Source organism: Patagioenas fasciata, chromosome 4 (assembly GCF_037038585.1).
Source record: "Patagioenas fasciata isolate bPatFas1 chromosome 4, bPatFas1.hap1, whole genome shotgun sequence".
Classification (NCBI taxonomy): domain Eukaryota; kingdom Metazoa; phylum Chordata; class Aves; order Columbiformes; family Columbidae; genus Patagioenas; species Patagioenas fasciata.
In genome coordinates this window covers 7,277,945-7,566,302 of record NC_092523.1, presented here as the reverse complement: position 1 = coordinate 7,566,302, position 288,358 = coordinate 7,277,945, and the positions used below count along the sequence as shown (strand labels likewise).

Sequence of the window (288,358 nt, the reverse complement as noted above, 5' to 3'; positions counted from 1 at the left end):
TGAGTCCAGCACCTCCCTGGGCAGCCATTCCAATGCCTGACTACTCTCTCTGGAAAGAATTTCTTTCTAATATCCAACCTAAATTTCCCTTGGCAGAGTTGAAGCCCATGCCCCCTTGTCCTATTGCTAACTGCCTGGGATGTCTCCTATTTGTCTCTGAGGACTGTCATGGTGAGCAAAGCGGTCACACTGCCACCAGCCTGCTGATTCACAAGAAGACAGGGCTAAAGTTCTGCTTTCCCGAAGTCTATCCTGGGTGCCCTGCCTTGCAAGAAGACAGGGAAGTGGCTTGTCCTGGGACAATAATAGTAATATGTAAAATTGCCCTTTAAGAGAGAAAGAACTGGAGCGACAGCAGATTCAGATTTCAACAAAACTGACCTTTGCATGCTGCCAAAGGTAGTAAGGGGGACTTCCAAAAAAAGTCAAATGAATCTCCCGGATAGGAAAAATAAATGCATTTATTGTTAAGAAGAATTACACCAGGATCCAACTCCAATTGTTTAGAGTTATGACAGTGAGTCAGTCTCAAGGAAATCAGGTTAGGGTTTTGTAGAGTGATACTCTGGTCCTTATCACTCAGGATATTATCACCAGTCAAGGAAATTACAGGCTCTTTTATATTTTTCTCATAAAGAATCTGAGGTTATGATTGTGTTGGTTGGATGATTATCTAAGGAACAATAGTCAAGATTCCTTTTCGTCTCTAAGGCTCAACCAGTATGTACTCCCGCCAACTTTGTAAGATGGTTGCAAAAAAATAAATAATAAAAAAGTCAGTTCTAACACAATTTAATTGCATCCGTTCTAGTTAGAGTCTCAGCACTCAGAATACCTGAACAACAATATATCTGCTCATCCCAAGTCTTTGACCTTGTAACTCTCCCACTCACTAGAAGCATGAAAATGGCAATGCTGATCTTTTTCATGGCCGTGTCCTCAACTACCATTATCCGCCATCCAGAGTGAGTAACATTTTCAGGCCCTCACAACAGTCCCCATCAGAGAGCATGAACCGGCTAACAAGGAATTCCAAAACCTCCTGATTCACAAGGAATATTTCAGAGAACGTGAGATAAATTACCGCCCATAAATGCCTTGTAGGTAGACACCTTATGGCACCTTCACACAAGATAGTTGAAAAATGGCTGAGTGAAAAGACAACGGGTACATTCAGATGATGTTTCCTTTTTTTTAACATGGTACTTTTGCACTTTTTTAGAAGAGAAACCAGGAACTTCCTAACCTTGATCTTACAAATGAAAAATACAGAGACAACAAAGTGGTGGATTTAACTTCCAAGTAAGTATGATTCTACTCTTCCATGTGTTAATTTCAATTCCTAAGAGTGTGCCCCATTTAACAGCTCTTGACAGAATTTAGCAGGAATTTTGGATGTTATACATTAATAAATAAGTACTACCTTTGTTATTTTAAGTGCAGTGGTTTTCCTTAGCTGAGAAAGCCTGGCTCTCTCACTTGATTTATATGATGCTATGTTAAAAAAAGGTAGTAATGATACGTCTGTTATTCATGTACTTGGAAGTCTCAAAGGATTTTAAATATATCTTGACACGTATGCTCATAAATTGAGTCTAAGGTAGACATTTTGGCAAACTGGATATGGAATTAATGTCCTTGAGGCTTCCAAACACCATTGATCAGAAATACTTTCAAAATTCTCCAGAACTCTGAACTTATTTCTTTTGAACCTGTCTGTGTGGTCAGTATACGATCCATCAAATTGTCTTCAGTTTGGAGACACAGTTCATGGGCCCAGGCTGCCTTTCCGTGCAAATTCTTCCCATTGCAAAGGGTTGATTTCACCAGTTTGAGACAGAGCAGTTGAGTGTGAGTCTCTAATGAAGCAATATAGAGAGTGAAATATGAGTGAGTACAGAGCTCCGTGCTCCAAATGCTCATGTCTCTGTGAGTTTCTGAGTGATGTTCTTTTTACACTCGATCTAATGTGAGATGCAAAGGCTTATGCAAACAGCATGTTTACTATAAACTGTGAGCCACACGTTTCTGTGGGGTGGGTTTGGAAGGATTCTCTTGAGAAGATTTGGAGAGGCAGAATCGAACACAACCTGAGAGCAGGATTCTGGTTTTGCATCCCTTTCTGTATATGACCCTAACGCCTCTGGACCTTTTTCTACAAGTATACTGTTTTGGGCACCAAGAGTAATGTTTCCTTACTGTCTGTATAGTGCCGACAGCTGTTGTAGCCTTCAGGTAGGAGTATAATCCCAGTAAACATTGCTGCATTCTGGTCTATACAGCTAAAGCAAGTGGGGGCCATGAAGGTTATTTTTCCTTAGGAAAAGCAGATGGCAACCTAATATTTCTTTGGCAGAAAGCATTATTATAGATGCAAGAGTAACAAAACTGGAGTCACTTCCCTTGCTTACAGGTCCAAGACCATTCCAGGCCACTGTCTTTCCCAAAATGTGTCCTTGATGTCTCCCCAGGTGTGTTGCAAGGGCTTCCTTACCTACTGCCTTTTTGATCCTTTCTGCAGCTGGTATTTCCAGCTTTTGGAGACTGGAACGCTACTGGTCCTGGCTGCTCATCTCCATACCAGAGAAGATAGAGATTTAATTATTTATGATGAGGTTTACCTTTTTTTTTTTCCAAATCTCATTCAAACCTTCTTTCCTGATCACCTTTTCAGCATGTGGGAAGGGTCTTTCTGTGGGTTTGACAAGTCTCCGTTGTTCCTTCAACATCTGCTCTGTCTGGTTCCTGGACATAATTTCTTTCTAGTGCACGAGTTTCTGTCTCTGTAATGATACTGCTTGATTCTTGTGACAGAAACCTGAAGTAGCCCCTGAAATATCTTTTTAGGTGATCCCATGGCATTCAGAGTTGTCTTCCAAATTTTATTCAGCCTGTTCTTCCTCAAAGCTCTGCCCACACCAAACAAATACCTCTTCCGAAAGTTCCCCGATAGAATGTGCGAGAAACGTTTTATAAACCAAAAATATCTTCTTCAGAAGAAAGGAGCATTTTTTACAGTTTTGCCATGTAGAAGTCTTGTACAAGATCCACTCTTCTGTGCTTCCCTTCAGGAACCGCATATGAGAATTTATGAAGGACCTGAGTTCATGCAGCACTGTGGAAAGTACCGCAATATATTTTACTGTCTTTTTAGAGTGTTTGGGTTGGTTTTGTTTTTGTGTTTGTTTCTTTGTTTCTATTCAGAAGAGTGGAATATGCTGTTCCCAGTCTTTTTTGGGAGGTTTGATACATGTAACCAGATGAACTGCTATTGAACCTTACAACTACCCAGCCAGATTGCTGATGCAGAGGCGAGTGTGGGATGTTTAGATTCACAGAATCTAATAAACCAGGCAAAATGCTTTGAATTCAAAGTTTAAAAGGCTCAGGGGGCACCTCCAGTATCAGTGTACCTGTGGTTTTGTATTTCTTTGAGGGAGCACACATGCTAGTGCTTACATTGCAAGAACAGTGCTGATATATGAACAGAAAGGACTGGGAGCAGAATTTGATTTACTGCAGGGAAGTAAATTTCCCGAGGAGAGCTTGTTACTTTACCTGGCAGTGCCAAAGACTGTATCACATTTTTCTCCACATTTTGCATGTAAAGTCAAAACCCCATGTAAGCCAAAATCTGCACAGAAAACTGTGTGTTGAAAAACGTTTGTAGAGCTGATTCTTCCAGAGAATCTCTGTTTTCTTTCTCTAAGAGATTTATCCCTTACACAGGGTTTCATAGCAAATATGTTTTTAAACTAACTCATGTTTTTGCACCCACTGTCCTGTTGACAGCCCACTTGCTTTGGCATCAGAGAGCAGCAGTGAAAACAGCAAGTTCTGCTCAAAGACTTTAAAATGCTCCATGGTATTATATGGGTTTAAGAAAATATTATGACAGTGGCAGGCTCAGACATCCAAAATCTGTCTATGGACCTCCCAGATGGGACAGGCTCTTTCCTCAGGGTAAAAAGCTGTCGCTTTAGGTCACTACAGGTCTTGTTATGGTGGTCAGTAGATCGAGAGAGGTCCTCCTTCCCCTCTACTCCGCCCTGGTGAGACCCCATCTGGAATATGGTGTCCAGTTCTGGGCCCCTCAGTTCCAGAAGGACAGGGAACTGCTGGAGAGGGTCCAGCGTAGGGCAACAAAGATGATTAAGGGAGTGGAGCATCTCCCTAATGAAGAAAGGCTGAGGGAGCTGGGGCTCTTTAGTTTGGAGAAGAGGAGACTGAGGGGTGACCTTATTAATGTTTATAAATATATAAAGGGTGAGTGCCACGAGGATGGAGTCAGGCTCTTCTCAGTGGCAAACAATGATAGGACAAGGGGTAATGGGATCAAGCTGGAACACAAGAGGTTCCACTTAAATTTGAGAAAGAACTTCTTCTCAGTGGGGGTAACAGAGCACTGGAACAGGCTGCCCAGGGAGGTTGTGGAGTCTCCTTCCCTGGAGACATTCAAAGCCCGCCTGGACACATTCCTGCGCGACCTCACCTAGGCGTTCCTGCTCCAGCAGGGGGATTGGACTAGATGATCTTTTGAGGTCCCTTCCAATCCCAAACATTCTGTGATACTGTGATACTGTGTGATTTTCCCTTCATTTGGGGCATTTTTAGATTTTTAAGATCAACACAATACAACAGACTGGGTGTCCCCCGTTCCTAAACATGAACAGGAGATCTGTACCATTTCGTGGGGCAAGGTTTCTGTGCTCCAGGTTGAATTGACCCCTGCTGCTTGTTCAAGCCAGCTCCATTTCCCTATGTCCAGCTCTCTGAGTAGAAAAGAAGCTTCCTTTGAAGACACACGATGCTCTGTCCGGCCAGCCAGAGATATATAACAGTCTTGGCCATGAAACAAAGACATTTCATAACAATAACTTCTATCTGCTTCGTTTCCTGAATTTTGTGCATTTGCCAATTTTTCTCCTCTCTCTTTCTCTCTCCTGTAAAAATGAAAAACAAAACCAAAAAAAAAAAAAACCAACCAAAAACCGTATTGAATTTCATTGTTTCCCTGTTAGCTCAGAAAGCCACGGGCCAGGTTAGAGTCCCTTTGCTGTAGACATGAGAGGGATGGAACAGTCTATCTAGGCTCATCTTCAGCCTTCTTGCTACAATGGGCCCTTCTGCTTAGAGACTGTTGACTGGAAAGCTGGAGCATCACAGCAACTTCTTTCATGTCCCGAGGTATCCTGGGCCTTTCTTTGATTTAAGAGGCATGTTTGAGTTCAGGCAAGCATCCTCATGTTAGTCTTTTATGTCTTGCAATCTTCCTCTGAATCCGAGCCTACGTAAACTGAGATTGCACAAGTCTCCTTGGACTTTCTCCCTTTCACGTAAGGTTTTCTTCTCTAGTGCTTTCCATCCAGACCTAATGTGTTCTCTGTTTAGTTCAGACTGGTGACAGACCTCGGGCAGATTTAGATGGACAGCACAGTAAGTGTGTTGTGTATGACTTTCAAAGCAGGATGCTCAGGGTGATCCTGTTTAGACTGGCACATAAAACCCCCAACCAGCTTTTTGGGCTGTGAGGTCAGGTGGCATACATATGCTTTCCAAAAAGCCTGACCTTGAGCTGACACATACCTTCTCTCCTATTTGGTATTCACAAATAGAAGCTGGACCAGAAAGAACCACCAATGCCATCTCTGTGAAAGTCCTTTAGATGACTTGAGACCACATCTGATTTATTTAACAAACTGTTTTCTTTGTTGTTGTTGTTGTTGTTTCTTTTTCTTTTCAGCTCTTTAAGCCCTTGTTTCAGCTGAAACATATTAGTAAATTCCAGTTGAAAAAGGCCTCCTTTTTTATGAGGAGGTTTGTGATCCATCTTATGCCATTGCTCAACACTGTGTTGATCCATTACTGAGTGCAACTTGGAAGTACCTATAAAATTAAGTGCCAGAATCTGTGACAACAGAGCAGAGCCAGAAGAATCACCTTATAATTGTTTTGTTTTAGTTTTTTTGTTTGTTTGTTTTGTTTGTTTTTGGTTTTGTTGTTGTTTTAACACTTTTACCCTAAACTTCTAATTTTGGCCATTGTTAAAAAATACTGTGCTACATTAATCTTCAGTTTGTTTTGGTGCAGTTTTCTGAAGTTATTTTTATGTGCTGGTCAAAATTATATTTATTTTAGCAGGGTTTTTCAGTCTGTTCAGACACACTTTATGCTGCCCCCAAAGACCTGGTCGTATTTCTATCTTTTCTGGGAAGCTACGGAATTTTGACTCGGTTCCTTTTTAGAGGGCTCCAACAATTGTTTAGATCTTGTTTCAATTATTTTCTGGCCATTGTTGAGTTTTGTGAGTACCTCGATTATTTGTTCCAGTTTGATTGCAGATACCAGCTTAACCTCTCTCTCCTAGGAAACTTGATTCCTCTGCTGATATTCGCCTGCCCTATAGCAAATCTTTTTCTGTGCAAGATTATTTTCACTGGAACGAGAAAATGGTGACAGGTATTTCTTGAATGAAATCATATTTGCTTATGGAGAATGTTCACAGAGACCTGCCACAATGATATAGGTGCCAGTGTCCTTGCTCATAATGCCGTTTTTCTTCTCCAGTAATTCTACCTGGTTTTGGTGTTTCTATTTTATAGGTGGCCCTTCTGTTGTTTTCTATCTGCCACTTCTTGCTTCTGTCACTTGTGCAGACACATACAGGTCTCCCAAGGCATGAACAGTGTTCATGGTGTGTATTCAGTTCCCAGACAAACTATCAAAATCAGCTTCATGAATAGATCAGCCGTGTCATGTGGATTAATGATATGAACAGTAACTTCTGTTGTTAAACAAAATAGCATTTTTTTCTGCTCTCCCATTTATCCTCAATAAAAGGCTGCTACCAGGTCCATCAGCTTCAGAGAGGTTTGGAAATATAATTTTTGGTCCATACACCAAAGATACTACCCTTTGAAGCACTGAATTTTCTAGCAGAATAATTAGAGAGATTTCTGTTCTGTCCCAATCCTTCATCCAGACCTTTTGGGTGGCTGCTAGTCTCTTAGGCTTATATGCCTTATTTTCCCCTTCTGAGGTTATGAGATCGCAGTAATAAATTATTAGTTAGTCGTAAAGCTATAGATATTAATACCTATGAAAGGTATTTGGGTCCTTCACCGGAATCAATCTAGAAATGTAAAGCTAAGCTAATCAGAATGGTAACAGTCACACTTTGTAGGTTACAAGCAGGTACACATTTTCTTTTTTCCCGTTTTTTTTTGTTTTTGTATTCTTTGAACTGGAGGAGATAGTCTGAAGACTTCTGAGGTGCCATTTTATTCCTCAGGCTTCAAATTGTTCCCTGTTGAGCTTGTGTGAAATCAGTTCTGCAATGTTGCTTCATCTGCAAGAAGTGTGCCAGAGAGTCAGGTCTGAGGGACTGGCCTTTGCATGTATTTCCCCCTCCATGTTTAAAAGTTTTGCTCTATTTTAGATATGCAGGATAATCATGTAGCTATCAAAGAAGGAGGAGTTAAAACAATTTATCTAGGCAACAAGTGAACAACAATGTCATTAAAAGCACAACTGGAGGAGTCTGGAAATTTGGAGAAAAACCTTTACTATAGTGAAAATTTGAGTTTATGTTTGTGATGTAGGGAAACCAGGACGTGTTCCCTCAGTAGCATTTTCTCATGTGCCGACAAGAATAAAAATAAACTAATATATAGCTATTTTTCTAATGGCAGCAGGAATTCTATTAAAGTTTCCACCCCTGCGCTGACATGAGGATTTGGACAGCTAAATGTTGATGCTTTGCCCCCAGAGATGCTGCAGGAAAGATGTGATGTAGTTTCCCACCAGGTCAGCGCTTGCTGTGCTCATGCAGGCAAGTCCTTGCTGCTGACCCGTTCATCTGTTGGCACCAGTGGACTCCGTCTCCTCTGTGCTGCACGTCTGGGGTCAGCACAATCTGGGCTGTGGCTGCAACAGCATCTCCTAGTTACCCCTGCCCCTTGGCCTCAAACACACCCTTTGTCCCTGTAGCTGATATTTTTTCTGCTTTGAGCTGGCAGGTCCTTCTCTTGATGAATCTCTTCTCTTGACCCTTGTTCTCTGCTCCCTTGTTCTGAACAGAATATTTTTTTCTCAGCTAATGATAGAGGATGATGTTTTGCCTCCAGCTCTGGTTCCACCCTTAGTGCCCTGCCTCAGGTCCTAAACTTCCCCCCTAAACCCTTTGCTCTCTCCTATGAGTGTTTGAGGTCTCCTTCCATTCATTTTATTCCAGGTTTTCAGGTTTATGTCTTTTCCCTTTTCTAACATGTTATTTTCCACCAAACTGCAAACCCTTTCTTTGGCTTTACTGTTCTCTTTTGCTTCTTCAAGGCCACAAGCACTCGCTCACCCATCTGCTCTGGGGCTGGCTCTGAAACATCTCTCCTTCTTCTCCAGAGTTATCTTCTGAACAGGCTCTGAACTGACACTGACCTTTTCCCAAGGGGCCAGGACACATATTCGAATGTCAATCTTTTTATATCTTTTTCTTTCAGTGACATTGCTTGTGGTTAATTGTCCCAAAACATAGGCAATTTTTTCTAATCTGCCCTCCCTAATTGTTTTCAGATATAAATTATGCATTTTAAAACTCGCAAGTCATTAGTAATTGAAGGAACTTTTGGCATGTGAAAAATGGTGTTTAAATGCTGAGAGGAATCTGGCAGAACATTACTGCTCTACCTTTCCAAATGTTGCAAGATATTCTTGGCTTATTGCGTATTATATAAAAGAGCCTTTAAACACGGATTATCTTTAGAAAGAAAGTTAGCGATTATTGTCAAACCACAGTGATGAATTAGCTGAAGCTGATGAGACGCATTTGCAAAAGGAACTGACCAAGAGAAGTGAAAAGTAGCCAGCCTGTTTTGGGAATAACAATGTTCTTAAAGATAACTAAAGAATACGCGATCCCACATTTACTGTTCTCTTGGAATGATTTTTCTGACTTCAGAATAAACAGAAACTTTATTTACATTATGGCTGTCTGCTTTTCACGGGGCTAACTAAGGACTTCTGCCTGTCAGTATAGCAAAGCAATTGACCAAAACTGGGGCCACTGCTAGATAAAACATCTCTAGTTTTCTGTTGGAAGTCCTGCCATACAAGTAATTTCTGACCGATGGAGTCAGTGTAACTCATGTTTTTTCTAGGACTCTTACTGGTATCAGGAAAAGACCTATATTGTGAGCAAAGTTAAAGGAATAGTATTTTATGCCTTGGTTTGCTCATGCGTTTAAAATAGATGCCGCTTTTGAGCGCTAAGACTTTAGTCTTCAAAAGGAATAGAAGAATATGTCTTGGATGAACAGTATCATGCTCCTTGTAGGGATATTTGTGCACCTTACTCTGATTCTTCTTTTAAAACTGGGAACACTTTACCCGATTTCTTATTTGACTTGTCATTAGAGGCTCACGATTTCTGGGATAAGTTATAACCTGCTTCTTCCATGAATATTTAATAAATTGATCTTTTGTGAATATTTAATGTACAGGTTAGATGTGAGTCCAGACCAAACTCTCATTTTGCTCTTTTTGTAACTAGCAGCTTGTCAAAGAATGTGGTGGATTCTTCATTGCATATAGTCGTTAAATCAGGCTGAATGTCTTTCCAAGAAAGATGCCCTCAGTCAACTGCAATTTATTGGAACTGCTTTAGGAATTGCTGGGCTGCCTCCTGTGGGCTACGCTCTGCACATGTCAGAATAGGTGACTGTAAAGTTTCAATATAATCTTAAAATCGACAAATATATGGCTGATCTTTGAAATATCGAGGTCTGAAAAAAAGGTTTTATTTTTTTCATCAGGGAGGTTTTAAGACCTTTGATGTGCTAATGGTCGAAGTCATCTGGCTAGATGATACATCTCGGATGAAAGAAACAGATGATGAGTTAAGACTTCTTTCTCACCTCTGCCCAGGAGCCATGGCACATCTTACTAACTTCCTCAGTAAACATTTATATGCATGGGATTGAATTGGTTCTAATTGCAGCTCAGTAGCAATATATTTTCCTATTTCATGAAAGCTCTCTTGATTTTTCCAAATGCCCTCATGCTTCCTGCAGCTGAAATAGTACCAGCCTTTGACCCCCTTCTAGATTGAAGCCCGGGGTTTAGGGCTCTGGGATTCCAATGTCGTGTCCTTGTTCTGGGTCAGATGGAGCAGGAGACTGATCTTTTGTCTTCCAAATATTTCTGAAAGAGTTGGACTGGGGAATGGGAACTGTTCCATGGTGAAAGTCCATCTCCTCCTCATTTTGAACAGCAACTCTATCCTGGAGCCTGAAACTTTCCCTGTGGAAACTGGACAGTGCTTTCTGATGAAAACATCACTTCTGACAATATGATACTTCTTGGCAAACGCTTTCATCCCCAAATAGTAAAACATTTTGTCATGATCAAGTCTAGAATCATAAAATCGTTTTGGTTGGAAGACACCCTTAAGATGATTGAGCCCAAACATAACCCAATTCTAGCACTAAACCATGTCTACTAACAGTGATTGTGAATAAAACAACACTCAGATATGAAAAGGATCACTTAAAGCTGTGATACGTCAAGAATCTCAGAAGTTCTGTGGACCAGAAAAGATAACAAATCATAGCAACTGTGGAGGTCAAGATCACTATCAAACAGAATACAAATCGTGTCTTCTCTTTCAAGTGTTCAGAATATGTTCACATACTTTAAAATCAGAATTTTCTGTCGATGCCAGTGTATACATAGTGGGAACAAAAGAACAAACCTTTTTCTTCTCAATATCAGATTTATTAAGTGTAAACAAACGTCCTTCCTAGTCTGTCTGAAGCCGGCAGTGCTAAATTTTAACTTTGCAGAAAGTATTTAACATAATGTGTGTAAATATTATGTTAAAGGTTTCATGTCCTGTTTTGAACAGTGGCAAAAATTTCCTTTCAGCCTTTAGGTTTTCCACTAATTTCTTTCATATTAAATCAGAGCAGGCTAAAAAAACTGCTGATCAGATCTTTACTGAGCTTTATTGTAATGTAGTTTAAGTGGATGCAGACGGCTGGTTTTTCTTTTTCTTTATTTCTTCATTTTTCCCCTCCATGTCTGAAATATTATACAGGAGACTGAAGTTCTTGTGGCATTAACATGAGAGTCTCAAAATGGGCCAAAATATAAATATTGCAAAAATATGTCATCCAAATCAAATACTGTGTGAATAAGGGAAACTGGAGAGGTTACAGTTGCGGTTCAAGGTTTTACATGCAAGGTATCTCAAAAGTTAGCTAAATACATTTCAGATGGATGTAAAATGCAGAGGAAATGTGCTAAGTATCTTCCCTCAGTGGGACCTCAAGCCTGGCTCAAATAACAACCTTGGAGGTCAAGTTCCCCTGTGGTTACCTATGGGGTGATGGAAATAGGCTCAGAACCTTCTTTCCTTTTGACAACAGCATCCACTTGGTAAAAAGGTGAAGGGTTTTCTATGGCCTGAGTGTGCACTGTGGACATCTTTATGATCACCTGCAACCAAAACCCTGAGGGTGCCCAAGAACTGAATTACAGTATATGGAGCTTTTAGGTTTCCTTACACTTGGCAGAAGTTTTGGCTACTGTCTGCTCATGGTGCTTAACTGTATAATTGTCTTAATTGTGCTAAATTGCACTGTGTAGTCCCTTAACAATTATGTGGGTTGGCAAAAGTATTAGATGACAAAAATGACATAAATGTAATCACAGCATTGTCTAGCAGAAGCATGGAAATCGGTAAAAAACAGAGTCTGCACAGGTTTCCCATGAGGAACCGCCCTCTCCATTGCGCGGTCTGGCAGCTGCAGGCGACGTTAGCACAGGGGGTGATCTTAATATCACTCATTATGTAAAAAGTCTTTGCTTATGGGACAACTGTACCAAAATGCTTATTTCTAAGTAGTCACTAACTAGCGAATATTTGGGCAAGCAGTTTAAACCCAGTGGTTTACATCAAAGAGCTATCAGAACTTGACTGAAGTGTTTTCAGCTGATTTTGAGGATTGCTGTGAAATCTTACCATTACTTTCACAAGGTGGGTTTTTATGAATAGATTGGTTTTAGGGTGTCATTTGACCATATTTCTTGGCCAGGGAGCCAGGAACACAGAACCTAAAACAAGTCTCAGCAGTGAAAACTGAGGAAGAACTTGCACAGAAATTCCAGGGTCTAAAATCTCAACTTTTTTTGCAGTTGTCTAGTTCGTGACTCTGCTAAGATCTTCCTGTTGTCCAAGGCAACAGAGCCTCTCTATACAAATGGGCTCTTGCTGTCAGGAAATCCCTTTTCCTTTCCCAGAAAAGGTCAGCCTCCCACAGTAATTCCATTTATGTGATGAAGAGGTTACTGTTGAACTATTTGAATAGATAATAATGTTATCTATTTGAATATGTATCAATTATATTTAATAATGTAAATATTTTAAATTTACTGTTTTAATAGACAATAATATATATTGCATTTCTGCAGCAAGCTGTGAACTCCAGATGTGGCTGTTCTGCCATCCCCTACTTTCCATAGGACCTACCTGAATCCTGCATTGCTTCAAACCCTGCAAGCAGCAACAAGAGAGTAAACGATGTAGTTCAAATGAGCAACCAGGTTTGAGTATGAGCTTCAGGAAGCCCTAGACAGCTACAGAACCAAGTGCCATCTTTTGTGCTGTAGTGTGTGAAGACCAAGAATAAAAAAAGGTTGTACATGGATTATTTAAATACTTGACCAGCTCCACCATGAAATAACATCAGGAATGAACAGAAACTAGCTTGTTCTGATCGAGTTTTCATGTCAGGGTTCTTTAAGATGTTCTGTAGGATCAACAGCTAGCAAGCTTATTACGCGTCTATTTTTAAAAATATGATTACAGGTTATGGGTACAAAATAGCATGGCCACATCAATGAATCCCATCTTAACTATTAGTGAAGCATTTATGCTTCTTGTCCTAAAGTGCTGCTAAAATCCAGAGCAAGGCCCTTAAGCTAAGCTACTTGATTGATGGTCTCTGCCAGTGAAACCATTTGTAGAAGCTAGGATTACTTTATATTATCTCAAAGCAATAAAAAGCTGTGGAGAAATATTTTTTCAATTAACCATCTATGGAAGAATCAGTGCATTCCTCTTTTCATATTCTGGGGTAACCTATAAATTAGTTCCTTAGGTATTTACAAGGATAGCTCAGTGTGTGGGATGTGCTAATAAGCCCTTCTCAATTCTAGTTTGGGTTTCCTCTGGTGAAGTGAGTGTACATATCCCCAAGTAAGCCAACGGGACAGACGCTGTTCAGCCTGAAGAATTTAACACTCCTGTAAGGTTTAAGCATTCCTAGAAATTTTGGATTCCCTTACAAATCGTATTTACTTTTTTTTGTGAATAGTGTGTGTAGCCGAGATGAACTCTGTCTGGAAAAGGTCTCTCATTTATCAACCAAATACTTCTCTTTGATTAGTGAAGAGAGTGAACCCTAGAAAAAAATTAAGAAAAAAAATCAGTTTGAAAGGAGGAAAGAGAGGTATTTTCTTAAGACTGCATGCCTTCTTGCATTTGAAGTCGTATCTTATAGAATATATGACCAAAGTTCAACATGGTGTGGTTTGAGCTTGGTTTCCTTTGGTAAATAAAAGCCTATATTCAGTTAATGGACCTTCCTTTCATTAGAAATTCAGACCCAAACTCTCCCCAGAGTTTGGGAAATTGTGTTCCCAGGGTTATGACCAACAATCTGAAAAAGGAGAGACCTGTATGCAAAGCTCCAGGATCTGAGATTTTGGGTTGAGGATATCTTTACCGTCTAAAAACCCATGTACAATCCCTCCACAACAGACTAACTAGAAACCTACAAAGACTTATGAAAATGTATTGAAAAATAGTCTTTTTGTATCTGGGTGTTAAGGTTTTTTTTAAATCTCCCTCTCTCCTCCTGAACTCATTTTCAGTAGTGTTTCTGAAAGCACTCAAATATAACTTTGCAGCTAAAGAATCGCTTTATCAGCCAAAACAATCTATTAAAAAACTTGAAGAATTTTCTGGTGAGTAAAATACTGTACTGCAAATATTTGCTCTGCTTTAACCTGGCATCGTTCCTGCTCTTCATATGTTGACAATTCTAAAGGAGAAAGACATGTTATCGTTTTGAGCTACAGTATTCCTGATCCAATTTCTTTACAGAATATGTTACAGCAGCAATGCCCTAAAAATGTTGATACTTTGGTACAAGTGGAACAGTGTGTCGGCTCCATTTCTTTGCAGAATAGCTCTGTTGTGGACACAAATCTCAGTGAGTGCAGCTCATTTCAGGCCAGAAAACTTTATCTTTTCCCAGCATTACCCACCTTCCACACACATTTCTTGTGTCCATCGGCTGCACACTTGAAAGTTACTTTTGTCCAGAAGAAAAGTAATAAAGAGAGAGAACTTACTGGTTTAAAAACTGATTTACATTAAAGAATGAATTCTCACAGTGCACTATAGGTGTAGCTGGGGAGGGAGCATGGATTAGGAGCCTTGCCAATGTCCCAAACAGTTCCCATGCAGTTCCATGCCTCATTTCGGCTGCAGTTCTATATATCTTTGTTCCATAATTTGGGTGTCTGCTGCAGACTGTGGTTCCTCCTGGGCTCTTGGCAGCTTCAGGAGGACAGTGGTCAGCCTCAGCACCTGGGGCAGTCAGTACAGAGGTGCATTTTGCTTTTTTCCTCTGGAAGACACAACCTCCAACCTGAGAGAGAGGAGAGCTGTACAGTCTGTGCTCTCTCTTACCATACCACTCTCAAATTTTAATTTTTAAGGGCTCATAGAATACCTTATTTGTTTGCAAGGGACATTTCCTTGAGAGAATGGGTTGGATTTGTGTCTCACAACCATGCAAAGCTGGAGTAATGGCTCTCTTCTTGGAAAACACTCAAGTTTATGCTGCTGCAATAAACCAGGAGTTGGCTACTGTTTTCTTCCCAATCATCGTTTTGATGCCAGCACATATTTGTATGAGCTCCGCAGTAAAAATAGAGAAAGAAACATCTGGCAAACAAAATGATTACCAAATACATGTTGCCCATTGGCCCTGATTTCACACTCAGGATATTTAAAACGAATGTTCTGGTGCTATTGAGATCTTGACATGTTTGTGTTCAGCTTGTCGGGTCAGCTGAAATAGCCTGTGTTCACAGTGATCCCTGATGAGAGATGCTTTGAGTCACGGATTATTTAGACTATTCTCAGTGTGGGGTACAACTCAAAGCTCCTTAGCAGCGTGACTCTCATAACAATGATATAACCCAACAGCAGGTCCTCTGACCTGCCAACAGACCCGTCACTTCCAGGGAATTTGTGTAGCTAAACAAAATATTTGTGAACTAGTGGGAAAACAGGAGTCATCTGCAATGAATCTGTCTTTGGTTTAAGGACAGACAGCACTCTGCGGCCTGTTATGATTTCCTGGTATATTGTACCCGGGTTTTGTGTGGAAATGGGTCACATCTCAAGAGATGCCAACAGTTTCTTTTCCTTTTGTCTCCTCCTCACTGGGAGATGAGCACATGCACAGTTTGGTTTGCTGCCTTTTGTTCCTGCTCTGCATTTTAAAGGTAGGATGGAGTCAGTGTCTCTGCTCAGCTATTAATTAAATGGCAACGGACTAGGCAGTGTAGTCCATAAAAGAGACTCATATATATAGTGAAAACTGGCATTTTTGCTACATCAAGTCAACAACGCACAGGTACAGAGATGTGGGAGGGAGAAGAAAAGGGTAAGAGGGTGCCTTCTGTTGAGGGCTGATATTCTCCAAAATCTGAAGACAGGTGACTTCACCAGGATTAAACACATGTGCGTGCTCCAACCTACCTTAGATTTGGCCCTTGTTGAACCCGCTTCTGCATTCATCCGTTCTTTTCTTCCTCTCCCAGCACTAAACCCTCCCATCAAATCCAGGTCCCCCAAACAGGACTGCATTTTCCCCAAATCCCACTCTTCCCTCTCACCCAGTCCGAGACCAGTTTGTCCTTGTTCATACAAACAGGAGCAGGCAGCTGATGTGTCCTGCAGAAAATACTTGACTTTTCCATTCATGATTCATTCCTCACATGTAGTATGCACCTTAGTCTCTAGACAATCTGCCTTTTCCTTCATCTCTGTCCTTTGTATGGTGCTTTGGAGACTGCCAAGAGTAGGCTGTACTCATTAACTTCTGGTTTTATAACACGTTCTCACCTGACACCTCTCTGGTTTTTGTTGTATTTTTTTACTGTCCAGCTAAGGACAGCTTTCTGGATGAGAGTCACAACAATTTGGGGTGGTGTTTGGGTTTTTTTTCATTGGAATAATTTCTCCATTCAGGAAATACCAAGTCAGTCTTGGGAGGCTCATAGGGGCCTCAACCCAAAAGAAGCAAAGCACTCAGCCTCAGACAGTCAGAATCACCTTAGCGGCTCCATATTCCATCAGAACACGCAAACTTCGTCAAAATGAAACACTTCAGAAAATATATTGATTTTGTCAGCACTTCTGTTTAAGAAAATAAGAAGGAGGAAGAATTTTAGTCCTGTTGAAATGTGCTGTTTTTAAAATACTGCTATTTTGGTTTTGTTTCCATTTTGGATAAACTTTTCTTTGGCATTTTAACATTGTGTTGGTTTTTTTTTCTAACAAAATCACAGAAAAAATCAGAAAAGAACTGGTCTTCTGTGTTCAATTCTGAAGCTTGCAGGTTTCATTTTAAAATAAATGAAAACATGTATGTAGATCAGCAGCAATCAGAAATCATTTCAGCAGCTCAGGCAATGTCCATACCACATCCCATCATCCAGCTATATCTGGGGAAAGTGGGACTGCGGAGGATTCAAATAACAAATTAACGTGGAATCATTACAAGTAATTTAACTTTTGAAATTAGATATTTCTGCAAGAACAATAGATACAGCTTGAACCCCCTTCTTTCCCACAACTGTCAAACATGCTTGTTTTCATGGGGCCTGGGATAAAATTGTTTGACCTCTTGATAACATCTTTTTGGTATCAAAGCAAGTGAATGTGGCATAGCTTCTGAAAAATTACTATGTACATGCAAAATACAAACTGACTTTTATATCAGCTTTTTGCTTTCTCCCTGAATTCTCTTCACCTCTCTTTTTACATAAAGATCTGAAGAATTTTTCAGTTTAAATATTTTCATCTAAAAACCCATACTTTTTTGGTGAAAATCTGTTGATGTTGACAATATCTGATGACTTCTGAGCGATCATTTCTAAGTGATCAGTTCTAAGTGAGGCATTTGATAATTTTTTAAAACTGCACATGGGGAAGGTAGACACAGTCATATCAGTAAAAATGGAAAGTATGTATCTAATTTTCTTCATGCCATCACAGCAAAATCAGTCCTTAATAATAAGATTACAGCAAGGATTACAGCAAGATAGACAGTTTTATTATGCTTAAACAACATGGCAGAGCATGGGAGAATAAAGGACGGAAAAAGTTGATTGAATCTGAGAAATGTCTGCTCTCCTTACAGTTTAAAAAAAAGATAAATTAGGGAAGTCCAACAAGAACAAGGTAGTTATGTGTCATCTCATTTAGTCTGTCTGTATTAATGAGCAATTAAAGTATAATCACATGCATGTAAGTGAACGTGATTAAGAGTGAAAATTTGCCATAGCCCAGAAGGAGTTTTGTTTCAATTTGTAAAAGGAGCTGGTTGTTTAATCATGAACACTCAGAGGACCAGAGTCAAAATCAGATTTACTGTGTGTTTTGATTCATGAATCAAGCTTTTGTTTAACTGAGAGAAAGAAAAGTTGTGATTTAATTAGTGGCATGAGAGTTGGACAACCCGATCTCATCAGGACTAATCACTTCCCAGGAAAGGCTGAGCGACCCGTCTCACACAGCATCTCCCAGAAATGATCACTATTTTGCAGGGCTGAGCTCAGTGTTTAATACAACTGTTACAAGAAGCTGTCATTAGCTGTGCTAGGCAGGACAAAACGGGGACAGAAGGCTACTATTCTTGAAATGAGTGTGGCAATCCAGGCTCTCAAATCTTCCTCTTGCTCATTAAAACCAGAGTTTGCCATCTCCACCCGATACAGGCTCGAAGAACAAACTGGATTTTATTACAAAGGGAAATAACAGAGAATAACTCCAAACAAACAAAGAAGGTGGGGAGTAAGAGGTGAGGTTTGGAGAAGACAGTGCGCAAATGCTTTTGGGACTTAATACGTCCATGTGGGAGCAGCCACAGAGGGAGGCGCGCAGGGCAACAGAGGGTGCCATTGTGCCATTGTGCTAATTGCGTCCGTGTTTTCGGGTATGATTTCCCCTTGTAAACTCTGAGATCTAGTAGATAAAACACAGTCGGATATATTTATTTATAAACCTTACAGAATTTCTTTGCATGGCAGTCCTGGCAATGCAGGCGGGAGTGCATTGCACAAGTTTTCATGTATATATGTACAAATAAATAAGTTTATTGTTGCGGGGGTGCATAAATACAAAAAAAGCACTCATCCTACGTGGGTTATGATGAGTGACTACAGCACACATTCTTTCCTAGCTTTGTTTGCAATCTCTCCACTAATTTCTTGATCCAGCAATCTATAGGCTCCCAGCTAAGCCCTGTCTCTTTCCCCCTCCCCAGTACTTCGGCACTGGAATATTTCCCCACAAATCTGCTCTGGCTTGTGGTCCAGCAGATCAAAGTACTCAGTCATTGACAGCATTTGTTTATAGTAAAAAATGCCATAGCTTCATATCCAGATTTAGCCCTCATCTCTTAGTGCTGTAGAAAAGGGACATTTTTAGATATTAATGCTCATTCCTAGCTCTCAAGTTATCAGAATTTACAGTTGTAATGTTCTTAAGAACAGAGAAGGCTATTTTTGGTCAGAATGAGGCCTGTGATAGACCAAAGCTATTAAGGCCCCTTACTTTATTAACAAAAGGGTAAAATATAGTCCTAATTAAATATTTTTCAGCTCTCCTAAACATTCCTAAAATAGCCCCCTCTGTAAGGGAAGGGGGGTAAGAAAAGGGTGTGATGGGGTGGCGCAGTTTTCATGGCACTCCTTTAGCTCCCTGAGGAATTCATACTGCTTGTTATGTGCCCAGCCCAAAGTTCATCTGGCAAAACTCTCTCCCCCCTCTGCCACATGCTCCTTGCCCGTGTTGCAGACAGGCACTTGCACACTTCGCGCAGCATTCGCTTCACACAGCAGAAGACACTTGGTGAGGAAAATCAGTGATGCCCTTTAAATCACTGTAAAGCAGGTCGAGGTCTTAAAAGCTTAAGAGGAGAAGCTGAGCCGTGCAAATGTTGGTGTAAAAGCTCCGTTGTACAAACAAGAGCTGCGTTCCAAGGATGCTGCCACCTTGGATTTCGCTAAAAACGACACCCCCCCCCTTACAACTGGTGAATTATTTAGACTGTGAATCCTCAGGACAGGCAACCTTTATTTTGAACCTTGTCTTCTACGAGTCCTGCAGGCTCACAGTCCCTTCTCCCACCAGAGCACAGACTCAAATCTGCTTAAGTACAGGTCGTGTTGATGCAATACAGATTTGAATGCAAGTTTATGTTTCTGATGGTGTTTGAGAAGCGATACGGACCCAGCTAAAGACAAATCCCATTTGCTGTCTATGGAATAGATGTAGTAAATAGAGTTTTTTGGGCACTCAGAGGTAACACCAGTGAGCTCAAGTTTAGGAGCATTAAGGTTTTGACCCTGGAAGATTTTTTTGAGCAGAAGTGTGTGTTTAAGGGGCAAAGGTGTGTGACATGCAAGTTGCTGCTGCTATAAATGGAGAGTCCCATCACAGTGCCATCTGTTACAAGAGAATGAAAACCATCCACAGTGTTTCTGTGAACATCAAAAAATAACTGACGTCTCTTTTTGTATAGGTTCATCTGGAAATACTATTTTCCCTTGAGTTTTGCTTTGAAGGTGAAGAGGATCAGGCCGGTAACAAAAATGTCTTATGGACAGAGAAGTAGAATTTTTCAGTGTAAGAAGGTCCAAAATACACGCAGGAAGGACCTCAAACTGGCAACGGGCTGGAGGTAGAGGGGTTTACTCCAGATCGCATGAACTGTGGGGTTGTCACATGCAGGGACAGGTGTTGGACTTGATGATCCTTGTGGGTCCCTTCCAACTCAGGACATTCTATGAACATCCACCTACTGCAATTCACAGGAGCTGCCATAACCGGCCAGATTTTTCTTCAGAACAAAGGAAACGCGCCCCTTCAGGCTTTCAAAAGTTAGACCGGTGTCTAATGTTGCCAACCTCACCCTTCCTGTCCCCTCCTCACCTGCCTTTGATGGTAAGCCAGGTATTGTTTGTATTTAAATTTTTTATTTTTATTTTTATTTTTCTTTACCTGAGCACATCGTGTGCATGAAGACCGAAACTTTCAGGCTTTTTCCTCTTCCGTAACTCCTGTGGGGTTTATGCCCACAGATGCTCTCTGGAAATTATGTGGTAGTAAGGAGTCACCATGGTCCATCTGAGCCAGCAGCAGGGACGATCAGTGCAAGAGGGAAAATTGGCATCTTCTTGGGCATGTACCCTTGAATGAGTCCTGAGCACCTCTGTGATTTCCCCCCACACCTAGAAATTGTTTGAGGTCTGAAGTGCCTGGATTTATCCCTTCCAAGTGTTTACATTCTTCTTTGCTATAGCTTTTCATCTTCATTTCTGTCCTAGGACTGGGTCAAACCTGGAGTTTCTGTCCTATGGAAAATTCTGGTATTTCAGATTCTGCTTCCATTCTCAGTCAGAAGTAAAAGAAGATGTTTAGAAATTCCAGCTTGGAAGAATAAACAAAAACTGTTCCCCATCACCTGAGCCATCCCCATTTGAATATAGGTGAGATGGCTTTGGCAAACTCTCTTTATTTCCCCTTTCTATCACAATAGAGAAAAGATATTTTTTTTAAAGTTTCCTATAATTTATTAAACCTGTTAAACAAAATTATCAGAAGACTCTTTGTTTTGACAACACAATATTATTCTGATCAAAAAAAAACCCCAACACATACTTAACCAGAAGTTACAATCTAAGTCCAGCTTTTTCCTTCCTTGATTTCTGCCAAGCTGATGAGCACAAAGACACAGAGGAGACCCACACTTCTCTTCTAAAGGTCTTTTTGCCACAGCAAAACCTTTTGCCGCAAAAGTCTTTTGCTCTGAATGAGGCCATTCACTGATTTGAGACGTCAGCACACTCTGACCTGGTAACAAAAGACTTAGAGACAGTCGTTCCAAATCATAGGGTTTCATATAGGTTCATGTAGTTCGGGAAAGAGCTGGCTGTGGCCAAGATGCTCAGACTTTCTCACCTACAGAACTGCACCTTCACTTGAAACTCTAACATTTAACACTATGCTTAGTCTGCTATGCTATATTCATCCTATGATGTGGAATGCCACAAAAACCTCAACAAAATGTATTGCTGCTTCTGTGAGAAATGCTGTGTAATCAGAGACATTTCCCAGCAAGGGCTGCTATCATTCTGTGCAAAAGCACAGTCAGACTGTTGTTTTTATCCCAGAAGTGCTCTTGCCCTTGACCTCCAAAGAATATTTTGGGAAGAGTGGTCAGAAAAAATAGAGGTTATGTCATAAGACAATTGCACAGCACTGCATTTATAATCTACTTGTGATAATTTTCAAATAGGATAACAGTAAATGACACGAACAACATGCTAAAATTGCAAATCTGCAAACAGTCACCACTCAATCTTTTTATTGGAATATACATCTGCACATACATCTAAAATACACCCAGACCATGATGCCACTTCCCACTAGCACAATGATTTGGCCTTATTACTACTAGAATTGAGAAAGGAAGGTTTAGCCTGAGCAGAAGAGAGAAGATCCATATAAATCATCTAGGCAGACTGCACGTCTTCATTTTTCCTAAGGAAAGGATATTTAGGAAATAATCTATGAGCCCTAATCATGAATTTTCTCCAGGACATTCAGGTGAAATACTAGACAACTTCCATCTCTATCGAATGGGGTAGGAAAAAAGCTTACTTAACCTTAATGTGTCCATTTATGTGCTCTTCCTGCTGAAAAAGCTGGTGGTGGATGGTGGTGAAGTGATACCTCTCTGCCTTGCTACTTGTTGGATCTCTGCTGGTCTCTCTAGATTCCAGAGCTTACTTCATAAATTTATCTAAAATACCTTTCTAGCCAAAGCACACTCTCTTTATCTTTTTCTCTCCATATATATATATATACATATATATTTGTGTACATGCACACATATAAGTGGCAGGGGATCACACACCATCTAAACAAAAGTATATTTTTCTTTTCTTGTGTGGAAAACCTGTTTGATTTTGTCCAAGCACAACACAGTAAGACTTAATCTCACCATTCAAAATCCATCTCCTCATCCAACTTTCTCTCCTACACAAGTGCTGTGTCACCTCCTGAGCTGCGCAGGATGGATGATCGGCTGTAGAATTACAACACGAGCCTGCAAGGTACAAACCGGCCATGTGAATGCAGTTGCCTGGGGCAGGGGGAGTTATTACTCGCTCCGTGGGATCTGTCAGCATCTTGCCATGAGCTTTTCTTCTATATTTATGAAAAGGTACTGAGGCACAACAAGCATTATGCATGATCTTGGGCATAAAAAAGGATCATGCCCTCATCAGTTTTCTGCAGTAATTTGCTAAATGTCACTGCTCTTACCCAGGTCTCGTTCTGCAGAGCCCTGGCACGCTGCGGTCCTGCTAAAGTGCACTCTGTCCTCTCACGCTCCTGGGAGCGTTTGCTCTGTCATGAGATCTTCTCAATACTGGATGTTTGATAGGCCAGTTAGCTGCCTGAATAAATATTTTCACTTTCTTTTAGCCAATGTTAGTGCCAAAATTTCAACTGAAAATAGCTTGGGGTAAGTATTGTCCTTTTAAAATCACTTTCGTAATACATTATGTTCATGGAATCATGGATGGGTGTTCCTATGCTGGTTTTTAAGTGCACTATACAATATTGCAGAGAAATAACATTTTTTATTACTTTTTAGTATTAATATTTAGTATTTAGTATTACGTTTTAGTCATATCTATTTTTGAAAGGTTATCCTGAACTGTTCGTGGAAAAGTAAAGCAAAACATTCTAGCTGAAAAATAGTGATACATGTCTATAGCTAACAGATTTGACTGTCTGACTTAAATGGTTGATTGCAGCTACTATCTACATTTGCTACAGCCCAGAGATTTTAAATGAAAAAAAGAAATACACTCTATCAGCTGGAGATTTAAAGAGAATATTTTAAAACCTTACTAAGAGTTTTAAAAATAAATAACAAAAAGGCAAGAACCTAGTTTGGATGGTGAGCTATTTTGGACATTGTTTGATATAAGAACTCAAACATGGATCTTTTTGAAATATGGTTCTTATTACCATTTGGATAGGGTACATTTCCTTTTCTTGATTCAATCATGAAAAAATTCCACTTACAGATAGTCCGTACGTTAGTGCAACCTCTTTCACACATTACTACATCATAATACAGTTGGCTGCACGAACAGGTCCACTCTACCCATATGGCCTGGTTTTATTATATCTCGCTCCCATCTGTTTTAAGTTATCTTCTTTGAGCTGCATTTTTTTAAGAGATGTTCTTCAGCTACATGCACAAAGGCTGTTTCTGAGAGAAAATGTGTACAACAGGGAAATTTTACACTCTCACATCTGTGCAAGGTTCATTGAAATCGACGGAACCTACTGGTGTAGATTTTGGCTCTGCAGAGTCTGTTAAACTCCATTTCATCTGCATGGTCTAAACTTGCATTACAAAACCCTGGAGGCCTGGTTTTTACATCTTTGATTCACATCAATGTTCCTGCTGGAGAACAGCATCTTGCAAAGAGATGTCTTTCATTTCCACTTTTCCATTCACCTGTTCCCCTCCACATCTCTCCCCACCAGGTCCGTGAGTACTGACCACATCCTCCACGCTGGAGAAGTAAAGAAACAATCCTTGCCCTGAGGCTTTTTCATCCTTAGCAGATGGGTGAAAACCTAGAGGAGACTTCTGCTGACTTCCCCAACCTTTCAATGAGTCTCAGGGTGGTCTGGGAAGCCAGGAGGAGCAAACCCAGCTCACAAGACCTTCTCCTACCATCCAGCCTCGCTCTATGCTCACTAGGTGATCAGACCATCAAAGTCACTTCCTTGTTAGGAAGTCCATAATCTTCTCCTTTCTTGTTCTCTCCTGAAACTCGATGTTCCCAACATAGTGATGCCATTTGACATTACTGATCCCTCCTAAACACCTGCTATCAAATGCATCAAATCTTTTCTTGTCAGCTTGCGTAATGCCCCAGGTCTTCGCAGCATCGAGCAAAACTGATACCACACAGCTGTTGTAGAGTCTTATTTTTTGTTTTGCGGACATGTCACTGCCCCACACTTTTGCCCTTGAATTTATTTACATTGATCTTCACCTTACACTGGTCAAGCTCAAAATGACATCGGGCAAAATCTAGGCGGAGTGGTTCAGAGCACTGGGAATGGGAATAACACAAAAACGCGAATGCTGCCATGACAGCAACTGACCTCAAAGAGGAAGGACAAAGCCAGGATTTCTTTTTCTCAATAGACCCAAGGCTGTTATTTGATCAAATGCTTTATTGTATGTTTCTACTGAAAGTTTCAATTTTTAGGATTTTTTATTTAAGGTGACCACCGGCCTTTGGGCTCATCAAAGAGGACCCAAAGGATTTTATAATTCCTGTTAATATCTGGACATAATGTATCTATGAAACCCCTTAGAAGAGAGGGACGGAAGGCAGTGGATCTTAAATAATGTATTAAATATGAAGGATGGGTTTTCTGTTTCAGAAGGGAAAATTTATGATATTACTGAATTTATTGATGAAGTTCTGCACCAAAATTTAAAAAGAAAATAACACAGAGGAGAAAAAATTACTATAAAAGCTCTATGCGTGACTATTTTCATTTGTCTAGAGGTAGGTAACATGATTTTTCACAATTTTTAAAATACTTTGTCTTTTTTTAAAGTTACATAGACAGTGTAGAAGAAAACAGACATAGCCTGATGCTGATGTTTTTTAAATTAACCTTTCCTTTTCTTAAGTTTTATTTTCAAAGTTTCTTCACCTGTGTGAAGAAAAATAAAAAAGTGTGTGCATTTGTTCCCATTATATAGAAAATGCTAGAATTATGTAGAATGTATTTTTCTTATATACAAATTCCAGGGAACGTCCACACAGCATACAATCAGACTACAGGAGCCCATGTAGAGGATCGCATATATTCAGTAAAGGTAGCATTATGTCACAACATAAAGTTTCTTTCTAGAACTATAGAATTTTATGGGGAAAAAAAAAAAGAATGCTATATCATCTAGACATAAAAGCATATAGTAATCATATGCCATTAAAAACCAAACCAAACCAAAACTTATTGCTCAGTGTTGAAGAGAGCATTAATAATATGAGCAGTGTATGTTAAAAAGTATTTTGAATAATAATATCTAATATAACTACAATCATACCATATTTTATTATAGTAATAATAATATTTCAGTAATATGTTTTTGAACAGAATTATTGAAACAAATGTAGAAAAATAATTTTCACTTAGTTGTTACAATTCTACATTACTAATTATAATGTTTTTACATAGTGTAATTTCAGAACTGTGTACATCATATATAATATTTTTATATATTACATGTAGAAATAAACTGTTTAAAGTTTGCAATGACACCTTTCTGGTAATTAACAATAAACTGTACAAATAAAACTCTGATGTATTTTAATTTTTTCCTGCTTATTTAATGTCAGGTGAACATAAAAGTATCCAGTATCAGATTGATTCTGTATGTAATTTTAAAATTTTTGCTTAACTTTCATTAACTTAGAGAAGGCATTATATTTATACTATAATATAATATAAATATATAATAATAGTAATAATAATAATAACAACAACAATAATAATAACAATAATAATATATTATAATATTATAATAATCCTTAAATATTTTTATATTTCAAAGTAATAAAGTCAGCACACAAGTAAGGCACAAATCAATTAATTACTGCACTCAACCGTTCAACATGTGAACCTTTATCGCAACCATTTTGTACTTGTTCCAAATATTGCCTTTACTGTTTATATATCTAAATACATACAAAATATATAAATCAATAATGTGTCATTAAGAAGCATATTTGAGAAGTTATGCCTTAATTGCAAGATATTTAAATAAATGTAAGTTGAAAATAAATTCAGTTTGCTATACAAAACTTCTACAGAACAAAGATTTCTATTCACAGGAACATGCATGGTTATTTTTAGGGTTGCTTCTAGATTTTGGTTCTGATGAAGCCAGGAGAAATAGATTAATCATAACTGTTGGAATAAAATCTGTCTGGAAGCAGGTATCAGAATAGCAGTTGTATTTTTTTTGTGCTGGAGAACAGTCTTTGCCATCCAAGATTTATTCTTTTGAAGTTAATAACAAAAATAATCTTGATCAGAACTAAAAAGAAATAATAATAATAATAATAATAATAAATGTTCAGACATTTGTGTTGCAATTTAAAATGGGAACAATTTAGTGGGCAAATATCGATTTCCGCGTGACTATGAGTAACCACTACAGCAGCTCTGATTTACAAATAAGTACACATCCTTTCTTTATGAAAAATGAATTGTTTTATAAAACTGACATTAATTTTTTTTACTCTGCCAGGTTTTCTTTAGAAAATGGGATTCTGTCAAGTAGATACTTAAATCCTGTGTTAGTTGAATTTGCTTTGAACCCAAGAGTAGCACAGTAATGAGAAAAGAACATTGTAAAAGCTTTAAAACATGGGCTGGACACTGTACAGAACGTGACATTTTATAGCAACAGTGTGACAGAAGATAGAGGTACCTGTCTTTTTTTTTTGTCAAGACCATGTCAAATGAAGTAAAAAAGACCAGCTGACCATGGGCCTTTGTGTGTCTGAGGTGATTATTTCTGGGGACTAAGGTAACAAATTCTGAGCAGCGCAGTTACCTGCATAAAGAGCAATAAAACAGAGTTGATTTCAACTAGAGCATTAATAATGATCTTTCTTCATTGTAAACCATGCGGGTTTTGTGTGTGTGTGTGCTTTTTGGTTTTTTTTTTTTTTTCTCCCTTGTTTAATTTTTTTAAATTTCAGGACTGCTTGCATGTGACCAGCCCAGATGCCATGGCCTGCTTTGAACCTCCCTTAGCCTGGAAAGATGTCCTGGCATCCAGCAGGACTGAGGACTAGCTCAGCATTGATAGAAAAAAGATATAGAAAAAAGAGATTAATCCCATCCCCAAGTGTGGGAGCAGTACAGTGAAGGTGACACAGAGGGTCAGTGGAAAAACACCTCAGTCTCCAGCTCAGGAGGATGACTGAGCTGAATTCACTGTTCCACCAGTGAGAGGAAGATGTTGTACATGAGAACATGAGGCTCCATGAGCCTGAGCACGAGCAGACCTGATTGTCTATCACACAAACTTGTATTTCTTGTAGAAACAAGTTTGGAGACACACAGATGTAGGGACACTATTCCCAGGCTGAAAACTTTGATCTAAAATAACCTTAGAAGAATGAACTTAGAACAGGCTGCCCAGGGAGGTTGTGGAGTCTCCTTCTGTGCAGACATTCAAACCCGCCTGGACACCTTCCTGTGGAACCTCAGCTGGGTGTTCCTGCTCCGGCAGGGGGATTGCACTGGATGAGCTTCCGAGGTCCCTTCCCATCCCTGACATTCCGTGATTCTGTGATTCTGTGATTCTCAGGGCAGAGAATGTGACATTGTCCAGCTGAATTATTTCCCAGGGCACAATCAGCATGGGCAGAGGTCCTCTGAAGAGGCTGGTGACAGCAAAGCGGGTGAGCTGAACCATTGCCCATCTCCCCATGTGATGCCCTGCCAGCTTTGATCTCCAGAGCTGATAGCTCCCCTGGCTGACCAGCTGCTCATAGGGAATTTTCCGAGATGGTTCTTGTCTCTGAGCTCGTTAGCCATTCTGAGCTCATTAGCCCCTCTTGGCCCAAAGCAGACAAGCCCTAAAGACATTTACTGTTTGTTGAAAGATCCATGAGTTACATGGCCCTTCTAATAAAGGTTGAGTTTTAGGAATTTGTGGCATAATATAGCCACATATTGCCTTTGGATAGCCAGCTGGAGTAATTTGGGGAATAACACCCTGTGTATTAATTATGACTTTGTACTTTGCACAAGAAGTCTGGTGAGCTAGACGCAGATAAATGGAGTAGGTAGACAGATATGACACCAAAAGAAAAACTAAGGTCCCAACACTATTTTTTTCCACATGAATAACACCAGAGCACATGTTCAGGCAGGTTTCACTCACAAAAGCAAAACACAAAGCTTCCCTGTCTTTCAAACTGCCAAGACTTCATCTTCTCTTTGTCTCAAATAGGAATATAGTTCTTTCTATGTCTGAAATTGTACCTCCCATACACAGGCGAGCACGGTGTGTGGGTTGCAAAGAAGTGCAATAATAACTGGTCCTAAGCTATGACGGCAGAAGGAAGGTCAATGAAAATTTGATTGGAGCAAACGGAACAAAAGTTGTCAATGCACAAAAAAACCCCTCAAACACCAAACAAACAAACAAAACCCAAACAACCAAACAGAACAAACAAACAAAAACCCAACCAAAAAACCCCCCACCACGTTAAAAAGCAGCTTCGAACACCATTACTTGCAGCTAGATGACAGATTAAACTACACAGCTCTATAGAGCTCAAGCTCAGGACACAAACCCTCTTTTCCTTATTCTGTGTCCCATAACTCTTTACCCACCAGTGTCCTCCCCTTGTGCCAAAGACATTGGCAAGAGCTGAACCTTGGCAACACTCTGCTCCAGAAATCACACAGGACTGGGACAGGAAAAGAAATTGGCCACTGTCCTGGATGGAGAAGAAAGCTCTGAGGTCTGAAGGAGCCAATTTGGTGCCATTTCTCTTAAATACAAGAGACAACAGGGTCAGCAGGGGGGACTCCGAGGGGACGTGGAGCAATTATGTTGTGTGAGCTCTGCCCTGCAGAGCTTACTCAGGTGGACAGACTCATTAACAACAATTAACATCCCATTTCCAGGCTCGGCTTGTAAAAGTACAAGTGTAATCACCGACCCAAATCACCGACTGAAGTAACATTTAAAAGTCAGTTTTACTGCACGTCCAAGTCAAACAAACCAGATCTGAGTTTCTGCAGACGCTCAGTAGTCCCATGTGTTGTTTCTGGGCAACAGGGAGGCTGTTACACAAACAGCCTTGCTACAGCTCCAGCAGACTGAAACTGCTCTTTATTCAAGCTGTGTCTGAATGGTGCCTAATTGCATTCTGCCTCCCTGCTTATTTATTATTTTCCATTAGGTGACCCTGTTACCAGTGCAGCTTTGCATGGAGAGCATCAAAGGGAGGTTCAGAAGTTATCAGAGCTTTCTTATCTTGTAGCCAACACGATTTCCCAATCAGCGCACATCTGCCTTGCATTTTGCAAATTTTAGCACGTTGAAATCATTGTGGCCCAGAAAAGCTTTTCTGGAGTCTGCTTGGTTGGTATACACTGAAATCACTGCTGCTTCATGTCCTGGTCCTCCAAACACTCAAGTACTTGAGTTACTTTGCACATCTGAACGGTCCCATTGACCCAGTGGGAATATCTGAGTGCGTAAGTGTCTGCAAGATCCTAAATCTGAAGTGGGGCTGAAAAGCGCAGGTGAAAAGGAGTCAGAGAGAAGGAAGGACGTGATAAAAACACACTAAGTAGTGAAGAAACTTGGGCTGTGAAATCGGGTGTTGCTGTTTACCTTCTCACAATAAAACAAAAAGGAACCGCTTGTAGCCCAGGGGAGATAACAAACTGAGAAATTACAGAAGGGAATAGTAGCTTTTAATCAAGTCATGTAATTCTCTCTTGATCACAAAAAGTAATTCATGCTGGAAATTAATAGAAAATGCAACAAGGGAATTATTGTACTTCTTGCTAGCTTGGAAGAAGGATACCTGCATTGAGTCATTATGCAAGGAAAAAGATACAGTGACAATAGTGGGATGATTCTGCAGCCCAGCTGGGAAGATGTTGCTAAACTGATCGACACTGATTTTAGATGCTGGCTGTTGCGTAACAGAGATCAAAAATTAAACATCACAAAGTTTAGTTGCTGGATGCAGCAGAACAGTGGAGCTGAGACAAAGAAGTTCGTACACGGTAGTCTGAAAAGCTGTTTTGGGCAGGGATTTGTGTTGTGATACATTTCTACAGTACCCCTGCGTCCTATTACCAAGAAATATTATTAAGCCAGACAAAGCTGGTTAAAAAAGAAAAATCAATTTTTTGTAAATAATACTGTTTGAGACCCGCACACTTGGGAGTACCATTGCTCATTCAGGGTTTAAAGTGAGTTACCAGGATTAGAGACACAGAAAAATAAGCCCTTCCATTAACTCAGCACAGCCCGGCGTGAGACACAAGCCTGACTTGCTCTTGACCTGCCTGTCTCGGTTTTGGCATCGTTCCCTGATTTAAGTGAATGTGACTCAGTAATATTCTACAAAAATACAGTTTCCTGGTTGTTGTGTGATTAACTATTTGTCCTGTTGCAATTCTTTCCACTCACCCTCCCTTTACAGTGTGGCAGTAGGGATGAACTGTAAATTTGCTGGAACAACAACACTGGCAAACCCGGCACAAGTTCTCCTGCAACTTGCACGTTCTGAACCTGCAGCGTGCTGAATTTAAATAATAATACTTAAACAACGACAATCAAAATAAACAAAGGAAACAGAATTAAAAACAAAAGTAAAATGAACAAAAAACCAAACAAAAATCCATCAAACAAAACCCAACAAAATAAAACAAAAACCGTGACTTTCTTCCTCAACCCCTGCATCAGTCCTAATGATTACTATAATAGAGTCACTGAGAAATTAACGACGAGTGTGGCTTTGGATGGAGACTGAGCCTTTAGTGTGCCATCGTACCTCAGTTTGCGGGTGTTGCTGCAGAGCCCTCGTATTCGAGAGCAATCAGTAGTACAGCTAGATGGGAATACAAAAAGCAGCAGCCTTCCAGAGGGAAAAAACGCCTGTTTGTCCCAGCTGAAACACTTTGCAGCAGCTTGCAGATTTTGACAACTGCCTGGGAAAGCACAGGGTGAATTTGGGGGAGGCCCATCGCTTTACCTCTGTTCTGGCCCCAAAGAGTTACTGACAGGTTTGTGCGTAGTGACCGGAACAAACTGCAATTTTGCAAGTGATTTTTTTTTCTGAGAGGAGCTGTAATGCGGGTGGCTTCATGCTTTGGGGATCACGTCTGGGTGCCCTGAGCATCAAATCTTCGAGTAATTGGAGCCCAGCAGAGCCAAGCAAATTCAAATCCTTTCACTTACTTGTTCCTGAAATCCTCAGAGGACTCCCCATTAGAACGGGTTCATGGCACTGCCAGTTGTAGGTTAGAAACTGCCAGTTTCTGTGCATTAACATAGATCTTCATGGACTTATCAACACACCAATATATTAGCAATTCTCCTGCTATCTCTTCTTTCTTTCCACTGCGTGAATTTTCCAACATGTCAGGATTTTGTTTCTGCGGATCATGCTGTCATTTAACTATTTAAAACTGCTGCATGCCCATGCCTACAAGTTTCTCGCACCGTCTTCCACATTGCCCGAGATACTTCATAATTTTACACTTAAATTATCAATTGCTTTGTCAACACACCATTTCAGACATGACTGAGTAGCTGAAATACAGCATTTTAAAGTCAGGACACCTGAGTGGTATTTTTTCGCCCATCTTGAGCTCTCCTACTGCTTTATGTGAGGTGCTGGGCAACTCGCTATAACTTTTTTATTTTTATATATCTGTTTTGCAGAGCTCCAATACTTTATTTCTCAAAATATTGGTCTGTAGCTAAATTCATTAGCTTCCTTTTGGGTGATGAAACGCAAACTGTTACTACTTATTGAGCCTCATAATCAAAGATAATTTGAATATAATGTGGCCTCAAAATTAATAGCCCTGAAAGAAATAAGAATAATAGACTCTAAGGAAAATTATCAAAATAGGAGCACAGCAGGCTCTCTTTAAAAGTGTCTTTAAAAATAAATTGCATACTAATAATCCTATTATTCAAAGGAAAAAAGAGTATCTCTCTCTGTTTAATAGATACTTCAAAAAAGCCACAGTCTTTTACAATAATGCCTCTCACAAATCACTTCAGTTTAATGACAAGATACTGTACACTTCATCTCACATTTAAGTAAATATGTTTATTTCATCCTGGAGAGATATTTTATTTTAACTTCAAGATTATAATTTCTTATAAGCCTGTCACAAAACAACATGAGCACTGCCAAATGGGAATACATATGACCCCCCATGGTATGTTTAAAAATTAACATTTTTTTCCTCCAGCACAGAAAAATACTTATTTGTTCTGACAAAGAAGCAAAGGACAGCGATCGGGGACAGTAAAGTTAACTGCTGCCTGAAGTCATAAACATCTGGTGGCTATTTTAATTGCATTGTGAACTAACCACAAAATCCTTCGCTAAAAGAATAGAAATATTTCCCTCGTGCAATATTGTATTTTAGAATTCCTCTCTTCTGAATCAATGTCAGACGTGATTACAGCACAATGAAGTCTGTGTTTTCATGCCTGCATCTTGAAAACGCTGCATACCCTTATTACAATTACAGCGTTACTTGAAGATTCACATATGGAAAATTTATTCAGGTTATTACTGCGAACGCTAACTTTAAACATAATGCTTGCTTCATTGTCATATTTTTGCAAATAAGTTAGATAGATTAGTATGTCTATACACAAATACTGGACATTGGAACGCAATACTGGACATTGGAACGCACACGGATAATCATACAAGTGCTTAATTTTTGCCTATAAAGAATATATACATACACACAGGCACACAGATATTCATACATATATAGGCATACACATGTATAAATAGGATGCATTTAGTAAGTAGTAATATAACCTACCTAAATGTGAATAGAAATTGTTGTTAATAAAATACTTGCATGAGTTGTACAGGGACCTTCTAAATGTCTGTGCTTCCTGGGGAGACCAAATGACCTCTTTTTTACAGATACCAAGATCAAAGCTCTTGGTTTAGATACTCCAGCTGTCTCTCTTGTTGGCATTTGACATGCAACCCGGTCCATTTAAAATCAGGGGGCATGTAAACATTTTAACCCTTGGCAGCAGTATCTGAGAAAGATGCTAGCAATAAATGGTCATAACTGTCTGGGCCAAATCACATTTGGTGTCCTTCCTTTGAAGTCCACGCAGGCACCATACCCTATGGTTTTGACAAAGAGCCAAGTCCAAAAAAAGGATGTAGGCTCTCGAAGCTGGCCGGACGTGGACTTTGGGAGCCAGAGTGGCTCCACGCAGCTGAATAGTTGCTTCCAATCTTGCCGCGGGCCTCCCTGTCTGACCTTGGAGGGTCTTTGCCCACAGCTCTGCTTTGCTGTGCTGCCCGCATCCCCCCAGCTCCCACGCCCAAGTGGAAAATTTTTGCCCAAGCAGAGTGGCACCTTCATCCTTTGTGAAACCTTCTTTGGTGGGTGTGCACGTGGGTAACACATGTTGACAGGATTAGGCCCTACACTTAATACCGTCACAGCTACTTTCTTTTTTTTCAAAAGTCGTTGCCACAGGAGGGTGCCATTTTTCTGTTTAAGCTCCAATTGGTCAGGCCAATTGCTCAAAATAGAGTAATGTGTTTAAATCCCCCTTGAGATCCATCCTGTCCCAGAAAAGCAGGAGATGATGGATGCGAACCCAGGAAAGGTGTCCTTGCATGTCTGTACCCCTTCCTACCAAAGTCAAGCCAGGTCACAGAATGTCAGGGCTTAGAAGGGACCTCAAAAGCTCATCCAGTCCAATCCCCCTGCTGGAGCAGGAACACCCAGACGAGGTTCCACAGGAAGGTGTCCAGGCGGGTTTGAATGTCTGCAGAGAAGGAGACTCCACAACCTCCCTGGACAGCCTGGTCCAGTGCTGTTCCAGGTCCCTAGGGACAGGTGAGCAAACCATATAAAAAAAAGATCCTGTGTGTAAAAGCACTTTTTCTGGAAATGACTTCTGGTCCTCACTGCCAGGTTGATATCTGTCACATTTTTGAAAGATAGCAATGGAGGGTTTGTTATCCCCATGCCCAGACAGGGAACAGCTCAATTAAGTACCTACCTTAGTGCTGTCACCTCCACTCTCGTGGCTCTCTGGGCAGCACTGAGGCATCCACACGATCATTCTGGAGTGTATTAGGAAAAGTGTGATCAGCAGGTCAAGGGAGGTTCTTCCCTCTCTATTCTGTCCTGGTGAGGCTGCATCTGGAGAACTGTGTCCTATTCTGGGCTCTCCAGTTTAAGAAGGACAAGGAATTACTGGAGGGAGTCCAGCAGAGGGCTGCGAAGATGATGAGGGTTCCGGACCATCTTTCTTATGAGGAAAGACTGAGAGAGCTGGGTCTGTTCAGCCTGGAGAAGAGAAGCTGAGAGGGGATCTCATCAATGTTCATAAATATCTTCAGGGTGGGTGTCAAGAGAATGGGACCAGACTCCTTTCAGTGGTGCCCAACAACAGGATGAGGGGCAATGGGCACAGACTGAAGCACAGGAGTTTCCATCTGAATATGAGGAGAAACTTCATTCCTTTGAGGTGCCAGAGCCCTGGACCAGGCTGCCCAGAGAGGCTGTGGAGTCTCCTTCTCTGGAGACATTCAAACCAGCCTGGACACCTTCCTGTGTGATCTGCTCTGGTGAACCTGCTTTAGCAGGTGGGTTGGACTGGATGATCTCCAGAGGTCCCTTAAAGCCCAACCATTCTATGACTCTTTGATTCTCTGATCCCTGTGCCTGACTCCCAGTGTTGATGGGCAAATGTATCTAAATACAGACATTTTAGGGAGCGATCCCTGATTTTCACACTGAATAGTGCCAGTTAGTTTGTACCTGCACTGCTTTCCTTTCTGATCTTACGCCAAAGGATTCATCTGAGGTGAAAGCTGTTTCATCCCTGTGTGTGGCTCCTCATGGCGTGCTCATGACTGCTCAAGCTGTGATGGTTCCTCCATTACTAAACTCACGAGTACTCAAAACTACATTCAGAGATGAATTAGTAATATTTAATCTAAATTTACTTCAGTTAACTTTCAGTACGTTTGGGTATTTAAAGGCAATGACAATCATTATCAACTGCAAATAAAGCTATTAATGGCATTGTAAGCACTGGAGAATGTATTCACATTTGACATTCATTGTCAGCCATGAAACAATTATTTTATACCAACAAAGAGCTCAGCAAACATAATCTAAGGAGGTCACTGAAAGGGGAAATTATAAAATAATGCTAACCTCTGAAGTTTTCTTCCCATTGTTCTTTCTAATAGAAATGCAGCTATTAAAGTGTCTTCTTAAATATGTGGCTTTTAAATAAGTGCCCACTAACTCAAAATTTACTGTGTCTTAATATTCTTTGAAAAGTTATGCATCATACAAATAGATAAAATGATCTAACGACACCATTTCAGAGTTTAAACAAACAGAGTTCGAGATGTAGTGGCAAGATTTGGTTGTTAACTGACTGTAATTGTATCAGTGCATTTATTTCCATTTTCAGATGATGTTATATAAAACCACTGGGGAAGAATTTCTTAATAGTGCAAGTGTAGGCAGAAACATTAAAAGAAGTGAAGTTCTGTAAGTAATACAGAGTAGACTACAAGTGTTTGTAGTAAAAAAATTGAAGAAATCAACATGAAATTTTTGAAATTGATGCTGTTCAAGAATTGCTACCTAACCAGAAAGACTAAAACCTGGATTCCAAGCGTACCAATCCTGCACTTTGCTATCAGTTGCTGATATGGATCACCGGTCACAGCTCTAATTGACTGATTACACAAAAGCACTTTGCAAAATCAAGACTAAGCCTCTGCAATGTATGACCTGCAGTTCCTAGCGACTGGCTCCAACAGAGCTTCAAAGTTTGCATAGAACCACTAAAATTTAATTTGCTGACTTAAAAGTAAAACTCGGGGGATTTGTCCTGTGCATTTACAGAGTCTGAAGGAATAACAAATAGAACCGAAACAGCCAGATGAAACATTAATTGCTGGGGTACAAACTGAGCAGCAGTGTTTAAAAATGTACTTTGTGCCTGGTTTTAAGTGAAAAAAGGATTTAGATCAGAATTAGTGTTAAGGTTGGAAGATTGGCTCTTGATTTGCTGATAGGAAAATTCAGATGAATTTTGGGAAAAAATGATAGCACAAATGAGCATGCCTTTGGAATATGATTTCATTGATGGGGTTGTGAGCTTGTTTTCCTTTTACCTATTTCAAAACTAATTCAATTAACCGGTACTGCATCTACCTATTTACACTGTAATCTCAAATCTAATTCTGCAGATGTCCTTAAGACATCTTTTTGTCTGTTGCCTTGAAAACAGAAAGAAAAGCAGAGGTAGAAAAAGGAAAGCATAATCAAAATTGCTGGTAATAACTAAAGATATGAATATCAAACTATTTCATTGTCAAAGATACTTAGAAACAAGCCGTCTCACTTTCAATGTGTGTTATGATCTCACATAGCAAATAGCGGAATAACAGATTGGGAGTGCAGAATTTATGTAATAAATTAGTCACATCAAGCATAATAAGATTTTGTGTTCTATTTCTGCAACACCACACTATCCATTTCATGAAGGCTAGAGTAAGATTAAAAAGACCCTCAGAGTTTTCATGGGCATTTCAGCAGCCCCAAAACAGAAGCCACTATACCATTGCAACCTAATAAATTCTACAAAACCGGTGGGTTTTTCTTCTTCTTGTGAGATTCAGAGAGGATATAAATGAGTTAGAATAACAAGGAGGAAAATTACCTTCCTGTAAATCTTTGCTGACTTCCAGTTTATAGAAAAAGACAAATGTAATTCGGGACAGCAAATTTGTATTAAAATGTGACCCTTTACAACTGGAATATCCATAATGGGTGGCAGTTGAAAGATCTGTTTTATAACCCTGTCACTTTTTTAACAGCCTTGCATGCAGTAATTTCTGCATTCAATTTCCTGTACATGTGTATGACAGCTCGCCCAAGGGAATTGGGCTCCCCTACAATCCTCTTCTTTTCCTGAGCACTTGCAAGTTCTAGCCACTGGAGGAAAATAAGGGGAAAAAAAATAACACAATAACACTCACTCACTGTATTTATGGACCAGCGAACAAGTTTGCAATTCTTTGCTCCCAGTGATGTGGAAAAGGTCATGGCCTGATCCCACCAGGCTGTGCCATAGCTCTCCCAGCTGGTGGACAAACCCAAAGCTCTCCCTTATGGCAGCTGTCAGATCCAGATACAAAACACCATATTCTCCTTTCCCCTTCCATCTCTTCCAGCTGAAAGGAAGGAGAATGGGAAGGAGTAGGGGAAGAGTTAAACTCAGCCCTGGAGCTAACGGGGATAGTCCTGAGCCAGCTATGAGAAGAGATAGTAAAGATGTCATTCAGTTACCACATTAATTGTGTTCCCAGTAGTCCTGGACTGTCATGGCACACACTGTATAACTTACGATGTACTATTTGGCATGGGAAATCATAAGGAAATCCTTTACTTAACAATGGAAAGTGTTTTCAGCCTGTTTGATAACTGACACTTCCTTGTCTATTGTTTTTGGGGTTGATGCAGGAACTGCCGGAGGGAATCGGTAGCCCAGGCTGTGCCCAGAGGACTCACTAGATCATTCTCCTCTGGCTGTGTAGTTCATTCAGAATAATAAAAATAAATCACCTATTGAGCTACATAATGGAAATTTTATACACTCGGTTATCTCTGCTAACTAATGCTCCAGGCTTCTAGAGCTGGCTTTTGACAGATAAAGAGCCTTAATGCTTTCAGGAAAACCATTAATGCCCTGTGCTAGGCATGAGTGTTAGCCCCACCAGCATCATGGCTCTGAAGGGACATGTCATGCAGCATTTGCAGATTTGAGGTCATCTGTCCCATGGTGAATGACAGTGCTTCCACCCAACCACTGCCTGCAGATGAAACAGTAGTCATTCCAGATTGTGACTGTAGCTCATCTATATTTAAAGTCTGCACGTGCATATAGCTCTATATCTATATGCATGAAGTCCATAATATTTAACAGCTCCTCAGCCTAAAGTGTAATACTGGTGTTAAGGCTTTGAGGTAAGACTAGATGTGGTTTTGGTTTTGCAACAGATATCTCCTCTGTTTTTGGCATAGTCACATTCTCCTGGAGTTATTTAATGCCCCTTTGCCCTTTTGGGGATGAGGATGGTCTCCAGGATGCCTAAGCACTGCACTGCAAGGGACTTGCAGGTGTAATGGGAGCACATATCATGGTAATAGCTCCAGAAAATTAAACACATCTCTTGTTTTTTGTTTTTGTTTGTTTGTGGTTGTTGTTGTGTTTGTTTGTTTGTTTGTTGTTTTTGTCTAGTTTATTTTCTTCCTTTTTTTTTTTCAACAGACAATAACCATCTTAGAAATTATGTAGCCAGGCAACACTGCTCACTGCACCCAAATACAATAAGAAATTCAACAAAGCAGTCAAGATATTAATAAATTTTTCCAATTCTTTTAAAAAACATGGAGCAATGTGGCAAAATAAATTCCCATCTGGATAATTATTGTTGACACAGTAGCGTACATCACCTAGAGAAGCTGTTTTCTATAATTTGCTTCATCAAGCAATGAAGTAAATGGGCCTTTGCTCTCTGGTTATGTTATCAGCAAGACCATTAGCATGTCTGCTGTGCCATTTATCTCCTGTTCTTCCTGACATGTCCTTCATCCTGCTGTCACAACAGATATTTCTGCAGCTGGAGACACTCTTCAGGGAGCATAGGAGCCCAAAGCAGGTACAACTACAGCAAGAGGGAACCAGGAAACATAGAGCATCCTGAAATAAATGGTGGTTGTTTCACCTTTACCTCCTGGGAAAGCAAGAGCATGCTCACAGCAACCTTTGTGTCACAGAAATTACTTCTGCACCCAGGAAGGTCATCGCTCAAACACGTCTCATTGGTGTGAGCCAGAAGATGGTGAGAAGTATTGTGCATAAAATGCTTTTTAGTTTTGAAGAAAAATAAGCAAGCCCTGCTGAGTGCTTTCATTTCCCAAAATACCCTCAAGGATAAAGAGACTCCAGATATCCCATCAGGAACAGGGCACCAATGCAGCATGGTTGGCATCTATAAAACTGCACAAGAGTCTTCTAGCTGGCCAATCACAGAATCACAAACTGGTTGAGGTTGGAAAAGACCTCAGGGGATGATCTTGTTGAACCCACCTTCTCAAGCAGAGCCACCTGAAGCTGGTTGCCCAGGAATGTGTCCAAATGGTCTTTGAATATCTCCAAGGATGGAGACTCCACCACCTCTCTGGGCAACCTGTACCAGAGCTTGGTCATCCTCACAGAAAAAAAGTGTTTCCTGATGTTCAGAGGGATGCTTCTGTGTGTCAGTCTGTGCCCACGGCCCTGGTCCTGTCACTAGGCACCATAGACAAGAGCCTGGCTCTGTCCTCTTTGCTCTCTCCCGTCAGGTATTTATATACATTGATGAGATCCCCCCAAGCCTTCTCTTCTTCAGGCTGAACAGTCCCAGCTCTCTCAGCCTTTCGTCATAGGAGAGGTGGTCCAACTCCTTAAGGATCTTTGTGGCCCATTGCTAGACTATCTCCAGTATGTCCATGTCTCTTTAGTACTGGGGAGCTCAGAACTAGACCTAGTATGTCAGGTGTGACCTCACCAGTGCTTGGTAGATGGAAGGACCACCTCCCTCAGCCTACTGGCAACACTGCTCCTGGTGCAGTATCAAAGTGATTTTAACCAACTTGTTATCCTAGTAGCACAGCAGCCTTTAAGAACAAGATGGTCTTTCCTTCCTTCCTTCCTTCCTTCCTTCCTTCCTTCCTTCCTTCCTTCCTTCCTTCCTTCCTTCCTTCCTTCCTTCCTTCCTTCCTTCCTTCCCTTCCCTTCCCTTCCCTTCCCTTCCCTTCCCTTCCCTTCCCTTCCCTTCCCTTCCCTTCCCTTCCCTTCCCTTCCCTTCCCTTCCCTTCCCTTCTCCTCTCCTCTCCTCTCCTCTCCTCTCCTCTCCTCTCCTCTCCTCTCCTCTCCTCTCCTCTCCTCTCCTCTCCTCTCCTCTCCTCTCCTCTCCTCTCCTCTCCTCTCCTCTCCTCTCCTCTCCTCTCCTCTCCTCTCCTCTTCTCTTCTCTTCTCTTCTCTTCTCTTCTCTTCCTCTTCTTTCTACAGGATTTCATTTGGTGCACTGCAATGATGGGGAAGCTCTAAAATGCCAAAAACTTCTCCCTTCTCCTCTGTTCATAACACTTGCAAGCTGTCATCCCCCCTGCTCGTTTTTCTTCTCAAGGACAGTGGTGAACACTTGTGTTGGCTAAAGAATCATAGCGCTTGTTGCCAGAGGCAAACCTACAACTGGACTAGTTAAAGCCCTCGAGTTTTCACACCAAAAATCTCCCTTTGCAGAATCAGAAGCATGAGGTGTGCACCCCTCCATGCCATCCTGTCCATCCTATCGCTCCTGTCTGCATTTCCATGGTGATTTTAATGCAGTCAGTGTTAGTCCCTTGCATCGTTGAGCTCAGCATCATCCAAACCCCTGACAGCAGCCCAGAATCCAAACCTGGCTGAGATGGACTTTTTTTTTGCCATTTTTTTCCTCTCCAAAATGTACTAACTGATAGCTGCATTCAGATGATCACCAGACAAGTTTCACAGGATGGACATGTGTAGCTGGTACACTGGCACAGCTGGATGTGTTCTCACCACCACATCTGGAGCCACCAAACCACAGCATTGTTGGCATGAGGCTGCCATTGCATGAGGATTCAGCTGATGTCTCCATAGTTTGCACAATCACAGGTTAAAGTGCACGGATTTTTTTATGCAACTGTGTGGATAGAGGATGTCAAGGTCATAACTGTCAATTTTATGTCACCAATCAGGTAGTTTAGCACTGATAGTTATTGGACACATGTTTACCAGATAGGTTCCTGAACAAACCAGTACTAGATTTTACGTTTAAATAAAAAAAAGCAACTTGATAAATATTTTTATTTCTGACTTTTAAAACCTGGAGCCTGAGAACTACAGATATATTGAGGAGCCTAGGTCCTGTTTAGGAAAGCGGTAGGGATTAAAATGCCTGAATAAGTGACAGGCGCTAAGCACCTTTTTGCTCCTAGGCCTAAAATGTTATTGATACAAGGGATTGCCAGCAGACTTATTCTGGGAAACTATTTGTTCAGTTATTCTGAATTGTTACATTTTGTTCTGGTTGTGGATGCACTGGTGAAATCAGAAGAGACAGCCTGCCCTTTCCATAATCAATTAAAGACTGATATGCTTTGAAAAGCAATAGGGAGGAATGGTGGGTTTATTTCAGTTTCATTCCCCAATTCTTTATACATTTGTGGGCAAATAATCTTATTAGTTTGAGTCTTTATTGCCTATGTGTGAAGTATAAAAATATTTCCTTTCTCTGTTCTTTGTCTGTCTTCACCGTTCAGCTTGTAAGTTTTCTCTATGTAAATACAGTGTGTAGTAGCACTAGCAGGACTCCAATATTAGATCGTGATTCTAACACTATTGCAATAGAAACTGTAGCCAGCTTGCATTAAATCACCATATATTTGATGTAGCAGTGACAGATTCAGTGGCGTTAGGCTAGAGAGAAATTTATCCGAGAGTCTTTAGCAGTGATTTAGACATGAATGCCCTTTTTATGTAAAGTGATAGTTGGAAGGATTAAGATTGGGAGGCTGATCTTTCCTAACGGCTAACTCATTGTTTTCTCACGATTCCAAAATTCTTTGGTAAGAGACATGGTCTGGACGGCTCACCATTAGCAATTTTGGAATGGAAAGTTAACCGCAGAACAGTCAGAGCTGGATATCTTGCAAAACTCGCTGAAATACTGATTTCCTTCTGAGCTTTTCTTCTGAAGATGCCAAACACATTCCTATCCATGTCCAACAACTCTGTTTTCTGAAATAGGAACGCTTACACATACACAAATATCCATGCAGAGACACATACACGATCAAAAGAGACAACTTAAAGTCTCTGCCAAAGAACACGTATGCTGGAAAATATACTGATTAAATAACTTGTTTTCTTATCATAGGCTAAGAAAGATCACCTTTTGCAAGACAGGGTGCTACTCGTAGGGGAGGCTAACATCAAAGTTAGTATTAATTAATTAGTAATCTTATTTTTTTTTCCTTTGGTTTCTGAAATGGGAAATCATCCCACCCCAACAAAAATTTGCTACAGAAAGGAATTGTGCTGCTAGTCCTTCCCAGGAGGAGAAAGACTTGCTGTCAAAGAACTGGTGAAAAGGAAAGAGGGAAGGTGCCACGAGTACTTTTTGACTTAAATCCCCATGTCTGGAATTCCAAATGAGACCTCTTGGTGTTGTGCTAATACATACCCAGTATAAATTCCTTTTCAACCTCCATTTGTAACTTTTGTCCTCAAATTCAACTATGTAACAAGTTAAGGAAAGTTGTTGTTTGTCTGTTTGTTTGTTTGTTTTGTTTTCTCCCAGTAGTTTTCTCCTTGGTCTGTCTGTTGGTCTACATTCCATTTGGGACACTTTTGTCATGTCTCTGCCATTTGGTGGTTGCATGGCTGTGATGCCATCAAGGGAAGGCTGCCCTTGCCAGAGGGAACCTTCCTCCAGGAGGATTCAAGCATATTTATAGGCAAATATAGAGAGGCCTGGTGGGGTTTTTTTGTGTACCTTTCACATACGAATGGTGTGAGGACTTCAGGGCAGCTTGTGCTCAGATGAGTAGAGGATGCTGCTCACGCTTTCATGTATCAGTCTAAACCATATGGGAAGAGGATTTATGAAACAGCCTTGTATTAGGCAAAATCTGCCCCTGTAGAGATATCCGAGTGGTACACACACATAAACAGAGCAATGCTAGGCCAGCGAAGAGCTTTTTTGGAAAAGTGCCAGAGTACACAGTTGGGGGATGACATTTCTCAGTCACACCCCAAATTCTTCTATTCTTCTGTCCTGTTAGAAATGAAAATCCTCTTACTTGGAAGTTGTTAGTTATGCTTCCAGGTCCTAAACAATTATTTAATGGGCTATCTTGGATTATTTATGGCACAGCTGTAATCAGAAAAAAAAATGGCTGTCAAAGTACCATTGTACATATCTGGTTCAGAAGCAGCTTTTTTCACTCTGTTTACAAATCAGAGGAGTTGTCAGCCAGGGAACGGAGATTTAAATGGGGTCATTTCTGGCTCAATAATCATTAGCAGTACTGACCTTCCTGCACAATAAAGAGTCCTCCATCTAGGCACAGATTTATGTCAGTAGTACCAAAGCCTCTAGCACATAAATTCTTTTGAGGTCAGCACTGCCTACATTTATGATTTCAAAGTATCTCACTGAAAGAGGCCTCAGAGCCATACTATATAGGAACTAAAAGTTATTTTTAAATCAGTGTGTTCCTGAATCAGTTACGTGGTTTTGGCCAACCCCAGATGTTACTGTTGGTAGAAAAACAATATAATTTTATTGCCTAATTCATTCTGGACACCTTTAGATAAGGCAGTGACTTGATGTCCTCTGAGGATGGTGGAGTGACAGAGAAAATACAGGAGAGAAAAATCTTTAAAGCTCTGACTAAGAAATCCAAATTTGGAGGAAAGGATTTTGTGCCGTACAAGTTTGGTTATTGTGAGTTTGGGACTGAATTGTATCATTATTTTTTATAGTGCTATAAAATGAAAAACTCTTTTTAACAAACCCAATTCTAGCTGTCCCTTTTGGGTTGTCAAGTCCAAGTGTGCTCTGCACAGGATATAATTAGCCTGATGCACAAGCTAGTAAAATAAATGGACTTTTAATGATGCTCAGGGTGCTCAAAGAAAAGAGTAGCCAATGCAAAAAAATGCATTAGAACTGGAAGTCAAATAAAATTACATTTTGCAAATGACTTTTTGGCTTGTTTTCTCATTTCACCACTGGATATTCTTGCCTTTTTTTCCTTTCTTTCCCCCCACCCCGCTTCATTTTCTTTGGTTGAATTTTTCTTCACAGCTTCCAGACAGGCAAACCTGCTGCAGGCACAAACTTTCCTGTCTATTTGATCTTCCCACCCTGTCCCAAACAGCTGCTATTTCCTATGTTCCTTCATCAAAAACAGCCTTGCCAGCTCTTCCCTGGTGCACTGCCGTGCACCCTGGGCTGTCTGATGAGGATGCCCCTGGGTCAAGTGGGATGCAGGCTGAGCCTCAGCAGAGGTGGGGATCAGGAGACCTCTGATCTGCCCCCTCTTCCTTGTGTAGAAATATTATCCCGTTTTTTGTCTTGCTTTATTCTCGGAAGTTGGAAAACCTTTTCTGGATCCCACTGGATTCTGCTTCTGGCTCTTTCTCTTCTTCAAGAAAGAGCAAGTTCAGTCCTGAGCTTCAAGAGCCCTTTGCTTAGGAGCTGTCATTTTAAAGAAGAACTTGTATGGCTTTAGATGACTTCAGTTGTTAAGTGCATCTAATTTGTAAAGAGCATGAGTGTCATGCTAACCCTACACATCCTGTGGATGTTCACACTGAAAAGCCAACTTTCTTCAACAATGTACTGAAAAAGGGAAATTAATCACAAAACACAAGCCTCCGTGGGTTGGACAGAGTGCAAGTGTCTCCCTATCTTGGTTCAAAGAAACTTTTGACTCTGAGCCCTAGCTCCATTTGGACTGGTGGCAAATTTCCACTGCCTCCAGTGGCACCGAATTTGGCCCTTGGACATTTATGTTGTTAAATGAACTAACAGTCCCTGGATGAGCCAGGAGAAGGGTCCCCTCCAGCCCACAGGGTCATGGCGTCTGACTCTCACTTACTCAAACATGCAAAACAACACCATCAAAAGCTCATGAACAGTAGTGAATGTGGAGGTTAAATGAAATGTCTGCATGCTTCACATAAAGCCAAAAGCAGTTGTGCAACTGCAAACCCATTAAAGCGTGAGTCAGCCAGGCGTTTGGAGGGAAAACACGTCCCATGGTGGACAGATACAGTGGGTAGATGGACCACATGGCTTGCTGCCATCCTAAACTGTTGCTCTTTTAGGTCTCTTATAATAGAATATTTGCAAAACAAGCCTTTCAAACAGACTTTTGTGTCATGAAGTGGGGTGTAACTTCCCTGGAGGTTGGGTTTCTGCTCCGGATCTCATTATTTCTCCTGTTATACCCTCAGTTTTCCACTTTCCTTTTCTATGACTCCAATTTTTCTTAACACTGCTCTTTTTTGAGCTGCTGCCTCCTCCTCCCTGCTCACACCTCCTTAAACCCAATGTTTGCAGTTACTCCCTTGTTACTTTCCCATTGGTTGGTATACCTCTGTCCCATTAAATAAGTTATTTATGGAAATCTGCTTAAGTGTTGTTTTCTTCTCATCTCATGCCACACTTTTCTTAAACTCTGCCAGTATTGGTGCTTGATTATTTGTGTTATTATTATCAACTAGTCTGGTGTGTGCCCATATTTATGGTAGGTTTTTTCCAGTTCAATCACTAGCCTCACATATCCAGTTTGAAGAACTCTTCCTTTGCTTTTCTAAGGAGCGCCTTTTCTAAATGCTCTTTTCTTTAATACATTTATGGAAAATCCAGCCTGGGGAAAGCTCAGCTGTTAAAGGTCTTTTTATTTGAGAATAGTTGGAAAAGTCAAGGTGAGTCAAGCCACTGATGCAAGATTGCTTTGAATGCAGTATTTGGCTGGTCACCTTCTACTGACAGGTAAAATCAGCATCCCCGTAACTCATTGTACAGCTGAAACACTCATGTAGCTTGTCACAACATCTACAGCATGTGGGAAAAATACAATTTCGGCTCTAAAATTTTACTTACTGTTGTTATGAACTGTGAAACGATGGCAGTTTTCCATCCGGAAACAGCTGGAACTGCATGCGGGTGAAGTAAGCTCTGTATTTTACATCTATACTTGTCTTATCTACCATAAGGTAAGGATGTTTAGAAAACAGAGCAGTCACTGCATTAATACACAAAAGCATGTTGCTATCCTCACAAGAAGTATCATCAAAACTTGCGGAATTACCACACATATCCCGTGATCTGTTTGCATGTAGATTTTCTAACACAGCTTGGCATGTTTTCTTGGAAAATGTGAGTTTTTAGGTGGGCAAGCCATCTAGTTGTTAAAACATTGCCGTTTTGCAGAGCGTGATTGAATGTGTCTTGGATGCCAATCAGCTCACTCAGTGAAGAGAAAGAACAGACAAAACTCTTGGAGTGTTAAAAAGCTCTTCAGCTGCCATCCCCTTTCCTGCTTTCCAGCCAGCCTGGTGGGGAGCTGGTTTTTCTCTCCTTGCAAAAACACTTGGGCATGAGCAGAGCAAGGCTTGAGCAAAGAAGCTTCAAGCAGAAACAAGTCATTTCTTACCTAAGAGTACGACTAAACTCAGTGGAGACAGAAATGAAAAATGAAAGGTTAATATTTTGGCTCCAAGGTCCTTCTGGCAGACTTGAGATTATCTTTGGACATGTCAAGAAAAGCTTTCTGGACAGATCCCAGAGCCAAATCTTGCTGAAGTGATTAGCAGTTTCGGAAAACTCAGCTGTGTCGTGCCCGGTTTGAGAAAGAGGCTTGAGAAAACTCACCTTGTGAGAAATCGGGCCCCTTTGCAGGGCTGGAAGGAGATAATTCAGCCCTCCAGACCCAGTAAATCCTCACACGTGAAAGCATGGAGCGGGTCCTTCTCAAAGCTGCCTCCATTTATTTCCCTGCAAGACATCTCTGCAAGACAATTCTCATTTCATCATGAATGTCTGGACAATGTTAGTGTTTGAGATGCTTCTGAATTTCTGTTATTGAGGTCTAATTGCTCTCAGCAAAATCACTCCTGGTGGAAGATCGATAGAACTTTTGTCACTTATTCCAGTGTCACCGAGAGTTCTCACAAGTGAGAGCTCAGATGTCAGTCTGCTGCTTCAGAAAGGCCTGGTAAACCACATGAGGAGGGCACAGTGTGCTCAAACTCATGTTTATCGGTCAGACTTCAGAGCTGGCTCCGTGAAGAGAAAAAAGAATCTCCGCTCCCAGCAAGGCAAATGAGGAGTTTCTCACTGAAATCAGTGGGATAAAAATACTCTAACTGAATGGAAAGCCTGTCTCAAAGAATCAGTCCTTTAAGGCTGTATTCTGATTTTACATATGCTAGCTCCGATTTGGAGAATGCCTGAGACAAAGACTTTGCATCTTAAAACTTGTATTTAAATGCGAAAAAAATGACGAAGCAAATTAAATTTTGCAGTGCATTTAGGTACGCAACTCAGCTGTGAATCTTCTGCTACTGTAAGGTCTCCAAGGCTGGTCTGCCTTTCATCTAACTCTCTTGTACAGGCGTGGTGTGAAAACATACACCTGAAATGTAGGAAACTGAATCTGAAATTTGAAAACCATATTCCTCCTCTAGCTCATCTCTCTCTGTCTCCCCTGACCTGATGGATATTTAAATGTGCACAGAAAATGCAAAAACAGGAATTCATTGCTTCTGTAGCTTAAAGTCTATCTGAGCTTGTATCAAACCATGAAGTGATAGCCCAGCTTCAGATGATCTGGGGGGGATGTTCTCCACATGGCCACATGTGTCACTCAGCCCAAAAGGCCATGCCATGCGTTATCTGAATACCCCTGTACTTTGGTCCATAGACAGGAGAGGGAGAAGAATGGTTGGTAGGGGAATCTCTTGAGGTTCGTGCACACCTCCAGGTATCTTAGCTCTACCAGGGCCTGGTAAGTTTGCTTATAGTTTCTGGCAGAAAGTTAGGCACGTGCTGTGTCAGATGGCAGCTGATGTGAAGTGTGGAGCACCCCAGCAGAGCCCATGTGCTGCATTCAGACACTTCATCATCTAGACATGTTCACAAGGCCTTTCTGGAATCTAATCCCTTCATTTCCCTGAAACGCTGCTCTGAGTTCAGACTTGCAAAGTGGCAGAGCTCAGATTCAGATGGAAAAATACCCGAGGAATTCTGCCGCACCACCACTTCAAGTACCATAGCCCAGAGGTCTCCAGCATGCAGATGTGTGAGATGCACACCTCTCCTAAGTGTTTGTGGTCTTCCCAGTGCTGTGCAAGCTAATTACATTTCTTTCACTGAAGAACATTCCTTCCAACATCTCATCGTGGCAGGGATGGCTGTATTAAGGAGAAAGCTTTTATTATTGGCCCTTTATGGATGCATCGGGGCAATAGCAACTCAGCTGTTGCAGCAGCACACAAGCTCCAGACTTCAAGTTGGCTGCTGCCCACTTCTACCACACTCTCGACACTCAGCCTGTTTGGGCCTTTTTTCACCCCCAGACATTGGCAGCAGAGCAATGGAAAACAGAAAAAGTTCAACATGTAGGAGTGTTTACTCTTGTCATGACAGAATTTGGGATTTTCCATTTGAGCCTGAAAAACAAACCCTAAACAGAATTTATTAGGAAAATAGTAGCCATGAGGTAAACTTGTGTCAACAAATGCCAAGAGGTCAAATAGACAACGCATGACATTTTCAGTTGAATATTCTGTGTGTTCCTAGAAGCAGTGAGAAAGTTGGCTCGCAAAGTATTGCTGGAGCATTACAGTGACTGGGGAATAGGGCAAATCCAGAAAGTTTCTGAAAGAAAAGCCTTATTCTGATTTGTTTTAACAGAGGTCTTTTCTTCACACACTGAACCCGAGCATTCCAGATGCCAAGGCTAGGGAATGGCAGGAGATGCCGACACTGGTGCATCCACGTCGCCAGCAGGAGCCGGAGGATGCAGCACAGGTTGGTGCCACGGGCATCCCCGCTCCAGCCTGGGTGGAGAATAACTCTGAATTTTCCCATGCTGCACCCAAGTTAATAAGTCATAATTCCTCCCAAAACCAGTACTAACCACCCCACCAAAGTGAGAGATTCACAGCCTTTTTTTTGGTGAAGGTGCTCTGCTCTCGTTAACAGAGACAGATATTTGTTCAGCCAGCAAGAGTGGAAGGAAGATTAATGGTAAAAGCTGAATATGAAGGAGGATATCCATTCCTGCTTCAGATAGGGTTCTTACACTGTCCTCAACAGTCATGAACCTGTACGATGCACCTCACTCATTTTTACATCATGCCTGTTTTCTTTCTTGCCTCACTTTTAACTGCAGGAACTGTGTTTTGAAGAAGAATTTCATATGACACGACATTCATAAAAAACACCACAAATTAAACCATTTCTTTATGTAGGCAGCAGCTGGGGACTTGGTAAATCCAGTGTTGTCGGATCTCTTGCATTCCTGGGTTATTAGCTGCATACCAAAATGTTACCATTGTCCATCTTCATGGTGCCTTGGCATCACCTGAATAGAAATACTGAATACATATAATACCACAGGTAACAATAGGTTTTAACAGTTACTCTGTCTCAATATATTCCAATAACGCTGCAAAATTAACATTTATCCATGTTACTTCCTCTTTCTTCCTATTGTATTTATTTTTTCTGTACTAATAATGCCATTTCCAGGTGTGCAGTTACAGAAATTATTCTCCCTGGTTTCCATTGCAGCACACAGTGTTTGCAGATGGTGAATAAAGCTAGAATTTACTGATATTATGAGAGAGGAATTAGAAGAAACTCACTGAGACAAACGGGGTAAATTATCATCACAAAGAAGTTAAGTCTTAAGTGTTGTGTAGAACTATTTTGCAGAGATGCAATACACTCTGAAATGCTCTCTCCTCTCAGAAAATAGGGACAACACTCATACAGACACATGTTATTCTTAGACTATGGGTTGAAACCAAATGATTCAGGACAAATCACATACCACAAGTAGGTGTGTGAGTTTCCAAGGTTGTGGTAATTGCACTGATGGGCATATCCCAACAGGTCACTTGTAAGCTACAAATACTACATAACACTGTGGTGTGCACAGGGGCCCCTGGAAGATGCCATGACACAACTCAACATTTTTCTGTGTATCTCTCATATGAGCTCCAAATTCACATACTTTATGGGACTTAATCTACAGCACAAAAAAAATGGAAAATAAGTTGCACCACAGAGAAGGAGAAAGATGGAAAAGATAAATATTTTACATGATGGAAAAAGTTTCCAGCTGCATCTGTGTGACCTTGAAGGGTAAAGTCACAACTATACCAGCTCATTCCCATGGGCAAGGCCAGAAGACCAGGTGTACAGACCATGGGTCATGTCATGACTGTGGGAATACTCCGATGTGTCTGCTAACCCCAACTCCTTTGATCGACCTCATACTCTGTCATGGGTAAGAACAGGTATTTACCAACAGTCAGTGAGGTGAAAGAAGACCATCCCCTGGCTCACTCTGTGATGACTTGTTTGTGCAGTTATACCCTAAATCTCAAGTCATAAAGCTTGAGTAACTTTGAAAAACAGGAATTTGGGTATATATTGTCAGTTTTTTACAACATTTGTGGCACCTGAAGATGCCCAGTAAGATTTCAAAGTTGAGATACTACTAGGATCACAGTAGATTAGTGAATCCAGACTCCAAAAGAGTCCAGGTGCATAAGGTGTGCCTACGTGCAAAATTTATGCCCACTGAGCAATTCAACTATAACTGCAAAGCTTCCCCCTAAGCATTTTGACTTGTATTGTCAACTACCTCACCAACAACAGCTTTTCTGCTAGGCATGTAATTCATACTGAAAAGTGATAGGGAACAACCACCGGTCTAAGCAGAGATCCTGGGGTGAGCTCCCACTCAGACCAGGTGGGATGAAAAAGTGCAACTGGCTTCACCTGATAGCTCAGCAGCTGGAGAATAACCTTTTACAAGAGGAGTAAAGAGGATAAATCCTGTGATCTGGTCACATTTTACAAAGATGTATGTCGTGTAGATTGAGATGGAAGGGTCTCCAGGCTTTTGGATGAGCATTGAATGGAGATGTTTTAATCACCAGGCAATCACTACCCCAAGTTTCAGGAGGTGTAAGATTGCAAACACAGATCCATATTTATCCTTTCTTCAGGGTCAATTAGGGTGGCTTCCCATATGTTGCCTGGTCCACACCCTTTCTTAAGTGATTTTTGAAGTATATAAGTCACAGCTTGCAGCTCACAGGTCTGGATCCCTCAAGCAGTTAAGCACCTAAGGCAGGTTCTTAAGTGACTGACCTTTTTCAGTCTAAAACCTTTATTAGTTCTAGCTCTGAAACTCCAGCTATCCCTAAAAATTGGGTAGTTAGACACAGGGAAAATCTTATTCCTTCCCTGTGAAGACCCACTTCACACATTTGCAACACAAGCACATCTTTGCTGCAGAGATTAAGTGCTTTGGTGAGGCATCTGTCAGTGGTAAATTCTGACATCCAGATCTTAGGCATTTACCAGGAGGATTGAATTTTAAATACAGGGAATTTAGAGCTTTAAAATGTCAATTTTGAACCCCTAGATTCAGCTACTGCTGACATGGGGTAGCTTGGAGCTGTAGGATGGAGATGAACAGGATAGAAAAATCTGGTCCTCTCCAGTGCATGGGAGCACAGACCTTCCAGCAGAGCCCAAATCCTGCCTTGGGCACCCTGGCCGGAGCTGGTTGGTTTGTGAAGCCATTCCTAACACAACCCCACAGCAAACCCTAGCAAAAAGACAAATGGAGGTCAACACACTTCCCCACCCTGCTGTTCTTTGATGCTGCCCTCCCTGCTCCATTCACCCACACAACCCCTTGATGTAAATGGGTCAAGACTCAATTTCCATATGGGGTAGTATGTGCTATTTTTAATTTTTGAAAGTTAAACCAGCTCTGAAGCTGGATTAGTGGTGGCAGATCCCCCTAAACTATAGGCACGTAAACTGAGGGTGGACAGCTGCTCCGACGTTCCTGGCGGGGAATCCAACCCTTAAACACACTAGATGCACATACATGGCTTCTTGGCTGCCCCATTTATGCCCATCTGTTACAATGGCACACTGCCTGCTTAGAAGTTGGTCAGATCTTTGCCCTTGGGTAATGTACCAGGCAATAATGGATATATAAGGACAGCCTGCATGTGGTGGCAAGAGATCTCTTCCCCAGGAAGTACCTTCTCCTGCTCTGCCTGAACCTTGCAGTTTGGTGCCTTGGTACATCCTTGCACTCCAGGCACACCTGTTTTGTCACTGGCTTCCTAATAAGTAAGCAAGCTGAGGAGAAGAAAAGAAGCCTGTGGACCTCATGGAAAGTTCTGGCTGTCAACAATGAGGCAGGTTGTATTACAGAGCATTCCTGAAATACATGTGGTCACCAATGGGGACATCAACATGACAGTTCTGCCCACTGCCACTCTGCATAACAGGCAACTGGACCAGGGGACAAATCAAATTTCAAAGGATTGCATAAATCTGAGCCCAAGATACCACTTGTACATTTGCCTCAAGAAGAGAGCCAAGGGACATAACCCTTCCTGGTCTTTAGTAGGGTACATGATGCCCTTTTACTGGGAACATTATGACATGAAGAGCTATGTCAGGGCAAAAGTCAGGATTTTCTTGTATTCCTTTAAGATACGTCCAATTCCCTTTGTCCAAAGTGGGAGAACCTCCTTAAACTGAAGACTGAGGATTTTATGGGCTTCTCTTTCCCCTCACCCCAAAGATTTTTTTGTCAGAAGTAAAGATCTTGAGTCTGTAGGACAGGTAACATTTAGCTTGATGTAAAAGAGGGCATGCACTGATCTGCTTTTGTATTTGCAGTAACATGCAGAGACCACAGCTGAGATTGAAGCCCTAGTCAGATGTCAGGACAGTTTCTGTCCTGGGAAGCATAAAATATAAGCACATAATGTGAACGAAGACAAAAGAAAAATATTAACCTGAAGCTAACTACCAAGAATTGAATAAAATGACTTATTTGTGATCACAAAGGGAAGTTCTATTTCAGCAAAGCCCTTATAAAACCCTCACCCACACTTTATCTATGAGTTAAGTCCTCCTATGTTAGAATCATCTCAAATACATTTGTGCTACTGCAGGCTGGTAGCAGTGTCTCTTTTGCTGCCTTTCTCTCTGAACATTTTGACAACCTCACGATTGATTTATTTAGTTCAGCAAAAGCTTAAGGGGAACAAAATTATCTTGACGTCACCTTGGAAGATGTTGTTAGGGGAATGATCCCCCAGGATAAAAGATCCTGACTCAGGAGACCAGGAGCATGTTTGATTCAATGCATGGTGCCAGTGAAGATGCTACAACGCTCTCACCCTACTCTACTCTCCCAGTAAATCTCACATTTTCTCCTACACTGTCTGCAAAGCAGCTTCCAAACTCTGTGAGCTCTGGTGCCCAAATGAGCGCAGCAGGTCATTGCACCAGTGCAAGTGCAGTCTGGCTCCACCACCTCATGGAAAGGCGGTTGGCAGCGCTTCAGAGGCCATTCTTGCATGATGATACACATGTCCCCAAGGGTAGGTCTTGGAAGGGTAACTGAATGTCTAGATCCTACTGAAATCCTATAGTCTCCTTGTCCCTCAGGCCTCCATATAAATTGGGAATAACAGGAAATCTCTAGCTTAGAGGCATGCTATGAAGCACTTAGATACTGATGTAATTACAGCTATTTATGTACTTCAGGTGGATGGATCTGATGTATTACCCGCAATGGCGCCGTTACTGTCCAAACCAGCCTCCAGCATGCACACATTTCTCTGCAACACTCTGGCCCACATCCCATCGCTAACAGTTATTCAGAGCATGCTTTGAGACCTTCTGGTGAAACCTCTTGTCATTCAGTCACAAGGATGAGATAAAATTTTAACAAACGAGACAGTCTACAGTTTTCTCACCACCACCAGTGAGAAGCCCTTGGTGTGAACTCCTGTGTGGGACTGAGGTGCTGTCCCACTGACCTCTGAATCTGGCTCAGCCTCAGAAGACAGGAGTGGACAGTACATGCAGTTTCTGTCCGTAGGCCATTTCTCTCAATCTAATTAGGTCTGACAAGCCCAGGTTTTCCTTACACATTGAGCTCACATGTTCTCATATGAGAAAATTTTATTTCAGCTGCCATTCTACGGTCAGAAGTATTATAAGTTTTGTTCTTTCTTGCCAGAGAGTGTTTTTTCTATAATTGGATCCATAAGAATGCCCTTATTCCTGAGATGAGGCAGGCTTTTGCCAAGACTAATGTCTGCAGAGAAGAGCTAACGTTATTTATACCTTACAAAGTCATGCTTTTAATCCAGCAGAAGGATTTTATCATTGTGCTATTTGGGTGAGTGATATGGGGCGGAAACCAGCTAAATGACTCTTAAGTAGTTAGTGGCATAAACTTTTCATTCTTTAAAATCTTCCTTCGTTCTTGTGTCTGCTGGCTGCATTTTGAAAAATGCCCAATCTGACAGATGCACACCAGTGGGTGCTCACCTAACCAGGGAGATGGCTGGAGAAATGCCTCTTGCGTGCCCTCTGGCAGGCTTTAGTTGTAGGTGACGTGTCAGTGTCCAGCATGGTCAAAACTTGTCTGGATGTGCACAGGGTATCCAGCAAACCATTCCTAACTTCTGGTAAAATTTGCCAGGTAGTTCACAATAGACCTGTCCCAGGTCTTCAGTGCTGCAGTGTCCTTAGGCACAAGAATTATTCATGTAAAGGACCCTTCCTCCCCTGCAATGGTACCTCTCTGGTCTGGACCACTGTGAAACGCATACAGTGATGTGAACAGCCAGGTCATTCACACACCTGAACACCTGAAGGTCCAAGTCCCCATGCAAATCATGTCCTGAGACTTCAGTATTACACACAAACAGCAGCTGAGACAGGGCTGGAGAATCTCAGTTTTGCACTTCGGACCACAGGGAGTTTCCTATTCATTTCATGGATCTGCATCAAGAGCACAGATACTTCTTTTATATTTCTGTTGGCAACTGAGGGCCTTTGACCTCTCTGAGCAGCATGTTCTTTCCAGAAGAAAGTTTATGTGTAGACTGGCTAGTTCATTAACACACAAGGGATCAGTTCTTTGTTAAGACTAGACAGTACTTCAACATGGTTACAAATGAAAACACAAAGGAAACTGGCCCTTTTGGGGCAGGAAAACATGGACGTGGGTTTCAGCTCTGAGTGAAGTCACTGAACTGCTGCTCCTTATGGTGGTAAGAGATAGAAAAGACACGATAAAAACCTTCAATGTGATGCTGCCAGGTAATTTCTAGGGTTGGAATCACTCCCAAAGCAAAGACTCAGAGAATCAAAGGCTAAGGACTGTCAGCGTTGTCTGAACCATTTCTTAAAGGTTTAAATGCCAAACAGATCTAGCAAAGCTTTTTGAGCTAATGTAGGTTTGAGAAACTCTGTCCTACAGAATACTTGAATGCAGCTATGCCACAACTTCAGGCTGACTATAGGAATGACACAGAGGGGAAGGGGGAAAAGCACAGGGATATGTCCAGGATGTCTGCCTTGCACAATACCTTCCAGAAGAAAGGCCAAGATTTCTAACTTCTTGGACGTACTCACCCCAAAACTTGCCAAAGCTTTTCATTCTCTGTGCTGTGAACAGGAATAAGGTAATGGTAACGGGAGGTGAAATTCAATTAGGTGGAACAAAAGGGACCTTTTATGGATTTTCCATCATAAATCGTGTACTCAGATTTTTTTTTTTTTGGGGGGGAGGGAAATCATACGGTTTAAAGAAATGAGGCATAACATATAAACCAGTAAAGGTGATTAAATAAACATAAATCAACACTTAGTGAAAAGTTGATGCAAGCGCAATAGCAGCACACTGTGTCATTGTGCTTTTGCCAGAAAGACTGCTTAAAAGTAATGAGTGAAAAACTGCTCTTACTTAGGCGTCATTTAGGCAGCAGATGGATGCCAAATGGCATTTGGGATTTTAAATCACAGTAGATATTTAATGCACTAAGTTTAATGAATCTCAGGCAAGGGACCACTTCCTTTCCTTAGACCCTCCTCACCGAATTTGTGCTGACTTCCATCTTTTCCTGTCCGAATATGACGAGGAATTACAAGGCACATATCTGATTTGCCCACTGATATTGACTTTGGTCCTCCTGATAGCAGAGCAGCTGCTGGAAATTTAGATCTTGACTGGCCTCTCCATGATATTATTTTGAACTTTTCCTTGGGACATCTCAAACCCCTTTACCAGTATAAATATTGTCACACTGGTCTTGGTAAGCCATTTTATAAATCTGTGATGCACCTACATCACAAATATTACATCTTCCTCCTCATCCTCTGAAACAGGAGTGACTGAAGGACAGTGTGATTAATGAGTACCCTTCCATGTGAGCCAGGAGTGCAGGAGGTGACCATACAGGATGTCTGTTTTCCCATCTTTCCTCATCCTTGGGTCATAGGTCTAGGGAGAACAGGGTCATGATCCCACCAAAGACTTCTGGCAGGTGACCCAACTTTAGCTGGTAGCCCTTCCAAAGGCAATGAGGAATGCCTAGGGGCTTTGGGGCTGCTGGTACTGGAGAGTTTTCTCCCCTTTTCTTGAATAGGTCTCTTCTGGACCAAAAAGGATGAGACTATCACCTCCTACATCTCACCAGCCAGTTTAGCAGCTCTCCAAGAGCAATGATTCTCCTCCAAGAAAATTATGTCGGAGTCACGGTCTCCATGCCACTCTCTGGAGCCTTAATGGCCTTTGGGTCATAGATTTTCCACTTTAGCTCCAGTCAAAGCACCTTTTGCACAACAAGGTCTGCCAGATCACCTGGCAATGCAGTGAACACTGGATCTGTTTCTTCAGGTGGTGTATGAACCAGAGCCACAGCCCTCAAGGAGTTCACAGAATCACAGATTGTTAGGAATTGGAAGGGACCTTGAAAGATCATCCAGTCCAATCCCCTCACCAGAGCAGGAACACCCCGATGAGGTTCCACAGGAAGGTGTCCAGGAGGGTTTGAATGTCTGCAGAGAAGGAGACTCCACAACCCCCCTGGGCAGCCTGTTCTGGTGTCTGTCACCCTTACTGAGAAGAAGTTTCTTCTTGTATTTAAGTGGAACCTCCTGTATTCCAGTTTGTACTCATTGCCCGTTGTCCTATCCTTGGCTGTCACTGAAAAGAGCCTGGCTCTATCCTTGTGACAATCACTCTTTACATATTTAGAAACATGAATGAGGTGACCCCTCAGTTTCCTCTTCTTCAAGCTAAAGAGACCCAGAAGAGCTGGAATGGTGGTTCAGGTGATGGAGATGTTCAGCAATGGTAAAGGTGACAGGGTCAGCTTCATCACCACCATCTGCTCCCCTGCAAGTGTTGCATAGGTGGGTAGGACTAGAACCTGCAAGTATATCCCAGTGTCATTGGCACCTAATGAAACAATGAGCAGTGCTGTCAGGAAAAGCTGTTTGCATGGTTAATTAAAATTGTGATTAGACTCTGAGAGCACTCTATGTCATGAGGTTGGTCTGCCTTCAGTGAGCTTCCAGTTTTCCCCTGAGACTGTGGTTGATAGCAGTAAAGTAGAAGACATCTGGAGCTTAATGAGGAAGGGCCCAGGTCAGTGCTGAATGGATACAGACACTAGATCATGGGAGAGAAGTGCTCAGAGACTTTGGCTCCATCTATATCAGCAGACAAATTAGCCCAAGGAGCATCTTGGTCAACGCAATTCAGTTGTCTTTATGGTGCAGACACTGTCATGTTTTTGTCCAGGACTGTCTAGCATTGCTGCAGAAAATTTCTGGGCATAGGTCGTGAGTCAGCAGTTCTCAGTGAGCAATTTTCTCATGGCCACCACTTGGGATACTTAGAGGCAGTGATTGGGATCATTTGGTAGAGGCAAGGAGAATGGATACAGGACAGCCCTGAGGAGAAGGACTTGGTGGTGTTTGTTGATGAGAAGCTAAACATGACCCAGTAATGTGCACTTGCAGCCCAGAAAGCCAACTGTATCCTGGGCTGCATCAAAAGAAGTGTGGCCAGCATGTCAAGGAAGGTGATGCTGCTCCTTTCCTCCATTCTCCTCAGATCCAACCTGCACCCTTGCGTTCAGCTCTGAGGCCACGCAGCATAAGGAGGCCATGGATCTGTTGGAGTGAGTCCAGAGGAGGCCATAAAGATGATCAAGGGCTGGAGCACCTCTCCTGTGAGGACAGGCTGAGAGAGTTGGTGCTGCTGAGCCTGGAGAAGAGAAGGCTTCAGGGAGACCTTATAGCAGCCTTCCAGTACCTAAAGAGGTGCTACTAGGAAGTTGGAGAGGGACTTTTTACAAGGGTATGTGGTGATAGGACAAGGGGTACTGGCTTGAAACTGAAAGTGTAGATTTAGATTAGATATAAAGAAGAAATTCTTCACTATGCAGGTGATGAGGCACTGGAACAGGCTTCCCAGAGAAGTTGTGGATGCCCTATCCCTGGAAGTGTGCAAGGCCAGGGTGGACAGTGCTTTGAGCAGCCTGGTCTAGCATCCCTTCTAACCCAAACCATTCTATGATTCTATTGCATGAAGTCTCAATGCCAGACACAGATCACACACATACTTAATTCACCAGTACATACACAGTGCCTGAGGCCAGTATGGACCGTTTTGAGCAAGAAAAGAATGGCTGGAGCCCTCAGCACTTGAACCATTTTTGTTATGCCAGTTTAAAACAGGTTGTCCCAAGGCCAGAAATGCGTATGTGACTCTCTTCAACTAACAGTATTGTCACACAAAGCCCCATAAAAGCCACATCCTGGTTGGAAATGCAGGTATGCATGTCTATCTTAGATACAGCAGCACCAGACTCTTCCCTATTTAAGATGCAGTTCCTTGAAGGTGGCCCACAGCTCTCTTCTGCCAACCCCAAGACCTGAGTCAAGAAACTTCATGCTTTCTGAGTGATGGAAAACCTGCACAGAGGGAGTTACTGGGCTTTTGAGGAGGTTTTACATGAAGGCCAATGCCTAAAGGCTGTGGAGGAGGAAGAGCTCTCTGTATTGTCTCTGCTTTTAGTCATATGGTTTAGTTTCAGGTAGTCCTAAAGGAGCAGGGAGTTTGACTCGACGACCCTTATGGGTCCCTTCCAACTTGAGATATTCTGTGATTCTGTGCTTTCACCTTATTACCATGCTGGGTCCTGACAATCTGTATCTTCCCCAAGAGAAAAGAAAATAGATCCTGGGGTGATTTGGCAGCTTAAATTTCTCTTCCCTGACAAAATGAATATTGCAACAAGAATATCTGTCTTGTTGTAGGGTAGAAATCCCTCAGAGAAGGTTTTGTACACAAAAACAACACATCAGCTTTATTCCAGAAAATCACACCCCACAGACATCAAAAGAAGGGAACCAAGTATTTTGCTTCTCCTCCAGGAGCCCACAGCAACCCAGGCCTTGGATGGAGAGGATGTGGGCACATCACCAGGCAGCATTTACTGGTCCTGCCCACAGACAGAGACATGTTGGTCACACGTACGCAAGAACCCAGAGAGCGGCCCAGAGAGAAGTGTACAATTTAAAACCCATCTAGTAACGTTCTTGGAAACATTCTCCCCCAAGTCAAATGGAGAAAAATATGTATTCAAAATACCAACAAGAGGCACAAGGAATTGCATCATTCTCCTACAGCTCCAGGGCTGCAGCGTGGCCAAACAAAGGAGGTGCAGGAAGGGCAGGATGCAAAACTGCAGCCCTAATTGTTACTTTAGAGGAGGCTTGAGGGTCCTTGGGTTCAAACAGGAGAGGTTACAGCCCTGCACCAGAACTCTTAATCCTCCTAAATTAAACAGTATTCACTGAAAATAAAACAGTTTCAGAACAAATACGAAGCCTTAGCACTTATTCTAAAAATGTTCTTTTAGCTTCAATGATTGTTTGCTGCTACCTTTATCTACAGTCATGCTGAATCAAGCTACGGGTAAATGGAAAGTTTAATGTATTCACAGGGTGCTATTGTCTACATCTTATTATTTGCAGTCTCTCAGAGAAACTAAAAGTAACTACAACTAGCACTATGCCAGAAGCTGTCTTCTTGACCAACAACGTTGCTTCAGCATGCAAAAAAATGCTTCTTTCTAAAGCAGTCACATTTGTTGACAACAAGAAACTCTGTGTTTGAATATGGCATGCCTTTAGGTCCATGTGAAAACAAGTTTGAACTTTGAATATTTACGAATGTTGAATGCTTTTCATATCACCCACGAGGATGGCAAGCTGATTTCATCCAAGACACAGTCTTGCTTTCGATGAAATCAGTGCTAAGACTTCTCCTGGTTCTTACTGAATTAAGGCTCATGCAGACCTAAGAGCAGCCTTGCATCAGTGTGTGCCCAATGCTCTGTTGTCTGCACAGCAGCACCCCAGTGCACTTGTGACACAGTGAGCCCACAACAGATAAGCAGTTCTGCATCTGTGTATTCACACATTCACAGATGCTACATGTGCAAATCATCTGGTTTTAAACATCATGATGTAAATGAGAGATGTATCTTTAAGAAGGTGGGGGCTTCTTTTGGAGAAACTATGATTTTTTTTCGTCTTTTGAAAGCATGAACAAAAGAGTGGTAGGTTTAATTCATGTTCTTCTTTTTTGTTTTTTAGGGGTCATTATTTGCGATTTGAAGAATAGAGATCTTTAAAAAAAGGAAAAATCAAATTCAACCTGTTCTTTAATCTCACCTTTCTTTGAATCTCTCCTTTCTTTGTAGACATGTCCACTAGTCCTTAACCTGATTTATGTGATTGGTCAATTGTGAGTTAATGAAGGGGATAAAATGATTTCTGGAATGCTGGGATAATCGGCAAATAGCAATGACCAGCAACTGGACCACAGCCAAGACAGGAACTTAATCCCCTGAAGTCCAAGGGTATTATGAAGCTGCACTGAAGTGGGAACTGAAAGAAACCAGTTACATCATCCCATTTGTTTCCTTAGGTTGGGACAAATGCTCTCACCCCAGTAAGCGTATTTGAAGACTAATTACATAAGGAGAAAACAAGTTAGGAAGGAATTTCTCTACTTCTAGGCATATGTGATTTCAAGTGCGGTTCGAGGAGTTTAATCCTCTCCTTTTCTGGCAACATTTTACTGTTTGATGCATTCAGAGCGGGTTGTTTCTTCCAGAGGTCACACACTCTAGCCCTCTACCTCTGCTTTCCCTAATGATGCGGAGCAGCTCCCTCACCCTCTGTCAAACACTTCGCCTGAATTCTCATTGCAACATAAGAGCTGAATGGTTCAGCTGCAAGGATTAAAGAGGTGGGTTTAAAATGTATGTATATCCTTCGAGTGTAAAATTTAAATTAGAATACAGAGACACCTTTGCTTGCTCTGCCTTGGATTTTGTATAAAGGTCAGAATTAGTCGCTGCTGGAGTCCCACTGAAGTTAAGCAGTTTTGATGAACTTGGGGCTACTCAGTCCAGCTGAGGCTTCTCAAACTGGATCTTTCTGCTTTGGAACACACACCTCAAGACATGGTGGATTAGGACAGGGAGAGAGGATTTTTAGGTGGTTAGTACACAGTCACTGAAGTTAAAGGTTGAAACTATGCACACGAAGCCCTGACCAATACTCATAAGTTCAGCACCTAGACAAGGACTGAAGTACAGCACCTGTAAGACCACCAAGAAGTGAGTTATCAGGCCTTTGGTAGAGGGAAAAGGGTAGGCTATGGCACTGGTTACAGTGAGAGAACAAGGGGCACTCTAAAATATCCCCCCTGGCTGTTGTGCGTGTCACTAGCCCTGAGGAGCTTGCCAGGAGTAGAGGCATGACAACCCAATTGGCCCTGAGTTAGACCAGGTCCCTAAAGTGTTTTACGTGATATGTGCCAGTGCAAGGAGGTTGGTTGTCTCAGTCCTTGTACTGACACTGTGCAACCCATCTCCCAGGAAGGGATTTCGGGGATACTGCAGGATGATCCCTGTGCTCTGATCAACAGCCAGATGCTCAGTTACATTTCCTCAAACACACATCATTATCTCAGATCTTGCTGGCTTAAAAAAAGAAAACAAAACAACAAATTTCAAAGGAACTAAAGTGACAGAAACTCTTCAAAGACTTGGAAGTTAACACCCTTCCATATGTTTCTGTGCTGCTTAGGCTCAGTTTTCCTTCAACGAGTACTTAATTTTTACATAATTTTACAGATAGTTTTTTGACAAGAGACCCTGGAGAGCTGATGTTGCACATGCAGGTGGATTGTATTTGCTGGGGAGAGAACTGAGTTTTATTTGACTCATTTGCACCTCAGACAGTGGGTCCTGATTGGATTGCTACACTAATTCATGTAATTGATGGGCAAATAACTGAACAGCTTAAAATGCCTGGGAAGGCCCAGGAGAAGGTTCAAATGGAGCCATTGCTTTTCTTACAAGAACAGTTGGGGTCTGTAATGATGTGAACTTTGAAGGGAGTAAGAGATGCTATTTGTTATAATGAGATTTCCAGAGCTGGAGACCCATGGGGAATCATAAAGAAGAGAGTGAAATGAGACATAAGGAGCGAGGAGAGATTAATTAACAGTAAGAAACATCCTCTTGATACTCTTTAATAAGCTGAAACACTCGAATATGTAAGAACTATGTTAATAGTCCATGGTGAAGTACTGGATGGGCCAGCACCAGGGTCTACACCCAAACGTAGGAGCTCTGGGGCAGCCCTGCTGCTCCTCTCCCAGCCTGGTTCTGATCCAAATTTACAGATGCCTCAATACCCCATGTCACCCACCGCATCTCCCATGGAGTCAGGTTCCTCTTCCACCTCCTCCTGGCTCCCCTCCACCGGTCTCTTTATGCCTCTGGCCCTGCTGTGTGTATTTCTTCAGCAATTTTGCCTCTTCATTAGCATTTCAGCAAGCTAATTGCTGTCCTCCCACAAGCTGGCTGAATAACTGTTTCAGCCAGGCAGCTGCATCTCTCTTGTGTTTAGGGATTTGTTGATTAAAAAGATTAGCTCATCCAGTTTGACCCTATCAGCTCCAGCTTCCTTTGCTGCTGATGAGAAGCACATGTTGGTGGGCCTGGAGCATCTCACAGCAGAGCTCATCAGCAAGACAAGGGGTCGGACAACAAGCAGGTGGGTTCTGGCAGTTCAAATTCTTTCTTGCTGTGGGTTCAGGACAGATCCACAGGGACCTATGGTAACCACCAGCATAGAAAACACTGCCAGTAACCCAGGATCCCATTTAAGACAAAATTCAGCAATGGGTGGCTTCAGAAGAAAAGGACCTTCTAGAGAAAGATTGAAAAAGATGTTAGTTGGATGAAGTCTGGGAAGCTAAGGGAAAAGAGCTGGTTTTCAGCTCTAATTTGCTAGAAAAGACTTACAAGAACTGTTGTATAAATGCCTTGTGAAGAAATAGAAATTTTTATCATCAGATTTATGTGTAATGTGCTATGGACATCTGCTAATACAATGTATAAAGTCAGGAGAGTTGTGTCTGCTCTGTGTGTCCCTGGTTTCAGATGAAGCTGTTGTTACTAGTCAGTTTTCCAGCTCTCTGAACAAAGACAGATCGGATTAGTTTACAGCCCAAGGTGCTAAACCTCATTTCCATACCCTCTCAGTCATAGAAAAGACTTGGAGGAGAGGTCCAGAAAGGTTTTACTTGTTCATTTACCTTCAAATGTTAAATGCTGTATTAAGGTATAGACTTCTCAGGTCTAATCTGAATCTGGTTTAAATCAGGAGGGCAATAGCTCTTAAAGACAAAGATATACAGCAACAAATGTCTACAATAGCTCAGTTCAAGGCCTGATTCACCTAAGGTCTCCTAAAAATCCCCTGTTAGAAACCTTCCCATACAGTCTATTCCAGCCCTTGCCTATCCATCGAGTTACAGAGCTTTCTGGTGTTCAGCACATCTGATTCTTTCATTTGTCCACAATTTTTCCATCTATCTTCTCTTCTGTGATTTGGATCTCATGTGTCTGGAGTATGTATTACTTAACCTGTAGTGCCTGAAGCTGAACAAAGTGCTACACATGTCTCAGATATGCCTCTCTCAATTAAAACCATAAACTAGAGATGCCAAGTCGTGACTTAATAACATCAATTAATAGCGACTGTTATCAGGGAAATAAGAAGAATAGCAGACAGATAGGAGAAAAACTGTATCAAATTAGGCATTTCTCTGGAAACTTCCCTCCAACTTAACCACAAAATAAAGTCAGATAACCTATGTGAGTGATAAGCCTCTCTTTAATTTTTGTACAGGTAACTGTGTTTCAGACTTCAGATTTTCTCCTACATGCACAAACGCTCACACTAGCATGCTTATGCATTGCTATGGGCAAAGCACCTTCCAGACACTCAAGGCTGTTTGCTCCTCTAAGCATTGTGCAAACCAAAGGCCGTTTTTGTTGCTTACTGGGCTACAGCAGTGCTGATTATTACATTTGTAACAAAATCTCAGGTAACGTAAATATTTAGAAACAGCAATCCAGTGGGATTAAACAAACACAGAGCCTAATTCTTACAGGATTTACCCTGTTTTGTTATTCAGCTTGTACATTTCAGAGACAGGAAAACCGAACTGTGTAGGGCTGTGTTGGTTACTTCCAAAGACTAAATGCTTATACATATGGGACTGAATTCACGGGAAGGATTTAAAGATCAGTATTAGACCCCGTTCCTAAAATCTAATTAAGCAATTCCTAAAGATGGTAGTTCACAAACCCCAGCACCCTGAGCATTGCTCTGTCTAGTATCAGACCCTCTATTAAAAACAGCAAAATGCTGAAGGCATGAAATTTCATATGGGATTAACAATTGGAGGTTTCTTCTCAAATCTAAGCAATGAATCAGGTCAGTCGTTAGTCTCCCTCAAAAAACATACTGGAGTTGGGGTATCTTGTATACAGGTCTCCTGCCCCAAATATTAACCTACACATCTCTGACATGAGAGACCTTCTTCAATGTCCACAGCCTGTGCTGAAGACCATCTTAGAAGTTCAGTCATTAAGTCTTGTTGTGTAATTTATTAAGGGGTTTTCATGCAGAGGGGATGGGGCTGAGTGCAGGGAGAGGGGGACATTCTTTCTGCAATAGCCCGTGGGATGTGCACTTCATCTCTGACATGCTTTTCCCATCTGTGGCCCAAAGAAAACCTAAAACCCAGCTCAAGGTGGGAGGAGGCAGTTTCATGTGGTGAACCACTGGGTTTATACACAATTAACCCTATTTTGGATCGAAAAGCTTCAGTTCCAGCTCCAGAAACAAGCTAGCATCGGGGGACTGACCAAGTTATAATTGAATCTCTTTGGGTTATTGGTCCCTCAACCTTCCTAAGCTGAAGCAAGCTACATTTGATTTCTTTGGCATCGTTTAGCGTGTGTACTGCCAGCGCACTGCCCTTGGTGCCTTGTGTAAGCCAAACCAGCCACTTCTGTGACCTCTTGTTCCTTCTATACATGGAACATATTTCAATGATTTTATAACTCTTCAAATAAGGTCTCTTTTATTCTCATCTGAATGTCCTGTTAACTTGGTTTTGGATCCTCTCCCAGTCTCCAGAATACCTGATGCTTTATAATCTGGATATACCAGACTGCCTGTTGCTTCAGGTTATGACAGAGGGTGTCTGGATCGTATACTTCTCCCTTTAGATGTTAGACTGCTTATTCCAGCTGCCCATCAATGCTTAAAAATAAAAAAGGGTGTGGGGAGGAAGAGTATAATCACCTTCCTTCAAAATTCTCACTGCAAAAGCTGCCCATGAGCTTGCATGTGCTGTCTCATCAGGTAGCAAAAGCAAGAAGTCCCTCTTGTTCTGCGTGTCCACCCTGTGTAAGTAGACAGGTTTTGAATCAAGAAAGCTCATTGTGGACTTTTTCAGGACAGGTCTAAGGGCAATATCTGAGGTCACAGAGGTGAGGATCTCCCAGGGAGTGCATGAGAAAAGCCACATTTCCTGGAAACTGGCTTGTGAGAAGCCAACCTGCTTGCAGGAACATTTAGGTAAGGAAGAATCTCCAGACTAAACATTTTAAAAATATACTTTTCAATTTGCCATAATGTGCTTGCTCTCTCTTTTCTTTCAATGAAGAATTTCTTTTGATTCTAAAGCATCTTCAAAATTACAGTACACTAATCTTTTCAAAAGTTTTTCATTTTCTTTAGATATCAGAATTAAAATAAACCGTTCCCATATGATTCAGAATAAAAATTTCAGTGGAACCAATCTGAAACTGGAAGGGGAGAGTTTAGCATGCAGAGTTCTGCTTGTTTTTCATATGTTTTGCAGGAGAGGAAAATCGAAAACTCTGAAACTTCTCACAGGATGGGGAACAAGTTTTCTGATCACTTGTGGGGGCCAAGTTCTCCAGGCAGAGCTGCTCTCACAGCAAACCAGCCCTGGTGAAGGTTTCTTTCCATCAATACATGGAGAGGAAATACTCCCCTCTCAAATATAAACTGGTCGTGGTGGGTATAATGAATATTAGGGGGTAGATTAAGCTGAAGTAATCAACACTTTCTCTCATTCTCAACTCAGCTTCCTCCTCTTCCTCCAAATTAGCTTGGTTCTTTGTACAATTCCTGCTTAGTATTAAGCATGTAAGCTGTATCTCTTGTGCTGGTAGAAGATAAGCATGTAGTTATATTAAATAATAGCAATTGACCCCAAACTTCTCCCAATTTTAATGCTCCTCTGGGTTTTTTTTCACTTCTAACTCTCTTCCTGGCCTTGGCCATTTATTCCTTGAACTTCACCCTCAAAAAGGCCTCTTAAATCCTGAAACAGCCACTTGTGTCTCACTCATCTGCAGATTTTCCAGTTGAAGCATCCCAGATCGTGACGAACTGGATATCTTTCAGAAAAGCCTCCCAGAGGGAAGGTTCAAGTGTTTCTCCCTGCTCTTCCCCCGCTCCTCTTCACACCTTTTTATTATGGTTTGAACTCTGGGATCTATCATCTCTGCAGCCAGTAAATCATCAAGGAATTCAGCACAAATATGTTCAGCAGCATATGGATTCCTATTCTTTTGCCATGCTCTACCACAGCAGTCAGTGGCTTCAGCAGAAAAAAAATAAGATGAGCATCCCTAAATGCCTAGCTGGTCCTCTTCTCCTGTGGTGTTGGGAGGTGCTCAGCAAAGGTTATGGGACGTTCAAGCCTTCAGCTTCATTATGGAGACAACTGATGAGTTTCCAATGGTCACAAGGTCTTGGAAGTGTGGACAAGACTGTGTGCCACCCTCGTAAGCTTTTACAAAACCAATGTCAACATGTCCTCAGGTTTTACCATGAAAGCATGTGGTCAGTTCTTAATTCCTTGTCCCGCATGAACTTTCTTTTGCACTCAGATTACTACAGCAGGTATTTTTCTTCTTATTGCCTGTCCCAAGCCTTCAGTCAGGAATAAAGCTATTAGTCAGGAGCCAAGGAGATGTGACCAAGAGAGTACACCATTCACCAGCCCAGGAACAGCAACCGAGGCAAAATGGAGCCCAGGCTGACTGCCTCTACATCTACCAGGAGAGTAAATGAGGGAAATTGCTCCAGGTAGCAGATATCATAGAATCATAGACTGTTAGGGATTGGAAGCGACCTCAAGAGATCATCCAGTGCAATCCCCCCACCGGAGCAGGAACACCCAGCTGAGGTTCCACAGGAAGGTGTCCAGGCGGGTTTGAATGTCTGCAGAGAAGGAGACTCCACAACCCCCCTGGGCAGCCTGGACAGCTCCAGGCTGTGCTCCAAAAGTTATGCCATATTGTCAGAGGATGACTCAATGGCACGTGAAGTGTTGTTCTATGCACTGGGAGCAGGTGCTGCTTGCAGAAATCCCTGTTGTGATTTACATACATAATCCTGGGCACTGGAGAAGATTGGGTTCCCAGGGGAGTAGCAATGGAGAATGTTCAATGGCCAGGACAGGTCAAGTGAGGTCCTATGAGCAGTAGGAAAATATTTCTGAAGGTCCTTCTAAAATCCAACTTACCTTTTCAGCTCTACACCTTTTTCTTTGCAGCAAGGCAATTTTTCTGGACATTATTGCAAGGATGATCCCAAATGGGCAGGGAAGTGTGAAGGGCGAAGAGGAAGTCAGGGAAAGAGTGAGATGGCCACACAGGACTGGCATGTGGAATGACAAGGAATAGATACCTTACCCTAATCTCCCAGGCAAGGATAATATCCAGGTTTTCCAAGCCATTTCCATTCAGAAATAAGAAAAAGAGAGAATTGCAATCAATCTATCCCTGTATGTCACTGATGTTCTGAAGCTTAAAATAATGGCCTGTAATCCCAAGTGAGGAAGCAATTACTAATTTAAAATGAAACATAGAAAACATGTTTAAAAAAAAATGCCAGTTCCTCTTTCCCTTTCTCACAAATCATTCCCTGAATTTTGTACAAGTGCTTACTATTCATAAACCTTCATCAAAATTTTGAGTAATAACTTTCAGGCAGTGGAATGTCCATGAATTACTCTCTTAGATTAGTTTATGTAATTTCCCAGTAAGAGATGGCCACACTGCTGTTTGCAGTGTCAGAATGGCCAGCTAAACATTCCAGCAGTATCCATGTACTGCTGTAAAAGGAACTGTACTACAGCATGAGGTGTGCTAAAGGCTGAATGAAATTATTCTCTTGTCAGAAATTAGTGGTTAAGGAGATGCAAACATTTTAAGAAACCCCCAGTGGCTGCCCCATACACTTGTGAATATGTTATTAAATTATTTGATGGGCTTTAGGTTGCTATGGGAACTTCATGAACATGGAGATACACAACAAAATGAGGCACTTCCACTTGGGACCACGATGTCTTTGGTCCCAAGCACTTCACGATGTACTGCAATTATTTAAATGCGAGCAGAGCAGTGATATCATGCAAAGACATGACAGATCACACTTTCCTCATATTAGGAGAGAGGGCTGGAACATGTGAATATGTGTACAGGAGTCTGTTTGTAATGAAACTGCCATTATGGGGCCCTTGTGTGCTTGCAGTCTCATTTCATCGAGTTAAGAGTACTCACTTTTCTTAATGCTTGCTTAATGTGTTTACTTAAATATATTTAATAGCCTATGGAGTCCATTTCCATCTACTGTTGGAGTTTTTTAAGAGCGTCATAGCGGGAAGGCTGCATAAGATACCCATGAAAGACATCAGTAACTATAATACATCGAAAGCGCTGAGGAGTGCACGTCCAGGATTTAAGAAGGCAACCTTCAGTTTTGTTATGAAAACAAGTAAATGAGGAAAACTGTGTGGATGTATTAAAACAGAGCAACAAGTCAGTAAAGTAACAAGTTACTCTATGTACCCAACGGGAAAGAGTGAAGAAGGCCAGTTTCTTTTTTTCAGATACTGCTTACTGTGGAAGCAATAGATGCCGATTTTGGAAAAAAAAAAAATAATAACAGTACAAGGTCTCTGCTCCCTGTTCCCATCTGACCTCATCACTATCACATTCCTGGTTGCAAAACAGCTCAGTTTCAAGGAAAAGATTGGGCAGCTCTCAAGAAACCCTAGGACCTGGTGGTCAGGGCACTTAGTCTGAAGGAAAGGAAGGTTTAGTGTCCCTTGATCTGAATGACAGCCTCTTTCTTCCTAGATGAATGCAAACAGGAGTCACTACCAAAAGCAAAGGTAGTGGTTGTCCTGACCACACTCTGAGACCTTCTCTGGGAGGCCTTGGGTTGACATGGCAGACTAGCTGAGACTGTGATGGAGCTCTAGGTGGGAGATCACCATCTGGTTTTACTAGAACACGCTCTTCAGACCATGTCTGAGGACTAAAGACAAGCATCTAGGGACATTTCAGGCAAAGTTGCTGCGAGTCCTACAGCTATTCTTGTTTCTAGACCAGTATACAAGAAATTCCCTGCTCAGTGACCTGAGGAACGAAAGAAAGAGGCTAAAAGCCTTGAAGCAGAGACACCGAGTAATTAAGAATCTACCTTTAAATTGCAGGAATGGCAAGGTGATTTTGCACTCACCCCTTCTGTGTTTCTGTACCCAGAGTCGTCTTATTCCTGCTAGAGACATCTGTATGTTAGAAAAGCAGGTCCCAGTGGCAAGGGACACAATGATCTCTTCAGAAAGGTCCCAGCTGCCTTTCCCTGTTCAGTGTCACTCATACCGCTGGGCCCGGGAAGCCAGCGCTCATGCATGTAAAATCACTCTTTTTAATTTTCTGTTTCTGTAACATGACCTGTTACTATACTACATCTTCATGAGGCAGAGCTGTCTGGAGAACATCTGTTGCAGTCCCAGCTGTTCGGGCACTTCCTCTATCTGATGTTTCAGCCCTGATGTGTGCAAATCACTGACAGTATTACATCCCCCAGTTCCTCCAACAAATCCTGTTTTCTCTGCTCTCACAGAGAGATGGGAGGAAAAGGAAAGGAAAGGAAAGGAAAGGAAAGGAAAGGAAAGGAAAGGAAAGGAAAGGAAAGGAAAGGAAAGGAAAGGAAAGGAAAGGAAAGGAAAGGAAAGGAAAGGAAAGGAAAGGAAAGGGAAAAGGAAAGGAAAGGGAAAAGGAAAGGAAAGGGAAAAGGAAAGGAAAGGGAAAAGGAAAGGAAAGGGAAAAGGAAAGGAAAGGGAAAAGGAAAGGAAAGGGAAAAGGAAAGGAAAGGGAAAAGGAAAGGAAAGGGAAAAGGAAAGGAAAGGGAAAAGGAAAGGAAAGGGAAAAGGAAAGGAAAGGGAAAAGGAAAGGAAAGGGAAAAGGAAAGGAAAGGGAAAAGGAAAGGAAAGGGAAAAGGAAAGGAAAGGGAAAAGGAAAGGAAAGGGAAAAGGAAAGGAAAGGGAAAAGGAAAGGAAAGGGAAAAGGAAAGGAAAGGGAAAAGGAAAGGAAAGGGAAAAGGAAAGGAAAGGGAAAAGGAAAGGAAAGGGAAAAGGAAAGGAAAGGGAAAAGGAAAGGAAAGGGAAAAGGAAAGGAAAGGGAAAAGGAAAGGAAAGGGGAAAGGAAAGGAAAGGGGAAAGGAAAGGAAAGGGGAAAGGAAAGGAAAGGGGAAAGGAAAGGAAAGGGGAAAGGAAAGGAAAGGGGAAAGGAAAGGAAAGGGGAAAGGAAAGGGAAAAGGAAAGGAAAGGGAAAAGGAAAGGAAAGGGAAAAGGAAAGGGAAAAGGAAAGGAAAGGGAAAAGGAAAGGAAAGGGGAAAGGAAAGGAAAGGGAAAAGGAAAGGAAAGGGAAGAGAAAGGGAAAAGAAAAGAGAAAGGGAAAAGAAAAGAGAAAGGGAAAAGAAAAGGAAAGGGAAGAGAAAGGGAAAAGAAAAGAGAAAGGGAAAAGAAAAGAGAAAGGGAAAGAAAAGAGAAAGGGAAAGAAAAGAGAAAGGGAAAGAAAAAGAAAAGAAAAAGAAAAGAAAAGAAAAAGAAAAGAAAAAGAAAAGAAAAGAAAAGAAAAAGAAAAGAAAAAGAAAAGAAAAGAAAAGAAAAAGAAAAGAAAAGAAAAGAAAAGAAAAGAAAAGAAAAGAAAAGAAAAGAAAAGAAAAGAAAAGAAAAAAGAAAAGAGAAGAAAAGAAAAGAGAAGAAAAGAAAAGAGAAGAAAAGAAAAGAAAAGAGAAGAAAAGAAAAGAAAAGAAAAGAAAAGAAAAGAAAAGAAAAGAAAAGAAAAGAAAAGAGAAAAGAGAAAAGAAAAGAAAGAAAAGAAAGAAAAGAAAAGAAAAGAAAAGAAAAGAAAAGAAAAGAAAAGAAAAGAAAAGAAAAGAAAAGAAAAGAAAAAAGAAAAGATGCCTTGTATGGTTAAATATGGGTTAGATGCTTTTTATTCTCACCAAATCGGCACCAGTAGGGTCATTGTGGACTGACTCATACCAGACAGACAGTAAAAACCATCCCAGTGTTTATTCCCTTTGGAGCCTGTATAATTAAAGCTGCCCACCTGCTCCTGAATTTTGCTGTCATTTTTTGATGCTATGGGCAACGTGATACTCAGTTATTATCATAAACTATGTTAAGCTCTACCCACTATGGGGTTTATAACAACAATCCTTGAGAAAACTGTAATCCTCTGTGCTCAAGTATATCTCCTTGTTATAATGCTTATGATTCTTGGCTTGAGATGATGGCAGATGATGGCCATGAAAGACTTCCAAATATGGGTCTTGGCAACTGGCTCTCTCCCTAACTTGCCTGCCTTAGATGTGTTAGATGAAGCCATTTTCAGCCCATGTCTTCCAGCCTTCCAGCACAGCCGGCATTCCTGCTCCAGGATGAATGACTGAGAGATGTGATAGCCTGCCCCAGGGTGATGGTTCTGCTCTCATCTCCAAAGCCAACCTACAAATATCTGCTGAGAGTCCAGGGTGAATCAAGGTGGCTGCAAGGAGCTGGGAGGGCTGGGGTTTCATCTGAGCAGCTCTCATGCAGCTTCACCCCAGACTTTGAAATAAAGTCGCTTCCTTCCTTTCCCTGCCTGGTCTACAACTCTTGTTTTCATCCCCACTCAAGAGCGAGCATCAGGGTGTCCAGCTGAGGGTGGTCAGTAAATCAAGATTTGGGGCAATTTCCAGGGATTTGGCTGGAAAATTTGCAGGGACTGGAGTTTACAGAGCCCTTCTCACTCACCTCGAGTGAGAGTTACAATGAGGTCATCCCATTAAAGGTGGCGAATCCTCTGGGAGTGTTTTAAAAGGAATCATTCTTTGGATTTTGGGAAAAGGGTTGTAGAGTAGAGCACTTCAGGCTGTGGGTCCCATTTGGTGCTTCCAGTGTCTGGTATTTCCCCTTGGAAAAATGCGAATTATTGACTAATGCCCTTTACACACTGCACAGGCACCACCAGAGGCGAAGACCAAAACATGTCCCCACTGTTCAACATTAAATACACTACAATTTAAAAAAATAAATCTAGCTTCTGAGTTCCAAATACAGTGGAATAACCTACAGACATCAAAGTACAATATTACAAATACAGTCATGGGGCAGCTCAAACGTCTGACAGTCTTGGAAACAATAAAATAGGTTTCCCTGTTTCCCAATACTGGTGACACATATATTAAAGCAACCATCATAAAATGATTACTGTAACGTCATGACTGAAAACAGCAAGAACATGTTTTGTCTCTATAAACACCCTTCATTGGTTTCTGGAAAATTAAAAAGCAGCAAGAATATATCTTTATACTATTAAAAAAAAATAGTACAAACACTGAAGATTTTGGAAATTCAATTTTTTTGTGTGACTTTTTAAAAAATTCTGAATAACTAGACATCCAAAATTTGACACCACATGGTTACAAAAATTAGACATCTGATATAGTTTTCCCTGTACTAGTGCCTCCAGCTAAAATCTGAACAATGAGAAACTATCAAGATTAAAAATCCAAACATGTTTCCTAGACAGTCTGGTCATCCATAATTGTTGGAAGCAGCCACTTCTCCTCACTGCCAAAATATTGTCTATCATTTGTTGCCTGATACTCCTGGAGGGACCTATCAGTGTTTATTTAATAATTTGAATCTGGTTTGCAAAGTTTCCATTTAATGCTAGTTGAAATATGAATTATTTATGATGCCTTTTTTCCCCCCCAGCTTACTTAAGGACAACGTATATTTTTTGATAAAAGTTTTTGAAGGAACGTGCATGAGCTGGAACGACACACAAGTAACTTTCTGTAGTAGCTGTAGGACAAGGCTTTGATGTTGATGCATCTTGCACAGCTCCTCCAGGAAAAAAGGAAAAAAAGAAAAAAAAAGAAAAAAAAAGAAAACAGAAAGGGTGCTTCTCAGTGTCAATGACAGCAGTTGTCAGAAAGCTGCTACCTTCTTGAGGAAAATGAGCTATTCTCCCATGAAGACCAGTATAGGGAAAGGGCAAGTGTAGAGTCTTGCATCTGGGTAGGAACAACCCCAGGTTCCAGTATAAGCTGGTGAACAGCAGGATGACCATGAGCCAGCACTGGGCCCTTGTGGCCTGGAAGCCCAATGGTACCTGGGGTAGATTAGAAGGGGGGTGGTCAGTAGGTCAGAGAGGTTCTCCTGCCCCTCTGCCCTAGTGAGACCACGCCTGGAATATTGTGTCCAGTTCTGGGCCCCTCAGTTCCAGGACAGGGAACTGCTGGAGAGAGTCCAGCGCAGGGCAACAAAGATGATGAAGGGAGCAGAGCATCTGCTGTGTGAGGAAAGGCTGAGGGAGCTGGGGCTCTGGAGCTTGCAGAAGAGGAGACTGAGGGGTGACCTCATTAATGTTTACAGATATATAAAGGGTGAGTGTCAGGAGGATGGAGCCAGGCTCTTCTCAGTGACAACCAGTGATAGGACAAGGGGTAACGGGTTCAAACTGGAACACAGGAGGTTCCACTTAAATACAAGAAGAAACTTCTTCTCGGTAAGGGTAACAGAACACTGGACCAGGCTGCCCAGGGAGGTTGTGGAGTCTCCTACTCTGGAGACATTCAAAACCCACCTGGATGCCTTCCTGTGTAACCTCATCTGGGTGTTCCTGCTCCAGCACAAGGATTTGACTGGATGAGCTTTTCAGGTCCCTTCCAATCTCTAACATTACGTGATTCTGTGATTCTGTGAGTATAAGACTCCCAGTGACTTCCATGAGGCCAAGACCAACCCAAACCACTCTGACAGTCTCACCCAGTGGCTCATTTAAGAAGTATGAATCCAGGCCTTGAAACACATTTCTCTTTGAAATCCAGGCAAGGCAAGAACATGTGTTAAATTAAAGATGTTCTGCAGTGGTGTCCTCAAGAGAAATTGGTTGTTATATTGAGCATTGAGTGCTCTGGTTTGTCCTGGGTCTGGGGGGAGCACTCCACAGCAGCCCCTGGCTGCCTCCTGGGCTCCAACCCATGTGGACCAGCCGAAGCAATGACTTGACTAAACCCTGGAAACCTCCTGCAACGTAACACCTCTCCCCCTCTTTTCTTAATTGCTCCTACTTGCCATTCACATCTCCCCTATTCACATTCACCTCCTGTCTTAGGCAGCATTAGTGAAAATATTAATATTTTCCATTTTCAATATTAATAGCATTAATATTGAAGTAACTCAGTAAAATCTGCCTTAATCCCTTAGCCAAGTCCTCAGCAACAGAATCACAGAATCATAGAGCGGCTTGGGTTGGAAAGGACCTTAGAGAACTTCTGGTCCACCCCCCTGCCGTGGGCAGGGACACCTTCTACTCGACCAGGTCGCTCAAAGCCCCATCCAGCCTGACCCTGAACACTTCCAGGGACGAGGCATCCACAGCATCTCTGGGCAGCCTGTCCCAGTGTCTCACCACCCGCATGGTGAAGAATTTCTTCCTTATATCTAATCTAAACCTACACTTAGTTTAAAGCCAATACCCCTTGCCCTATCACTACACACCCTTGTATAAAGTCCTCTCCAGCTTTCTTGTATTTGAGATCCCAGCTCCCACTGGTTTCAGGATTGGGCCTCCATCCTTATCTCTCTGATTAAATAATTAGCTTTAAAATCCTTCACCATTTTCAACCCGATAATAAAGCACAGGAAAACGTGGCTGTAAGCTTCATGAATATTTATTTTTTCAACAGTGAAGGAGCAAGTTTACCTAACAGCTTTGCTAACCGATTGTGTGCAGAACAGGGAAGTTATGGCCATGTTAAAGCAAGCAGTAGTAGTTTATTGTTTTAGTAGACACTTCTTTTTCCTTCCTTTTGAATAAACACACCGTGGGGTCTGGGAAGACGTGTGCCAAGAGCATTACTGAGCACAGCAACAGCCGAACAAAGTGCGGCAAAAGCACAATCCTAATCATAACAGAGCGAGCAAGTATTGTTACAAATGTTCGCTTTAGCATGGAAATGAGCCAGGGGTAATAAAACCACCATAAAAATGTCAAAATGACCGATGGCCGTGAAGCACTGGCCTTTTTATAACCAAAACTTGCAATGAACTTAAAAAAATTCCTGTGTTAAGAGAAATGCCATTTTTACTTAACTTTGTTGTTCGACTTATCCTCACTTCATTGCACAGTTAAATGATTACAGGAAAACAACCGGAGAAGGGCATCGGTAGAGATCTGATTGATATTGAATGGTATTCGAGCATGATGGTGGACTCCGTACAGAAACAAACTGCTAACTAGGGCATTAACATTAACACTGCTACTGCCTCCTTATGAGAATATGGGGCATATTTAGGTACTAATTGTTTCAACAGCAGCAATAAAACATAATGCTTAATAACATACAAATGAAGAGCTGTGTAACTCGTGTAATTCCATCAGAAAACACTCAGGAACAGCAGCTTGACTTTAATTACTCAGATCAAAAGAAAAAAAAGGCATTTTGAAGTCTGTTCTAAAGTGTTATTTATTACTCCTCTCACCAAAGCATAGATCAGCTCAGACAGAAATAGCGCTTTGGATTGGATTTGGTTAGCGAAAATGAGAAAAAATAGAATATTCAGTGCTTTGCTGATGTCCACGTATGTTGGGGGATATGTTAAATCCTAATTACAATAGACTGGCAGAAAGGAAAAGGCAAGAGAAAGAAAAAGTGTAAAATCTAAAATAAGGACAAATAAAGGTTATAGCTCCACATATTGCTCTCTGAGATCTGAAGGTGGTAAACACACACAAAAGTGTCAGGGCTAAACACAAAACATAAAATGGGCATCCTCTTTCCTCCAGACTTTACGCACAGACAATATTTATGTGTCACTTAACAGTCAGTATAACACAAGTATTTTAAATATGGTTTTATTAGTCATTACTTCCTATTTTCAACTACTATAATTGACTTTTTTTTGTTTGTTTGTTTGGGGGGTGGTTTTTTGTTTGCTTTTGTTTTTTACCTTTGTAGAAAACTTCTAAAAGGTGAGAATCTTTGCCCAAGAAATGCTTTGCTGGTAAGTTACAGTCAAGAGAAAGTCTGAAATGCCTACAATTCCTAATTATTAGCATTTTCTGACAGGTCCAGAATACAGAACCGACCTATCAGGTGTCCTGGGTGCATCCCAGCGTGTTTGAATGACAGACACTAACCCTGGCTGGTATCTTCATGCCTCATTTTTTCCTCTGTGAAATTCTTGCTGAGATCTATAGGTGAAATCCACTCGGTAGAGCTAGGCGCTTTTGTCACTATACCCCTCACACCTTCCCTACATCCATCAGTCCACAGAAAAATGTACATGAGTGTCCTCTCTGTGGGTCTAACACCCATTGGGATCTCACGCATGTAGGAGACCTGCATGGCCACTTTGGCCAAACTGTACAACCCAACATACAACCCCTCATGTCCAAATGAGTGTGCTGGGGGGGAACTGTGTCCAGCCCATGGCGAGGGCAGGGCAGGATCCCAGCTGGCTCTCATCCATGGCAAAAGGGAATGGAAGATGCTTACACCAAGAATAAGTTTATAGAATCATGGAATCATTTTGGTTGGAAAAGACCCTCAAGATCATTGAGACCAACCATTAACCTAGCTCTGGCACTGAACCATGTGTCTAAGAAGCTCATATATGCGTCTTTTAGACACCTCTGGGGATGGTGACTCCACCACTGCCCTGGGCAGCCTGTTCCAATGCCTGACAACACTTTCTGGGAATAAATGTTTCCCAATATCCAATCTAATCCCTGGAGCAACTTGAGGTCATTTCCTCTTGTCCTATGGTTTGTTACCTGTGAGAAGAGACCAACATCCTCCATGCTCCATCCTCCTTTCAGGCAGTTGCAGACAGTGATAAGGTCTCCCCTCAGCCTCCTTTTCTCCAGGCTGAACCCCCAGTTCCCTCAGCTGCTCCTCATCACACTTACGTTCCAGATCCCTCACCAGCTCCGTTGCCCTTCTCTGAACTCGCTCCAGCAGTTGAGCAGACTGTTAACCGCATGTGTTTACATTCAAATTCCCACGTAAATCCTTCGTGACACTAACTGCAGTGGATCCAGTATGATTTTCTAAAACGCGGACAGCACAGAGGAGCAGTGTGTGCACACACCGGGCTTCACTGCTGGTAACACCAGGGGCTTCTTGCAGACACAGTAAATGTCGATGCACAGCTCCAGTCTATATAAATAACACCGTTACTGTAGTAATAAGCTGGAAAGTGCTGAGATCACATACTTACAGCCTGGAGGATAGTGGAGCTGCGTGTGCAGCCTGAGCAGGGCTGTCCTGTGCCAAATGTTGCCGTAGGGCCTATGGTGCAGGTGTGCTGGGTGCAGGGGACCTGCGCTTGCGTCTCCTCTTCTCTGCAGCTGGACTAAACTTCTTCAGGGCCAGAAGGGACCACTAGATGACCCAATCTGGACTAGATGTATCCTTTCATCCCAATAACATTCCCAAAATCTTGCATCCAAATGAAACACCATCTCCGCAAAGCACCCAGCCTTGTTTTGAAGATTGTGAGAGATGCAGTGTCTACCCCTTCCTTTGTTAATTCCTTCCAAAATGTGTGCGTTTCCCATTTAAATGTGTCTGGCTTCATACTCTGGCCATTAAGTCCTGTCATATTTTTCTCTGCCAATGGGCCAGCCAAAAAAGAGATGTAAAAACCTTGCACTGACTCCATGCATCCAACTGATTTCCCAATGGACATTGCAGGGATTTTTTTCCCACTGGCATCTGCAAGAGCTGGAACGGGTGCTGTATGTGGAATAAAAATTGACGTTGGGACATTTGGAGTCCTGGGCACACTCAACATACCCCATGTAGACAGAAGTGATGCCCAGATAACAAAACCATGATAAATTCCCCATTAACCTTTGACCACCTCACAGTTTTTGCTCACTGCTACATCTCCCCTGGGGCTTTCTTCCAATATTTCAAACCCCTGAAGAGTTTCAGAGAGACACAGAAATTAAGCTGACAGAGAAATATTTCCTCTTTCCCACCCCAAGTGTGCAATTTCTGCACAGGGCTCTTTGGGTCAAAGGTTTAGGTCATGTCAAGATGAAGTTTGGGTGACGGCCAGCTTTTCTTAACTTAAAATTGTCACAGCTTGTATATCTGCTGGCTCTGGGGTGAGTAGTGAGACACATTCGCCTCAATGGGGTGGAGGTGCTGGGCTTGACCCTGAAATCTCTGCTCTACTCCAGGCACTGAACTTTGGCCATCAGCTCCAGGGATCCCAACATTTCATCTTGTTAGTGCTATTTTGGGTCCTGGTGCAACTATGGCATTTGGCTCTAGAGGCAGAGAGAGGAAAAATAGTCTCTTTTCACTAAAAAAATAGAAACATTTTCCAAACTGTATAAAAACTAATGTCTTTTTTTGGATTCACAGCACCTGCACAAAATATTAAACCGAGTTGTGGTGCAAAGGTAATTCTGCAATATTTTCTACTTTGTCTTGCCAGCACATATCCCTGATGCGTGCAAACACACCTACATCACACCTCACACACACACACAGACATCTTTCCCTTCAAAACATGGGAAGTTTACAGAACTCTAGCATCTATTAACACATTTCCAGGCTTTTATTCCTTTCTTCTGTAACTTTTATTACACGGCCATAGACATAAGCACACTCTGTCATTCTATTTTAAATGTCTGATGAATGGGGTTTTTTTTAGTTTGAAAGGGGCTGACCATACAAAGATTGTCCATACAAAGTTTAAAAATGCCACACACATGCCTGCATGTAATGCAAATAAATTAAACAAAGATGGTGAGTTTTAAGCCTAAAATGCCTTTGATCTTTGAAGTCACATGGCTTTAAAAGTACAACTGTCTTCTGTATCACAGCCTGGCATGTATATCTGTATGCCTATATGTACACATATAATTATAGATTACATAAAAATTTCTGTGTTCAAAATAGAGTAGTTAATTGCAAGACTATGGTTTTCTTCTTTAAATATCCTCTATTCATGAGTGAAGATCAGTCCAAATCTTGTCCCACTGACGAAAAACAAATTCAAAAACAAGCAGGACCTGGCTGAATTTATTTAGAGTAAGGAAGACTTTGGAGTACATGCAAGGCACAATCAAGCCTCAAAAGTAAATGGCATGAAGTAGGGCATGGGACAGAGTGACTCTTAAGAGCACTTACAGATTCCCTCTGGAGGCAAAATAACTCCTCAGAAATGCAAAACCCACCCAGGCACAGCAAGCCAGCACAAGGCCCAGACAACATATAGACCCCATCTTAAATAGACCACATGATGATATTTTCCTAGGGGGAAATTTCACACTGATTTAGGTGCCCAACAAGAGATGCTCAAGCAGTAGCTGACTGATACCCAAGGCATCATGAAAACCCCAAGCTTTCTGCAAATCAAGACCTTTATAGCATCTCACACGATGCATCCAGAACCAGAGCTGCCTTCTCAGCACCGTGGCTGAGAGCTGCAGCTGCGCTTGGCCCTGCACTGTCCATGCTGGGTGGTTTGTTGTGGTGTTCCCTTTTGGCAATCCCTCTATCAGCATCACCAGAGATTTGTGTCTAAAGGTAGGAGCTATAAACAGCAGGAAGAAGTCACTCCTTCTGCGTATCTGGCAATACATGAAGTGTTTTACTGTGTGATACAACACTAGAGCTGGATCACAAAGGGTAGAAGGCACTGCTGGAGAGCATTATGCTCAGCGTGGAAGACTGTACTGTATGGGCAATGCAGAATTGCTTCTTTTAACCCACTAACCCCCACTCTGAGGGTCAGTGATACAGCTGCAATTTTTAAAAGTGCAATAGGACATAATGTTTGCTTAGAGCTCAACCACACAAAGCCAGTGTTCACCCCCACATTTGATGCTGGAATCAGTACCGCCACACAGCAGGTGTTAGAAGTGTCCTCTCGCTGCAGCCCTGGCACAGAGAGCAGAGAAGGGCCAGAGGGTTACAGGTACATCCCCCCCTCTGCTATGTCCCCAATGCTGCTCACACCTGCAGTAGCTTGGGACATACTATTGAGCAGTAAGTTGGCTTGAGATATGAGATGTAGCCCTTAGTATCTCTCATGGAAAAATCCACTTATTGCCTTTATCAAATGAAGGTGATGCATTTAGTGTATAAAGGCTTTTTAGTGTTTTTTTGGGAGTTTTCCTTTTTTTTTTTTTTTATATATATTAAATGAAATCACTCAATAAACTAGAGCCATTAAGAACTCCTGCCTAAATCATGCCTTATATCTAAACAAAGCCCACAGTGCTCATAATGATGTCTCCCTGAAGCTGAGAGGATGCATGCAAAGATACCCATGATCTGAATTTAGCTATTTTGGACTTCATAAATTTGTGTTAACAAAATGTAACTGAACCCTCCCAAGGAAAAAAAAAAATTAAAAATCAGTGGATTGCTTTATTATTATTATTTCTACAGGAAGATCATAATGAGGGATAGTCTTCCAGTAGAGGTTATAACATGGAGTTCCTACTACAGCTTGCAGGAAAGCATCAGAGTGTGCTATGCAGTGCTGTATTGCAACAGCACATGTTGGCAAACTCCAGGTGATTAGGAAGGTGTCCCTCTTCCACTTTCCCCCCCTCCTCTTCCCTTGCACCAGCACTATTGCTAATGTGTGGGTCCTGCCAGCACTGGCACAGTGGGTAGGGATAGAGCCACCAATCCGGACGGCTGAGGCAAAAAAAAAAGGGACTTTTAGTAGCAGCATGAATTGGTGAAAGAAATTAGGAGCTCACGTGCTTCGCTGAATCGCGGCTCCATCTCAGAGCACCACGGCTGAGCAAACAGGGAACTGTTTGGTTTGCTGGTGACTCAAAGAAGTCAACAGAAAAAATCACTGCAGGTCAACCCAGAGCAAATACCTTCAGAAAAGTCCAGGGAAAAGCAAAGCCTAAAGCATTGTTTTGTTTCAGGTTAAATGAAGTGTTTCACTTTGAAACGCAGCAGCTGGTTTGCTGAAGATCTCTTTTGCACAGCAGGCTTGAGAGGAAAGCAATTTCAAACTTAAAAATTGGCATGTTTCAAATTATCAGGGCTTTTTGTTTTCTTTTTTTCCCCAGCAAACTTTAAGAGAAACCGCAGTGAACAGCAAACAGTTGCAGCATTGCTGAACCTGCCTTTCTGAAGACAATTTTGGTCGCTGAAAGGCTGGACGCCTCTCCTTGGCATGCAGCAGAACAAAGGTGCAGCCCCCTTGGTGCTCTCCTGCACTCAACTCACCCGTCACCAGTCCTTCAGCAGCTGCATTACAAACACAAGTGTTTCACCTACATTTTCCCCTTCCAAGCACCCTGAGGCTGAAGTTCATTTTACAGGCTCACAAATTATTATATTTTGATTTACAAAATTTTCTTTTAAAAGGAAAACCCGCTGCAGGTTTGTGCTTCAAAAACAAATGCATAGTGAAACAGATTTCCCCATAAACAGAGAACTTTGCTATTGAAGATGACAAGGGATCCATGAGAAGTGATCTGGCCCCTGCAGGCCCTCACACCCAGAATATGAACAGTGGAAAAGATCAGTTTCTGATGGAAAGGATGGCACCAGAGGTACCTGCGATGATGTTAGGAGGTTACGTGTGGCTAGTGTAAAAAGGCATAGAAATAGACGACCTCCAGGTTAGAAGTACAGTTGGTCACATGCTACACTGAGCATATTCTGAGCATGGCATCTATAGAACCTGAAAAAAAAAAATCTTTATTTTCTTTGATCAAAAATATGTATAGAAATGCCTGTTTCAAGGAAAATATCATACATTTTTTTCTTGTTTAACAAAATAAATTAAATATACACGACTTCTGTTTAAACTCTATATAGAATTACAAAGGTTTTATATTTGCAATTGGATTCATTTCCAGTCCATATAGGTATTTAATATGGTCCTTATTTATTTTCTCTTCTTTCTGTTTTTACTATTGTTTGAAGTGCAATGAAGTTGAATCATTTCCAAAAAGTTATCTGAGAGGTGGGGACAACCACACACAACCTAGTTGAATATTCCTCAAACGCATTTTTTCCTACAAGATTATTATTTCATTCTCCTTGTTTCTTACTTTTTTTTTTCTAATGTTTTCATGTATTTCGCATTGATGTAGAAAATCCAGTAGCTTGTCACTGTGAGCCATCAGAGAAGGACAGCATGTTTTACCTTCTTCACCATCAGCAGTTCAATTATTATTATTATTAATTATTATTATTTCTTAAATATAAATATAAAGGTGTTCTGTACAATGTTCCTCTTTCCTTCTTTCCATTTTCCTGGTAGTGGTACTGAGTCCTAGGACCGGGGGAGTGAAGCACTTGCTGTGTGATCTACAGAACACTCCGTGGGAAACACGATGCCTTCAACTGGCAGAAATTGAACCAACCAGCTTGGTTATCATTTCAGATCAAATGACTGTGATTGAGAAGCATTTGGCGTTTCATATTGCGAATAAGAATTAGCTTTTCCAGACCCTCTTGTGTTAGGTTTTTTTCACCAGGTGAAATGGTTATTCAATTGCCATTAAACCTCAGGTACTTTGCGGCTCGAGTCACACGGAGCAGGATGGGTCTGGGGGCTTCCCACTGAAATGAGTGATGTGCAGCAGGCACAGGAACAGTTGTGCCCATCCAGAAACACACCACAGTCACCTCTTGCTCTTCTCACTCCTTTTAGCAACACAAGCAAGGAAGTGATGGTTCACATCCCTGTGTCCTGTCTCATTTGTCACCACCTTGATTAAAAAATCCAGGAAGGCTCTGCTGTTGGAGATGGCTGCTTCTCTAGTGAGATTTGAAGTTCCTTCATATTCCTCAGCTACATCCTGATTGCAATAATTAAAAAAAAACCCCTCTTTTCTCTCTTTGTCTATTATATATACATTTATATAGATAGATATAGATATATACACATATATATACACACATACACACACGCATATACAATTATATATATATATATATGTATATATATATATTTAAAATTATATATATAATCTTTTCTGTCTGCTTTGCCTATTGCTGGCAGTGTGAGCTGACTTGGAGCAGTCTCTTCTGAGGTACCACGAGGAAAAGCCCAAACGACCTACTACTGAACACGGCCACCCTCTTAGCACTGGTACTGGATGTGCTGGTGCTGGTGGACTTTGCCTTCCACGTGCGAGTGGGTGTGGGTGTGGATGTCCGTGTAAATCTTTGGGTACATTTTGGATGCCATGGCCGGGGCGAGTGCAGGCCCTTGGGACAATAAATGCTGCTGCTGGGCGACATATTCCTCATAGTTTATGGAGGAGATGCAGTCTTTGTCGGGGACCTGGGAGACGCAGATCCTGTCCCGGGGCTGTGGCCGGTGCACAGGGGCAGCAGCTGGAGGGGAGCAGGGTTTCTTCTTGGTCTGGCAAAGCCACAGGAGGATCGTCCCAAAGATGAAGACAGCTCCGGCCGGGATGCCGATGATGACGGGCCAGGGCAGGCTGCTGGCCGAGGAAGGGGGCACAGGTGCGCTCGGGGGCTTGGGATCTGGACATGACAGCAGGACAGAGACAAAAAGAGTTAATTAAATGCAGGCAAAGTGGATTCAAACCAGATGTCACACCCGGGCTGGCTTTTGTACAGGCTGTCTGGCAACCATGCCAGACCAAGTAACAAGGGAGAAATCAAGCCAGCATATGATGTTTGGTAACTGCTTCGCTTTTCAGTGCTCCTGGAAGAACAAGCAACTCATTTTCTCTGGTTTAGGGGTCAGAAGGGGAGTCTTTGGGGGATTTTTTTTAACTTTCCTATCCAAGTTTTAATGGATGCACTAGAGACAGCCTGAGTGAGTTTCCTAACACCCTCACTCTGCGATGGAGTGGATGTTGCTGCCCAAATTGGAGGAGACAACATGGGACGTGTCAGCAATACCTCCAAGTCAGCAGGCCAGGAGGAATGATAGGGTTGTGCAGAGCCATGGCACGTTGCCCACTTGCGTAGCTGTGTCTGCACAGGCTTTACGCACTCTTCAGTATCCCTGTCTATGGATACTGGAGCTATTCAGCAAAGCTCCACCATGGCAGGCAGCATGAAGATGGTGTTTTGGAGGTGCTGTCTTGAGGTTCTTGTGGGGTTGAACAGAAGGCTGAAGGATGGGAAAAGCGTAGGTGAGCTGGTGTGCCCTCCTTGGTGCCCAAGTCATGGAGACATGAAAGTTCACATGGCATTACAGTGTGTTTCCAACTCTCTATGCCAAATGGGCCCTAACTCCACCAGTCTCTTTGGAGCTGCAGTTGGCTTTCCAAGGGCAACAAATTCAGCTACTGGAGGAGATAAGATGCTTCAGACAGCATCTTTCGTACCTAACTCCCCCTTCCGCTCTATGCTATTGGCAGATTATACATCATGTGTAGCTACTCCAGTTTCTTAGCCTGATCTCTTGATTTATAGATCCAAAAGGAGTTCTGGGGTAGGATCCTAACTATCAAAATCCCCATCTAGATAGCTACCATCTGGGATTTGCAAAGCCCTGAAAAATACATAGGCACAGAGTTCAGCTTGCAGGGAGACACTCAAGAAACTTTTTGGTCTATCCAAATTGCCTAATATGTTATATTCAAACATACATCACTTAACTTTCAAGCCAAACTTCTTTAAGACGCTAATGTCTTTTTCCGTCCTTGACAAATAATCCTATGACTAGCTTGAAATATTAAATATCTACCATGTGGTCTCTTTGAAGTCAGAAGGACCTATATGATTGACCTCAATAGACAAAACTCTGATTCATCAGCACTGTAATCAGAATAATTTAGGCTTGAAGGAGAGTCTGGAGGTCATCTGGTCCAGCTCAAAGCAAGACAGGATCAGAGAAGCGACCCATCAGTTGACCATGAAAACAACAGTCTTCATGTCAGTTGGCAGAAATCTTCTGCTGGGTTGAAACGAAAGTGTTTTGATATTCCTCCATGCTGTTCTTTGGAGCTGTCTATGTCAAATCTGGTAGATTTACAAGCAAAATTGTGTTTTTATAACTCATGGCCTTGCAACCACATCTTTGCCTTTGAGGGCAAGCTAGGTTCTTTCTTTGTCATTGCCAATAACAACAGGCCTGCAGGCTCTAGTTCTGGTATGAGGCCTCATTATAGTGCCACTTAAATCAATGGAAAGTCTCCCACTGATTTCAGTGGGAACTGGATCAGGCTTTCATTGTTCAGAATCTCCCAGAGGCTTTGAGTTATATTGCACCCACGCAGCCTCTTCCTTGGATTGACGGGCTTACTAGGTGGGGTTTAGTCCTAAATGTAAGTGATGCTGAAGAAGACGCCAAGAGCATTCTCTTACTTGGCAACCTGCTGTCAGTATTTGAATTTAAGCTAGTGACTCTCAGTGGCTGCTGAGATGCAGAACTTTGTCAATCAGTGAGCAGAAGAAGCCATGCTGCCTGAATTACAGGACTCAAGAGTATTTTCCCCACTACCTACACACAAAACCAGTCCTAACAGCCTGGAAGAGCTGATGATCTCTGTCTCTCACTGGTGTCTTGGCTGGAGACACCCAATTAGACCCAACAGCTAAAATGTTCTCATACTGGCTCCAGCTCTTGCAGTCTTTCAGCTGTGTTGGTCTTGTGGTGGTGAAGGGAAGAAAAAGCAGTAAGATCAATTTTTGTCATAAAACTGGTGGATCTGAAGCCAGATTCACACAGTAAGAGGAGGCAGAAATAAATGCCCTTTTCGATTAAAAATCTTCTTCAGGGCAGAACTTCATAGTCAAGAGGCAAAAGAGTAAATTACAAAGTGTGTGCCTCAAACACTCTTGATACACCCTCAGTTGGATATGGCCCCCAGTGCTGAGGCCTGGGGAGAGAAGGAAGCAGCTGCGAGTTTAGTACAAGGGTCCCCAGGGGATCACTGGATAAGAATTTAACTATTCAATCATTCTCTCCTTCACCTCATTCTTTTCCTTTCCTTGTGACCAGGACAGTTTTTATTCTTCTCTCATTTTATGGGCCTGTATCATTGTTTCCTTTTACCAGTAAAAGCAATATAAATAAGAACAAGAGAAAGGAGGAATGTAAGGGAATGGGGTTGCAAACTGTGCTGCTATTCAGTTCCCCTCTCATGTCCTGCACCCTATTGATGATTTGATGTATTGCCTGCAACTGCAGTATCCTCTCCCAGCTCCTCTTCCATACAGGATCAGATCACTCATTTTATTTCACCTTGCTCGAATCATTATTTCCCATGAAGGGAGAAAAGGAAACATCATCAAGAGGGCTGATTTAAATCAGGCCTGATTTAGTCCCTCATTCATTCTTATCAGAACCAGGCGAGCCTAAATCAGCACAGCATCACAGAGGGCCATAGACCCCACTTGGTATCAGTAGTTCCATTAGTCAAAGAATCATAGAATCATTTCAGCTGGAAGAGACCCTCGAGATCATTGAGTCCAACCATAACCTAAACTAGCTCTAGCAATAAACCATGTCCCTAAGAACCTTGTATAAATGCCTTTTAAACCCCTTCAGTGATGGTGACTCCACCACTTCCCTGGGCAGCTTCTTCCAAAGCCTGACAACCCTTTCTGTGAATAATTTTTTCCTAATATCCAATTTAAACCTCTGCTGGTGCAACTTGAGGCCATTTCCTCTTGTCCTATCACTTGCTACTTGGGAGAAGAGACCAACACCCTCCATGCTACAACCTCCTTTCAGGCAGTTGTAGATAGCAACAAGGTCTCCCCTCAGCCTCCTTTTCTCAATCCTAAACAGCCCCAGCTTGCATAAATTCCATGATGCAGACTGCTGTTTCAGATTGGGAAAAAAAAGGCATAACTCACCTGGCAGGACTGTTAGAAAAGCGCTGCGAAAGCTGTAGCCCATGGTGTTTGCCCCCAGGCAAATGTACATCCCTGCGTCCTCTTCCTTGGCTCGAGTAATCATCAGTTTGTTCAGGTAGGAACCATCGGGACGGGACCAGACTTCCCCCGTAGGCAGCACAACAAACTTCTGTCCCCCAACGTCAATGGTTGAGTTGTACTTGCTCTCTGTGCCGTACTCCACCCTTTTCAGCCACTGGATGACGGGTTTGACATCGCTGCGGACTTTGCACTGGAAGGATGTGGTCCCACCATAGTCTACTGTTGTGTTGACTGGGTGCGTCCCTGTCAGGATGGGTTTGGATCTTGTCCTCTCTGCACAAAAACACAAGGAACTCCATGGAAAAAGGCGTTTGCCAATCTCATTAACTTGTGATTGCAGAAACATTGGGAAAAGACACAGGACAATTTCTGCAAACCTCTCCTGATACAAATTTGCCCAGCCTCTGCCCAAGCTGCTAATGGCAGGTGCTCTCCAGTCTCTCCAGACAACTCCTCCATTATCTGAGGCTTAGCAAGTCTTTTCTCATGCTCAACCTGAACCTTCCTGTTTCTAACAAGGAAGTTAGTTACTCTACGTGCATCAGACCTGCAGAAAAGCTTGTTCTCCCTCTTAGCCCTTATATTTTGGAAGATTTTCTTCAGGTCTCTCTTTGGTACACTGAATAACTCTCCTGACTGCTAAGCAAACAGGGTCCTGAGAACCTCCTACAGAAGGTTTTTCTGTCTTGGCTGTGTTTCTGTTCTCTCAGGTCAGTCATGAAGTATTTATACATGGGTACTCAGTTTGCAGTTGTTTTACTCAGCACCACACAAGTCAGACCTGACCTCTCTTCTTCTTGGCAAATAGTGTAAGTCCAGCCCAGACTGCTGAATTTCCCCATTCCCTTGCTGTATGAGATGACAAAAGGGGCATCCTGCCTTGTACTCTCACTTATCCCCATGACTCAGGGACCATATCCCAGAATAATGGGTTCTTAATGATGCACCTTTACCTACAGGGTCAGAGGCTGCAGTGATCTTTCTTGAGTCTTGACCAGAGGAAGTTAAATGGCCTGGTACTAGCCAAAAAGGCCAAAACCCATTTCAGGATTAAATTGGGCCAATAGTGCAGGTCTGAACACAAACTAAGTGGATTATTTTACTGTAAATGTTCACTTCATATTGACCCTGATGATGTCCTGTCAATGTATACAATATCAGGAAACACTTTTTAACTGTAAGGATGACTGAGCACTGGCACAGGATGCCCAGAGAGATTGTGGCATTTCCATCCTTGATGATATTCAAAAGACATCTGGACATAGTCCTGGGCAACTGGATCCAGGTGTCGGTGCTTGAGCAGGGAGGTTAGACCAGATGCCCTCCAGAGATCCCTTCCAACCTCAATCATTCTGTGATATTGCGATGCTGTGTCTCTTACCACCATGTCTGGCAGGTTGCAATTTGCAGGTGAATATGACAGAACTTTCTGTATTGTCAGTTTTTTACTAGATTATTTACAAGTATATATCTACTGAGAGTCCACATCAGAACCATTGTGGCTACCCCAGTTTGAGGACAGTGAGAGGTAGGGCAGGATATGTTCCATGTCCTTTTGGTCTTCCCAAATACTTCTTAAAGACAGACAAAATTGGATGGGAAAGGGCCTCTTTTTTCACGGACTAATAGCAGGCTGTGGATATTGTCTTGTCTGTGAGTCCTTCGGGAGATATCTGTCACCTCCATTGCTGGGCCTGGTAGCTGCCTATGGGGACCAAACTCTACTGGAAGCCACCTCATGCCATATCATCCACTGCTGCGGAAACTGAGACCGCAGACACTGCTGGTGAGGAAGATCTTCATCCTCACCTCCCTGATTCTATTATTTTCCTTCAGTCTAATCATTCCCACACTCACTATGGAGCAAATTTTTGTGGAGGAAGAGCTCAGATGGCTTTTGCTTTTCTAGCCAATAAAAAAAATATTTTATTTCCCACTATTATTTCGCCTCATATCTCAGATAATGAGGGAAACAAGATGGTAGGAAAGGAAATCAAACATAAGTGGTTCACAATACAAGCTCATCTCTTCCAGCTTTAGGTTGTGTCAACACCACATAAAGTCAAAGGAAAAAATTATCCCTCATTCTGAGGAATGCTTGGATTTTTTTCTGACATCAGAGAAATCAGCCACAGTTTCCAGACAAGGAGGTACTGCAAACCTCTATCCTAGTAGGCACAGAGAGAAATTATGGTATCACTGTGGGTGGTAACTGCTGGCAATCATCAACTGCTTTTGACGGTAAACACTGTTGGATTGAGCATGTAACAAAACAGCTCCCACAAGCACCGGCTTTGGGATGAGAGGAAGAAACAATGGAGCCTCTTTCAAAAACTCAGGATACTTTCAATAATGAGGGCCCCAAAGATGTGCTTGGGAAACAAAGGTACCACAGTGGTCTCTATAGGCTTTGACTTGGGACTACAAGCAGGAATCACAGCTGGGGAGACTGAGACTCAGATAAGCAGGACTTAGGAGTGGAGGCTCAGGGGGGAAAAAGAAGGAGGAAATTGAATAAAACCTGTAATGATCCACAGAATGATGTTAAAAATAGAAAGACGTCTGAAAACTGCTTAATGCCCTTATCTCCTTGACTCTGGTTCCAGCTTTGGTTACTGTTTTCACTCCTAGCCAGCAAAAGCTAATGAAAACAAAGGTTACATACATCTTTAAGTTGATAAAAACCAAGATAAACAGGGACACAGAAAGGGGTTTGTTCCTGGTGCTGTCTGGTTTTGATGAAGTGAAAATGCCACAGCTGCCATTAGGATGGGGCTTGATTCATTTCCCTGTCTCTGCTCCTGGTTTTAGTGTAAACACATGTTTTTACTGTCTCCACACAGCTGCCTCTTTATCAATCCCAGATGTCCAGCAGGTTTTTGCGTTTGGAGCCCAACAGAGCTCCCCACATGTGCTTTTAATTCCTGTGATTCTAGAGAAAGGACTTATCAGAGAACAGATCTTTACCTTTAAGAACAATCTTTCACACTGGGATAAACTTTCTCATGCTAAAATATATGCATAGACAGACAAATAACATGCTTTCCATGTGGCTGGAAATAGCCCTCCATGCCCCTGCTCCTCATTAATGAAGGCTATTCAATCTTCACTCCACTCAGCTCATCTTCTCCACTTTCTTGAGTTGACAGCTCTGTAATCATTTCCATGACAACTCCTGATGATGTCACGCACAAAGCAAAATTATTTAAGAATAAGAGCTCTTCTCTGGTAGATTTATGTAGGATTTGAGTATAATTTTCTTCAGTAATCATAGGGGAAACAGGAGATTAGAGAACAGGAATCAGAATAGCTAGATAGTAAGAAGAGCAATTTACCCCACCACAATGCAGGGTAATCCCCCACAGATCATCGTCTAAGGTTGAATCTTTGAAGCTATGTCAGCAACTAAAGATGCAGACCGGACCCTAGTGGGATTTTCTTTTTGTTTTAATATCTCATTTGTGCCCAATTGAACCTTCAGACGGACAAATGTTTGGGTTGTTTTTTATTTATTTTGTGTTAGTTTTGTTTTGTGGGGTTTTTTGTGTTGTTTTTTGTTGTTGTTGTTGTGTTGGTTTTGTTTGTTTGTTTGGTGTTGTTTTTTGGGGTTTTTTTAATCTGGCCATAAAGCCTTCTCTGGTTAATCACTCTCATCATAAAATTTCTACTAATTCCCTTGGGAGACTTCTCTAATGAAGTGGGTCTCCTATTACAGCTATCTAGACTAAATTTTCAATTGATTGCTTTCACTTTATTACCACTTTGACAGTGTAATCTTGGCCATCCTAAATATTTCCATCCCTCCTTTAAGGTACAGGAAAGAGCTTCCTCAGCTACTTCTCAGTCTGTCCTTGAATGGACTCTGTTGGTGGTGTAAGATTGGACTGGGCAACGATGAACTTTTACCATGCAGGTGCCCTTAGAGATGACTTTTTCCCAAGCACCTCTCCTCATTTCAGCTACTGAATCGTATTGCTGCTTCTCCATCTTGCCCAGGTGTTAAGTTTATTCTCGAGGTTCAGTAACGTTTTCTCTGCTGATGTTTTTAACACTTACCCATTTCTGTGTCTGGCTATTGGCACAGAGCACTTGCCATCACGCCCTCTTTACTCAGCCAGCCCCCTTCTCAAAGCTCCCTGCATTCCCCCACAAGAGGCTGCACTTACGTATTACTTCAACTTTGTACGTTGCATTGATTTCTCCAACTTTGTTAAACACTCGGCAGGTGTATTTCCCACTATCCTCTGGCTTCAGGTTCTTCAGGTTCAGCGTCCACTTCTTCTTCTTGTTCTCCCCAATCTCTTGGGGTGTCAGGGGTTTGTTGTCCTTCAGCCATGTGATGTCAGGCCGCGGGTTCCCGCTGGCCACGCACTTCAGGCGGATGGAGCTGCCGACAGGACGGGCGATCACCCTCCGTCTCATCTTGGCAGGCTGTGTGAACCTGGGCCGGGCTGCAAAAGGCACGAAAAATTGACTGTGGTGAGCAAAGGGCATGCAAAGAATGATGCTGCTGTCGAGTGTTATGGCCAAATTTGCTTGAGAGGCACCCGGCAGCCCTAAACATACCAGTGTATCACCCTCATATCAACTCAAATTGATTTCATTAGAAAGGAGACACCATCCAGCCTGATGCTTTTAAATGTCTACTGGACTGCTGCAGCCACCGCATTACCCTTCTCCATCGTACAACCCTGTAATTTCCCGGTGTCTGTAAGTGAGCTGCATCAGACAATCTCACAAAATAATACCAAAATCATGCTGTTGTAGCTGAAAGCAAAATGTGGCCCCATAATCACATTATAATTGTTACCATATTCCATGCCACAAATGCAAGCCTTTAGCCAAGACCAAAAGCAAAACCTCAGATTCCTGTCAGGCTGACACTGGTGGTCACTTGAAGCTTCATTTTCTGAAAAAGATTTGACCCGTAGTTCTCACTGCCTTTAATGGGATTTACGAAGAGTCAACTTCTTTTCAATATGTAGGGAAGTCTTAGAAGTGTGCCAGACATTTGTACATTGATCTGAACTTACATGTACACAATTCCTTCACCATTAATTTATGAAGCATTCAGGTTGAAAGGCCCAAAGAAGCAAACAAACAAAAGGAAAGACCCAATAAAAACCCCTTGAGTTTGCTACTAGAGGATATATCATACCAGTCCATCCCAAAAATGGAGAAGCTGAAGCAATAGCTGCTGGTGGACAGAATCATGGGTTAAGATATGTGTCTAACCTGAATCTCTCCTCTTCTAGTTTAAAACCACTACCCCTTTTCCTGTCATTACATGCCCTTCTAAAAAGTCTGTCTCCATCCTTCTTATAGGCTCCTTTTAAGTATGGAAAGGCCGCAATAAGGTCTCCCTGGAGCCTTCTCTTCTCCAGGCTGAACACACCAACTCTCTCAGCCTGATCTGCAGCTTCCTCTCTCCAAGCACATGGGAATGGCAGCCATTGACCTTTGAGGTCTGTGAACATATTCCTTAGTCCTCACCCCTGCAGCCTTGCCCAACATCCCTCTCTCTTGGAAGAGGACACCCCTTGGCATACCCCTCTCTTCAGAGTCCTTTTTTGCAGGGGAAACCATCTGCCTCCACAGCCTTCCCTTGCTCCCTTTGGCTGTCATTTTGGGTCCCAGCCATTTCATGTTATTTCAAACTCTTGCTCAGAAATGCTTTACTCTCCACACAGAGTCTTTCATGTGTAATCTAATGAACCGGAGCAACTCTGGCACTGAAAGTCCTTGCGGTGACAGCTGAGCAGCAAGTGTGACATACTAACCCACTCCACAGGTCATGGTGCCTAAATTGCTGGGTATTCCCTTGGGGGTCTGCTGCAAGAGAAGGCCCCCTCCCCGAAAGAAAAAAAACAATCACCCTCCCAAAAAGACAATTAACCCTGTCAGAGCTGCAGGTTGTGAGCAATGACATGTTGAAGTTTATGTCTGAGCTGAGGGAGACATACTGATAAGGGCTGTCATTGTGGAAATTGAGTAAATGTCTACAAGGTGAAAGGAGAGGTTAAGAACCAGCTGTGAAATGGGTTTAAACAGTTCATAGAATCATAGAATGTCCTGAGTTGTAAGGGATCTACAAGGATCGTTGAGTTCAACTCCTGTCCCTGCACAGGACAATCCCAACATTCACACCATGTGTCAGAGGATGTTGTCCAGTTGCTTCTTGAACACTGTCAGGCTTGGGGCTGTGACACCTCCCTGGGGAGCCTGTTCAGTGCTCCAGCACTCTCTGGGTGAAGAACCTTTTCCTCATGTCCAACCTAAACCTCCTGTGGCACATCTTCCTGCTGTTCCCTCAGGCTCTATTGTTGGTCATCAGCGACAAGAGATCATCAGCTGCTCTATCTCCCCCCTAGTGAGGAAGCTGTAGAACACAATGAGGTCTCTCCTCAGTCTCCTCTTCTCCAGGCTGAACCGACCTATGATTATCCTCTAATATGGCAGTAATTTACTCTGAGACCAGGAACTGCAGGTCCAGGTAGGGGTAGATCCTTTCTGGATGGGATTCCTGGGCTGGGACTTACATATCAAAGAGCAGGTTGGAGACAGGACAGTCACATCACCCATGCAAACTGAAAAGTCAAGTGAGTGACTCTAAGCTCTCGCCTTCCCTTACCTCTCTCCTGCTTCCACAGCAATATTTCAGAAAGACTTGGTGGCGTCCCTGCTCGTAAGGGCATTGAAAGACAGAAACTCTCTTTCCTCCCAAGAAAACATTTCTGGTTTTCCTCCCACTGCAACTCCTATGAATCTGTCTGGAGTTTTGCATTCACTCCTCGTACATTGTTGCCCAGATATGTACCAAACTACAGGTAAAGCTAAACTTCTTTGGCTCTTTCTGTCTGTCTTTCTTCTTCCTTTTAAAGAAGGTTAAGTGATTATGCAGTCTCAAAAGCTACTCCAGGCTGTGTGCAATATGCTGAAACCAGATCCCATTTACACAGTCCTGAATGTTTCCTTGACAAAAGCCTGAATTGGACAAGTTTAGAAAAGCCAGCTAACAAAAAAGGGGAAAAAGACAGAGGCACACACATAAGAGAGAAAAAGGACCCAGCAAGCACAAAGGAGAAAGAGGGAGAAGCAGCAGCATGAGAGAGAGGCAGAAAAATTCTCTTTTGAGTTGGTGCTAGTAAATGTCTGTCCCCAAATCTGTACCATTTACAGAAGTCTTGCTTGTTGGAGTGCCAGCGAGGGCCATTACAAAGTGCCTCTGTGTTATTTATACTTCACATGCTTGTTCTTCTCCACATCACTTGGCGTTTGCTTCATAAACATGAACTGCACATTTGTACAGTATAAATTATGCCACACACAAGAGCAAGGGAAAACACAAGTGGATGAGACAAAGAGACAGTGTTGTGTAGGGGTTCCTTGATGAAACGCTGTTTACCATGAAGATTTATTCAAGCTAATGAAAATGAAATTAAACACAAGGCTGTCAGCACAAAGACCTGGGAAGGACTTCACAGTTTCCTCTCACTGTGGGACACCTCAAGGTGCATGGATTAGCTACAAAGATCCCGTTGGATGTTGTTCATACAAAGCAAGGTGGTTAGCTAAAACATGTAGTCTGATGTAATCCACCACAATTAACTCCACACAGTGACAGCACCACTTCCAGCTTTCACAAAACTTACACAAAAAGCATCATGATATAACTAAGTAATGAAATACTTTCAAGTCTTTGGGATAAGAGCTCAGCCAGTTGTGGGAAGATGTTCATGGGGGTATTTTATAATTTCCCCATCAGCTCCCTGCTCTTGATGGGGACAGGAATTCTCCCCAGTGATACCATTCCATGATACTAGCTGGGAAGCGAAGTGGAGCTTTTTTCTTACCATGCTTCTCCTCTCTAACTTCTCTAGGGCCCAGGACTCTGCAAACACAAACTATTCCTTCACCCATTATCCTCCACAGAGGCCCGCAGACACCCACTGACCCTCCCTGCACAATAACCCACACCAGCAATTTGCCAGTGACCACTGCTGGATGGAAAAGGCTTGTGTGTGTGTGTGTGGTCTGCCCCAGCCACTTCCCTGACTGGGGAGGGGAGACAGGAGGGATGGAAGGGGAAAAAGCAGAGGTGCAGGAATGCTCTGCAGCACAAAGAACAACTGGACCAGGGCAGCACAGAGCAAAACACAATCTGATATGAGATTGTCAATGCCTAATAATTTAGTAGCGCTTACATCTTTTTTCATAATACTAATTTTTTTTATTGATCCATCCTGGAGCAGCTCTACCAGGAGAACATCCAGCATGGCATTTAGTTTCTGCTTCTATCTCCACCATGGTACTGAAGAATGGAGAGATGGCGGCTTTTCTTGCTAGTTGCTGAATCCCTCCTGGACTCCTGGCCTCTAGTTTACCTAAGCCACCCTTTTTCTAGCTCTAAAATGTTGTCATCCTTCTCCAGAATCAGTGAGGGTCAGCTTCCTCTCCCAGAGTGAGCTCAGTCTCAGACAAACCTGTAATTCAAGGCTACTATGGCAGTGCCTCTTCCAGGTGTGGACTGGACTACATCACAGCACGCCACGTCCCTTCTTTGCCAGCTCCTGAGGAAATCTGGCCTCAGCTCAAGTGAAACGGTGAAAGCTTGACAGGTTCCACCCCTACCACCGCTATGAGGTTACGCCCTGGCCACGAATGTGGTACAAAGTCACCTCTGTATTATGAAATTAAAAGGAGGGATGTACTGCAAGAGTGAAATGGAAATGTTGTGCTTCATCCCTTGAGGTCATTAACTCACATCACACTCCTGTAAGCAATGGCCAAAAACAGTTTGGCATCAGCCTGACAACTTATTGTCCTTCAAGGAGTGCTTGGACCAAACTTTGGACCTGCAAGTCTTGAGGTGATTCAGAACCTGGTCCAAGTGAGATTTTAGCAGTTCCCCAAAGCTCTGCAACAGCATCAAAATCCTACGCTTGAACAGTCCAGGGCTTAGAGAAGTTCATGCAGGTGTCTAAAAGAGTTGGTAATTTTAAAAAATACTCAGCTTTGGCTTAATGCTAGTTCTCCTGAAGTGAAGTCAGACTTCACATTTGCCCTCCATGGGAGCAGTGTTAGGTTGGCACTGAAGGCTTTTGGAAAAATTGCTGTGAAAGTCAATATGCCTTTTAGAGACAGTCTATGAAAGCTGTAATAGCTGCACATGCAAAAGAAAGTCAGTGCCCAGAAAAACAAATGCAAGGGAGAACCATGTTGGTTGTGCCCAGAAAAACAAATGCAAGGGAGAACCATGCTGGGGCATATGGCAGGGTGCCCTAGAATGGACCATTGGCTGCATTTCACGGAAGGATGCTTGGATGGGATCCATTCACACCGACACGTTCAGCTGATGCTCTATTATTTGACCATCTGTAGGGAGAACTCACTCCAGCCCCTCTGCTTTTCCCTTTCCCCTTCCCTTTCCCTTTCCCTTTCCTTTTTTTTCCCTTTCCTTTCCCTTTCCCTTCCCTTTTTTCTTTCCCAACTACAAAATGTGCTGCATGAGCAGCACTAAACCAAGAACCAAGGAAAATAAAAACCATACTCTGCTCCTTACCCCATTGCTTCCCAGAATGATCTTCATATTCACCATTGGAGCCTTCAGGTGCCTGGCTATCCTTTCTTGAGCTGGCATCATCTGCAAAGGAAAGAAAAGAGAAGATGTTAAGAAGGTCTCCTGCAGTGCAGCAGCATGATAAGAAGTTTGCATTTCCTCCTGGAGGTGCCACGCAGCTGAAACACACTCAACATACATTTGGCATCCACATCCCAGCACTTACAGCCTGGCCAGTTTAATGCACAATTTAGTTTGCTGCTTTATGGGCTTTTCAGCAGGCTACCAAAGCAATGGGAGATTAATCAATGTTTCAGTAGGTGACAAAAGCCTCTTTGTTTATGTTTACAGGTTGGTGTTCCCTAGGAGGAGCTGATCTGTTGTACCTTTTATGCAAATGATGGTATAAATCAAAATTAAAGCTAATTAAACCTAGGAGGTGAGGGAAGACTTATGTGATCAGTCACACACAGCACACGCAGTGGAATTAGGGCCACTAATTTTCCTTTCAGTTTCCATATAAAATCAGGAAAGCAAGCAGGTCTGGGGTCAAATGAACCCTCAAGGGATATGAATGCAAAGCTATGGCTGGAGAAAGCAATATCAAATTGAAAAGGTGTAATCCCCAAGGCGGGGGAAAAAAACAAAACCCACACAAAACCATAAGGTTTCACCCCAGAAGGTAAAGCCCCGCCTCTCCAGCAGATCCCACCTCAAATTCCCACTGTGATATGGCCACCTACAAGGTCTCCACAAGGGCACCAGGCAGTTCCCTGAGCCTCCTTCTGCAACCCAGGTGGTGCTGGTGGCCTCACACCTCTGCAGTGCCTGGATGTGAAGCCTTTTCCTCCTCCACTGCACAAGCTCTCAGCTCAGAGCATCCTCTTATAGCAACGCATCGCACCAGGATGGAGGTCCACCTGAGGGACTTTGGGCACCTACGGGCGATGGCACAGCAAAGTGTGGCTCTTCCAAGGCCACTTCCCCGCCCTGCAGTCTGAATTTGAGGTGAAGATCTTGATCAAGAGCTACTCAGCTTGCAGCTAAAGTGTACTGAAGTGCTGAAGTTTGATTTTCAGTGATAAGTCAAGTGAAGGCTGGGAAGAACATTCACCTCAACTAGGAACTGCTCCACAATGGTGTAAACAAAAAGTAAACAAATTAAGAGAAGTGGAAACACCTGACACAAGGAATGAATCCCTCCAAACGCCCAGTTCCTAAAACCCATAAGCAAAACATCTCATGAGCAAAAGAGAGGTAATTTCTTGCTGTAATCTCTGTGGCAGAGAGAAAAAACTTAGCTTATACATGAGCATGTCCCCACCCCCGCCCCGAAAATGTACAAATAGTTGAACTGCTCTTTACAGCTGTTTCAGAAGTTGGGTTGTGCCTAAACAGCGTTTATCACGTAAACTTGTGTGAAGCCTTTGTGTGAGAAGAATGTGTGTTTAACCCCATCCTCACCCCAGTTTCCGCTATTTTGGAAAATCATCCCGTCTCTTCAGCATTTTACGCCGACACGTGCTCCGCTCTCGCTTGCCGCTGTCCCTTATGCAGAGCGGCTGCAATGCCATATGGGTTTGTCCCCCCTCACCCCGGCAGATTTTTCCCTTCTCCTTGTGGTTACTTCAGCAGTTTCCCCCGGCAGTATGTGCAGCTGTCACCTCGAGGCGGAAAGAAAACTTTCAGGGCAGCAGTGAGCTGTGCTATTACTTCGGCTCCCTCCAGCTGACTGCCCCTTCCCACCTCCTTCTCCCCCTCCATCCATTGCTGGAAACCCGAAGGCTTTCCCCAGGGTCCAGCCAGCTCCCAGCCCACGCCACAGGGAAGCAGCATGAAACATCAACCCTAGCATGGTGCAAACGTACTGTCCGGTCTCTGCCGCGGCTGGCCTGCAGCCTGTGTTGCAAAGCAGACAAGTAACCCACATGCTGCATTTTACTAATATATTTTTACAGCCGTGGCAAACTGAACGCAGGGATTACAAACATACCCATTATATATGATGGCTGGCATATGGACGATTGTCTCCTTTCAGTCAAAATACTGAATCGATTCCCTTCTGGCACTTGTACAGATTTTCACATAAGTATCAGTGATGCTACGAATGAAATCTTGGATGCTCTCTGAGAAAGAACTTACTAAATCCCCTAGCACGATTAGAAAAATGTGTTAAGTAACGGAGAAGAAAGAAAAACTGCAGCCAGAGGTATAGGATTCCTTCCCATTGTTAACTGCCGAATATCTTAAAAGTGGTTAAGACATTTAAGTGGTGATGTTCTGTCAATTTTATCTTAATCCTACTCAGCTTGATGTACAAAGAGCAGCATATCCTCCCCTTGCCTCCTGCCTCATGTTACAGTATGTCAGCCCATGTGCGCTCCTCCTGCCTACACACAAGGACTGACTGGGGTTCTCAACACCTCTTGACTCGCTGCCAAGCTTTTGATGTAAGTAAAATTGCTCAGAATCTGTTTGATCCTTTGAAGATGCTTCGTTGGTTGTTATCCCGTCAAATCACAAACCTGTGGAGTAACCTGCCAAACGCAGAAAAAAATCATTTTGTGGCGAAGAGATCAGGATAACTAATGCCACCATGATGAGTCTATGAAATAGATAATTTGGTGGGGGAGCAAGGCTGAAATAAATAACTGCACGCATTTATGAGTGTTGGTCTAGATCCACTGGAACCAGTTTTGTCTTTGTTAGGAATGTGGTGATGTTAACAACAACACATTGCAAAAGTCCCGGGGAGCAGGGGAAATGCCATAAACATGGAAACTCTTGTAGAGCAAAACTACTCCTTCCCATCCCCAGGGCCGCACGCTGGGTGAGGAATGTTACAGCAACATGCAGCGAATTCTGCTCCTACCTTCAGCATGACCGTATTTCAACAAACTCATGCCTTGAGAACTATATGAAAAAAACTTCATTCATGAAATCCAGGAATTGGATGAAATTCAGCAAAGCTCATTTTTGGAAGATTCTCTGAAGCCCAGGAAACTCTGGTCAAGCTTAAAAGCGTGAGTGAGGCAGCAGAATAGCCAGTGAGATAATGATAAAGTGTTAGCCTGAGATGTGAGTGACCCAGGGTCAAGTTCCTCTTCTGCTGCATTCAGAGAGGGATTTGAACTTCTCCTTTTGCACCCTGGGTGAGCATCTTAAGCTCTCATCTGTGGTCTCAGAGAGCCAAAAATGAGTTTATTATTATATAAAGTGAAACTGCACTTGGGAGACAGATATCTCAGGAACATCCCCTCAGTTCAGGAAGGACAGGGAACTGCTGGAGAGGGTCCAGCGTAGGGCAACAAAGATGATTAAGGGAGTGGAGCATCTCCCTTATGAAGAAAGGCTGAGGGAGCTGGGGCTCTTTAGTTTGGAGAAGAGGAGACTGAGGGGTGACCTTATTAATGTTTATAAATATATAAAGGGTGAGTGCCATGAGGATGGAGTCAGGCTCTTCTCAGTGGCAAACAATGATAGGACAAGGGGCAATGGGATCAAGCTGGAACACAAGAGGTTCCACTTAAATTTGAGAAAGAACTTCTTCTCAGTGAGGGTAACAGAGCACTGGAACAGGCTGCCCAGGGAGGTTGTGGAGTCTCCTTCCCTGGAGACATTCAAAGCCCGCCTGGACACATTCCTGTGCGACCTCACCTAGGCGTTCCTGCTCCAGCAGGGGGATTGGACTAGATGATCTTTTGAGGTCCCTTCCAATCCCAAACATACTGTGATACTGTGATACTGTGATCCCTAGGATGGAAGACCCCTGTCCATACTTCAGATATCATCAAGATTTGACTTCCATCTGCGCCATCCAAAGTTAGTACTGTGGCTGCATGGAAATAACCTATTTCTCTCTGTTTGGAAGAACTTCCTTGATTTTTTAAATTTTTATATCAAATTGTTTTCTAGGGCAGGGAAACACTTTTGCAGTTTGTTCTAGTCCCTGTGCTAGCAAGGATGGATATCTTTTTGTATCACAGACACACTCTGGTCAGCCTGTTCCTTCCTAGAGAGGGATCTATGACAGTGAAAGCAAAGCCAAATTTCCCGAAAGTTCAGAGGCATCTGTTTCAGTCCAAACCTGGAGTATGAAGCCTGGTTAATACTGCCAGAACTGAAGACCTGCTGTTTGCATTTCACCCCAAGGTTTACAAATGCAACTGGCCTGGCAATATTCTTATTAGACAGAGAGTTGACCTGAAAAAATAAGCCACATTCAGGTATGTATGACAAGTATATATAATGACGAGTTAGTAGCAGAAATCACATGAGTCTTAGCCGTATTCAAAAATGACCTAATAAGCCGATTGCTTACTCGTACTCTTGTCACCTCCCACAGAGGCAGGCAGGTCAGGGTGATAAGTACATACAAAAAAATCAGCCTGCAGCCAAAGGGCAGCAGGGACCAGCTCTGCAGCGTTGCCAGCTCTGCTGCCAGCAGATTACCGCAAGAGGCAGTGCTAAGGAGGATGAGCTGCTGAAGTTTCCTACAAGCTCCCTTTTCTGTGACCTGTATTGGAAGGTCATCCTGTACTGGACTTCTTGGACAGTATCACAGGCTTAGGAGAGCAGCCAGTTGGAAGATGAAGTGGAAAACCTGCCTTGAAAAATAAGCACTGACTAATTTTATGTCACGAGTATCTGAGGCTAAGAAAACATACATATGATTTAGGTGTCCTCACTGTACAATTTGGTTCCGTGGTGTTACAAAGCACGCTGGCTGGTTGAGAAACCTGAAGTGGAAGGCTCGGATATCATATCAGGTGATAGACTTGGAGACACGAGACAAACTCGTGTAGCCCTTTCCCCTCCAAATACCGCACCTGGCCATACAAGACGGGGCCAGCATGGATCCAGAGGCATTGGCTCGTTGTTGGGGAATGTCGTCCCAGTGGTGTGATCTCTGACTGCTCTCCAGCCATTGCTTCTCTCTTGCTTCAGGACCTCATTCCAAGCTGGCTTCTAGGTCTGAGATCCCACAGGACTGAGATGTTGGCACTGGGGAAGTGTGTGGTGGGGCTGAAGGGCAATCACAGCCTTGTTTTTACATGAGGCTTGACATGTCTGCGTGTATGAGGCCCTGATTATAAGTGCTGACATCACGGGCCAAATTGTCCTTTCTCTACATGTAATGCCTTTCATTGGTCTTTTTGGTCTATTCTCTGTCCCAAAGCAGAAGGATTTCTGCAGAAAAGTGATTTCTGTATGTAACTTTATCCATTGACAAAGCACTTTGGGGACAAAGAGTGCCAGATAAGCTGGGTGTAGTTACTGTTTATCACCACAGCAGAATTGTTCCATTCCCTCTTAAAAGTTATAACAAATAGAAAATTCTGCATAACGGTCCAGCTCAGAGAGAAACTGATGAGAAATATTCACAGATTGTTACCAAGCCAGGATCAAATTTTATTCACCCACAGACTCTCCATGAAGCCTTTGTGTTTTAGCCGAATGGATATGACTGGTTTTCAGGCCAATACCACGTGCTGAGCGTCCATCCCCAAGTCGAAACAACAGCCCAATTTCTGAAGCAAAAATCTACCCGTAATATTTCTATATGATTCACAAAGTTGATTTAATTTGTTATAATGCAAGGCCCGTCCCTGCTCTGACTTGATAGGACCAGCTTTGGAGTCTTTGATGTCAGGGGCCTTGAAAGCCCCATTTCACAGATGAGCCAGCTTTGCATAAATAAACAAAGTGACCTCTGAACTGGAGCCTGAGACCTGAGCGCACTTCAAAGAGCTGGGGGAGGCAATGGGGGGGAGCGATGGGGAATGAAGCGATCAGCATGCATCATTAAGGCAGCCCCCGCTCAACGCCGCCGAACAAGGGGTGTAAATAAAAGGAGGGAGGCAAGCAGAGAGGGGGTGAAATGAGGGGGAAAGTGATGTAATCCAGTCAGGCTTGAACAATTATAATGAGGCCTTCTCCCATGGATGAATGAAAGAGATCTCTCTGAACTCCGACTTTAAGCGGCGACTCCTGCGTTTACCCAGATGCATCATATTTGTACGTCATATTTGCTCCCCAACGTCCTTCGCTGCTACAGGTGTCTAGTGAGAGGCAAAATACCAGTTGCTTGTGGGAGATGGGTCTTGTGTGTTTCCAAAGAGTTAAGTCAGAATTTGTTCTGCTGAGCCCAACCAGTAAAACTGAGCAGTGGGAACGCACCATAAACTCAGATCAGGAAGCAGTTTGACTTATTTTTCACTAGTCCTGATGATGCAGTAGACAGAAAATAAATACATATGAAAGTAAGTACATTCTGAAAATAAAAGCAGAGCTCTGCAGTTTACCTCAGATAAATTCAGGATCTGCTGTAATAGTTTCTGGAATTTAAGGGGAAACACAAAGGGAAGATCATTCTGTACTTTGTTTTAGGGAGTCTTCTGCTATCCCAACTGGTTCATCTGATGCCCAGATGAATGGTCCATGCTGTATACATGCAGGTAGTAACAACTCTATCACTGGGTTTGTGAGGATTGAGGCACTTGCTTTCCCCAGATCTTCTTAATGTGGATTAACACTCCAGGTTTCACTAGACTTTCAGCTGGTATTAACCCCCAATGGCCAGGGAAACACATCCCAACCTACTGGCTAGCACATGATTTCCATGTGAAAGCCACCACTGCCAGCTGTCAGGATTTTATTACTCATCTTGTGTTACTTGGGATGTTTCTGGAAAGCCTTGATCCTGGCAGGTGACTAGTTGACAATCTAATTTTTTCTGTGATTGAATAATGACATTTAACATCTGCGATTGTAAAGAAGTACTCTGCACAAATATATGTTAAAAGCTTGGAGGAAAAGCAACACAACACCGATTTTTGAGATCTTGTGATTTTTCAGCTTGTTTGGTGGTTTTGCTAGGTCTGAATTATGGCTTAAGGGCCCTTGGTACTGGTGATCCATAGATGAATCCCAAGGTTGATTTGAAATAATGAAGAAGATTAAGATGCAAAGTCCTCATCTTGACTAATTTTGAATTTCCCCACATCATTAAGGTCTAATTTAACATGCCACTTCTCTGAACCCTCCTTTCCACCAGAGGCAGACAGGACAAAACTCCAATGAACACATCCCACTAACACAAACCTGGTGTAAATCTTAGATACTATTTTGAATGTTTTTCATAGTTCATCCATCCACTCTTCATCTCACCCTCACCATTCCTTAACCTGCCTACTATATTAACAGTGTCACTTACTGTATTACAAGTACTGACACTATGAGAAGACAGGAAATGTGTTTAGAATTTATTTGGAAGGGCACAGTGAAAGCAAAGGAACAAGGAATATTTTAAGGGAAGAAAAAGGATCTCATGAAGGAAACCCCTCTCCTTGGGCCCAGTCAAACAAAACCCCTCAAGAGGAAAAAGAAGAAACACACTCAGAGGAGCACATAGCCAAGGAACACTCTACTTTCCTCAAAAAACAAAACAAAACAAAACCAACTCAAACTAAAAGGCTACTGGCAGAGAATTTGCCTCTAACAGGCACTGAAGTATTTACTGCCTACTGCCTTTGGCTCCAGTTGGGCCAGAAATTACCAGAGGTATCGATACTGGAATTTCCTGAAAATAATAAAAATGTTTGCGTTAGTGGCTTTTTATTTTTTTGCTATTTTCAGCTTTGGTGATTTCATTACAGTTTTCATGTAAAATTTTTCATGTATTTCACTTCAGTCCCAGCACTGGGAACCTCTCTGTAAGCAGGATGCTTTGGAATAGAAACATTCACAGCCCAACTGCCCCCCAAAACACTGGAGAGGCTCCGCAGTCTACAGAGCAAAGACCTGGTTGGGGCGTGAAGAAACAAGACTTCTGTCCCTAGGTAAGATCAGTAACTCACATTTTTAAGTTACGATGATGTACAGGCCCATCCTGTTACCTGTAAGTGATAAAGCTCTTAATTGGTGGTTATTGCTGCATCCCACATCTCAACACACAGGTGAACATATATCAGAAGTGACTACTTAATGACCACAGAAAACTCAACTCCCTTTCACAGAATGAAAAAAGGAGGGACTATGGGGTAGCATGGATGTATCAGAGTCAGTTTATTTTACAAGTTGATTCCAATCTAGCTCCAACAGCATGGCCAAACCAGTCCTACTTCTCTGGAGAGTTTCAGCAGCCCACAGAGAATCTAGCACTGCTATGCATAAGCTCCTACTGGCACCTGAGCTAACTCTTTTACCACCAATTCCTTCTTAATACTGCAACCTATGATAGGAGTCCAACATAGACACATCCCTTCTCTGTACTCTTGCAGACCACTAAAGACTACTGTGATTTATTGTTTGGGCTCCATTAAAAAGCTTTGGTATGCAAAGCGATCACATATTTCCTTAGAGAATCTTTGGAAGATCTAAAATTGTAATAGTCTGACTATGACTGAACTAGAGATTTTACAAATCCCTTTGCCAAAGTTGGCTCATCTAGTTCCCAAAGAGAGCTTTAGTAATTCCTTCACTGTTACTGTTAATATGGTATGATCAATAAGAGTCAAACAGCACAACAGAAAAGGATGTTTGTGAAAAAGGAGAACTTGAAGAATAAAAAATTCTCTATTTGCTATATGTATACAAAAGAACTTAGAAGGTCTCCTGGGATCCTGCATGGAGCTCTTCGGAGTCCATGCAGGATGAGACATGGGCATACCATGTCCGTCTCTCTCCTCTCCTTCTTTGTCCCCATGACTCTGTATCTGGTTGAGATCTACTTTATAACTCTTTTTCCTCCTTCTTCCCCAACTACTTTCCATAAAGGTGTGGAGGGAGAAGCCTTCCTGAAGTTTTAGTTCTTCTCTTGCCCCTTGTGGTCTATCGCTACGCACAGAGTTCACAAAGTCATCTGAGACACGTTCTCATCCATGGCACATCTGCACATAGGGATGCTCCACCTCCTGCTGTAACCACACAAAGAACCGCAAGGAGAAACAGCTGGAGTTTTCACTGAGCCACTGCAATTCCCTGGCCTACCATTATAACAATTACATTACAAGGGCAATCACAGGTCTTCCGCCATGCCGACTCCTCCAGACACAAGGACCTCCCGCCCTGCCCTCAAGTCTCCATTCCACTGGGGGTAAGAAAACAATTCTCCCTTCTTTGTTGTTGTTGTTGAGGTTACTTTTTTAATGAGCATGCCCCAGAACACGCAGACACCAGCCCTGGGAGCTCTGCACCACAGGCACCAGTCTGTGGTTTTATTCTTGATCTACTACTGGAGGGGATGAAAGGGAGAAGAAATCAGAGAACAAGAGGAGTGGTTACACTTCTGCCTTGTCACCAGCAATTTCTGAGCATGAAATAGTACCACAAAAAAACAGCAATTACCAATTAGCTGTTCCAGACTTTGAACAAACTTATATTATCTCCCAGTATTTTTTAATTGATTCTTGGACCACGATATGATAACATTAAAGATTTCTTAGAAATAGCTTCCCAGTGTATTAGACATTGTTCACAAACAGCACAAAAGACAGTCCTTGTTAAAAGAGATCACTGCCTGCGTATTGCAGGCACGGACTGGATGTCACATGTATTGAGGTTCCTCAAGAAATGTATTTTTTAGCATCCATCTGTTTTGGTCTGATGGGGAAATGATGAAGGTCTTGTGCTTTTGTAGAGTTGAAAGGCAAAGCTTCATTTATAACACTAATCAGTCTACCTGAATTTATAACAATTGTATTGAATTTATTATTTATAATAATAAATCATTAGTTACTTATAGTAAGCTTAAAAACATTGACAAGAACTATGTGATTTTAATGGTTATCTGACAAATAAAGATGTTGAAATAGTACTTATTTTAGAAACCTAACTCCAGTGCCCAAGTTAGGAGTGAGAATGAGAAGAAGGTCAGGTTGACATCTACCTCTCTTCTCTTGACTGCAAAAGAGATGACGGAGGGAACCTCAGCCACGTACAGAGCGTGCCAAAACCGAGGTGGTATGAACACTCCACCCAAGAACAGAGGCCAAAATTCCATCTTCAACAATTCTAAATTGCTTAGGGTTGGGGGAGGGAGGCATGCCACTGGAAGGACTAACGCAAGGTTAATGATGAGAAGAAGATTACAGCAGAGACGAAGATAAACTGATAAGACCTGGCTCTCAGCCTTCTATTTTAACCACTGTGCAGCTGCTGTTCCCCATAAAGTTATACCTCTATCACATCCCGCCCTAGTAGCACTGATCAATATTTATTAGTTCCTTCACTGAGATGTGTAGGAACATCACTGATACGTGCTCTATCACCCTGAACTTTCACATGGTCAACATAACCAGTGCAAAGAAATTTCCAGAGGGGCTGGAAGGAAAGAGAGATCATATATGTCAGTGCCTAAGTACAGGAATTATTTTTGGATGGTATTTATAATCGAACAAAAATAATCAATCCCTTCCAAACACTGAGTTAATTCCTTAGTGTGGAATTACCCAATCCATCATGATGAACTGGGAACTGCTACACTGGACTTTGCAGACAGGAATGTGGATCCAGCTGTTTCTTCAACACCAATATGAAAATTATTGAAACATTCTTTATGGGCTTACATATTTCATAGTCTTCTGGTAGAAAATAAAAATATCTCCTATGGAAGAAAATAATACATCCTATGCAGTATAACAATTACCAAATGAAGCAAACTCTCTGAGAGGACTGCTGCTTAACATCTTTAATGGAAAAAGTGGGTCCCATGGGTGTTTGCTTGAGGTGCAAAATCACACCTCAGCAAGATCCATCACTAGCCTATTATGTTTTAATTTTGATTTCAAGAAATCACAGCACCTGTAAGAGGTAAAAGTGCTAAGAAATCAACAGAGGATGACAGTTTTTAACTGGGCGTTAGAGACATATAAAAATTTCACTGTCTAAGATGTTAGTTTTATTAAATAAGGCACAAAATGTTGTTAGGGAACTCTTCCTCTCAGATTCCAAAGTAAAGAAAAATATTTCAGAAAACAGTACATACTTACAATAAATATGGATTTAAAAAATTCTGTCATTTGCAGCTGTCAGCCCCTCGACAGCTACCAACCTATGACTATATAGTAAAATATATTTTGATAAATGGACTTTCTAAAGGACAGGTAAACCACTAAGACAGGAAGTACAGAAAAGGCATTTGAGAGAGGAAAAACAAATTTAGCACTTTTTAAATTTTAAACTTATATTATCTTTTATTAACAGACTGGTATGCAGTGCTGTATAGCAATATGACAGTGGTGTAATGTCTCTGACCACTATACTCTACATTATGAGAAGTAATTAAAGAAACAGACATTTTGAGGCCCAAATATGAAAGACAGAAAGTAACATCAGTGCCTGATGATGTCAAGTCCTTCCACATGGCCCTCATAAGCTGTTAAATATATCATTTTGCAAGTGAAGTGCCATCTACCCTCTACATCATGTTCAATGACTGCTACATACATGTCTGGGTCATTGTCAGACTAATTATAAACTGGTTTAAGTAGCAAAATGTTACCACTTCTACAATTCTGTCCAAGAACAACTCTGGGCAAGTGGCAATTTTGTTGGCTCCCAAAAAAACCCTGAATACTTGGCACCCCACATAATGTGAGGATTACAGTATGTTACACTGGATAATATGGGCCTATGTCTTGCCAAAATTAAACCTAACCTAATTATTTGGAGTAAATTATAGCTTTCCATGTGGGGTAAAACACAAATTGTAAAAACGGTTGCTCCACAGTCAACTACCTAATCCCAACGCTGTCATTACAAATTTCTTAAACATACTTCAAAACAATGGATAGTGTAGTAAAGTCATTCCTGTGGGATGGAATTAAATTCCCCTTTTTCTTTCATTGTTTTTTGTTTGGTGGGTTTGTTGTTTTTGTTTTCTTTTGTTTTAGTTTATTTGAATGCTTGTCCTAGCACATGACCAGCAGTGTATGAGAATAACAACCAGATTAGGACCAGAAATGACCAGAGACAGGAGCTACTTAAGAAAATATGTGAAATCCAAGATATTTTTAGGTAGAATTCACCAGCTTTTGGGTTCTGAATTGCAGTGATACCGTTTTGTTTGGACAGCGAGAATCACAGAATGTCCTGAGTTGGAAGGGACCCACAAGGATCATTGAGTCCAACTCCTGTCCCTGCATGTGACAACCCCACAGTTCACACCATGTGTCTGAGGACGTTGTCCAGTCTCTTCTTGAACACTGTCAGACTTGGGCCTGTGACACCTCCCTGGGGAGCCTGTTCATGTCCAGCACCCCCTGGGTGAAGAACCTTTTCCTAATGTTCAAACTAAACCTCTCCGGAACATCTTCCTGCCATTCCCTCGGGTTCTGTCATTGGGCACTAAAGAGAAGAGGGCGGCTCTCCCCAAGACTCAGAACCTTCTACAGTCAGAGACGCAACACACCCCCTATTAGTGCACTTCATACCTTGAACTTCTCTTCGAGGCTTCACTGAGATGAAGGAAGAGTGGCAGAGAACCTGCATGAGCGATGCTGTTTTGCAGGCAGGGAACAAAGGCACAAAGACCATACAAATGCATTGAGAAAACAGATGAGGGTTGCAGTTGAATTCAGTGCTTGTCAATGAACCACAGCTAGTGAACACCTAACCAGTTATCTTTCACCTCTGACCTCACCTAGACATTCCATAAACCACTTTTTCCAATAAGTATTTCACCTCCTTTGATATTTTGAAGCTAAAGCAGGTGCAGTTTATTCACTTTCTATGTGAGTTACCACGTAAGGACTGATCTTGGACAGCATGATTTAGGTCCTCCATTTAAAACAAAGAGAATATATATCTCCAACCTATCTATGGGAAAAATATTTATTTTTATTTTATTTATTAAACAGTGCTTTCTTCAAAACCTCTAAATACTCTAATATACACTGCAGTTACACACCTTATATTTTACCATAATAACATATACTATTATTAACATACTCATATGAATATTGCATACTGAATGTATCCCACATGCTGTTGGCTATTTTAAACAACAGATGTGAGAGGGATTTAAATGCCAATTTTAAAACTGTGCAGTTGATTAAAATCCTGTGAGCCATTCATAGGTTGCCAGATATTTTATTTACATGTATTCGTCCTATGTAAAATACTTCAGGGAATACTCTAGACCCTGGCATATGGTTTAGAACGATGATAACCAATGTTGGAGATGCCACACAGACAACAGGACATATTATCCGGTTACATCTGTGTGTAAAATGCTTTGAGATTTTTTGATGGAAGGAGTTATGAATGTGTAAGGCTGAGATGCTACATTTATATCCCCCTAAATCATGCTCAGAGACAACAAGCAGTTAGAGCCCCATCAATGCAAAAACAAGCACTTTTATGAATGCGTTTCATTGCATCCATGTGCTGTTATCCTCCAGGGTAACTATGACTTGTGGGTGAACCTTGAAAAATTGCAGAGGATCAGCTTAAAAGGAGTGCTCCAATGCCAAAAAGCATCCAAGCCTTGAAAACAGAAACCTTGTGAGAATAGCCTGTGCACAGTCGGACTGCAGAGCACTCGGGGTTTGCTCTTCACTTCTTCTAACACCGGGGAAACCCCTCTCCGTGCCACGAATCTGACCGGCTTCAACTTCTGCATCTGCAGCCTCACAAATCCCACGGGCCCGAAACTCCCACGCTCTATAGCAGAGGCCCTGCCTGACAGATTACATGCAAATGCTACAAATACATCATAAGTTATAGCGGAGGAATGTTCACAGAGCTGCAGATGCGTTCGGGAGAAAAGATTCAGCAAGTCCCCTTGGTAAAGTCTCCGCGGCAATACGTCCTGAATGAGGAACTCTGTCGTGTGAAAGTATTCCTAATAATTCCTTCTGTTTTCATTAATAATATTAAATTTCCTGCTTCTTGGGTATATTTCTGTTTTAACAAGCACAGTTTTTTTGTCTCGCCTTCTGAAAGACTGTGCCACTGTAGTCTATTATTTCTCTTTATGCTGAAGTCGTTTAAATGGACCAGGCATCCATATCCAAAATCAGCAAGTTGCAAGCCATAATCTCATACCAACCAGATTAATGTGACACCTGAGATGTGTTTTCTTTCAAGACATAGGAGTCTGAATGGTTGAAAGTGTCAGAAATGCACAAAAAAATAGTCTTTCTGCTTCAGAAACGTATATGCTGTTGATTTTGCGGTGCTCATAAATCACTTTTGGTGACCTTTTTCTTGACAAAGAGCCAACTAAAATTGAATCAAATTGCAACAGGCCAATGGCTTGAAATCACTAGAATAAATATAAGACAGTTGCTTTCTTACTATTTGAAATACCTTATTCTGGCCCAGAAATAATTAGGGGTGGATAAATTATCTGGTGTACGATTTTCTCCGGCATATTATTTTATGCATGTCTTTCTTCTTCCTCTGCAGGGGGTGCTTGTGGTCATATTGTTCTTTTATTTATGGCTCACAGCCTTTTCAGTGGCAGCACGCACACCAAAGCGCAGGCACCGAGCGGGAACGCAAATTCCTTGCGAGGTAACCAGCAAGAGAAAAACATCCCAGACCATGCCAAATCTTTACAAGAACGGCAGTTAAACAGAAAACTCTACCCTTAAAAAACCAAAACCTTGGAAAACAGCGATGCTTAATTAGAATGTCATGATTTGTGTATTTATGAGCTTTAAATATAAGGCCTGGTTCCCTGTTAAAGTCTAATTGGTTCTTTTGAAATTCCCTTATAAACCAGCATTCGTAGTATCCAGCTGATGCGTTCCCCTATTTATTTTGCTCGATGGTGACTTGCTTCCACTTTGAATTGGTCGCTCCCAGGACTGCTCCCTGGCTCAGCTTTCAAGCTGATTTCTCTGACAAGCTGGCAGCAATAAAATAATTCATTCCAGAGGCTGAGAGAATCACCCGCAGCCTATACAGCGAGTATCGTCTGGCAGCCGTACAGAGCCCTACGCAATGGGAAGCCTGGGGTAAACCCTGTTCTGGGACACATGAATGCAGCGGGGAGGGGGAAAAGCTTCAGGAATTTGACCAGGAATAAAGGCAGCATCATGGCAGTGGGATGGGAGGAATGCTGGAGAGCGGTTGCTCCGAAGGAGACTCAGTGAAACGGGGAAGAAGCAACCAAGGAGAGAAATATTTCTAATAAAATCAGAATTTCCAAGACAAGAAGCAAGCACCTGGGAGGAAGCCTGCAATGAGGCACAGGTTTTCAACCTGCGGTCTGTATATCCATAACTGGTTCTGAAGGACCAGGGAAGATAACTGAGGACAAACCAAATGGCAGCAGCCATGCTTTTGCAGTACTTTTGATAGAGTTTTCATAGAATAGTTTGGGTTGGAAGGGACCTTCAAAGGTCATCAAGTCCAGTCCCCTGCAATGAGTTCTGGAAATTCTGGGGATCCACAAGCTGTAAAAAAAAAAAAATAACCCTTGTGCTAAACAATATGATGTAGGAAGTCTTGTATCTATGAAACTCTGAAAAAAACGCAATAGTACACCCACTCTAGTTAAAAAAAAAAAAGTTAAACTCCTCAGAACCTAGCAAGAGCATGGGGTTTTGGATCACATCTGCCACTGTGGTTTCTATGAGAAAAGATAGGCTCAAGATGCTACACTTCCCTGCTGAAGTCACAGGATCTCTAAGTGCTCCAAGCAGTCAGGACTTTTGTGTATCAGCACAATGTGTAATGAACTGACTCAGTTTCTCATGGAACAATCACCAGCCTGTTGCGAGGAAACCTGATTACATATCCCTGTGTACTTCCAAACCAACCACATCGGGGTAGAGATTAGTCGCTGTTTTTACAGTAAACTCCTGGACTAAGATCTGCTGTCTGATGCATTTCCAAGGACTAGAGACCCCACTACCCATATGCCCTGATACCCACCCCAGCAGAATCCCACATGCTCCCTTGGACTCCCATGTAGAGGGAGGCAAGTCAGGGTGATTTGGCAAGTCCCCTTGGAGATAACACAACAGGAAAGCAGGGTTTAACTGTGCTGGTTTTGCTCCTTGAGCACTAAAAAATTATACCGTTGGCAAACTCAAATCAGCTTCCACATGAATCTCCCTTAAATTGACATCTGGCTGGTGTAATCATGATTTTTCAGCATTTCAAACTGCAAGAAGTCTCTTCTGCAAGACCTTCTCATAACAGAGAGAACCAGTCCTCCTCCACAACCCAGTTCGTTCAGCTCAGCGGGCAGATCCCCATTGCCTTTTTTCCAACTTGCCCACATTGTCCTGGCCCAGTCTACATAAAGTTCACTGATCCCTAAGGGCAGCCTGGCCAAGGCTGGGATGGTTCTCCAGAGAACCTGTCTAGAAGGTGATGCACCACATTGTCCCTTCATAAGCAAGAGCTAATGCAACCACACTGTCAGTACACCAGAGATGCAATCCAGACTTCATAACACAACATTTGACCACAAAGGTCCATACTGAAATCTTTCCATTAAATTGCCAGGCTGAAGTTGGCAGAATTTAGGATTATGTTTTAAATGAAGCAGAAAATTGCTTCTACTTTATTTCTAAGCTACATGTTATTTAAGTGACCAGATATTCCAAATGAAAACTGCATTGAAAACTCGCCAGAAACAGAGGTGTGGCATTAATTCTGGATAAAGCCAGGCAGAAGGCAGCTACCTCTTTTCTATAGGTTGAGTGGTTAGTTGGTGCCCAGCAATCTTAAGAAGACTGAATATCACTTTAATTTCAGAAGCCTTCTGCTCCGACTATAAAAATGTTACAACTGCAATAATAATACAACTGATTGTAAAACTTCAGTGTTAGGCTTGGATTAATACCACTGCTACTTAATTCCACAGGGAAAGTAGTGCAACGGGTCTTATGTGTTATCTCCTCCAGACAAGAAGGGTTAATTAACCATTATACACTACAGTAATTGTGGTTCTGCCTTCTCAATGGATCTCATCTGTGAAACCAGGAGCAATCAGTTTCCAACAACTGGGAGTAACATGAGGATAAACACAGCCAAATTGTGAGCCTCTCTGGTACGAGCATAGACACAGAGAGACAGACACGTTGTTTTAGTCAGTGTGTATAACGCACTTAAATTTACCATGCAGTTTCAACTTGCAATCCCGTATTTCCTGTCTTAATCTCAGGCACAATATGGGGTTTGTACAGTTTCCCTGTGGCTGCTCCATAGCAATGTGCAAATTGATTCCTATAGGAAAGGCCAGACTCTGCTTTCAGATGCATACACCCTTTCCACTGGTCTGAAGTGCAAGTAGCTGGTGTGGTCCAGAACAACTGGTGGAAGCACAAGGCATAGGTCTAAGATCCAGGGGAGCTGATCTTTTCTAAGCTCTGCTCAATGCCCCTGAGTAAAAATGAGCAAGTTTTTTGGCCCTCTTTCTGCCTCAAATTTTTACCAATGATGACATTAATCCTGCCTGGTCTGCTTTTACTAAGAGTACATATTCTTTGGGCAGAGCTTGCTCAACTGTTCACAACCAGTTGCACAACAGGACCCTACTACAATGAGTTAGTAACAACTAAGAGAAAAGTTGGTGTTCCTTTAGAGGAAAGGCTAAATACAAACTCCTTTTAACAACACGTCCAGCATGATGGCAACATTATGCAGCTATCACAGACTGGATCAAGGCACACTAGAGCCAATTAAAATGTCTGGTTGGCTTCAAAGTAGAATGGATGAAGAACATTAATGTTTAAGGAAGGATTTGAACAACAACGAAAGATTCAATAACCTGAAACTGTTCTCCAACGGCATCTTCCTGAAGGGTGGAAGTGTTCGCCATCATATATTAGAGGATTATATCAACAACACTGAAGCAATGGCACAGGAAAAAATAAAAGGAAAAAAAAAAAAAGAAAAATAAAAAAACCTGGATAAAATTACCACCTTCACCTTTAAAGTTTCTGCCTGAAACCAAATCTAAATCACATCTTTGCTGCACAGGAGTATTACTGGATGGGAAGGCGAAATACCTAGTTAGCAGCAGCAATGCAGAGTGGCAGTGGAAGATGCAAAAACATCTGTTCAGTAACTTGTTGCCTTAAGGACAACATATGTTATATAGGCTATTTGTGTGAGTTCTTTGATACCTGATTTGATCTACACCTTGGGGTGTTTTTGAGCTTAACAAGTAGCAGGCCTTATGATAAATCCTAAGCTGTATTCACAGTCAATGGTCCCATTGGCAATTTGTGCCAGAAAGATCTTATTATTAAGGAACACGATTATTACAATCATTGCTTTAAAAGGAAACTATTTTCTCATAATATGTTGTTGCTTGTCTGAACAAAATAGATAAGTAGACACTGATTTGTGCTTCTGTCATCTAAAATAAGGACAAGCTTCCAACATCATCCACCAAATCAGACAGGACACAAGTTCCCATGTGATACCATGAAAGGGACTACCCCATGTATAAGAAACATCACCTGGCCATAACTACTCCTCTGTGCTTGATTTCTTAAAACAAGTCACTCGTATTTGCAATGGCCACAAAGCACACTTCTCAGCAACCTATCCAACCCTCCTGGCCACCAGAGCTGAGGAAATGGCAAGTGATTTGCCGTCAGCAACAAATAACCTCCTGTGGGAATGGTGGACAGAGTGAATCCACCCCAGTATGGGCAATTCACCTGAGAAAAGGGTGATAATCTTTCAACAGAGACAAGCAACAGAGGAAATGCTGTTTGATCAGAACCCAGCAGGCATTAACTAGTCCCAGAAAGGTGAGGATTTAATTGTCTAGACAGCCTTACTCCAGGTAAGAAGAGGGACTGGACAACTAGTGTATTTTCTTTGTGATTTCCCTAAGGCAAAAGATAGGTTGAAGGGTTGTCTTTTCCAGCAAAATCACTGCGTTTCACTGCAAGTCTCAGCTGTTGGATTTTTAAATCATACACCTTCAAGATCTAAGAGCAGGAACCAGTTTTTAAAATGGCAGCAGCTATGAGTGAACACAGTTGACAAGCGTAGCCCGGGAGGAAGGGGAGAGCTTGCTTTCATGTCATACATTACGGCTTCTGAGCAAGGAAAACATAACTGGCAATAAATTATAATGAAAAGAAACAAGCTTATCAAATACTTGACATGGAAAAAATTGTTGTTAAAAAGAAACTGATTTAACCAGCCGCAATGTAGTAAATAATGACACATTTGAGCTTTGCCCTGTGAAAAGCAAAGGAGATGCTCTTGGAAAATGAGCTAAATGTCTCATCAATTACAGAATATAAAAGCAGAGATGCCTGTAGAGTGAAGTTACAGCTAAGAACATTTTCAGTAGTAAATCCAGTCACACAAATAGGAGGATGGAAAAAGGGTTTCTTTTTCTTATGTCTCAACTGTTGCCTACTCAGCATGAGAAGCAGGTACCTGTCTCCTTCACCCGAGTTCAGCCAAGCAGGGCAGCCCAGAGCCAAGTGAGTGGTCGGAGAGAAGGGGGGCATCAGGGAGAAATTACCTACACATCAAGGCTTGCCCTAAAGTTGCTGCAATAATCTACGTGGTCTAAAGACTCTGCTGCACAGTTCAAGCAAGGTAAGATAAGACAAATTCTGGAGAAGCCAAAAAATAGCAGAAGAAAGCAAAAGAAAACAAAAGCCAGTTGCTCTGGAGGAAAGGCTTTCATATTGGCTGACTGCAAAAGCAGTCCCTTTCTCCAAAAATTGTTTGCAAACAACCTTCTAATATTGATGGAAGGATTATTCTCTAATACTGCAGAAAGCATTGGTAATGTGAACAAGTTCAAGACAAATCTTTCCTAGAAAAACCTCTCACCTCTATTATTAATAATTTCTTATCTTTCAAGGAGTTCTGCCCAGATCCAGATAACCCTGGTGTCCAGAATTAAAAAAATCTGCTTAAAAACGGGGCAGGTCAGACCCAACTGCCTGCCTGTATCAGACTTACAGCACAAACAGTAATGATCTCCAACTGTGTAGCATTAAGGTACTTATTGCAATTTTTCTCCCCAGAGCTATGCGCATGGTGGGCTCCATCCGCACAAGCCTCTATTAGCACAACACGCAGAGTGCTCCAGGAGAAAAGCGGAAGGATTACGCTACAAACAGCTCTGTAGCCTTCAAAAGCCTTCACTATGTTAATAGCCTTTAAAGCGACATTTCAGAGCACCAGTGGCACCTGGTCCAGCTGCTTGCGGCTCCGCTTCCATCTAAACCCCTCGCTGCCCATCTCCCAGCCCCTCGGGCCAAGGTGAGGAAGGTTTGTGCCTGCCTACTCAGTGCTTAAATTTATTGGTTAGGCAAGAGGAGAGGACACAGGATTCTCCTTCGGTTTCTTGTGCACATTCTCCTCTACAGCTGCTGAACGTAACTTTAGCAAACATCAAGGAGAACAGGAGGCTTTACTGAATTAAAATATTTAACATACTGGCTAGTCATCGTTCCCTTTGAAACCAATACCCATCTGGGATTTGACTTCATGAAGACTGCTACAGTCTTTCCATACCATGTCCCAAAAAAGTTCAGAAGGGAAGCACATTGTTGTATACTTTATGTACGCCCATAGAAAGATTGGGTTTGGAGTGGACATGCACACAAAAGCTTTTTATCTCCGGGGACCTAGCTTTTGATAGCTGTCATTGCAAGCATTTTATTTTGCTCACTTAAGTAGCGCTATCAATAATGGTCTTTTGCTCTAAAGACAAACGTGGTCTGCTTTTCCAAGCAAAGGAAAACAAATTAAAGACTTAAAACACCCATCAGTTGTTCACTTCAGCAATCTGATCGCTATCTTCTTCTTTCTTTTTATTTCCAGAAGACCCTTCAGGCCAGATAATGGTCACTCACTGCCTGCAACACTGCACTTCAGTCTGCAGCATGTGTATTTTTTGAGAGCTTCAGTGAAATATGAGTGAGAGGCACAGATTAGAATCTGGCCTGGAATTACAGTTTGAACTCTGCAAAAACGGATACAGCAGGTCAAATTCTCCTCTCAGTTACACCAGAGTAGCATTCCAACGAAGAACAGAAAATCCATGTTTTCAGCCCTTATTTTTTAGGTTATTTATACAACCCAGAACGATGGGGGAGGTTTTAGAAGGATTAAAATCATTTGTAAGAAATCTGCAGCAAGCTGCATGTGTACTGCTCACTGACGCATCAGCCGAATGCTTGAGTGAAGAATAAGACAGTGTGTGGCTCAGTGTCATTTGGGAGAAGGCAGATGGGTCTTACTGCTTTGCAAGTCTCTTGTCTCTCCATGGCAGCTCCTGGGGTCTGGCTGAGTTTAGAGGAAGCTCTCCAGGCAGCAGAAATTTAGTTGCAGCAGCACAGAGCTCAGCAGTATTTTACTCAAATACTCAGGATTTGCTCTAACAGTATAAGACACACAGAGTTTCAGGCCACCACAGTTAAGTGGATGCTGGTCCCCATGATATCTAGTCTAATTGCATCTGTCATCACTCTGTCACATTGAAGACAGTGGTAAAGGCAAACCCAAAAACCCATGAGAGGAATCAGCGAATACCAGGTTGGAAGGGACATCAAGGATCAACTGGTCCAACCTTTCTTGGCAAAGACACAGTCTAGACAAGATGGCCCAGCACTCTGTTCAGCTGAATCTTAAAAGTGTCCAATGTTGGAGAGTCCACCACTTCCATGGGGAGATTATTCCACTGACTGGTTATTCTCATCATGAAAAATTTTCCTCTTGGTCCAATTGGAATCTCCTTTAAATCCAAAGAACTGGCATTAACGTGGTGGCAAAGAATAAACACCAAAAAGGACCCTGCGCAATAGTCTATGGAGCACTACTGTGGGAGCAATGCATTTCTGATGTGCACACAATAAAAACAGCATTTGGAGCCCCAAATACATGTAGACATGAGTGGGTTCAAGTGTGAGTTGTGCTCACATTCGCCCATGTGCACCTGAAAAAGGTAACGGGGCACAAGCATCTCTGGTGCTCGTGCACTGGAGTTATTTACAGAATCACAGAATCATAGAATGTCAGGGACTGGAAGGGACCTCAGAAGCTCATCCAGTGCAATCCCCCTGCTGGAGCAGGAACACCCAGCTGAGGTTCCACAGGAAGGTGTCCAGGCGGGTTTGAATGTCTGCAGAGAAGGAGACTCCACAGCCTCCCTGGGCAGCCTGGGCCAGGCTCTGGCACCCTCACTGGGAAGAAGTTTCTTCTCAAATTTAAGTGGAACCTTTTGTGTTCCAGTTTGAACCCATTGCCCCTTGTCCTATCATTGGTTGTCACTGAGAAGAGCCTGGCTCCATCCTCCTGACACTCACCCTTTATATATCTGTAAACATTAATGAGGTCACCCCTCAGTCTCCTCTTCTCCAAGCTCCAGAGCCCCAGCTCCGTCAGCCTTTCCTCACACGGGAGATGCTCCACTCCCTTCAGCATCTTTGTTGCCCTGTGCTGGACTCTCTCCAGCAGTTCCCTGTCCTTCTGGAACTGAGGGGCCCAGAACTGGACACAATATTCCAGGTGTGGTCTCACCAGGGCAGAGTAGAGGGGCAGGAGAGACATGAGACAGCATTTGTTCCTCTGCTTGCTTACAGTGGAGACACATCAGGGATAAATTTCATCCTGTGATTCTAAGCACCTGGCCAAAACAATAAAACTGCAATCTGTAAACGTGCTCCAACTTTTTTTGTTTGTTTGTTTTGTCTTTTTTTGGTCTGAAAAGGTAATAACTTCCCCTTACATACACACATCCACATTGTTCAGAAATATTAGCCATTTCTCTCCTGCACCAGCTCTGGTAAGTCAGGTAATTAAAGCTTCAAAGGAGAATCGCGGTTTAATGGAGGTGTGCTTGCCAAAGAAGACAAAGGACTTTCATTAGATTTCTTCCAGTTTATTTACATGACTTATCTTTTTATAAATTCAACTTCCTTCCAAAGTTGATAATGAGGTGCCTTGAAAAAAAGAAAGAAATGGAACAGTTTATTTTGTCGCAAGACAAGTGATTATTTTTGTGATAGAGTGTGTCTGGTGTAAAGTTCAGAAACAATGGAAGTAATAGTCTTTAGGCAAAACACATAACTGCTCCTGATAACAGTCGCCTGGGAAAAAACAGCATTTTTTAGAACTCTGCATAATGGCATTGACAAATACCTTCCAGAAGCTGCCATCATGGTTAATTTCTGCTCTAGGAGCCAAAACCAGGGATGGCTTTTCAATTAGATGACATTCATAACTTCTTTTGCATTTTATTTCTTTTGCCTGAGTAGAGAATGGACATTTCTGAGACAGGAAAAGAACTATTAGCATACTAGATTAAAACGTTTCCATGCATTTCAGACCTTGTCATTTTGACTTGGAGACAAACATATCCAATTTCTCCACTGTGGAGTCCTCATAAAATCACAGGCATGGTGATATTTTCCTAAACTGGTTTCTACAGTGTGGCAATGAGGCTTATGAATATCAAGATTTTAGTGAAGGAAAAACAGAAAGAGAGCAATTGGATAATTTGAAATAATGATGGAAGTTACTTTCTAGGTAACAAGTTATCAAAAAATTAGGTGACATGATTCGTAATTCCGCGGCTGGGATGCATGGAGAATTACTCAAAACAACAGAATGGGACAGATTATTAGAAAAAGGATAGAGCAAAGTAACCCCCTCTGCAGGGAGTCAGCTTCAGCACTTAAACTGACTGCTTCTTTATGGTTTGCATAAAACCCTGACAAATAAGCACTCACCTGGGGCATCTGACAACTTAATCTGAGGGTCTATCCGATTGAATTTATCCCAAATAACTTCCACAGTGAATCATGCCTTAGCTGTATTTGAATTCCCTCGTCATGAAATAAAAACAACATTAAAGCAAAACTACGTGTGCAATAATTACACAAAAATAAAAAGCTCTAGCATACTTGAGCAGACAATCTAAAAATAGTTTCCAAAGGGATTCTCAACATTTCTAAACGTAAAAGCTGTCATAATAAGAGCACGTTGCAAATAGCAAATCTTGCTGGAAAAAGTTCTGAACCTTGTGTGTGTGAACTAAGAGAAACTAAAGCAAGAATTTTTACAAGTCAGTTGACTCAATATTATGGTACATTAACCTTCCTTTTTATTACTGCTCAGACCAAAACCCAGAAATACCAATGAATACACATATGCGGGTGGGGAGGAGAGAAATGGGAGGGTTTGGGTTTTGTAATCACTGAAAAAATGCAGTAGGAGTTCTGTGCTGAAACCCAAATGGGTTGTCATTTTATCTAACTGATTAGCTCCATCCATAATTAAACCCCATTTTTTTCTCCCTGTGGGCTACGAATCCAAACACGTGTCTGAGAACTGTGCGGGAGGGACAACCCGCGATGGGACGTGGGCTCAGGGTCAGGGCACAGCTCAGCCTCACTCCACCGAGACCAGACTCCAGGAGGAAAGTCACTTGCCAAAGCATCCATTTAACTGACCACCTCTTATTCAGCGGAATATCACGTTTGCAAATAAAATTGCTAAAAATAAAAGGAGTAGCTGCTCTGCCTTCGCGCTGATGGGAAAGACAGACGTTGCCTGTAGCTCTACCCACCACAATTTTAGTCTCAATTTACCCGCCACCCCCTGTTTTACGGCTCACCCTGCGGTAAGATACTGGAAGTCAGAGCTGCTGATTGCCAGTATGAACCTCACACTGGTGTTTATAGTGCCTCATACCAGCAGCCTTTGCTGGAGAACAGTTTGGAAAATATCGAGAAATATTCTCCAGTCATTCTAGTGGAAACCCATGAGAGGTCTGAATCAACCTTGGCCAAAAAGGAAGTGAAACAGGAAATAAAGAAAACGAATGAAGATAGCAGTTCTGGTAATACACTCGTTTTATGTGCCTAAATCCTGCCCTCAGGCAGAAATGGGCAACCGGGCTGCTAAACAAATGCATGAGCAAAGAATTTGGCACCCACGTTCCTAACCACAGGTCGTTGCAAAGCAAATCATCATTGCTGCCCTTTGCAGCATTGAAAAAGTCATTTCCCAAAGATGCTGGGCCCCAGGAGTCCTCCCAGGAGCACCGTGGCAGAGCATGAGAAGGAGCATCAAGTATTAATAGCAGTAAAATCAGTTCATTTCATCACCTTCTTCGGGGAACTGAGTGCTTCTGTAATCTTCCAGGTATGAATAAAAGCTGCTGATGTTTGACAGAGTGAGAAGCCAGTAGTGGGGCTGATGTCCCAGCCCTTCCAGGCTTCCTCTCATCTCTCTTATTAGGAGTCTGACGATCTCATGATCATCCCAGATTCACCCCATTTCATAAATTCAAGCTATGCCAACATAGTGTGGATGCCCTTGCTCCCCGTGTTTGTATCCCTCCTTGATTTGAAACACCTTTACATTTGCCTGCAATCAAATGTCAGCGTGTTACCATGGGACTTCTGTAAAATAAATATTTGAATTGTGATTTCCCCCGTAGCAGAGAGCTCCTGCATTGATTTGTGAACACCGTTCTTCTACACCGTGTAAGATCATGAGCAAATGGGCAGATGAATTTCAAAGAAGCCAAGCAGATTACAGCAAACAAACTAGGAGACAACACAGCAAAAGTACAGCCCGGATTTCTTTAGTCAAACTGACATGCGAGTTGTTCAGCTGTGGTTCATCTCTAGTGGAAATTCAGCATATGCTGAGCATTTCAGTGATGTGGTGAATGCAGTTAGCACAGAAATGCAAGCCCAGAGAAACACATGGCTGGTTTTGCAGGAGGTGCAACATGGTCTCATCTCAAACGCTCTCCCTCATTTTCAATCCACCTCCATTTATCCAAACATTTCTAAAAAATTCCTAAACTAATGCACAGCCATATATCCACTTATCCATAGAGCTGTGCACACTACTGTGCCTTTTCTGGCCAGGAAATCACAAGAGGGTACACACAGGTGACAACAGACAACTGGAACTTGTAACTTGGTGAGTTTTTTGCTCGTACTTGAAGGTATTTTCTGCATTACTCATTTGTGGCTCTGTCGTTAAGATAAATTATTTGGATGCCTTTATGTATGCAGGCTGGCATGGTGAGGCAGCAAGACCGGACCTCCAAGCCCACCAAAACTCCCACTGGTCCAGAGGAAATAGCTCTGAGAGCATCTATGCTTGGAGCTGGCTCCAGAATAACTACTTTGCCATCAGCCCCATGGCAGTACCCGTATTCCCAAGCTCTCAGTCCAGATGAGGAATGAGTGGTGAGCTCAGACCCCTGGAAAGTGAGGTTTGCACTGCAGAATTGGTGTCTAACAATGAATTTATGCCACAATATCCCTTCCAGAATTTCCAAATATTAGTGCAAAGGAAGCGAAGGAGGCTCTCTGGACAGGTCTCTGTGCCAGCTAAACCTGCATAAATTCTGCGTTTGATCATACTCCCCTGAAAGAACAAGAACTATTTGGGTTGCAGAAGGAATGTTCTGTAGGAACAGCAGGAGGCAAATCCTGGAGCCTTGACTTGCCTGTTACACTGGATGATACTCAACTGAGGTTCCCAGCAAAAACAGAGGGAATTTACCTGCACACAAACTTCGTGTTTCATGGAGACTTCCTGCCTCCAAAGCAGTGGCATTTGGGAACCAAGGGGAAGCCTGAAAGCTCCTAATGAAGGGAAATATTTCTATGGAGAAACTCCTCAGTGCAGGCAAATTAGAACTGGAAAAAATCAAAGCTCTGGAGGGTTTTATGCAACAGTAGCCAAAACCCTGAAAGAAAACATTGTCAAAGGTTTGTATTTTCTTTCTTTCTTTGGAGGGACCATTTCTGCTGGAGTGGCCTACATTCTCAGGCCTGAATGCTCCCAAATTAATTGCTTTGCGTCCTCTTCCCTCCCCCCACCCCCTTTTCTTTCTCTCTCTTTAGCTTAGTCCCAAGCCGGTGAAATCTTGGCCCGTAATGAACTGGCAGAATGATAAAGAGATGCTGGCCTGGAGGGAGGTGGGGGGGCCAAAGCCCGCTAATAAGACCAAGATCCTCTACTTACGCCATGCCCCACCGCGGGGAAGCCATTAAAGACCCACAGAATAGAAGAGAAAAGGAAGAAAGTTCTTACCGAGAGACCTCACCTCCCCGGGCCCTCTCCAGCACTTTTTCAGAACAGAGCCCTCGACACAACTAATCCCTCCACCGCTTAATGAACTACAAGCTTCCCTTTCACTTGGACAAAAGTTTCTTTCCTTTCTCGGGTCTAATCGCGGACAAATGGTTCCCCCCACCATGGTGCCTGTTAAAAACCCATTCCCTTTTTTGAGGCTGCGAGGCAGGAGGAATGCCACTGGCAAGAATAGGTACCCTTGAATTGAGCTCCTTCTGCGCTCCTGAGAGATAAGCGGGAGATGACATTGGAGCTATAATGGAAAAAATATTTTCACAAGGCAGCATCTGTTGTTTCAGTGGATGCAGCCCCATTTTTGTTCCAGAATGCTTCTGTGCATCTGTCTATATCTTTTCTGTCAGTGAAACAATTACCTCCTGCCCGCCCTCTCTCTCCACACACATATATTACTGGTAGGAATGTTGCATGGCTGCACAATAAAGCTGCCTCAGCCTGCGCCGAGTTTCGTACGGACAACAACTTGCTGTAGGAATGAGTTATCAGTTTGCTTCCAAAATGAAATAGTAGGCATAACTTTTGCAATTTATTACTTCACAAAGCGTGGGATGAACTCAAATATTGCCAGCTCCACACAGGAAAAGGAACACATGCTATGTAACTGAGTATAAGAAAGTCGAGCATGCAAATTTTATTTTGGTACATAAATAATTATCCTTATTTCAGGATAATAAAGGAGTATAAAGTGTTTGCAACTCTCACTGTGCAGAGCAACAGTGGAACCAGGCCATTTATTGTAGTGTTTAACCTTTCAAGTACAGTATGAATATTTCATTTTGGATGACTTTTTAGATGACCATTCAGAGCTGATTTCCTCAAGTTTATAAAATACACCAGTATCAGAGCTGGGGATGTCTCAGCTCCCTCCAGAGCTGTGTCCTCTGTCTCACACTCGTGTGACAAGAAGATGTGCAGACTTCAAAGCCAGCAGGGACTGTTTGAACATCACATCTGACCTCCCATCTCGTCAGTGCTGCTGTGTTGGGTGAAAGTATTTTTCAGGAAAGCTTCCTGAATACATCCTGAAAGCTGAAGACATCAAAAGATGTAAAATCCATCCTTTCCTTCAGCAGTTTCTCCCAGGGGCTTTTCACCTCCACTGCCTGGCCAGTTTCTACCTTGCTTTTGTCCAGATTCACCTTTTAGGTCTCATATTGAGTTATGCCTTTCTTTTGCTACATTAAAGAGCCATTTAAAATCGTGTATCTTCTACCCATGAAGCACTTGTACACTGCAATTAAGTCACCTCTCGGTCTTCCTGTTGATAAGTTCTTTAAATCTCTTTCTTTAAGGTCATATCTTCATCCCATCAACATTTTTGGTTTTTTTTTTATATAGCCCCCCCAATATGTCAGTGTGCTTTCTAATGCACGGGCCCTTTGGTTCTGTGCAACATCTCTCTATCTCGCTCAAGCTGTTCACATTGCAAAACAACCTCCTGCTCCCAACAAATGAGACCACACCAGCCCTTTTACAATGGCATCGTTTACATCAATATACAATCATATTTAACAAACAGAGAGAGGTACTTATCGCAAAAAAAAATGCTTTTCTGTACCTTCTGTGGGAATAGATACTGTTTATTTTCTGCACCTGAACTGAGGGAAAAGGCAGACTTAAATTTGTATGCAAGACTATTTCTTTACTGGATTTGACTAGAAGGGAAGGGAGAAGGAAAATCTCCCAAACCTATTCCAGCATGGGGCCTTGGGACACAGGCTACTCCCATCATAAGGAAATGCTGCAGTATGAATCTGTCTCAGTAGACTTCATATCCAGTTATTATACATTTTAAAAGGGTTGGGGGGAAGTGTATGGATTAAATGAGCAGCTGTAAATCAGTTAAGACCAAATGCTCATAATAGATAAAACGAACTCACGGATGCATTTTTCCCTGCAGGACTCCTGGTGGCTCTTGCTCCCATTCTGCTCTCTACCACAATATTTCTGTCTGTGCTCTGGGTAGATCTGACAAACGCAGAAGCAACCGAGGAAATGACAAGTAGGAACACTAACACGATCAGAGCCGTGCAAAGAGATCTCACATCACCGCGTAGTGCAGAGGAGAGAGAAGCTGAGACCTGCTGGTGCGAATAGGAGCTTTGTGGCTTTGAGCCCACCTTGAACCACCACATTTATCTAAAACAAGGGTGATGACACACATTTGGACCAAAGAGGCTTTAAGCTGAACTAGTAACAGCTATACAGAATCAGGAAAAAGTGTTTTCGACAGACGAGGTCTCTTCTAAGACCATTTCTCACTACTACACCACTGAATTATGGCTCTCTTAGGAGAAGTTCTCCCCATTGAAATGGCAGAACCCCCTCCCACCCCCAATATCCAGGTTACTCCAGGCTTTTGCAAAAGCAGCACGGAGCTTATCATCACCAGCCTGGAGCAGAGTTCACATCCCAGACGAGGTGAATCTTTGCCAACGTGTGTAAAGCACCTACGACGTGAGAAGTGACAAGAATTAGTACTTTCAACCACGCGTTTCTGACTCTGTGGAGCGGGTTCAGTTTCAAAGTGCTGGATTCGGTTCTTATTTCTCTCAAGCTTGTCTGCCCATCAGTACTTGCAGGGTCAGGCATGGGAGGAGGGGACTTCTACCCAGCAAATCAAGCAGCTACAAAACAAAAGGAATCCCGTTCAATTATTCCCAGCAAGCGGATTAAGCAATGAAAGCGACATACGAGTCCTTTGTGTGGTATATTTGCAATTATGTTCATTTTTCCTACATTACTAATACACTACTAGAAACCAGACACCATGCCCAGTAATGCAAAAACAAGACAAAAGAATGGAGCCAAGAAGGGGAAGAAATAGAGTGGAAAAGGCAAAACATTAAAATATTTCTCTTAGCAAATGTTAAGTACCAGCAAGAGCACACTATATCCAGGCCCCCAGACTCAGGCAGCAATGAAGTAGGAGCAAAGCAGCAGATGGTGGTGCAGCAGATTAGAAATTGCTACCAAATGCCTGTCTGGAGAGCTTTGCTTGGGATTACAGACTTGGGGGTAGAGCAAAAACCTGTAGTGAGAGACATCAAAGTGTAGAGATCCTTTAAATAGGATGGGTCCAGGCTTCATGGAGATTTAATCTGTCCATGAAGACCTCTACCCTGCTGGTGTCGGAGAAAGCAGATAGAAAGGTTTTGTGAATGTGTTACTGGAAAAAGTAACTACATCACATCATTGTCATGAACCAGTACAGCTGCATGGGCACCAGTAGATCTGAGTAAAAAGACACTGAGATTTGGGCTTCAGAGACCAGACAAAAGCTGATGAAGGTAATCACAGTGCTCCCTTCTATGAAAATCAACCATTAACTCCCCCCTTACCCTTCTATCCTCATTGTCTTCCAGGTGTAGAGTGACAAATAAGCACTTCCCCATTAAAATGCCATTACATAGCAATAATTTGCTCCTAAAGTGTTGATAAAAAGTGATGGACAACATTTGAGGTATGATCATCTTTACTGTTGGCTGCTTGGAACAGTTGCTGCAGCACAGCTACTGGGAGCAGAGGGCATCGCAGCATTCTTTAGTGTGGAACAAGTGTCTAACGAATTTCATTCACAAGGTCATCCTTGTGTTAAATGGTTCTCAGTGATATTCCTGTTAACTACCAGCAGCTACTAGGTTATCAGTGCATCTTTAACTATGGGGTGACAAACAACACACCCAAGCAAGAATCAAAGAGGGCAAAGGCACTGACTTCAAACTTTACTGGATATAGCCTTCCCCTTGTATGATCAGAGGTATTTTCCAGAGCAAAAGTTAGATGAAAGCTTGGGAGGAGATCTACTGTATCAGGATGGGCAAATGTGCATGTATGCATATATTTATCACTGCAGTCCTCCCAAGGACTCAAAGCGCCTTCAGCAGAGGGATACGGTTTCTTTACTGGGTGATGTCCAAGCATCAACTTCTGTCATTGGCTTCAACTAATGAACATTCTGACAATAAACTGCCGCAAGCCGCATGCCGCATCCATCGTGCTGAAGCAGTGTGTGTTTGCACGTGCATTTTTGAAAGCACGTTTTCCTTGATAAGTCTGTAATTCAACTCAGCGGGTCAGTGCAAAGTGAGCTAAATGGGATGGGAGAGTCCTTCACGGTATCATTCACATGGCCAAAGATCTGAAGCAAATCTATTAAACACATTATGTTATTCCAGATATTTAGCTGTGGAAACAAGATCAGGACCTGGCTTGTGATCACAAGAAAAATGTCCCTTATGACCTTTGTCTTTCAAGAGTGAGGGGAAAAAACTGCCACTTGAACATATATAAGGTTTACTCATATAGATTTCAACCTGGACCAAAGAGGATCTGATGAGTGGGCCAAATGTTAAATCAAAGTAAATAAGTATTTTACAGCAGTTCATATTTGGAGCTCCAGTTGTCAGTCCAAGCAAATGTTGATCTCATTCTATTCCAGCATCTTCCAACCAAAGCAACACAGGATTTCCAGCCTCTATTCAGAACAAAAAGCTCCAAATAGCCTTGGAATTTTACTATACAATATAGAGTAGACTATTTCAGTTGGAACAGACCTGCAATGATAATCTAGTCCAACTGCCTGACCAGTTCAGGGCTGACCAAGTTAAAGCGTGTTGTTAAGGACATTGCCCAAATGCCTCTTAAACACCGATCTGCTTGGGGCATCAACCACCTCTTTAGGAAGCCTCTTCCACTGCTTGTTTGACCACCCTCTCAGTAAAGAAACACCTCCTAATGTCCAGTTTAATATATACACACATACACTTTAGAATTACACCTTTGCCTCAGTATGACCCTATTTAGTTTATGAGAAAGTATCTTCACAAAATTCTTTTTAAAAAGGAAAGAAAAAGGGAATCTCCACCCATGAGTACTGCCCCACACTCATGAAGTCAGCACAGTCCCCAGCAAAGTAGTTGCCCCTGTTGTAGAGGACAAACACAAGGAGGCAAAATACCCCTCTAGTTCAGCACTAACTCTTCAAAGCTATATCTATCTATCTATCTATCTATCTATCTATCTATCTATCTATCTATAATGATGTATGTATTTCTTTAGAGTTAGGTTATGGTTGGACTCAATGGTCCTGAGAGTCTCTTCCAACCAAAACAATTCTATGATTCTACGATTGTATATATACAAAATGGTACACATGTATACATGTATAATGGTTTTGTCTGACACAAAAAACCCCCAACATGTCCCCTTAGTATAGGTACCGAGAAGGTTGGCGTTTTCACATTGTATTTGTCAACCAAATAAGATTTTGCTGGGAAATACAGCACATAGGCTGCTTTGCTAAGGCTTTTCCGAGATCAGTGACATGAGCAGCAAGACGTGTCACCACTTGCTGCCATAGGGGATGGTTAGTGGGTCAGATCCCACCAGTGATACCATGCAGTGTACCCCACCAACAGACACAGGGAGTGATGGGAAAGGAGCAGCCAGGGTTTATTTCCCTTTCCATGAGGAATAAACCCTGATTAGACTGGCCAAGGCAAACACTGGCCTGCCCTCCCGCCTGCCACAGAGGTCAGGGCTGGTGGGGCCAAGCCAAGTGCTGGCCGTCAGCTGCTGAACCCATGCCATTCCCCACACAGGCGAGGTTCTGCTTTTCCAATACGCAGCTACGGCCAGGCCTGGCAGGTGCTGTTCACTGGTGACGCCAGGACTTTCTCCTTGGCTTGGCTTCTCCCCTTTGGATGGGAGTCATGGCTGGCGGCAGACAGGCTGACGCCTGACCAGGGCTGCCCTGAAGGCGGGATGAGACCCCTCGGCGATGACCAAGGGCTCCCTTTTCTCTCGCCTCTAAGTTCAAGGCCAGTTCATGTTCCAACCCCAGAACCAGAAAAGAGACAAGCATGTGGTGCACAAGGGTGCTGGATCTACCCCTCACCTCTCGGCACATGAAAGCAAGAAATGTGGTTGCTCCATCCACAGCAGAGGACTTAAGACTATAAAATAGCAGAGCTGGCAAAGTTTCTTTTAAAGCTGGTGCGCTTTGTAATGAGGGCAAAAGAAATCTGTTAAACTAAAACCCCGGTTATAATGGTCTTTTTACATCAAAAGATAATTTAGTAGCTTTGTTACTTTCACAATAATAACAACAAAAAAAACCCGTCACTTCTCAGGAGACACAAATATTTGTCTTCTTTGCTGACAGAAAGGGTGAGGTTTCTCTCATCTGCTGCACAAGTAATTTGTGCGTGCTCCCCTTGTGTAACACTATCCCCCTCTGCCATCAAAGCGCTGTGGGTAGAGTTTAATCACTGCCGCTACTTGCTCCGCTTACATGCCTTGCCACAGAAGACAGGTCTCCCTTTGGAGATGGATTTTACCGTCAAATCCCTCTTTTCAAAGCCACACCCACTGCACAAGATCACAAAGAAAGGGGATTGCTAAGACACAAAACCACAACTGTTTGATCACAGCAGTTACCACTTATAAATATTGCAGCATCTTTCAAATCTCCAGGTATTTATATAAGAAATAGTTAACCTCTGCTCCTTCAAGACATATTATTCCCTCTTCACCGACGAGAGTTGATTTAAAGTTGGAAAATGAGAATGGCACTTCTATATATAACACATAGAAATAAATTATACACCCCTTTCTTATGCATTGGAGATCTACTTAAAGATTAGCCCAAGCAAAAAAGCCAGGATCTAAACAACCTCAGGCAGTGAAAACGTGTATCCAACAGAATTAAGGCCAACCTCCAGTGACATATCAAGAGGATATTCTGCAGCAGAGAAACTAGGGACCCCTTCCCCATCTGAACCAGAAATAGAATCTAGCTGAGTCCTTCCTTCAGGCTAAATGACTTTCTAGAACATCAGTATTGGTTGTATGTTATTCCTGATACAAGCACTATGCAAACCTGTACTGAACTGAAAAAGGAAGATGGAAAAATTTAGGAACAAAATATACAAAATATCTTGAAATAAATAACTGCATGGCTATAGCCCAGAGGCCGTACAAAGATGTATATTAAAAGTGTGCAAAAGCAACTAACACAAAGTGGTCTGTCCAAAATTTTGACACCTTTTAATATTTGTCTAATGGACCGAAACATCAAACTGTTGTCAGTTTGCCAAATCATGCTGTCAAATCACAACAAAACACGCTACTATTCTAAAAAATTCAAGTCCCCATATTAAAGTGTTGAAAAATCCTAAAATGCTTAATTTGTCTCAATGTTGAAACTAGACCGCATTTTCCTACGCTTGCTTGTGGCCTTACGGGAGCTGTAGTTCCTGGTCATACTTCATCTTCTAATAGGTATGCAGAATGACTGATTCTTGCGATGGATCAGACAAGTTTGGACAAGAGACACAGGTATTATATTACAAAAATAGCCCATGGCAAAGAATGTAAGACAAAAGTATAAGTGCTAGAAGGTGCTTGCTGCATTAATGGAAGCAACTTAATGCCTTATTGAACTGACTCAAAACCAAGTTGAGTCAGATTCAATAAAGCAAAATATTTTAATTTGAATCATGCATACTCAAATAAAATTTCTTTGGGATTTTCCCAACAGAAGAACTGATATTTTTGGCATAATCAGAAGTTTTCTGAATTAATAGATTTATAATTTTATGGAAATTCCATTTTCCATTAGAAAACGTCTCCGGGAAAGGTTTCCAAATAGCTTTCATAAACTTTATTGGTTGAGGCAGCAACTATCTTTCTGTTCATTATACCCTGTCCAGTACAACAGGGTCCCAGCTCATGTCGTGGCTTCTCACAGAATCACAGAGTGGTTTGGGTTGGAAGGGTCCTCTGGAGATCATCTAGTCCAACCCATGTCTTAGATGTTACATGGTCAGCAATATCATTAAAAATTAGAAGAAAGTACATTTTATTGCCTAGTTTTGTAACATCTTTTTTGGTTTCTTATGGCATATTTCTTTCATCCCCAAGGCATAAGTCAATTTTTCATGAAGTTTCTTGCTTTGCCATAAAAACGACTCGTCCTTGGATCACGGAAGAAGCTGGCAAGGCTTACTACCCCTGGCAAAACTTTACTGAACATGGCTTATATGCCCAATTTACTACGCAAAAAACCACCCATAAGAGAAGCCTTACATTGATTTCTTGTATTTCACCGACACACCACCAAATGGGTCATCTCCTGTGGCTAGTAATTCATAGGCAGGCAAATAAGTGATACGTTTCATGATGGGCTTCACTCTTATGGCACACACCTACTCCTCCAGGCAAGAACAGTTATTTTCTGGGCCTGGGGGAAAGTATTTGACAGTAACTGATCAGGACGAATGGCTGCCGTGTGCTTATCCAAGTCAGTGAAACATGGTAACGTGGCATCAACGATTCATACTACTGCAGCTTAAAACACATTAGGAAAAACAGCCCCATCAATAAATCCTCAATGAATGCCCCAGCACATTGCTGCGTTATCACACGAGTGGAAACAACAAATGTGTCACTCCAGCGGTTGTTTGATGTGAAATCATGTGGAACGCCTCATTTGGAGAGCGGCCCGGTCGGCCTCTCTGAAACCGATCCCCCTCGCGCCATGTTAACCAACGCCGGAGCGTGAAACCCAACCTCGCATCTGCGCTGCTGCGATCTCGTTTTGTGCCCGCTACGTGTCAGCGTCTGTTTTTATTTTCTGGCACCTTGAGCAAGTGTTAGCGACTCTAAATAATAAGTGACACGCGGACACTTTGCTGGAAATGAGCACCTGGACCGGAGCATGGCATTCATTAAACCCTGACACATTCACCTTCTGCACTCTTTTCAGTACTTTCCTTTCTTTCCTTTACCACACGATTACTCATGTGCCTACTGGCAATGTGAGAAATGGAAAATACAGCATGCCCCACCGGCCGAACAACTGGACCATGATTCCAGCAAAACTCTCCTCCGCTTTGGTCCCTTTTATCCTTCCTGCACGGCACATTTAATAAAACCACAGGCACACCTTGCTCGGCTTGCTCATTAGAGAAGATTAGGCACTGATTTTTCTTCACTGCATTGTAACCAGGAATGCCGTCCACAGGTGCAGTCAAGCTAAAAGGGTATGCATATTTTGCTTTGGATGAGAAAACAAATTTCAGGGGAAGTTAACTGCATCTCCACAGCTTTGTAACACGCAAAAAGCCTGAATTTTTCATGCACATCCTCCAAGAAGTAGAACTTCAGAGAAAGTAAAGAGTAGTGTGCACCATGATGGTTTTGAGACTAGTTCATGCTTTCTCATCCTGTGTAACTACCAGAACCAGATGAGTCAACACAAACAGCAAAATGCAGAAAACGCATGTTGGGGAACTTGCAAGCGACCAGGAAGCTGTCAGCAGTCATCCTCCCTATAGGATGTGCTGAATTAAATATTTACTGTCCTCCAAAGAGAAAGCTGTGTCTGGAAGGGTGGAGGGATTATAATTGCTGTGCCATATTGCACTGCGTAAGGCAGGTTAAACTAAACATTTTAAGACCATGTGAAGGAGGAAGAGAGATTTACAACTTTTATCTACAGCAAGCTCAGTTCTATGAGTTTAAGGCTGGGATTGCCAGGAGGATTTTTCACAGAGCATCTGCTTTCGATGGCTGACCGTCCACTGCGATTAGCAAAGACAATGACTGCTCCTTAAGCCTCTAGTCATAAATATAAACAGAAGATTGATGATGAAGACTGTTATTAGTCTTTAAAAAACACAGCCTGCAAAAAAACTCAAAGGAGTGAAACACCAGGGACTCATCAAGCCAAAATCAATAAAGCGGCATTTAAAAATCCATTTCCAGTTCAGGATAATCCTGGTGCTGTATGGGGAAGGAAAAACCATCAGTGGTAGCACAGAAAGGACAGAAGCAAAAGCAAAGTGTGGAGGCTGTGTATCCTGAGAAGAGAGATGACTGTTAGAGCATAAACTGCATCTTCCACTGAATAGGTAACCATTCAGCAGGCTGGTGCAATGTTAATATATTTGAAGTTGGAAGAGTGCAAAGCTTCAGGCTGTGAGACTCAGTCTTTGAAAGTAGAGACTTTAGGACAACCAGCTCAACTTGAACTCTCAGGCAAAATCTGTGGTGTAAACAGCTAATGCATTATATGGATACAAGGAGAATACTACATAGAAGTGGGTAGGTATACACAATACTGAGATATCATTTTGGGTCCAGACTCGATGTCACGGCTCAAAAATTAAATGGAAAGAATGAAGAAAAAAACCCCAAAAGGTTACAAAAATGAGCAATTAAGAGAGTAGGCGAAAACACTTGTAAATGTTAAGTTGCTCAACACATTCTAATAGTTAGAAAGAAGGCCGAGAAGTGAGTTAAGCCCCTTAAAAAATTCTGCAACGTAACAAACACATAAAATTGTGGCCTCTGCAATCCTGGTGAACCAGGCAAAATATAAGCCAGTGACTGGGGGTGTAAGTCGGCAAATGACAAAGAGGTATTTGCAAAAGCGCAATTTTTCTTGTTTCGTTCAGCAGCATCTTCAATTTTCCAGCCTTTTCCTGGATACATAGAGAGATATAGAGCTGTAATATGGGACTGAAGATGTCAACTGTTTTTTTCACAGTAAATCTTTCATAGATTCCTAAACCTGTCATTTTTCATTAACTTTAACCTTGGCAGGTAGCAACGTTTAACCAAATAACCAAACCCAAATATTTCCCCGTTTTTCTAAACAAAAGGAACTAATGTAGCGTAGGTAGCAATTGTGATGACATTTGAGATTATCCTATAATCCAGTTTCGATCTGCCAGCTGGAGAGCAGACACTGGATGGTTTGAAATCTGTGAAGCTATTTGATTTTAAAGGCTTAACAGCCAAAGAAAAGGCAGAGTAGGCCAACGACACCAAATTTGCTGTACGATGTGTAGTATGCTGGATCCAGACTTTATACGTGTCCTCTGTGTGCTTAATCCGATATAAACACTTACAGCAAACCAGAAATATGTGCTGTCTGTGCAAGATGGACTGGAATTCTGTCCTTGCTCACGTCTGATCTGTTCACACAGAAGTCAGCAGGATCAGCCAAAGGAAAAGAAGTTCTCAAGACAGAAGGTATTTAAACAACAACAAAAAGAACCCTAAAAAAATTGATCATGAAGGAGGAAAGGTCAGAGGGAGCAGAGTATGCATCTTTGTATCATATCGTAGTGTGCAACCAGCTCTTGTCCTCTAATTTAATCAGGAAGACATATATTAGAGAGTGACAAGTAAGAATGAATACAGTCAGTCTTGTTTTCACTGCAGGACACAGAGAATGGGTTTGGATGTCTGTTTGAAAAATTCATTTGCCAGGCAGAATGGAAGCCTGAGGGCAGAAGGCTTCAGAAAAACAAAAAAAATGTATCCCAAAAGTCATCTAAAATACAGGTCTGTGCTGTCAACTAGTGTAAATGAATGTAACTCCACTAATGAGAAGGAGCAACAATAGTATAAACTAGAGGAAGATCTGACCATGACAAACTGAAACTGTGCCCTTGGTCACATCTGATCTAGTCACAAAAATATGCGTGCCTTCTGGGGCAAATTTTACTATTTGTTCAAGTTTGTTTGGGGAATATGTGCAGTTATGTCTGCCGGGAGAACCAGGAGGGGCAGAGGGAGTTCTCTGGCATGAAAAGCGCTACATCATTAAACATCTCAATGAGCAAATTCCACCCTCAGTTGCACAGAAGACAATTAACCCCCTCTGGTGCTCTGCTCCAGACCATCAACCCAATGCCCTGCTCTCACCACTCTTGTAGCAAAACTCCTGGTAGAGTTATTATCTCCAAACTTTGTGTTGGCACAAAATAGGAGCGTATGGCTGAACTGCTTGTGAGGGGATCGCAATTAGAAATAAGAGAATTGTTCTGTCATGAATGGCAGTGTGCTCTAGTTCAGAGTAAATTCCCTGTCACTTACGCATGCAGCTCTGTGTGGTTTAAACCTCAGCACAGTCGCTGGTAAGTCAATAGTAACAGAAGGGGTGGGGGGACAATGATTTGTTGCTGCTGCAGAGCAACCGCATATTTTCCTTGTCAACAGCTGCGGTTCATATACACTATAGAGATAGGCAGAAAGAGGAAAAAAACCCACACAATAAATAAGATGTAGGACTCTGAGGAATTGTTATTACATGCTGAGCATGCCAATATAACGCTATTCACAGTCTCCTCTCTAGGTCACTAGAGATTCCAGCGTCCTTTGTCCAAACAGTTGCTCGTCCCCAGAAGCCTGTGCAAACCCTTTTCTTTCAGCCAAACCCCGATGGAGGTTTTAACCAAGGAAGGGTGAACAAGTCCCACTTGCGCACCTCGCCGAAACGCCCCTGCTCTTCACACCAAATTAGCACATGCCTGTCTACCCTCTTTCTTTGTACCCTTCTTCCATGCTTCTTTTCTGCTGCTTTCCACGTGACCGCCTGTGTCTGTAATCCCGTCCCAGTCCTTTAATGCCTTCCACACACTTCTGCTGGGAGGTTTCACTGATGTCAGAGTCCACAGGGACACGTAATCTCGACACTGACAGGCAGTGACACTCCTGTTTGCTTTTCACCCTCTCCATACACAGCATCTTGATTACGGCTTAGGATATCGGAAGCTCCAAGAGGACAACTCTGGCTACGCTCTCTTTTAGTGTAAAGGCTCACAGCCGAAGATGTTTGAGCTGCTGTGTCTATCCCAGCCATCTCTTTGTCACAGTAAATAATGACTCAATCTGTCCTCATAGCAAATGAAACATAGAAATCTAAAGTGCTGTGAATGTGATGGCACGAGAATGCCATTTTGGCTACCACAGCTCAGCTGATGAGAGGTAGCTCATTAAAGGGTGATCGCGGGAGCATTGTTTAGCCAAACCCTGGGATTTTAGGTTGCTTGAATTTAACTGTAAATCCTCTAGCATCTTACTGGCATGAAAACACAAGGGCATTCAGACTCAGCCCTCTGCCTCAGCTTTCTTCTGGGTAGGATAGCAAATACAGGCAGCTGTTCCCCAACACCAGACACAAGTGCTGACCTAGACCTTCACCCTCCATCTGAGCCAAACTAAAAATGTATTCAAAGGTGTAGGAAGTCCTTACTTTAAAAACTGTCTTGAAGCATTTTAGTCCTTTCCAAGGAAGCTGATGTCACAGTTTCATGATATATGCTGTTTGTTGGAATGCTGATTAACACTTCTGTTGTGATAGTGTCTCAAAAAAACCTCTGTCAGTTCCCCACTGCCTGCAGCACTTTCTCCCAAAGCATTCATCCTACCGAAACACCAAACCATTTTACCTGGGTGAAGTTGTGGACGACAAGAAATTAAGGTCAATTATTTAGAGTTCCAGTGAAATCCAAGCACACCTATTTATCCACAGCTTTGAGCTTAATTTCTTCTCTAGAGGAGATCAGCAGACATTGAGGTCAGTAGAAAGAACAAAAATTGGTTTTTCACTCCTTTCACCAGAGAGAAGATTTTTTTGGGGAAAAGTAACAGAGTATCTGATCTTCTCACAGCAACCACACTATCCAAGTTTTTCAATTTGAGATCTCATTTCATGTAAGTAATAGTGGTTCCATAAATGGCTCTTGGAAAAAATCACATTACAAATACAAACGTATCAGAAACAGATGTAGTCCTGCAGAAAACTAGCTGTTCTTAGGTAGAAGGGTAAGCACACAGATTGCCCCAAACAATTTTAATATTCATCTTCATAAATAAATAATGGAAAATAGTCAGCGATAGTTACAACGGTCCTGCAGCCAGGCTGAAACCTGCTTTCAAACTAAACACTGTGGAAAAGTGAGAAGTGTTGCTGGCATTTCCACAACGCAGGTTGGAAGGAACACTATAACCGCTGATTGACACTTGACTCCTTCCCAATAACCTTCAGGAGCTGCACAAAACAACATCTCTCTGCACCCCCATGCCTTCCACTCCTGCTCCCCAGAGCAGTGCATCTCATCCTCCCACATGGGCTGAAGTTGGATATTGGCACCCACAGCCACAAGAACAACGAAACGCAAAAACACTTGGTCTCCTGGGCTAGGAGCTGAGCTATGCCTACGTGTCTGGAGCCAGATCCTTTCCTGCCTGGCTTTCACAATGCCAGCTTCTCTTTTGTTGTGCAGCATGTCTTACACAAGGAACCGCGTATCTGCTTTCATTCGCAAAGAAAGATCACCCACCGAGCCGGACCTCCGTGTGCCCTTTCTCTTTCACGGCGTGGGTTTTATGAGGGCTATCTTCCTGTTTGCACAGCAAACATATGGCCTGATCCAAAGATCGTTCAACAGAAAGGCTCCTCCTGACTTCTATAGGCTTCGGTTCTTGCTTCTCTGAAGAGCAAGGAACTGTCGTCTTCATAATAAGGCCCTGGGCCAAAAATAGGGCTGCGCACATGACACGAGTCTCACCCCAACCCTGTGCTCATCCCCCACCTGTTTCTACAGGTCACAGCTTTGTAGCCACAGGAAGATGTTTACATCATGGTCCTATTGACACAGGTCAGAGTTCAAGGAAGCCCAGTAAATCATGAGTCTAAATAGGGTAGGGCTGGAGCCAGGCAGAGGAGAGAGGGGAACTAATGAGAGCAGAACCATCTCTTTGAAGAGGAACAAATGTGAATGTTTACAGTCCCCCTGGTGCATTTTCCCTCTGCTGAAAACGTGTTTAGACGCTGGTTGGCTAATCTGCCTTCTGAGAAGCTGTGCTGAATGGCAAGGAGCCCTATTCGTGCCATCAACAAGATCTTAGCCTACGATTCAGTTTACGCTGCAAAAATCCTAGTGGCATGGAAGGGAGCCAGCGCGTTAGACCTGTGTGTTCATATGCACTGTACCAAAGGGGCTGAACTATGCATTGTGCATTCCCAAAAGGCTGGTGAAATCAGACTTAGTCCCAGCACACAGTGGGAAAAGAGGAAAAGGTAAAAAAAAGAAACAAAACACCAAGAACCCAGTTAGCAAACAAGACAGGGCACGTTTCTATTCTAAACCACAGTACATGGTTTAACAACCTCTCACAAATCTTCATTTGTCATTAATCTGAAGGGAACTTCTTTTTCCCCAGCAGAGTATGTATGATCCAGCTGCTTTATCCTACAACATTTCTGGCTTTCCTATAAAGTTCAGAAGATCTCAAAGATATTCCCACTGCCTGTAATGACTCCAAAGTGCATCAGCACTTCTCTCTGTCACTCACTGATTACCTCTGCCTCATTAAGACTCCACAAGTGTCTGATGAGAGCATTTAATTATAAGTGACTGCAAACTGATAATGAGGTCTCCCGATTCTTTTGTTCATCTCTTTGTTGACCATTAAATGGTAAACGCAGGGGACTGAAGGGGAAAGTCCAGGACAAAATGAGTGGAGGAACAGTGAGAAAGGAGAGTTAACATCCAGGTGTGGGACATCGACGCAGTAAAATCAAATTTCATGCTGAGATCCACGTAGCAAAGGTGGACACGGTATTAGAAATGCTTGACCTTTCCTCCTTTTAAAAGCAGTCCCTGTTTGAAAGACATCTGAAAAGCATTTGTAAGACAGAACAGTCCTGTACGTGGGGATAGGCTTCTAAAGGGAAGAGTGATCTGCCGGCCATGCTCCATTCACTTAGCAAATATAATCCAGCCTGTCTTCAGCACAGCCTCTTTACTGATGCCTCATCTACACTAGAAATATTATACTTGCAGAGCTTTATTCCCAGATCCTTCCTTGCTCAAACAGACACAGAAAATTATCACATGGACAAAATCCTGCTACTGCTAGTAAAATCAATTTATTCCAGCTGAGCAGCTGGTCCTAGGCTTCTTTTCCTCTGCAATGAAGTCCTAGCAGTGATTCACACAAAGAAAGGGATCCCCAGGTAAAAGCAACATTCATTTAGGGTCCTCGCCATGTGAGGAAGACACAGAATACAGACATTGAAACCACTGTGCTGTCTCAGAAATAAGAACAAAGATCTCCACTTTGTTGATATGGTCTACTGGATCGGGTTAGAATATAGCAATTATTCTGCAGCAGTAACTATTTTCTGTATTCTGTCCTAACTTACTTTCAGGTAACCTGTGAATTTTAACAGCATAGGATGACAATTGTCACGAAGACTGCCGTTTTTGTTAGCTATTATTTATTCTGTAGCTATTGCTCAGAGACTACATTCAGGCCATGAGACACACAGAGCAGGAACACAAAGCACAAGGTGACATGGATATGCAAACAAGCCTTATGTCTGGTTTGTAGTTTTTGAGTCATTATTATTGTTTTCTTGTTAGGTAAGTAAACGTAAGATGCAATGGCATCAATCACCCTTCCTGGCGCCTGCCTAGTCACATGAGTGATAAGCAATATAAGCCCATGGTATTGCTTCTCATAAGGGAACATGCACAGTTCCCTGCTCTGGCTACCTGAAACTATAATATGCTTCGGTCTTATCTGCACAGCAGAAAAGCGTCGTGTTAGCAAACATATTTTTTAGTACAACATTGTACACAATTTGTCCTTCTGAACAATGATTATCGCTTTTAAAAACACATTAAGCAATCTCAGATATTTCACAGAAACCCAAGTTAGTGACTTGTTAATACATTTAACTGTGTCTTGGCTCAGGCCCTCTGCAAAGTCAAGGACAAGCTTATCTGTCTATGTGCAAATGATAATGATTTAACTATCGTTATTTTTTTTTTTTTTAAAGGAGTTGGTTATAATGTTTGATATTCTCTGCTTCACTCGATTCCATGTACTCTGAGGCACTGAGCTGCTGCAGGTATTTTTGGTGACCCTCAATAAGACTGAATCCAGCACAGGTCTGGATGAGCATCCACCATATGGTGCTCCCTGCTCTGCTGCGGATGAAGTCCACCAGCTGCAGCTGTTTAGACAACTTTCCTAATACCATCCCATGATGCAACGTCTCCTGCTCAGAAATTACTCAGAAATCCCCACTTACAAAAACAGGACACAGGAAGAAGGTTTTTAGGTCATCCAGGGCAGGCTGGCATAACCACAGCTCTGTCAAAATATGTGTCCCTCTGTGGGCATAGTAACACTCCTGCACGGTTAAGTGATGCAACCTGCCATGTTCCAAATAAGCACCAGCTGCAGTTTTCTCCATATTTTGAAAATTACATGTGGCTCTCAAGAGCCTGGCAAACTGTCAACACAGCCCCTAGCCTCGTGCAATATAAGCGTCCTTAATCCAAATGGTATAAAGGGAAACAGTTACAGAAACTCTGAAAATAAAGGATGATGTTGGGTTGACGGCTTTCTAAATATTTCTTAAAATCCTGGGAGTGCCCTCGGTGGACATCTACTTTCATGCAAAACTTTGAAAGCCTGAGATGATATCACTTTCCAGAGGAGCTGGCTTAAGGGCTATATTTAGAAGATCTTGTCCAAAAAGTTCCCTTAAAATCAGGCTGCTTAGTCCTACCTAGAAAAGGATGTCATTTTATATTCATTTGCTTAACATTTTTTTAAAGGAGAGAGACGACGGGACTACCTCCTAAACTTAAATTAAATCACCATAAAAACCTTGCAGAGAAAATTCCAGTCTTGTGCCTAGTAAAAAACCACGTAGTATTTTCCTGGCACTGTGCAAATGACTGATCCAGTGGTTGTTATCTTTGAAAAATGCTCAAATTATGGAATTTGTTGTTGGTTGGCAGTTACCAAAAACTTCTGGGTAGAATCTGTCTTTCAAGATCTGAGCACTGCTTAGCATCTGTCATGAGAAAGGATTAGGATGAGTTTTCTTCTCTTGCAGGAATGCATTGAAACTGAAGGAAAACCTGAAAGCATCAGGGAAGAAGCAAGTGAACAGAACAGCAAAGTTCCTACTACTGAAGTGTTCTTCAAGTATCTTTAACAACCAAACATTAATGTGATCCTGTCTTCTCGGAGATGGATTACATGGTCTCTTTCTATAAGTCTTTTCCAGCTCTTAGATCTATGATTCATCCCTATTTTGGGCAAAATACAAAAGCAGTGTGCTGATCATTCATCATAATTAAAAAAACCATTGCATTTTTCACAAAAGCAGAGATGTTTGTTCCAGCCAAAATTCCAATTTGCGTAATTACTGTACACTGCCTACCTAAAAAAATTCCCTTCAGTTTGAATCACAGAGGCATTACGCTGTAACATCTTCTAATCAGAGGAAACGGGCTTTGCTCTTCACTTTCTTGAAGTCATTTGCACTTACCCAAAGTGGATATAAAATGCCATTTACACACATTGTATTTGAGTCCTACTGGGTGAAGTACCACACAAGATAATCTGCAGCTACAAGGACGGAAAAACATTTTACATGCTTTCAAGACATGGCTTTCTTCTTGTTGCAAGGCTAAAACCCTTCATGGTGAGTATGGGGCACAACCCTCCCAGGAGACATCTCGCTAGACTGGTCTCTCATGGATCTCAGCTTTTCTGCCCCTGATTTGAGTTGAGTTTGGTCAGAAGGCCCCTACGCCCATGTTACACTCTGCCCAAGGTGATATTTTCTATTGAGGTATTTTTCTTACTGTTTTTTCTTATGGAAATGTGAATGGTTTTTAGCACAGAAACCATCTTCTGGTTCCATCCAACTCCAGAAAATCTTCAGAAAGAAAATGTAGGGTCTGATCTCAGAATTACTATTGGTCTAGAAACCATCACAAGGCTGCAACAACCTCTTTCAGAAGGCACCAAATCTGAATAAATTACTGCATGTTATTTGGAAAGAGACTAGGTGAAGGAAAGACTATAGTACCGTACCCCCACCACCATTTTGGGTGTCATTTCCAGTATTCCACACACAGTACATATCTCCTTACCATTGCAAGCCCATGGATACTATGACCAGGGTAAATCTGGAAGGATTTGGGGACAACTGTGAAGGAAAACAAAAAGATGACCCTGTGGCTCTTTGAAATAATGGGTGCCAACCTGTGGCCAATGTAGATCCAGATAAAGGCTTTTCAGCAATGCATTCAATTTGGCTGTTCCCAGCATGAAGGATCAGGCCCAGGGAGCTCTTGTCACAAGAAAAGGATTGAGCTGGAATTCCCAAGGAGAAAACAATTGGGGTCTTGGCACTTCTGGAAGGAGAATACCACAATATGTTGTTTTGTTTGCTTGTATGTTTGTTTTCCCTCTTCCTTGGGTGTCCACTACTGTAGCTGTTACAGACGGAGGATTGTGCTGGATGGGTCTCTGCTTCAATGTGGCCTGTGTGTGCCTGTGGCTTGATACCCGGCTCCTAAAGCCGGCATGTAAGACCCTATCTGAGGAAATTCGCTCAGTGACAGTCAGGGTGATAATAGGGTTATCAGTGATAGTACAGATAATTTCGTATTTTCTACAGTCAAAGACTCCTCAACAAAAGCAAATTCTTAGGGAAAAGAAGTTATGCTTGATTTATTGTAATAAAGCTATAAATTCTAGGACTAAACTGCTACTGCCAGAGGGTGAAAGAGATTTACAGCACCTCCAGTGCATTGAGACACTCTTAACAGATCCTTCTGGGTCCTTAATTTAATAACTAAAGTATGGAAAACAAATTTAGACCCAAAAAGCAGCGGAAAATATCCATCATAGCCAGGGCTTAGATTAGACAGCAGAATCTTCTAAATTGTTAAAAGATTGTATCCTCCACATTTGGGCCAGGTACATGCGCATGGAAGCACCTTTGTCCTGTGTTTTCTCCTCTTCACACCGAGACATTATAGCTTGCTATAATATAGTTTATAAGCCTGCCTGACTGGCAAATTTTAACACACAATACTTTCCATATGCGTTAGAGAAGTTCCCTGATGCACCAACAAATCTTATATATGTGTGCAGAAGCAAACCCAACAGTCACTGTTCTCTGCCATGTTTGTGTGTTGTCAATAGTAGAAAGCCAAAGCCAAGTCAAAAGGGGATATTGAATTCTTTACATTGCGTCTCCCTCAAACCAGCAGAATGAAATTCAAAAAGAAAATATTTAGGTTCTACATGAGGAAATTAAAAAACAAACAAACACAAAAAAAACCTCTGGCAGAGAAATAAGATGTATTGATAAGTTTTGGAAGAGAAAGACCGATTTCTGCTTCTTCTACTTATGGCACTGGGACTCATACCACAGCGGCTCAGTTTCCAATTCCTGCACAAACTTCCTTTGGGACTTCAGGAAAGTTCCCTCACTCAGTAAAACGGGACAAGGGCTGTCACTCATCATTTGTCTGTGCAGTTGGCTTAGTCTGGAAGATCATAGAGGTGAGGTCTATTTCTTACTACGCATTAGAAAAATGCCCAGCACAACATGGCTTTGCTTTCCGTTCACCCCTCTGAGCACTACCATATACATAAGAAATAATCTCAATGCATTTAAAACTGAAAAAAAAAAAAAAATAGACTGAGGAGAACAAAACAATCAGGAAAAAAACCCCAAAACTAACAAACAAAAAAACCCCACTGTCCAAAAAAGAGACGACGAGTTCTGGGGTGGGACAGGCGGATTTCATAGCTGTGGATGGGCAGTAAACTCACAGTATCTGGCAGATGGATGTTACTGCCTCAGTATCCAGGCCAGCAGGACAGGAGCAGGCAGCAACTCTGGATTCCTGCCGGGTTGCTCCTCTTTTACAGTTTATGCCTTAAACTGCGCTGAGATGCTGCTGAGGTCTCTGTCACCAGCTCTTGCCTCCGGAATACGGCACCTCGGGTGACTTGGTTGCACCAGCTACATCTTGTAGCCTGGCTGATAACCTTTCCTCAACCACTCACCAAGGGTCTATCCTTTCACCTGCACCTTCACCCAATGGTTCATCTGCCAGTGTCTCCTCTGCTGCTGGCCACCACAGGAGAGGTACGAAAGGACATGGAGAAGATAATGCCATAAGCCCTGTTCTCCCCCGTGGTATAAATCTTGGATCCTGAAAAATACATGCACGATTTTCCCTCAGACAGAAAGCAGATTTCAAAACTGGAGAAGCAAATTCAGCCTTGGCGTAGTCCCAAGCAAATGGACAAGTCAGGCTAGACTGAAGCCCAAGGGATGGCACAAGGCAGCCTCCTGCTTTTTAGCAACACATCACACCACCACACTTCAAATTAAAGATCTGCAAAAGCCTCTACTTTATGAACCTCTATCGGGTCCTTCCATGTCATACAAAAATGTAAATGACAGAGGGAGGTAAGTGGAGAGGAGAACTAATGCACTAAGGAAATCAAATGCTGTATGCACAACTGACACATGCACTAAATATTCACCTCAGTTCAAAAAACTTGAGCTATTTTCCTTTTTGGTCATATCAAATCACTTTCCTAATCATACACACTTGTTATTTTTCCCCATGGGTATGAATGCAGCTAGTGAAACATCTACTTGAAGAAAAGCAAAGTGTTGGTGGTACGACACGAATTGCTGAAGAAACGCTGCTGAGGGTCCAACCCGAACGCAAGCTTGAGCTGTGGCTTTCCAGCAATACTGGAGATGCGAGTCTGAAAATCACTTGTCTATCTCTCTTTGCATCTTCTGACTCAGCCACTCAGTGCTAACCTTTCAGATTACCAGAACCCACATCTCGCTTAATTCCTGAAATAGGAGAATCATAATGAAAACCTGAACGCAGCTGCTTTTGACAGAGCCTGAGCTCTGTCACTTGAAATAAAGGGACTACTTTTTTCAAATTCTATTAAATTATTTTTGCAAAGGAAATTATGTTAGCAGAAGCTACGCAAACACTGAACCTTTCGCAAGCTGTGAAGATCCACAGGAACTGAAGAACTTTTCTCCCCTGACTCTTGCATTGTTTTGCACAGGGAATGATGAACGGGAGGTCAAAAGCAATGCAGGAACAGGAGCCTTTGGCCAACTTTGTGTGCTGAGGTCTCGGAAGTCCCGCCAGGAATTTGCTCTGCATTATGCAGAACAATATGGTTTCTTTGAAATGTCCAAAAAATCCTGCCCCACCCCCTCAACAGTGGTACACAGGCCCTACAGTCAGCAAAAACTGCTTTAAAATACTTCATCCTGTGCTCTGGCTAAAGTGTTAAACCAGGCTTCCTTCCACCCCTTCAAGCTAATTGAAAAAAAAGCCCCAAACTACCTGCAAAGACAATATCCAGAAACAGGTATTTGAATTCTCTCACATCCAGGATAGACAGAAGCAGAAACAAACTACTCTATCTCAAGAATTACATATAGAAATTAAAAGAAAAACTACTTCTACGATTTAAGTGTGATTTTCCACTAATGACATTCTGAGGCCTTATTTGAAACCTTACTAAAGAACTGCAAAGTATTATTGTTACAGCATTATTAAAAAACAGTGTGAAATAATTCCAGATGTAATGAGGATGGAAAGGAAGAAAGGGCCTCACGCTCCTTCACAATTATATCTTCAGATGACTCTCCTGCTGTGTCTCAACAGCAGAGGTTTGCAGTGTCTTACACACTGGAACTGCTGAGATGAAGCCCACCATGAATAATGGTGCTTTTGTTTCAAATGAGCTCCAATTCCCACGGTTTCTTTCAAGATTTCTCTCCCTCTTCACAGATTTTATATTTTGCTGACTTTTCTTTATATTTAAGTGTCAGCCAGCAAAGTGTTGGCATCAACTGTGGGACAATTGCTTCTTCTCATCTCCTTCTTGCAGGAGAAAAAAAAAAAGAAAAAGGAATTTAAAGAGCCAGCTTGCATGAAGCAGTGAAGCTTCAACCACAAACTGTACCGTTTTAGAGAGCACAAAGCTGTGAAGGCTTCAGGAAGTGGAGAGATGCAGCATACGTCAATATCTACATTCTTTACCAAGCCACCTGAAACGGCATTTAGGGGCAATGGTCTTGTATCACAGGAACAGGCTGCCCATGGAGGTTGTGGAGTCTCCTTCTCTGCAGACATTCAAACCCGCCTGGACACCTTCCTGTGTAACCTCATCTGGGTGTTCCTGCTCCAGCACGGGAATTGGACTGGATGAGCTTTCGAGGTCCCTTCCAATCCCTCACATTATGTGATTCTGCGATTCTTAGTGACTCACACAGTCAGAAGTCACCCACACATCCACTCGGTCCTCCCTTGCACATGGGTGTCTGCAGGAAGGGCTGGTGGCCCAAGGTGGTCAAGTTGGAAAAGCATTGAGTCAGCAATTAGGAGACCCATAGGGAACCCTGAGAGGGATTGCTCTCTTGCAGCCCCCAGAAGAGCTCAGAACCTTGATGTCAAACTATTAAAGATGGAGAAAAAAGTGTGAAGATCCGCAAGGCAAGGGATCTGGGACCTCTGTTACCATGTGGCCTCCTTGGAAACATGAATGCTCTGGCCACGCACTTTTACTTGAGATCAAAAAACAAATGGATGATACTCTCAGGAAGATTCTAATGCAGACCTGGGTCCCACAAAACTGCATCCATTCCTAATCAGTCTCAGCCCTCTCAGCATCCTCTGTGGGCACAGAAAAGACCCACTCCTGCCCTGGATGGAGAGGTCACCCTGGTTAGATGTCCCTCCTACCTCTGCATATGGTCAGAGGTCAAGATTTGTCTCCATGGTGCACAAGAGACACGGGACAGCATAGCAGAAGAAGACAAATGGGTCCAAATGTGGGAACCAGACTGGCAGGGCACTTGTGATGCCCACCAGGCTGGGAAAAAGCTGGCATAAGGATCTCTACCACCTTAGACTTTATAGGCACGAACTTGGGTCTTTTCTTTCACACAGGAGTCTCTGGGACAAACCACTGGGTTAATTCACCTTCCCATCTTATTCTCTTCCATCTTTCCTTATGCCATTCGACCAAAGGAAACCCTAAGAATCCCTAGAAACAGCTTTGCCATTGCTCTTGCACACAGGAATGAGAATTTAGCCTGGAGAAATAAACCCAAATATACAGCTGTGTACAGTATGCTGAAAACTAACCCAGCACAGAGAGCTGCTTTTATGGGCAGGATTTGTTTTTCCAAATGGGATTTATTTAAAAGAAAATTGAATGGTTATAAAGAGCTCACTCTAACAATAACACAGAAAATGAATCCAGTGTTCACTGCCGGCTTTGCTACAAGGTACAATCCAGAGAGACAAATCTTCTTTAGAGGATTCTGGCAGCAGATGACCTGCCCTGCAGAGCAGCCCATGGGGGAACAGCTGGGTGAAAACCGTGACTCTGCTAAGGACTGAAGTTAAGGCAGGAATTTCACTGGCAGAGAATATTGCAATGCCAGTGTGAGGAAGTGATGATGGCAACACCTTGTTTCAATAACCCGTATCAGTAGCATAACGAGGCTCTAGGGGACAAACGGGAATTGCCCCACCCAGGAAATTGTTGGCTATATCCATTCCCCATGTCACCATCTCTGTCACCAGGGCCAGGACCCCTTAACTCCAAAGGTCATTTATGTTCCCTTGATGCTTCCACCAGCTGTATAAAACTGCCCCTATACAACCTTGCTTCCATTTTGGCTGCAATTGGGAACTAACCGACAGGTACCACAGAAGTATGCATCAATAAAAACCTGATGTTTTAGGTTTCAGCACAAATTGTCCATAGCCCGCCCTATTGAGTTCCTCAAAACAAAGCACTTGGGACATTTTGACCATCACCCTCTACAAATCCTCTTCTCTATCTGCTTTTCCCAGTGCAGTAAATGTGCTGCAGTTTCCTTTGTCCTGTTTGTCTCCTTTAGTATGTGTCCCAACAGGCCAATACACCCCATCACCTAATTGCAGTTTATCAGACTATCTGAAGAATAGAAACAAAAATAATTAGCCATGACCATCAATGTTTCTGATACAACTTACTTCGGGACTACAAATCTATTTCAGTGACTAATTAGAGAGACCATTAGAGGTCTTTAATCTGGGGCACATCAAAGACCTTTCTTCTCCTATTAGGCAATGGGTTTCATTCAGTCCTGCCCAGGACAGTAAGCCATGCACTGTTGCACAGATGTTTTCAAAGCAGAGTGGGTGCAGGGACAATTTTTACAGCTCTTACTGGAAACCTATTAAGGCCATGGTATTGAGAAAGAGCACAGTATGGCCTTCATATTTTAAGCTTTGGAATATGAACCCCAGAGTTGTAAGATTATTTATCCTGGAAGCCGGCTACTAGGCAGCTGCCAGGGTAGAGCTAATCGAGTCATATTAATCCTGACATATGCCCCAGCCGATAGTCTGCCCATAGCATTCCATGCCTACTCCACAGTCAGCAGATAACCCATTATACCAAGAAGTCCTGATGAAACTCCAGATGCAACTGATTTTTTTTAAACCTGCCCCAACCATGTTAAGACCCAGGAAGAGAAGAAGCGGCTGGATATTTTGCTGTTATGGACTGGAAACTGGAGATGTGGATTAACCCTGGGAGAACTGGCCCTCGAGACCACCTGATCCCTTTCCAAGAGCTCCAAAGACTTTTTCTTCTGCGAAAGACATCACCTTTGTAGTCTTACCCATAGAAGCTTTAGTTTTAATTGAAATTAGCTCCCTTCTCCTTGTCCCAGCACTCCCACATGTCCCAGAACTGCCCCAGCAGCCTGGGATAACGTCTCTGAAGCACATTGCAGCATCCTTTCCTTCTCCCACTCTCCAAGTACAACACTCAGCAATCATCCTGCACCTGAAGTAGCAGCTTCCATTGCCTCTAACTCACTCTAGCAAAGCTCCATCTTCTCTCCAGCAAAGCTTGAGGAAAGATGAACTGATCACAGATGAGACTGAACATGCCAACTCCAAGTCTACCAGACCTTACTCAGCTTTACAGTTATCCTAAAGCAATTCAGATTTCAGCAGCAATTCCAAATGTATCTGCTTGTCCTCAAATGAAGTAGATTTCCCCTGTATAAACTGGCTGTCCTGACAACCAAAGCAGGGCAACAAAGATGCTGAAGGGAGTGGAGCATCTCCCTTATGAGGAAAGGCTGAGGGAATTGGGTCTCTTTAGTCTGGAGAAAAGGAGACTGAGGGGTGACCCCATTAATGTTTATAAATACATAAAGGGTGAGTGTCAGGAGGATGGAGCCAGGCTCTTCTCGGTGACAAACAATGGTAGGACAAGGGATAATGGGTTCAAACTGGAACACAAGAGGTTCCACTTATATATGAGACGAAATTTCTTCTCAGTAAGGGAGGCAGAGCCTGGCCCAGGCTGCCCAGGGAGGTTGTGGAGTCTCCTTCTCTGCAGACATTCAAACCCGCCTGGACACCTTCCTGTGGAACCTCATCTGGGTGTTCCTGCTCCGGCAGGGGGATTGCACTGGATGAGCTTTCGAGGTCCCTTCCAATCCCTAACATTCTGTGATTCTGTGATAACGTTATCAAAAATATGCTTACTCGATTCCTTCCTGGGTTATATAGGATTAATTCACTCAAAATTGTATAACACCTTGAAGAGGTAAGACACTTGTGCAAGTGGTAAATTCAGTAGGGTACATTAAGCAATAGTGAAAATAAAACGGGATACATGAATTATATTAAATAAGCAGTTTTGTAAGACCTCTGTAGATAGCTTGCAAGTGCTTCTTTTACCATTACACTGGCAGATTTGCTGAGAAATTGAACGTTACCCAGTGCTAAGGAAACCCTGTCAAATAGCTACCAGTGTTAAAAAGAGGAATTTCCCTTACTTAACCTTTTGAGGAACAAGAGGTTAACAGAAAAGGTAAATTGTAAATCTTTCCAATTAAGAAAGTGGGACCTTTTCAGCAGCATTTTCAAGGAAATCTACTGCCAGACTGTTCCCAGAATTAAAATGGAAAACCTGACACCTTTAACAATTTCCTGCCACTGTATATCTGTCAGCGTTGCATGGATTTTATCAACCCAAAAGTTAAGTTTCCAGGTTAGGAAACCTTTGCATTCATACGCTTTTGGGTTGTTTTTATACAGTTTTCTTTCCTCCTCTACAGCCCCAAGATACCTGGCTGAGGAATCCTGGGAAAGGCAGCGCTGTGTGTTTTTACAGATTCTTCCTTCTCCCGTGAAACACCATGAAACACCATGACACACAGATCCGAGCAGGAGAGTTTTGGACCGCTCCCATTGTCCTAAATAGCTCAAATCCATTGCCCTTCATGTCATATGACAAGATAGAACTTTCACAAGTGATGGTGAAGGGACAAGCACCATCAGTGTGGCTACTACTTGCCATGCAATTCAATCTGGAGGCCATTACAAAAATTAGAGCCCCACAAGGACACTGTCCCTCTGGGAGTGCACAAGTAACATATGTAAGACCCAGGTAGGAAAGCAATACCCAGTGGCACCCAGTAGCTAAATGGCAGAACCATGAATAAAAATGAGGTTTTATAACTCCTTGCCTCATGTCCAGCATGCTGTGGCACCATGTTTCTGGGGTAAAGTGGAAATTTGGCTTAGCTACATGTGCTGCACGTAATTAAGGGTACTGAAGATGAAGTTGTGGTCTCACTGGGTTCATATCAGACATGGATGTGGTACAAGATACTATCTTATCAGCCTAGACAAACTTGGTTTAAAAAAATCACAGTTCCTTTATTTCTTGGTCTCTGTCTCATGTGCACTTAAAAGTCATCAAGATGACAATGAACATTGAGAGGCACCAACATAGAAAAAGATCCCAATATTTTACTGCTTCATCCTGTTTCTTACATAAAAAGTGCTGGCTTTCTTCTTCAGAGGTGTTCTAGGGTACACCAGCCCATTTTAAACACTGTAAAGACATCCACGTGCCCACGTCTCGTCCAGAGGTGCCCAGGGCACTGAGATTGCTATGTGTTATAATTTGATCAGTTTTAATAACCAACGAAATGCAACATTATAAACACAACCCAAGCATGCACCTCACTGCAAGGAGACAAGCAGAAGAGCTAACAGGAAGGGAGCTCACACAGGAGGAAGAGACTACAACTATAGAAAATGTTTCTACAGTGCTGTTAATTCTTTTAAAGCCATCCTCGCCATCCCCCACAATATGCTGCTTTTTTTTTTTACAACAGAAGGAGCATTTGAGACAGGAGAAGGCATTCGGTTCAGCTGTCTGCTCTCAGCGCTGCAAAACCACAGGGCACTCTCTGTACTTCCACCTCCACCATGCTGGGGAATGACATCACCTCTGCTCCAGGGGGCTGGCGGGCCAACAAAAATAACTGTTACTGACCAAGAGCGCTGTTGCAAGGAATATTTTTGGAACCATACTCCACATTCCTCCGAGTCCCCTGCTTCCTAGTCCAAACATATCATGGCCTAAAAATTCCTCGCATTTTCTATGCAGTGTTTCCTTTGGGCTCGCACAATGGGGCAGTTCTTCTGCTCAGAAGCAGTAGTGTTCTGGAAAGGGAAGAGGGGAAAAGCACTAAATAACCCTAATGGCAACCGCAGGGGCCACCGTGTTATTTTTAGGTCCGAAAAATGATGCACAAGGCAACAGAATCACCTCATTTACCTTCCACTGCCCTTTACTGAACAAAAGGCCAAAGAGTTGGGTCATTTCTTCCATGTGGTGGTGAGGGGGACTCACCTATGTTTGTGGCAAAGGCCCAGCTTGGTGGAATTTTGCACAGAAGGAGGAGGCCAGGAGGATACAGCATCTCCCTACGACAGCACCTCCAGGACTGTGCAGGGATCACACAGCCCCAGAACCTCCTCACCTCTGTGCTCAGCTGCCCTTCGGCTGCAAACAGCACAAAACAAGGGAGGTAAATCCCAGGTTGTGTCTTGGCTGTGCACCAGCCATCATTTTCCCGGAGGGAAGAGCAGGAGTCCCCAGCACCAACTGTCCCTCCTGACATCCCACCCGATGACACTGAACCGATCCCCTCCGCTCCCACGTCTGCCGGTGTCTTGGGATCAGGTCATTCTAGAGGCTTCCTTATAACAAACAAATTACTTTGGAAAAATGTGTACACCTAAAAATATTCCAGCCTAAGCCAAGCAATGGAAAAGACTCTTATTTCTGCTTCACAAGGCATTTCTACCACTTTCTTTTTCTCCTTCATTGGAAGAAAGCCATTTTTCTTATTATCGAGGTAAAAGTCATGGCTGATCTCACAGGGACAAGTTACACATACCTAAACGGTAGCTCCATTCCAGCCCCGCTCTGTCCCAAGCACAACTATTTACCCAGTCTTGGTACAAATTTCTATTTGAATAGAAACAAAGGCTATTAAACAATATGTGCTTTACTGGCCAATACTCTGTTTCTTTTTTTAGCTGCCTAGATAAGAAAAACAATGCGGAGAAGAAACTAACAGGGGACATAAAGAGGCCATTTACGCCACCAATGTTCTGCACCAGGTTTAGAAACTCCTTTTACATTTTTGTACCTCTGTTACTTCACCAGTCCTTGATCCTTGATCAACTCCTGTTTATACTATAAAGTCTGGCATTGGCTTTCTGCCGTGCCCTCTCATAGTTGGGCCTGGAAGCACAGGTTTATTAAAAATCATTATATTTTTAAAGGTATTTAGATTCACTGCACATCCACAAACAGACCAGTTGCCATGAAACTGTTTTCAAACACAGGGAGAGGAAAGAAAATTCGTTCTTTGGGGTGTTACAATTAAGAGATGAGGAATGGGCTTGGGAAATCAGTATTTAGGTGGAACTAATTAGCAACAACTAAAAGCTAAATGACAATGTAATCCATAGCCCCCTTGTGGGATATTCTAAAATGGCTGTGCATGTCCGAAGCATTTCAAGGACTTTCATTATCTGCTCAGTCTACCGCTTTCACAGCTCAGATAAATCAGTATTTTCAACCTCAGCATTCAGCTTGTTGCCCCTTGAAATAATTCCCCAGTCATAATTTCTGAAGATACAGAAGCACACAAAATATGATCCCTTTTACTAGGCTAATAAAAACCAGAAAGTATACTGTATAAATTTTATAGACCTTGAAGGTCTATCTTCCGTAGGAGGAAATTGGGACTTCAGGCTACTGTCAGCACTGTAACAGAGAGAAACATATTTATCGGCTGCTTTGGGAAACCAACCAGATAGAAGTCAAAATAACAGAACTGTAAACTCACCTGAATCTTTCCTCTCTGTGGAGCTCTTTCGTGTTACGCTCTCAACTCGTAGATTAACGCTAATAGAACCACACGGGGAAAAAAGGGCCAACCAGCCAGAAAAAATATTTCTGCCTCTTCAAGCCTACCCCAAGCAGGCAACTCTATACGATCAGAATGCAAAGCGCAAGGGCCGTACGAGTCTCACTCGCAGCTCTCGTGCATCGCTGTGCGCGGGGTCACCCGCTCCCGCCGGCTAAGCCGGGCTGGGGGCGTTCAGAGGAGAGAAGGCGCCTGCTCCGTGCGGAAAGTCCTGCTGATTCGGTAGGATGATCCGGGGAACCCATCTGTGCTCCGCTTCTGAAACGCGCCGGCCCTTGAGGTATTACTGTGTCGCTGAGCGCTCCGAGGTATGTCAAGCACAAGCCCTCATGGCTGCGTTGCTCCTTGCTGAACCGGGGATGAGAAATCGGAAACCCAAACACCTCCCAAAAACCACCTGGGTGCTTCCCAGGAGCTACGTCCCGAGCCGGGAAGATCCATAGGGATTCAGCTTCTCCACAAAGTGGGGGGAGGCAGGGTGTGAAAGCATTGGAGGGAAGGGAAGGAAAAGATTCGTGTAATTTTCCCCAAAGAAACCAAAGTGCTGAGTTAATGCTTTTATAAAGCTGAATGACTAGGCGAGAGGTGGGAAGGAGGACTTTTTGATTGTTGCATTGGTGAAAGTGGGAAGAAGCTGAATACTGAGGTCCCAAGGGAGAGAGAGACCGTGCTTCAAGCAGAAGCTGGGAGCTGCGGAAAGGGAGCCGAGGAGAGGTGACCTGCAGACACAGAGAGGCCCTAATAGAGATTTTGGAGATCATCTCAAGGTTAGAAGGAGGACCCCTGCACCAGCAATACGTTTACTTCTTTCAATATCGCTCCTGCATGGTAGAGAACAGAAAGCGACTGCTTCAAAGAGCTTTCTGCAAAATCAATATATATTTGCTTGTGGGCAAAACCTCACACCTCAGACAGGTAATATCAGACACTTCAATATATGCCCTTGTTTCTCAGAAAGTTCCTAAAGACCCCAAACCTCATCCAGTTTCTTTTCAGATCAGAGGCCAGAATGGTGTCCTGAGTGCAGACCTGAGCAAATGTGTTTTCATGTGCCCTAGAAGAAGGCTCCACTTCTAAAAGCATTTATGGTTTTCCATGGAAGGGACATTTTTCTCCTCAAGTTGTGTGGGTCCAGAGTGCCTGTCCACACGGAAACACTTCTCCTCACCTTAATTTCAGCGATCCAGGACTGAATAACTTCAGATGGGGGATACAACGCTTGTGCAAATAAAATCACCTAGAGACCATCACATTTTTAGTTCCTTCAATGACCAAGGAGGTAAGAGGTTATAGGGTAATATGAACACAACTGAAATCTGAAAGGTGCTTTTTATTTCCCTCATGATGACAGGTTGGATTGTAGAAAGAAATATGATTCTTGTGAGGGGAAGCAATTCCCCAGAGCCTTCCATCTCGACCACTATGGATGTGGACAGCACTGACCACGCTCTGCCTCAGCCAAGCCTCAGGGAAGAGTTCTGTTGCAAAGGAAGACAGGTGGGTATGTGTTGTGACTGGCTTCCAATTATGTAACCTGGGACTTAGCCCCAAATTCATCAGCTGATTTTCTCTGCTTCTAACAAATGAACAAATAGAATCCATTCCTTGGAGCTGGAGAACGGAGGGAGACTCCCATAACCTTGGCAGGTTTTTAGGGAACAGAGAGAGGAAAACTCTACTCCTCAAGTGAGATTAACCTAACTAATCTGGAGTATTTCATCTTCACAGGAGAGAAGGAGAACCACATGGCCAGTCTAGGTCAGGTTAGTTACATGAGGGTCCCATCTCCACAGTCTAGTGGAGAAAAACAACGGGTGTCTCCTCAGCCCAGTTTTAGCCCTAGTTTGGGTGCTAAAAGATGGAAAAAATAGATCTGGCTCATGACTTTGACATTTGCTCTGCTATCATCATCAGCTACATCTGATAGGATGACACTGCTTAAGCTGTGGTAGCCAGAGGAAATCCAATGCTAAGGAAATGGACATTCACTTAATGTTTATCTAGGATCTGCTCCACCAATGAATTCCAGATGTTGGCTTTAATTGTCGCATTCTGGTATGTTTAAGCAGCAGGAGTTTGTAAGGCCGATTTGCAAATCAATCTGGCAGACGCATACTGAATCCCATCTTCGCCAGCTTTTCTAAGTAAGAAGATGCTCTTAAAATATTAAGTACTTAATGTGTCTGCAATGCAAAAGGAAGGAAAGATTCTTTTTAAATCCCTTCCCTGATGTTTTTCTTCTTTTGCTCCTTCTCTCCTTCATTTCCTCCCTGCAGAACTGCAAGACAAGCCATTCCCTTCAGATGAATGTAACGAATTTTAGCAGTCCTACAGCTAACAAGGCCGGGTATTGGGACGCGTCCGTGCAACATGGGCAGAGCACCCTGCTCCTCGCTCACATACATTCCTTCTGAGTAACACTACTGATTTCCCACCATGGCTGACAGCAACTGCACACATGGACTACATCCAGCAGCAGTGTTCCTGATATTTGAGCCCGGAATTTTCTTACAGCAGAAGAAAAAAAATACATATATTACTGCAACCTTGGGACTGTCTCAGGCCCTAGCTTCCATGTTCTTATTAATTTGTATTTAACTGTTACAGCAGTTACATCTCATATCCAGCAGTGGTACAGAAATGTCCTTCATATTCTGAATCCCAAAGCATTGTACAAGCTCCGAGTTAGACGCTAGCAAACCTTGCAATTGTTTTGTGCTCAGCGTGACTTCACACAACAGCTGAATGTGTTGGACTGGCATTAGAGGGATTGCTTATCCGTCAGGCCTTGCTTACAGGAGAGAAAATTATGTTAAAAAATAGCTTCATCTTAAGTACTATGCCCCTACTGACTAGGGCAGACACTATAGCTCACAAAAACTGCTTCAGAAACCCGTTTTCTCAATTTCCTTTCAAAACACCTGCTTCTGAGAAAGCACCTCGGCATTCAACACATGTGAACCCTACTGACACTTTCCCAGGAATGTGTGCTTAGTACACACATTTTTCAAAAGTTGTCACTGGATGGCCAGGTAAGGTTTCAAAAGCTTTCAACATTGGCAATACTCATCCCATGGAAGTTCGTGGGAATTCTTCAAAAGGGGTTGACTCATCCTCGGCTGACTGCTTTTGAAAAACTCCCCTTTATCTTCCATTTTTGACAGCCCCAGAGATAAAGTGCTGTAAGTTCAGTTCACCTCCTCTCTTTAAAATTACAGATCTGGAAGTGGGGTCCACTTCTTCCCTCTCTTAAGAAGACGAAAAGCATTTCACTTGTGGCCTGAGTTATGTCATATTGAAGAGGGGTTTGAGAAATGCAGTGGCCAAAAATCCACCCATTACTTCACACTCTGAGTGGAGACTAAGGTATCAGTAAAGAACTGGCTGTATCATCTCAGCTGATCAGTGGTTTAGCATTTGAGGTTGGAGAAGAAATCCCACTGCATTATAACAGCAAATACTCCAAAATAGGCAGGATGAAGCGAGCAGGTTTGAAAATACCCTCCAAGTCCATGGGACCATGTCTAAGCAAGGCACAAGAGCAACATCATCTCAATAAGTTAAATCATATCACTGTGCATCCTGCAGAGCTTGGGCGGCACCAGTTATTGTGTCACATCTGAAGGATAAAAAGGCAGCTCAGAACTCCATAAGGGCCCAGGACACTGGTGATTCCACCTCAGCAAACGGGTTCCCTGTGCTAAGTGTCAAAAAGGCTGGTATGTGGCTCCAGGGAGGTAACTGTCAATGAGAAAAGAAATAAAATACTGGAAAAATAGGCTGTAGCAGCAATAACAGGAAAGACATGCAGGCAACTTGTTGGTTTTTATTTGCTATGTGTGAAACTATTTCTGCAGTCCACAGCATGGGAGCAAAGATGAACAGACGTGACCCTAAACACAGAAGCATGCTTTCTCCAAATACCAGGTGAGGAGGATCTAGTGAATCTTTAAAAGAATTTGTCCTTTGGGACATGCCAATGTGGCCTTGGAGGGTTGGGGACGCTGTCACAGGATCTGCAATATTCCTTCCCTCACTGCAGATGCTGAACGGTGGCAAAAATGTCACTTTGGGAGCAGTTCAGCGTGCAGCCCGTCCTCCTGTTATGCACGAAGCTTTGAGCAGAAGGCGGCCCAAGAACTCCTGAGAAGAGCTAACATAGGTCAAACAAACAAACAGCAATAACCACATGTAACTTCAGTATTTAAGTTTTAAGAGTTTAATTCATAGTTGAGTATGTCCATGACCCAGGTTTTGCGTAGGACACGAGTAAAATGTATCCAAATCATTCCTGGCAAAGGCATGGGAGATACACACAGGCCCTGATGGTACTGGGGATGTCAGGTGGCCAAATTCCTTTCTGATGCAATTCTGCTCCTGAAAGCTGTTACCCTTTTGTCTGTTTATTGTGGCAAAGTTTCAAGCGGCCACCACAAAATTCTAAAAATTACCCAAGGACAGAGCACCCAGAGAACAACCTCTTTTTTTTGAAGGTCACATTGACATGTTTTTACAACGGGCATGATTATGGTTTCTCAAACACCGCCCCGTAGGCTCTGAAAACCATCCTGGTAGAAAGAGGCTGGTGGAGTCCCCATAGATGAAGCTAACTGATCTGCCTATGTGAGCAGGAGATGGGTGACATCTCAGGAGCGCATGTGTCAGGACAGAAGGGGCACACCTAGCACCTTGCTTACATTTCAAGCCAAAGGCACAAACCAGCTTCTCAAAATTCACCCTCACTTCCCACAAGCGAAGGCTGCTGCATCTTCGAAGCCTGCTTGAAAGAAAGGGATTAACCAAACCACACTTCAGAAATGAGGGCTACCAGTGGGCTTGCAGTTGTTAGGAGATGCTGCCAACAGAGCACAGACACCGGGTTGTGCCAGGGATTGGGGAGGTGCCATCCCTCTCCTCCATGAGATTCCTGGGATCAATCTGGAAAGAGCAGCAGGCAGGTCTGGGAATCCCAGCCCACATTCTGAAGTGGATCCAGCTCCCTTCCCAAATTCCCTGCCAAGTAATGGGGAGGACTGTCACCAGCTCTTCTCTCTCCCGCTGGCTGCACATTCAACAAAGGTGAGATGAAGACCCTTGTTCCCTTCAGCAAAAAAGGTCATCATAATTTACCCAAGCTTGAAAAAATGTAAAACCAACATGCCAACTCATGTGGTTTCTCTTTAAGAAACATCCAATATTGGACCAAAGAAAACTCAATGAAGAATTCGGTGGTGATGCTTTTTTCCAAATCAAAATAGTTGTGCAATGGAGGATTCAATCCAAAATATTTCAAATCCCTCTGTTGGCAAACAAACAGAAAACCAACTCAACTCAACAGTTCAAGTGACTTGACAACATTTATCAGGGAAACAATGACATGGAATTAAAAACAAACTAACAAAAAAGGTAATAGAAGTCCTATTTGGATTGTGTGATCAACTCAGATTTAGCGTCTTGGTTGGCATGAAAACCATCAGAAAACCATCCATACTCTGCATTTTTTGCCCTATAACCTTTGTAGTGTGGCTGTAAGAAAACCATATACAGACACAGGAACTCACATATCTGTAGCAAGATGAATGAAAAGAAGAAAAGAATAAAGACATCAACTGCCTTTATTGTACTGGATCATTGCAATGGAAAATAAAATTATTTGCTTCCCTTTAATTTACATGAAATATTTTCTGTACAGGCCTGTTAATAATTTAGCCTGTTATTAAACAACAGCATTGTTCTTACTGTTTGTCTCCCTATTGTTCTGCCACTTGCAGTAATTTAAAACAACCCAAAAGCAATCACGGACAGATGCATTGGGTAGAGGACAGATGTGTTGACCCATTCAGTCCTTTAACAGCTAAACTTGCAAGGTATGTTTATGTTCTTTGCTTTTACCGCACATTAAAAGATGGTTCTCTTTAAAACATTGAGAGCTGCAAAAGACATCATGGGAGTAGAAAGTGAAGGGATAAATTCTAGGTTATCTGATTCCTTTTACTGCTCAGAGGGGCTTTATTTCTCCCCTCTTTTCCTTGGCTTCAGCACAAGGAGCAGGTTCCACCCCCATCAGCACGACCAGAGTGAAAACTGACATTTTATGAGTGGAAATAGTCCAAGGATGGTGGCTTATGCTCTTAACATCCTGACATCTCAACCTCTGCGAGCAGCAGCAGCGTTGCTTCCAGTGGCTGCAGAACACCTTAAAAAGCAGCACAAACTGACAATGAAAATAAACGACGGTTGCAGCGCTGCTGGAGTCTGGCAGTCCTTAACAAATACGGCAGCGTCTGGGTGTTAAAATACATAAATCTGTCATCATTACCGGGCTAAGGGGTCGTCATTCTATTCACAAAATAAAAGAACTGTGCATAATCAGTAGGGCAGGGAGTTCAGAACAAAGTACGCCTTTTACAAACTCTCAACTGCTGATAGATGGATGTTTGCAAGGGACTTAATGTCTTTAACAGGGGACGTTTAAGAAGGAGTGTAGGTTTCAGAACTCCTGGGATTAGCGCTTTTTTTCTCTTCTTTTCCAAATTTATTGCCAAAAGTGTATAATGTAAACACTCAGGTCTTCTGACTATGAAACCCACGTTATTATAAAGAAGAATCAAAGCGTTCTAGTACAATTATATTTTTCATCAAGCACAGCACATACTATGTTCTTTCTCTCATCAAACAAAAATAAATTTGATTTTAAAATAGGTTTATACACTAATTGCCAGCAGTTTTGTTGGGCTTCCCCCCCCCCACCTTTTCTTCATCTTTTTCTTAATGTGGATGCCAAAGACAGCATGGGAAAGGTAGAGAACCAGAACCAACAAGCGTGTAAAAATACACCTCTTCAACAACCATACATTTAAATGGGCAACATACTTACATGTATGGATCAAGAAGCAGCATGTGAGCGATCGATGGTGTGTACGTGCATTTGCACATAAAGAGGGAGTCTCCAAAATCAACATTTAAGCTACACCTTATAAACTAGTCCAACTTAGTGTTATTCTCTCTATAATAAATGTTGTACATTGTGCTTTAACCCACAATTTGCCTTTTGTACATTTCTGAGTTAACTGATGCCAAAGGAACTAAAATTTGGCTAAAAAGCACTATCTATGTTTTCCTAAAACTGAGGATAGCAGAGCTGTATGATGGCACTAGTGAATGGGGCACAGCACTTCCTGGCAGACACCTCCTGGAGACACTGCGCCCATGAAGCCCAACCCAGCTTCAGTGGTCCTCTGAGTCCAATGAGGCCATGCTAAGTTCTTCACTCACAGTCTTTGGCAAGAAGAAGAGGGATGGAGCATGGGTGCCAAGGAAACACCATCAGGGAGAGAGGAGGACAGCAGTAGTTGTAGGAAAGTTAACGGAAAGGTCCTGCTACTTGGGGAAGATGGTTATCTTGGATGCTTGACAAGGTGGTAGATATCTCAAAACTGCCGATGACCAGGTCAGCAATAAGCATGATGGCTTCTCGTTACTTGGGGCACTATTAATTAAAAGCCTGTTCTGCAGTCACAGTGGACCTTGACTAGTAAACTACGACACCTTCTACATGCCTGCTTTCCACACACATACATAGCACCTGCTTGGACCAGTGTCCGCCATGGCTTTATTCACAAATGCAGCTACCTTAAGTATTCAAGTAGTGACTAAACAATGCCCTCAGACACACAGTGTGAATTGTGGGGTTGTCACATACAAGGACAGAAGTTGGACTCGATGGTCCTTGTGGGTCCCTTCCAACTCAGGACATTCTGTCATTCTATGATTCTAAGCATTCTTAGTTTGTAGAGGTGGACAAGTCGGTAGCTGTGCACATCAGCATTGCTCTGTCAACACAGGCTGCAATTCTGCCCATTAACTCTATGGAGGATTGTAACAAAGACAGCTGATTAATAAAGTCAGAGGCAAAAGATGCTTTTAGCCTCAGACACAGTGACGAGAAAAACCCAACATGTACGCCACAAACTCATTGGGATCAGAGGCTAATTCTATTAATATCATTTAACAGAAGGAAGCTATAACTTGCTCAGATCAAACACACTTTTATTGTCAGCCTGCCTGGCATAATGTATTGCTTTCATTCCCCAAAAAATATATTTCAGCAGCAAACAGAGCTGCAGTTTGCTATTTGCATGGGTGTAGTAGCAGCTACACACTCCAAAGCATCTGCAAAGGATTGTGGGCTAAATGCATCCATATGTCCTGCATGCCTCCGATTTACACTGGCTGCAGCTCTGGTTTGCCACAGTTTGCCACAGGATGGAGTATGGGGGGGAAATTATATATCCATACATGTATATATGAATTTCATGCTTACATCCATGGAAAAAAATCTTTTCATTTCCTTTAAATTGTGAACAGGTGTTGTCACCTTCTTAACTTGGCTTCTATGTTACAGCTTCACAAAGGGAAAAAAGAAAACGACCCAAAACAGTGAGGCTTTTGTTAGCCAGAACATGATGTATTGATAAGTATACTGTAAAGTTTGTTATAAAATCAAATTAAACTAATAAAACCTAACAAAGATCTTGTAAAAACTGTGGACATTATACAGCATTAACACTGAGTTACATTATAGATCTGGACTTAGAAGAAATAAGACTGCTGCCCGGTTGTGATATTTTCCAGCCTTTTATACCCGTTTGCCCAGAGCCATCAGTCAAATCACTCAGTGCCACATTTTTGATCAGTCATTTTTAGGATAGTTACAGCTAATACTGGCACATCATCACCTCTTCATGGAGAACTAACTTTTCAGTAACAAATTATTATGAGCTGTTGTGACATCAGTCTAGTGTAGCACTCATCAAAATGACTAAAACTAGTGGAATCGTTCTGTGGCAACCCAGGAAGTCACCTTTTCATTTTGGAGTATTTCTTTCTCCTCCTTCCCTCTCACAGGACATTTTCTCCTCATTTGGGGAATCCTGCTCACAGTCCAACAAAAGCCCTGTCCCCATATGCAGCATGTTGAGTCCTGGAAAATGTCCTGTGAGAGCAAAGGAAGCACCACAGAAACTCAGCAGATAAGTATACCTGGTTGCTTTTAGATTTCTTTTAACATGCTTGTGCTGTTCCTGAGCAACATGAAGTTTGATCAGGGTGTGTTTCTTTATGCCCACACTAATAAACACACGGAAGGAAGAGCCCTTGCTTGGGTGAGGGCATCATTAGTCAAGGACGAGATGATGAGTCCCTCCCAGTGGAAAAGGAGCTTCATTTCCAAACAGTTTTTAGCCACAATTTTGCACCAAAACAACAATACATTTTATGTACCAAGCAATTCATTGACTCCTCTAGGCAGTGGGAGCAGTTCATGCAGATTGACAGTCCCTTCCCACAGGCTGACATGCAGGACCCCCTCATTTGGCAATGCCACTAAGACAGGTCTTATTATGAACCGAAGCCCAACGTGCACTTCCACACAGGGGTTGCTGTGACCCAGTGACATCACGCCACACAACGACAACAAGTCCTTGTGCAATGATTACAATTGCTAGGCCTTGAGTAGTAAACTAAGGCTCCCCTTTTCTGTGCAACTCCCAAAGGCCAAAAACAATCCGAGCTTTAATTAGCAACATAACCATTACTAAGCATCAGCAACTATGGCCAGATCCTCATCTGGTGTTAATCATGCTGCGTATGCACAGGAGGCCACCAACATCGATCCAGCTGCCGGATCGGGGCCTTAACAAATTAAACACGAGAACTTTGTTACTGTTTATTGTCACGAGGAATTCTTCATTTCCATATAACAACTGACTAATCTTCATTAGTCATGATTATATGCCCTGTGATTGTGTTAACGGTCCCACGCTGGATGGGCTGCCTTTCACACTTTGTGTCGAAGTAAACGTGCTAAACACAGATTGCAAACTCCATACCCCAACCAGCACAATCCACACCGCCCTGTTCTCAAATGCAAATATTGCACCTTTTTTTTTTCTTCTTTCTTTCCCTTTTTTAAAGTGTTGACTCATTTCAGTTTTTGCTTAGCACTAGCAGTCCCTTGGTGCACACATTGCTGACTCAGTGTTGATTCACATCTTCTTGCTGAGCACATCTCTCTCTGGCCCCCAGAGTTTATTAAGAGGCCAAAACCCAAACATGAATGAATTTGTCATGCTTTTCCAAGATGGCTGGTGGCACCTGACTCTGCGCTACAAATGTTTTCTCAGCTTTTGCACTCTAAATGAGTTCTGAGACACAGATTGATGACTTCATTGGAGAACTGTAATGCAAACCGTATTCTACTGTACTTGAGAGGTTTTTTTCACACAGTCTTTTCTACTACTATAAGCCGAAAAAAGCAAATTAGAATAAATATCCATTCAGACATTGCTATGTGGTTTTTTTTCAGGATACTTATGCTGACTGTTTAAAAAAAAAAAAGGTTATTTTAATGCAAATTTTTCACACATGCCTGTTATCAAAGAAAGCTGTCTTTGGACAAGCTGTAAAAAAGCACAGAATAGCAGCTGGCTCAGCAGGAAAAAGCTACTTTAGAGATAAATCATCTGATGTCAGGGAAGATTCTCAAAGCAATCAATCGCAGCAGATGGACAGCAGGCATGTAATAGTAAATTTGATTGGTTTGAAACAAGGTGTAGTTCAATTTCTCAAGAGCCCATCAGAGGTTTAGGACAACAAGCTGCACTCTTCCTCCTGCTATCTGCATCAAGATTTTACTACTCCACAGCTCAAATGGGGCCAAGTGGCTTGGTCAGTCAGAGGGCCAAGCACCAGAGGGGAGTATGATCTGAACAGATGATGAATTCTTCACTGAAATCTTCCTCCAAATAAACCCAAATAAGAGAAAAAATACTTGCAGCAGTCAGAGAAACAGGGTAAGAAAGAGAAACACTGGAGCAGCAGTTCCTTGGACTTAAATGCTGATATTTTTTGTGCTGAGATGCACCCAAGTGAGATGTGTCTTTGCCAGTTTACAAACTCTGAGTGAAGCGAGAAGTCAACAGTGCAGAAACAGTCCCAAACCCTGCTCTTGTTGCTGCTTCCTTTTTTTTTTGCTACTGAAGGTAATAAGTATTGTGCATGCGGATGCAAAAATAGACAGTTTGATCTTTCATGATGTGATTGAGCAAGTGATACAAGATGAAGTATTTACTGGCAGTACCTGTAGCAATAGCCCCGCGTGTTGCAATACTGGCACACCTTGGCCCATAACACTCCTGCAAGTGAAAAGTCCTCTGTGCTGTGCATTAGTAAAAGAGGTCATTATCCCACAGCATAAATATTTACTAATAGTCGTTCCTACAGTTGTTTACCAACAGTTTTGCCTTCAGGGAATGGCCAGACCTCTGGAACAAGTGATGCTGTTTATTATTGCAGAAAGAGATGGTAATGGAGGTTGACCAGCGCTCCCTTGTTAGAAGATTTTGTCTTCAGTTATTCATAAATCAGGCAATCACACTCATTTGGGCTAAGATTTCCCAGTAAGGCCCTGATGGTCACCATTTCTCCAAGTTGGCCACAAGCCACAGGCTTCAGTTACGCTATCACACACTATTTTTTTTCTGTAGAACATACCTCCATTCAGGAGACAAGGTGGACAGTTTTCAAATAATGAACAGCTATTCCACATTTTGTTCCTTCGTCTTTGGCCTTAGGCTTCCTTTTAGAGCACACTGGCAAGGAAGTTTTATTCTGCAGTAAAGAAACCGCAGGTTTCTAGCAAGCATCTAAAAACAAAGTTATTTTTCAGACCTGTAGGTTATAAATGTTTTTGTCAATTGATTCAGCTGGGAAAACAAACAAACAAACAAACAAAAAACAAACCAGAAAACAAGAACTACTTAAAGATTAAGATTTTGATGGGCATCATTGTACAAATAACTTTTTGGGAAGGCACAGCACATTTGTTTTGATGAGCTATAGGTAATTCTCCATAATAAGAAACCATTGTACTTAATAACTGCAATGCTGATTTAATACTGATTAAAGAGAAGTTTCTCTTCCAGCATTTGTAAATCTGTCTGCAGTGTAATTGGCATCCCAAATCTTGTGGTAAGCCACAAAAACTATTAAGGCTGGCTAGGAGGGGAAATTGTAGTTTTTACTTATATTGGTTATCTGCTTTTACTGGCTTACATTTCACGTAGGAGTGTATTAGAGCAGGATTCCTTGGATCTTTGGGATCTGGGCCCCTGCAGTCTGGGAAGATGGGGAAATAAGCAGGGCAGAAACCAATTGCTACCATCTGCGTTGGCAAAACCTTTGTCTGAGAAGGAAGATGAAAAACCTTGAGTAAGAGAAGATTCCTTCCAAAACAGCAGCAGGAAGACGCAAAATTAGGAAGAAAAGGCTTTACCAAGTGTTATGAAGGAGGAGTAGTCTTTTAGGGTGAGATTTAAGAGGTTTAGACTCAACTCTGAGCCACAGCTCATATTTTCTGTGCTCTTGGACTGATCACCTGGTCTCTGTTTGCCTTAGTTACCATCTGTAAAATCACAGTAATCTGTCTCATCCGCCCTTGCAGACGGAGAAGTCCTCCAGCCAAGTAATGTGTAGGTATGTCTACCAGACGTGTAGAGGCAGCCCCAAGTTTGCTCTGCTCGTGCACTGAGCTGGCTGGTTGCAAGATCTGTCATGAAAGCCACAAAGCAACATTCAAACAGGCTTATACCAAAATTATTCTATCTCACAGAGACCAACCTGCAACGTAGACAAGGGAGCTCACCGCTACCGTGTCTGCCGGCATCCATTGGTGTTGGCAGATCTACTGCCCTTTTTAGTCCTTTGTAAAATTTAGTAAAATGTCACAGATTTTTCTTTGTTCTCTACACTGTAAGGGAATATAGAGACTAATAAGAGTTACAGAGTTCAGGCAGGAAGGTTCAAGGCAACTGAATTTAGTCCCAAGTCTCTGTAGGACCTTGGGTAAACCATCACCTTATTCTGCTGCAGTGTACACGTATATAACACAGGGGTAACAGTTCCACAGTGGTGTGGCGGAGCTCAGTTAAACACATATAGCATAACTCCAAAATCTTTCAAGAAGCTACAGTATGGAGTCCAGGTATTACCGCTTAAATTCCCAGAATGTTTTCATGCCAAAATGGATTTTACTTTTTCAAGTCCCAATGTTCAATGAATTGCTTGATGCTATTCTAGATTTAATATCTTAACCAGCTTGCCATTGTCTGACACCTGCATGGTTTTACATGTTTGGTGTCAGCAGTAAAGCTGGAAAAAGAGGTCTTTTTCTCCTTTGAAGGACTCGGAGAATAGAGAGACCATATGGTTCAAAAGGCCGCTCTGCCTAATGAAGTTTGTGCTTTCTGGAGCACAAACAAAACAGCTCCATCAATTTGACCTTCAGCCTCAAAACTGACAAGCAGTTCGTTTTCAAACATTGCCTCCTTCACAAAAATCAACAAATGATTGACTTGCTCACAACCAAAAGCATTTTCACCAAGACAAACACAAACATCTGGCCAATACATTAAAAGTTTGGATCCTTTGAAAGAATAATTCAGTGATACCTTGTGTTTGCTTGTAGACCTTGGCAAGAAAGACACTAGGGGAACATTTGTTTTCAGAGGAAATTGTTCTAGTGAAAACCAAGTGTTTGAAACATGTGAACACATCTGCACCACTGGAGACCAGGGACACAAGTAATCTGTCAAAAATAGTCTGAGCAACAACAATGCACAAGGGTACACTGAGAGTCTAAGAAATACTGGGTTTAGCCAGCATTAGAACAAGGATGCATGGAGATGAATGATAGCTCAGCCCATATGTCTGCCACACATTTACTTTAAAGTTACCCATTTTTTGGCACTTGGTGATCAATATTTGCTTGTATAGGGCTCAATCTCACCCCCACAGAGGCCAGTGGGAGCTTGTAATTTCCTTCTATAGCTGCCCAAGGAGGCTGCAAATAACTAGTGTTTGTGCCCAGGGCTTTGCAGTGCCAATTATAATGAACACTATTGTTCTTAACACAATTAAGTTTGATAATCCAATATCCCTGAGCAACTGAATTTGAGTTTATGCCTCAGTCTTTCCTGAATTCTGGTCCAACTTTTGCCCTGTGCCTTCCTTTCATTTGTTTCTGTTGTGCTACCATGAATAATCAGAGCCTTCTTTGACTCACAGATGCCTCAAAGCCTCTTTGGCTTGGAATAATGGGAGCTGGCTTGGGCCCTGAACTTTACAGAAGATACTGGATGACAGAGAAGATCAAAGACTTTAGCAACCTCCACATAGTGCAAAGGCACAAGAAGGACTGAAGGAGGTTCCTATAGCATTCCTTTCTCCATACCAAACAGTCTGGAAAGTACATCCAAAAGGAGTCTGTATAGACACAACACTTTATAGACTACTTCCACTTCACCTTTTTTGTTCAGTGTAGCAAAGACAGATGAATATGGATAAGAAAGTGGTGAATGAGGGAAAACAAATCCGCAAACTATGTAAACTATAAGATGGCTTTTGCAGCTTTATCCCGCTGATGCTACATGAGTCATATAGCAAGAGGGTTTCCCTCACCTAAACATTTCTTTCCCGATAAGACATTTACATTCTGATCTCCCACACTGGCTCTGCAGTAAAGTGCATTCTCCAAGAATCAATCTGTTATCAGGTGATAATCCTCCATCAAGCAGCACCAAGTGTTTCCTACGTGTTCTTAGTCCACAGCATTTCTCCTTCTGTGAAGAAGTAATCAAACAAAACCAGATTAAGTACCAACCAGTAGGCAGTTGGAAATGGCCCCAAACTCTGCCGTCATTTCCACTGAGAGAAACAGAATGTTCTAGACCAGATATTCGTGGTGCTGGATAGGCAATAGGATGAGCAAGATACCTGATCTCACCCCTTGCTTTGTAACCCCCCAGCTTTGCTCCCTCGGCATCCTCCAGCATGCCAAACTTCAACCAGCTATTTCCCTCCTTGCAGACAAGGACCAAAGAGCATATTTCTGTGGCAGCCATGGCAGAGGAATCTCTGATTACCCAGAGAAGTGTCTTTGGGAGCCTTCAGGAATGCTCAGCCCAGCGAGTGACACCAAAATCCTATCGCCAGGCTAAGCCCTTTGAAGCCAGTCAAAAGCAGAGCCAGCGAACCCATGCTCACCAAGACAGCATCTGAAGCTTTTTTAATCCTGCCTCCACCAAGGGGATTTCTCAGGAACTGAGCATCCCTGGGTCATATGCCGGCTCTGAGCTTTGTTTCAACCTAAATATTATTCCTGAAGACATCGTGCTTTGCAAAAGCTCAGTACATGGATCTTCCAGCTGTGCGTTTTCATATGGGTGCCTAAACATTTGTTTTGAGAAATATCCCATTCCAACAGCAAACATAAAGATCAGTGTGACCTCTCCTTATCACACAGCCTTTCCTGTGTGGAATTCATTGTGATTTGGACCCTAGTGACTATTGCATCACTTCTGTTTATTTGTAACCTTTGGCACCGCGTAATCTTATCTGCTTGCAGCCGGCTGCAGCAGAAGATGTGCAGCAACATTGCCAGCTCTGGCAATCCTCAAACACTGGAAAGGGCCAGTTAAGAGGTCACTAAATGATTAGCAAAGCAAATCTGCAATCACTGACACAGAAATCAGCTCACTCTCTCCCCAAAAAACAGGTGAGTCCCAGCTTTAGTCCAGCTCTACTCACCAATCACGATGAGGGTGTAGTTCACGTTGGTGCTGCCAAAGCCATTGGTGGCTTTGCAAATGTAGGTTCCCGCATCTTCACTTTCCACCTCCTTGATTTTCAGCCCTTGCTGAAGGATTCGGAACCTCGTCCAGCCACTGTGGATAGTGCGTCCATCCTTCATCCACATGGTGAGGGGCGGGGGGTCGCCCTCCACGGGGCACAGGAGCTTGATGGTCCTCCCTAGCCTCACGGACTGGCGGTGAATCACTTTATCGGCAATCCTTGGGGGACCTAAGAAAGAACGAAGAGACAAAGAGCTGTTATTGCTTTTGCCAGTGATACAGCACTGATTTAAAGACCAGACATCAACCAGGACATTACACTGACTGTGATTCAGAGGTATAGCGAAAGGTGCTTACCAAAAATCTTTTACAGTCAAAGCTAAAACCAGAGACAGTCACAGAGGGATACATCAACAGAGATACTGGTTTGTGTGAGACCTGAAGCTGTAGCCTTGCCATCATTAGCAACTCATGCTAACCCACCAGGGAAGCCTGGTTCTGGGTCTCTCTCTTTCTTCCAAAACACCCACATTTTCCTACAGCAAGGAGGAGTCCAATACACAAACTGTTCAGCTGTATTTGATGAAGCAACTGTGGTTGTTTTTAACTTAACACCTAACCTGAAGGCAAAATTAGTAACAGCACTGGTACTTAAAACACTTCCCCCCTCAAAAAGTTATAATCCTTTCATGTTGTATGTACAGTAATTCTCTTTAATAGTCACCAGATGGGCTTTATCTGAGATGCATAAGCCTGCAGTTGTTGAACAGAAAGCATTCACTGGGTAACGCTTCACTAAGAGATATACCATAGCCTGATGTGTTAACATTGCTTATAGTCCAAAAGAGGTTATTTTTATAAATTGCCATGGCGACATTGTTGGTTTGACCCGAATGACAAAAGTATTTGTTCTTCATAAAAGATGATGATTTTATGCAAACAAAGTGTCCCTGGAATGCCGCACTGTTTGCCACATGACAACAGGATGCTCTTGGATGGGTCAACACTCAGAAGAAAGAGGTCATAAAGACTTCAACAGCAGGAATGGTCCTATAGCTGAATTCAAACCAGAATTTCTTCCTAAGGCTCTGAAAAGTTGAAGCAGAGAGTCTTTTCCCTGCATGTGCCTTCCCTGCCTTCTCATTAACCAGACCATTGCACAAGTTCCCCACACAAACTGCAATAGCGATGCTCTTCCCAGAATAGTCTATTAATGGGCGTGATAATAAGTGCCTTGCTCTTGCATAAGGACAAAATGTTTTGCTAAGGATTGCTGATGCTGAGTTGCACCCAAAACCCACAAAGATGTTTGTGGGATTTGGAACTGTTCCCTCATATTTTATTTCTGTTCCTAGTGTTTTGCAGGATTGGACCCACACGGGATAAGCTACAGAGCTCATATTTGCACTTCCTCATGACTAATTCCTATTATTTCAATGTCTGCCTTAATTTTCCCCAGCATGACTCAGGCAGTACATACAGTCCAGCTCATGAATGACTACAGAGCTGCTGTTGCAGTTACTCATGTTGAATCGCACCCATGGATTTTACAGCTTTGCTGGTGAACAGAAGTGCTGCTCAAACTGAGGACAGAGTCATGAACTAGCTTAAAACTCACTAATTAGTTTAACTAAGAGCCTGATCAGACCAGTGGGTCTTAGACACACTCAGATTCTGATGAACTGCTGAGGACCCAAAGTGGGGATCTCAACAGCTCATAATCTGAAAAAGTCAGTCCCTGGCAAAGGTAACACCCACCCTGTACACCTTCAAAAAGACGCCTGTGGGACAATGTCTTGGTTGTGATAGTGCCCTCCAAGGGAATTGTTAGAACACCATACAAAATCCTGACTGTCCAGGTCTTTCTAAGCACTGCAAACCACACTGTTAATGTTCTTTGCCTTGGGAGATCTCCAACCAGCTCTGTGAATGGAGAGATAATCCAAAGATCCTTTGAATGCTGATCTGACACAAGCTGCGTTTCTGAATCTTTTAAAGAGGAGATGCACACATCAGGAGGGATTGTGTGTGTTGGCTTTGATAAAGTTGAATTCACCAACACCGGGTGAAGATCCAGTCCCAAATTCTGCTACATTTCCCCATGTGTCGCAGCATATCACTCAGTGCAAAAGAGCAGAAACGTCCAGATAAGTCCACAGCCTTGCTGAAATTCTGGGTTGGCCCTTGGAGAGGTCGACTCTGACTTAGAGCCCTACCAAACCGAGTCAAACTTTAGGAGTAGCTTCATTGCTATCTACTTGTAAGCCAGGATATTCAAATGGCAAAACCAGACCTATAATTAGGGTTGGGAAAGAATGTTAGGTGCAGGGCAGGCAGGGACAGTGGAGAGAGAGCGCCCTCCTCCCAACTTGGAAACCTGCTGTAGCTCCTTCAAAATCCTTTTCCTTCCGACATTCAGGTTGACTCCTGATGAATTTTGAGACCTGGAGGAATCAGATAGTTTCCCAGTCACGTCATGTGCCTCGTTGGGGCAGGCTGCACAAGCGGCTCTCCTGACGGCACCAGAGTTGCCTCTGGACCTGTCACATGTTTGGGTCAGTGGTAAGCTTGGTCCTCCCAAATGCCATTTTCCTTTGATTGACCTTTCGTTCTGAGGAATTGTTGGATCGCTCTCTGTCACAGGATCTATTCACAGAGCTTTATGACATTTAGATAAGGGTGTATTTCTTAGGGCCTTTCTGCCTGAAAATAAAAACACTACTGCATTCCTCTGCTGCCCTTCATTAGTCCCTCCAGCGACTTTCTCAGGATGAGGAATAAAAATTGCCCCCCACTCTTTTTCCTGCTGTCAATTTTGCCAGAGAGAGCTACATGCACTTCTCAATAAGGTTCAGCCCCAGGACAAAGAGGTTAAAACCTTGCTTCTGTTCATTCAGTGCCGTAAATATTCCCATTTTATTACATATCATCTTTGCATTAATAACTTTCTGCAAAAGTAGCGCTCTCTCTCTTGAACCTGTGCTTTCACCTACATCAGAGGCTTCAGAGACCCTAGCAAGCCAATGATAGCTGGACTTCCTGTACATGGCTACAGCAAGAATAAAATGTTATCATGGATCTCTGCCTTTCTTCCTAATGTACAGGCATCGACTGAGTCTTATTTCACTACATATCTGCACAGCCCCGCCTTGGAACTGCAACAGTGACGGATGAATGCTTTTCAAGTCAAGTCCATGTATTAAGCTACCCAGAACCACTCAGGTTCCCCTGGAGTTTCATTTCCAGAGCTTCTCTATGGCATTGCCACCTTCCGCTAGATGAACAGAGCAAAAAGATGTAGTAAAAAAAATTGCATCCCAATTTCTGATGTGCACCACTGCTACTGAAAGGAGCTCGCCATCTTGCACAACTGGACCACAATATGCCAGGAGGGTGGCCGTGAGAGCAGGGAGCCCAATAGCCGACAGGTCCCCTAAGGTGCTGCTTGGGGGGGTGTCCCTTGGTGGCACAGCCCATGGTCCGGCAACCTGGACACATTCCTACAGCTGCTGAAAGAGGAAAAATCCCAGGAAAGCACCTGCTGCTTCACCTACAGCTGCCAGCGGGGTAAAACCAGGCTGAGCCCTGGTTGCTGCCAACTTCCCATCCCTTGCCACTGCCGGCTTCTGTCCTGTGCTGTAATGCAGTTCTAAAAAGCAGATGCAATTCCTCCTCAAGCAGCCAGTGTCACGATCTCAGCCATCCTAGACTCCAGTTTTGCGTTATATGTGAGCAGAAATGATCTAATGTATTTTGAGAGCAACACCCTATAGCTGATTGCCTGGTTTGTGGGTTGTGCATTAGGGCAACATCACAAGAGCCGGGCGGCAGCACCACAAGGGATGGACTCGAGAGTTGAAATCATTTTGTTAAACCAGATTGTTGAAGTTGTTCATTTATCAACACGATTTTTTTAATGCATATATGTAGCATCTTTGTGGTATATATTGGCACGTGTCTGCACCCATGGAGCCAAAGCTCCAGGCTGGATCCTTAGAAGACAAAGCAGAAGAGAGCATTGTTTTCTCGCCCTGGGTGTAAATCCTGGGGGAGGTGTCTTCATGCCATAACCCCAGTCATTTCTAAGCCATTAAGCAGTGATTCTTGAAAACATCAGCCTTTTTAAGTGCTGAGAATCTGCAGCCTCTGATGTTGCTAGAGACAGAGACAACTTCCCGCAACACTTTGCCATGAGATATGGGAGAAGGTGCCAGGTAGATATTCCACCAAAACTGTTGACACAGATTTCTACACATTTTTATCACTGGGAGGGGAGTGGGGAATGGTGGGGAGAGAAAACAACCACCATTTTGTGCTTCCACTCTTGCAATATTCCATCAGGTAAAGGCAGCTCTCTATGGGCACTGCTGAGAAACAACCTTTTCAGCTGGAGAGGGGGCAGCCGACTTCACAGCCTGTGCAAACAGAAGGAGCTATGATGATAACCGAGCCATACCTCGACAAAAACCCAATGGCAGGTTTTCTTCAGCCTCCCTCGTCCTCAAACCAATAATTTGAGAGAATAATTTCTTAATATTTCGGCTGAGGTGAAAGGGTGGGGTTTGACATCCATGGATGTGACTTGGGAAGAAGTGATGAGAATGCAGCTGCCTCCCCCCCCGTGCCTGGTTGTTATTCTTTCTCCAAATACAAACTAAATATAACTTTGCCCCATAACATTCAAATCATTTTAGTTACTTAAAGGGATCATGCCTGGAGTTCCAAGGGCCAGTGTGCAATCAGGCTTAAAATATAATTTAAACAGTCCAGACCCTACATTTTCCACCAAGTTATTTGTTTGCTTGTAGTTTCCCCATCTGCAAACACATATAAGTACACAGAGAAATAAACCAACAATCCCAGCCAGATGCCAAGTTTTCTGTTTGAGATCATATAAGCCCAGTCAAACATTAACAAGGAAATGCCATGATCACCTCATTTGTTTCAGATATTTCTGTTCATATACATGCAGACAAGTGTGCAGATTTATTTGCCTCATTTACGAATACAAGCAACTGGAATCTCCATTCTGTTCCATTATATAAAAGACAGATCCTACACCTGTCTTACTGAACAGCTGGGCAATTTTCAGTTTATATCCTGCAATACTGCTCTCCACTATCCTATACCACAGAAAAGCCCCACTTGCTGTTCTGCTGCTGACGTTGCTTTACAAGCATTCCTGTTCTCCCCCCAGTGCCTTGGAAGGGCTGGTGGTTGCCACTTCTTGGCAAAAGGAGTTATGTAAAACCCAAGAAAAGGAGTTATGCAAAACCCAAGAAAGCCTCTCTGCTTTACCAAATAGCTATTTCCGGGAAGCAGCAAAAACAATTTCTAGAAGTGTATTTAAGACACAACAGTGGAATAGCCTGGAGCTTCCTGTCCATATTTCTCACAGTCAAAAACACACACACATCTAATTATATTTTCCTGGACTGCATTGCAAAGTTCATGCACTAGTTCAACTCATACATGTAGTAAACATGATTTATAGCTCTGTGTGAAAACTCTCTAGATATATGGTGTTTTGATAGTGACTCGAACCTAGAGCTATAATTTAGTAACACCTAGCAGTGAAAGCTAAATGATTTCCCACTCCACATTCCTAACTTTCCATGAACCCCTTTTACTGCTAACCTGGGGAGGAGATACTGCTTCTACAATTGTTTGGACTTAGCCTTGTTATTCCTTCAACTAAAATGTGCACTAACGTCAAGCTTCACATATGGTGAACACACCAGCACTGACCCACATCCTATGAGACCATTTGCCATGATACAGTTCAAAGTGAACTTTATTAACACATTAAACATAATTACAAAGAGGAAATTCCAAGGAAGGTCAACTAGCCCGGACAGTTTCTTGGAATGGAAAGTAATTTATAATATCCACATACTGTATTGTAAAGTTTATAAAGAATTTAAATAAGTTTTAAGAGCCCCATGGGCTATGTATATTTTATTATTTAATACCAAACACATTCACTTTCCACGAAGATAAGATTTCTTTTGAAGTGCTGTGTTAGTAAATTAGCAAAGTCATTTACCATGAAGCACCCAAACAACCCACCAACACGCAGAAAGAATTAGTATCGGGGACTGGGGTACCACAGTCGATGTGTGTCCTATGAGGAGAATACAGCCAAGCAGAGACATCTTCCATTACAACAGTGAGATGCAGGAGATGGACAACGGCCGCTAACCAAACCACTCATTCAGTGTGAACACAACCTCTTGCACCAATACTTGAGGCAACATTTGGCCTTCACCATACTCATCACTGTAAAACCTGATCCTCCAAAATCCTTAGTACAGGAATGGTTTGCACCAGAGTCAATTTCTTTCACCTCTCCCATGTTTCAGAACAAACACAGTTGGCTGGGAAGGACCATCTAAAAACCATGTTTTAAACTCCTTTCCAGAGTTGGTTAACTAGGGCTATTCATTGCCAGAAACCTGGGCTGGACAACTCCTGCTTACAGCAGGAGTTTAACCATTACTACAATAGTTTAACCCTCTCTGCGAGACTAACATGAGGATTATACACTTGCACACTCGGCACATCATTATTACCCTCACTTGTGTTGGCATTCGAGCTGTAATGATGGATCAATGGATATAGAGACCTCACGATGCTGGGGGCTGGACAGACACCTACCAAAGAACAGTTCACACATGGAAGGGCTTACAAAGCAATGATGGCAAGAGTTCAAATTAACATGAGTAGGTGTTCCTCAAAGAGAGGAACTCTTGGCTCTCCACACAGTGGGAAGCCATTACATGAAGAGAACTGATAAAAATGCTTTTTGACAGAGATAAAAGGATGAATGGTTTGCCTATTAACTATTGGAATAAGCAGTTCAAAGGACTGGTGAATCCTGCATCTTCTCATATTTTCAAAACAAAACAGTCTCCATGTCCAAAAGGTATGAATTAGCCAAGTAAAGTAGGGGTCAGCATAGGGGTAACTGGGCCAAATGCTTTGGTATGTGACATGAGGAGATCAGATTAGATGAGCTAATGGGTCCTTCTTGGCCTGAAAACATAGGCGCCCACAGACAAAAACAATGCTTATCAAAACCAATCAAAAGATTAAAGAAAAAAACAACAGCATCTCTGTAGAACAAAGACTCTTAAAGAGGAGCACAAAAACACCACAAGCATTTGCTGATCAGCCCTGATGACTGGTCAGGCTCAGCTTTGGGAATAGCGGGCTGTTTGCAGGAGCAAGTTCTAGGCTTGGACTACATAGCTGAGCCCAACAACATGATGGAGAAAACAGCTTTGTGGATTCATTTATAGCAAGTGAAGCGACATAATTTTTCTTTCTTCCCTACCTTTGTGGTAGGAGCTGCTTTCCTGATGAAATGGATATTTATTGATAGCACAAGAAGTGCTTGCCATATTTTTACATGAGTAATAACTAGCCCCTCGGGCGAAGGCTGCCAGTAAATTTTCTACTCTAGATGTTCCAAAAATAAGAAAAATAGAATATTTGGGAACATGTTCCATTTAATTAAGTGCCCTGCATACACATTTCACCGAGATTTAATAAAATAGTTATTGTATGTTAAACAATTGGCACTTGATTATTGCATAGATTTATTGCAGTTCAACAACAGTAGATGAGATACGTATCTCTTACGTGGTTTTTAAATCCTTTGAGCATATGTTTTCAATAATCAGTTGTATTTATTTAACATGAAATTACCATCTTATTAAATTAAATGTGCATGGGTGACATTCAATTTCAAGCGTTGCTGAATATATTTTCAGCAGCAAAAAATAGTAACCTTATCCCTTAGGTTTTGAGGTAGCAAACGCAGAGGAGAGTTAGGATTACTTCAAATTACTTCTGAAGAAACAGACTTCATATTCTAGAAGGCTTCTCTTCTAGTGTGGAAGAAAAGATATTATTTATTGTTTCTTAAGTGCTTCCAGTGGGTTTAGCATAGGCCAAAAGAGACGACTAATATTTCTAAGGCTGAAATTATACTGACAGCGCGGTTCAGGTATGCAGTTCAATGGATAACCAGAAAACCTTTTTTAGAGAAGAGATAAGCACAACAAAGGTGTGTTGGCACACATAGCCACACAATCTACCTTTTTCATTCCCATTCAGGAAGGCAAGTCCATCTGAATAATGGCATTCCTAATTTGCCTTTTCAAAAGAAATGCCATTAAAACATGTTTTCAAGGTTCTGAAATTAAAAGGTTTTTTTCTCCCCCCCCCCGCCTTTTATTTTTCTCTCCTCTTTCCAGGAAGGACAAGCTGCCTAATCCTGGAAGAAAACTGAAATCCTCTGGCTTGAGGGAGTTCGGAGGATCCAGAACCCAACTGAAAATCCTGCCCCATAGCCCCAACCTGTGCTCACCAAACGTAACCCAAACCCACAGCGTCTCCACCACAAGTCACACGGGGACTATTTCTGCCAACATAAGGCATCTGTTTGCTTCCCATAATCACTGGGAAACAATCCAGTCAGGCAGCCCTGAATTAGCTTCTGGGATTAATCTACCCCAATTCTAACATCAATGCTATTGTGCTCTGCCCTTCCAATTGCTTCCCAACCATGCAAATCCCGCTTCATGAGCCCAGCGAATTTCCCAGCCAAATCTCCCACTGACTCCAAGACTTTCAGCAAAACAAACCAGACACTCCACAAATCTCAGTCTAATTCACTTATTTTGTAACAAAACTCCCCTTTGAGCCACCAGTTGCAATCATGTTCCAAGACTCAATGCTTCAAAGACAGGCATTTACTTCTGGGTCAACCTGCTTCAGTTTTGTCCCCTTCCTTTTGCCCAGTGCCTACTTGCAGTATCCCATCACTAAATCATCTTATTTAAACAGCTCCTAGAAAACTGGACGCCCAAGTTCATGTTTGGTGACACGGATTCCCCTTGAACTTTCACAGTCAATATTTAACCCAGTCTAAGCACGGTGCAAGGTTTAGTAAGTAATTAGTTGTTGCCCTTATAGGCAGGCGTTTGTGTGAGAGCTGCACAAGCTGGAAATTTTAAGTGTCATTGTTTATGTCTGCAGGGAAACAGAAACCACAATGGTTGACTCCGTGACATAGTTGGGAACGATGCGAGCAAAGATCTTTAAATAGTTGGTTTGCCTTCCTGCTGGTCCACAGAGGCAAGTCTTAGCCCACACAGGGACCATTTTCATTAGTATCTAAGACCTTGGTTTTCCTCAAAAATATTCTTTATACTCTTTTTTAACAAATTTCTCTCTAAGGGATGAAATTGGAGAAGACTTTACACTCTGCCACCCAATGCTGGTTTCTGCTGGCTTTTCCCAACGCCCAAGATGGAAAAGGACATTTAGGGCATTAAAAAAAAAAAACCACACAACAGAAATCTTGAAGACTCACTGTCAAACATATGCATATATCCAAAATATCCATAAAGCTTTAGCTGTTGGGAAATCATGGCAAAGCTGTTCTCAGCCCTCTCTTTGCTCGGCTCTTGTCACTGGGGGCTTCTAAGTTTGGTCACCACAAAAACATGGTAACAACTGTTTGTTGGTGGTCACAAAGAGATAAAGGCTGTGGTATTTAAGAACTGAAGATATTTTCAGAAGCATCTCTAAAACAGAAAGCACTTGTAGCTGAATGGCTGCAGAGCAGACTTGGTGTGGAGTGCTTTGCAGAAATGTTTTTCTATGAGAAAATGAGGTTTTTGTCAAGAACCAAGACTTTGTCCTGTTTTCTCTTTCAACATTCCAGTTTGCAGTTTGAGAAATGTTTTGCACCAGGATTTCAGTAACATAAAATGAAACACGTGCAAACAAAAAATTCAGGATTTTAAAAGTATATTGATTAAGTAATGTTAATATTTTTAATGGCTTGCTGCACCACTAAAATATGAAAACAGCTTCTCTTTGGGACAGAGATAAATGAAAATACATAAAAAACTCACAAGGGCAAATATAAATATATATATATATTTTAAAATCTTGCTCCAGAACAAAAAATTTTTAAAACTCCCATTTTTCTCCAAAAGAAAAACACAAAATCAAGCTGACTTTTGACCTCCTAAAACAACAGCATTTTAAAATTCTGCCTGAAACCATTCAATGTTGCCCTACTAAAACCTCCAGCTAATGGTAGGTGTGATGGAAGTGCTCAGTCCAGCTCTCTCCAAATTAAACTGTCATCATAAGGATCTACCTCATGTGTGCCTACATCAATGTTTTAGTTTGGACCAGACATGTGCTTTAAAGTGAATATTTTGATCATCCCCACCAATTATACTTTGCTTCACATCATGAAACAGTTTTGGTGCCCACAAACAGAGCTGCTTTTATATGACAATGAGCTGCAAGGCGTGTTCCAATTCAGACAGGCATTTAAATGACAGGACCAGATCAGGGCTATTCGGAAGTGAAACACCCCTCTGAAATGGGGATGTCAGGTCCTCAACACCAAATGTTTTGTTTTATAGATCCAATCTTACCAATCCCCACCTGCTACTCATAAAGACACGGCCAGTAATCGCTAGCTGGGTCCCTGGTTAAAATTATTATTATTATTATTATTATTATTATTATTATTATTATTATTATTATTATTATTATTATTATTATTACTATTATTATATAGCAGCAGAAGCTGTGCTCTTGGATTTCCATTAACTCAACCTACATGACCAGACTGGACCTAATCCAGAATACACTCCCAAAATACCTACAGTGTGAACATCACCTCCTCAGCACCAAATATTTCACTTTAAATATTTGTTCCTATTGTGTCATTCTATAGGCTGACACACACCTGTACATCTCTTCCAGGCAGGGAAAAATACTTAAATGCATTTTCACGTAGGTTGGTTCAGTGAAAATATACATTCAAACTCAAGAGACACCCAGTCTCCTGCATATGAAAACAAGGAAATCATCAATGAATTCTTATAGCATTCACATCTGGTTCCTGCTCCCCTGACACTGGGGCACACACTACCTGATGTGAAAGCACACAATACTTGATGGCTTTGGCAGAAGCCAGGATTTCTTAATGCATGAAGCCTTCATACCAGAAGAATATTATATTGTCATATCTCATATAGGAAATAGCCTCAGCTCCAGGCCATACCCAAAGAAAAGCAGGTAGCATTTTCTTCAAACAGATCAACCCTAGTCTGGTGTAAAACATGCAGTGATGCCTGCACAAGTCCATGCACAAGCAACCTTCCGGCTGGGAAAACTCCAGTTACCATTGGCAGAGTCTGGGGGCTCAGTTGGTGCAAGTCCAGATTTCGGCAGCCTGTGTGCAACTGGGACAGCTTGAAACAGATCCAGTTCCTCTGCTCCTCCTTTTCCACGTGCTGGCTTGCTCACAACAACAGGGTTAATGCACTAATAAGTGGTCTTTATTAGTTTTCTTAGCAAGGGATAGCAAAGACTCGTTCCGTTCTGTTATGCTTACTCTATGGGTTGTGCTTAGGATTAACAGGTGCATTTCTGGACAGTCCTGGGACTGTTCAGCTTCTAACATCAGATAACATTTTATCTGGTTTGCCCAAAGCTCTGCTGCACCCCTTGCTGCTCAAAAGCTGCTTCATTTCATCTGGACAAAGGCGATGCCTCTATTGTCTGGCACTTCTCTAGATGGATGGTGTTACCAAAACAGCACCTAACAGTGGGTATATTGAAACACTAAAGGTAAACATATAAGATATAAATCCATTTAAATTCCCTAAATTATCCAAAGGATTTGGAAATAGATTTCCTTTGCTGAAGATCTCATACTGCCGGCTTTTTCTCTCTACAAATCTGCATGAGCAGAAAGATGGTGCTAAATATTACCCGATACACAAGTAAAATACCAGCCCCCTGTTATTAGCACAGCCTGTGGCTATCGGTGCAGTGCTTTATTTGAGCTTCAGCAGCTACAGAGCATACAGGAGTTTTGCTGACATCAATTGCTCTGTAATTTCAAATGACATCATTCCACCAGCGGGCCGTGCACCGGTATGTAATGCTGTATCCATCAGGTAGATAGAGCTCCACTGGAATATCAATTAATGTGCGCTCCTATTACCTCACAGTCTGGTAATGTACGGTCCCAGCTACCCTCCTGCAAGTGTGCGTGGGGGGAGAAACCTGGAGAGCATAAGTGCTATCTAGGAAAAGCCATGCATGGAGAAATATTGTCTCATCACGTGATTACGTAGCAGTTTTATCCCCCCTCTCGCGCGTGTGCGTGTACCGACACACACACTTCGCATCAGCTGTCAGCAGGAATTCCCGACTGCGGATTAAAGCGTTGCCACAGTCTGTCTGCTCAGCCTGTCCTGGGCAATGCATGTGATGTAGGAGCACATAAAGTAGAACCTTCTGTTGACAGTTTAATTTGGAGAGTGCTGGATAGAGCGCTTCATCACGCCTACCATGAACTAGAGGTTTTCAATGAGGGTGGTGAAACCCTGGCCCAGGTTGCCCAGAGAGGTGGTGGATGCCCCATCCCTGGAGACATCCCAGGCCAGGCTGGATGGGGTTCTGAGCAACCTGATCGGGGTGAAGATGTCCCTGTCATGGCAGGGGGTTGGACAAGATAAACTTTGAAGGTCCTTTTCAAACCAAACTGTTCTATGATCCACATTGGAGCAAAGTGTCCAGTCGCATGCAGATTTCTGAGCATCTCTGTTCATAGAAATAGGAAGTTTTACTCTTGCAATGACTTGAACTTGTTCTTGAGAGAAGCCACATCAGAAATCACTGCATGCTGGCATTTCTAAGCAAGGAGTCAAGAGGTCAAAACCCAAGGTCAGAAAAAAGCAGACAGGCAAGACCCTTTGCTGTACCTGTGGCTGGATAACTCAGCACTTTCCTAATCAGTCAATAATCCCCTAATCTTTATTGCATGTAAATTCCAATCCCTTCCCAACGGCTGTGCTATGGCAATCTCCAATCTGATTACAGTGAAACCCCATTGGAAGACTCATTGATAAAAGATGGAAATGTGTAAAATCAATTTGCTGTGTATCACAAACAGCGCTGCACACGCCTTCAACAGATCAAAGAAACACCATAAAATACCAGCAAATAAGGGGCTGTTAGAAATGGTTTTTATCTAATAGTGGATTTGACTATTTGACAAAAGACAAAATTCACTTCTGAAGGGAGAACCGGGACATTGTTTTGCCTTCAGTTGGTGACTAAGGCAGAAAAAGGCAGTGTAAGACAGGCTGTAATTTAAGGCCATGCTATAAAGGTGTGAGAAAGATGCACTTTGGGGTCACAATTTATGGGCAGGAGCTCAGACTTGACCAACAATCTCAGCTTTATCTCCGGAAGGCACAGCAGGAGCAGTGTTGGCATGAAGCCGTTGCCCAATGAATTTATCATTTGGAATTTATAAGAAGCAATAGTCATCGGTGGGGCTGAGCAAAATGCCACAGGTTTTGGTTCTGAGCTCCATCAAGATTTGGGCTGAAATGGCCCCAGCAGTAGGGACCACATTTCTGGCCCACGGGGAACAACCTGAGCTCTGGGATCACTGCTAAGCACAGTGGTTCTTAGTTTTGAAAACAATGGAAAATTGATAACACTTATAAAAATAGAGTATCTTGGCAGGATCTCATTCTCATATCACTTTTCTACAGTTGGTAGAAGGGAAGCCAAAGCCTCCTTCGTGTAACCCACCAGAAGACAGAGGAAAATATTAAATTAAAAGAAAGCAGAAGCCAAACTAACTCCCGTGTTTCATCCATTGAGGGGAATTTGCCAGCATTCATAATTTTATTTTTAAATTCTTGTGATATTAGGTACTTGATTCTTAATGTCTCTTTTTCTGAGGGCATAATCCTGAAGGAGAATCTCCTGTTTATTTGAACATGAAAGGAAATTTGTGACCTTTGTGATCAGAAGGAATCACTAAATGCTCTAAAAACAGGAAGCAAATAAATAAAATCCAATTTGTTGTAACATTCGTGTTACTTAAGCCAGGGCACTGGTTTTCTGGGGTTTGACCCAGGAGTGTTGAACACGCAGGATTAGTAGTGTGAGTGTTTCCCACGGATGTGTCCCACGTGATTTATTTAAGCATCTTTATGACACACATTAAGAAAAAAGCTACACTGGCTGTGGGATCCAATAGCTGTAGGATCTAATACAGCTTATGCTCCATTCACCATAGAAGAGATTATAAGCAGGTGTCTCTCCTAGAGAAACTGTTATGCTGCAATCAAGAGGATGCTGGCTCATACCCCCAGATGTTTGTCATTACAGGAAGGAGGGAGCAAGAGGGACATTAGGGTCAATAAAACCACGCTGCTACTCTTGCAGCACCTACAGTCCAAGAGGGACTTCAGTAGCTCAGCTCTGTCATTGATAAAAGTTTTACAAGACCTCTGCTCCAAGCAGCCCTGAAATCAAAGGTCTGTTTACTTAGCCTTTGCTTGCCAGGCTTTAGGATAGTGCAGGGAAGATCAAAGCAGAGACCTCGTTTAACATGCCCAAGTACACAACCAGCAAGTCTGTTTATGTTGGATTCCTACACACCGAGTGTGCTGCTGTCTGTCAACACTTTGGGCTCATTTTCAGCAATATTGGGTGAGGAGGGAAATACTCAGAAAGGCCCCACAGATTTTGGTCCTGCTGAAACAGAAGTGAAAGAGCAGGGAGCTTTGCGTTTAACTATGACTGCCAAGGTCAAATATTAACTCCTTGCAGGAGAAAAAAAGAAATAGACCTGTGGTCTCTGCTGAAGTGTTACACCATTAAAATGCAGCTAAAATCTGCATAAAGAGCTGGAAAAGACAACTTTGGTTATGTATTATTTGGGCCCCAACTGTTTTTCTTGCAAATGAACAGTGAGACAAAGTTACTTGGTTTGACATTGGTAAGGGATGACACCCTCTGCACTTCATATACAGAAAGAGATGCAATAGCCATCAGTAATTCATATCTTCCTGCAGTATCCCATTGATACCTGTACAATCCCACACTGGGGATGGAGTAGTTTGCAATGGCAGGCCATTCATTCATCATATGTAATCTCTCTTTCACACCCACTGCTGGGGACAGCCAACCAGACATGGTTTTACGGTTATCAAAACTCAGCAGGACGAACAAAGCTTAGTTGCCAATGGCCCTATATTCTGCGTCTGGATTTCCCAGCACCTATTAAAGGGCAAGAACCTGCTGACAGCTTCCTTTATTTATCTGTTTTCTTGTGTGTTGCTGGTGCATTCATCTCCCTCTAATATCTAGAAAAGGTTGAACCCCTGCAACGGCTTTTGCCTCAGGCATGGTGGTAGTTAGATACAGCACTATTGCAATCACTCCCATCTACACGGCTTCCCATTTTCACAACGTTTGTAAGAACTTTTTATCTGCTACATCACTCTGCAAACAGACATGTCTGAAAATTGGTTAATAGGCCCGAAAGCTATCGGAGGAGATAGAGATGGAACAACTCTCTAAAAATGTTGACACATGGATCTCATCTCCTTAGGACACCAACCTAAAGACTAGACAGACACGGACAGGTACAGGAAGGGTACTCAGAAGGAGGTAGTTGGATCCACAACAGCACTCTTGGAGCAGAAATGAAGCCATTTGGTGTGAATTAGACCAGCTTGTCACTTGCCTTGGGAAAATAAACCACACAGCTAACATCCAAGCAATAGTTACTATAGCAGTGACCAAGCAGCAACCAACAACATAGTCAACCATACCTGCACCCTCTTCCCACTGCTACCCAAGGCACTGACCAATTCTAGGTGTGTTTAGGGCAAAACTGCTTCAATGGAGACTTAATCCCCATCTGAACATGCCACTTCCAGTGGTTTCCTCCTAAACTTGCTCTTTTGCACTGATGGGAGGAGCTCATGTAGGGATGAGCCAAAAAGCGATACCTGCTTCTTCTTCCCTTGGCTTCACAGAGAAGTAAAACTTTATAAAGAGTAGAAAATTTTAAGGAACATGTAGAGAAGACCACACCAATTGTAGGCTGGAGGAGCCCCATTAGATCTCCTTCCCACCCATTTCACCATACTATCAACAGGACTGACCCTTTAAAAGAGAGACACGTAAAAGGAAAGAGAGTTATGGTTAAGATATTTTCTTAGGTCCTTGATTCAAGTTAGGTAGCAAGGGTCATACAAGGTACCGAAGAGTCACAGCTGCACGCTGGGAAATCTGCCCCTCATGGGGTGCTGTGAGGACAAACATAGAATCATAGAATAGAATCACAGAATGTCCTGAGTTGGAAAGGACCCACAAGGATCATCGAGTCCAACTCTTACATTGGATTGCCAGGCACCCTGTGATGAGGGGAGTGCTGATGAGTACCTAGACAGATGTGCAGGTTTCTTTTAAATGAAAAAGAAACCTCACCAAAGAGTCTTCCCAGTCTTGCAGGAGATGTTTTCCCCAACCAGCACAGCTCGCTTTGCTCCACCTGATTCCAGTGCCTCTAGTCAAAATCCTCATCTGTGCTCCTAAACTGTTCCCTTCCCCTCCTCCTGGCTCCGGTATCCAATCCCTTCATATACTTGTAGACAGTTATTGTCCCCTCAGGTGCCACTTAGCCAAGCTATACATATATTTACAAGCAGCTCTTTTAATCTTCTCACATAAATCAGTCCCCCAGTTGTCTGATCCGATCATCCGGGCCTGTCTCTCTCTGTCCAGACAAAAACCTCGCCTGTCTCCCTGACATCTCATGGATGTTGAGCTGTCAGCTCAAGCTCAGAACTCTTAATCTTCCTCCCCCTCCCCACCTCCTTCCTTAATTGCTGCAGACACTGCTACCGTCCTGCCTGTCGCTTAGGCCCACGGCCCAAGCTGTTTTCTCCTCATCTCCCCCTCCAGCTCTCCACATCCCAGCAGAGTCTTTCTGCAGCTCATTGATAAGCCCCAGCCTTGTCTTTCCATCCCCTCACTTGCAGTTTGCATCCAGGCTCCCGTTGCGTTTCATCACAACTCCTCTGCTCCACACTCTTGCCTTGTTTATATTCATGTTTCTCTGGGCACCGCTCTGGCCACATCTGCTTCTCTTGTCATCCAGCTCTCCCTTTCCCTGTCACAGCAAATGGCAGCTACTTTTCTTCACTTGTCAAGGCTCCTCCTGGCCTCTCCCCACTGTTGCTATCATCTCTTCCCTACCAGAGGTCCACCCTCTTCCAGCTGACCCAGAAGTCCAGCCTCTCTCCTCCCTATTTACATTTTCCTAAGAAAAACGTAGAATCGTAGAATAGTTTGGGTTGGAAGGTACCTTCAGTGGTCATCTAGTCCAACTCCCCTGTTATGAACAGGGACATCTTCACCCAGATCAGGTTGCTCAGAGCCCCGTCCAGCCTGGCCTTGGATGTCTCCGAGGACGGGGCATCCACCACCTCTCTGGGCAACCTGGGCCAGTGTTTTACCATGCTCATTGTAAAAAATTTCTTCCTTTTCTGCCAAGGTGTCTGCCCTGTGTGGGAGCATCTCCCCATCAGCGTTGGCTGAAGGTCTCAGCTCTCTCCCCACACTCCTTAAAGCTTTCCTGCACCAGAACCCTACAACAGGCTGCCCAGAGAGGTTGTGGAGTCTCCTTCTCTGGAGACATTCAAACCGGTCTGGACACCTTCCTATGTGATCTGCTCTGGTGAACCTGCTTTAGCAGGTGTGTTGGACTGGATGATCTCCAGAGGTTCTTTCCTACCCTAACCATGCTGTGATTCTCTGATACCCACTACTACGGGCCAGCAGCTAAGCCTAACACATCTGCTGGTCCTCATGGTCAGCACCATCTCACTGCTGCTCTGCTCCACCCATCTCTCCATCTTCCTGCCATCGTCCTTCACCTCATACCCCCAGCAGGTCTTTGTGCACAGCCTTCTCGCTGTGTTCAGACAACACCTTGCACAGTGGGGTGAAGGCCCTGAGCACAGCGGCAACACACAAATCACGCTAATCACAAAGCTTCACTAGCACCTCTCCGCTGATTATGCTCATTTCTGCATCCACAGCATTAAAGTGTAATTGCATTTTAACAAGCTTCATTAGCACATTGCCTTAGTCAAGCTTAACACACTCCAAGCACCCAAGGAAACCTCATGGTGCTTCTTTTCTGCTCAATATAATTTTCAAGGCTTCTGTAACCTGATTTGTTAGGAATAACCTCAGGGCTGTAAAGCTTTTCTTCTGCCATCCAGCAATTAAGGAATAATTTGTCACGGAGCAAGTCAAGCTGCAGGGCAGGAAAGCCCTGTGCAATACAATGAAGCCGTGTAAACCATTGCCCTCGGTGCAGGAACAAAGCGAGCATCCCTCCCCTCCTCCTTCGTTAGCTGGGAGCCTGTGCTCAGCAGCAGCTCCTGTAAACGCTGCACTAAGTAATGCAAGTCCTCGGCTCGCAGGCAGAGAGATGCCTGTGTACACCCTGCCAGTGACACCAGCCGCGACTCTGCCCCTCCCGCACATTTTCTGGACATCATGCAGAAAGGTAAACAGCAAGTTGCCAAATTGTACCATTGGCATGAGCAATATAATGGAATAGAATTAAGAAATGGGATGAACTAGTAAGTTTAATGAAGCTCTGAAGGATAACCCTGGGAAGAAAAATGTGATTATATTAAGAATAAGGAAGAAGGTGATGAGTTTGCAACACTCTAGAAGCTTTGATCTTGCTTAATTTGTGTAGGTTGCTATCTACGATAGGCAGGAGGTCTGGTACCCTGGACAGACCAGGGTAACCTGGTAGATCATACACGACAAGATCAGGATGTGACCCTGCGTGGCGGTTCCAAGCGGGGACACACTCTGCATTCCACCCATCATTCATGGTCTGATGATTGTTCATGTAGCCATGGACAGATGCACACACACTGAGAAGACACCGATCTCACATTAGAAAGAAGGAAGAGACAACCCTTACATCTGTAGAGTCTGATGAGTATTTCTGTCTGGGCAAACCTTTGCTAACTTTAAAGTTGTTTAATATTTTCTCCAGTTATATCAGTGACACAAAAGTCAAACACTTTCCCAGGCATTCCTGGAAAGTTGCTTCCTGTTTTGGTGAGGGAGAGAGGGTATTTTTAAATAAAAAATGATCTGACAATGCTCACTGTATATTAATCCCAGTCACAAAACCAGAAGTAGTTTTGCAGATGAAGGTTGTTACCTGATTTTTTTTCCTTAATGCCCACAGTATCCAGATGAAGGAACTGCTAGCAGACCTCAGTCACTATTTCCAAAACCATACGTAGGAACAGCATGTCAGGAATAGAAAGCTATAGCTGTGTATGAAAGCTATAGCTGTGTATGAAAGCAGAAAACATAGGGTTAATGGCTTTTTAATATTTTTTTGTAGTTCTTACAGATGACTGATGACTGGCATGGAGATCACTGATCACTGCTGGAAATTCTGCATGCAAAGAGACAGTCTGATCTTGTGAGGTGTGAGCAACACTCAGTTCCTATTAATTTAAAAGGAGATCAAAGCTGTCCAGCATTTTATAGGAAATTCTAAATCTATGGACTGGTAAGAGGGTTCTCCTCCACCAGACCCTTCTCATGTCTCCACTTATCCGTGCTTTGTAATTTTTCAGCTTATGCATATAAAGAAGAAAAAAATACCAAACAGTTTCTAAATATCTGATATTACAATAGTACATTCTTCAGGAATATGTACTTTTCACATCCCACTACCATTATTTTAACTTTCAGAGGTAGAGGAAAAACTTCACCCATCCCCACCTTCCTCCCCCTTAACCAGACAAATAAGGCATTCAGCTCGTCTGAATTTGAATTTTTATTGGAGTTGATCCAGCAACCAGAGCGCATTGCTAGAAGCCAAGGTCCTGCTTCCTTCAATACACCTCCTTCATTCTGACTCCCCGCTTTTGTACTGCTTTGGTAATCTCAATCTGTGGTCAGGGATAGGATAAAATTTCAGCTATTTCCCCCCTCAACTGCACAGAACAGGTCTTGCTCTTAAATCACAAGCCCTGCACCCTAAACCTCTGGTTAAATACTTAACTATAGGCAAGCCTTTGAAATCATCATGGGCTTTGCAGAAGTCACATTTCTGCCATTGCGTTGGTAAATGACCTCAACCTTTCTGCACAAGACAGTGTGGGCTCCCACATACCTTCTACAAATGTTTATATTTTACTCTCTGTGTTTTTCCCTTTTTTCCCCTCATTGCTTCTCCTCTATACAAATAGTAATTCAAGAACCACCATCAACCCTTTGCTTGGCTTCAGGTCTCTTGCATGGGCTAAAATTACCTCCAATTCTCCAGCATGGTTTGGGGAATTTATTTATATTCCGTGTTCTGGAGATAGACCTCATGTCTTGCCAAGGGCTCACGTGGGTCTTACAAAAGGAACACTGACAAATATTTATGGAACCTAAAGTGAAACTTAAGACACTGTTAAAATAAAGTTTGACTTAGGTTTTTTTATTTTCCTGAAGAATTGACCTGGCTTTCTTGGCAGAAAGACTAATCCAAATGCTATTGGTATCTTCACAGCTCATAAGAACCACATGCTTCAAATAAAGCCATTACTATCAGACACGCTGAGTGGTTCAATTAAACAAATATGAAAACAGACACTTCATCCTGCTTTAACTAAGTGGGATCATTTCACTCCTGAATCCAGACTGACAATGAAAATGATATAGTATTTATAGAGCAGCTTTTTATCCTGAAAGATCCCAAAGGATTACGCAGACCCCGCTTCACACACTACTGAGATGGTGCCACTTCCAGGGAGGAACACGCGAGCTGTCCCCCAGCCCTGAGGAACAGCACACAGCAATTTAGATGGAGGAGCAGAAAAGAATTTCACATTCAGCTGAAATTATAGAGGGGAATTTAGGCAAGCAGGATGGAGATTGTTTACACTGGAGCACATCCAGCACAGGAGGTATAGTACTCCAGTGTTTTAAATATAGAGGTTAAGGCAAAACCATAACAAAGTTCTGGTTTATACTATCCAAAAATCAGAATTTAGGGCAGAAAGCGATAGGACATCTTGAAGGTGAACAGTTTCATTCTGTCCGCTTCATTTGCACATGGGAAATTCTCTAAAAGATGCTTTTGTCCACTACTCCCTTCAGGAACACAAGAATCAGGACTAATAATGCTTTGCATACTCGCCTGTTAACGTAAGGATGACACAGGATACTTTATGAATTAAAGGCTTCAAAATGCTATGACTGGTAGTCTCAAACACTTGATGGAGGATAAAATATTTCGTCTATCAACAATTCACAAGGGCCCACATCAACTGCTTCCGCGACACCTTCTGGCATCATTTCCCATGAGCTGCATTGCAAATGGAAAGCAGCCCAGTATGGAGACAGAGACCAACTGGCCCAAGGCTGCCCGCGAGTCTCTTGTGGCGACACCAGGAGTTCAGTTTGGATCCCCAGTGCTCTACTGTGATGACCAGGTGTTGTTCCTCCTCCCCAAGACGTCTCCTCCTGTGAAACCTTGGCCATGTTAAGGAGCTCAGCAAGCACCGTGGTTACTTTTGTGGAAGAAAGGGAAATTGCTGATTTGTGGAGTAGCAGTATGGTAGATCGTGGCGAAACTGGGAAAATCCATCATTTTAAGAATCTAGGGACACAGTGACATGACACAAAGTCACGTGGGGATGCACCAAGAGTCAGCTGCAACTCTAGGGGTTACAGCAAGGACTGGGACTATCTCAGCATGAAGAGTTCAGCCTCTGGATGTCCTTATTTAGCCATGTGCATAAGTCCGATCAATGCAAAATGCCACATTTAACTATATATATATTTTTCCCCCCTGCAAGATTTACACCAAGTCTTCTCTAAAAATGTCAGTGGCCCTTCTGATTCACAAACACACAGCTGAGAAGAGAAGCAGTCCTGACATTACTACTGCAAACATTCCCCCACTACAGAAGCATGAAAGCAATAAAACTGTGCAGTGAGAGCTTTTTTATTTTTACCTGGCATCAAGACTAGTGCTAACAAAAACCTCTCTGCAGAAGAATTAGCAGAAAGCACTGATCTTATAAAGCTTCTTTCTTTTTTGCAGTTCATTTAGCCTAAGTAGAGCAATCGAGGCTCTTCTGGCAGGATATCACATTCTCAATATGTAACCACTTAAAGGAGGAGGACAGCTATTGCAGAGAGATGTCCCAGGAGAAGAAATCATTATACAAGTGTAAGGGATTTCTTTGGAGTGACTTTTAAAATAATGTGAAGCTGCTGGTTTGATTGTTTTGGTTGTTTGGTGGTTTTATTGTTTTGTTTTCCCTTTCCAGGACTGGACTATGAACCTTTCTTTCACTAGTGAGCAGTTGTTCACACACCTAATCCCCTGTGATTTAAATGAAACCCCTCAGGCAGATAATCATGTACCAGCAGGAGGAAGGGACAGACTGTGGCCCTAAAGCCTTCAGGCACGACACCACTTTTCCTCATTTATACGTATTTTAGCAGGTTTTCAGTACACACAGAACTCATATCGCTGACAGCAGGGAAGAAAGTGAATCTATACAGAGATTCTGCATTTCCCTGTTGTGAGGGGGAAGCTGTCTTCAGATATGATGTATAAGGAGGACGCAGGGGTCAGCCCTGTCTGGTTCAGGGTCCCCAGACATGCAGGACATCAGAGCTCCAGACCCACGTGGCCGTGTAGAGGGCGGCTCTGGGCTGTCTCATGGCTAAACAGGTAAGGACAGTCGGTGCCTGTTGTGCCAACCCTGGTGGGGTGGGAGGTGCATTGGATCAATGCCACCAGCACAGCTGCTGTTTTGGAACAAGAAAATCTCTATTTTCACTTTTTCTAAGCAAGAGGCAGATTGGACTTTAGGCTGCAGGCTGAGCTGGAAGAAATTCTGTGCAGCAACCTTAAGATGAAGCAGCCTGCATAACCCACGGGACGCCGCATTCACATGGACGTGACTCGCTTCCTCTGCTCCTGTGCGAACACGCTGTTCGTGGTGAGTAAGCCTGTGTCATCCCACAAGCCTGGGAGGTTAGAAACACACCCAGCTTCAGAACCTCGTGGATGGTGAACATTTGCAATGCCAGGGCTGTGCATCGCCCAGAAAACCATGCATTGCCCAGAAAACCATATGCATCTGCAAGCTTTAAACTCAGCAGCGAGACAGATGCCCAAGAAGGCATGGGGGTAAGGGCTTCTTAATGGATAAGCAACCAAACTGCGTGTCTTGGAGGACCTCTGGCTGGTGTCCAAGGTAAAAAACCAAGACTTACGGAAAAGATATCTTGTCTCTCCCACCCTCCTAGCATATTGGGATGGTCCACTGTGCTATTGCTGATATACTTTTGCTGGTACACCCCTAGAGCAGCAGCACCACTGCTGCCTGCACAGCCCGAGCGCTCCTGCTAATTCCCTGCTAAACTCCTCCGACACTGGAAATGCCCAGCAAGCTGTCGCTGGTATGGAAAAATATGGTGACTGTTGCTGGGAATGGAGGCAAGGTGGAAAGGGAAGAGGGGAAAGGGAATGTTAAAATAATGCAACAAGTGACTGAAGATCTTAAAAATTATTTCAAATCTGAGTTTTTGTAAAACTTAGCAGCTTATAATTTGCTCTCTGTATACGTGTATATATACGCACACATGAACAGCACACGAGTGTGCACACGTGTGCACACAACCTACATGTGAAAACACACGCATTTTATCACACGGCTCTGCGGAACAGGACATGACACCATCCCACATACAGAAAATGCACGTGTGTGTATTGCCACATATTTCATGAGGGTAGAACTGGGATAGCGTTGTATTAATGAAACACATGATGCTACTCCACAGCCACAAAGGCTCTCTCCATGTCTTGAAGCCGATGGCTATTTTACCACATGCAGAGCCTACTTTCTGCAACAGCATGACATCACACTCCGGAAATAATTACAGCCTTGTCTGCACTGCAAAAACTGGCCCCATAATTTAAAAAAACGATTAAAAAATTGCTGTTCAGCCCATAGCAGCAACAGCAGCGCTCTAATGCAAGACTGGACTCAGCTGTTTTCAGTATTGGGTCACCTAACCCTGCTTAGAGTGGGGTTAGAAAAAACACTGGGAAAAACTCCCACACATTGACACCCCATTCTTAACAATAGCCCAATTGCAGCAGCTGTGAGGAAAACAAGGGGGAAATGGTTTTCCAGTCCCCAGATATTTTTTTCTGAAATTTCAAAAGGAAAATTCTGTTCCAAAGAGGGGCAACAAATCATTACTTTTCATTTTCATTCAAATAATAATGAAAAGCAAGAACCCCAGCGTTTTCTCAAAATGATAATCTAAGAATCTTTTCTTATCTGGTCAAATGTTATATCAGTGGTTTGGGAGTGTTTCATTTCAATCCTGGCAGTTGCTCTTCAGTTTTAATCTTTTCAAGCTTTTTGGTAAAAAGTACCCAAAAAGTACTCAAACTATTTCAGATCAGAAAATGATGCTTTTCATTCGAAGAAAGTAAACTGAAATCACAACCTCCCTGGGTGAGAGACAATTCTATTCCTACCATTCTTTATTTGTACAACAATTAGCCTGTCCTGATCCAAGATAAAGTCCCCCAGGCACAGCTGTGAAACTGTGTCAGGTTTTTTCAAGTGGACCTGACGAATGACCAAAATCAATCCTTTCCTCAAAATGTCAGTTGTGATGAGCCAACATTTTCCCCTCCAAAAATGTTACCCCCAGAAATTCTCAGTTAGACTCAACGCTGACATGGGAGCATCTTAAATTTCCATGCCTCGCAGCAGTTCATGGGTGTTACATTATTCCACGGAGCTTCTGCAGCTGTGTATTGACAGAGCCACCAGCTACTCTTCTTAAACACAGAATACATAAGATTTCATGCATCTTGGACTTATAAAGTGAAAGTAACTCCCTTCCCGACATGGCAATGTCAACGAAAGATGAAATGAATTGAATTCTTTCACACACAGAGCCAACGAGTCGTAACACGGAGGAGCGCGCTAGCTCCCCATGTCAGCAAGCAAGGAAGAAATGCACCGAGACCTTGTGCCAGATGCACCTTATCATTTCACTCATATGCGGCGACGGACAAACACGTGGGTAATGGCAGCCCTTCCCTCTGGTATGTCCCTAACTCTCCCTGCCAGGGGAACCAAAACTTAGGGCTATGAAGTTGGTGAAGGGTTTGGAGAAGAAGCCGTACGAGGAGCAGCTAAAGTCACTTGGTCTGTTCAGCCTGAAGAAGAGGAGACGTCATCGCGGTTACAGCTTCCTCACAGGGGAGGAGGGGGGACAGGTGCTGATCTCTTCTCTTTAGTGACCAATGACAGAATGGAGGCAACAGCAGGAAAATGTGCCAGGGGAGGTTTAGGTTGGACATGAGGAAAAGGTTCTTCACCCAGAGGGTGCTGGACACTGGAACAGGCTCCCCAGGGAGGTGTCACAGCCCCAAACCTGACAGTGTTCAAGAAGAGACTGGACAACATCCTCTGACACATGGTGTGAACTGTGGGGTTGTCACATGCAGGGACAGGAGCTGGACTTGATGATCCTTGTGGGTCCCTTCCAACCCAAGACATTCTATGATTCTGTGATTCTATGAAACGCTTTGCAAAGCTTGCAAACACCTGGGAGGCTGCCCTGTGGAGAGAGCTATCTGGCATGGCCTTGAAGATCTTCCATTCCTCTGAACAAATTACATTGGTCATTCAGATAAAAGCAGAGGGAGATGAACAAACACTTGTGCCTGGAATTCCCTCAATTTCACCACCAACCACTGAGGGCTTAGCCAAGGCCAAGCTCTGTGGTTACTGCACAGCCATGTTTTCATTTCAGGATGATAAAGGTCCATTCACTACCACTGTCAAGCCTTGTGGGTTGTGATACAAGTTCAACAAGGAGCAAGAAGGCGGCCCCCATGGTGACACCAGATTGAACTCGAGCAAACGGAGCGGCTGTCGCAGCATCCCCGCTGTGACTTGCATTGCCACGGTACTTCTACTGCTCTTATAGCGCTTAACCTATGTCAACTGCCTTCTGAGCCGTCCGCTTCAAGACCTGCTAGTGACAGACGTGTAATTCGGTTTGGGAAGGCGCGAGACCCGACGCCTGCTCTCCCTTACCACCTCCCTCCCACGTCTATCCACTTTCCTTGCTGCTGGGTTATGTCAGCCCAAAAGCTTCCCTGGGGAGGAGAATAACAGCTGGTTCTCTCCAAACCATCTCACCCAATTAAAGAAAAATCTGCAATCAATGCTTACATGTTTTTATTGTTGACAAGGCACAAGGCGGGTGAGAAGTGACTTCACCCTCCCTCGGCTGTGCTGACTTTACAAGATTCCTGAAAAAGTCAACTGAACAAGAAGCTGCCACTTGTAGCCCATCATTTCTCAAAGCAGAGCCAGGCTTGTAAATGTTAGCGCTCATTTAAAACTCTCCGAGATGCCGACTCTGCTCTTTTCACCCTGAGTTAACTATATTTAGTATGTTTTCATGAAGTGCCAGCTTCTGGAGTGATGAGATAACACAAAAGGATGAACTTTAAGAAGTATTTTAGCCATTGTGGTGACACGCATGTGGAAAGCTTGAGAATTTGAACCCTCAGCCAGACAATAAGTAATGACTGCCCAAATAATGATTTTAAAATACCTTACAATATCCTCTTGAGTGTTGAAGACTGAGTCATGGTTCTGGGAAGGGCAATATTCCATCTTTATTGTCTGCTGCAGGACTTGACTAGGATGAAATCAGAGGTTTCCTGTAACATCTTTGTGCCTCTGTCTCTTCTGTGGAGGGGCCGGTCCTCGGCAAGTAGCAGGGGCTGCCTGTCTGTTAAGCTGGCACTAAATTAATAGAATTACAAGTGCTTAACAGTCTTCACAGATGAGGCCAAAGCAACACACTTAGATGTCTAATCACGGATTTAAGCATCTATCACTAAACATGTGAGTTTGAAGGCTTGGGCCCTAACTTCTTAGTGTTAATTCTTCCCTATGAAGTGGGTCTAAATCTAAATCTCTATCTCACTGCAGCATCATGAGGTTATACCAGCACCTGAGATTGAATGAGATGGGCAATGTCAGTGTGATAACATTTAGTAAGGGCAAGCTCTGGAAGGAGCATTTTATGCTAAGGACACACCAAGCTAATGTAATGAGAGCAGGGGAGGCTTGACCACTGTTTCTCAGCAATTCCTGGAAGGGGCCCCAAGTCCAGCTCCCTAGAAAGAGGCTGGATATACCGACACAGCCCCTGCAGCGCAAATCTGAGGTTAACAACCGGGCACTTGAGCAGGTCAGGTCTTTAGCTAAAGCTGTCACAGGTCACTTGCAGACAACATGTCAACTATACGTTTTACTGTCCCCTGACCTTCCCATCTCTACCTTCTCCTCCCAAACAAAAGTAAGTGGCACTTCTGGAGGAACTCACCGACCAATTTTCTGATGGTCACAAAGCAAAGTACATGCTGAAGGTTTTTGCAGAGGTATCTGCAGAGCCCGGGTTCCCAGAGCTCCAAGCTATGTCTACATTACTACTGTTCTCCAGAAGAGTCAGCTCTGCAACCTCTGTGCCCATCAGCTTTTAAGCAGGACCTTACACATTTTGTTATGCTCCCATATCATCACACCACACAAAAGCTCCCTTTCTCTTTGAACAGTGCCCTTGACTTCGCAGCCACACAGCCTGGTCCTGCCATAGCCCCCTACACAGTTTTTACATATATCTTGGTATTTATTAACAGAGCCATGTATTTTCCACTAGATACGTTGCTCCTTCATACAGGTCATGGGACCATAAAGCTCCTTGCCAAGCGGACCTCTCAAATATATAGTGTTAAAACTGAAAGGTCTGTTGTAATTGTGCAGTGTTGTGCACAGAAATGTTTCTTCCCTGCTCTATATTGTACCCTAGGTACAGCAACAGTCCTGACTCATGGGGAGCCAAGGACAATGCTATTACCCCAGTGTTTGGGGAGCAGGGCGGAGACACAGGTCCATTCCCAAGAAGACAACCCGATGACATGGATGTGGCAGGATCCAGTTCACCCCCCTCAGCCAACAGCCATGAGATAACAGAGCTTTAGGCCTGGGTTCACCACACTGTTCTTTGGCTTTTGCTGAAGATATTACGCTCTGTAGAGTCCCTGGTCTTGGATGTGAAACTGCTCAGGAGGAAGGGCCATAATTTGACCAAGCTGGAGCACAGTGCTCCACAGAACTCAAAATTTCAATCATTAGTCAGCTGCAAGCCCTCACACAACAGTAGTTCAGTTCATGGAGGAAGAGATTGCATTCCCATAAAAGTCCCCAATAATAATAACAAACCCAAAAAGCTCTTACACAGATACAAATCTCAGCAGGACCAACCAGGCGACTTTCACTGCTCATGTACAGCAGGAGGCGAACGGCACTTTATCCGTCATCTCCTTTGCGTTCACAATTGGGAACAGGGAAGGGGATTTTCAGTAGTGCCGGATGGCCTGGCAAGCACGACTGGTGCTGAAAGACGAAGGGACTTTTGCTCCTCAGCCAGCCAGGAACTTCAAAGACTTTTTCATTCAGTTGCTGTTACACACATGCACATACACAACTGCTGTTAAGGTATCACAGGTCTTGGCTGGGGTCAAAGCCGCCCGACTCACGCTACAACTGCCTACTGCAAACACAGAGTGGAGAGCTTTCTAAAAGTTTGAGGTTTGTCTCTGTTTTTTGGGGGTTTTTTACTCTATATACAACTTATGTTCTGTGTCCAATGGAAACAACGCAGAAATGACGATGTGAGATTTTGAGAAGCACGTTATGCAAGAGGTCGGATGAGATTACAGCACAGCCGTTTTCCAGCTGCCTGCCTTTCAGTCAGAAGATGCCAATTTGAAGAAAAGTGCAAATTCGGGAAGTATATCAAAATTGATATACTGTAAAAAACTTTTTAGGTCCAGTATGGAAATGTATGTTTCCCAGAACAGCCACAGCCTAAATCACAAAAATCTCAGTTCAAGCCTTGTAATAAATCAGTGAAAACAAGACTTTCATATTTTCTCACAGACTGAGCACATACCCAGATGCACCTCTACAGCTTTTCACTCTCTCTGGTTTGAGGAATACTGACTTTATAATAATAAAGTGCTCCAAGAAACAATATTGAGAGAGCCACCTCAGAGTAGGTAGTGTGGTGAGAACCACCTTCCCACCTGTCCCAGTGATTTCCCTCCCACAGAACAGGCTGGTGCCTTTCTGTCTCTTTTGGGGTTTTTCCTTGCAAAAACACCACTTTACTCTAAAATACAATGGGAAAACCACAAACCTATTTATGATAGGAGAATCCGAATGACCCCTTTTGCCTTTCAAGTCTAGCAAAGATGTTTGTTGCTTCTAAGAGGCTTAGGATCAAACTCCACAGTATTTTTTATAGGGAAGGTCCCCACAGCGCCAAGTCTCAGTTAAGGCAGATGCAACAGGTAAGTGCAAATCTGCAAAGGAGAAGGGGTGAGATGGGAAGATGGTTGCTATAACTTTGCACTGTGAAACAAATAGAGTAAATCAAGCAAAATGCATTAGAAGTTGTTTGGGTTTTGTTTGTTTGTTTTCTGAACTGTTAACAAGAAGAGAAATAAGGTTGTTTAGTCCCAAGGCTTAAGTCCATGGTTCCCTTCAAAAATGCTTATTCACTCTCCTCTGCTCTCAGTAGGTTTTTATTGAGCAATTGGAAGATGCTATTTTCAAAGCATCAAGTTGGTTAATTGTTCCATCTCTTTGTGTTGCCTTTTCTTTCAACGAAAAACAGCTCAAGGTTTGCAGGAAGGAGCCTCAGGGCTGCAACAGATGTCATGAGCCACTTCCTACAAATTAGAAAAGGAAAGTAACCCTCTCAGGTTAATTACGGGGAGAGGCCACACACGGAGCTGTGTAATGAGCCTGTGGGACGGAGGGAAGGCAACTGCTTCATATTGGATTTCAAGAGACGGAGCATGAAATCTCCTGTGCTGACTACATGCTTTCACGCTGCAAGAGCGATGCCTTCTCCCCGGGGGAGGACACAAGCCGTACTGTCTGGGGCAGGCAGCAGAGTTAGGGAAGGACACATGTTGCTCAACCATCCTCCGGTGACATCCCGTAGTGTAGGTATATTCCCGGCGGACGGCCAACATGGCAGGCTGCTCTTTGCTGCTCAAAACATCAGGGATTTGCACCTGTCCCCCTATTTACACAGGTGCAAGGTAGTTAGAAAGCCATGGCCTGAGGACTAAAGTGGAAAGACTGGGACTTGGCTGACCTGGATGTTGTTATTTTCCTGGTGGGATGAATAGGCCAAAGTCCTTTCATCTTTCTCTGCCTCATTTCCCCATCACTATAATGGAGACGGTGGTTTTTGTCTATTTTTATATAAAGGGGTTAGATTTTCACTAAGGGAAAGCACCAGAACAATCCCAGGTAGCATCGTTACCGGAGAGCTCTGGGAGAGTTCAGGTTATGGCTTTTTTCTCTATTCTCCTTTTCTTTTTCATTCCCCCCTCCCCAACAGGTTGGTTCAGGCTTATCTGAGACCCCATGTCCTATGAAACTGTTTCCTCAGGGACTGGGTCACTTTAAAAAATCACAGATGCTCATTTAAAGTAAACTGGTGTAGCTAAGCAATTGTAACTAAGCCATGAACTTTAGCTGAAGAATCAGCCCCATGTTTCCTTCAACTAAAATATACATCCATGGTCAGGTTACCATGACCTGACAACAAACCCAGCAATGACAAAAAACAACAACCCTGAGTGAGCCAGTAGCATGCTTAGAAGATTTATTCTAGTGAGGGGGAAATAGCTTGATGTTTACTTAAAGTATGATTTGCAGACTCAGGGTTTAAGTGACAGTCAACAGGTCCATCCACAAATAAGGAGAATCCTGGCAAAAGCCGGGCTACAGCTTCACCCAGAAAGGCATCGCTGCCAAGAGTTCAGTGGGATCCAGGCAACGTTGCACAGATATAGCTGAACCTCCTACTTCCAGGATGGCCACGTGTAGTTGTTCCTGAAGAAGCAGGGACAAATAACTGAAGTAAACTCATACAGTGGCCAGGAGGAATGGAAAAAAACTCAGTATTTTCAGTCCAAAAGCAACATTTTGTTGACATTCCATCTTGTTGAAGGGGAACTGAAAGATTTTGGGTTTGTTCCAATGCAGAACAGTAGTTTTTTAAATCTCAGAAAAGCAACGGGAGCTAGATCTGCCATCCTTGGGACAGCCATAATCACAGCCTCCTCCTGGAACAGCTTCCCAGTTGTGCACACACCACTTCTAACACTTTTGTTGACACTGTTCTCAAAGCAGAGGCCAAGTAGAAAGGTCTGAATAATTTCAAACTTCTCATAAAGTGCTGATTAATACACAATTCCCTTGCTGAAAAAAACCACCAAGCAGTGCTTGTGGCAGTGGATTTTCATCAACACCTATCACTTCCAAGTGCACAGGAGGGATATTCACAAACATACTAAAAATGACCAGCGGTCCATAAATATTAAGTATATTCCAATTTTTCCACACCCAAAGACAAACAAGCAATCTCCAGACTTGAACTGCTGGTTTGTATGTCGTCCTACTCCCCTCCTTTCGAAAATAGGTACATCAAATCTACCCTATTTCAGTAGGTAGATCAGAGGCTAAGTAAAACTGGTTTTCTTGAGCAGGATTAGCTTGAGGTGCTTCTGAGATAATCAGTCTGCCTTCCAGGCACCCTCCAAATACTTAGAGGCACCCATTTGTCATCACTGCTGCATTATCCTTGCAAAATGCATCATCCTTGCACGATGAGGCTACCTGAGCTGCAGGGTGGGAATGTGCATGTGTGTTACCTCACACGTGTATCTGCTGGGGAGAAAAACTGTTCTTGGTCTGCGTATTTCAAGTTAAACACCAAGACCGCTCAAATATTACAGGGAGGCGTGTTGCTGAACTCTGATCACCCTGTCCCAATGCTGCAGGATGGCACCCAGCTGAGCTACAGGAATGTGGCATGCTAGATCTTCATAAAAATAGCCCTTCAGCGGGGCTAAATGAGCAGTTTTGATTTCTCACAGCAGATATGATGGGCACATACCGTCCACCTGGGCAATTATCAATGTCCTCCTAAGTGCAACTGAATGGCAAGGCAGCCTGGAATACTGAAAAAATACAGCAATTTTTGTCTGCACTTGTACCACATTTTCTTGGGCTCAAAGGATTTCTGTAAGATTTAAACAAATAACAGGATCAGAAGGTTTTAAGAAGCTCCCACAGGCTCGTATGGGGCTTGATCCAGCCCCCAGTGCAGTCAATAAGTTTAAAAAACATAATCTCCAACTTCAACACAGCAATCGCGATTTACACCAGCTGAGGATCTCTCACCCCGACGTTAATGGGAACATGACCAGGCTGCTTGCCAGCACTTGGGGCTTTGCTGTAGGAGGAGCGACGTTCAGGTATGCGTGACCACTCGCCATCAGATTTCTTTACAATGACAAGCTTTGAAGTCAGAGCGCTTTGCTCTCCTTCCACAAACCATTTTCACTCAAAACAATAACTATTTAAATGGGAGGCTCACCAAAGTAACTTTGGATATTTTTTTTTTTAATCCGGTGATAAAATATAGTTAAATCACAAAAGCAGAAGGATCTGCCCGCTCCATAGTACCTATTCAGCGCAGGCTAGATATCCCGAAGCTGAACCACCTCCATTATTTCCCATCATTGCAAGAAAAGGAACTAGAGGCTTCACCCAATACTACCCGGAAAAACTAGAAAGAATAAAATCAAGCAATTGCCTCCTTTTGCTGAAAATCCCTAGGAAGACCACCAAAAGTTGTCTTTTTTTGTAGCCGGCGGGGCTGCTAGAGGCTTGAATGTGATTTGTGGACCTCATCCTGCCTATTTAGAGCAAAAGATAACACCTGCGGGGAGCAGGCGAAAGGTTAAAACCTGGTACCTCGGTGTTTTCCTAAGTGCAGGGCTTGGCACCAGAACAGAGGCTGTGAACAATGGCAGGAGCATTGCGTGTGTTTTCTTTTCCCTTAAAGTAACATTTTTGCTGCAGTGTCATCTTTCTGCTCAGCCAAGCAGGCGCTCTGGGTCAAATCAGCTGCGTGAGTCGTCAGCAGATTTTTCTGGCCCTTTCAAAAGATCTTCAGGCATTGTATTAAGAAGCCAAATCGGTGAAAAAACAGGGGAGGGGAGAAAAAAAAGAGTGGACAGGCTGCCCACACGTTTTACCGGTCAGGCGCTGAAATAATCAGCATTCTTTTAGTGAAATGTAGCAGCTTTAAACCAGCAATCTGGCTTCGCTCTCTGGAAAACGGCGCGCTTTCTCGAAAAAAGCTAAAACCGGGGTATTACAGCCTGACAGCTTCAGAATTCCTCAGACCTCCCGTAGGAATCGCTCACAAAAGAGCAGGCGATTCCCCAGGGTTGGATGTCAGGAAAACAGACCCTCGGATGGAAAACCCTACGGGAAGGCATGCTTCCATTTATACCATCTTTTATATTTTGGCTAAGTGGTTTGTTTATAACTGTTGGATTTAGGCAAGAGAGGTTTCACCTCTCCTCACAGTTCCTGTAATGCAGCAGTAAGAGCTTTGGGGCCTGTTGGGTCACTTCCCAAACAGAGAGGTGAAAATTTCACATATTTTGGCAAGTATCCTCCAGCAGACACAGACACAAATAACATGGAAGACAGTCCCGCTTTCACAGCCTTCTCATAGAATCACAGAATCATTGAGTCATTTCAGTTGGAAGAGACCCTCAGGATGATTGAGTCCAACCTTTTGCACAAGCCAGACCTGTTCCTAGGAGCTACCATGCACCAGCAGAGCAGAGAGAGAAACAGCACTGAACAAACTTCATCGCTATTTGCCAGGACTTCCATCAAATAAACAATAGTTTTAAAATTAAGCAGCATCTTTAAAAAAGAAACAGCATTTTTAAACCCAACCCTTGTGACACAGAATTTCTTCAAGGGCTGTTGCTATCCCGAACAAAAGAAACTGAAGAGTTACATATGAAACTTCCATACATAATAGCTACCATGAGTCTCTGTGGTTATTGTGCAAATCAACAGGTTGTTAAAACGGATGAAGACAAAAGATTAATTGTTCACAATTTTGCCAAACAGAATTATTTGCGCCAAGACCTTCCCATGTTTGGGACATGTAATTACATTCTTACAAGGGAAAAACAGTAGAACAACAACTAATTAGGAATTTTGCGATTTCGCATATGCACATACGAGCTGAATCAAGGTAGAAAAGGGCATTTTCTTCAATTCTTTGGTTGGCAACCTTAATAATTTGTTTGATACAATTTTGTGTATTTGTAAATATATGTGATGGATGGTTAGTGAATGCTAATTTACGGTACTTGTGAAGCAGAGCTGAACTAATCGTTGCTGCACATTAAATAATGGATTACGGCCTTAATTTCTATTTGTATGATTCTAAAGGAGCAGCCTTCAAGCTTACAGCCTCCCAGCTGCCTCTTCTCATGTGAACTTCTTCCAGTTTGCACTCTGCTGACAGATAAAATCATTTCTGAAATGCAAATCAGAAGAGGAAGAAGTCGTCAGAAAGGGGTCTTCGTACTGATTCAGTAGGTTATCAGGTCTTTACCTGCCTGGTAATCAATCCTGGAGCCTGATCAGCTTCAGAGGATGGACCCAGCAGGAACACAAAGGCTCTTTATTCCCTTTGCTCATGTTGTGACTCTGCTGTAAAGCCTAATTTGCTGGGAAGGGCAAGGTGGAACTGGACATAGGGCCTATCAGGTATCGTTAATGTTCAGCCAAGATATGGACGTTGTGTTTGAACGAGACAGACAGTCTTTGAAGAACATAATCTGTGTTGCCAACAATGGCTGGAGTGAAAGGAACTCTCTCTGGTTACCTTATAGGATGGACTGGTAAAGCAAAGTTGGATTCTTATCAAGATGTTGGCTTTGGGTTTTTTTTTTAATCATTGATTCATATGGTAATGGCTGGGAACACAAAACGCAGGGTCTTCAAAGGGAGGAAACATGAGAAGAGTATAGCTTTACCCGGTTCATGTTGAGGTTGCACGCTTTTGTTTCATGTGATTTTATTTAATATATAAGTCCTGCTATCCTCCCAGGCACTAATCATACCCATGTCTTCAGATTCCCTCCAATTCCACTCGGACACAGACTCGCCAGCAGCAGTGAAAAGCAGCAGCTCTCCTGGGGTGCTGTGTTTCTCAGATTGACCTTAGCTCTGTTTACCCTTGCTTCAAAATTTGGGCCAACATCTGCTAAATAAACCAGAGTGCTAGGGTGATGGGAACAGGGAAGAGGGGTAAAAAACAAATGGGATTGTTCTAAGTGAGAGTGTAGCTAGAGGAGCTCTAGGGAGATTGTGATGGGTCAGAATACGAATGCAGTTCCCTTTGAATGAATAGAAAGACTTTTCTGACAATTCTGATCCAGTTTTGAAGCATGCAGAACATACCTATCCAAAGATAGTGTTACCAAATCAGATTGAAGTACTCTTCAAAATACCCAGCCAAGTCACACATATACTTCACCAATGCATGCAGTAGTGGCTTTGTTCATATAGCATGTTTAAGAAGGGTGGTAGCTTGTATTTAAGATAGCAGAATCTGTTTCCCCCGGTAGCTAAATTCAAGATAATCAAGAGCAATCGGCTGCAAGCACGGGGGCTAGAAAGGTGTTTTCAAATCTGATGGTGTGTTCATTCCAATACATTGTGGTTTAGCCTGACACTAACAGCAACAACAGCATTTCACAAGCCATCGCAGCTCCTCCCTGACACAAGAAGTGTCTGACTGTGTCACACTTTGAACTCCAGGGCTGGTCTCCAGGCCAGTGGCCTGCACAGAATCACTATGCTGTGGTCATGTCTCCCTCCAGGTGTTTGCCAGGGGCATGATAATCAAAGCTCTCTCACTCTCAGTGCATGTAAAAGGAGATGAGGATGCTCAGCGTTTTGCTGAAGAAACTTGGCGCTTTGCTGGATCAGAAATACAGGTATTGCCTCATACCTACAGCCTTCCTGATCTGAACATCTTGCCAGCTAGACTATCATCTTGTCACTAGCTCTGAAAACCAGGAACACTGTATCAGACAACACACTCTTCTTCTGCCCCCAGACAACCGGTAGTAAATAGCAATTATCGGAAGGGAAGGGGAGAGGAAGAGGCGCTGTCCTACAGAGTGTGGTTGCTATAATGATGAGGCTGTGTAAATGCGATCCCAGGCTTGCTCAGAGGGCTCCAGTATAAACAATGTATATGGGAAAACCTGCAGCTTTTTTAGTTTTCAGAGGATGCTTTAGCAGTGTGGGCCAAAGCACAGCTTTCTTACAGAAGCAATATTCACACTAGGAAGCCACTGACTGCACAGCATACCATTATATACCAGTAAAGCACTCCTTAAATAACTGTATCCTCAGTATTTGGCATATGCCTTTAAAGCATCAGGATTAACATCCCTTAAAAAAGGAAAACTGAGCAATATGAGAGCAGATATTCCCATTATCAACATATCTACATATTTTTTAATCCCAGCCAGCACGTGCCTGGTATTATCTCATGGCAGTATGTTGCAGAGCTTATCTATGATAACTTTGCTTTTCATCACCTTCAAAGTTCCCTGAATATTTCCTTGTTCGTCTGTCATGCTGCCTTTGGCTTACTGGACAGCTCTGTTCATACTCAAGGCATCTGAGAAAGAAACAGATTCCAGCTGACTCAAAGACACTCTCTCCTGACAGCAAGCTGTCTGATACCCTTTTTCGTATACAGCAACAGTGAGACTGGCACAGTGTCATCTGAGGTGAGTATAAGCCCAAGAACACAACGTTAGTATGACACAGTACTTTATAGCAAATCTTGAAGCTCTGAGCAGCCAAAAGTAAGTTAGTAGCCAAGAATATTGGGTAACAAGCAACATTTCTTAATCAAAGATGCCAGTTGGCTGGGAATCTGCTTTTGATATGAAAACTGATTTTCTAGATGTGAAAAGGTGATGCTGAGTTTCAACAAAGCTGCATTGGCTCATGGCAACCACACAGAGAAAGGAAAATGAAGTAGAACTCATCCAAAAGCACCACGCTGAGCCACACTGGAAATTTTCAGTGAGCATGAGGAGATGGGGAGCAGTAAGGTGAGTTGGTTGATCACTGAGCAGGAAACCACCTGGAATTATGCTAAAAAGATCATCCTGCAGGATCTTCACTAGCAGAGTTCTTCCAAAAGGGTTTGCAGGGTGAATCTGGCTAAAGGATATCACCAAGAATTTTGGCACCAGAGCACAGGATGGGGTCTAGAGTCTGGAAGGCTCTACCTCAGGGTCTCCAATCCCCTCACCACTCCTGGAGCAGAGCTGGACGCCACGTCTCTCCAGAGCAACACAATTTATAGGCAACCTGGTGCTTCCCAATCAAAGGACATCTGTGAAGCAATGTTATCCTTGTTTCACACCTGGGAAACTCATGCACATGCTGGTGATGGCAAAGACAAAAGGGATTTCTCTCAGATCAGTCAGGAAGACTGCTGATGCACGAAGATTTAAACCATAGTTAAGTCCCAGACGAGAATGGTAACCACTAAACCATTCTTTCTGCCCTCTAGGTTGCAAGTCCTTGAATTCCTCTCCTGGAACAGATCTCAGGTACATCAATCCCACAGTGGGATATTTAAGGGTTAAACAGGGCTTACAAAGCATTTTCTCTGCTGATGAAATATATTACAAACAAAATCACTAAAAATATCAAAGAAAATGCTACTGATAGCTGTTACAGTAGGAACTCCCTGAACTCTATTTGTAGTCAAAAGCAGAAAATAGCAACCTGAGCCTGTTCGGTTCACCTTTAAAAGAAGAAAATTAGAAGACGCAGGGAGTTGAAATCTGTGTCACTCGATAGCTCCTGGCAAACTCTTCTTGGCTTTATGGATATGCTTCTAAATCCTCTCAATTTAATGGCATAGGTTTCCCTATTTTTAGATCACAAGGCAGCTCGGCTTTTTTCCCTGCATTATTTTTTAACCAGGCCATGGTCATTAAATCTAGCAGAAAATGAGCAAGGGTGTCCTTTAAATTTAAATAAAAAAATAAATAAATAACCACCATGTGGAATAACTACATGGCTGGAGAAAGGAAATCACTCCCGGGGGCTGACAGACCTCTTGAGTTTCCACTTCGCTGGCCCACGAGGCCGGTCTGGTGCTGGGACTCCCGAGACCCCGGAGGTGCCAGGGCTCTTGGCGGCCGACGGAGGAGCTGCCTTGGCACAAGTCTCGTGTTGAGCGCAGGTCACCAACAGGTCTGCAGCGAGCGACGGTTCCACACGGCTTTGGTTGGATTATAACCAAATAACCTCCAGTTTAATGCAATAACCAAGGTGAATATGGCAACTCGTTGCCTGTTCCCTGCCCAGGTGCAGGCGGGCTCAGGGGGAGCTCTGCACGAGGAGGGCACGCCGTCCTCCAGATTGTTTTGAAACAACAAGAAAAAAGCTTATCGTAATCCTCCTGGCAATTAGAGCCCTGGCTGGCTGTAAAGTGTAATGCATTTATCAAAACCTCCTTTGAAGGCGCTGAGGGAAGTGAATTTGAAGCTGTTGGGGACTGCAGGAGTAAGAGAGCCCAGCTGCTCCTGGGGAGCCTGCACTGGGGTGAGGGGGCAGAGGGAGGAGGGAGAGCTCTCTTGTCTAGGACATGCACATTTTCCATCAGCCTGTTTGTGCAAGGATAAATAAAACGTTATCTCTCTCAGTGTATCTCTCGAAAGCTCGTCAGATTACGGCTGGCATGCTCCGGGGGCTCTTCCTGCTGGGTTTGCCAAAAAGTTAGCCACCCCTGGAGCCATAAATCATCCCAAACCAGGCTTCTTCCCCCCTCCTTCCCATCAATGTGAGAAAAAGTCAAACTGTTTTGTGAACATCAGGAGGACAAAACTGACAGCTTTACCTTTTTTACAATATGTATCAGCAGCAATTCATACACAGCAGCATGTTGAAGGGAATCATCTCCCCTTGCCACACAAGGTCCTAGTCCAGCAGCATGAGGTGGGATTACAACAGTCTTGTAAAAACCATCTGAAGTAACAGTCTAGAGCAGTGTTCCCAGACCTCTGCCACTACAGATTGAGTATTGGTCTCTGATTAAATTCTCCAGACCCTTTTTATTTCCCACCTAGGGCCCACTGCTCTGTCTGCAGCCCTATGGACCGCTGGACATTGTTTTCACCCTCCCTCCTCCTCACAACTACATTTCCTTGGAGGGCAGAGGGGGAAAGATTGTTCATGAGATCATGATGCTCTCTCTCCTCATCTGCTTACAGAATCACAGACTGGCTGGGGTTGAAGGGATCTCTGGAGATCATCCAGTCCAACCCACCTGCTAAAGCAGGTTCACCAGAGCAGATCACACAGGAAGGTGTCCAGGCGGGTTTGAATGTCTCCAGAGAAGGAGACTCCACAGCCTCTCTGGGCAGCCTGGTCCAGGGCTCTGGCACCTCAAAGTGAAGAAGTTTCTCCTTGTATTCAGATGGAACCTCCTGTGCTTCAGTCTGTACCCATTGCCCCTCATCCTATCATTGGGCACCACTGAAAGGAGTCTGGTCCATCCTCTTGACACTCAACCTTGAGATATTCATAAGCATCGATAAGATCCCCTCTCAGCTTTCCCTCTGTCTGGTGTGGGCGTACAACCTCTTTGGCCACACGACACCCTCCTTCCCTTGGAGCAAAGACCATCTGCCCTTTGAGCAAAGACCACACCCCAGGATTTTCATGCTGAAATGTTAATGGTCTCACCACAGCAAAGAGAGGTTCACCATGACAGCACAGCTCTCCTACCAGATGGAAAGGAGCTGAGTCCAGCCCATGATACAGCCAACCAAAACTACTAGGGCTCTTTGCAGAAGTGTGCCGGCACGTGTGCGCCCTCCACAAGAAAAAGGATCTCAGGATAGGGAGTGAAAGCCAGGGAAGGTTGGGAAGAAGCAGATGGGAAAGTAAAGATGAATTAAAGATTATTTAACCTGACTGCAGAGTAGGACCGCTGTGTCATCCCCCTACTTTTCCTTCACACACAGGGCAGGATTTCTCTTTACATCCTATAGATGCACAGTCCCATGCGCCTTCCAAAGCAGCTTCTCTCCTCTGTGCAGTTTTGTTCATCCAAACCCAATGAACAATCATTGCCTTGAGTATTTTTTTAATCACTCCCAAATGCCTTTCCTTTGGGGGACTCCTGCCGAGATCCCAGCCTGGCTTCCCCTCTGGAGTAAATCAGTGTAACTACACTAACTGGGCTGCTGATTTACATCCACTAGAGATCTACCCTCCTCCCAGCTTCACTCCCTATGCTTGCCTGTGCACAAGCCTTGCCTAAAAATCTCTGGGTGAAACCTTGCAGTGCATCCTCCCCTGCACAGGGCTATTCTTGGGATTTAAGGAATGCGGGCATTATATTGCTATGAAAAGGGGCACTGTACTGAATTTATACACCAGGAGGTTGCAGGCATGAGAGCCAGGGTGTAGTAGCCTTACATCTGTGACAATGTTACAGGGGTGACAACAGCAAAAAAACTTTGATCAGTCCCAGAGTACAAATGCAGGTTTATATTCTTGCCATCTGGCAGAGTATCATGTTAAGAGCTGAGCAGACAACAGTGGCTGCTACTACACAGTGTACTATATACCAATAAAAGCTGAATGGATCTGCAATAAAGCAGACTTTTGAAATAGCTGTGAAAGGAAAATCTAGGCCACTAAGTGCTGTTAGAAACAATGTCCTGATATTTTTTCCCTTCCATTGCTATTCTCCTCTGCCTTGCTTCCGCTCTTGGGATTCCTCTCCCCTCCTTTTTCCCAGCCCTGGTGGCTGCACGGAGAGCTATCAAGTGAAATGCTGAACCTAAACTAAAGGTTGTATTCACTTAGCAAGCATTAAATAATGGTTGGGAGGGGCAGACTGGCAGCTGCCTTCACAGCTGAGGCCTGTCACCCTCCATAAATGGTGAAGCGCAGCATCCCCGTGCATGGAGGAGGTGACTGTGGTCTCTTCTTTCCTGCTTTTCCCACCCTACTCAGTACAAAGGCAAACGAGACCCACGCTGAGCCAGAAACCCATGGATAAAATCCTGGACTAGAGTTAATCATTGACTTTTGCACTTCTCCACAGCTCCTTCAGCACAAGAGCTCCAGTCATGGTCTTTGCCCATAGCAGCTATGAACTCCCAAGTATGATCAAGCCACCACTGTTTACTGGGCAGCGATACTCTGCATCCATCTCAGATGCAAACATCTTAGCTCAAGCATCTTTCATTAGACACCAAGTGGGCACACTCTGCCCTGCACTTTCCACACCCCAAAAGCACATTTTCTCTGACACGTGCAGCAGTGCCTTACACAGTGTTATGTGGGCTACAAAATGCCAGAGCATCTCTCTGATGAGGATCAGGAGGGACAAACTCTCATTTCACTCACAATTTCACCGTGGCTTAAAGATGTTTGCCCAAGCTAGTAGCAAAGTCAGGAAAAGACTCTACCAATCCTAGTTCCCAGAAACCAGTTTCAACACCAACACCACCACTGCTGCGTTCCCCAACTTCACAGGCCTCAGACCATAACACAAAACACTCTTGGTATTGTTCTTCACAAGAAGCAGCTGAGGTATCAAATCATCACAGCCACTGGATATAGGCAAACACAAACACAAGATATACGTTCCAGTGATGCCCTGGTGAAAATGCCATGAGCTGTGGCACGTCATCTAAGGAATCCCACAGGATTCCTTCTCTCTGAGTATGTATTTCCCATTAAAATGAATATTAGCCCGCAATTAGACGGAAGAAAAAATTAGCCTGGTAGTTAGATCTCTTTGTTACTAAGTTTTCCTAACAGGAAATACAATGGTCTCAGAAGGGAAGCAATGGAAACTATCACTCGAAATAACTGAACAGGTTGCTAGACTAGACACTACAGGAAGACCCAACAGCCCTATTCTTCCTCTTTGGCATCTGCGACCCTACAATTGCTCAGTCATTTTAATAAATCCTTCAGCTCCTCTATTAGATTTACATTTTTTAATGGGATTAGCTCTCAAAAGAACTCACTGCCCGGCATTCAGGCCAGCTTTTCATCTTTAGTTGCAACTCTGAGCTTTCCAAACACGCTCAGCACCCAAGAGGCTATCTTCGGAAAGTCCTAGATGAGGTGGTCTCGCTTTGCCAAGACTCTGAAGTACTATGGGTACATTTGATGGCTGCCTACTCTTCAACAAGAGGAAATGTTTGCCTGATGTCCTTATGGATGTTCACACTGTCAAAAGGGCTAGATACTATTTTCCCAAAGTAACTTGACCCAATTAAAGAACTTCTCCGGGAAAGCCAGTTGAATATCTCTGACATCTGCATTACTACAGACACTCTGGTATTAACCATCCCCTTTATCTCACTATATTTTTGTTGATAGCTGAACTATGCAATGCAGTGGTTCTGGCATCCCAGCAATGGCTAGTTATCAGGAGCAAGAAAGCACGAGGTCTGGGAACTCATTGAAAACATTCAGAGGCGATACGTGAGGGACTGGGAGAGATTAGACAGGGTTTGCTGGGGCTCCAGGAATTCCTGCAATTCAGGAGTTACATGGTGAGATTTCTTTTTTGTATAGGACAGCAGTAAGCGGGAAGATGGAGTTTCCATTTCTCTTTAAAGTTGTTTTCCCAAAACTGTCAAAAAAACTGTTGTTTTTCCAAAACTATTTCAACCAGCTGGGATATCCAGGGCAAGTCCTCAGAGTAACAACCCTTGTGAAAACTGGAGAGGCTCAACAGGGCTCTCATTTCACCAGGAGCTAAACTTTGGAGCCTGACGGACAACATCCACAGCTGCCTCCCCAACAATTCACCACTTAGAAAGGGCTAATTAGTATGAGGTAATTAGTTTCAGGCAAAGAATGCTTCAAAAATAATCTGTGTGAGGTCAGCCATCCTAGATTTTGTTCAACATACTTTTTTTTCCTCTACTGTTGAAACAGATCCAAGAAAGATGATGTAAGACACCTAAACTAGGCAGATGCTGGAGATTCAGAGAATCAAGTGTTTAAAAGTACTAAAATGCTTAAAGATGCATCTTCAACCCTAAATGCTTCTGATGTAACAGGCATATAAAATGTGAAAGTTTCATGGATGATGCTAATTATTCTAATAGCTCATCTTCTTTTCCCATAAGTCCCCACACCTAGGTTGTCGGGTTGCCTGGGGGAACGAACAAGACAACATGAAAATGATCCAGCAGAAGACAGACGTGCCGATAATGAGGTCTTGCAAGATTTGTGGCTACATTTATTTGCCACTCAGCTCCTGCCCAGTCGTGGGGCAGCTGTGAAAACAAGAGCACTGGGAAAGCACCACATGAAGCCAGAATGGAAATGCCAACACAACTCCAAAGTAACAGCAGCCAATCTTGGCCACAGACACTACAGTGGGAGCTTTCTTGCATTGTTGTTGTTTTGCCCTAAAATAGCCTGTAAGATAAAGAGAGCCAGTGATTAGCTAAGTGCCATCTCCCATGATAACACGTTTGCTCATTATCTGCTCCTGACACCTAATATCTAATTGTGCTGAAACATCCCAGAAGGACAGTCTGTTCTAAGAGGGACTGAATAGACTGACTGTGGAGGAAAAAAAACCACGTTTGCTGGCACATCCAAGAAATGAAAAGGCTGCACTCCAGCAGGGTTAGGATGTCAGTAAGGGGATTTCAACAGCAAGGGTGCAAAAGGTTACTTCTAGGAAAGGTTGGCTACCTCTCAGAAGCACATCCAGGTTCCAAACTCTTGGGTCTGGTAAGGTTTCCTGCCCACTAAAATAGACGTATGGTCTCTGTTGACAAGACCTGGGCTCTTCCCACTTTCTTTACTAACACATTGCTTCAAGGATGCCAGCGAGATCAGAATCTCTGTGCTCCAGAGGGAGACAGCCCCCTCCGTGCCATGCTTAAAATCTTCACAGAAAAAGCAACTTTTTTGTTGCTGTCTTCTTTTATGAGGCTTTTTTTTTCTTTTAACTGGTTCATTTCACTGATCCTGTTTGCCAAGCAAACACACGAACAACCTGATGAGCACAGCTGGCAGAGAAGCACAACATGGCACAGGAACAGATGGCCAGCAGTAAGAAGGTAGGAGTATGGACCCTGCCTGAAAAAAACAGCCTTAAGTAGACTGGTATCTCCCAAACCAACAGAGGGGACCTGTGGCAAAGCCCAGTTCCCCCATGCTTCAGCCTAGCAGGATGAGATCCACTTGCCTTTCCATCATTTGGTAACCAAGGAGCCAGCTCTAGAGCTGGAAGAGCTGCATACCAAGCCCTGTGGGCTCTGGGACGGATACAAGTCATCCTGCCCCTGAATGCAGGACCAAGTCCAACACAAACAATGGTTAAATATTTGTTGTAAACTAAACAGGGATGTATCAATTATTTGGGAACCTCATGCTATTCATGCTGGAGACAGAAAAATTGTCAATCCTTAAAAAACAGCAAAGGAAAATTCTGGAGCCTAGCTCTGCTGACCATTTTTGGCTGTTAGGTATGTCTTTATGTTGTCTCCTCCCAGTACAGGGTGATTTTGGGTTACAATCTGCAGATGCATGGAAAATGCCTAATTCCCAGGAATGAAGCAGAAGATTTTGGATTACGTTGCAGTGCTTTGTGACTTGCACTTCAACAAAGCAACAGTCATGATGAACACATATGTCCATGACAGTTATGACACAGCATAAAAGGTTCATTGTCCCCAAAAACTGTGACATACTTCTCTCTCCTCTGAATACTGTGTTACCCAAAGCAAAATGTAACTCACAGAACTCAGGGACATCGCTTTACTTGGCTTTGAAATCAGTCTGGAAGCATCTCAGTTATCCAATGTTGGACATGGTCATGATGCATTAGATTACTATTCTGCCAAAGATCTGTGCAAGCATTTTACAGTCCTAAAACCAGTCTGAGCTCCTTAATCTAAGCAGAAGTAGCAGTGCCTGAGTCTTGGCCCAGATTTGGTTTGCTCAGGCTTTAGGATTTGAGATCTAATCATAACTAGGTTGCAGAACTCATTTCCAGGATGCTGTAATCATCTAGTGTTCTGACTGGATTCATACAATCTGGAGAAGCATAAAAAGGCTCCCATACCCCACCACACACTGCTGTAATGCCATTCGTCTTATCCCTGTGCTAAATGGGACCCAATTCAGAAAACAGACCTCTATGGTCATGCAATCCAAATCCAAAACCAAAACCCAGTAAGCGTGGATTTGGATCCAATAAAAGCCTTTATTCCACATAAAAATTACCACGTAGATGTAACATATAAAGTCTTCCACTGATGCCCATTCCTTGCGAAATAATATGCCATTAACAAAAGTCTTACTGTATGTACTTTTGGACCATATTTTTCCTATAGGCCATTGGTTCACAAGACGACGGCAACTGTTGTCTCTTTATGTGAGAAAGCAAAAGGAAATCCTGGAGCTCTGCGAAGGATGGATGACAAGGCAGCTGAGAGCTAATGGGTCAGGATTAGAGAGCAGACCACTGTGGCCAATGTTGTGGTGGGTGTCTCTAACAGATCTGCTCAGGAGGAAGTAGATGAAGCCTTCAGACAACTGGAAGAAGCCTCATATTCACAGGACCTGGTCATCATGGGGAACATGAACCATCCTGATGTCTTTTGGAAGAGCAGAAGGGCACAAGCAGTCCAGAAGACTTCTGGAGTGCATTGACAATAACTTCCCGACATAGGTGACAGAGGAAATGACAAGACACCGTGTTGGGCCTGATGCATATGAACAAGGAAGAACTGGTGAGGAATGTGAAGGTCAGAGACAGCCTTGGCTGCAGTGATTATGAATGGTGGAATTCAGGATCCTGAGAGGAAAAAGCAATGCAAAAAGCAGGATCGTAACCCTGGCCTTCAGGAGATCAGACTTGAGCCTGTTCAGCAAGCTGCTTGGAAGAGTCCCACAGGAGGAGGCTCCTGGAGAGAGGATGGGTCTAGCAAAGCTGGCTAAGTTTCATGGATCATCTCCTCAGTGTTCAAGAATGATCCACCCCCATGAGCAGGAAATACAGTAAAGGTAACAAGGAGGCTTGTGTGGATGAACAATGAGCTCCTGGCTAAATTCAGTCACAAAACAGAAGTATGTAAGATGTGGAAGCCAATATGCCTTATCTTGATTCCTAGGAAACTGATAAATCAAATAAAACTGAAAGACAAACATATTACAGACAAGAAAGTGCCTGGTAGCAGTCAGCATAGATTTACAAAGGGAAAATCATACCAGACCAATGGAACAGTGTTCCATCTAGCCTGCCATGGTGGAGATGAGGAGATTAGTGGATGTTATTTATCTCAACTTCAGCAAGACTTCTGGCATTGTCTCCCATAAAGTCTTCATTGATAAACTGATTAAGTATGGACTAGATAAACGGACAGCAAGGTGCACTGAAAACTGACTGAGCTGATGGAGATAACGTTGTGATCAGCAACACAAAGTCCAACTGGAGGCCAGTGACTAGCCAGGGGTCAGTACTGCGGCAGGTACTGTTTGACATCTTCATCAATGATTTGGACATTGGGACCAGGTGCACCCTCAGCAAGTTTGCAGAGGATCCAAAACTGGGAGGAGTGGTTGCTGCACCAGATGGTCATGCTGTCATTCAGAGGGACACCAACAGGTTGAAGGAATGGGAAAACTGAAACCTCATGGACTTCAACAAAGGAGTATGTGAAGTCCTACAGCTGGGGGTGAACGATGCACCTGGGCAAGCTGGAGATATCTTCATCCTGGAGATATTAAAAAACAGACTGGACAGGGCCCTGAGCATCCTGCCCCAGGTGCCCCTGTTTTGAAAGAGCATTTTGTCTAGATGGTCTTCAGAGCTTCCTTCTCACCTCAGCTATACTGTGACTCTTCTTAAGTTCTCATAGAGTCTATGGAGAATATGCAAATACTCTGGCTTTACTGTACATAAATAAACACATTAGATACTAAGACTGCCTTATTGTACCTTCAAGTAAAAGGTGACTATGAAAGCTGTCACAATGATGAATGCTGCCAAAATGGACACAAAAGGGGAGACCGTGTACCCTCACAAGCATAGCAGGCAATGCAGAAATAAGTACTGCACCAGATAGGGCCAAATATGAAGCCCCCTTTTTCTTCTTTTCATTCTACTTTTATTTCAGCTTTCATTCAGGAATGAGGTTACAGCTTTGACTCCAAATATCAGAGGTGCAGGGTCAAGTGTCTCACTCTCCCTCTTTCAAAGGCACATTTCATTCCAGATCAGAGATTTTAACCTGGAGCTCCATACCCTGAGCCACCAACCTGAACTCAAGACCGTCTTGCTCTTCCTCTGGCTTGGCCTCTCTCTTGCGATATTCCTAATTACATTTTCTTCAAAACTTCTACCACTTCACATGTTTGTTGGTTTCAACAAAAGCACAAAAAAAAAAAACCACATTCAGGAAAGCTCCATTTCTCAAAAATGTTCCCATCACCTCTAGTGGTGACTTAACTTTCTCTAAGTATACACGAGTCCAGCTGCAATGTGTGTGTTGTGTAAACCTGGTGTGGCTCTGCTGAAGTCAGCAGATGTGGTCCAGATTTGCAGTGCTTTCTTGGAATTAAGAACTTTGCCTTCTATTTATAACCTACTTCCTTGCTAAAGAAACAGCTTTAAAACGGCATTCACTTTCTCAGTAAATACTTTAGAAAAAGAAACAAAAAGACCAACAAATACAAATAAGCCCCCTCCCATGCTATGGCAAAAAATACCACGTAGTCCAAGTTTTACTGGACAAAGCTGGAGTCATCCTGATCTTGTCACTAACATGACTGCCCATTCATTCTAATTTAAACAGGCAACAGAAAGCTATTCTCATGCAAATAATACAAAAATCTGCCAGGAAGTAGTAATACTTAGTTCAATTTGACAGCTATGCATACCATCAGACAAGCATTGATGATAAATGAAGATAATGAATGAGAAACTTGTGTTTAGCAGCCTAAGCAATTAATAACTACAGACAGACAGATGAAATCTGTCAGCACATGGAAAGGATCCACTAATTGCACTGCACATAAGTTACAAAAGTGGACAGCTTTTGTTGTTGTGTTTTTCAGGAAGACGAACAACGTGTAAGAAAGTTTAAAACAATGCTGTTTATCTGTGGCTGCAGCTGCCCCGTGAACAGGGCGATGCCAAATCTGCCCGATGCCTGCCAGGTGTCCTACCCCGAGCTCCTCTGCTCTGCAAAGGAACCAGGACACCACCAGCACACCCCATACTTAGATTTTCCTCCCATTAGTCAGGTGACTTTCCTGTTGACTTAACTCCCTTTTCTTTAATGTCTCTAAGGTTGATCTTTCCAACATAAGCCCCATTCATTTTTAATCTCTACCTCTATTTAACTTGTCAAGGCTCTAATAAATGAGGAGAGCACTCCTGGCTGAAGGTTTTCCTCTGATCTGCTTGGTCCAAATAGGCACACTGAAGCGGATATATACTTCAAATGACACAGGTCACATCTCGGGGGACACAAGGGAGACTGCAGCCAGGCACACCAGCTACACAGCAGACCCACCACCACACACCTTCATGTTGAGATAGACATCAGGCTCCAGCACCCACCTTAGCCTCACTTGCATGTTCTAGTTAATCCTCAGGATACAGGAGGGAATCTCCAAAGGGTGAAAATGGCCAACATGTAGGTCAAGTACAAGCAATTTGAAGGATTGCAGGAGGCTGGGATGTGGGGTTCACCATGGTCTTCTCCCACCTTGGAAAGACACCGCTTTAAAGGGTCCCTCCACCTGTTTTTCAGGAGCAGGGACTAGTTCTCCTCCCTTGACCCCAAAGGAGCTGCTTTGGTTCTGAGGCCTCATTCATCAGTGCATCTTCTGCTGGAGAAGTGGGGCAAATCTCATAAACACCCTTTAAATGAAAGTTCAGGACACATGATGGGACAAGAGGTGGCCCTGACCAGCTGAAAAGGCTGCAAACACCACAAAACAAGGCTCTAACTGCTGCGTTTCAGAAATCTTGCTTCTATATGATCACACTTTCATCCATTTTCCCATGAAAACCGTGGTGCTCTCATGGCTCACAGCCCCAAAGCTGGTTCCCATCATCACCAGGACCTCTCCTCCTCTCCCTTCTCTCATGCACTGCCGCCCTCCACTACCCTCGCCCACCAGCACTAGCCCTCCCCACACACACTGGGCCCAATGGCCACCTCAGGAGTTTACCACCACCATGCCCTACCCGCCATGTCGCGCTACATCCACCTCGTCATGCTACATCCACCATGTTGTGAACTACCCACCATGTCACACCCGACTCACCACACCACCCAACCCACCTCCCCATGGCAGCCATTGCAGCAGGTCCGGACCACTGCCTCAGCAGGGAGAATGAAGCATGGGCCCTTTTCTGCCTCAGTTGCTAATTTTTCCTTCCCCAGTCTTCATACTAGTAGACATTTACCTGGAAAAAAGTCACCTTTAAAGCCAAAACCCACACAGGGAAGAAGGAAGCCTTTCCGCCCATGCTGTCCAGATGCTCTGGCAAGCAGCACTATCTCAGGCTTGACTCCCTCCTCAGCCCCCAGACAAACGTGGCTTTCCTCTTGACTTGCTATTTAAAAACCGTCCCAAGACCAGCATACAGTGGTTTCAGATTAATGAGCTGGAGCCGTCAGTGGGTGGGCAGTGTCCCTGTCTGCCACAAAGCACCGGCTGCTCCCACCACAGAGCTGCCACCGCCTTCATGTCATATCAGTCCTTTTATTTACTTGTGGCTTTGTCTTATTTTTTAAGTTAAGAAGGATCACTTCCTAAAACAGACTAGAAGCTCCAATACCAGGGGAAAGGAGGCTCAGTCATCGCATAAATTTAAGGTTTTATTGCATTTACACATCCCCTCTCAGCACACTTTACCAGAATAGCTCTTTATCTGCAGACGCGGCTCGATGACCTGGGCTGAACATGAAGTCTATACCACGGCACACAACACGATCAAGATTTGGTTCCCTGTGTTGTGTCTCTCCAACCAACTTCTCCCACTAAAGCAGGGGTGTCAAACTCATTTTCACCTGGGGCCACATCAGCCTCACGGTTGCCTTCAAAGAGCCAAATGGAATTTTACAACTGTATAAATGTAACTGCTCCTGACACCCCTGTTCTAAAGCCTATGTCCTGCCCAGCCCACAGGGCAGGGTATTGAAAGCTTCCTGCACCCAGAGGTAGGCAGAAGGTGGGTATTTTATTTCATGTACAGTTTCAGAGATTTTGAAATCCAGACTGGCCTGGAGGCAGCAGCAACACCTGAACTGTGGAAACTGTCTTATAAGGAAACCCTTATTTTCAAGAGGATTGGTTTGGTCTGAAGTTCAGCAAAGCCCACACTGCTCTGCGAGGTGCTTTCATTTCAATGGGACAGAACACAATTTCTGACGGAAAACGGTTCTCCCATTTTTTTTCCTCTATGTATCAGAGCTAATGTAATTACATGCATGGAGAAGAGAGAGCAGCGCACACTTGTAGATCTGCTGCACCCAGGGCAGTCATATACAGTGACGCCAAACGTGTTAAAGCCCTGTCACATTGACACAGTAGGTTTTTACATCACAATTATCACAGCACTTCTGCCAAGGTCCCAGTCAGGATCAGAGCTCTGATCAAATGAGGTACCATGCAAACGCACAATGAGAGAGCATGTCCAAATGGAGCCACCGGGCAGAAAGCAGGAGGATGAACAGAGCTATGAAATAAATTGGCCAAGGTCCCACAGCAGGCTGATTACAGAGGCAGGAATCACCCCAAGGACAGGTCACATCACCCTTCGCACAGGTTTGCACAGCCCTAGAATCATAGAATCATTTTGGTTGGAAGAGACCCTCAAGATCATCAAGTTCAATGACAAACTAACTCTGGCACTAAACCATGGGCCTAAGAACCTCATATGTGAGCAGACACTTTAAAATCAGACTCATTGTTTAGGGAAACGTGGCTTTGGAGCACCACTGGTCCAGATGTACATGCTAGAGTCCGCCCCTTTACAGCTCACACCTGCACTCTTGCTTTCTGTGGTAAACCAGAACCAAAACAGCACCGTCAATAGATGGTGACATCATTTAATACCTTTGCTTGCTTAGTGCACCTGGCCAAGAAAAACTGGAAGTGTTTTGTGTCGATTTGGGATGCAGGTGAAGAGTCCAGCGCTCTCAGGATTTAGCTGTAATGCAAGATGAGAAGCCTGGAGAGACCGACACTGGGTGGAGGAAAAGAAATAGCCAGCGAGAGGATTAACATTAGCAATTGCAAGAGGATTGACAGTGGTGGAACCAGGGTTATAAAAAAACATGTGTAAAACACAAACTGACTTTAACATTCAGAAGCAACTCAAAAAACCCCACAGGAACATGGACAGACATTTATGTCATCCTCGTGCAAGCACAAGGCGCTCCATGCAGAGGGGGTAACCGCTCAGGCTGTAGCCATCCGAAGTGACAATTCCCAAAGCTGGTGGACGGGAAGAGCTTCAACTACACCAGATGCAACCTCACAGCAATTTGTAGGACCTGCCTGGTATTTTACACGGCCATGCTACACTCTACAAGCCATGGAGTGTTGTGCTCTTTTCCACGTGTCCAGTGATGACAGCACAGCGATGAGATGACATCATCTCTCAGGTAACACCATCAAGTCACAACATGCAAAGAGAAGGGCTGGAAGCTGGAGGGGCAACCTCTGGGGCTCCATCAACTTTGTTACCCTGAGATACCTAAGTTGTTGATGCCTGCTAAAAAAAGTGGTTGCTATGGAAAAGATCTGATCTAAACAAATAATAAATGGAAACAACTGCATTTTAATCCCAAATGCATGGTTAAGTCTATAGAAAATCTGGCTTAGGATCCCTAGAAGACAAGCTGCATCCTAGGCTAAAAAGCCATCTAGGTCAGTCCTTGGTGGGCGATATTTTGTTGCCAATTGAGCCTCCATCCTCTGTCAATCAGCAGCCTCGTCCACATCATCCTCAAAGAGCAATATTCAGAAAAGCTGCTCCACCTCCCACCAATGCCCACACAGCAGCACAAGCACCATAATTAAGACGTGCCAGCTTGATCGCAGGCTGGCACAGAGTTTGGAGATGGCTGGTTGGGAGGGTAGCAATGAGGCCACCCATCTCAGGCGGGGCAGACCTGCGTGTAGGTTATCATAGAATCACAGAATAGTTTGGGTTGGAAGGGACCTTCAAAGCTCACCCAGTGCCATGAGCAGGGACATCTTCACCAGATCCGGTTGCTCAGAGCCCCGTCCAGCCTGGGCTTGGATATCTCCAGGGATGGTTCATCCACCACCTCTCTGGCCAACCTGGGCCAGTGTTTCACCACCCTGATTGTAAAAAATTTCTTCCTCATGTCCAGCCTGAATCTCCCCTCACTTAGTTTAAAACCATCACCCCTTGTCCTATCACAACAGGCCCTGCTAAAAAGTCTGTCCCCATCTTTCTCATCAGCCCCTTTTAAGCACTGAAAGACCGCAATAAGGTCTCCCCAGAGCCTCCTCTTCTCCAGACTGAACAACCCCAACTCTCTCAGCCTGTCCTCATAGGAGAGTTTGTGCATTTATTTGCGACCATTTCTGCTTTGTAATTTCTTATAGCAGTTTTCAGGAGCCAACATTAGAAAGGAACCACAAGATTACAGAGGGCTTGTGGACAGCCACAGACAGGCCCATCAGAGCTGAAACTGTGGGCGCCCCAAACGGGAGACAGACATTGTCTGGGAAACTCAAGCCCATCACCAGGCACTGATTCAGATGAGGAAAACAGGCATTAAATTCGCAGCAGATCTGTGGTTTAGGAGTACAGTTAACAAAGGAAGCTTTGCCTTGTTTATTTTTACATTCCAGTCATACATAAACAAAGAATATCATCTGCTTTTGAGTATTTAAAGTCTGTAGATCTTGCTGTCCATGTTAAGGTGCTTGGCTGGTGCCATCAGCCTCTGTTCATCAGGTCTGACATCCCAGGTTGATTAATTCTCTTTCCTCCTAATGTTTTATAAAGGGAGAGAGCACTAGAGAAGGGAAAACTGAGGTTGCTTTTGAAGAATTTCTTGCTGTTAGGGATGTCAAGGAAACACTTCTGGTTCAGATTAGCATGATGGGCAATGACAGAGGAGACTTTTCGCTATAAGCCCTCGTGTTCTGTCAGCACATGAACTCTTTGCTGGTGCACTGTCCAGCCCAGTTTTGACCATTAAAGCAATAGTATTTTCAGCACTGTTTCCTTCCAGCAGCTTTCCCGTAAGCTCAAATGTCTGGAGCTATTTACACTGCCTATCTTTACTCTCCTGCGTAGACTAATAGACAGAGTAGGCACCACTCTGAGTACTCAGATACCCAAATTAGATGCCTACAGTTAGATGATACCCCCATTTTCTCACATCCTTCTCACACCGTCAGATTGGTGCTAACAAACCTGAGCATCCAGAAAACTAAGTGTCTCACCTTCTAGGATTATATTACCCCAGGAACAAACTGCATCCTTTGCCTGGGGGCTACGGTTCAACTGGCTGTGGGCTGTCAGTTTGGGCAGATTACAAAAGATGGCTCATCGACTTTCTTGCACTTCCATGCACATTAAAGAAAAACAAGGATGAAAAGCAGGACCAGGATCCTGCGCTCAGACACCTGTCTAGAGAGGCAATGCCTTGCACCCAGGGGTTGATCTGTAATGAGAAGGGGAGGAGGAGAGAAAATCCCCTCTCCCAATGCACACAGCACCTGTCCGAGGGTCAGCTTGCCTCCGGGGGTCCCACTCTGACACATTACACACTGGACTTGGGCTGTGAAACGTGGGGTTGCAACACATCTGTAAAAGTAACAGCCACCGTAAAAGGAAGGGGGGAGCTCTGGGTTTCCTGCAAAATGTAACTAGCAGGAATTAAAATGGAAAAGAAACACCCTCCGGGGTCTTCACAGAAGCTATAAACCCAAGCAACTGTTTTGCCAGGTGCTATCGTGCAGCGCCTGCTGTTAAAGCGACTCTTTGCTGGCATCTCGCCTGTCTCCTCTTCCCAGTAGCCCTGAGCCCACTGGGCAGGCAGCGCCGAACTGGGGCAACCGGGGAAGTTATTCGCCAGCAGCGCTGAACCGGCGACAGGGCTTTGAGCAGCTGAATGAAGTGTTGTCATTTCCCAGCTGGGAGCGGGAATGAGCACGGTGCCGCTTCCTGATGCTGTTATTTTATTTTGCAGCGGCTTCCCCTTCCCGCTGTCTGAATGTCACAGATTACTCCACTGCTGTGCGAGCCTCAGGGGGAGGGACGGAGGGGGCAGTGAAAAATCTGGCGAGCGCTTCCCAAGCCGCCAGCATCCCCGATGTCCCAGCTGCCGCACAGAACCCAGAGGCTGGAAAGGATGGGTGGAAAATGCACCTTTTGGGAAGCAGAAGCCACACACGGGTCATTAACGCACCTGCCAAGGTCTGCAAACACCCAAGGATCCTGCTCTCACTGCCATCTATTTAACCCCCTCTGCACTAAAGCTCGCCACATCTTGCTGGCTCAGGAAATATAAGCCCCGGGGCTGCTTTTTGGAGCCTGTCAGCAGTGCTCTTTTGTCAAGCAGAGGCCTTCCTGTCAAGTGACACTAAGTGCTCGCTCTCCTTTTTCCCCTTGGGAGCTGCACATGCTTCCTCCTCCGGCAGCAGCCCAGCCTTTGTCAGCTGAAGGGACCAGGGCAGCTGGCAGGTCGCCCAAGTGTCTGGCAAGGAGACGGCTTCGTGCAGCCCTGTATCTCACCACCACATTGCATGCAAAGGGTCTGGGCAGGGGAGACGGTGGGGAACTTGGTGGACCAGGCTGGAGACCGGAAGATGAAGGGCAAGGATCCATGTGATGCAAAGCCTGAAGATGCTTAGGGTTGATGCCCCCATCACAGGGGCCAACCCCCTGCATGGCTGCTGGGAGACAGCATGCCAAAGTGGAAAAAGCAGCATCCAGAGGCGATATATGCTGCTTTCTGACCCTTTCCAACCTGTCTGGCTTCAAACTAGAGGCAGACAGAAAAGCAGAGGGTCTGTTGGATCAAGTCAGACAAATGGTGCAGCCACATAATTTCATACGGTTTACAGAAAGCTCCTTCCCCCAGCAGGAGTTAAGTGTCCAACCAGGGCTGAACTGAAACCCTCAGCGAGCTAACAATAACTTAGAAACAAAAGAGCTGTGACATGATTTCCCCAATGATGCTACACAGCTACAGCAGCAACAGTGAGAATGTCAGATTCTCCAGCATACACAAAAAAACCCTGTCACCAAAGCATCTTTTTCTTCACTCCCTCTGAAATTTCATTGGGCCATGGCCCTGTTTGGGGGAGTCGGCTCCATATCTGCAAATTTACACACTTAGATTTGTACCCCATAGGTTGTACACACAAAATAAGCTAAGCTAAACTCAGTTTTTTCTCCCTATCTTAATATATAGCACCTCCAACCCCAGGTGAAGAGCCATGGGAGGGAGAGCAGAAAGCAGTAGTTTCAGATGATCTAACACCGACCTAAAGCACTGCCACTGGCTAGCAGGTGGGGCACAGAATCATAGGACAGTTTGGGTTGGAAGGGACCTTCAAAGCTCATCCAGTGCCACCCCTGCCATGAGCAGGGACATCTTCACCAGCTCAGGTTGCTCAGAGCCCCGTCCAGCCTGGCCTGGGATGTCTCCAGTGATGGGCCATCCACCACCTCTCTGGGCAACCTGGGACAGTGTTTCACCACTCTCACATTCTCCTTTTCTTGCTGCTTGGTTTAGTGAGAGCTCTTCCCTCTCCCTTGGGTTTGTAAAGCAGAGACAAGGGTGCCAAATGCCTCTGTTAAAGCATTTTAAGACCTACCCCCTACAAGGTGCAGTACCCATTAATTTCACCAGGACTGTTCCCTGACTAAAGTAGCAGCTCAGAGGGTAGGCTGAGGCTACTAAAATCATCCTGTGTTTTAAGAAAAAATGAAAAAGATGCAAATAAAAGTATTCTGCACAGATTTGTTCATTTTGAGAGAGACACAATGTGCTTTCTTCTGTATGCAAACACAGGACAGATAATTAAACAGCAGAGACTGGGGCAGCAAAGCATCATTGCGAGTGCCTTGTTTGTGAGTTCCCCATATAATTATCACATCAGAAAAAAAGTCATGTATGTGGATTAAATGTATAACATTTTCAATTTTTAATCTTAGAGAGCACATTAAAATCATTGCATAAAATGCAAAAAGTCAGACAGGCAAAATTAGTGGCTCAAGAAAGGCTTTTCCTCTGATTCTCCTCTAAGTAACTTTCTCCTCTTACTTCCACAGTCAAAAAGACAATTCATTTTAATAAGCAACACCAACAGAAAATACTGTGGCATGTGAACACCTCAGCATCAAGAGAGGAGGACACAATGGTAACCTGGAGCTCTTTTTTTTCCCATATAAAGCTGGGAGCCTCTGCAGGACAGGCAGTAAAACCTCAACCTGCATCAATTTCTTGGTGTGTTCACCCAAACTAGGCAAAGAGGGACATATCAGTGGTTGGTAGGAAAGGGCTGAGCTCCCAGACTGCTTTTAATTCATCTAGCCTCATCCTGCATCCACATGAGACAACCACTAAATGAAAGCAGGCCTCTAATTGCACAACTTAGGTTGGCCTAAATCACTGCTGTGGCTGAAGTTGGTTGTAAGTCACGCCAGTTTATCACAACTGCTTACGCTAAGGGAGGGGTAGAGCAGGGCTGGTAGGTGGTCAGGAGCAGCAGGCAGACAGGACCATGTCCCTCAGCAGCAGGACCAGCTCGTGAAGGCTCAAGGTACCAGTGTTAGACAAAGAATCACGTTGCCAGCTCTGGGCTAAGGGAGAGAAACCATTTGGTAGTGCACAGCACTGCCCCACAGAAATTCAGGCAAGGAGGTATTCGCCACCACACAGCCTCATGACTTCAAAGGAGCATCAAACTCTGTGTCAACATGCAGCTTCCAGCTCCGATGTTTGGATTGAGTGCGTGTAACTCTCTATCAAACTCTGGGGCAATGGGGAAAACACTATCCTCACATCCCTCGAGGTGCAAAGAGAATCTTTTCCTTCTCACTTTTTCTTTTTCACCCCTCTTAAAGTGATGGTATTCCTCACCAGCTGTAATCAGCACGCACGCTCTCCCAAAGTGCCACTTAATACTGTCGCACAAAAACTGCAGCATAAGCCACTTCGGGTTATTACGTGCAATAACTGCAAGACACAGCAGCCCTGGTCTGCCAGGCACCAAGAAGCTTTCTGCAAGGGATCTCACTCAATCCCCCCTTTCTACAGACTCTCGGCTACATGCCTGAGAGATGGACGGCATCTCTCCCCATCACATCCACCCCCACCTCCACTTAATTTCATGCTTGGACTGTGACTGCACTAACGGGGCATATCTAGTTTCTCCCTCGTACGCTGATTAAGCCGACATGGTGCTTTGCACAGTCTTTCACGGAGTCCTTATCTCAGTAACAAAAGGGAAGAAAAAGCACAAGGACAACTCTGAGCAAAGCAACACTGTCTCCTCTCCTGGCACTGGCAGGAGTCTCTCTGGGCAATGGTGTGTACCCTGGGTCAGGAAGCTGGGAGAGAAAAGTCACGATGACTCAAGGGCTTGTCAGGGCAGTCTGGCCCCAGTAAATGCGAAATTCTGCAGGTCTATTTAACAACGTTTTCCAGATTTTTCACTGTATTTTCCAACTGTATCACACTGAGGAGGTTGGGTAGAAATCAGAGGCTTGGAGAGGCTGCACACAAAGGTTTTCAGAAGCGGCCTCTGCTTCTGAGAGCTCTGCGAGAGATGCCCAGGAGTGGGTGGTGTCCCTGCCCTAGCACAGTGCATGCCCATGAAAATCAGGATCATGGCTGTGGAAGCAGGGCACTCCAGCCACAGCTGAGTGCTGCTGCTCTGCATCAGTCCAAAACTCACTAGATCGGTTTTAACCAAATTGTATTTCCCAATACTGCCTTCTTGTCTGCCCTTGGTGTTGTTGAATGTGCTCCAGTAAGTTTAAAGAGCTTTTCTGGAGAAATATCTTGTTTTATGACTGAAAAAAAAAAAACAATCAAACAAACAAAACAAAACAAAACACAAAAAAATAAAAACGTGAAATCAGGAATTCTCATCTAATCCTATTTCTTTGGTTTTTCAAATGGTGCTAAAAGTAGGCAATATTCTAAGGCCTACAGTAATTGCAAAGGGAATTTCCACCATTAAAAGGTCTCTTCCATCCCAAACCAGTCTGTGATTCTATGAAGATATCAGGATAAATCAGTGGCAGAGCCATGGGTAGATGCAGAGGTGGGAGACAGCTCTCCAGGATTTAGGGCCTTGGATTACTCTAAACATAGGATGCTTAGGGCATCACAAGATGCCCCAGGTTATCCATATGGAGCTGGCAGATAGGACACTGAAGATATGGGATGCCTATATTCTTGTAGGGTAGTAGAACATTGGGTAAGAGACGCCATGTACCAGTTATCTGTGTTTGGGAAACCAAATAATAGTCTTGATTTCCACAATGTGGTTGCATACACCCTTCAGCTCCCTGTACCAAGCATATCACAGAATCACAGAATGTCAGGGATTGGAAGGGACCTGGAAAGCTCATCCAGTGCAATCCCCCTGCTGGAGCAGGAACACCCAGCTGAGGTTACACAGGAAGGTGTCCAGGCGGGTTTGAATGTCTGCAGAGAAGGAGACTCCACAACCTCCCTGGGCAGCCTGGGCCAGGCTCTGTCACCCTCACGGAGAAGAAGTTTCTTCTCATATTCAAGTGGAACTTCCTGTGTTCCAGTTTGTACCCATTACCTCTTGTCCTATCATTGGTTGTCACCAAGAAGAGCCTGGCTCCATCCTCATGATACTCACCCTTTATATATCTGTAAACATTAATGAGGTCACCCCTCAGTCTCCCCTTCTCCATATAGAGAGACTCTGCTCATCTCACGATAACACAGGCACTTAAAACAAGTCAGATGATTCCCAGACCAGGTCTCCTAGCCCATAGCCCAGCATACTCTCCACAAAGACTCTGTTTGACAGGCTCTTCAGACAGCAATAGAGCAATGACTGTAAAATAAGGATGGCCCCAAATCAAAATCTTCATCAATCCTATGATCTGAAGCTCAAAGAGACCTCTGGAAAATGTAAATGCATAAACTTGCCTTTCTCTCCTGCTTTGTTCATGGACTCCAGACAGATACAAAACTGCTTTGGTACCATAAGACTGGCTTTTCACTCCTAATGGGCTTGTGAAGCACTCACAGCTCCTTTCACAGAATCACAGAATCACAGAATCACAGAATTGGCTAGGTTGGAAAAGACCTCAGAGATCATCAAGTCCAACCCTTGGTCCAACTTCAGCCCATTTACTAGATCATGGCACTAAGAGCCATGTCCAATCTCAGTTTAAAAACCTCCAGGGACGGTGAGTCCACCACCTCCCTAGGCAGGCCATTCCAATGCCTGATCACTCTTTCCGTAAAGAACTTCTTCCTAATATCCAGCCTAAACTTCCCCTGGCAGAGTTTAAGCCCATGTCCCCTTGTCCTATTGCTAACTGCCTGGGAGAAGAGACCAGTTCCCACCTGACTATAACTTCCCTTCAGGTAGTTATAGAGAGCAATGAGGTCACCTCTAAGCCTCCTCCTCTCCAGGCTGAACAACCCCAGCTCCCTCAGCCTCTCACCATAGGTCATGTGCTCAAGTCCCTTCACCAGTCTTGTTGCTCTTCTCTGGACCCGCTCCAGCACCTCAATATCTTTCCTGAACTGAGGGGCCCAGAACTGAACACAATACTCCAGGTGTGGCCTCACCAATGCAGAGTACAGGGGAAGGATCACTTCCCTTGTCCTGCTGACCACACTATTTTTGATACAGGCCAGGATACCATTGGCCTTCTTGGCCACCTGGGCACACTGTTGGCTCATGTTGAGCTTGCTGTCAATCAGTACCCCCAGGTCCCTTTCTGTCTGGCTGCTCTCCAGCCACTCTGTGCCCAGCCTGTAGCGCTGAAGGGGGTTGTTGTGGCCAAAGTGCAGGACCCGGCACTTGGCCTTGTTGAACTTCATCCCATTGGAATCAGCCCATTTTTCCAGTCTATCCAGATCTCTTTGCAGAGCCCTCCTGCCTTCCAGCAGGTCAACACTGCCCCCCAACTTGGTGTCATCAGCAAATTTGCTGATGGTGGTCTCAATCCCCTCATCTAAATCATCAATAAAGATGTTAAACAGGACTGGACCCAACACTGACCCCTGGGGGACACCACTAGTGACTGGCTGCCAGCTAGATGCAGCCCCATTTACCAGCACTCTCTGGGCCCGGCCCTCCAGCCAGTTCTTAACCCAGCAGAGAGTGCACTTGTCCAAGCCATGGGCTTTCAGCTCATACTAAAGCCATTCCACACCTTTACAAGTTCCCTGGTTTCTCAAAGGAGCCAGCTCAGCATCTCGAGAGCTGATTACAGGAGAGCACAACACAAGTATAAAAGAACAGACTATATTTCCAAACCACAGGTTAGAGGCTCTGCTTAGAGAACCTCCAAATCCATCACAGGCATATTTACTGTTGTTAGATTCCATTGCCGCAAGCCTTGCAAAGATATCATAGAATCACAGAATACCTTGTTGGGAGGATCTCAAGGATCATCTGGTCCAACCTTTCTTGGCAAAGTACAGTTTAGGCAAGATGGCCCAGCGCCCTGTCCAGCTGAATCTTCCAAGTGCCCAATGTTGGGGAATCTACCACATCCCTGGGGAGATTATTCCAATGGCTGATTGTTCTCATTGTGAAAAATTTACCTCATGTCCAATTAGAATCTCCCTGGGAGTAACCTGTACCCATTACCCCTCATTTTTTGGATCTTCTTTGTAGCCAACCTTTAAAGACTGGAACATGGTAGCACCTGGAAGAGGAATAAGTGGAGCTGATTTCAGGGGTAGGTTTATTACCTGGGACACACCTCGCTGTTGCAAAGTGATCAGCTTGGACCTCAGCTTTCCCAGCAGTTCCTTTGCTCGTCACACAAAATTGAGCTTGAGAGAGACTTGTTCTACTCACACATACCTACAGGTGACATTCGTTGAGTTCAAAACAGGCTATTTCAGGAGGAAATATCTTTGTTTGTCTTGTTTTTTTTTGATGGGACCAAAGAACTGCAGCTGATACCACTATTGAATGGAGCTAGGCCAGGTGGGTTATCATTCCAGATAGCCGGTCTGCTGGAAAGTGCTTTCACACACACACACAGAGTTTGGCTGGGGTGGTTAAAACACTGCAGCACTTATTGCTCCTTGAGGCCTATGAGTTCACTTCTAGGCTCCAGGCCAGCTTGGAAATCACATAACCCGCATGAGCAGCAAGGTTGTAAGGAGACGTTTGTCAAGAAAAAAGATAGTTCCTGAGCGCCGTTCCCTGCAAGACATATCTCGGCAACCCTGAAACCAAGATAGTAACTCGTCAACACTTCAGGGACAATCCTTGGTAAGGTCAGCCAAGAAATGACTGCCCACCACCACAAGTGAGAGGGCTGCCATACTTAGGGGAAAATGAAAAAGCACCTCCTAAGCCTGGTTCTTTTCTGAAGAGAAGCACAGACATTTTGAGTCATACCGTAGTGTCTTTATGTCAAGCAAAAGGGCCAAAAAGGCATAAAAGGGTCGTAAATCATTTGTGATCTCTACAAAAGACAGTGGAACATGGGTAGGTACCTTCCAAGGATCTTCTTGCAAACACCAGCACAAAGGGAAAGGGAGGATGCCAGGTAATCAGAGGATGGCATGACAAAGAGGCATAGAGCAGTAGTGGTTGGCATCACATGGTCCACAGGGCACTCCATTTACAGACATACCTCTAAAGGAGAGCAGAAACCACCATGGGTCTCTCTCCCCCAGCAGAACAACACACAAAGGGCAGGCAGCATGGTGGAGAAATGCCTTTCAAAGCTCAGTATTGACCTACCCACAGAACAAGGTCCTTTTCCCCAAATCCTGGCAGGGTTAGTCATGCCGACCCTTCACAAACCCATGTTGCTGCGTCCTCCCTCTGGAGAACCTGGTGCAGCAGCCTGGATCAGAACAAGGTCCAGGATATCGGGAGGACTAGGCAGCTTTGAAGGGACAAATTCTGGTACCTCACAAGCACATGCCACTACTGAGGAAGTCAATGGGGTTTTGGCCCATCATATGGGAATGAAATTTATATTTAAAAAAATAGCTAAATTAAGGGTAAACCCCTCATCATGGTGTAAAAATCTGCATGAAAACACAGTTAGCAATATCTTCAGGATTCCTTCCCTAACCATCATCTTTTCTCCTTTTAATTTTTGCTGTTAAGAGGTAGCTCATTACTGGGGGGGGGTGGGGGGGACTCAGTACTTTTTTTCCAATTAAATTATGGCAGCGGTGTGCAGAGAAGCACGGCACTTCCCCTCTCTCACCGGGTAAGCTGCAGCACAAAGGCTTGGGGCTGATCTCACATCCTCTTCAACAATTAAAAGTCAAGGCCAGCAGCACAGCCAAAACCTGACACGCTCTTTAGAGAACAAAGGTCGCAAGACTGAAGACTTCACTCCCCGCTTTGGCTGAAGCAGCATGAAACATCCTCTTCAAAACCTAAGGCAGTTGAATCTTTATCAGGTGATGATGGCTTTTTGGAGAATGAAGACAACTGACCTCTGTGCCTTCCCTCCTACTGTTCCACAAGAAACCTTCAAGCCCCCTAATTAGTATAAATCATTTTCCAGTAAGTGCTCCTGCCCCATGATGGCCTCGTCAGACACAAGGTCCAGAGATAATGCTGCTGATGACCGCGACAGCAGCTGGGCCAAGGTTGGGTATGACAGCTGAAGCAAGCCAGAAGCTGGATGGTCACAGCAATGGTTGGACCCAGGTCTTGGAGGAATAGAATGGGCTGAGGTGGTCATTGCGGAGCTGCAAGTGTGACCTCCGCACAGCTGTAGGTCACATCAGTGCCCGGCCAGGGGATGGGGAACTGGAGAGGACAACAGCTGGGCAGGAAAGGAGCCAAAGAAATGCTGCATTAGAAACCCCAGCACTCCCAATGCTTTTGCATAAATAGTGGATTTGGAAGATTAAATAAAATAAAAAGTCATTACATGGTTAAATGGTTAATTTCATGGCCACACTTACAAAGCTGAGAGAAGCCAGTGCAGCCACAGGGAGGCTCTGCCCAAGCCTGACAGCACCAACACCTCCACCCAAGAAACGAGGCTTCACTAAGTAATTTGGTTTTGGGTAATTTAAAATTAATCCTCAGAACACACTGCTTGGTCAGCCCAGGGTCTCACTCTTGAAAGAGTCCAAAAGACAGACTCATAGGACAAAAGTCAGCCATCTTCTTGGCCATCATGGGGTAGGACTAACATCCATCCCAGCAAGTTTGGAGGTCCTTCTTGCCTGTTGCCCCTTCCCAATGCTCCCTGCTTCATCCAGCACATTGAAATCCTTCCCTGAGAGCCCACTCCACTCAAAGGTAGCCTCCAACTTCAGAACACTGTGTGTTTGTGGTGAACAAGGCCTAACACAGTCCTGACTCCTCCTTCTCTGCTCAAAGAAAGGATATAATCCATGAGGAGAACATACAGTCATGGACTGAAATTACCTTGGGGTTCATAGGCTTCATCTTACTCCTTCCCACCACCTTGGACAGACTCTAGAAGTGGAGTGCAGACTAACTGCATTTTCCCCTGCACTTTGGTCTGCATCTAGCATAACCCTTGTCCCAGCACAAAGCCTTCCTGACCTTCCTCCAGCAGCCTGGGAAAACCCCCTACAAAAGAGTATTTTTAGGAGCTGTTTCCTCCTATCAACCTGAACACCAAGTGGCATTTTCCTACCATTAGGCCAACAAAAACAGAAAGCACAAGGCACCGCAGAATCAGACCTCTCACTTCCACGACGGACTCCAAGACCTGAACATGAGCTCTTCCAAACTTAGACTCAAATTGCAAAGAGGAAAACAAGCAACCCCCACCAGCATGGCGTTTGGGTTCACCTATGAACTTGAGGACATCTAAGTCTGAAAAAATGCTAAGGCAAAAATCAAACTGACCCTTTCCAATTCTCAGAGTGTGGTCACTCACTGGTTACTGTTGTGGTAAGAAGGAAGGTTCTGGTCATTAAACCAGCAGAAAATGTTTTGTTGCATTAGTTTTCAGTGGCGCTATGAGTCCCATTGGCCCGGTGCAGACAAAAAAGTGTGAGAAGGCAGCAGGCAGCCAGCAGCAGGAACGGATACGGGGAGGGAAGGGTCTCCAAAATGAAACTCACCTTAAAATATTATTTTTATATGAAACAGTCTCTGCTGACTAATAGCTCTTCGTCCCAATGCAGAGAGCAGGCTCAGGCAAGAGCTGCTAAGGCAGAATTCCCCTCATGCAATTCCCTGCTCAAGATAAAGCTGCAGAAGCTGGTACTGCCGCCATGTGCCCCACCAGCTCTGGGCTTAAAACATTTCCAGTCCTGTCCTTAAATAAATAAGCACTCAATTTCATGGAATATTTCTACTCTGCTTTTACTGAGCCAAACTCCAAATCTTTATCCAATAGCACTGACGTGAGCGGAGCTGCACCTCCAGGGCCCAGGCAGAAGCGCTCGCCTCCTTAAAGTCTTGTCTGTGTTAACTGAGGTTCAGAAAACAAGACATTTAATAAAACATGAGGTAGCTTTGATCAGGTTACACTAATTGATACCTTTAATTACAGCATGTAATTCCAGTTTTTAAAACTTTGTGTCCTCCCGCCCCTCCGAAAAGAACAACCATAAGAGAGGGAAAAATCCCGAATTTTCTTCACTTTTGTTTCGTGAGATATTGAGGAAATTCTAAAAGATGCAGGGATAGCGTGGAACATGTTGTATTTTAACTCTGGAATCAACTGGCTTAATGCTGCTAGGATCCTCCATCAAAGTTTATCCATAGAAAACTGGATTCAGGTTTATCAGACATTAATTACCGATATAAAAAAAAATAATCCCACCTCTTCCTAAAAAACTAGTGATTAAAAAATTAAATTGATAAAGAAGTCATAATGGATGAACACACACATGCATTCACCCCGCTACCTACTAATCACAGCCCCTAACAGGAGATAATGGAAGCTGCTTTTAAATGAAACGTCTAAATGGGTCTAGAGCTTGTTTTCTCCAAACTCAGCCAGGCATTACTGCTGCCACAGCCACTTTCAATCAAGCTTTTACTGCAAAGCAAAACAAAGGAAGAAGTTAAATCCATGGGAGATTTCCAATGAATACTTAAAAATCTTTTCATGGGACAGAGTGAGGGAACTCTGTACCAGCAATGACCTCAGAAATCTGGTGAGTTCACTACATTGCAGACTGTTCCCTCTCTCCACTAGATTTTAATTAGCTAATTCAAGGCCTTGTATGGAGGAGGAAAGAGTAGTGCTTAAGCAGCATAAAGTTCAGCTAAATTTGCTGTGTGCTTGGAATTTAATCCACAAATACCAAGATCCTTTCGGGGACTGTTATTTTACACAGTTAAAGGTGGACGTATGGCCATGTGGAGCTTTTCAAAGGGCGACGTACACAGACAGTGTGCCCACGCATACAGCCACAGCAGCTCTTCTTATATGAAATATATGCCCAGATTTGTGCTTCATGGGGATGTACATGTGGGGAGAGATGCTGCCGCGCTGTACACGCGCAAATTTGTGACTGTGCAGATGCACAGCACACACCAGAGGCATTTTCCCTGCCTGCCTGTTTCTTTCCCCCTAAGCTCCTTTCACCCGTCTGCGGAACAAAGCCAGCGGTTGAAAGATTCAGCAAAAGTGCCTTGTTATGCAGAAGAAAGAGATACTTTAACTCAGCTGTCAATAAGTTTTGCCCATTTACATGTGTGCGGAACACTTTGAATAAATTACGTTTCCAGGATTTAACTCCACGACACCGGCCAAACAAAAGCGGACTTACAGCTCAGGGTGAGGGGAGGGGGCCAAGGGGGACACACATTTTGCACAAGATGAAATCCCTTCCAGAACCATGAGGGCAAAATGGGTTAGTGTTTTTCTTTGAAAAGCGTGGCTTTTACGTCACTTTCAATCTATTTTCAGTCACATTTTCTGCTTTAAAAAGCTGGGCTTGCATCAACCATAGAGAGTCAGTTCCACATATGGTCTCTGTTGAGGTGAGGATGGGATGGTTTTGCTTTTTTAATTACAGATCAAAGTTAAAATGATAGGGGAAACGCGGGGTGCTGCTGATGTCTGGTAGAGACGTGCCCCTTAGGGGTCAGATTTTACTTGGAGAGGGAAATTTGCTCTTCCAGCTTTTAGCAGGACTAGCAGCCAGCAGAAGGGCTTACAAGACACTAGCTGGATTTTATATATTATTTTAGATATACACATATATGTTCCCAAGTGACTACTCTGCAGAAAATTTACCTGTGGGGAGTGAAACAGAGGAGGGTGCAGTTTGTCACATCACCAAAGGGGCAGAAAAGCAACTTTCTCATGGACCTGTCCTGCACCAGGGGAACCACTTCAGCATTTTGCTAAGTAAGACACCCTAAAAAGGCAAAATCCACTGGGTAAATCAGTGGGATTTGCTAAGAAAAAATTGGGAAATTAGGTTCTCTGATGACTGAGACTTGCCCAAACGGCAAGCACTCCTCTCTATCCTTCACTTGCCTGCAGGGAAATAATAGTATGGAGAGATGTTAGAATGGGTTTAATTAAACACAAGTTTGTGCTCCTAGAAGAAACTAAGCAGGTGAAGCTCCCAGCTCTGTGCCAGGCAGGACGGACCAGCTGCTCTAGTGGTACACACCAATCTTTGCATCCTTCAAACTGTAACGCCATGAAATGAAGCCTGGCTGCTTTCCAGGGTTGCACCGGCCAGTGACGTTAATAAAAATAAGTGAAGAAAAGTTGACCTATGAAGCTAAAAGCTCAGGCAGGTTCCCCATGAAAACGACAACTGAAAACATCCCCAGCTGACACGCTCTCCAGTGCCTCGGTGACAGCGCTTTGCGATGGGCAGCCAAAAAGAGTTCAAGACTACATGATTCCTTCCTCCTCGAAGGCAGCAAACATGAATTCCTGACCTCCCTGATATGAAAACCAAATACGCTGAAAGTGAGAGAAAAGGAAACCCCCATCACAGCTTCATGTTTAATATCAACGGGAACACGCAGAACCTTTCTTCTCCACTTCAAACAAACAAGTGACTCATTCCCTTTGCAGCAGCAACCCTCACAACCACTGCCAGCGAAAGAAACAACGTGGGAAAAAAGAATCCATCTCAATTAGGTGAGTTCTCTGCCCCCAGCACCCACCAGCAATCGGTGCTTGACAAATGATCCAGGAAAACTCTTGAAAAATATCTCGTCATCATCCAAAACAGCCTCTCTGCAATTACCACCCTAAGCCAGTCAAAACCCCTGCCAGAAGCGTGCCGATTTCAATGCTTTTAATCTTATCTGCGCAAAAAGGATCCAGGGCATCAGCTTTACCGATGTTTCCAGGAAGAGGAGCCCTAATCAAGCATTTCTCCCCGTGAATACCAGACATGGAATGTCTCCGCTTGGCCAGTAGTAGCCTGTGAAAAATTAACAAAACACTGTAAAATCCGCTCTGGAAGCAGAGGAGAGCGAGCGGAGGATGCGGTTGCTGTCTTATCTCCACCAGTGCAGATGTTGTGAAGGCAAGGCTGACCCACAGGCGGCCTGTCACTCCAAGCTGGCCTAACCAAATCTGCCAGATCGAATACAGACCAAGGGAACTGGTCTACCATGCTGGACGGCAATCACCCAAAAGTGAGGTCGCTGCCCAATAGATGCTTTTTTTAATTATAAAGAGAGCTGCAATAATCACTGACTTTCTCAAAGCTTCAGCTGCTGCAGCGTTGTGGCAATGGGAAAGTTGCAGTCAAAAAACCACTGATTTTATTTTCAAGAACTCTGAATGTGCAGCAGAAATAGTCAAAGAACCACAAACCACTTCAGGTATGAAATCTGAGACTAACCAGCCCCAGCCTGGGGACTTGACCCATCGCTCCGGAAGGCACCAAGTGGGCCATGTTGACTTTTTACTAGAGGATACCCCTGAAAAAGAAAAGCAAATGTTTACAAGCTCTTTTTCATGCCAACTGGGCCTGGTCATTCCCAAGCAAACCCCATGGAACCTGCATGGTTAGCAGATGGTATTGCATTTGCCAGGAATAATTGTTAATGTTGGGATGGCTGTTTCTTAAGCGAGTAAAAGCACTTTCAAGTGTGTGCGTGCAGGCAGATTTGCCATGGCACTTCTTAGAGATCTGACAACATGCAGCAAAGGGTCAACAGTTCTCTCTGGAAGGCTGTGTGCTGATATCTGCTGCAAGATAACGCACCCTGCAGTCAAAGAGACTTACTTATTTTCTAGGCTTCTTATCAGTTGTTATTGTAAGTAAAGCAGTACTATGTCAAATGCCCCCTCGTTTTGACCTTACTATGGGCAGGACCCACTAAGATCTCATGGAATGTGAAATAATCATTAATACCGTCTCCATGGCAGTGCTAATAAATCATACAGCTCAACATCTTTTAACAAAGCAATAAAACTCTACCAAAGACACACCAATAAACTGCACATACGAGAACCCTTCCACCCCCAGCCTCTCCCCTTGCATTCCAAAAATGCAGAAAAGCAGCAGTGACGTTGGCTCCCATCCTCTAATCCCCAAATCCCCAATTACACCGAGGGAGCTGAAGATAACACAGATTTAAGACCTGGAAGGCAGCTTCTTCCAGAGGCAGAAGAAAGGTGTTAAACCAACAATCCTGGGTGATGGATTCATTTACCATGACACTTCTCCCTGTGCAGATAGACAGGCAACATAATGTTCTATGAACCTCTGGCCCCCCATGAAAGCCCTTAAGAGAGGGGTGTGGTGGCACCTGAGCCTTCTGCAACCAGCTGAATTTCATGCCATAAGGAAAAGTTTTGCGTGTGTAAGGAAATGGGCCGGCTCACACATTAATCCTCCTAACACTCACTGAAGCCTGGGGGTGAATTCATGTTTATTGGCTTTAAATTAGCCTTTCCTTTTCCACCTCAACAAGCCACTCCTGATTCCCACTAGGTTGTGCTCAAAATCAGACCCTGTGAGGACTTCTTCACCTCTAACTTCAGACACACACAGCGTAGGCACCTGAGGGGTCCCTCACCTCCCTTTACAGGAGGAAAAGGTGATTTTAGGGCATGATGCCTCTCATGCAGGTAAATAGACTGGGCCAAACAAATCCTGCTCTGCAGCATAGCAGGGGCCAGACAAGCTTATCTCCTTCATGCTGTCGGAAGCATCACTGGGGCTTAGCATGGAGCACGTTTTGTTGGTGGCATTTTCCAGTTGCTGCCATGATTTGATGCTCCATTTCATGGCAGTGGGGCTCCAGGCCACCCTGTCCACCTTTCCCAGTTCACACGAAGCAGGAGCTCTGTATCGGCCATCTGTCTAGCTGTGGTGAAGGCCACCAAGTCCTCTGTGTGCGTCACCAGCCTTGTCAGCAAGGGCAGGATTTGCAGCAGTAACGTAGAGAGGAAAGTTTTGCTTCCAGCTCCTGATCCACCACCCACAACTCCTCCTCCCAGATCCAGCTACAATCCCTCTGCTAGGACTTTAAAAAAAATAAGGAAAGTAATGTTTTCAGGGTCACTGTGAAATAATGTTGTTTTCAGCAAACAGAACAGCCTGAACCTGATTTACTGTACATCCTGTCCACGCTTCACAAAGAAAACACCACACAAGGTTTCAGGTCCGACCTTTGTGCTCCTCCTGCTTGGGATGCTAATTCCCTGTGTGGGGATGAGAAAGCCCCAAGGGCTATTAATCCTTCCCACTCTGGGGTATAAATGGATCACCAGGAGGGAGGAAAACCAGCCCTTCCCTCAAGTAAGTATTGTATTACACACTTAGGAGTAATTAACCTGCGTGTGAAACTCCCAGACAGCTACTTTGCTGATAGCAGCCTATACAATCCCATGGGTCTGTCCTTGGATGTTTGTCCAGACAGTGTGAACTGTGATGTGTCCTCAGGCACCGGCACCCGGCGGGGAGAAGTTGGGGGGCTCTGGATAAGGGTGGCCTAAAGTGGACTGAGCTATTAGGTAGCTAAGGAGTGAGCTAGAGCTCATCCAGGCTCAAACTCAGGGAAAAACCCTCAGTGGGGACATGCCCATGAATCACCCAGAGGCTTTAATTACTGGCACTGCATGCAGATAAATGAGCACTGACCATATATAGCATCGCCATCAACTATCCCAGGAACCTAAATGTGGCCAGGACTCAGCTCTCTGATTCACCTAAATTTAGGTGTCTAACTCCCATTATGGCTTGCAGAGAGCTGGTCGATACCAGATCAGTGCGCTGTTTACTCACATCTCCATCAGCTTTGAGGGCAGCTCAGACACCAACATATAGATCATAAAAACATAGAATCATTTTGGTTGGAAGAGACACTTAAGATCGAGTCCAACCATAACCTAAAACCAGCACTAAACTATGTCTCTAAGAGCCTCATCTACATGTCTTTTAAACACCTCCAGGGATGGTGACTCCACCACTTCCTTGGGCAGTTTCTTCCATCGCTTCACGACCGTTTCAATGAAGAAAGGTTTCTTAATGTCCAGTCTGAACCTCGAGTTCATCTATGAGCTGACCACCTCTCGCAGTGCCTCAGCCCCATGCTGCAGGACAGCATTCCCTTGCCTGGTGGGGTGAGACCCCATGGACAAGACAAAGGGGTCCCCTGGAGCACCTTCCCCATGTGTACCCACCTTCTCACCCTCCTCAGTGGTGCGGAGGCTCCTTGCCCACACAGAGAGTCAATGCACCAGCACAGCTGGATCAGACAATCATCTGCAGACCTGCAGATGCAGGAGGGATAAGCCCTACTTGAGCAGGACCACATGGAGGGAGCCAAGTGCACATCAAGCCCTCAGCCTCAAGGTTCATCAGGGCTGTCTTGGTGCTCCTTGCGGGCTGCTGCTCACTTGAGAGGGGAGCCCTGTGTGCAGGCAGTAGTTTTCAGAAACGGTTTTCATTCTCGCTAAATCCTCAGTCCAAACCTTTCCCTTTTGCTGGAAGTCTTTGCAAACACTAGCAAAACCTTTCCCGTTAATCTTTCTCCATCTGGCTAAAACAACACAGACTGTCTGTCTCCAGGGAAGGCTGTCACAGGATATGGGGGAGGAATCTATCATTTGTAATGCACGGAAATATAACTTACATATATCAAAGGCATTTTCTGTAAAAACAAATACGCAGCAAAGACTGGGAGGCCAAACCCCCGTTGCCTTCAAGCTACTGTGCTCAGCAATCGTGTGAGCAACAGCCTGAGCAAACCCAATTAACTTGATTTGTAGATTGCACAGATTAGCAATTGTGTTCCAATTGCAAATCCTGCAAGGAGCCCCTCTCACTAATGTTTCTGTACAGCTTCTCATTTGCTACCATAATATGTAAGGGCACCTATCTAAATCCCTTAAATTTATGTACTGCCAGGTATGCATCCCTGCCCTCTAACTGCCCTGCTGAATAAGAACTGTGGAGATCTCTGCGAATTTCAATTCCGAAAACTCTCACATATCTCCATCAGGTATATAAGCAAAAATCTTGACTCGAGTGGCTCAATTTAGCTGTTAACACGGGAACTTTGAAACAGAACTGAACTGTCACGAGGGTGTGATTTCTGATGGGCTTCACACTTCAACCACCAGCCCTCTGGGGCTCCTGCACCCTCCAGCTACCACTGAATTGATCCATATTTAATTCCCAGTGTGATCAGATCTAACTGTGAGACCCTTTGCATGGTAACAACCCAAATGAGGGACAGCTTATTAAACAAACAAACAAACAACAATCTCATTCTGAAAAGTGAAAAATGTTGCAGGATCCACTTCTACAGTGGAAATTGTTCTTTCAGCTTTATGAACAGTTGTCTCTTGGATAAAAATGCCTGACGAAGTATAATACGTAGTCAAAGTTGCATGAGATCCTAGTAATGTTTGGTTTAAACCCAGAGATGCCCCTCTAAAATGAAGAAGTTTGTGGAAAAAACAATACAATGGAGACAGAGAGGGAGGGAAAGTAGGAGGTTTTTTGGTACTGTATCAACTAAAGAAACATGTTCTGCTCGTTAAAACAACAAAAAAAAGGCAAGATGTCTCATGAATAGTTCTACTGATATTGACTGGATTTCTGTATTTCTAAAAACATGAGCACTTCATAAATACACTGAAATATTCTGTCATCACCAGACAGAACGTGCCAGTTTTCTATAAATATACACATCTGGCGGTGGTTTCTACTGTTATGGATTTCTGGTGCAAAGAATGCTACTTTGTGAGCAAATGCATGTTGGAAATTAATTTCACATGCAACAGGTTACACTAAAGAGCAAGAACAATTTGCTGGGCAGAAGCGCGTAACAAAAACACGGTGTTCCCGTGCTGCTCCTGTCCCTCTGGATGAGGTTGCCCGCACGATACTGTTGGCAAAAAGCATGTTCCTCCAAGCAGTGCTGTGAAGCTTAATTAAAGTGTGCCCGCAAATTGCATTGAAACTTGAAAATGGGACTTGGTATTTGGCGTCATAATTCCAGCTGTGGTGAAACACCACTGAGAAGACAACATGTATTAAATACCAGTGAATAACAGCGTGTTTTGTACAAACCACCTGAGGGGTGCCACAAATAACAGCCGGTGTATAAAATTCAGTGTTAGAGGGCTGTGCCGTGACTTACTTAATTTTTTTTGTCCTTTTTTTGGTGGGATTTCCAGCCAGATCTCTGTCCCAATCTGGCCCACGATGCAACTGTCCATGGAGTTGCATCAGACAGAGGGCAAGCTGGGGACACATGGGGTCACTGCAAAGACGAGAGCATGGAGGGCACCTTACATCACTAAGGGCTTGCTCGGGTGAAAATGAATACTCATCTTGTACTCCAAGGGCGACAGAAAACATCTTTGTGTAAGGGCACGGGCTACATTTTCTATCCACATCTGCCTTGCTCACCAGGCTCCCTATAAAAAAGTCATTAGCATTAGCAGGTAAATCAGTTTTTGGCTGGAAGAGTTTCCTTTCTGGCTAACATAAGCCAAGCGTAAACACTCCCTCACAGGTTAACAAAAACCAGCAGCCCAAACAGGGATAATTCTTTGGGAAAAGGGGAACCGGAGTGGGGGGGAAGGATGGAAAAGACAATTAATCACAACCTTTCCTACACCGTGACACATTTTTGCCAGTGATTGGGTATTTAGTGTGATTCTGTGTTGCTCCTCAGCCCATTTAAATCCTGTCTGAGGGGAATATTTTCCAACTGAAGCCATCAAAAGAGCAGGGGACAGAGTGACCCTCAGCATCCAGCCCTGGCTGCCCACCTTCCCTGCTCCCTTCAGTAATCACTGCTAATTCACCAGCTCCACTAGCACCCTTTTTCTTTCCTCTCCCAAACCATCCCAAAATCATGTTGGAACCAAAGATAAAGGAGCAAGGGACCCACTAAACCCAAAGTCTCCAGAAGACCTCTCAGTGTGTCAAAGACTTGCTAAACATCCAAATAAAGACAAACCCAAGAAGCCTGGATACCCTGGGTTATCTTTGCAGGCTGGCTTCTGCCTTATCAGCTCCAACAGAAACCGGCATTTAACAAAAATTCAGTAGTCTTTGGGTGGAAGCTGGATACTAAGAAAACATGCAGCCGAATTGCTGGAAGTTGGTACAAGAGGAGAGGGTGAGAGGGTAAGAGATGGCCTGAAAGCCTCCGCCATCACGCATGATTCTTTAATTATTTTTTCATAATTCACTCCTCACATTACACACCCACTGCACCGGCCAAGAGCTACAAGGGTGAACAATGACTCAAAATGCCACTTGCTCTCATTAGGGACCAATGGAGTCCGGGCAAAGCCACCAGCTTTTGGTACCAGGTTTCAAAGTGCATCAGAAGTGGAAGAAGACAGAAGATCACATCCAACACCCGTATTAAGTCCCACTGTCCTGATGGGGAAGGATAAAGATGTTTTTTCTCCCTACCCTCACTTATTAAAAAAAAAATGTTCTTTTTGGATTATCTCTCTATGAAAGAATTTGAATGTTAAGGAGCTTTTTATTCACCAAAGTCTTGTTCGCTCTTGCACGTAACTCACCAGGCACAGATTTTGGCAGCCACCCCACACAGGAGCTGGACTTTCCTTTTGCAAGGGCAGGAGGGTCTCGCTCTTGAAAAAGTTATAAAAGAGTTATAAAACACCTTTGCTTGACATTAATTGATGGGTAGAATGAGCTAGAGAGAGAAGAGCTGTCTCAAGGCCAAGGGCTGCTTTTCAGCGTCTCATTTGTAATGTGGCAGAGGCAACAGCTGGGGGGAGGCTGTCTGCCTCTTGTCAACCCCAGAGGGAAGGACAGACAGACGGACGGTCCCCAGGGAGCTGCCCTGGCATTATAAATGCCTCTGGTAGAGGGTAAGCAGCTTTCTACCTCTGACCTGACCCTTCCTCCCCTAGAGAGGGTTCACAAATCTTCCTCAACAGCTAGCAAAAATTGAAGTGACGCAGCTGGGCTCCCAAAAATGTTCCTTTTTTTTAAATTTTCTTCTTTTTTATTTTCAAGTTTCACCCAAGATAGCATTGCAGGACAGACAGATGGACAAAGCAAAGGGAACTGCAAGTGTGCAGGGTGCCACACAACTGGGCTCAGGCCGTGAAGTGATACAACGCTTATGGGCACTGCCTATCCCAAGCTCCTCAAAAATCACAAAGTAAGCTCTAGAATAATGGAACTGGTTCAAAGGGGTCAGGAAAACTTGCTTTGGTTCTTTCTTTATTTGCCTCTTGGTTTCTAAGCCAGCCAAGGAGGCTGGTGCACACAATTCACATTTTCTATCAATCCTTCAAAATCATCAAGGCTGGAATCTTGTGGGTTAGTTACTCTATTCTTTAACTGAAAGCTCAATTATTTCCTGATTTCCAGGTACCCAGAAAAATAATTTTAAGGGGAAAAACTCAGTGTCAGAATCCTTGTGAAAGATTTGCTACGACTTCAGCCTATGCTTAGGTCCTCCATATTTCAAATAAGAGTAACATACTGTGTAACGCTCCACAGCAAGTGTTTCTTTGAATACAAGCAATCCTCAGGTGCTTAAAAGTAAATATGTGGTTAAACACTTGGTAAAAATGGTGCCTGTGATCAGAAACTTCACAGAAGTGCATTCAAATAGTCAGTTTCGTACTTCCCCTTGCATGTCTCCAGCGTCGTGCTACATGGGTTCCAGTGGATTCAAACCAGGATGAATTCACAGTATCACAGTATGTTTGAGATTGGAAGGGACCTCAAAAGATCCTCTAGTCCAATCCCCCTGCTGGAGCAGGAACGCCTAGGTGAGGTCGCACAGGAAGGCGTCCAGGCGGGCTTTGAATGTCTCCAGGGAAGGAGACTCCACAACCTCCCTGGGCAGCCTGGTCCAGTGTCTGTCACCCTCACTGAGAAGAAGTTCTTTCTCAAATTTAAGTGGAACCTCTTGTGTTCCAGCTTGATCCCATTGCCCCTTGTCCTATCATTGTTTGCCACTGAGAAGAGCCTGACTCCATCCTCGTGGCAGTCACCCTTTATATATTTATAAACATTAATAAGGTCACCCCTCAGTCTCCTCCAAACTAAAGAGACCCAGCTCCCTCAGCCTTTCTTCATAAGGGAGATGCTGCCGTCCCTTAATCATCTTTGTTGCCCTGTGCTGGACCCTCTCCAGCAGTTCCCTGTCCTTCTGGAACTGAGGGGCCCAGAACTGGACACAATACTCCAGATGGGGTCTCACCAGGGCGGAGTAGAGGGGAAGAAGGACCTCTCTCGATCTACTGACCACCCCCCTTGTAATACACCCAAGGATGCCATTGGCCTTCCTGGCCACAAGGGCACAGTGCTGGCTCATGGCCATCCTGTTGTCCACCAGGACCCCCAGGTCCCTTTCCCCTACACTGCTCTCTAATATGTAATTTCCCAACCTATACTGGGACCTAGATGTGTCATACAATATTTTGCCGTGTTTTATTTGACTTTAATTACTTCTTCACAGTACTGCTGTTCGAAAAATCTTTCTTAGTTGAGGGTGTTGGTTCAGCCTAGGGCTGCTTGGCCCTTTTCCACCAAAATGCCCTTTCAAGCAACGACCACAAGCCTGTCCAAGCAAAATTAAATCTTTTGGAAGAACCTCTTTTTCTGTGCCAGTGTGAAAATTTACCTTTCTCAACTCTCTTTCCTAACACCAGATTTTAGGTTGGCTTTTCTTTGCACTTTTCCAGTAGGGAACAGAAACCTATGGTGGGCTCCAGCACGATGTGGATCAATGCCTAGGAGTAGGCAGACCTTGTTGTTAGCACATGTGAAAACACGTTGCAAATGATAACAATAATAATGCTTGAATAATTTCTCCTTTCTTCTTTTTCCTATTCAAGGACTTTTGACTGTTGTTTCCTCCAAAAATAAACATGGTGCAATGCCTGACTCTCCATAAAGTCAATGCTGAAGTTTGTACTTAGCAGAAGGGAAGACTGGGTGTTAAAGAAATGTTCTTGACCCTATGTTTACCATAGAATAATAATTTGATTAAACTTATTCTGCAACACTGGGCTTGTGACACACACACGAACCACGACGGGTATGTGGCACCGGCCCTTCAGCCCATGCATGAGCAATATCTTTCACCTAGGGCACTTGACCAGAGTTTGGGCATGAGATTATCAATCATGTAGGTCTGTTATTGTAAGAGCAACAAGAAATCCTTATCAAGGCAATGTCTGCTTTACACGGGACGCTGTAAGCAAATATGAGATCTCACCTTTCTCAGGCTTATGTGGGTAAAATAAAACTCAGCTGATCGATGGGTCTGGTTTTTGGAGGAAGCCTTTGTCAGGGTAAAACAAAGTCTCTATACAAAGAGCTGTTAGTACCTTGCAGTTAAAACTGTAGCTGTCTGCCTTTCGTTCTGCGTTTCACAGCCCTTAACAGAACAATAGGGCTTTGGTACAATCAGGACTTCCAGGTGCTAACCCCAATACTAAAATATCACACCAGCTATAGTAACAACTTTGCCTTGTGTTCATTGTATCAAGCAAAACCACTGCTTGCTTGCTGACCTGCTCACCCAGAGCAATATTAAATATTTTAGACACTGTAATCCTCCTCCAGCTCTGCCTTAACATCTGTCTTGTTGCAAAATACCCTCCAACACATGCCACAGGATGAAGGCCTTGCACTGGTTTGAAGGTTAGGATACTTAGAAAGCTCATTCAATTACTTTGGTGCATTTTTCATCCCCCCTAGACAAGCTGTTGGGTTTTTTTGCATTTAGTATAGTATCAGCATTACTCTTACAGAGGTAAAAGGGAAAGCACCTGTAAGTATGCAAATAAAAAGATCCAAAGCAAGAGGCAATTAAAATTCATTCAGGCTTGTTCCTCTCTCCTGTTATTTCAATCAGTGTCAAATAACTAAGCTGTTCTCTTTTAATTCTGCATTGCACATTTTTTTCTTTCAAACACTTCTCTCAGTGGAAGTTCTATGCTGGTTTTCCTTTTGGAGCAAGAAACCCTAAAGATGTATTTTCAGCCTCCCAGCTCAGTGTTTCCCAGATATTTTGAATCAGGGACTGCTGCCAAGATTCACATTTTTCCACAGATCACCGCACACCCTCACACTCTGAGCAGAAAGCCATTGCGGAGACACACACATGGAGATGGACTCTGGAGCGGTCCTTGTTGCCCTGTTCTTGTTGAACTTCTTGTGGTCCATGAGCTGGCATGGGAACCAGCGCTTGTCCCACTCGCTTTGTCCAGGCCTGGGAAAATCTGACAGGTTTTAAAAGACATTTGAAAAAAAAAGACTAAAAAGGAAACAACCATGATGCCATGGGTTAATTATAATTACTTAGTACCAAGTTCTGATTTCCCTGAGCAAGCCGTAGTTTAGCCTTCCGAAACAAGAGTAACCTCAGTATCCTTCCCACGGGTTCCTGGACAAGTACCAGGGTCTTCCCCTCCCTACAAAAGCCTGGATCAACAGGCAAGTGAAAGCCACAGATTCTCCGGGGTGCAGGGTCATGGTTCATCACGTTAGACGCACATCAGTCATCCCCAGCCAGCATCCACCGGCTGCGCCTCACAAGCCAACATAAACACCCCCCTTCAGAAAACCCCTAAAAGCATGGTTACTGCAGCCCTGCAGCTCTACCTGTTTCACCTACTGGCTCTGTTCCCCTGGAAAAATATTTTCACCCACGGGAAGTATTTTCCACAAGTTTTCTCTGCCTTATTTTTGCAACCCCCTGAAGCCGTGTCAGTAGTCAGGAGTTCACAAGGAGACGAAGCCAAGGTTGCAGGGGGGAACCTGGCTCCCTCTCAGGTGACATATCACATCCACCTTGGTACCAGAGTCGAAGCACATGGTGCTTGGACCGGAGGGAACTCAGTCACCAGCAGTGCTGGTTTTACCCGTCTTCGTCTGCTGCAAGGAGGAGCTGCTCCATCAGGAGTACAACCAGCAGCAAGTGCTGGCAGCATTAATTTGCCATGCCCCAGCTCCCCAAAACGATCCTTCTCCCTCATAAACCAAAAGTAGAGGACAGTAGAAGGAAGATTCCCATTTTCCTACAAAGCACTCCAAATTTCAAGGGAACACTGAGACAGACAGAAAATAGTCATGATGTAGAGTATGAAAGCTGGAATCTCCCAATACAGAAGGGACAGCGATGTGCTACCCTCTGACTGAGCTGAACCAAGAGCAAAAGTCAATAAGGAATAATTACTGCTTGTTCAGAATGGCCCAAACTGCTTCTGGATGAGAAGTTCCTACCAGGGTAATACACACTTCTGATGGGATCCGCCGAGGGAGGACCCAGGATCCAAATCTGACTTTTCCTATCTTCACATTCACTGCCCCCAGGCAATGCTACATTTTGCAGTGTGGACCCTGCTGCATTTTACATTCCCAAAGAGTCATTTTATAAAAGTTCACGTAAATTTTCAGTCCTCTCAGGTACTGAGCCTTCCTGACACAAGTGGGAATGAAAAGGACCTGCTGCCTGTTGTCACACTCCAATATCACCAGCTCAGATCATGCTCCTATAACATTTTAACTCATCACCTGTTTTTCTAGATTGGCTTCTGCCCAGGTTATCTCCCCAAAACACCCAATGACAAGGTCAGAAGAGCTCTCGTGCTGGCACAAGGGAGTTACGAGGCTGGAAGCAGAGCAGCGCAAGGACAGGATGGTGGTGGGGTCACCTTCAGTCATCTTCAGCTGCTGTGAGATCATACCTGAGAAGCATTTACTGCCACATTCCAAGCGGCTGCAGCTGGGCAGAGGAAGGGGGGGGTCCTGTTTGTGCAGCTAATGACCCAACTTAGCAGGACAGAAATCTCGTGTTTGACCTTTCCCAACATCATGCGAGGCAAATGCTCCATATGATGTGGCTCCAGCATTATCTACCAGGCACAGGTGCACGACTGCAATTAGAAATAACCAGCATTTCATACATAACACCACCTTTCAGCCCAACGCAGCCCATCTGAAAACACTTGGAGCCGCAGTTACCATCTTTGTGCCACCCAACCTCCAGCTCAGGGAGCACCAAATAATTCCTTGCAAAGTCTCACAGCTATTATTTGGAAATTATATTGAAAGCCACAACATCTCTCTGCACTCTGGTTTATCTTAAACTCGGTGCTTGGTTTGTCCCAAGACCATTTCTCCCCCCGCCACCCCAAAATTCAACTTCTGCGGAGAACAACGCTGCTGGTTTGTGTCCACAGCAGATTTATTCCCCGCTTCCAGCGGCTCCAGCTGCCTGTACCTTCAAGGGACAGTAGCTGCTCGAAGCGAATGGTTCCTTCTGGTTTCTGGGAATAAAAAGCTGCCCTCCATAATCAGGGTATTGTTCTCCCTAAACGGACCCAGACTCTGTAAACACCGTTCTCTGCACAGCGCCGGGAGGGTGACGGGGAGCGTGTGTGTATGTACATGCAGGGAATGTGTCTTGGTTTTTTTTAAAAAAAAACCAGTAAATTGTGTTAATTCATTTCCTCTGCCTAAACAGTGGTAATAAACTTCAGGAAAGGAGGAGGAAAAAGTAAACAAGAGTCAATTACAAAAAGGTGAGGGGGAGAGGTAACCACTAAATGTCTCCTTTGGGAAAGGACATTCGCGGTACAGCTCGGATGGGCTCCACGCAGCCCTCCCTCCATCCTGCTGGGGGTATAAATGTGACTGTAACAATCTATTTCTTTTCTAAGGTTTCAGCCTATTTTCATGAGTTCAATCCAGGGGGCTACAAAATGAACCCGACCCACAGCACGTACATCCCTGGGGGCTTTGCTCCTCATGTGATGCGAGCGCTCCGGTGACCAAAACCAATACACATAGTCAGAGCCTATTTGTAATTTTCTAACAGGAAAATAATTTCACTAAGCAAACTACCATACTTTGACTCAAACCCCTGATTAGCACAGTTTGAAAACAGGGCAGCATACTGTTCGGGGAATTAACTTGCTTGACCCCTAGTCTATAATGGCACTCAAATAATCTGTGAGTCAGACGAAGTTGAAAAACTCTTGGAAGACCACACTGAAAGAATTTACTGGATTTATTGGATTTTCTAAGATAAAAGAAAAATAAGCCTCAAACTCCACTTAGCTAGTCTGTGGTCTTCAGAAAGCCAAGCTTTTTCTCCTGACACTATCTGGAAGAGGAACACTGCCTATGCTGAGCAGCACTTTTGAGGTCTCTTTTCCTCACTGGAAACTTTCAATAAACAGTAATAATTGTTATAAATAAACAAGTCTATTGCTGTGACTACTTTTGAGTAGCACCTTGCTGTTTTCTTCCTTGGGACTAGTGGTAAAACATGGGGAAAAATTACAGATTCCCATTCTTGTGAATCTACAATCCTCCTTCCAACTGGAGTAGTCATGGTGAGAAGTGCCCTGAACTGAACTTTGAATTAAATGTCCTGAGGTTACATTACCAATTGTAAAGGACTAGTCTGGTATGAACATCCAGTGACAGGAATTATCCTGTGTATGTCACAATCACAAAATACTACTTGGAATCCTCCAAATTCCCTGTTTGAGCAAGCAGGGAATCAGGAAAAGCATTTTGCCTTTACAATACAAGTAGGGCCTTGCTCTGCTCTAGATAAAACACTGACCCATCCCTACCTTATGATTTCTCCATCTCCTGAGCAAAATGCTCTGACCAGCCCCTGCCACTTCTTTGTGTCTCTTTGTCTCCCAGAAACAATAGATGTGTGCTGAGAGCAGTGGCAAACATTTTCAGATAACAAATCCAGCAATTAGAAATCCACTGTCCAAAGCCAGTTCCCCTGCATATGCAAATATCTCCCTAATAGGTTTATGATTCCTTGTCAATCAAACCCATCAAGGAAAAGTAAACTCCTGTCCCCGGCCGTGATTAAGTTGAAAGCTCCATTCTGATTAGTCCTTAGGAAAATTAACCCCACCAATACCACATTTCTGATTGGTTGTGAATACCAGGAAGAGGAAAGATATTCATCAGCTCGGATCTGTTAATCTAGTTTTATATTAACTACCGCAGATCATGATGAACCCTCCTGTGTCTTGGTGCCATGCTGTACAGAACTGAAACACAGCCTGGTCTTACAAGGCCCCAGTTTCTGCTTTTTGGTAGGATTATAAATTCAAATCCCACTCACTGCTGCTCAGCCACAACTTACTGAACCTAAAGGGACTCTCACCTTTGTACTGGAAACCAATATCTGATCCTGAATATTAAAATCTTAAATGACTTATCAAGCACAGAGTCTGATCTCCATATGCTGGTGGAGCTGGCAGCTCTTCTCCTAGTTTCTGACTTTAAGTTGCCCAAAAATACAATAAACACTTCCTATAATACCATTACTTGTCTGGCTAAGGAGACAATGTGATTGCCACCAAAATGTTGCGTTAATATGAAGAAGAATGGGAAAGATTTTGATCCATCCAGAAGGCAAGCGATACGGCTCATAGCATCCTCTCTCAAAAGGGTACCCACACTCTGAAGGAGTTTTAGGTACCAGTTTTACATCGACTGATGGACACCAAACCAGCATTCTTCCTTCCACAGAGAGCCTGCAGTGTCCCTGGGGAGATACTCCACAATGTCCAGAGGTTTATCTTGTTATTCATTAACCCACCCATCCTTGACATGCAGTTCATACACCTGTAACTCATCTGACATTTGTCATTGCTTAACCAGTGTTAACAGTTCTGTTTCGGTAAGAATAACCACTAAGAAAAATAGCTTCCTCAATTACTCCAACTATTAGTCAAGAAGAAAAAGGTGGGAAATTAACCAGGTCACAGTGTTCCAGCATCTGTCGCAGCCTAAATCCAGTAGTTTGGCTTGATCAGCTTTGGAAGGCTGGTGGGGCTGAATAACTGTACCTTCTCCCTCCTTTGGGGTTGATTTGGCCTCACCTCACCCACTTCTGTCTAGAAAAAGTAAAGTTTAAATGCATACAGGGCAATACTAAAATACCAGCTAGCACAATGAAACCCCCCCTTTCACAATAGAACGCTCCTGCTCAGAGTGACGGGTTGGTCAAAAGCCAATTAAGCATTATATCTATAACTAATGATGGGGTGAAAAGAGAAATACAGGACAGATTTGAAAAAGCTGCAGCCCAACATCCTTTTCACAGCACACATGCTGCCCACACGAGACCCTCTCCCAAAGCTTGGCTGCACCTGAACGCAAGAGCAACCGTACACTAATCCAGCCGAAATTTTCTCTTGGATGTTGGCTAATGATTCGATTTCCTTTCATATCCTCCTCCAGCTTTTTCATCTCCCACCTATCTTGTGCAGGGCAGAACTAGCAAGCCCCAAACTGACACAGAGAGTCTGCACAACACCGGTACCAAACTCCTACAGTCATCAGTTCACTGAGCATGTGCAAGCAAACCCAGCAAAGAGAATATGAATTCTTTTTAATATGCGCAATAGGAATTTGTAAGTTTGCATTTCTTGCATTTGTCTGATGTTCCTGTGTTTTTATCTAACATGCACAGACAGCTCCTAAAATACCCACCAAAGTCAACACCCCCCAAGTGGCATCTAGGGTATGACACCTCTTGTATTACTCACTTCTCAATCACTTGACAGGACACTCAAGATTCTGTAAATCTTTCATGAAATAAATTTACTGGACATAAAGAGAAATTATTTTGGGTTCTGTCAAGCTAGAAGTCACTCAGAGAGGCTGAGAATAGAGCAGTCCTGAGAAACATTAACCTGCTCTGAGAAGTCTCTGTTCCGAATATACATTTTTCTTCCCTTAGCGTAGCTCAAAATTAAGTTTGAACACTTAATGGAGGCAGCAGCCCTGGGTTACTGGCTGAATTTCTTCCTGAAGAATTGGACTGGTTGGGATGAAATAAAAATGTTAGGTTATTCGCAGCACTGCTGGATACTGTATTTCTGCTGCGATACAATGGGCAGACTGTGTGATCGGGGCAGCCAACCAAACTCCATGCAGCCCATGTTTATTTGACTCAGAAGAGGGGGGGCGGAAAAAATCTGAGATGTTAATAGATTCAGCAGCAAAGGGCATATATTAACTTGTTAAATAACACTCAGGCCAGCCTTCAGACCCTTCACAGAGAGCAGCACTGTCCGCAGAATGGCAGCATTTCTTTGGGGATAAACCCCTCTGCAGCGACCCAAAGTTAAAAACAATGAATAACCAAGTTGCTTTCAGACCCAACAGCCACCAGCCAGAGCTCGCTGTGGCCAGAAGCAATGTGCTTCTAGAATAAAAGTATTGAGTCCAAGGCATTCAGTCAAGCAAGTGAAGAGCAGGATCCAAAATACCACGTTTAGCTCACATATCTTCTGCTGTCATACTTGAAAAGCGCCTATAAGAAAGATGGGGACAGATTTTTTAGAAGGGCCTGTTACAAGAGATGAAGGGGTGATGGTTTTAAACTAAAGAAGGGGAGATTCAGGCTGGACATAAGCAAGAAATATTTTACACTGAAGGTGGTGAAACCGCGGCCCAGGTTGCCCAGAGAGGTGGTGGATGCCCCATCCCTGGAGACATCCCAGGCCAGGCTGGATGGGGCTCTGAGCAACCTGAGCTGGTGAAGATGTCCCTACTCATGGCAGGGGTGGCACTGGATGAGCTGTGAAGGTCCCTTCAACCCAAACTGTTCTATGATTCTGTGAGGAATCCGTATAGAGATCCATATCACAATCTGTGCAAGTCATCCTTCAGGGATGGATCCAAAGCATGTGGGAGTGAGTAGGAGTCACAGCACCAACACTCACAGGTTCCAAATCAGGTTCCAACCTGTTAAAACTGGCATGGGCTGCATCTGCATATCTCATACAACATCAGGGCTGCAGGAGCAGATTATTCAAGCGTACTTTTGGAAATATTTTTCTTTTACCTTAGTACCAATGCTGCTATGAATGAGAACCAGAGTCAACAGGCTTTCAACAGTCAGCGGTCTTTGCAACATCTACACTCACGCTGGCTCTACTCTTAAAAAAAAGTCCCTTATATGACCAAAAATGTTTCAACTTGATGCAAAGGATTAGGACAGGTCGACACAGCTAAATACCAACGGAGGCATTATTATTAGAGAAAGCTCCAAATCAAGATTGATTATCGAGAGCAAGAAAAGCAATAGAAATCCAAATTAAATGTTCAAAACAAGATCAAATTAATTTCAGCTTGAGCAGCCCACCAGAAAACACAGGAAGAGGTCAGGTGAAAGACAAACTCTTTGAAACAAGACAAAATGCGCAGGTTAATGAAAGAAAAGGGAGAAAGGATCATTTCCACCACCTCCAAACGTAACACATTTGCACAGACCCTTTGAACAGCCTGATTTTACAAGTCAGTGCAGACACAAGTAGGAGTTTCACATCTTAGGAAAAATCAGAAACCTACATTGGTTCTACTCTTGCTGAACAAATAAAGCTATGGCTAAAGGTTGTTGTCAGTTTTGTGTTTGTTTGGGGGCTTTTCGTTTGGTTTGGGGTTTGTTTGTTTGTTTTAAACGAGGTGCAAGAGGACCTCTGCATTATTACTTTCTCCTCTTGGTGGAAATGTTTATGTCTTCTAATAATTAACCCAAAAAAGCACAGCCAGACACTGACCATCTCTCCCGCATTCACGCTATTCCAATAACAAGCATTCTGCACCCAGATGTAGCAGCATTGCTCGTGGTGAGACAGCCGCTCGAAAAGGAATTGTCAAACGGGTCATCGGAAAAGATCAGCTCTATCGAGCCAATTCAGGCCAGATCACAAACCGCATCCTTAGGTAATAAATTAATACCAATGGTCCCAAACCTTGAAAAGCAGGTTCCTACTTGATTCCAAGTGTCACTTTTCACTTTTTTTGATTTTGAATGATTTTTCTTTTTTCCTGGAAAAAACAAAATCCAGTAGTTTCTCAAGCACCACCTCATGGCACATGAAAGCTTCTTCTGTGGCTAAAAGTCAGACTTTGGAATCCAGTCTTTGCTGTGTACAAGTTCATCACAGAAGAGACGCCTTTTAATTTGCTGCTTGCGTCTTTTAATGAAGGTCAAAGAAATAGAAGGACTTGGAAAACAAAGTTATAAAAACTTAAAGGAAAATCTAAATGTATTGGAGCAATTTGCCGAGTTTTGTAATATTCCTAATAAAAAAAAAAAAAATAAAATCAACCCTAATTTTCCAGTATGACGCACACTGTATTTTATGTTTAAACTCAGCCGCAATTTAAAGCGGCCGACAGCCTCAGAAGAAGGGAGGAACCAGGGTTTAAAGAAAATAACCAGGATTTTCTTAGATCGTCATGTTGACTTTAGGTACAAGTCATGCTGACAGATTATTCATGAGCAAGTTCCCCAAGGGCACGATCCAAAAATGCCCCAAACTTAACCAGAAGATGTGCAGCGACTTACATAAAATTTGAATCGGGCTGTTAGATCTGAACTTGCTTCTCTTTCACAAGTGAGGAATTACCTAATCATTAAATCGGCTAACAACCATTCAACAGGAATAAAGGAGTAAAACGGAAGCCAACGACCATCTCTCTTATATTATCATTATTTATCTTTTACATGTTTACTGCCATTCACTCTTATAAACTCCAGAGTTCGAGAACGGTAAATACGTTCACCAGAATTAAGAACTCATCTCACAAGAAAATGAGAAGAAAATCTTCTAGGCTCCTATTCCCATTTCTCCAATATTCAGAAAAACAAAAATGGCATGTAACGTTATTTCCACATGAAAACACTGAATTTTGAGGTGGCCCCAACAGCAAATTCCCTCTAATGCAGGCACCAACCAGGCTTGCAAGCCAAGTGTCGCGCAGAGAAGTGCCAGAGCAGAAAGCAATTAAGGTCCCGTTCTTCCCCTCCCTACGCAATACACCGAAAATGAAATCAACATCCAAACTAATTAGTTTCCAGCAGAATATCAGTTTACTCGCTAAAAGAAGGGTTGTTACTGCTCTTACCAAAAACTTCTAAACATACCATACGAAATCTCGTTTAAGCCACGGGGCCAAGCCAAGCACATCCCAACGTGACCATATACGGTCACCAAGGCGAATAAGATGGCAACTTGACAGATTTGGAACAAATATTGCGTTGTGTGTCACTGAGACAACACGGGCAGGAAAATATCAGATTGTATTACCTGTATCCGACCGGAGGTGTGGAGTGGTAGGAGCTACATTGCCGCAGGACATCGTCACTAAAGGTTAGTGACCCAAGATGGCATTCGTCCCCGCGGAGGAGGGCCAGAGCAGGGCACTGAGGACTTTTATGCCCTGTATAGAGCTGCTTGGAGAGAAGAGGAGTGGAGTGACATGAAGGACAAGCCACCAGGCCTGCATTATTACCCCAGGTTTAGGGCTGACACTGTCCCGTGCAGCTGGTGACGGGGCTGAAGCTGCCACCCTACGCCTTGGCCATCAGTCCATGGCATAATACCTCTTAGAAAACCACAGCACGCAGGTTTTGTTCTCAAAAAAAGTGGATTTTGTACACACAGAAGTTCTTGTGTTCACCCACAAGGAAAAGAAGGGGCTTGGATATTTATCAAAATAGCTCCCGAGGAAGACTTTTTTGGTACAGGCTCCCTCCTGGAGATCCTTAGCCCAGAATAAGATTGGTCACTGGGGGGTTATTCCAGGTTCAGTTTTTTGGAAGGGTTATTCCAGTGTGTTTGCAGGTGTAGACAAGCCCTTAGCCAAAGATTTTAAATTTTGGCCCCAAAAGCATTGGTTCAAACTTACCCAGAGCTACCTCATCCTTCATCCCTCCAGACACAGCGAGTTCTGCACCTGGGCCTCTAAAATCAGACCTACTCTCTACTTTGCATGGATACTTTGAATATATTGACTCTTCCTTAAGAACTTCTCTTGGTTTCCCAAGATATCCCCTTTTTCGCAGTGTTTTGTACAAGCGCAATGTGACGCACCGGGTCACAAGAAGGGCTGCGTTAGCCCAATCAGTCAACCCGATGGGGCCCGTCGCCTTAAAAGGCATCACCTAAATAATGATGTAAAAATAATACAAGGTAACATTTAATGCAAGATTGCAGCTGAGCACTCAACTGTCAGGAAATATCGAGGCCGGAGCGCGTGGGCAACTTAACTCTGCCCCCTTGAGCAAACGCACTACGGCACAGCCCTTCCCCGAACACGGGGCAGGCAATCACCTGGCTCCAAATTAACCTCCTAATTCCAGAATAAGCTACTTTTGCCTAGTATGAGCCAAAGAGAAGAACCAGCACTTTCACATCGAGCGTCCTCAGCCACCTTCCTCACTTGATCACAAGCCGGCGAGCACCTATTTAACTTCTAACACCTCAGATTAGGAGGTGTTGGTAAACTTTGGGCCACACACGTCTAATTTGCAGTCAGGATACAGATACAAGGTGTTGGTTTGGCCAGAACAAAGAGCCCATTTTCCTCCGGAGAAAAGCCTCGCGACCTCAGGCTGAGCTTTGGCCGCAGGACTGTCTGTAAAACCCGAGCAACTGGAACAGGTAACATTTGTACATCTCCAGCGCCCAAACCCATCGTGTGATGCACTCGGAAAAAATCTGCAGGCACGTGAACGACCGGGCACATTTTTCCAAGAATTTGAAATTATCCCAATGTAAACATCTAATAATTTGGCACATATGACAGCGCAAAATAAGGTCACAAAGCGCTACAGAGCGGCTCACCTCTGCTCACTTACAAGTTTGATCTTTCATCTACGTCCTTCGCTACCAAGAATACTCTCAACCCCAAGAGGTGCAAAGCAAGATTTAAATGTTAGGATTTTGTCTTTTTACTTCTTTACACCTTTTACTTCTCCACTTTCCTTCTCTTGATATCAGCACATGAATGAATGACATTTTACATGGGTTACCCTGTTTTTTAAGTTCTATTTCTACATCATTATAAATAACCAGGACCATCTCTCCAGCCACTTGCAGGATGGATTTTTGCAGCTCTGAGAAGAGTTCAAATAACCCAGTCAACAATATGATCCTACCAAAGTTACATTTAAAAGACCTATCCCGAAATCACCACTGTTAAGTTTCTATCGCTTCTTCACACAACAGCCCACGGCACTTCTTTTTCCAGGGGCAATAAAAAAGTATGAGCAAGACAAGTGCAAACCAAATTTAAACAGGGTCAAGCCAGTGAAGCAGCCGACACTTGGCTCACAACAGAGACAAAAATCTTTTTGTCTTCTCCTGCCCACTTCAGATCTTTTCCGGAACTCCACCAACATCTCAGGTCCATTGCAATAATACACATCCATGAGGTCATCTTAATCCATACACTGCTGCCCATTGCCTACAACTTAAACTGAGTCTCCATTGTAAACCTTGCCTGGAATTCAGACTTGCAGGACTTACAGCCTATATACTGTTTTCTTTTTCATTCAGCTTCCAGCCGAATCATTTTATAGTGCTTTTGCCTCCATAAAATATTCGCTTGGGAGCCAATGCCAAGAAGGAACAGAAATTAAAAAGCAACGTAGTAACGAAACCTTGGGTTTTTAGAGTAACGCTCCCCCTCTCCTTTCCCACTCTCACCCCTCAAGGTTTATTTTTGGCAAGTTACGGCCCAAGCAAAGGGCAAGTTTAAACCTTTTAAGTCGTGACTCCATGGCACTGGGCGATTTCAAGGTCTTTCAACAATTCACGCAACTCCAACACTGTTGGCAACTGCAGCTGGGGCAATCTGCATCCTAAAGCCATTCTGGGACAACGCGACCCCTCCTGCATGAACGGAGCTGGGGGAGCGGGAAATACGGTTTCCCATTCAGGCTTTCCAGAGACAGCACCCACCAAGGTATGACACAGGCGGGAGCGGAGGAAAAGCCACCACTCCTTCCACTCTGATCCCAGAGCTTTGCTTAAAGCACCTTCCCACAAAAAATTTCTCCTTTTTCCACCCCCCGTGTCACTCCCAGGTCAATGTATTTCAATTTGTCTCTGGTAGGGTAACCTGTTTATTGAAATCTGATCAACTGCTGGAGCCCCAGCGTTAAAATACGCTCTCGCTGTTGGGAACTGTCATTTGTCTGTCACCGAGGAAGTTAATGGATGTGTTTGTTTAGTTTGCTAGTGGGAATATACAGGGGCAGGGGCTGGAGGGATTACAGGAGGGGAGAGGTATTTCTGATCCACAGAGGAATGCAGTTGCTTTTCTTTAAAATTGCCTGTGTATTTTTACACACGCATGAGAAAAGCCCCTGGAAGTTCACCTGCACCTATGAGACTGCAGCAAACCCAGAGCAACCGCGCTCCATCCAAAGCGACGGCCCCAAAACACGCAGGTAAAGGAGGTACAACACGTGGGCACGAGCCTGCACCCCTGCGCAGATAAGTTCGTGTGGGGGACGAGTCTGCACAGCCAGCAACTCCCTTTGGGGGTCCCTCCGAGGGCACCGCAGAGCGGAGCGACGGGCGCGAGTCGCAGCGTGCACAGCCAGCGCGGTCTCCTTACCTCTCGCCGAGTCTGAAAACGCGATTATCCCGGCAAGAAGGAGCGCGAGCTGCAATTCCATTTTGAAAAACAGATCCCTCTGTATCGTACAGGCTGCCGTCCTCTCAGACCTGGAGGCAGGGAAAAGGAAAGCAAAATAATTGCTGGGGGAAGAAACTCAACCAACCTACAACTTTTCAGACTTTTAAAACCTATCGCAAAGATGCAAGAGCAGTAACAGAAAATGAAAGAGCAACCTACTTGCAATTCATTTCTTGGCGCTCAGCAAGTAAAACTTTGCCCTCCTCTCTGTTTTAGCCTGATATAAATCAAGAACCCACTGAGGCCAGTAAGCTCCTCTAAGTTTACAGTTAATGCATAATTCTTTGGTATTCTGTACAGAACCAGTCTGGAAGGCAAACAAAACACTAGCAAGTGGCCATAAAACAAGATTTCAGGTTAACAATTTGTGGAAGAACTTGGGGAAGGGGGAGGAGGAATGTTACCTCTCCCATCAAGCAGCCCAGAAAACTTTGTGTTGCTGCTCCAGTGCCCCTTGGACAGGCTCTGCCCTGGGTACGCGCCTTCCTCCACTCTGCACCTTCTCTGAACAGCACTGATTTTTCCTTTCCTCTTTCCCCCCAAAGCCTCACTTGTTTCCGTGTGCTCCAGAGGTGCGTCCCGAAGCAAAACCACACTTAATTATCCAGATTCTTGAAGATGCCTTCGCTGTGATACACAAACCCGGGGGTAAATCAGGTTTACATTAATTACACCCTGTTCTCCTCCTAAAACTCTCACTCTCTAAACACTGTCTGAATTCCTCACCCTTGTAAACTCCCCGATTTAAACACTCCGTGCCCCCAGGACACACAACAACCCGTGCGCAGCATCCAGCAAAGCAAATACGGACGCCTTGCCATTAGTTTCCCAATTTGCAGCGGGGAGCTGGTTCGGAGGGAGGGAGGGAGGGGGCGGGGGGCGGCCGGTGGGGCCAGCGGGCGGAGAGGGCTCCCCCCGGGCAGGACCCGGGGCGCAGCGCGGCCGGTAACGGGGGGATTCACAGCCGGGAACTGGGGTCGGGGAAGGGAGGACGAGGGTCTGGGGCGAGGGGGGACACCCGGCGCGATGCCACCTGGTGCTGCCCCCCGCTTCAGGGCTACCGCGCCTGCTCCCAGCTGTGCCTTAGTGTCTCCCGGACCCAGCGCTGACCCAGGCGGGGGTTTTCCGGGCCGGGGAGAGTGGTGTGGGGGGCACTTACCTCGGCTGCTGCCGGGGCTCTAGCACCGTGCGCTGGCGCCCATCCTCGCCGCTCGCCGCCTCATGCCCTCCGCGGCCACGGCGCCCGGCGGGGCGCTCCGCCGCCGGCCTCTACCTCATCTCCCCCCCCGCCCCGGGGCGGGTGGGGGCTGCCCGCTGCTTTGGGGGTGCCCTCCCAACGGAGCAGCTCTCTCCCTTCACCACCGGCTTTTTACCAACTCCCCCCTTGTCGCCCTGCGGGCGGTTTTTCCACTAGAGAGCCACGGGCGAGGAGCAAAGTAAAAGAAGGAGGGGGGGAACCTTGTAAATTATTTTTCCTGCTTTCCGGGTCGGGCTGAGTGTGTGTGTGTGTGTGTGTGTGTGTGTGTGTGTGTGTGTGTGTGTGTGCGGGGAGGGACAGCGGGGACCTGACAGATCCGCCGGGGCTCCGCCGCCGCGGGATGCCCGGTGATGCCGTCCCGCGGCTCGCCCAGCCGGAATCCCGTTTAAGGAGCGAGGGGAGGAGGGGAAAGGGGCTGGGGAAAGGGAGGGGAAGGGGGGGCGGGGGGGGGAGAGCCGGGGCGAGAGAAACAAGCGATAAAGCAACTTTCCCTGCAGGGCTTTGTGGCGGTGGGGGCAGAGCCGCCGCGGAGGGCGGTGCGGTGCCGCCCCGCTCCAAACTTCGCACCAATCCCCGGGAGCCCCCGCCCTCCCCGCTCCGCGCCGCCGCTCCCCTTAACCCTTTGCGGGGGCGGCGGAGGGGAGGACGGGCCGCCCGCGGGGCTCCGTGTGCGCCTTGGAGTGGAGGGACCCGTCCCGTAGCCCTTCTGCCCCCTTTAGCCCCACGGCGATGAAGCCCCGGAGAAACCCACCGCCGCCCCTTCTGCCCCTCTCAGCCGACCCTGTCCCCTGCAGTGCCCCAGAGCTTCCCCCCCCATCCACCCCCTGGAGCCCACGTAGCCCCCATAAGCTCTGGAGACCCACAACCCCCCGCATGCACCCCAGAACCCGTCCTTGCCAAATCACCCCTCTTCCCAGGGCAAGGAGACCCTGGGCTGTGGGAACCCACCCTGGAGGCAGCAAAGGAGAGATTGGGCTCCTTAGAGCTGGGGCGTGCAGGGAACATGCCATGGGGAGGCAGTGATACTTAAACAGGCTGAGAGAATTGGGGTGTTCAACCTAGAGAAGATAAGGTTCCCGAGAGACCTTATTGCGGCCTTTCCATACTTAAAAGGGGCCTATGAGAAAGATGGGGACAGACTTTTTAAAAGGGTGTGATATGTCAGGACAAGGGGCAATGGTTTTAAACTAAAGGAGGGGAGATTCAGGCTGGACATAAGCAAGAAATATTTTACACTGAAGGTGGTGAAACCACGGCCCAGGTTGCCCAGAGAGGTGGTGGATGCCCCATCCCTGGAGACATCCCAGGCCAGGCTGGACGGGGCTCTGAGCAACCTGAGCTGGTGAAGATGCCCCTGCTCATGGCAGGGGTGGCACTGGATGAGCTTTGAAGGTCAATTCAACCCAAACTATTCTATGATTCTCGGTTTCTATTATTTGGGTGGGTGAGATCCCACCCCAGCTCTGGCATTTTGACCTCTCAGCTTGGATGCAAATCGTGCCAGAAAGAGAGTGAACTGAACTAAACGAACTGGAAAATAAACTGTGGAGATGTCTGTTCCTTAGATTAACTGTTACAATTATTTATTATTTGTTTTCAAAGGGGACTCAGCTGGTGCATCCGCTCTTACAGCAAATTACTCTCCGCACGGGATAAAAATCAACCTGGCAGAATTCACCGAACAGACTAAACAAATGGCAAGAAAAAAAGCTGCTTCAATAGCTATACTTGTATATCTGGAAAGGAACACTGTTACTGTTGATGTTATTGTTTATTAGACCTCTTTTTTATGCGCTCCAGCATGAAGGTTTCCTTGAAGATGAAGCTGTCTCAATACTAATTCAATGGGATGAGCACCAGGAGAAGCCCCAAACCCAAGCCAAGTAGTTTGAACATCCATTTTATCCATTTTGTTAGGATTATGAAATCACACCCTCTGTTATTATTATTATTACTAAATGTTTTTACTGAGCGGTTCCTGACAGCATTAGATCTTGATATACAAAATCAATGTGAAAAACATTCAAGACTAAACATCTAAACCCCTGAATCAGAAAGAAACAAAGCAGCTGACAATACCATTTTTATATTTTACATATTTATTTCATCATTTTTATTATTAAAGTTCATTCATCTGAGAAATCCCAGATGGACTACTCCTCCTATCAGGCAATAACTTCAGCCTCATTGACTTCAAAGACAGTGTTGACTGAGGCAAACCTTAAGGACTTGACCTCCGTGGTCATATTCATGCCATCGATTTTGAGCAAATCACTCCAACTTGCACTAGAATAAGCTCAAGCACACACTACATCTCAAGGCGAGATGTGTAAAACACCTCTCTGTAGCATTTCCTAGCTATTTCACCACAAAAGACTCAAGGTCTTTGTCCCAAGGACATGACCATCTAATATGCGTCCCCAAAACTATTTACATGACCTTCTGTTCCAGTTCAGAGTTAAATCCAAAGCAGCCTCAGTTCTGGCTCAGCTGTGGGATGCCTGCCCATCACGGGTTTCCCATCGGGTTAGAGGGACCCGACTGAGGAGCTCCTGCTCATTGTCTGGTTTTTGTGGGCCATGCACTGAGATCGAGGTTTAGTTCCCAGGTGCACAGTGGCTTTGTCATCATAGCATACCTGGTGACACGGGCGAGCTCTGGGCCTGAATCAGCTCTGGCCTGGAAGAAGGGACATTCTTCCACCCCACACCCAGCACCAAGCATCAACTCAGGTTGGATACAGGAGAAAAAAAATCCTCTGATACCTCCACTCCTTCCATCCTCATTTCCTCACTAAAAAATCCCACGTGTGCCTTTATGAGCTCCAACATCTTCCAAGTTGTGAGTATTCCTCCTCCCAATATACCTGTAAAGCAGCAAAATGCCTCCTGCAGAATTTCACCACTGGGAAGTTCTGGGAGATGGAGGATTATAGAGATGATAAACAAGATTTTCCAAAAGCACCCAGGTGCCTAAACACCTTCAGATCCCCCTTAAGCCTCTGTCTTTAGGCATCGAGAAGCCTTTTAAGAGTCCGACTCCAAGTGACGTTGCAAAGGGATTACGTGGGGCAGGGAATGGAGCCCACAGCTTCCATACCCCAGGCTAAAATAACCAGAAAACAACCCCTACTGACTCCAAAATGTCTGCACAATTATTATGTTTTTGCAGGGGCTTGGGCGTGCCCAAAAGTCTGAAACCACGCTGTAGACTTCATCCATCTCATTCCCAATACAGCAGTGGAGGAATAAATGGAAAACATTGATACAGAGAAAATAATTAATAATCCTGAAACAGCTCCTAGTTTATCAGAAATAAAATCTCGTGCTGTTTTCCCAACACTTCTACCTAAATAAGGAAACATGCAGAGCTGTGTGTTTTTTTCTGGGCTGGCTGTAATTTGCAGGATGATTGAGTAGTCTGAAAGTCAACAGCCCCAGTTTGCTCCTGCACCCCACAGTCCTGACACAAGCTGTGGGAAAACGGCTTTCTGGAGCTGACAAACAAAACTGAATGCTAAGCAACGAAGTACATGTCTCCATGCGGCCTGAGAAGCAGCCTAACAGTCCATTTGTATCCCAGTTGTCCCCAAAGCCCTGTTTCCAGACTGTGGCTTTTCAGGTTTTGCATAGCTGTGATGGTCTAGTGAACATCCATCCCCAGAACGACTTTCCTTATGTCTCCAAAACCACGACTTGGCCTTTTTCCAGCTTTCTTACCTCTTTTCTCCTGGGAGATGCTCACCTCCATCACTACAGAACTCTATTTTCCCCAATTTTATCCCTTCCATCTTGACTGTGTTGCCTTTTCCTCTACAGATGATTTGGGAGACACAACACCTCCGGGCTGTAATTCCTAACCTGCTTCAATGCTTTTCTCAAACTGCAGGTGTAGCCGCAAGGTTGAATTCCCCATCAAACCCAGCACCCCCAGGATGGAGTGGGGAGCTGAAACCATCCCAGTGACTTGGGTTGGCAGCGGTGCCTTGCAGGAGCATGAGGCCCTGTGGCACAGCTCCACAGGGACATGCCGTGGGGACAGAGGGTGTGCGGGACCGGGCGGCTGGGTGCAGCTGACGGAGCACGTGAAGGTGATGGAAGGGCACGGCCAGGATTAGGCACATTCCCTCCGCCCGCCACCCCGTTTGTGCAGCCCTCCTCAGGTTACCGGGGGGAAACCAGCCTCCCAGGGTCGGACCGAGCATCCGTCGAGGATGCCAAAGCGAGGGGATTGCTCTGGACGTGGGGAAAGGTGAGTAACGTGATTAACTGGGTGGATCAATTCTGATAAAGCACTTGGCGTGTGGCAAGACGACACATTAAATGTCACAACCGAGCAGACAAGTAGCAGAACACACGCCTTTCTGTTTGCACACCAGCAGAGTCACTGTGCTGATCTGTTTGGGTCTATAGTTAAGGCTAAAAATGTGCTTTTCAGAGAAAGCAGTGTTTTATGAGAGCTGAATCCCCATCTCCCCTATCTACGGTAACTGAGACCTAGCTGTAATCTCAGTAATATTCAGAGAGGAGGTATGGGCAGATGGAAAGATAAACCAGGGTGATACAGTCCTGAAATCTGAATTGTTTCTTAATAAAAAATGATATTTCTTCTCCCCACATAGACATTTATTCCCTTAAACTATGCTTTGCTCTTAGCAGTGTTGCAAAGGAACAAATGGTACATCATATGCATAAGGTTAACTTCTACACATGAAGCAGGAACACCACTGGCAGGCAAAGAAAAGATGGCAACACGGGGTTGAATATCTTGGCAATCAAACCTTGGGTCCAGTGCGGAATGCTAGGAGGTCACACCACCCCATGGCCCTTGCGTTGAGGCTTTTGAGGCTTTTTGCAGGCACGAATGATCCCTCTGCTGCTATGTGGTCTCTGTCTTGGTCTGAAGTACCACCAGAAGAGGGTTCCCAGCCTTTCCCCTGAGGACTGGTCTCTTCTCCCAGGCAGTCAGCAATAGGACAAGGGGGCATGGGCTTAAACTTTGCCAGGGGAAATTTAGGCTGGATATTAGAAAGCAATTCTGTGCAGAGAGAGTGGTCAGCATTGGAATGGCTGCCCAGGGAGGTGCTGGACTCACCAGCCCTGGAGGTTTTTAAACTGAGATTGGACATGGCACTTAGTGCCATGATCTGGTCAATGGACTGGAGTTGGACCAAGGGTTGGACTTGATGCTCTCTGAGGTCTTTTCCAACCCAGTCGATTCTGTGATTCTGTGACCAGTTGCACACACTGCCCAGTCTCACTGTGCCTGGAGAATGTGCTTGGATTTCTCATGGATGCTAAATTTGCACATGACGGCATCTGCAGGAAATGCTTTCCACCATCCCCAGTTGGCCGGGAGACCCTATCTCCCTTGGCCAGGTTAGGCACGCTGTGTCAGCGCTCCCTGGCACTGAGGAAACGTGACAGCCCCGAGCAGGGGACGGGCAGCGCTCAGGGAACGCCAGCCAGCCCAGCCCAGGAGGATGCAGCTTGTTGGCAGTGCCAGTCCCTCACACGGCCTTCCCAGGGGCTGCCAAATGAAGTTCGAGGCCTCTGTGGCTGGGAAATGCTGCTCAGCAGCTTAGTTCAGGTCTCCAAGGTGGATTTTAGCAAAGAACAACTTGTCCTCTTGATAGCAAAGCTCGCTTGTACAGGAGAGCCAGAGCATCCCAGGGCAGTCCTGGGAAGTACAGGCCAATATTCCCTGGTGACAGCTTCAGACAACCTTCCCTGCTCCGAAAGTGTGTGGAAGAAGGTCCTGGTGTAATAACACGCTACAATCCATGCAAAATTCTCCTCCTTTGCAGGAAAGGTATGCACAAGGAAGGGGTTTGGATCGAGCAATACAGATGGAAGAACATAGAGAAGGTTTTGGATGCCAAGTCCCAGATCTCATCTGTTTTCTCTCTGACTCGTCCCAGTAGGTCTAAGGGAAGATATTACCTCTCCCAAAAAAATTTGCTTCCTTTCCACCTGACGAATGCATCACCATGATGGCTATAGCAGGAATAAACCACATCTGACATGCAGCACAGTTTCCACCCTCCCAGAAGCTGCTGAGATATTCAGATGAGGAATATGGTTTTAAAAGGTTATGGCAGACCAGGTTGCCACTTGTTTGAAAGAGCTATACACCTTCTGCTTTCTTTAAATGTAACTCATTCTTCTTTCCCACATCCCTTTGCATCACCTTAAGCAATTTGCTTATGCTCTGGACTTTTTTCCACTCTTAAACGTTTGCAGGCAACTCCCTTACTCAGCGTTTGCTCAAACTACAAGTAGTTAAAGTTTCCAAATGTTCTCCATAAACACATCCTTCCTCAGGCCCCTTATTCTTTATATCACTCAACACTGGTTTCTTGGAGTCAGTCTGACACTGATGTATGAAGGATTTGATTTTGCTTTCCTTTTACATCTGGCTAGTACAAGAATAATCCCACTGGAGCCATTGGAATCGTTGTAAGTGAGAAAAAAACCTGATCAAGCCAACAGACTCGTCTGTGCAGCAGCTTTTCAGTCCAGGTAGCAGGAGCTTAAGACTCAGAATGTCCATCCTCAAATCAAAATATCTCACTTGCGGAGGTGATCACAGTTTTGAAGGCCTAAATCTCCTCTCATTGCTCCCTCATATCATCCTCCTGTGCAAGGAAGTTTGTCTGTACACAACGATGCTGGGTTTAGCAAAGAGATGAGAGAACATGAAAGAAAAAATGTGAAAAATAGTAATTAAAAAAAAAAAAAAAAACAAACCACAACACAAGATCAACAGAGTGAAAACAGAAATGTCAAGTATTAATTGCTGCACCAAAGTGAGGAATGTTAAGGGAAACTGTTTGGGGATTTATGTTCAAAAAAATAAGACAACTTCCCAGACTATTTCCTTTCAAATCTCTCTGCATTTTCCATAAATTCCATGTGCCTGTGTGGTGCTCTCTGATAACATACAAATCTGTGTGTATAAACTGTTTTGAAATGTTTGTAGAGTTTTATCCAAAAATATGACTATATGTTTGTGTTTTAATTGTCAGCAATAGGATATTAGGCAATAGCCACATGCATCATGTCAGGGGCACTGGCTAAGTTTAGGTGGTACTAGCACAACCTCCCCCTTTCTGGCTGGATGTCCATAACAAAAAGAGACCGTATTATTTGAAGGAAGAACCTGCAATCAAGCAGGGTCCAAGTATTATAGATAACAGCACAGCCCCTGCTCTCAGTGGCTGAAGTGCCAGTTCAGACAAACCCACTGAAACCAGTAAAGCCACTTCAGATTCATACACCTACAACCAGGAGCAGAAATTTGCTGATTTCCAGGTCAGGCATTAGAGTTTTGCAACTCTTTGAGTGGAGGATCTTCCTTATGAGGAAAGGCTGAGGGAGCTGGGGCTCTTTAGCTTGGAGAAGAGGAGACTGAGGGGTGACCTTAATAATGTCTACAGATATATAAAGGGCGAGTGTCAGGAGGATGGAGCCAGGCTCTTCTCGGTGACAACCAATGACAGGACAAGGGGTAACGGGTTTAAACTGTAACACAAGAGGTTCCACTTAAATATGAGAAGAAACTTCTTCTTAGTGAGGGTGACGGAGCCTGGCCCAGGCTGCCCAGGGAGGTTGTGGAGTCTCCTTCTTGGGAGACATTCAAACCCGCCTGGACACCTTCCTGTGGAACCTCAGCTGGGTGTTCCTGCTCTGGCAGGGGGATTGGAGTAGACGATCTTTTGAGGTCCCTTCCAATCCCTAACATTCTGTGCTTCTGTGATTTTTGGGTGGGGGTTTGGAATGACACTTTGCTTCAATCAGTGTTGTTTGAAATGTCTTTCATTTATTAGCATTCTTGCTGAAGCCGAACATTAGTTCCACTTTATCAGGAATATAATGCAGCTGCATTTTCTGGATGGGAACACCACCAAAAATATGTTAACTATATAGTCGGCAGCTATGCCTTGTTTACTCTCATGTGTGAAACCATACGGAAGCAATCCTCCTAGGAAGCCTCTTCTTTTTCTCTATCTGTGTGCAAATAAAAACAAATGGAGAGGCTGGAATGAGATCCTTGTCGAGAAATGGGGTGAGAGCACACTGCTGCCCCCTCCCCAGTGAGCAGTAGGATGGGATCAGCCATCCGTGGGTGAGGATTTGTCCTCTGAGTGTGGCGGAGGGAGGTCAGCACCAGGCTGCACCTTTGCAGAGATGCTGGGGAGCCTCTTGCTCTGTCCTGCCTGGACTGGCAGGAGCTTTGTTGTGCCCAGGGTTCGCTGAGAACCTCTCCTGGATTCCCCCAAGTGCAGATTCAGCCAGGTGGGGCTGCACTGGTACAGCAATGGGACTTGCAGGGAAGATGCATCCATCCCCATAATGATTCCCCTCCAGGGCATTCCTCTTGCAGATGCGTTATTCCTGAAGCAAACCCCACAGCCTGGGTGCTGGCTTGTACGTAGCTCTCAGCTCATGCAACTGCAAACCATGATGGCTCAGCCTTGGTGTTACTTGGGCTGGGGGATGAGCTTCCCAAGTAAACTGGCTGGTTCCAGAGATGTTTTCCCAACAGTGCAGAACATGGGAACTGCAATAAGAGAGGTATCTCCTGAGCTCAGGGTGGACCTCTCAGACCTTCAGCTGCTCAAATGTTCATCAAATCCTCCCTGTTGCAGTGCCATGCCCATGGCTTCATCCAACAGCACTGGCAGGGTGGCTGCGGGTGTGAGGCAAGGCTGGAAGGGAAGACACACCAGGAGGCCAAATGTTGATGGACCTGAGAGGCACTGCCTGCTTGCCCACAGCCCAAGGAATCATAGAATCATTTCAGTTGGAAGAGACCCTCAAGATCACTGAGTACAGCCATAACCTATCTCTGGCACTAAACCATGTCCCTAAGAGCCTCATCTAAAAGCCTTTTAAACCCCTCCAGGGATGGTGACTCCACCAGTTCCCTGGGCAGCCTGTTCCAGTGCTTCACAACCCTTTCTGTGAATAAATTTTTCCTAATATCCAAGCTGAACCTTCCCTGGCACAACTTGAGAAAGATGGCTACAAAATCCATGACATGCCATGACTACATAGCAGAGCCTCTGCCCCACACTCCCACACAGGAAGGGTTAAATATTGACCACACTGGGTCTACTTAGACTAGAGTCCTGCAAGACGGTCCCTTTGGTGCAGCAGCCACCCCCCAGCCATGTCCACGTGAAGGGAAGAGCAGAGAACACACTAAGGAGCCCCAAAAATATGCAAGGAGCTGCCAGCGTTTGCTGCCAAACACTTTTATCTTTAGACAAAGATAAATCTGTTGCTTACTTAACCCAGCCTTTACAAAACTCACAGCTCCGGGTTTCCAAAATAACAGGAGCAGAGTAGGGCTGGCTGGTGTCCTGGTGAGCAGCAGATATATACAGGGCAGCTAGACGGTGATAACATAGAAAAATGGCTGGAGAGTAAATCATATACCATAGAAATAAATAGGAACTTATCCTCTTTGGGCTGGAGAACTTATCTTCTTGTGTTTCTGTAAAGTGCAGGTCTCTGTTTACTTAAGAGAGCGATTAAGATGTAACATTAATAATGAAGAACAAAAAAAATCTGTTACTCAGAAAGAATAATGAAGAACATAAAATTCTTGCAAAGCAAATCAGATGTAATGCACCAGTGAAAGAGCAGAAATGTGCCATAAATACATAAGAGGGTGTCCTTGGCTGTCACACGCTTTGTAACCCAAGGCCAGAGGGAAGAAAGATGCTGGTGATCCAAGGTGCAGCCCCAGGGTAGAGCTGGCTCTGAGCCCCAGGGTCTGCTCGCCAAGGTGGTTTTATTTGTGTGGTACATGACTACAAATTCAAACAGAGCAATGTCATCCCAGCGTTTTGGTGTAGCACTGAGTGACAACTGTGGATTTGGGATGTGCCTCCTCGAAGAGGTCCCACGTCCAACTGACCAGGCACTACCTATTTACCGGGGTTTTTGTCAAACCTCAGGCTTCCTCCAAAAAAAGGAGCTAGACTTCACCCTCATTTTGAGGTCATTTGTTTATTTTTTGCAGGAATAGGTACTGTAAAACCATTGAAAATACTGGCTGGCAATAGCAGCTCTCTTTCTAGCTATAAAACTCACCAATCCCCATAAATACAATTTTTTTTTTTTAATACTAGACTTATTATCTGACAAGAATATAACCCCTTTCTCTGCCACCCGTGACCCAGGCTGAACCTGTTTGGCCTGTGTTATTGTGCTGGTGTAATTCAGTGGAAAAGAGATTGGATTAAACAGGCAGCTCTGGAGGAGTAAATAAAAGGAACATGCTTTAAAGAGTAAATAGACAAGTCTGGGTATAATGGAATAACTCCTGGCGGTGCTAAATCAAAGAGAAAATAATGTCCTCACTAAAATCTGAACACGGATGTTTGTCTCTGCAAGAAAGAGCCAAACAAAACCCAGAGGGGAGCAGAGCATGCTCTGGGGTTGTCCACAAATCCACACTAGAAACAGTATTGGGAAAAAAAAGTATAAAAGGAAAAAAAAATGAGGCTGCAGCAGTCAATCTCACTGGGGAAGAAGCCCAATTTCTGAATGGTCTGTACGTGCAGGCTTTTTCCTAAGAGGAGCACAGAGAAAGCTGCGTTAGCTCTGGGTAATTCCTCACTGATTCCAGAACAGATCTGTTTAGCAGCTGAAATATTTTATTCCACACTGCCAGCCCTTCAGTTCAACCTGGACTGGTGGGTCAAGTCCTCAGTTTGACCTCCCCTGTTCTTTTTATGCTGCTCCAGCAAAGACAAGAGCATGTTTGAAGGCAATAATGGGATTTTCCTAGCATGAAGGATCCTTCAAGAGCATCCAGCAGCTCCTGTTGGGGCCAGCAGCACTATGTCCCGGGGCAGGAGAGGTCTGGGAGGATTTGACACTGTCTGGCAACCTCAGCATGCAGATTCCCACTTTGGGAATGGTGAGCTGATGGCATAAATCAGCCCAGCTGTAAAGTCATAGGATCATAGAATAGTTTTGGTTGGAAAGGACATTCAAAGCTCATCCAGTGCCACCCCTGCCATGAGCAGGGACATCTTCACCAGATCAGGTTGCTCGGAGCCCCGTCCAGCTTGGCCTGGGATGTCTCCAGGGATGGAGCATCCACCACCTCTCTGGGAAACTTGGGCCAGGCTCTCACCACCCTCACTGTAAAACATTTCTTCCTCATGTTCGGCCTGAATCTCCCCTTCTTTAGTTTAAAACCATCACCCCTTGTCCTATCACAACAGGCCCTGCTAAAAAGTCTGTCTCCATCTTTCTTATCAACCCCTTCTAAGTATTGAAAGACCACAATAAGGTCTCCCCAGAGCCTTCTCTTCTTCAGCTGAACATCCCAACTCTCTCAGCCTGTCCTCCCAGCAGAGCTGTTCCAGCCTCGGATCATTTCTGTGGCTCCTCTGGCCCCTCTCCAACAGGTCCATGTGTGTCCTGTGCTGAGGACCCCAGATCTGGACACAGGACTCCAGGTGGGGTCTCACCAGAGTGGAGTAGAGGGGCAGAATCACCTCCCTCCACCTGCTGCTCACGCTGCTTTTGATGAAGCCCAAGATACGATTTGCCTTCTGGTCTGCAAGCGCATATTGCCGGCTCATGTCCCATCTTTGATCCACCATCCAGCCGATTGATCTGTCTTCCTCCACAGGCTGTTTTATCCCCAGCAAAAAGTTGAGAAACGGATGATACAAAGCTCAATGCATTCCCATCCCACTCGCCAATGTTCTGCATCTCCAGGACACCTGCAAGAGAAGCAGGACATTCACAACTCCGGGAGCAAAGCAAGAAAGAAAGTTTTTTGCAAGCCCAGGATCTGATCTGGTTGTGTTCACACCCACTTAATCCAAGATTGATCCTGGTCTGTCCCCATCCCTCTGCTGTGTTGGCTCGCAGAGAGCAGAGGAGACTTTAACATCTATTCTCATCTGAATATATAAGCAGTAAATATCCAAGTGGCATAAAGCATACATGGTGTCACTTTTCAGATATGAAATCTTCATTTTCATGCAGTGGCATCAGAAGAAGTACATCCTGAATGACTCGGGGACATTTGTTTCCCATCAGATGCAAAAGAAATTCTTTGGACTTGGAAGGTGTGAGAGTCCTCCCCATAGCACTCGAAGTAAATAAATGGAGAGAATAAATTATTCATATTGTAAAGTTTTATGGTGCAAAAGAATTCTTCAAGAAATATCACATCTTGAGCCTTAGACAAGGAAATCTGGGCCAGGCACTGTGGAAAAAATTAATACATTTCAAGGCTATGCAGAATTATGAGGATGATCAATCTGTATAGTCAAAGGTGCATAGACTCAGGCGTATTTTCCAACAAAGTGGAGTAAATGTAAGTCTGTCATGTAATCCAGCTCCGAGGTGCAGTACTTGGGTTACAGACACCAAAGTCATCTGATTGAAAGGCTCACCAGAGCTTCGCTTCAGAAGAGATTCAAAAGCAAAAAGAGAATTAAAACTGCAGGTCGGCATTTCCAAACCACTGATGGTGACTCCAGATGGGGAAAGCCACGCTGGTCAGTGGGCTCTGGCAGGGCGAGCAGCTCTACAAATCCCACTGCACAGGGCAGATGGGAATCGGTGGAAAGCAAAGGTCCGTCAGAGCATTCTGCTTTCACCAGCAAAGGGTTCCTGCACAGCCTTAGTGCCCCTTCAGACACAATCAGTCCTAGAGTTGTTCTTTGCTTACATCTGGACAAGATTTACTCCCAAGTGTGTTTTCCCAGCAAACTTGCAGGGCATACTGATGTTGAGAATATCTCCAAGCTACACCTCATGAGAAGCCCTCTGGAAGGTGCTTCAAGATGAGCTGGTAGAAATTCGGGTGCAGGAGGTAGAACTGCATGGCTTGAAACCCAGGAGTGCAGGAAAGAGCAGCACCTGTTGGCACAAATACAAAGCTTTGGCTGTGAAAAATGGCTTGTTAATAGAATGTGGAACAGGAGGGCATTTGAACTGGTATGTATAAGAATAAAATAAAAATAAAATAAGACGACCCCTCTTTTTGAATAAAGAAACATTATTGCTAACATCTATATCCTTGTATGATTAATTTTGTTAAACATAGGTCCATGCTTTTCTGAAGATACAACCCAAGAAGTCTAATATGGCATGTGCAAGAACATCTTAATTATTAGTAGCTGGTTTTTGCATGGCTCTCAGAGGTGTGCTGGGGCTAAATAGTTAAAACACGTTTATTGAATCTGAATAAAGCCTTGTGGGTCAGTCAAAAGTGGCACATAAAAACTGAAGTAGAGGTTAGCCTAGTCCCATTTCTGACAAGTCCCTTTGAAGGCAGAGTTGCAGTTTATTATATTCATGAACTCTGACAGAGCAGTCCTCCAACAGGCCTGGAAATGCGTATTTCATTCTTAGGCTAAGACTTTCACCATCTGCTAAGGGCTTTTGAGCTTTTTTCTTGATCTTCCTCACCCAGTGATGAGACTGTGCAAACTGACCTTGCCTCTTTTAATCCATTTTATTCTGCCACTCAAATAAAATGATACCTTCTTATATTCAGCTCTTGGCAGGTTGGTTTTCTTCCCCTTTGTGTTTCCTTCAGGGAGCAGAATGAGAATATAAGTCACATTTAGCACAGGTACAACCCTGTGAGAAAGGGAGTGCAGGTTCTTGAAGGGGGTACTGTGTTGTTCCCGTCACTTTGAGGTGTCTTTGGTGCCACTTTCCACGTTGATACTGTGGATTTAATTGGAAGCAAAGGCTCCAGTGCACAGTGCAGGAAGGCACATCGTGGCTGCACTGGAGAACACTTTCCAGCTGTGATTCTGTAGAAATCCATCCAGGGCACAGCTGAGTCTCAAACTGGATTTCTAACTGGCATCACTGAGGACCTGTGCATCAGAGCAGTGAACCATATACTTGGATAAGTCAGACAACATGGTGTTATAGCCCTGACAAAACTAGATGCCAAATTGCTTCAGAGTTAAACACAAACTTGAATGCTTGCATGGCTCAAAGGTTTCTAGGAATAAACCACATACTTTAGAAGTTTAGCTCTGTTTTCCCAATCAAGATAGTCTTAATCCTAGGTCTGTGAAAGGCACCCAAATCAACAACTCCTTACTCTGGGAAAACTGGTAAACACACAGGAAATTGAGATGGTTGGAATTGCAAACTAAAATACCGCATGTGTAATACTGTAATATGTCCAGCTTTACATGCATGTTTTCTGCATAGAGGTACGGTCATCTTTGGATACGTTAGGACACCAGTATAGCCAATACCCTGATCATCTGTTCTTAGGCTCATGTAAGAAGCTGTTTGGTTACCATATAGGTATACACTAGTCCATTCACTCATGCATCTCTAAGCATTTTACTACCATTCATAAATTAAATCTCAGTGAAGCCTCCTGCTCCATTGATCTGTGAGTAACTCCATTTGATGGAGAAGCAAGAGGCTCTGGCGAGTTGGCTGAGCTCCCCCAGTCAGCTTCAGCTCTGGAGCCCAGACTCCCAGTCCTTCCTAATAAACCCTAGTGCTTCATTATGGACATTTCCCATTAAAAAAGATAAATAAATAAATAAATAAAAGAGCACTGTAGATGAGATTTCATGGCCCCGAAGCAACGTATCTGAATGGCTTTCACTGGAGAAGGGGTTGCCACCAAGGACATACTCAAACTTCAGCATGGTTAAGCCAGATGCCAGCCCTTTTCTTCTCACTGCCAGTTCAAATGTCAGTCGTATCCAGGCTCCTGATTTATAGCAATCACACCACCACTCTTGCGAGCTGCAAGTGAGAATGCCTGTGAGAGGCCCCGGATGCCACCACAGAGAGCAGGACACATGGTGTGAATGCATCTCTTAATGATGCAGTTACTGTAGGTGTAGGGCAAGTGGCTGACACTGTCACCCCCTAACAAGGGAAGTTTGCACAAAGAGCAAACACAAGCACATGGGCTAAGGCTGACAAAATACTGGTCAGAGGTGACCTGCAGCCCCAGAATTTGACTCCAAGTGCAAATTTTCCCAAAACTCAGGAGCATTTAGGCCTGGAGCTGTTGTGCAGCCTGTTGGAGACACGAGATCTCGTGAAGACGTCGTCTGCTGCTTTGGTTTCTAGTGGCTCATCCAAATACCTACAATGAGCACATGGCACTCACGACATCTTCCTCTTCTTCTTCCATTGTTTTCACTTATTCTCACTGACTTTCTGCAGTTAGTATCATGTTTAGGAAAGCTTTGCACACACTTCTCAGCTTTGCCAGGGAACTAGATCCTCATCCCACTTTCTCCTGAAGATAATGTAGAAGTCTACATGTTTGTTTATGCTATAGAAACTACCCTTTACTAATCATCCCTCCTTTTGATCCCAGAGTTAAGACAACAGAGAAAGAGAGAAATAAATGCTGCCAAGTCCCAGCTGTGGGTGAGTAACAGCTGGATGGTATATCCCTTTGTTTCTAAAGCCTTCTGGTGGTGCAGACATCCATCTGAGCTCCATCAGAGGCAGCATGACACCTCCTTGCTCCTATGAACTATATGATTTCCAGGGCCAGGTCAAAAGTCATTGGCAAGATCTCACTACCATATCCCACATACGGATAAGCCCTTCAAGGCCCAGAATAGGTAGAGAGCATCAGGAAAGACAGGTAAGAAGCTCTGCATAGAGTCTTCCAGATCTGCTAGGACAGGCGTTGATTGTCACTGGAAGTCCCACACAGTTCAGTGCAGACTCTGTGCAGGCACTTCTCCATTGTGCTCCCAGTGCATCCCATCGCTACCTCCATTTTCACCAATATCTGATTTCTGTCCCAACCCCCCATCCCCTCCCCCCCTCAGATAAAGGAATCATGATTATACACTGAAAATGCCAACGTTTCCTTTCATTTCTTCTTTTCTTATCCATGCCTCCCTCTTAGCTGGTAAGTGCTGCACAAGCTCTGTTTTGCCATGTATAGCAGCAGCATGTGAATAATAAATAACAACTATATGCTTTCAGTCAGAAAATAAATCACATATGTATCCTCAAGTCTCTCTTTTCTTTTGAAGAATTCATGCAAACATTGGTTCCAGAGACTGTTATAACCCTGTTTACTTGTCGATGCTTGGAGTAAGCATGTAATTACAGTTCCACTGTTAGATACTTAACATGTAATTCAATGGCAGAGAGCTGCCATGTTATTATAGTCTTCTAAGGTTGGATATATGCCCTAAAACCTAAATTAGTCCCAACAATTTTGTTCAGAGGAGGATAATTTAATGCAAACATTATCAGACACACCAAAGAGCAAATTTCACCAAGGCAAGAGACAACACAGGCAAGTCATTTATTTTTTTTTAAGTTTTCTTTGCCACCACAGTTTTATTGGGCTTGCATCTTCCTAGACAAGCAAAGGGGTTGTGTTTGAGTAAGGTGCAGAAGTTAAATGAAAAATATCAGTGGCAATTAAAGAAACCTTAGGAATCAATTCTGTCCTTGGACACAAACACAAAACCTCTGGGACACATCTCTTATGGTGATAGCCATTGGTGCAACTTTGATGTCAGCACTGAGCTAAAAGACGATGAAAGTTAGAGGAGCCTCTGGCCTTTGCTCACTTATTCACCCCAGTGCAGGTACATCTCTAGGATCTGTGGTTAAGCTACTGCCTGTCATACCATCATCATCAACAACATTAATTTGGCCCTGCCTTAAAATAATCCATCCTCAGCACCACAGCACTTAGCACTCCTACGGGCGTGCTCATACAAGACTTGCAGAGGGCTTTACATGTCCCGACTGCTTAAGCAATACAATGTGCCCAAGAATTTGGTCAGAGGCACAACAGGGGTAGCTGTGTTTGCCACAATAAGGCTACACACTTGCCTATGGCCACAGTTGAGACTGCTTGAGGAACAGAGGAAGCAATCCAGCCCTTGGCTGCATTCATTCTCTGCACACCCAGTGCCATATTTCTTCCTGAGCCTCAGTTTCCCATTCATAGAAGGAGCTTTGGACTTTCAGTCTTCCCAAGAGCAGGGAGACACCAGTCATGGGAGCTCTCTAGAGTAATTGAATTATCTATGGCAGTGGAGATGCCTGGGTCTCCTTCACCACCTTTCAGCAAGGTTGCCCTTCTTGAGCTGTTTCATGACTCCTATAGAATCATAGAACAGCTTATGTTGGAAGAGACCTTCAAAGCTCATCCAGTGCCACCCCTGCCATGAGCAGGGACATCTTCACCAGCTCAGGTTGCTCAGAGCCCCATCCAGCCTGGCCTGGGATGTCTCCAGGAATGGTTCATCCACCACCTCTCTGGGCAACCTGGGCCAATGTTTCGCCACCCTAAGTGTCAAAAATTTATTCCTCATGTCTAGCCTGAATCTCCCCTCCTTTAGTTTAAAACCATCACCCCTTGCCCTATTGCAACAATCCCTGCTAAAAAGTCTTGTCTCCATCTTTCCTATAGGCCGCTTTTAAGTATGGAAAGGCCACAATAAGGTCTCCCCAGAGCTTCTCCTCTCCTGAAGGTCCTGGCCAGCCCTTTCAGTACAAACATAACACAAGCAGTTTTGTTAGAAGGTGCAGAGGCCACAGCCAGGCTAAGAGTCCACAGGAGTCATGCAAACATGGGCAGCAAGTCCCTAAAGCTCAGAGGAAGGAGAGCAGAGGAATGCAAGCACGGGGAACACCTGGGACCCTGGGCTGCCAGCAAACCCAGGTGTGCACCGTGCAGGCGGGGGGACCGCGACTGTGAGCTGGCGATGACAGCTCAGGGTCTCTAATACATTAGTTCCTGGGGTCTCCTGTGCATCTGTTGGAGGGTTCGGAGATTTGCCGTGGGCTGAGGGAATAATTAAGCAGGTGGGCTGCTGGCTGTTCAGGATGCCTTCCAAAGTCAGGCTTGCTGGAAGTGGGTGTAACCCTATGGAAATCATACAGACATGTGGATGTATATGCAATATCCTCACCCATGCATGCACACAAACACATGCAGAGGAGTGAACAGAGGTGTGTGAACGCATGGCTTGCACACATTTGTAGAAGCACAAGAAACCCTCAGGGAGAGAGATGTGTGATCTGCAACACAGAACCCATCACCTGAGAGCCACCATATGCCCCTTGCAAAATGTCTGGCAGTTATGACCTCTTCTTAGCAACTCTCTGCTCTTTTATTTAAGGAGAGCGCGCTAATGGGCCGCCAGAATGGCCAGGTTCATACAACGGTTACATTGTGCCATCTTCTGGTTAAAGGCTGAGGACTCGTTCTTCAGTGCAGAAGCTTTTCTTCTTATGCCTTCAAGAGCTGAGGTCTGGGGACGTCCGGGCAGCTCAGCTGTTGTGGTTTAAGAGCACTATGAACCGCAAGGACCAGGGTGAGTTTGAAAAGATCACGGGGATGTAGGAGCTGCCAAACAGAGCCCTGGCCTGCCAAGCCTGCAGTTCTTGCCTCCAGGAGAAATGACACTTCAACATATCTCTTCAGCATGACATTGAGATACCCCTATGCCCATCTGGCCAGCTGTTCTGCTATGAAACACCTATAGGCAATGAGCAAAGCTACAGGAAAGTGAAAAAGAAAGTAGACTCAGCAGAGTCCTCAGAGATAAAGCATGTTCATCTCTCTACTATGGAAGATCATAAATATACATAAATGCATGAGGACACATGTTCACAACAGCTGCCAATTACTCATCTGGATCATGAATATGGGGAACTGGATGTTCCCAACCCACCCTTTGCTGCAGAAAAAAATGAAGATGCACAACCGCAAAGGGATACGTGATCTTGGAAAGAGCTCTTCGTGGAGAAATAACTGCTCTGAATGTGCAAGCCTAGACTTGACGCAAAATAGTTACTGACAAATCCTTTTGTTTTCCAGCAGCACAGTTTATAATCCAAGTTTTAAAACATGGCCCCTGAAAGCAGAGCAATTTCCAGCACTGCCACATCACGCCCAACTCTGAGCTCACTTGCACCAGTGTGGCTCCCTTGATTTCGACAGCAACGTTTCTTCACCTCCCAAGATCATTTCTCAGAAGTAGGTATACAGGATGATGAGTTCAAAAAGAACTAATTAGGCACAGATTAGACAGACAAATTAGAAACTACTTCACTAAATACTGGTTAAGCAAATACAGCTTCAGGGAAGATCCATGCTAGGGATTGTCATCAGCAATGCTAGTGTGAGCTGGATGAATTAGGTGCACAGAGATCCCCACCAAAAAGCTGGCATGTAATGATGTTGCTACAGGAGATGGTATGAAAGGATGAAATCATCTCCTTTTCCAAGGAAGGGGAAATAGCCGCTGTATTTCAAGCACCGCTGAGTATGGAACCTGACAGACCGGCGGCTGCAAGTGTTTGCCATCCTAGCAATATTTAATTATTTGGCCATAATGAGCTCTGAGAATGTGTTTAGTCTCAAAATGTCATTTTGTAGTGCTCTGAAATTTCAAGTAAATCAGGATCATTATGAAAGCAGCCCGATGATGTTACACGCAGGTATCAGCCAGCTCTGAGGTTCCATTTCATTCTTCGTTTGACTTAAGCAGGAGAAGCCGAGACAGAGAGTTTTACAAGATTTAGATGACTTCAACCTCGTCTGCCCACTTACAATCTGCCTGCACTTCCTAACATGCCAGGTATCTCCTTGCACAAGTCTGTCATCAGGAGGAGATACGGGAACATGTCCAGGTTTTGAAGTAACTCGGTAGGTCTGTGCTCTCAATGATCTGGCAGATGAGCAGTCAGGAGCTTGGATTGCACCATGCTGCAGTGCAGTGGTGCGTGATGTCTCTGTGCACTACGTGGAGAGCAGGAATACGCTTTCAGAGCCTAAGCTTACGCTTACATCAGGATCACCAACAGCAGAAGGATTTTGGACCTGAAGTTGAATGCTTGGTGGGTTGAAACGAGAAGCAAAACACATAACCATCTCATGGCAAGGCATAAGCTTTGCTAGTATCTGACCACTGCTGTTATCTAGTCATCTCCCAAGAATGACGAAGTCTATCCCTACAGTTGCATCATTGCTTGAACATATCAGTAATAAAACATGAAGAGCTTTTCCTATCGGCAAGCATACCAAATATCAGCCCACCATACACAGCAGCTTCTAAACCTCATAGCATTTTTCTTTTGAGCATTTCTATGCCTACATTTCTTCAATTGTATGGGCTAAGACTAATTAAAATATTCAGGATGGGGTCTTTCAGGGCTGTGGGCTTCCAAAAGCAGCAATCTGATCTTGTATTTACTTCATTATTTGCTGCAACTTTCAAATTTTCCTGGAACTGATTTTTCCCCCAGATCTGCTTCTGGATTGCTGCTCATTCATTGCTGCCACAGTTTCCCTACTGTCCACTCCAGTTTGGCTTTGTCCTCCTCCACTTTTGACATCACAAGCTGACAGTTAAAGTTTTCTGCCAGGTCGTCAGCACTGATGAATGCACCCAGCTTTGGTGTGTTTTGCAAGATCCCATGGCTCATGGTCTCACTCTCCCTTTATGGAGGACAATCCCACTTCATCCCCCGTCTCCATTTCCTACTCTTGGACACAGCAGGAGTTTTCAAGCCATCCCTCCCTTCACCCTTTTGGTGCTTCTGTCCTGCAGTACTCCAGCATTTCACCACAGGGCTATCCCTGCCACCAGACCCCTGCTCCCCATCTCTGGCTCTCAGCATTCCTGTGTCCAGAGGGACCAGCAGTCAGCTCTCCCTGCAAGCATTGCAGATCATAGAATCATAGAATAGTTTGGGTTGGAAGGGACCTTCAAAGCTCATCCAGTGCCACCCCTGCCATGAGCAGGGACATCTTCACCAGCTCAGGTTGCTCAGAGCCCCGTCCAGCCTGGTCTGGGATGTCTCCAGGGATGGGGCATCCACCACCTCTCTGGCCAACCTGGGCCACTATTTTACCACTGTCATTGTAAAACATTTCCTCCCCATGTCCAGCCTGAATCTCTCCTCCTTTAGTTTAAAACCATCACCCCTTGTCCTGTTGCAACAGGCCCTGCTGAAAAGTCTGTCCCCATCCTTCTTGCAGGCTCATTTTAAGTACTGTAAGGATGATGATGCTGACAGCACACATGTCCCTGATGCCCTCTGGGACTGAGAGAAGGAGCACGTGCCCAGATGACCGGGAACTGGCCTTGTCTTGAAGACATGAAATAAGAGTCACCTCCGCTACTGACCTCCTTGGCACCCTGCTGCACCCTGGGGAGCTCACCAATAGCAACAGCACTTCACTCCTGGATAATATATAGTCTGAGCAAGGGTATTTTTAACCACTTAGTATTTTTATCAAGTTTCTAGCACAGCACAATATCAAATACCCTCCTGAATCCCAAAATACATTATAGCTGCACTAGATTCATTGCATCTAATAAATCAGGAAGGCAATTATACATTTGTTTGGTATGATCTATTTTTAGTATGCCCAGGTTTTTTGCTGACTATCAGATGCTTTTCTGCCAAATGTTGTTACATAAACTCCTTCGGCACAGAGTAAAGTCATTACACTTCCCAAGAACATACAACAAGCTAATAACATAGGAGATGCCAAGACCTGACTTCATGGTCTTCTTAAAGGTACCATATTTGTTTGTTACCAGTCTTCAGATGCCTCTGACCTGGAGATTTGTTGGCTTAATTTTCACTGGTGTTTTTTTCTTAATAGATGCCTGATCCTCTCATGCTGTCCAATTCTTATTGACAGCAGAGAGAACTTGGGTTGATCAAGAATAAGAGGACATGGCCCTGGCCTTTTTCAGCTCCCCTGGGTGCATTTAATCTGTTGATTTGCGTGAGAAATAGTTAGTTTGCCTTGGTGGAGAAACAAAAACACCCAAGTGCAAAAAGAAAAGGCGACCGAAGACACAATGGTCATGTCGTTATTGAAATGTGCTTCTCACTTCAGAAACAACAGTCTGCGTTCAAATGAAGTGATAAGTTGGGACAGAGATCAAGCCAAAATAAACCTCCTTATCTTAAAAAAATTCAGCTTCCTAAAGCCAACCTGGATTGGATCTGTGTGAACAACAGGAGAAAGTGCAAGAAAGCTGAGATATTTCTTATAATAATATTACTGTAGGACCCAACAAAAAGTAGACTCTGCTCATGGGACAAAAGTTATTTACAATTAGCACTGACACTATGCCCATGAGAGGTCAGATGGAGAGCAGAGCACTAACCCTTCGATGTCTTGCACGTTTAATTTACAAACACAGGCAACAATCCTGCAGGGAGATACCTCGGCTGGACATCAAACACTAAGTGGTTCTCATTGTCTATGAACTTCCCTTTAAAAGCAACTGGATTCCTCCCAGCACGTAAGTTAGAGGCCTTTGGTTAAAAACCGTGTATTTTGTGAACTCCATTGAGACAAGATGGGTGATTTTCAGTGCGTGGCACTGAGCAAGGGGCTTAATTTCAATCCCTGGCCTTGCAAAAGACTTCTTGGGTACCTTTCCCCACTATATTTACCTTTTTCTTTTATCCCCATTCCTTGAGGTTGGATTGAAACAAACCAACAAACAAATCCTGAAAATGTTCTTTGTGAAGGGTTATAAATTCCTCTCAGACACTAAGTCAAACCCTCAGATGCTACAAACAGACATTATATGGAAAACACAAGTTTAGGCTCAAAAAGGTCACTGACTGTATGGCAGGGGAGGCCTCCCACACCATTCTTTGAACCCATTTCTCCTCACCCAACTAAACAGACGTCAACCAGAGGGCTGAGTCTTCCCTGCATCGTGCAAAACCCTCCGTTGTCAGACAGAAACGTGACTGCTCCAGCCCCTCTCCCCACCTGCAGCACACAGATCAGCCAGGGGTTGGGGCATCTTCTCCTCCCTCCTGCCTTGATGCAAATTGCCAATTCAGATTTGCTTTGCTTGCCTGTTGTGCAGGTTACTTTTCCTTATGCACAAAATATAAATGTATGGGGGAACATACACACATATCACAGAATCGCAGCACGGTTGGGATTGGAAGGGACCTCTGAAGATCACCCAGTCCAACCCACCTGCTAAAGCAGGTTCACCAGAGCAGATCACACAGGAAGGTGTCCAGGCGAGTTTGAATGTCTGCAGAGAAGGAGACTCCACAGCCTCTCTGGGCAGCCTGGTCCAGGGCTCTGGCACCTCAGAGTAAAGAAGTTTCTCCTCGTGTTCAGATGGAACCTCCCGTGCTTCAATCTGTGCCCATTGCCCTCCTCCAACCCAGGCTGGCCATCTGCCAGAAGGCAACATCACCTCGAGAGCCAGGAAGAACCATGCAAATTTTAGGGGAAAATGAGCAAGTTCTGGAGAAAAAATACCCAAAGTGACAGTTTTGCCTCAAAACTATTATGGAGTGTGTGCCTGTGCTTGTGTGACACTTGGCAGTCCCAAAAGGAATGTGAAGTGGGAAAATAAAACAACCTCCACCCCTCAGCTTCCTGCCAGCACCAAGAGTGTCCAGTTGCTAAAATGGAGACATCTCACCAGCTACAGGGCACTGGGTCAGGCTGCAGCTCCCTTGCTGCTGGTGGGCATCAGGGAAAGAGGGGGCAGGTTGCCCATTGGTCCAGGGGGCAAGCAGCAGCTGAGCTCAGCCTCGTCTGAACACAGGGCTGGTGTGGAAAGGTTGAGGCTGGCTCCTTGTGTAACTAAAGCATTGATGGGGTCTGCATTTGGCGGAGGGTGGAGGGGTTGCTGCGCCGTTGCGTCAGAGACAGCTGCTGAGACCATGTCTGGACCCAGGCTCTGATTAGAAATTATCCCAGACGGAGCAGGGTGAGGGCAAGGGGGAGAAGTGAGTGATGGATTAACCTGCTTCGATTCACACTTTCCCTATAAAGAACGGGTTACTTTCTGCTCTGATGCTGAGTTACGCTAACAGGCATTGCCAAGACAGGGCCTGGGTGAGATTTATTTATCTTGAATCCCTTTAAACATTTCAACACCCCGTGGCTGCGCACCCAACGAGCCTGTGAAACCGCATGCCTCGCAGTTCCTACCCTTTCCCCGCTCTTACCTCCTGGTTGTTTCACTCCCTCCTTGCTGCAAGCCAGATTGCTTCTCAAAATTAAAAATTAAGCCATGGGAGGCACGCACTCAGTTTTCCCCTCTGCCCATCTGGCAAAGCCCTGACCCTGCCTGGGGATGGTGGGACTTCTCATAAGCACATAATCAGCATTAAAAGACCCCACGGCCTCTTTTTTTCATTAAGGTCCAAGGCAACATGGATACTGGGAAGCAGCACAGCATGGGTCGCTCCCTTGAAATCGTGTTAACTTTGGAGTGCCTCGTGCTGCATGCAAGGTGAGGCTTCGTGTGTCTTGGGAGGAGCTCCATCTGCAGCCCATCACCCAGAGACCTGGCTGAGGAGTTCAGATGATATGGACCATTTGTTAACTTCTCCTTCCTGCTGACTAATGAAACATGGCAGGGATGGTTTACAGGCTAGCACTGAATCACACAGGAGCCCCAGCACCCCTGTTTCCATCCAGCACTTTTGCCTGGAGAACGAACTGAAACTATCGGGGCTTTCTGCAGGAACAGGGAGCTGTTACATGTAACCTGTTCCACCAACCTCAAGAGAGTTGCAACAAGGGGAAGGGACAGTAGTTTATCCCAAATAATTCCTTGTAAAAGCAACAGCCAAAGAACACAAATTTGCCCTATTCCTGCACTACTGGCTGCACTTTGGGCTGCTGAACCTGAGTTGACCCGTAGAATCATAGAATAGTTTGGATTGGAAGGGACCTTCAAAGCTCACCCAGTGCCACCCCTGCCATGAGCAGGGACATCTTCACCCAGATCAGGTTGCTCAGAGCCCCGTCCAGCCTGACCTGGGATGTCTCCAAGGATGGGGCATCCACCACCTCTCTGGGCAACACATTCCAGTATATTACTACCCTCACTGTAAAAAAATTCTTCCCCACGTCTAGCCTGAATCTTCCCTCCTTGAGTTTAAAACTCCTTGTATATCAGTCACCCCATATATAACAATCACCCCTTGTCGTATCACAACAGGCCCTGCTAAAAAGTCTGTCCCCATCTTTCTTATAGGCCCATTTTAAGCACTGAAAGGTTATAATAAGGTCTCTCTGGAGCCTTCCCTTCTTGAGGATGAACACCCCAACTCAGCCTGTCCCCATAGGAAGGACTTGCACCTCAGGCTTACCCTTCCAAGCTGCATTCTAGCAATCTTCTAACCATCTTCTTTCCCCACCTCCAAAAACATGACATTCACCACTCATCAAGGCAAGAATTCCTTGGCAAGACAGGTGGACGTCTCAGGCTCCTTCTTCCCAGGCATCCTGGGTACCTTCACTGCATGGCAGACTGTCCTTGCCATACTGCCTGCTGAATGCCGTGCTTTGCTATCGTGCTGTTTCTGCCATCACAGTATTTTAGCACCATTTAGAACAATTTCAGCCAAAGATCTGAAAGTACTTTACAAGGTTTAGTTAATTAAGCCACCAAAGTATTATTACATCTCTCTTATGGAAGAGAAAGCCAAGCAAAGATGTTAAATGACTTGCCAAATGTAATATGAGTCAGTAGCTAAGTTGGGAAAAGAACCCAGGAGTCCTGACACTTAACCCATGGCTGTAAACCATTTTTCTCCATAAAACAGAAATTAAGCAAGTAGAAGGGTGGCAGCATGGCTTTTCCTTTTACTCGAGCTGCCTTATAATTAGGAGAGCAAGAAAAATATTCATTCCTAATCTTAGAACTTTATTTGTTTGAAATGGACTGTGAGGAAGTTTTAGAAGACTTGCTGGTTTTTGAAATCGTCACATCACGGTTGTATTTAAAGAAGCTATTGTGGTAGCAGGAGTTATGGGCTTGTTGCAGAAATGAACTCTGTGTTATCTAGAAAGTCAGAGCAAATCATTGAAACATCACTTCAAAACAGTCTGAGAAATCTGTGACATCTTTCTGCTAACTAAAGGCATTAAAACCACGCAAACAAGTTACCATTTGTGCTTTCTGTTACCAAAGAAGCAAAAAGGGAATGTAAAGGTGACTTCTCTTTCAGAAAAGGACTCCTTTTTCTCCAGCCCAGCATCTGCAAGTGGAACTGCCCCAACTCTAAAGATAAACACAGCGACAGCAAGGGCATTTCCACAAGGAGGCCAAGGAATTTGGAAGAGGAAAGAGTAACGGGGACCCCAATGAGCCATTTGCCTGTATCCTGCTGTCCATGAGTTGTATAAATTATGGGGGAAAATATGGTGTGTGTAACTGAAAGCTGCCCCTAGGCACCAATAATTTGTCTGACCTGCATTTAGACGACCAATCCGCTCAGCTCTAACCAGCCTTGGCAGCCTTGCACGGGTCGTATTTTTACATGGATGAACTGTTCTTCAACAATTTCCTCCAGTGTACTAGCAGCACAAACAGGCTTTTCTTTGCAAGCAGGTATGTGTGCCTTCTTTTTCCAGTTATTTCTTTTCTCACACACATGGTTCACGGGGCCATTTTCACAGGAAAAAAGCCCAGCCCCCTCACTCTTTCCAACTAGTAGAGTTGCTATGAGCCCTGTTGCAGTTTTATGGGCAGATTTGCTTAGGTTTGGAATCCCCTGGTTTAGGAAGCAGCATCATCACCTTTATTTTTCCATTTTTCCAAGTCTTATTCATATCTTTCCCTAACATTTTCCTTCAGTATCATGTTTTATAACTCAAGAAATTTACTTATGCTCACAGTGACAGCCAGAATTTACAGTTGCAAAATTCCCATTACTTTCTGGGGTAATTCTGAGCCTGAATTAGACATCCAGGAGAAATCACTGAGAAGAAAGGGAAAAATCTGGGAAAGCTGTGCCATCACCTCCTTAAATCCAGCACTCATCCTATGAGATTGCTTGCCACAGCCAAAGCCCTGTAGCCCCTTGGGTCTGTGGGACTGAACATATGGTAAGAAAAGTATTAAGAAAAGAAAGCAGGTGAGAAGGGCACTGTC

The 288,358-nt window shown here is 43.7% G+C and overlaps 1 protein-coding gene across 3 annotated transcripts; it reads right to left on the bottom strand.

The window, feature by feature from the left end:
* Positions 1-79,357: 79,357 nt before the first annotated feature.
* FGFRL1 (fibroblast growth factor receptor like 1) lies at positions 79,358-261,689 on the bottom strand. 3 transcript variants are annotated; one of them, XM_065836363.2, is made up of 7 exons: positions 261,331-261,689; positions 260,091-260,200; positions 169,962-170,234; positions 97,241-97,321; positions 91,845-92,129; positions 87,598-87,951; positions 79,358-84,303 (listed from the first exon to the last, which is right to left on the bottom strand). In XM_065836363.2, exons 2-7 carry the CDS (start codon positions 260,149-260,151, stop codon positions 83,894-83,896), a joined length of 1,464 nt encoding a protein of 487 aa, XP_065692435.1. In that variant the 5' UTR covers positions 260,152-260,200; positions 261,331-261,689; the 3' UTR covers positions 79,358-83,893. The 3 variants fall into 3 exon arrangements, with proteins under 3 accessions (XP_065692435.1, XP_071664570.1, XP_071664571.1); XM_071808469.1 differs by lacking the exon at positions 261,331-261,689 and adding an exon at positions 260,898-260,992; XM_071808470.1 differs by lacking the exon at positions 261,331-261,689 and adding an exon at positions 260,723-260,743.
* Positions 261,690-288,358: the final 26,669 nt, after the last annotated feature.

Bases quoted from the DNA above. Each gene is read 5' to 3' on its own strand.
- FGFRL1 (XM_071808469.1), bottom strand. From the start codon at position 260,992: ATGGCAAGGCGTCCGTATTTGCTTTGCTGGATGCTGCGCACGGGTTGT. The intron at 170,235-260,090 runs GTAAGGAGACCG...GTTCTTTCTTAG, and splicing joins GTTTTCAGACTCGGCGAGAG to GTCCCCCAAGGATTGCCGAT. The intron at 97,322-169,961 runs GTGAGTAGAGCT...TTTCCTTTGCAG, and splicing joins CTACACCCTCATCGTGATTG to ATGATGCCAGCTCAAGAAAG.